General features: G+C 44.9%; 4 protein-coding genes and 1 non-coding gene across 10 annotated transcripts; 4 read left to right on the top strand and 1 right to left on the bottom strand.

Annotated features, from left to right (window-relative positions):
• The first annotated feature begins 1,136 nt into the window (after nt 1-1,136).
• Nucleotides 1,137-31,013, top strand: DGCR8 (DGCR8 microprocessor complex subunit). Its single transcript, XM_084820474.1, has 14 exons — nt 1,137-1,373; nt 8,593-9,595; nt 9,989-10,148; nt 12,418-12,560; nt 13,864-14,146; nt 15,242-15,439; nt 16,671-16,772; nt 18,375-18,473; nt 19,275-19,357; nt 21,668-21,768; nt 22,976-23,082; nt 24,896-25,023; nt 25,565-25,678; nt 27,134-31,013. The coding sequence occupies exons 2-14, from the start codon at nt 8,876-8,878 to the stop codon at nt 27,215-27,217; spliced, it is 2,322 nt and encodes a 773-aa protein (XP_084676600.1). The 5' UTR covers nt 1,137-1,373; nt 8,593-8,875; the 3' UTR covers nt 27,218-31,013.
• A 609-nt stretch (nt 31,014-31,622) lies between these two features.
• TRMT2A (tRNA methyltransferase 2A) lies at nt 31,623-47,145 on the bottom strand. Of its 5 annotated transcripts, XR_014785810.1 has the most exons (14): nt 47,068-47,145; nt 46,090-46,162; nt 44,701-45,342; nt 43,158-43,266; nt 41,614-41,795; nt 39,929-40,043; nt 39,567-39,682; nt 38,715-38,826; nt 36,848-36,970; nt 35,738-35,813; nt 34,148-34,321; nt 33,136-33,249; nt 32,441-32,537; nt 31,623-32,184 (listed from the first exon to the last, which is right to left on the bottom strand). XR_014785810.1 is itself a non-coding variant. In XM_084820477.1 (13 exons), exons 2-13 carry the CDS (start codon nt 46,101-46,103, stop codon nt 31,926-31,928), a joined length of 1,959 nt encoding a protein of 652 aa, XP_084676603.1. In that variant the 5' UTR covers nt 46,104-46,162; nt 46,952-47,145; the 3' UTR covers nt 31,623-31,925. The 5 variants fall into 5 exon arrangements, 3 of the variants coding, with proteins under 3 accessions (XP_084676603.1, XP_084676602.1, XP_084676604.1); XR_014785811.1 differs by lacking the exon at nt 46,090-46,162; XM_084820477.1 differs by lacking the exon at nt 34,148-34,321 and having other exon boundaries at nt 46,952-47,145.
• Nucleotides 47,146-50,812: 3,667 nt separating this feature from the next.
• On the top strand, nt 50,813-63,188 carry RANBP1 (RAN binding protein 1). Of its 2 annotated transcripts, none has more exons than XM_084820479.1 (6): nt 50,813-51,058; nt 54,664-54,800; nt 55,043-55,200; nt 55,913-56,041; nt 57,689-57,751; nt 60,035-63,188. In XM_084820479.1, the coding sequence occupies exons 1-6, from the start codon at nt 51,044-51,046 to the stop codon at nt 60,157-60,159; spliced, it is 627 nt and encodes a 208-aa protein (XP_084676605.1). In that variant the 5' UTR covers nt 50,813-51,043; the 3' UTR covers nt 60,160-63,188. The 2 variants fall into 2 exon arrangements, with proteins under 2 accessions (XP_084676605.1, XP_084676606.1); XM_084820480.1 differs by having other exon boundaries at nt 60,038-62,913.
• Nucleotides 58,573-58,703, top strand: LOC146336077 (small nucleolar RNA SNORA77). The gene has a single exon (XR_014785839.1). It is a non-coding gene; the product is annotated as a small nucleolar RNA SNORA77 (small nucleolar RNA).
• Nucleotides 63,189-69,512: 6,324 nt separating the features above from the next.
• ZDHHC8 (zDHHC palmitoyltransferase 8) lies at nt 69,513-225,164 on the top strand. The gene is made up of 11 exons (XM_084820512.1): nt 69,513-69,869; nt 190,357-190,478; nt 196,772-196,929; nt 200,105-200,277; nt 201,590-201,692; nt 204,972-205,063; nt 208,743-208,875; nt 211,675-211,780; nt 214,625-214,734; nt 219,580-220,616; nt 224,797-225,164. Exons 1-11 carry the CDS (start codon nt 69,766-69,768, stop codon nt 224,978-224,980), a joined length of 2,322 nt encoding a protein of 773 aa, XP_084676638.1. The 5' UTR covers nt 69,513-69,765; the 3' UTR covers nt 224,981-225,164.
• Nucleotides 225,165-241,852: the final 16,688 nt, after the last annotated feature.

Genomic DNA, 241,852 nt, shown 5'->3' with positions numbered 1-241,852 from the left:
TTTTACCCAAACAGGTACTTTCTTCATGACTTTCAGCTTCCTCTGAACTCGAATTAACCATGTGGCCATTTTCAAAGCGCTTCGGAGCCCTTCAGGAATCTGCGGAGCACTTCAGCAGTTTCTGTGTCGCTACGGGATATCTTTCATCCCGCTGGACATTTCCGGAAGTTTCTGCGGGTGCCTGCTTCTACTGAAGCTCCCATTTGGCTTGGAGGTGACCAACAAGTCCTCAACTTTCCTCAGCCCACTCCGTCATGACTAAACCTCATTAACATCAGTTTAAGACTGATAATGCTTTTATTTTTGGACCCAGGCTTATTTGTCCGTAGACATGTATCAAGTGGTGCTGTGCGTTTCTGAGTGACAACTTTTATTTTTGGCTCAAACTTTTCTGTCCGACCCAGTTTGCCTTTAGCGCCACAGGAACGCGACCCTCGCCTACCTTTCCCAAATTGGAATTTGACCCCCCTGGCTGAAAAAGATTCCCCACTCTGGACTTGTTTTATTTACTTTCATTCTCGCTTTCCAGTGCTGTCCAATTTGAATTGTAGCCAGATGTTAATTATTGTTAACTGCCTTGGTGGGGCCCTGTTAAGGCTCCCAGGGCGGTATAAAATTGTTCTTTGTAATGAATAAATAATTCCTGTGTAGGGAACCTTATTGTTTAATGTTTCCTTATTTTGATTTTTATACTATCTGGCTGCTGTTTTATTATGGCTCTCTATGTAATTTTGTTGATTTTTATGTGTGTGTGTGTGTTCTTTTTGTATTTTGTTGACAGTAGGCCATTAGAGGGGCGCTGACTGGCAGAAAAGCAGTACATAAGTAGTAATAATAATTATTAATAATAAAAACAATGTTGATGACGTAAAGGCGGCAAACACCAGACAGACGCTCACCGCCTCAGCCCATCTCCCGTTTATTCCGCCTCCTTTTCCCTAACCGCCTCTTTGACCCCTCCCCTCTCCTCCAATTGGACATTTCCCGCAACCCAGCCTCTTCTTCTATTGGCGGCGGCGCGCAGACGAGCCGGCTGATCCGGCCTTCAGCCAATGAGCAAAAAAAGCGGGAGCCGGAACGCGCCTGATCCTCGACGGCGATTGGTTGGGAGAAGTCCCAGCGAAGGAGCCCCCTTTGGGAACCAGAGCCGTTTAAAGATGGCGGCGGCAAGGCGGCAGTGAGAAGGCGGCTTCTCTGAGGGGGTGGGGAGAGCGGGGCGAAAAAAGGGCTTCCGCGACGGAGAAGAAGAAGAAGGAGCTCCCCCGCCTCGGTTTCTCCCCCCTACCCCGCTTTGGTGGCGGTGGGGCGAGGAGAAAACGAAAAGCGAGCCCTCGAGGGAGAGGAGCGACAGGGACACTCCGGGCATGGCCCAGGTGGGTGCCGGGCCTGTGGGCTCCGGCAGGGCGCGGCGAAGAAACGGGGCCTGGCGCGGCCTGGCCGCCTCAGCTCCGCCTTCCTTGACGGTCGTGACGCGCGAGAGCCCACTCGGTCCAGGCCCCGCGCCGCTTCTGGGCGATAAGAGGCGGAGGGGGGGGGATTTCCCTTCGTCACCCCCTCCCTTAGCCTTCTTTTCCTCACTCTCTGCCTTGGGGAGGAGGGGGCTGCTTCCTTCTCGGTGGGCAAACCTTGTCGCGGATCATCCTGGAGGGTTTCTAATGAGGCCGAGTTGGGCCTCTCTTCTCTTTCCCCCCCCCCGCTTTTTTCTGTATGCTGATATGAGTTATTTGTGTGTTTGGGGGCGGGGGGAGTATTAGGGAGCCTTGGAACACTTCCCACCCCTGGGCTCCCTCCGATTATAGCTAGATCATGACGCACACTCTTAGCTTCCTAAAAACAAGGGCTACGGGGTTGTCATAAAAGGTTAGGGGTCGAACCCACTCCGCTGCTGCGCACCCCCCCCCCCCGTAATAAGATAATTGGTGCCAAGTTTTTTCTTTCTCTAAAAAGAGGGCTGCGCTGGTGAAAATGACGGGTGCTTCTCTGCCTCTCTCTTCATTTTTAGGTGGTAGTTCAGTGATATACCACTTGTCGGGCGTGCAGAAGGTACCAGGTTGAATTCTTCCAGTTTATTTTTCTTTTTTAGTAACAGAGTGATACAGTCAACCCTGTGGGACCTTTTGCAGTCAGACAGACATGCACAAAAGTCTTATGGCAGGTCAAAAGATTTGCGGATGTATTGGAACATGGGTTTTCCTTGGCTACACCCCACTTGGTCAAATGCATCTGATCTTCAGAGTTCTCAAATGAGCATCGTTATGCATTTGACAAAGTGGTCTCTAGTCCATGAAAACATATGCCTCACAGTACAGAATTTAACTAAAAGAAATGCCACAATCAGTCCATTTGTTTACTTGCTTAATTTATATCTAGCTGTTCCACTCATTAAAGAGTACCCAAGGTGGCTTACAATATAATAAGATAAAAATAATGCCCCCAAAAGTACAGTTCCATCATCAGCCATCTTCTTTTGGATGTTGATGAAGAGCCAGCCATCCTCCTAAAGTGTTAATTTCTCCCAGGAACATGGCGAGGAGCTTGTTTTTCTTCTCACAGCCTATCCTGCTATTATTGGAAAGGAGTTGTGTGCGCCTCATTCTGAGACTAACTAGCCCCAGCACCTTTAGGGGAGTGTTTAGTGTTGATCTAGTCCCCAGCCAAGCTTTGTACTTAGAGTTCTTGTAGACTGGGCCATCTCTGCTGTGACTCAAAGATTTCTTGTGTTTTGAAGTGGAAATAATTGTTTCTCAAGTTTCCTAGCTTTTCAGTAATACCACTAGGGTACTAGTGTTGTGTTTTGGAAGGTACAGGTGTAGGACCATTTTTTTTAAATGCTAATCCTAGAACTTTGCTTGCATTCAACATATGTGGCCAGTCCCTAAAATGTGGATTGGCATGGTAATGACAATGTTGACGTAGGTCAGATGTGACCCAGCATCACAGTAGTGATTCTATGGATTCTGCATCACATTTTTCTCCCTCTCTAAAAATACTAGAACCTGGGGTCATCTCATGAAGCTGATTGGGGGGGAGATTCAGGACAGAAAAAAGGAAGGACTTCTTCACAGCGTGTAGTTAAACTATGGAATTTGCTGCCGCAGGATGTAGTGATGGCCACCAATTTGGATGGCTTTAAAAGGGGGTTAGACAAATTCCTGGAGGAGAAGGCTATCAATGGCTACTAGTCCTGATGGCTATGTGCTACCTCCAGTACCAGAGGCAGTGAGCCTATGTACACCAGTTGCTGGGGAACACGGGTGGGAGGATGCTGTTGCAATTGTGTCTTGCTCCTGGTCGACAGCTGGTTGGCCATTGTGGGAACAGAATGCTAGACTAGATGGACCCTTGGTCTGATCCAGCATGGCTCTTATGTTCTTAGTGTATGACTGGGCCCAGATTGTCATTACTGTATGGTGTACAGCACCTAGCACGCTAATGCCACATAAGGATTCAACATAATTCACAATAATAAATACTTGGTATTTATAACAGTGCATTTTTGAGCATTCAAAGCTCTCTGCTTCTCAGTAACCTTTGCAGCAGCTTTGCGTGGTAGGAATGGTGTTATCTTAATATTCCAGATGGGGGAAGAGCTAATGGCTAGCCTAAGGCTACCAGGTAACTTCATGGCTGAGGTGAGAGTTAAACTAGGGGTTTCCTGGCTGTCACTGAACTACAAGCCCTTGCCAGCCATGGGGGTACAGAGATGGCACAGTACATCCATGACCAGGGGTGTCCTTCTAACTCTGGTGAAAAACAGCAGTAGGTTTTAATGATCGCTCTACTAATAGTGCGGGTTTTAATTTGTGTTTCTCTAGAATACTTCTTAATCAACAGTAGTAGTATAACCCTAAGAATAAAATCTGGGGGATTTTTTCAAAAAGTTAATGTTACCTAGCTCTTCTCCAATACTGGGAAATAAGAATTTGAGAGAAAGCATCTGTCTGGAAAAACCTCTTATTCTAGCCTGTGTCACCTTCAGACAATCAAAAGTTCTGTTTTATTATTTTTAAAGTTTCTACACCGCTCCATCATCACCAAAGATACTGTACATAAAATGATTAAAAAATATATTACCATAGAAATGTATAATATATTTTATGGAGGCATAAAAACCATAAAACCTCAAAACAAACAACCTGATATTGTACATTGAATTGGATCTTAAAACTTCAAAATTCTCCTCAAAATGCCTGGACAAACAAGAACATTTTAATTTGGCACTGAAAATAATAGGGAGTCAACATTCCAAAGTTGAGGCACCATCACAGAGAAGGCCCTGTTTTGTAGATGCGCTTGTCCAAATGACAGTACACAGTGAAGGGCGTTCTCTGTAGATGTTACAGGCCTATGTGCCAGCTTCTCTGCTGCTGGTCCTTGCACCCAAATATGGCAGTCAGCATTAATATCATTTTTAATGATGTAGTGACTGGCAGAATCCAGTTCCTTGTCCCAAGCAGAGATGCCTAACTAGTCCTTGCCTTGAGTGATTTTGCCGTGTTTTTATTTAGTTCTTCTCTTCAACCCTGGGATCTTTTCATCCAGGAGTAAATGTTGGAATGTAGGTTGCATCAGTTCCCCTGAGTTGAGATCTATCTTTCCTGTTACAGTAGTGTCTATAAAGTATCTCAGCTGAGGAAATATGGAATCCATAGGTGGTCAGTTTTAAATGTAACCCTTGTGGAATAGTGCAGGTGTCCCATTTAACATTTTTGGGAGCTGTTGTGGGCTGGAATACTAGCTTTGCTGTAGCCTATGTTGCTTATGTTTCTAATGTAAGAACCGTATGGCTAAAGTTATTGGACTGAGAGAGTGTGTAGCATGTACCATGTTCTTCCTGGTAGTATCTATTAGGCCCCAGTGATTCAGGAACAGAGAGACCTTTCAACTCAGCTCCAGTCCATTGGTGTTCAGGTAGTCCTTTCCCTCTTTCAACTTAATGTCAGTGACTTTTATAAGGGTGAAAGCTGTTCCTGCTCATTCAGGAGCAAATTAGGGACTGGCTGGGTGGAGGATGAAAAACCCTATCGGGATATTTGAGCATCCAACCTGTCAATTGTCTAAGCAGTGCCCCAGTTGGTAAAGCCTTGAAATTATTTGTTCTGTTATTGTGCTTCTAATGAAATTACAAAGTCTAGGAGCTCTTTTTCTAGAAATGGGTTTGGGGTGATGATGAGTAGTCAAAATATGAATGTTATGCCTAAATTTTGTGTGAGTCTCAAAAGCCTTAATTCAACTTCGGAGATAACGACAAGAAGCTACTATCCTACAAAAGCTGTTAACTAGCTTCCTTGTGCTTACTGCTATGTCATCAAGGAAGCTTGAGCAGTGAGTCTGGCTGCTTGTTAATCATGGATTCTTTTTAGTTTTATTCATACTATAACATGAAAAAATCACATTTTCATGCTAAGCAAGGCCAGTTTAATTGGGGGTGAAGGGTAGTGGAGAGAATGTTATATTGAAATAGCACAACACCTTCCAATTAGTTAACTATGGCTGTGAGCCTAAACACACTTAATTTGGAATAATTGCACAGAAATCAGACTTGCTTCCCAGTTGTGGATAAATACATTTAGGATGGAATGGTAATTGTGTGTTAACCTGGCATAGTTTGTAAGCTCTCTTCTTGTTACCCAAAATACTTAAATGTGAAAGGAGGGGTTGTTTAAACATCTCAGGTTAGACATCTTTGACACTCATTTGGTTGGAAAACCATGTAGGCAGAGCTACATGTTATAATTCCTGCAGGAAACATTGGTGTTACAGGGGGGATCTCCTCAACAGACAAGTGTGGAGTAAAAACATGCCTGTATTTATGTCTGTGAAATCTAATTGGCCCAGGCTTCCCAGACTATTATACACAGTTACTTAGAAATGCATATTCAAGAATTTAAAAAAGTTCAGCACTCTACATGTTTGCTGCAGAAAATAATGCCCTAGTGTTTCCAGGAATAATCATAATATTTAGTATTGCTCCTCTTAATCTGTCTCTTCTGCAAATTCTGGAACAAATAGCATAATTCATAAAAAGTGTCATTGTGGTATATTTATCCCCCACCCACCCCGTCCGAACAATAGCTTAGATCAGGGGTAGGCATGGTGTTGTGCATTTTCCAATTCCAAATTTTGAACTGGAAAAATTTCCAGAAAAAAACCTATGCAAATTTGCATAAGGTATTTGTATCGGAAAATGTTCTGATGCCCTAGGAAGTAATCTAATTTAGCATGTTTATTTCACTTGTATTTAATAAAGAAGCTAAACAAAGTACCCCATGTTAACATTTTGTCCCAATACACCGTAAGTATTTAACGTGAAATATTACAAGAAAAAAATTAAAGCACAACTTAATGTGATTTAAATGTTATATTATGTAGAAAGTTTTATTGGAATACTTGTAAAAATTTAAAGACAATAGCATGTACTTCCCTTACATTGTTAAAATTTAAAAAACAAAGGTACTGAAAACAGTTGATGCATTAATAAATTTTATCAACCAAAGACTCTGTATGATATGCTGACAACTACTCATCTATTTCATCAGAGTTCCAACTCTCTTCCACTGAGGCTGTTGACACATCTTCAGTTTCACTGACCCTACTTATTAGTTGGATTTCACACTGAGATTTCAATGAAATATAGGTGTTCTTTCACATCTTTGTTAGGGATAATCACCTGAAAAGTATTAATTACAGCTTTGCAACTGCCACAATTGTATATTATTGTATTTGCAATTGGTGTATCAATTCATTGTTACTAATGAACTCATGAAATAGAAAGTTTTTCACGAAAAAATAAAGCACTGGAAATAATTCCATTTCTAAAAATGTTCTGTTCTGCATCACTGGGTAGGTGACCTACTGCCCTCCAGATGTTTTGGACTATAACCCTTATAAACCCTGGCAGTATGATCAGGGATTATGTGAGCTATAGTTAAAACATCTGGAGGGTACCAGATTGCCTACGCCTGACTTAGATGGACATTTCTCCTTTTTGGGACTCTCATCAAAACATTATTGTTCCTTTCTAACTTAAGCAACTAGGAGCTTGCTTCCAATTTAGCCAAACAGGAAAGCTCTCCAATATTCCTAGTTTGTTAGTGCAGAAATGGAAGTGCTCTTCTAGACTGTCATCCATCTGTGCTTATCCATCCTTCCTCCTCCTTCCAAATACCTCCTCCTTCCAAATTGAGGGAATGAAACTCTTGTATCTACCCTGACTCCCATCTTTTCCAATCCATTTGTCCTTCGGAGGAGCAACGGGGAGAGTGGGTTGTGCTGAAGCTGCTTCTCTTGTGGGGAGGAGGATGTTGTTTAGAAATACTGTGTGTGGAAGCTTTTGATTCTCTTGAAATATTTGAGGAGGACATATATTCTTCTTGGTAAAGTTTTGACTTGAGCAGATTCATCCATCTGGGTTTAGGGGCATGGATGAGGGGGAGTAATTCCTCTATTCCTTTTTGGTTGGAGGACTTAAAACCTTCTGTTTGGGTTTACATAGAGGGACTTGGAGAGATCAGTTAGCAACAGGTAAGAAATTCCTATCTGTCGCTCCATGATCACTGCAGTACTTGGGCAAATTGCTGTACTTCACATGTATATTGTTACATGTGACACACATGTCTGTTTTGCTGTACATAGTACAAAAAGCCCAGATTGAGAGTGTGTAAATAGAGCAGAAGTAATATTTTATTGGTTTGTAAGCTCCCTTTTAGGTTTTTATAATGGGAAGGTGAAATTATATAGCATTACACATAATTTTAAGTTATCCCTACTAGAACCTGTTAAGCTAGCCACTGTTGTAAGCCTCGGCACTTTACATATGGTAAGCTGAGGCTTACTCCAGGCTATGCAGTGGGTGTTGATTTGATTTCTGGCTCATTTTTCGTGTAGCCTGTGCTCTTAACCATTATACATAATTATCCCCCAGCAGAAGTGTGTGCATCTGTTGCACAGCAGGAATGGGCCTAAGAAATAACATGCATTTTCCTACACTGAAGTGATGTCCATGTATGAAATCTTGTGTGAAGCGACTGCAAGATAATGTGACTGCTCACAGTGGTGTAACTTTGCATAAGGCACTGGGATCGTACCAATGTCACTGAATTCCTTTACATTGGTTCCGGATTTCCGATTTATTTTTCTTTAAATAAAACTAATATCCGTGAGGCATTAGGGTGCTTGCTTGTCTGCTTAGAATTGTTGAGTTTAGTTAATAGGTAACTAAATATCCCTTATGCAAGGGGAAGTTTTACTTAGAATGTAAATGACTTTCTAAAGCAATATTTTCTGTTTGACAGAATTAGCTTTCTACAACAGGTGGGCTAATAACAGTGTGTTGCAGTCTGTTTAGCAATCTGTTGCTTAGACTTAAAGAAAAATAAGCATTTTTGCACAACCTTGTTTACAAACTTTTTGCTTCATCAGGTTCATTGGGTAATCATAAATATTGCTGGTTGTGATTCTGTTTAGCAATATATAGTTAAAATGGATGTCATTCTGAGTTTTGTGTAGTGTACTGAGTTTTGTGTGCTTCATAATCATAAAAGAATAGAGATTTAAAGCTTCTCTGTGACAATGCATTTTTTTTCTTCATAGGTTGAAAGAAGAAAAGGACACCTGCATGCAGCCAGAGAAGATGCTCTTTGCTTCGACACCAGCTATTTAAGCTGAATGCATTGTGATTTCCAGTAATTGAGACAGTGATTCTGAAAGCTGTCTACATTAATGAAAAGAACAATGTAGTCAGCTTAATTGAATCATCAGTGTTGCAAATTGAATAGAGGATGACAAATCCTGTCTTGATGGACTTCTGCATGTTAGGAATATAGATTTATTTGCCTTTTTTATTTAAAGCCTTGTTTTTTTGTAAGTTTTAATTATGGAGAATTATGAAAATGCACCTCCCCTCCCAAAAGAGCCGGCAACAGAAGTGAATGTGGAGAATCATTCTTGTCCCCCACCATTGCCGCCTAATGAACAGCCTCCACCACCTCCCCTGCAAACGTCCAGTGACGCAGAGGTAATGGACGTTGGCTCTGGTGGTGATGGACAGTCAGATACCCCTGCTGGGGACGTGCACACTGTCGGCAGAACACAGCTTCTCACAAAGGGATCTTCATGCTACAAAAGTCGTCTTATCGTAGATCCTAATAGTGACCAAAGCCCAAGAACTGCTCGTCATGCGCCTTCAGTTAGAAAGTTCACCCCTGATCTTAAGTTGCTTAAAGATGTAAAAATTAGTGTTAGCTTTACAGAAAGCTGCAAAAGTAAAGACAGAAAAGTTCTGTACACTGGAGCTGAGCAAGATTATGAGACAGATTCAGATTTAGGTATTAATAATGTCAATGGGGATATGCATGCTTGTCCTCTTGCTGGGGGTAGTAATGGTCAAGCTACATGTGTAGCTGGTGAAAATGATGACAAAAAGGAGGATGAAAATGATGTAGATCAGGAAAAGCGAGTGGAGTATGCAGTTCTGGATGATTTAGAAGATTTTACTGACAATTTGATGGAAATAGATGAAGAAGGAGGGTTTACATCTAAAGCAATCGTTCAGAGAGACAAAGCAGATGAGGAAACCTTAAACTATTCTTATGAGGTAAGTAAATTCTATTTCTAATTTCAAGGGGGGAAAGCTTGTGCAGGATTTGTTAACTAAAACGTCTATTAAGGAAGCTTCCTTGATTGACAAAGTCTGGATGTTTAGCGCTCTTTAACCATACAAAATACACATTTAAACAGTGCTGAGAATGGATTAGGAGTTACACTATGTGTCAGTATGTAGGCTGTGGGCTTTATTCATCTTCCTGAATATCAAAAAAGTCCTAAGTTAGTAACCACTCCTTGAAAGCATACTACTTTGATTTTTAGTTGCCTGATGATGATAGGAATTTGTAAACATATGTACAAATAATTCTTGCCTTGCTGTGTCAGCGTAGTCTGGGGAGGAGAATAGCTATAGGGCCATGGTATCTTACAATATGTTTTTCAGGATGAATTTGATAATGATGTGGATGCTCTGCTGGAAGAAGGTCTTTGTGTTCCCAAGAAAAGGAGAATTGATGAGAAATACGGAGGGGAGAGTGATCATCAGTCTGATGGAGAAACAAGTGTGCAGCCAATGATGACCAAAATAAAAACTGTTCTTAAAAGTAAGCTATTTTACATATTATCTATAATGGTATATATAGACATGTTTGCAATTACCTGTCTGAATACCCACAAAAACTAGTCAGTTTAGGGAGCAATCCTATGGCCACTAGTCAATGGCTAGACTGCCATAGGATATCTGGTTTTCCGGGAACCAACCTCAGAGCCCACGCTCCAAGGTCAGTTCCCGGAGAACCGACCTCCCCCCGCACTTCCTGCTGTCTCACAGGCAGTGCAGAACAGCCCCGTGCTCTGTGCTCCCAAGGGGAGCGCAGAGCGGCCAAAATGGGGCGTTCTGGGGTGGGGAGGGCGGAAATGCAGGTATGACACATCCTGTCTGTTGTACGGCAGCCCCCTCTCCCGCTCCGCCCTCCTGCAGCTAGGCAGCTGTTATTGGCTGTCTAGCTGAAAATATAGGGCAGGAGATCCCCTCCGTGCTTCTCCTGCCCTGCATTGGATAGGCGGTTGCCTCTGAGTTCAGAGGCGGCCGCCTGTTTGCATAGGATTGCACCCTTAGGCACGCACTTTCATAGATTATGCCTTTGACTTACCAAGTCCTAAAGCAGCCCACTAGCCATGTCTGATAGAACCCCTGTTTTTGCAGGCCCAAGCAAGTAGCAAAACCAGGATGTTTGTGAAGTCTGGTGGGCCACCAAACATTGCTGGTAGGAAGTGTTGAGCTTAGAGAGTCACACAGGTTATATAGACCTTTATTGAATTAAAAAAACCCCTCACAATACGAAAGGAGGATATTTTAGGTAGACATTGGTTATGAGGCTTGTGAAGGTAAATATTTTACACTGTCACTGGAAATCAATGAAGGGTACTGTAATTGCCATGCTGTTACAGAACACAGGTGTGCAAAGTGCTGTACAAGCAGGAAAGAATTTGCAGTCACTATTCTAATGAGGAGGACTTAACTATAGAGTAAAAAAAACCCCAAACTTATTGTCTCAAGTTGGTGGCTCTCAAAACTAACAACCCAATCCTTTGCAAGTATACTCAGAAGTAAGTTCTGCTGTGTTAAATGGAACTTGTTGTCAAATAACTGTACGTAGGATTGTAGCCTAAATGAAGTTAACTTGTGATGTGGAAAGAAGTATGAAATACTTTGCCTGAATGTAGAGTTAAGACACTGTTTTACAGAGAACAGCTTGAGTTCCAAATATTCTCATATGGCTTCATTTGCAATGAATAATTTGTAATACTTATTGTCTTCATTCCTGCTGAAGAAAGCCACACAAGTGATAAAACAGGGATGAACAGTGATCCAAGACATTTACTATATTTTCTCTTCCTAATGAAAGGAGAGGTACAAAAAGAAGCACATGAATGTATGATCAGCAAGGAGAATAAGTTTTACAGCAAACAATTGTAGCAGTAAGGTGAAAGTGAAAGAGAGCAAAGGTATCTAGCCCAGCCTTTGAGGTTAACATGGTGTTAACAGTCCTAGGTCTACTGGACTGAAAACACTAATATACACACATGCCTTCAACTGTACCTGAAAAGTGTAGTCCTTAAATGTTGGTTCTTCTTAGAAAGTTGATACTTATTCTGAGCACATCAAGATAATTTAAAATATTTGGACAGTTTATTTTGAGTTCTTTTGAGTTGCAGCTATGAAATCTATTCCATTGGATTTCTTTCTCTATATTGATAGGAGGAATGTAGAATGTTCCAGGTCCAACATAAAAAATTTGGGGTTTCTCTTTTTGAGTATCAAACAAAGGAATTGTTTGTTTTTTAAGTGTGAGATAATTTTTCACTTTTTATGTTGTAAGTTACTCCTTTGTTGAAAGGAAAGGCAATCACATATTTTATTCATCAAATTTAGGGATATGGAATGTTGCGTGAGAGCCAAAGCAGCTTCGGGAAAAACAAAGAAGTTTGAGTCCCACCAATATTGTGGAAGATGAAAGCTGAAATTAATACAAATGTATAGTTTTAAACTGAATATCAGTTTTGCTTTCATGTGCTTTTTGCGGTTCAAAATACAGTCATAGTAGTTTCACCATGGAAGGCAAATTGTCTGCAGACTTTGGATAGAGGCTGGAAATGCCATCTGAGCTTCTCTATAAAATGTTGTATGTCTTTATGCATTTGTATGGCTTGAATGGCAGCAAGGTCCTTTAAAAATCATTTGCAGAGTCTTTGCTTCATGACACTCTATTAACCATGGCATAGGAGGTGTCTGTACCTATTTAAAACCAAGCTTTTAAATGATGATTGGAAGGCTTGTGCAGTGAGTAGTTTCTTTCTCTCTCTTTTTAGGCCGTGGCCGCCCTCCTACAGAGCCTTTGCCTGATGGATGGATCATGACATTCCATAACTCAGGCATTCCTGTATATTTGCACAGAGAATCCAGAGTTGTTACCTGGTCCAGACCTTATTTCTTGGGAACTGGAAGCATAAGGGTATGAAGACTTCAATCATTTTGGAAATTTAAAGTTATTAGATTTAAAATGTTTCTGCAGGGTTTTGTTTTGTGTTTTGCTATTACAATTATTAATAAAACTAATGCTAACGTAGGGTTGCTGAATTTGTGTGTGTAAAGATCTAGTTTCATTTTATTTAGGAGATGCGTGTATATAGATTGTAATGTTGGTTGGTAAACCAAGTTAAATACGAAGTCCTCAAAATCTGTCACCCTTAGGAAATGCTGGAAATCCCATAGGGATGCTAGGAAAAAGCATGGTCTGTCTTACTGTCATTTGTGTAAATATGTTAGACAGTCACCGTATCCCAAAACAAAATTCAGTTTTCTAAAATATCTTCACAAATGCAGACAGATTGGTATTGAAATTAGATTTATTAATGTTTCCTTGTTATTGATTGAGCAATTTCTCTGTTCATGGAGGATGGTTTTATCATTACCTATTATTCATGATAGCTATATGGATCCTCCATATTCAGAGGTAGTATGCCATTGAATACCAGTTCCTGGGCAGGCTGTTGCATTCAAGCCCTGCTTGTGAGCTTCTTGGATGCATCTGGTGGGTTAATGTGGAAAGCAGGACACTGGGCTTGGTTGACCTTTGATCTGATCGAGCAGGGCTCTTTTTACGCTCTTTTTAAGAATTACATTCTTAGAAAGGAATTTCTTCAAAAGGAAGAAAAATGTAGTGGGCCATCAACAAGTTGATCTTTCACAATATAGAAATCTACCAAGTACTATTGCTGCATAACCATTCATTAAAATGGGTGTTTTGTAGGAGTATTGCAGTCACAGTGCTTTATGGATTGCGTTCACGTTTATGTGGATTGCACTCACATTTACATGGCTGTAGTTATAATTGAGTAACTGAACATTAACAAGTAATATTTATTATTGAAAATATTGGAAGGAATGTGCATCAGTCAGGCCCACTTGCACCTTGGAAGTATCAGGATATCATTTCCCATTTGTTTATCTGCATGTGCACGTGTACACACACACACACACACACACACACCCCTTCGCTTCAGATAGTACAGAAAAGACATGGTCACCATGCTGTAGAGTCAGAGACCCAACTGGCTTTATAATGTACCATATTGTCTAATGTTTGCTTTACACATACATCTTCCATCAAGTTTTTCACAATAGCAGAAGTAGACAAAATTATCAGAATTGCTAGTAAATGGTAGGGCAGGTGTATAGCATACTTTGAACACCATTGGAAGTGACTGTATTTGGGTTTTGTAGTCTTGTTCTCATATTTGAACTTTTATTTGCAGAAACATGATCCTCCTTTGAGTAGCATTCCTTGTTTGCATTATAAAAAAATGAAGGAAAATGAAGAAAGGGAACAAAGCAATGATATCACCCCAAATGATGAAGTATCACCTATAAAACTCATGGATAAGTCTTTAGAATTGGACTGCCAAACAGAGGAGCCGGACTCCACTGCTGCTGATTCTGGGACTTTAGATGAGAGAGATCCATCTGGGGGAGATGCAGCACAAGGAGCCTTAGGTCAAGTTAAGGCCAAAGTTGAAGTGTGCAAAGATGAGTCAATAGGTAAGTGCTGAAAATAGTAAGTTTTGGGTACTCAGAATCTGACTACACTTTCCAGGCTACCTTGTGGCAGAAACCATACCAATTACAAGTTGGAGGGCTCCAAACCTAGGAGCTGCCTGGGTGGTATACCCTACACTTTTCACTGACTGCCAGTTCAGTATAGGGATGGGCGAACGAGTGATATTCAAGATAGCCAGGATTCGCTGAACATCATCTTGCCGTTCATCTCGTGCCTGATTCCTGTTTGTGTTTGTGATCATGGCTTGCGTTGCATGAATGGGAGAGTTGCGCGACCCTCCCAGAATTTGTGCAAATTTCCTCCATAGACTGAAGCGGGGCTGGTTCAGTCTACCAAGGAAATTTGTGCAAATCGAACTGGGAATCAGGAATGAGACCAACGCAAGCACATTTTTGACAATTTGCAGATATTTTCGGTGGACTCAAGTTTGCATTCAGAGCTTTGAATAGGGCACGGTTGCCTGTTTTTTGAGCAAAAACAAAATTGTCATACATTCCTAGTTCAGTATTTCATATTTCCATCATTTCACATTCAGTCTGACACCACATATTGCTTCTTCCTGGGTTTTTTAAATATAATTTGGATTTACAGTATTTAGGTGGGATTGTTCTGTGCTGCTGCTCTTGTTTGAGCCTCCAGTGAAAAGCACATGTTAACAAATGGGGTGTGGGAAATAAAAGTTAATTTCAAATACTCTTGTCATACTTGGTAGAATCATAGAATTGTAGCACTGTTGGGACTTGGTCATCTAGACATTCTGAAATGAAACTCTGTTAGCCCTGCTTTTTCTGTTGTCCAAACTATGGCATGGAGAATCTTTCTATGAGTCATATCTTCATACAACGTATACAGCTCGCATATCAAACGTCATTTAAGGCACAATCCAATGCACATTTAGACAGAAAAATGTCCTACAACTCCATGCAGCCATGCTGGCTGGGGCATGTTTGGAATTGTAAGATTTCTTTCTGTCTAAACATCCATAGGATTGCACTCTTAGTCACTGTCATATTAATGGGAAGGTAGCAGTTTTTGGTGGAGCATACAGAATAACTAGGATTGGTTATTTTTCCTAGAACTTGAAGATTTTAGACACTACCTTGAAAAACGTTTTGATTTTGAACAAGTAACTGTAAAAAAGTTCAGAACCTGGGCTGAGAGACGACAGTTCAATCGTGAGATGAAGAGGAAACAAGCAGAGTCTGAACGACCTATTTTGCCAGCCAATCAGAAACTTATTACCTTGTCTGTACAAGATGCACCCACAAAGAGAGGTTGGTGTTTTTTCTGTATTTAGTTTAGCTAGTTAGTCATAGTAGTAATATTTTAAATAACATTTCTGAGGCAGTTTTGTGTGGAATGGGATTATTTTTTCACAGTTGTAATGTTTTGAGGTTTAGCACTGTTAGTGTCTAACCCTGGAAAATGTGAGATTTATTTTTATCTTGGTGTTATGAGAATGCAGTGCCCTTGCTTGGATGCTATGGCTGATATCTAAAGAGCTACTTTAAGTTCACCCAAGGGGTCATGTATGCCTGATAAAGCAACAGACCCTCATGCTATATTACCAGCTTCAATCCCTCACCTCCCAGGTATCTCTGCCTGAGCCCCCTTTAACACAAATTGCTTGGGGGAACAATCAGTGGAAACAGAATTTGTTGGATGAGTCTTCAAAGATTACTGGCCGTGAGAGAGATCGTAGTCTAATTATTGCATTTATTAGTCATCACAATCTGTTTTTAGAGATATTCTGTAAATATTTTCAATATGGAGCACTTGGGAATTAAGGGGCTGGTGTATGCACAGGTACACCTGCTCTTCCACTACACATTTAAGGTGATCTGTGGTTTGGGTGCTTCAGGCAGAGGCTCTATCCAGTGAATGTTGTTTAAAAAAAAACAAAAAAACACTTTACCATGGGGGAGGGGTAGAAGAGGGTTATACATGCCTGTTCCTCCTCCAAGTAAGCTGAGTAAGTGCAAAATAGTTCATGTAATCTGTGTTGGGACAAGCTAAATTGGAAGACTGACTTGTACTTTGCTTTATGATCAGGGCATTCTTAATCTGGACATTGTTGTATTTCTGTTTATTAGCAATGTTTATATACCACTTCTCATTTGAGACAAATCTTAAAGATGTTTATAAAAGAATAAAAACAAAGACTACACATACATCATGAGGATGGTACAAAGATAGCTTATGGTTGAGGGAAAGCCAAAGCAAATAAAAGTTTTCAATAGACAAAACATGCCCGTGTTTGAAGCCTGACGTACCTCAAAGGGGAGATTATGCCACAGGGTGGGTGTCACTGCAGAGAAGGCCAATCTCCATGCTGTCACCAAACAGAAATCTGTAGGCTGTCGCATGGCCAACAGGATCTCCCCTGAAGATAGTAGTTGCATGGGAGGTTGGCATAGGGGAGACATCCTTTAAGGTAACCTGGTTCTAACAGCGAGCTTCAAAAAGGCTCAAAACTGCATCCATGAAATCTCTTTATTTTCCTAGAGTTTGTTATTAATCCCAATGGGAAGTCTGAAGTTTGCATCCTACATGAATATATGCAACGAGTCCTAAAGGTTCGACCTGTTTACAATTTCTTTGAATGTGGTAAGTCTTCAGCATTGTGTTTTTTGTAGGGTAATGGTTGATATATGTATGTTTGAGCCAATAATTTTTAAAAATTGACAGTACTGTGTAAGACTTCCTCTTCCACAATATATTTACATTCCAGAATGACAGAGGATGCAGGATGCACGCTGCGCCTGGAATAATACAAACTAAAAAAATGTCTCATAGAATCATAGAATAGTAGGGTTGGAAGGGGCCTATAAGACCATCAAGTCCAACCCATCAAGTCTCATGAAGGTTTGGAAAGAAAAACTACTTCATTGTAACATGCATACTGTTAGCTTTGTATCTATTTATTTAATATATGTTTTTGCCTTGCTCTTCAGTCAGTAAGGCTCTCAGAAAAGGTTACAGGTTAATAAATAAAAAAAAAGACAGTCCCTGCCATCAGGCCTATAATCTAAAAGGCAAGACTCAATGGGGACGGGGAGGGAAGAGCTAAACAAGCTAACCCAGGTCTTAAGCACTTAATTAACAGTACTTCAGAATGTTAAGCATAAACACATGGCCTTGAAAACATAAGACATTGTACATTAGCTGGTCAGTGTCCTGATCTTGTTGCTGTTGCTCAGTCGTTAAGTCATGTCCAACTCTTCGTGACCCCATGGACCAGACCATGCCAGGCCTTCCTGTCCTCCGCTCTCTCCTGGAGTGTGCTCAAGTTCATATTCATTGCATTGGTGATGCTATCTAGCCATCTCATCCTCTGCCGTCCCCTTCCCCTTTTGCCCTCAATCTTTCCCAGCAGCAGGGTCTTTTCCAGTGACTTTTCTCTTCACATTAGGTGGCCAAAATATTTGAGCTCCAGTATCTGTCCTTCCAATGAGCAGTCAGGGTTGATTTCCTTTAGGATGGACTGATTTGACCTCCTTGCAGTCCAGGGGACTCGTAAGGGTCTTCTCCAGCACCACAGTTCGAAAGCATCAATTCTTCGGCGCTCAGCCTTCCTTATAGTCCAGCTCTCACAGCCATACGTTACTACCAGGAAAACCATAGCTTTGATTAGACGGACCTTTGTTGGCAAGGTGATGTCTCTGCTTCTTACTATGCTGTCTAGGTTTGCCATAGCTTTCCTCCCAAGGAGCAAGCGTCTTTTAATTTCATGGCTACAGTCACCATCTGCGGTGATCTTGGAGCCCAAGAAAATAAAATCTGTCACTGCTTCCATTTCTTCCCCTTCTATATGCCAGGAAGTGATGGGGCCAGATGCCATGATCTTAGTTTTTTTAATGTTGAGTCCTGATCTAGAGAATCCTAAATCTAAAGGTGCGCTCTTGAATACCATGTCTATTATATTATTTTCAGATTGTGTGTTAGAAGTTCTAACGTAGCACCTGGGGACTGCTAGCAGTTCAAAAACATGCTTTTCCAGTAGTTCTGTCACAGTCAGATGACTTGTAAAAACGTTAACTTTTATTCCATATACATGTGATGGAAGCAACCTATTTGCATAATATGGCCACAACAGGTTTTCTTATCCCACACAAGAAGAATGACTATTTATCTGACTTCTTGGTAATGTAAGGTTAGGGCTTATGTAAAATATAGTGACTTGCAATTTTCTCTCCTCCTCCTTTAAAGAGAACCCAAGTGAGCCTTTTGGAGCCTCAGTTATCATTGATGGAGTGACTTACGGGGCAGGAACTGCAAGCAGCAAGAAACTTGCCAAGAATAAAGCTGGTAATGTAAACATACTGAAGTAACACATACTGATTATCTGTGCTTGATTGCTGTTGCCAATAAGGCTGTAAAGAAAGAACGTATGCTTGTCGGTTCTCCAGTGCTAAATGGGGCTTACTCCATAATAAATGTATGCTGGATTGGTGTACATGTAGTTTTAATGGATAGAATTGAGTATATTATTCTTAAATGAAGAAATGTTGCATTAAGTGTGTGCGGTTGAAATATAGGACTGCTTTTTAAACTTCTGAGACTGATAGCGCAGACGGGTTTAGAAGAATGCCTTGAGTGCCATTTTCTTGGTAGAAAGGCTGAGTGCAAATCACATAAAGAATCATAAAATAAAGAATCCCTTGACTTCTTTAAAAAAAAAATGATGCAAAGGATAGTGAACCATGAGGAAAGACACAGCCTTGGCTTGCAGTACTGCTCTCAGATTGAAAATTGGATTTAAATAGTCTTAACAGAATCGCAGTCCTGGAGAACAGCTTCTCTAGCCCTGCTGCTTTGCTCCATTCCATGGCCATGGTGCTTGGCCAGAACCATGATGAAATGGGTACAGAGTTCATAATAGCAGTGCTTGGTGGGTTGTGCCCATAGAACTTCATGTCACTTCTGTAAAAGCTGTGCAGATACATCTGGTGCTAACTTTCCAGGGGCTTTCCCATGAAATCTCTTCCCCACTATAAAAACAGTTTGAAAATTTTGTTTATGATCATCTGCATTCTCAGGAAGAAATTTAAGCTTGTAGAATACATGATTACTCCATCATGTAACCATTTCAATAATGTATTTCTGCAGCCCGAGCTACACTGGAAATCCTCATTCCTGACTTTGTTAAACAGACTTCCGAGGAAAAGCCCAAAGATAGTGAGGAGCTAGAGGTATGATTTACTGCACTGTCCTCTGCCTGTTTATTTGGAAGTAAGTCACACTGAGTTCCCCCTTCATGGATCACTGCCTTGTTGTGGCGAAGGGGCTTGCGTAACTCAGTGAAGCCATAAGCTATGCCGTGCAGGGCCACCCAAGACGGACAGGTCATGGCAGAGAGTTCTGACAAAATGTGGTCCACTGGAGAAGGAAATGGCAACCCAGTCCAGTATTCTTGCCAAGAAAACCCCATGGAACGTATCACAAGGCTAAAAGAGATGACGCCGGAAGATGAGCCCCTCGGGTCGGAAGGTGTCCAATATACTACTGGGGAAGAGCAGAGGGTATTTCCAAGTAGCGCCAGAAAGAGTGAAGCGGCTGGGCCAAACCCGAAAGGACACTCAGCTGTGGATGTGTCTGGCGGTGAAAAGAAAATCCAATGCTGTAAAGAACAATATTGTTTAGGAACCTGGAATGTCAGATCAATGAATCAAGGTAAGCTGGAGGTGGTCAAACAGGAGATGGCAAGATTGAACATCGACATCTTGGGAATCAGCACACTAAAATGGACAGGCATGGGCGAATTTAATTCAGGTGACCATCATATCTACTATTGTGGGCAAGAATCCCTTAGAAGAAATGGAGTAGCACTCATAGTCAACAAAAGGGTGGGAAAAGCAGTACTGGGGTACAATCTTAAAAATGATAGAATGATCTCAGTACGAATCCAAGGCAAACCATTCAACATCACAGTAATTCAAGTCTATGCCCCAACCACTGAGGCCGAAGAAGCTGAGGTTGATAAGGAAGGCTGAGCGCCGAAGAATTGATGCTTTCGAACTGTGGTGCTGGAGAAGACTCTTACGAATCCCCTGGACTGCAAGGAGGTCAAATCAGTCCATCCTAAAGGAAATCAACCCTGACTGCTCATTGGAAGGACAGAGACTGAAGCTGAAGCTCCAGTATTTTGGCCACCTAATGCGAAGAGAAAACTCCCTGGAAAAGACCCTGATGCTGGGAAAGACTGAAGGCAAAAGGAGAAGGGGACGGCAGAGGATGAGATGGCTAGATAGCATCACGGATGCAATGAATATGAACTTGAGCACGCTCCGGGAGAGAGCGCAGGACAGGAAGGCCTGGCGTGCTATGGTCCATGGGGTCACGAAGAGTCAGACACGACTGAACGACTGAACAACAACAACACACTGAGTTCAGTGAGACTTACTCCCAAGTATGTTTGTAGGATTGCAGCTTAATTGGGGTGTGACCCATTGCTAATTTCCACTGTAAGATGCTACTGTGCAGGTTTTCTTTTAATAACTATTTGTGCTCTTCTAGGATGCCTATATGTGTTTTGAAGATCTTTTTATAATGCTTGATATTAACGCTTGATATAATGCTTTGAAATCGTGACAATAGTAGTCAGACCAAATTTTTTTTTTTCAGGTGACTGTCCTTAGGAAGCACGCATCTATGCATTTCTTTCTTGCAGCTTTCCCCCTGTTAGTTGCTCTTTGACTGTGTCAGGCCCACTGATACCATCAGAGCTTTCCTATATTTCAAAGCGTTTCCTACTAGTTTGTATCCAGAACAGCGAAGTGTGTGTGTGTGTGACCAATTTTCATTGAACTTGACATACCTGGGCAACTGCTGACCACATTTGGACAATCATATCTTGGCTTAATAAGCTGAGATGTGAGCGAGCCTTGTGCCTGTGCATGCAAGCCCTTTCTCTTCTCTGTTCTCAGCATGCTGCAGTTGAGCCCAGAAGTCTTCCATTAACCATAGTCCCCTGGACTAAACCAGGATCTTGAACCAACTTCAAACAGTGGTTTGAGATCCTGTCGTGTTCTGAGCCTAGTAACAGTAGTCTGAACACAGCTGTTCCGTGCACCTTCTATCATTTGTAGGGAGCTATAGTCATGTCTCCTCCCCCCTACCCCACCCAGTCTTTCCTTTTTAAGGCTAGGCTTAAACATATCTGACTTTCAGCCTTTGCGCATGGTGTTCCAAAACTGCACTCACCTTTGCTGTTCTTGCAGGCTTTTATCCTCAAAATAGTGTGTGTCCAAAATGTATTGCCTTATTAACTGAAGTTGAACCAAAGCAATATAGTGGCACTTTTCTCACATCTTGTATTTCCCAATGCATTAATTTAAAGCTACAGAAAAATGGATTTTTGTGCTTTTGCTGATGCACATTGAGGGCTCAGCGCCAGCAGATTAAGACTGTGATTGCATCCTTTGGACTTTTATTTTAAAATAATGGATAAGAATCGGTGTGCCTGATCATTAAATGATGATGATCTATCAATTTTGTTGTAGTATTTTAACCATATCAGTATTGAGGACTCACGGGTATATGAACTGACCAGTAAAGCTGGACTCTTGTCTCCATATCAAATCCTTCATGAGTGCCTTAAAAGGTAAGGTTGTGCGCTAGTAATGAGTTTTGTAGATCAAAGGGTATCCCTAAATTCAGGTCCCCTTAACCAATGTGGGGAGGGACAGTTTTTATTAATAAAAAGTCTTGTCTGTTCTTCTGTCTGTCCATAACATGGAATTGGCATGAGCAATAGCACGATGGGAGGAGCTGTAGCTCAGTGGTAAAGCACATGCGTTGCAAGCAAAAGATCCCTGGTTCAATCCCAGACGTCTCCATGTAGAGCAGGAAAAGCGCCTATCTGAAGCCCTGGAGAGCTGCTGGCAGTCAGTGTCAACGATACTGGGCTAGATGGACCGATGGTCTGACTGAGCATAAAGCACCTCCCTACATCCCTCATACCAGCCTCATGATTGAGAGTTGCTTGCAGACAGCCCCTACCCTATGATAGTTGTTGACCAGTAGTACCTAAGAGTCAGCCCATGTAATAACTTCTGGTGACAGCAATGCCCTTGCTTCTGGTCTGTGAGCTGATGCCAGTCAGTGTCAACAGTATGAGGCTCAAATAGACCAAGGGTCTGACTCAGTATAAGGCAGCTTCCTGTGTTCCATTATGACTGGCCAGTACATCCAAACATCGAAGTTCAGCTTGTGCTCTCACATGCAAGTGGAATAAAAACTTGTAGGGGAGATCAGTGGTTTGATATTTTAACCACGGGAGGTTGCCTATAACCTTACTCACACTGCACTCCAGTGCCAGTTAAGAACTTGTTCAAATGTGATCATCCTGTTTTCTCTGTCACAACACTGGTTGTTCACATGGCTGTGTCTGAATGGAGAGGCGTAGCATTTTTTTATTCATGTGGTTAGTTACTGGTTGTTTGGGCACAATCCAGCCAACTTCAGACCCACTGATTGAAATGGAAGAGAAATATGAAAACATTGGGACTTAAATGCTCTTAACTTTGGCTGGAACATCCATCTTCGTATGTTTGTGTTTTCACTTCAGATATTAGACACATACTGCGGGGGGAGGCAGCCCTTTTATTCTTCAGAAATGGCAAGCTTTAATGTTGTCAGGAGGATGCTTAGAATGTTGGGTAAAAAACACTAACTGTACTTCAGAAATACAATTTTAAGGAACTTTTCATTAGCCAAATCCTTGACATTTGGAACATCTTTGGGCAGACATGGTTCAGGTGGATTTTATAGACTACTAAGATGCTAACAGTATTCCATCTGTCCTTAAGAAATCATGGCATGGGTGACACATCTATAAAGTTCGAAGTGATTCCTGGTAAAAATCAGAAGAGTGAATATGTCATGACATGTGGGAAACACACTGTGCGTGGCTGGTGTAAGTACGGTGGCTACTTTGAATCCCTCTGACAGAAATGTTCTTTTAACCTGTGCTTGATTTTCTAGCATCTGATTATAATTAATTTTCCTGAATCGCACTGTGTGCTTATTCTGTGCTCTTGTGTATCTTGTTGCCATGAGACCACCTTTATTGAACTGAGATCAAAAGTACTTACTAAATCACAGCTCATGGTGTTGAGAAACTAAAATGTTCTTTCTAAGATTTTGGACTTGGTTGAAAAGGCACATGGTTGAAATCTTGGCTGGATAACTGGTATGGAGAATTGCAGATACAATTTTCTAATACGTGGTTTGACGTATCTTTGCATACTTCTTGGTATGAGCACTTCCCTCATTGACAAGCAGCTTGTCTATGACTTTCCCATTGACAGTTTCATAGGCAGTTAACCAGCCCAGTGATTGAATCATTTGGGAAGGAAGTACGCTGTTTTGAGGGCCAGTTATATCGTTGTCCAGTGTTGACTTTTCTTCTTGGACTCTTGCTACTTCTAATGGGTGATTTCCACTAGTAATTATGATGCAGGTAAAGGTGGTATGAACAGCATTCTAGAAAAAGATTAATAATTCAATGAGTGGCTGGTGGAATAGCACTGTTGGACCAAAAGAACATTCTTTAGGCTTCATGCACAGGGTTCGTCCATGGGTTGGATCCAGACGAAGTTAGTTGCACTGAGGTCCCACTGAAATGGATGTGAAAAGTTAGCCATGACTTATGTGGCAATGAAATCAATGGGATTTAAGTGCAACTAACCTCATCTGGTTCTAACATAATTAGTATGAACCAATGTATATATGTAGACTTCTCTAAGGTGCTGATGTGATATATTCAGAACCTTGTTAGCATCATCTTGTGGGGCCATTCACATTTCTCTGAGAAGTTACAAGTATTTGCTTTGCTTTCCAATATCCAGAAAAACTTTATATTTCCCTGCCCTGTGTGCTACATATGTATATATAAAAATGCAGCTCATTATACTGAGCTCCCTCCTCCTTGCATACACTCAGGTGCACTATTTCTTGAGCACTGAAGAGTCAGCCAACCCAAGATCTTGCTACCTTGATACTCTTAGAGGTCTTATGGGAGGGGCTACTCCAGATCAGTTGTGTGAGACATGAGAAGAGGATTTTTGAATAGCTCTGGAATTATATAAAGCTAAGTAGAAACTGCTTTAGCCTTTTTGCTTCACAAATATAATTAAGGGTGCAATCCTATAGAGATGGACAGGAGCCTCCGACCTCCCCTGAAGTCAGAGGCGACCGTGTATCCAATGCAGGGCAGAAGCATCATGGAGGAGATGATTCCCCTCCATGCTGCAGGCACCCTGCACTTTGCCTTAGACATGCATCTAAGTGCAGTTTCAGGGAGGGGGCAGGAACGGGGCTGGAGACCACAAAGGAAGCTGTCTAAAACAGTTTCCGTGGTCTCTTCCCATCCCCGCCCTAAGGAATGCCCCATTTTTACCACTCCATGCTCCAAGCACGGAGGTGGCAGAACCATGGTTTTCTCCGCATGAGCTACAAGGGGCAGGGAGCATGGTTTCCTGGCTACAAGCTCAGAGCTGGGAAATCAAAAAATCCTATCTCCCCCAGGCACTGTCTAGGGGATATAGGATTGCTCTCTCCACAAAGCTGGCTTCAGAATTTGTTATATAATTAAAAATGATCTAATGCGGTAGCTAATTTAGGCAGAGCAAAGTATTTTTTAGCCCTCACTTCATTTTTCTTCTGTACAAAGTGCCAGACTATCCAAAGGCCTGATTTTTAAACTTCTTTCTGTGATGATTATGCAGGTAAAAACAAGCGAGTTGGAAAACAATTGGCATCTCAGAAAATCCTTCAGCTGCTTCACCCACATGTGAAAAACTGGGGCTCTTTATTGCGCATGTATGGTAGAGAGAGCAGTAAGATGGTTAAGCAGGTAAGAGTTATATATGTGTCTGAACGTTTGTATACTCAATATTTTTTAAAGCTGTGCAGCAGTCTAAAATATTCAAATTACACCATTAAACACTAGTAGCAAAGTTTCCTACTTGACAGAGGCAGCTCTGTTGTGAAGGCACTGGATTGATTACTCGAATGAATGCATCAGAGACCTATGAGGGCATGGTGGGCCATTTTCTTCTGCGGGGAGTATGCACATAGTAATAATTGTGTGGTAAATTCATATCCCAGCCCAGAAAGGATCTCTCACATAAGCCACTGTAGTTCTCACTGTTGCTTGGACTCCTCCCTAACCTCCTAGGCAGGCTGAGGAACTGGGAATGAGAGTCCCTGCAGCATTAAGTGTGTCCGACAGAGCTGGGACAGCTCAAGGGGTAACATAGTCTGGGCACACTAGTTCTTATTTGATGTATTATTTATTAAAATATTTCTGCCCTACCTTTCAGTTCAAAATCCCCAATGTAGCTCCTCCTGTATTCTTAAAATTTCTGTTATTTAATTGCTATGTTCTTGTGCAGGAGACTTCTGATAAAAGTGTGATAGAACTTCAGCAGTATGCCAAAAAGAACAAGCCAAATCTACACATTCTGAACAAATTACAGGAAGAAATGAAGAAATTGGCACAAGAAAGAGTGAGTGTGTGCTTATTAATTTTTAAAACCGCCGTCAATTCTGAAAACAAGCATGAAAGTCACACTTACAGTGCTGTTTAGTAAATTGCCTTCCTGATTTTTACACCCTAAAGATATTTAAGGTCTTTTTGAGAGGCCATGTATTTAGAAATAGTTTTGATTCTTGCATTCTTTTAAGTTAACAAACTACCTTTAAAAAACAAACTAGTTATCTAGAATACAGACACAGTAGAACATCTCAGGTTGGATCCAGATAGAGGTGCATGCAAGCAACTGGGCTGGTGGAAGTGGATATCCCTGCTCCCTCGTCAGCATGGCAGCTTTTCCAGCCCACTAAAAATACAGTGTTGGGAGAACATGCTGAATGGGGTGAGCTGTGTTGTGGGAGAGAGGGGAAGTTCCCCAAAATTGCACAGAGGCACCTTTTTGTGATTGGAGCCCACAGAGGGCAGATCCTGGAACTAACCCCTCCTGTGCTACTGAGACTGTTGCAAATCTTGCTGTGGTCACAGCTTCTACAAGCTGCCAGATAATTTGCAGCAACCAGCCATATAGTGAGACTGGCCTTTGTTATTGCATGGAAATGTGGCCATAACAAGATGATAATAAGGTCAGCTTTCCCTATGATTCATCAGTGTAGATAAGTGACTCGCACAGTACTTTCCCTCTTTGCACTCCTTCTAATAGTTCTTAATCTGTGATTTTTATTGTATTTTAGCACTTGGATTGTGCAAGCACAGATACCTTCTTGGCAGTCATTGAAAGTCTGTCCTCAAATCAGAGGATTATATGTGTGAATGGGAGCTTCCACGTTCTCCTTTCTGTTCCATTATGGGTTCACCTGTTCTGAAGTAGATTTTGGCTGTGTTTGCACAGAATAATAAGCCAAGATACTTGAATGAGCTAGCTGCATGCTGCGCAGCTTAGTGTGAACAAACTGTGTTTGCTTCCACTTGGCTCCTCCTGCTACTATAACCAGCAAAACAAACCAAAAATTGTTGTTTGTGTGTGTTGCCTGAACTGGGAATCCTAGCTTGTTGCTTCCTTTACAGGCCAGGGTTGTTATTCACTATGAATCCTGGCTTATTTGGCAGTGACAAGCCAGGATCCCCAGTTCAGACCATATGCTAAAGAAAATATCCTGGTTTAGCCATTCATGCTAATGAAAGGAGCCAAGTCGAAATGAACAGGCTGTATATGTCGGCACAGAGCTCATACACGATAAGATGCTCCAGAATCCTTGTTTATCATTCTATGCAAATGCAGGTTTTGTGTCCCATATTTTCAAGAGAACAAGGCTTGTCTCCTGCTTTCACATTTTTCTAGTAATCCGGATGTGATGGGCTAAAGGTACCAAATTCGAGTTTTCTCTCTATGGTAATATTTCAAAAATATTGACATCTCTAATGAAGATCAAGTTTATATATAATTATGGTTGGCTTCTTACATTTTTAGGAAGAAACGCGAAAGAAACCCAAGATGACAATTGTAGAATCTGCTCAACCTGGCAGCGAGCCACTGTGTACTGTTGATGTGTGACCAGAAAGTGTAATAACTGGGGAGCAATAAAAAAGTGAAGAAAGCTAGTTTTTCCAACAATTAAAGGTTTGCTTCAGAATGCGAAATAATAATCCAAGTGGCTCCAGATATGCATTGTTCTTTTGCATCAAGGCAATAGTACTGAACTTTGCATTTTACCTCCCATGCTTTACATTTATACAAGAGAGCAAAAATCTCTGTGGACAGGAGGCAGGCTTGTTCACATAGGATAAGCTGAAGCAAGCACTCCCCCTCATCCCCCAAAAGTACCCATGCTGTCTTGAATGGATATGTTTAAAGATTAAATCCAAAATACCTAAGTAAAGGGTGGAGTGAATGTATAATATAGGAATACAACTGTACACGCTGTTGTAGGAACATGCTGACAACTTTTTTTTCCCCCGAAGAGCTTTGTTGCATTTCAGCACAGAATAATATGCACTGATAAGACACTTTTAACAGCTACAGTGAAAAGAAGGTGGAAAGCAATGTTCTTTCATGCCATACAGGTTAGGCCAATAATGTTGCTTTTTCATGAATTTTGACAGGCTTAGGATTTTTAACAGCCTGACACACCCTGTCACTGTTGAGCATCAAGGAGTGCACCTTTTAATTGGGTATCTTAAAAAAAAAAGAGCATAGGAAGCTGTGGTTGTTTACATACAAGTCAAACAGAAGTATATGGCTCTTCATTTGCTTGCTACAATGAACCTTGGGTGACTGGGTGTAGTTGACCAAGTACCACTGCTCTGTAGCCTCTATTCATATTGGTGGGGCTTCTGAGAGAATCCTCCACAAGATCCATCAGAATGAACTGAGAATGTGCAGCAGCAATGCTTAGTAACCTGCATCTTCTGTCATTTTTAAGACCCCAGATGAGTCTTAAATGAGTCATTTTTAAGACTCATCTTTAAAATACATTGAGAGTTCCATCACTTAAAACAGAAATGTAAAGCATCGCTTGTACCATATGGTTTTTAAATAAAAGAAAAACTGTTTCCTTTGTGGCTTGACTATTGGAGGTCAGGAAAATCACTGGAGTAATTTTAACACTTTTTTTAAGTTGTCACTGGCTGTGTTTTACTAAATGTTTAGCATTTGCAGAGGAGTTTCTGCTGTGGAAACTATTAGAATGTAAATTGGGGTACATCAGGGAGGACTTCACGAAGACCTTCTGCATACGTTGTATTGAGTTGAAATAAAGAACATAAATATGCAAGTTTTGTCTTACATACAGTTCCTTAAGCTGTCGGTACTTGGCTACAAAATACTTTAGAGTAGCAAAAATAAATTCCTCAGTGCAGTCCAATAATTTATTCCAGAAATATATCTACACATTTTTTATACTTTAAAAACACTAGGATAGGTATCCACTTCAGTGCCACCGACTTTAGTCCCTTTTCTGAAGTATCTCCTAATACGGTGTCTTTAATTGACAGTGGTCATGTGGCTTAAGGTATACTACCTCCAGATGTCCCCTGCTGCAGCATACAGGAAAATAATGCATCAGGAGGCATAAGGATCATTGTTATACTAGCGAGCTACTCAGTTGAACATCTGAGTAGATACAGATGCCCACTTGCAAAGCAATAACTTAATCATGGGGTACACATAACCACTTATTTGTATTAACTTAATAAGGCCTCCTTTCTAGGTAATTTGAAATCCAGGGAAGTGCTCAGATTCTCTTACCAAACAGTTATGTACCCATTATGCTGTACATTACTGCTTGGCAAATAGCCATTTTGATTCACCCGGTTTCTTGCCACCAGTACGGAGCGCTTGGTGTCCGTGGGAGATTACATGTAATATTGGAAACAAATCCCTTAATGAAATATTTGGTATTGAACATTTGCCCAAGCTGATAAGTGTTTTGTCTTCTGAGCCACAGGAGGCAGATTTCTTTAGAGCTCCCAGTTGGAGGCCTCTGTTTTTAGTATGTCATGCTTATTCCTGGTAATCTTCACAGTAGTAATGAACCCATGTTAACACTGTGACTTATAGCTGCTGCTACTCAAGCTGATAACTTGTTTTTACCCATATCTGTACACAAACAATACTTGCAGTGCAAATGAATTTGCTCCTTTGCCATCTCTCCTGAAGACATGATTTGCAGCTCGTACAACAGATGAGTAGGACATTGTTCTTAATGCACTGCTGCTGTACTACAGTCTAGTTTTAATCTTCATCTTTGTGCATCACTTGATTTAGTACTAAAAAGTTAATGAAGTCAAATAGGCTTGTCTTTTTAAGTAGGTTTTTATATGTGCATCATTTCTTGCCTGGGGGAAAAAGCTTGGTGTGTTTGACAGCATTTCACAACAAATCATTTCCCCTGCATATTTTTTTTTCCAAAATCAGAATGTTTTGCAGGCTACCTGCAGAATATCCATAGATGCCTCATTCTAGAAGTGTTTGCTACACTGACCACCTTTAGTCTTACCTCAGTCTGCCAAGATCTGAAATCCTACAAAGGTTACCACTGCCCTTAAAACATTCAGATGCATCATTGTGAACCAAAGTCTAGTAAAAAATTATGCATTCTTTTAAACAAAAAAAAATTGACGTGCTGCAGCCTCTCTGGCAAGAAGTTCAGACAAAGCGCAATAACTGCTGGAACAAACTATGTAACTGCTGTTGTCACTGTGAAGTATTCTTGTATTTCTGATGTTTACTATTGTTTGAGGTGTAAACAGTCTTGCATTTGCACATAAGCACAAGCTGCTATGATAGAGGGTAGATTGTTACATTAACTTCAGCTTCTGCATGAATACTTATGCAGTGTGATTCAAGACATCCAAAATTGTTGCGTAACTTGTAACTTATATGTGGGTTTTCTACTTAATCAACTGTCATAGTTTCAATCCTAATAATGCCTGAAGCAAAACTGCTTCAAGACCTTTTTTTTGTTTCTCTCATTAGATCAATACACTTAATATGGATGGATTTCACAAATAAGCAACCATTCCATCCTCTAGGAATAGCTTTTGCTTTGCATATTATGTGCTGCTTGAGAGACATAAGATACTCACTGGAAAGATACAATTAGTGCTTGTTTGAATGTTTAATATTGAGTGGAAAGTTACTAACTTCAGTGGAAAATCAGATCCTACCCACTTAAATCTACTAGTGGCTCAACTAAAGCATAATTAACAGTTTTAGTGCTTGGATTCCCAGCTGCTGGAAACAAATGTCCCAAGCTACTGTTCCAACAGTTGTCACACTTGCAAAAGTATTTCCTTCTAGCCCTGTTTCCTTTTTATACTATTCTGTATTCTTGGTTTTGATGAAAGAACTGGGAAATCAATAGCTTTCTGTAGTGTCAGTGGGAACAGTTCCAAATTAAGCCAGTCTGCCTGCCATTTGGAACAACTTACAGTGATCAATTACAGTATTGTATTTTGAAAATGAATGTGACCAACTTGATGTTACTGGGTGCTGTATGAATTATATGTTGAGTGCAGTTCCTTGATGCCAGTACTCAGTTGGTACAACTATAAAGCCTCTTCCACTGAGCCTGTGTTAGGTCTTTGAATACTTGTGTTTCTCCCCCAAATATTAGTTTTGAGCAATAAAGTTTGATATTGCATAAGATTCTGTGATTAACTGGTATTGCAGGTGATTGTTCATTAATTCACTGCGTTTAAAAAAGATATTTCTCCAGGAGGGGCTATTGTGGGCAATCATCAGATCCACTGTCAGTATCTTATGTAGGACTGTCACCTGAAGAAAGCTTTGCCAATCAGTATATGCATTTTAGTCTATCAACTGATTATGAATAAAATAAATAGTTCTTAAAACAAAGCATACTTCTTACTTAGATGATGTATGCAGCCCTCCCAGCCCATGTGGGAAAGGTCCTCTTAAGAAGGTGCTTGCTGTCTGCAATTTTATTGATACTTTTTTAAAATCCTCGTTTGGAAATCATTGTAATTCAATTTAATGTTAAAGCCCTACTTGTAAACATTAGATTGTAACACTTCTAAGCAGCCATGGAGGCAGCTGATCACCTTTTGTCCTCTGTTCTCCAACTCCTGCTGCTAGCCAGTTGCCATAGGAAGAGGGTGCATCTCATAGCAGTGCTGACAGAGCAGTTTTTAGGTCCATGTCTTAGCTGAAATGATCTGGGCACACATGGCAGCAATGTAGCCATGGTTGAGGAAGCACTCCTGAGGGCATAATCTCTACCTTCTACCATGAGCCCTATGTAACCTTTGATTGTGGAAGAGTTTTTCCTTAAGACCGTAAGTAGTTCTAGATACAGGGGAAAGTAGCAAAAAAAATCTGTCTGTCTTCAGGTCCATTGTATGTAATATGAATCTAGTTGCAGTACAAGTTTGTATCTGCACACCTCAATCACACTTGGCTCTAGATAAGCCCTGGATTACAACACAGACGCACCTAGCACCGTTGGTTGTTTATTATCTGTTTGGGTGCAATACAGTCTTGCTCTGGGGTACATGTTTGCAAGTGGTCCTTCACTTAAAAATCAGTTTTGCATAAAAACAAATACATGTTCAAGTCCCTCCTGCTTCAGGCCAAGCTCCTTGGTCTTTTATTATGTACCTCTTAATTAGGTATAGTCAGTATTATGAAATCCCAGGAAAGTAGCTGGCTGTTCAGATTTTCTTGAAGAAAGCAGCAGCTTTAAAATTTAAAAGAATACAAATGGGCCACCTATTTATATGAAGTAGTTAGCCCAGAATCGCTAACACGAACATTCTGCAGTTGCGCTCTCAGCCAAGTCTGCATTGTCCTTTTCCAGACAGCCTGCTGCTTCCAATTTCACAGCTGGAACTTTAGCCGAGTCTGGGAAGGCTTGGTCCACTTTCTCACTTGAGTGCTCTACTCTTTCGAAGAAGAACAGCAGTTCATAGTGCATAGTGTGAGGGAAGAGGTCCACCGCCACTGCTCTCACCGGCCGGAAAGGGCTTCCTTTGACACGATTAGAGGGAGCTCGGCAAAGGCTAGAGAGAAAACACAGTATTAATCTTGCCCATTTCTTTTACATTTGATACTTGTGAGGTGCTACTCTTCCCCCTTCAAAGCCTCCTACTACTGAGAGGGATGAGTTTTCCACTTCGCATTCAATGGAAGATTAAACTGACAACATAATATTGCCAAGGGCTGTTGTCAACTTAAGATATTGCAAACCAGTATTAAGAGGAAGCTAGTTCAGCTTTTGGAAAAAATCATGCCCACCAAGCACCACTGTAAACTCACTCCACAAAGTTGTTCATGGCAGCTCGAGGATTGCAGGATATATAAATGAGCTTCTTTAAGTGTTCAGCTTTTCGGATTGCAAGAATTACTTTAGAATCTACAAAGTTACATTTGAGGAAAAAAACAAGTTAGTCTACATTACTGATCACTGCTCCTGACATTAAGCAGCTTCAATCTGTCACTGTGCAAGCCTGCTTCAAATGCAGGTTCCTCACCCCATCCATCATAACAGAATGAGATGATTAACTGTCAGTGTAACCTACCATACTATCCAACTGTGGCCAATATTAGTTGATTTTAGGGAATGCTGGGGATAAAGGTACCTAGGCTGTTGTGGAATTACTACTATGGTGGGCAGGTTATGCCCCCTCCTTTACCGAGCAAAATGTAGGTTTCTTACCCTTTCCTATCTGGCTAACGGTTAAACTATACCTTTTGAAGTCATCCAACAGCCTTTTCTGGCTGGAGTTACTGTTGTAATTCTACCCAAAGCATAAAACTGCAAGTTTGACAGCTGACTTGTCAATCAAGAAAATCTTCCCTTTGTTTTATTCTCTGTGCCTATCCATCTTTACTGTCTCAATGCAGGCAGCACATCTCTCCATTTACCTCGTCATAACTGCTCATTGTATGCCAACTGCACACCTCCATCTGTTCAAACCTGTACTAAATAAAGATCACTAAACAAAACTTACGTAGCCCTGCTCTTGGAGGATCCACAATTGTAATAGAATTTTGCAGCGCTAAGTTAACTAGGCAAGGAACAAGATCTTCAGCCTTTCCACAGTGGAATTCAACATTATTCAGCTCTGGGATGAAAAAACAAGGAAACAAATTACTGCCCATACTAATCTTTGAGCATAAGCGAATATATATGTAGTTTTTTTATTCGAGAATGTCCCATTATTATTCCCCCAAAGGGATATCTGATTCCCTGCAACTGTCAATTTAGTTTTACGTGTCACTGCTGCTTTTAAGTATATTTTTCACTTATCAGATCTACAAACATGTTTTTTTTTTAATATAAATTTTAATAACCCCCACTAATAATGTTCTTAAACTGAAGTAGTCATGGGACCAGCTCACATGTAATAAGGCAGAATTCTGGCTTATCAGAAATGAGCAAGTGCTGATGCATGGTTGCTTCCGCTTGGCTCCTGCCAGTGGTTTATTTAGCATTGCATCCAAAACACAATCGCTGGGTTGTTGCTCTCCTAAGAAGCCAGAGCCATAAGCCAGGAACAAATATAACTGGCTTGTTAGGAGAAGGAACAGCCAGAAATCCCAGTTTGAACATAAAGCTAAACAAACCATGGATGGGGGCTTCCCAGGTTGTTTAGCCACTAGAAGCAGAAGTCAGGTGGGAGCAAATGAGCAGCTCTACAGAATGCTGGCTTATTGTTATGTGTGATCCGGGCTATTAAGTACTAACTTTGGGGACAATATGCATTTCTTTGAAAATGCTCTTAACGTAAGCTGGGCAATTTGTTTAGCTACAGCATGTGTCTCATAATATGTATCATTTTCATGAATCTGGTATACTGTAACAGGTGCAATATTAACAGTTTTAAAACAAGACACACTGAAGATCCTAGGAGAATTCTCTACTCAAGATCCTAGAGAGCCACTGTCAATAAAAGTAGACAATAGCCGGTTAGTGGTCTCTTATGAGAGAGTTACCCTTAGTCACTGAAAAATCTAGTGTACCTTGCAGTATAAGCTTTAGGGCAGAACCCATAACATGCTCAGTTACTACTTATACCAGTCTTCTCCAACCTGGTGCCCTCCATATGTTTTTGGACTTCAATTGCCATCAACCTCAGCCAGCATGGTCAATAGTGAGGAATGCTTAGAACCGATACGTGAAATCCCAGAAAAGGGCTGGAAAAAATCAGGGAAAAAAACCTTTTTTCCAAGGACTTGTTATATTCTGGAAAATTTTGATTATGAAATATTTGTCTTTAGAATGAATAAAATGGTTAGGACAAGGTGTTCATATACTGCTACCCAGCTTTTATGCCCCCAAACTGATTTCTAAGAACTATGTAATGTAAGACTAGAAATATAAAATTTATCAGCATTTTGAAGCCATGAGAAAAAAATGTTTTATAATCCTTATTCAGACAACTACAAATTTACTATTTACTTTTAAATGTTTTTAATTTTTTGCGCAAACCAAGTTATACATTTTATGCTCCTAAAGTAATGAAGTGAATTCAGATGTGAAAAGAACACTAAAAAAATAAGTATTGTGTATTTTTCAATTTTTCAAAGAATTGGTTTTTTTCTGGGGGAGTGGAATGGACATTTTTTTTCCATGGTTTCAAAATTTCCAAAAGTTTTACATCTCTAGCTGGGGGTTCACCTGAAGAGCACCAGGTTAGGAAAGGCTGATTTAAACCCAGCTCTCTCTTCGAAGTACTTCAAGCATCTCACATACAGGCGGCTTCCAGAACCAAACCTGCTTACCTTCCCTTCAACAGTACTGAGCCATGTGCCTTTAGAACCCTTTCCCATTCAGTGGCAAGACTCCTGCAAGTCTTAGCGATTCTGAACTGCAGCGTTAATTTGCCATGGCTGTAAAGTTGGGCTCATTAATTGGTTCCCTTGGTAACAAGCTTTTAGTACGAGCCACAGCTTAAAAAATCACCTTGGCCTCCAGGTCAGCCAGAACTGTGCTTCAAAATAAAAAACCTGTGCTTCAAGTTGCATAAGGGCCCTATTTTCACAACAGTTTTTAGTCAGCCACTGCTTATTTTTATCCTTGCTCCCTTCACACACAGCCAGGCATATGAATGCAGACATTACAGGAAGGGCAGCATCAGTAGACTGTTTGCACCTTCAGCGATGGACATCAGCACTTACATTAACACAAGCTCCCAATTGTGGTGGTACAGCTAAGTTACACAGGAAGGATCATGTGAATTTACTAAGCAATTGAGAGCAGCTTTCCCAAATCTGGTGTGTTCCAGATGTGCTGGATGACAACTCCCATTATCCCCAGCCAGCATGGTCATTGGCTGTGCTGGCTGGAGGATGATGGGAGTTGTAACTGGAGAAGGCTGGTTTAGAGTGTTTTTTCCACCACAGAAACTCACTTTAAGACTTAAGATTAGAACTCCCAAGCCACTTTCCTCTCAACTATAACATCGCAAGACTTTGGACTTCTGTAGCCAAGGAAAAGAGAAGCTCACTATTGGGACAGAAAGGAATCACTACAAAGTTAATTGCTAAACTAGACTATTAGTGTTGCCTTTAAAGTTTAAGAGGTCCAGTATTATGTTTCATTTTACCAACCATTAAGCTGAGCATTCACTTTGGCATCTTCAACAGCTTCTTGACAAAGTTCAATTCCAATAACTTTCTTCACTTTCTATACGGAAAAAGCAGTAATGTGCAGTTTAGCACTTAGCTGGCAATACAAAGAATACCAGGCAAAACAAATGTGGATATTTCCCTTGGAGACTTTCTGGATCCCAAGCTGGATTTTCTGTTCTCTTTTTCCTTAGCAAAGATTGCCACCAAGGACTTGATGTGCACACAGTTGCCGGATAGCTACTTGACATAAAATCCTGTGAAGGTTGCTTCAGCTTTCAAGCTGTTCAAGAATTGCAGCTTTACAGGGTTAAACCAGCCTTGAAAGCTAGTTTACAGAGGGTTGTTTGCAGTCAAACTGAACCAAACTAAAACCTCAGTGATCAGCTTCTAGGGTTCTTAAGAAAGGGCCTTTCAGTTCTAAATCCCAGAGAGAAGCAGAAGGACAAAGTTTTCTAGGAAGCCAAAAAAGGAGGGAGAGGAGCAGTGGTCATTCTCCTGCACTTACCTTTGACCCCATGTAGACAAAGAAAAAAGCATCCCCAAACATATAGAACTAAGCATCAAGTCATACATGAACTGGAGTCCCCAAACAGACATTAAATGCACAATTGCATCTATTTTTTCTTTAAAATTAGAGCAGGGGGATGGTAAGGACCACAACACACATGTTTAATCCTTTGCCTCCACACCATCATGCTGACAACCCCCCACCCCCTAAAGCTGCCATTAACACTAACAGCAGCTTCCCTTCTGGGGCAAGTGGCCACTTTTGGGGGGTGGGGGCTAACATGCCTCCCCATGTACCATTCTATTTTGAAAGAAAAAACCTCACTTTAAATGTAGTCACATATTTGATGCATCATCTCTTTTGGCCCTAAGCTAACTGCACTAACAGCCTTAAGTTTACCTCTTGTGAATCAAAATTCATGTTTTTAAATTTCCCATATAGAGGGGATGCAGTTAACTACCAATATAGCCAAGGCTACATTTCAGCCAACATTTGTCCCTTGGATGACAATTGATTTAGGACTACTTTTGAGAGAAAAAAGAGGTGGCTCCTGAGAACGGACATTAAGCATGTTCTTTCACCTTGGCAAGTGAAATGCCAATTGATCCAGTTCCACAGCAAATATCCAGCACAGTAGTCTCCTGGTTCACCTGAACCCATTCCTGAATGGTTGAATACAGAACCTCAGCTGCCTGCGTGTTTACCTACGAAATACCAGCATACATAAATAGTGTCAGTATTCAGCAAGCAGGGAGCAAGTCAAAGGCTAAAACCATCCTGCTCGAAGTGAAAATTGCCAGTGTCAAGAATCAAACCAGAACACCAGGGCAGGATAGAAATTAATCAACTGTGAAATATTTAATACAAACATGCATGTTAAAAAGCTTATTTTAAAAACAAGCGCACACACACAAGGCAAAATCATGAGATGACTTAATATTTTCAGATGCTTTTAAAGCTAAAACTCTAACCACTAAAGAGAAACAATACAAAATACAGCCTGGTTCAGACTTAACAAGCCATGATTTCCATCTAAAGTGGACCATTCTCCCTACATCTAACGTTGGAATAAGAAGTTCGCCCCTTGAAAGCATAAATCCTTTTATGAACATGACATTTGTGATTTTATTCTTTTATCTTGCGGTTCACCGCTCTGAAATCTTTGATATAGAGCGGTATATAAATATTGTAAATAAATAAAATGTGAATCTTGTCTGTCTTACATGATGGAACACCTAGTTGTTTTCCCATCCAGGTACTGACAGGACACAGACCTGCTACGTGAAATACTACTTCCCCACAGAGGCCATATATTCTTTAGTTTTTCTCTTATCTAAACCTGCTGCTTCAGTTCTCATGACCAACCCCCTTTCACTTGCCAAGGGTCAACAAGATCCAAGGCTCAGTCCCACTGGTCACTACTCCACTCAAACAGCAGCTGATAGATGCATCAATGGTTAAATGGCTGCAAACGTGAACTCTCAGTGCTATTGTACTCCCAACATCTGCGAATCACATGAAATAGGCAAGGGGCAGATCCAGCTATGTGCTGTCCTAAAAAGCATGTTGGACAGTGGCAATCAGCTATGCTAATATATACAAGCAAACCCATTCAAAGGCGATTGCAACTGACCGGCAGCATGGAACTGCTCAACCCTATTCCTCACGCAGGATCTTCCTATTTGCAGAAGCCAACTTGTGCGCCACCACGATTACATGACTCACGTTTTTCCAAAGTTTTAAGTCGCAGTTAATAATTTTGACCCCGGATGTATTTCCCCACAAGCAGCAGTCACTCTTAGTGGCATGAAGGCACACACCTCTTACCTTTAACTTGAACCACACTGAGCTGAAGCTATTAACACCGGAGTGATATTTATATGCTAGTTACAACATTTCCTATGCCATATTTACATCTAAGCTGCCAAGACCACTTCTATATCTATCTCAGAGCATTATTTTCTGGTACTGCAACCAATTTTCCATCTTTAAAAGTTAAGTCACAGCAGATTCAGACATTATGGTAGGAATGATACAAGACTCTTAATGCGCTTCTGCTTTAACAAGGATGCTGTTAAAAATGTGTACAAGCACTGTATTTTCATTCATTCATTCAAAATATGTATATACTGCCCTTCCATTTCTCTGTTTTAGGCTGGTTTACAATGAACTCAAATTTCACAAATTCCTTTTGGCTATTTCAGCAAAAGCAAAACAGGAGCGGTTGACAGCTTCTCCCACTGCTTGCAGTGTAAGCCACTGGTGAACAACTTGCAGTCCAGATGTGGTCGGACTTCAACTCCCATCATCCCTCACCACTAGCTATGCGGGCTAGAACTGATGGGAGATGCAGTCCAACAACATCGGGAGGGCCAGATACAGGGCTCTGTCAACAAGTTATTTCAACCACTAGAAAAACATTTAAGCACAACAGTATTAGAAGTTTACTTGGAAAAAAGCATGGGGAGAAATCCGGAACTTTAGCCCAAGAAGATCTTCATATATGTACTTGTCACCAGCAACATGCTCCAAGGTTAAATCTTCACGATTGGGTGATTTTCTGGAGGGGAGGGGAAACCAGTGTTTAATCATGATAATTCCTGTGTACCTAAATCTGCTAAATTGCATTCGCATGCTGGAGTAAAGAGCCAGTTAAGACAGAAAAGCTTGAAAAATATTAGTCGAGTTTCAAAAAGATTTAAATTCCGTATTTTTTTAGCTGTATGTCCAATATGGAGGAGCACACATAGCTGAGCGTGTTCAAGTAATGCTGGTCTTGATGGGACTTCAGCACATGGCTGTACAGTGACAAGCCCCTTCTCTGTGTGACGCCATCATCCAACGAAGCTACCCAAAGGAGTTGCAGGGACAAAGTAGCAAGAGAAAAATACTACTAGCTGTATTTCAAGATTAGCATTTAAGGCCTGTCTATCTCCAACATTAGGTGACCATAATGCCCTTGGAAGCAATCACCAGGAGCAACAGCTGATTACTATGATGGAGTTTTTAATTTTTGCTGAATAATTAATCCTTGAATCTGGTGACTGGGCACCCTGTGTAAAGAGGATGCTGGACTAGATTAACTTTTGGTCTTATCCAGGAGAGCTTTTAATAAACCATGGGGTGTTTCATAGACTGCTGGTTAGTGTTCTGAATGTTTTGCTGTATCGTATGGTGGGTTTTACTGCTGTCAGGTTGTACTTGGTTCAGGTGCCTTTGTAGCTAAGGCCACAACTCCAGTTCTAGAACTTTGCTAATGATGCATTACATTGTTATAAATAGCTGCTTTTGGGGACTTACCTTTGACCTTCTTCCACAAAATACAGAGAAGTTATTCCACTGTCCTTTCCAATGCCTTCTGTGAAGTACATGGCTAAAGAGGCCTGCAGTTCAATAAGCTCTTCTTTATTTAACTTCTAGATATTTCAAAAGGAAAAAGGTGCTTAGATGTTTGACAACCTAAGATGCTACAAGAAAAGAAGCAAGTTATGGCTGTTTGTAGGCAGTACGGAATTAAGGGATAACATGGTATGCACACACGTGCTGCCAGATGTTTCACACAGTACATTCCAGACAGGGAAAACTAAACCATGAACAGTTTTTGAAATGTTTACAGCCTTGCACTTAGAGTGTCCCCTTATTATATAAATCATATTCAGTACCTGTGGATTAAAATAAGCGATTGCCATGATGTGGCCATTCCTACTGGTGCGAACTGTTAGTTGCTTCCAGTGCCCTTCGTAAGTTTCTGGGCTGTAGACACCATGCGGTGTAGACCTGCAACGTTCAAATTGTTAGTTACTGAATCTGGATTTTAAAAGCACAACTGTGTAACACTAAAATTATTTCCGTTGCACTAAAGGAGACTGTTTCTGGACGTGGTCAAGACACAGTTCCTAAGGTGGTGGTTCCCATTTGCCTTTGACAAGATAAACTTTTTTCTTCTCTGGGCTTTGAGACACTGTGATTTTCAGGTTAAGACGTGTACGCATCCGTATCTTGTCTATTTTCAGAGACCTGATCATATAACTTCATTCACCACATAAAGATTCTATGTGCTCTCAGCTTCAAGAGTATCCCCCAAAATCCTCTTTCTTCTTAGAAAGAAACTATTGTCCGACAAAAAGGTTCCCACTTACATTTCTTAGCCTTGAGGTCCACTCAAGGAATTCAGGCAGGGTGGTGTTGAGCTTTGTGGCGAAGTTGAGATTTATTTATTTATATAGTGCCCTCAAATTGTATGGCAAAGTACAAGAGGCTAGGTCCCTGCTCCAAAGGGTTTATAATCTAAAAATAGACACAAGGGAGGGCAATGGCAGCAGGGCTAAACGGGAGAATATAAAGTGATTTCATTTATAAGTACCTGGGCTTAGTTACAGTAGGGACTGGGACTAGAGCAGGGTTAGGCAACCCTTTTTGGCAATGGGCACATTTGGCAATTTCAGAAAATGTTCTAGGCACTACCACAAAATGGCTGTCGTGGGAGGCGTGGCAAAGAACAAGTAACCTGCCCCAAAGTCTAAGTACAAGGCAGAGGTGGGGTCTGAGCCCCAACACACTAACAACTCCTTTAAACCCAGTTTTCAGCACCAGCAGAAATCTATTTCACAGCAAAATGTGTTGATGTTTTTCAAAGTGGGTGTCAGGGTGGAAACTGAGCCGATAGAACCCCAGAGCAGTTCTGATTCTGAGGAGGATCAGCAATCAGTGGGAGAGGAGCCAGCTCATCCCTCACAGGCACAGCAGCTGGCAGAGATTCCTCCTGCCGGCATTCCTGAGATAGTGACCCTGGCGTGAGCAAGTGCAGGAGGGGGGCTTGCTAGACACTCGATGCAGAGAGCAACAAGCGAAGGGAGGGCGCAGAAAGGAGGCATAGTACCCATCTGGCGCGCAAGCAACGGCCGCCTCCTGTGGACCCAAGGGAAAGAGGGAGGATCTCTCCCTAGCCCATAAGTTCAGGGTCTTCAAGTGATTCTCCTTCAAACGGGGATCAACTGCCTACCCGAAGCATAGGCTACTCTGCTGTTCATTGCTTAGTCGCTGGTGATTAGCATCTGAAAGAGTCATTAAGTTGTAAAAGGATTAAAGCCTTGAAAAGAATCCTTTCATCTGTGTCTTGAGTTGGCTATTGGAGTATACTGAAAGAGGCTGCTAGGGCGCTCCTGACAGTGGGAGGGATAGGGCACCTTGTCAGGCATCAAGAAAGGTGTCTGGGGGCACACTGGTGCAGGCATCACATTGCCTACCCCTGGAGTACAAGGTTGTGCCAAAGGCTTCATGGAAAAGGTGGGGTTTTGAGCAGGCAGAGTCTTTAGAGTTTCTGTCATTCAGCCCATTTGAGACTCACCTTATATAACCTTGAAAAGCCTTCACTACCTTTTTCGTAACAGCAGGAATGTGAATGGTATCAAAAGGTTCCACTACAGCACACGTTCCACCTTTATATTTGCCAAGGCGAAAACCCACAGTTTTATCTTCTTGATTTGGGCCTATGCCAATCAAAAATTCACATTTGTTGCGATACTCAGTCTAAACATAAAGTAAGAGAAAGTTTAGAACACCCATTCGACTCTTCTAGAAGTTTGCATGCTTTCTTCTTACCTCCTTCTAAATACATCTGTTGCAAAATATCAAGTCAAGGTGAAGAATTCGTAAGACGGTGTTCTTCACAACAAGGCTCACTGGCCCCTTGCCCCCTCCCCCAATCTCTTTTTGTAGTAGCTTCTCACTCTCAGCAGGGGAACGCTAGCTTTCTTTTGCTGTTCGCTTTAGCAGTGTGCCGGCTGCTGTGATCTGGGCTACCATAGAGATTTTGTGGTGTGGAGTCAGGAGGCCTGCTGCTCCTCAACTGTAAGGTAGTGGAGCAGGGTGGGTGGGTGGGGGGGAGTGGAAAACACAGGAGCAATCAGCCAATTACCTGTGATGGGGAGGCGCTCAAGAGGCAAAGAATAATTTGTTTGGATAGCTGCTGTGGCGCACTGCACAGGTGCTGGAGGGGTATCTGTGGGCTAGGTATCTGTATGCAGGCAGACAGGCCGGTGGACTATATGCAAGGCTGAAACCTACAGGAGCATAACATTCATGTAGTGCTTTCTCCAAGCATACAAAGCACATCATATATTTTCTCAGGGGTCCTTACAACAACCTTGCATGGTAGGCCAGTAGTATTATTCCCTTATTGCAAATGGGAGGGCAAAAGCACCTTGATTTATGCAACACAGCAATGTCCTGACCAAGCTGAGATGTGGAACTTACAGCTTATAGCTCATGCCCTTAACCATCCCCTCCTCTCTGCCACCATGAGAACTTCTTATAAAGACCTTCTACAAACCTTATAAAATGAAAAGCCAGAAAACTCTGGAGTCTACTAAGCCCCATAGAACTCCCTCATCGGCTGCATTATGGGATACCTGTACTTGCAACTACACATGCTGTGAGATGAAAGATGCCCATCCAAGAATCATGGGATCTAGCTGATATGGCTCTAAGAATGAAACACTAATGTATGAAATATAACAAAAACACTAAAAAATAAATGAAATAAACTTTGGCAGCTGGATGCTAAAAGTTACACAAGCTAGTTGGAGGGGGGAAATGGTGGCTGGATATGGTAATTTAAGTCCCAATGCGTGGTCTGAAGGCTCATGGTGCAGCCATCTTGCTGAAGCTATGCAGAACTAGGTTTTGTCACTGGCTGGATCGGAAACAACTATATTTTATGTTGTATTTGGTGGGTTAAATTGTTGTGAACTGCCCAGAGAGATTTGGCTACTGGGCAGTCTAGAAATGTGACAAATAAATAAATAATGCAGAACTACTCTTTCCATGCTTGCAATTCATTTCCTCACAATGTTATTTACACAATATCACACCTCAAACAGCAGCACTGACCTGTATTGGTGATGCCTTCACCCCCTCCAGGGAGCAACACAGGCCACTGTACTTCTCCTTCTGCATGAACAGCCACGGTAGCAGAGCTCTGTTGTTGTTTCCTATTTCCCTACAAAATAGTTTAATTGTTTACCTGATCTAGGGAAAAATAGATTATTACCAAAACATTCTTCAACCACCCTTCATCCTTGCAGATACCAGGGCGGTATACAAATATAATACAAATACCTAAAATACATCATCATACAACAAAGAAGGCAGTCGATACCATAAGACAAAATCAGCCACTTAAAATGCCTGGGTAAACAAAAGATATTGAACTGGTGCCAGTCACACCTCCACAAGGAGGGCATTTCATAGTTGGGGCCCCACAACCAAGAAGACACTCTTCCTTGTTGATAAGCGTTCCCTGCTTATCAACAACAGGAAAGCTGGTATAGGCAGAGGTGCTCCTGCAGGTATTTGGATCCCAAGATGGATATCTGTCCCCACCAGATACCCATGAAGCATTATCACCATTTATATATAAAGCACCTAATCCTATGCATGTTCAGACAGAAAAAGTCCTACAACTCCCAGCGCCCCCCAGCCAGCTATGCTTTCTTCTGTCTAAATATGCAGAGTGTTACGCCCTAAAAAAATTAAGGCACTGTACAAAGCTATGGCCAACCTAGACAGCATAGTAAGAAGCAGAGACATCACCTTGCCGACAAAGGTCTGTCTAATCAAAGCTATGGTTTTCCCACTAGTAATGTATGGCTGTGAGAGCTGGACTATAAGGAAGGCTGAGCGCCGAAGAATTGATGCTTTCGAACTGTGGTGCTGGAGAAGACTCTTACGAGTCCCCTGGACTGCAAGGAGGTCAAATCAGTCCATCCTAAAGGAAATCAACCCTGAGTGCTCATTGGAAGGACAGATGCTGAAGCTGAAGCTCAAATATTTTGGCCACCTAATGCGAAGAGAAAACTCCCTGGAAAAGACCCTGATGCTGGGAAAGACTGAAGGCAAAAGGAGAAGGGGACGGCAGAGGATGAGATGGCTAGATAGCATCACGGATGCAATGAATATGAACTTGAGCACGCTCCGGGAGAGAGCGCAGGACAGGAAGGCCTGGCGTGCTCTGGTCCATGGGGTCACGAAGAGTCGGACACGACTGAACGACTGAACAACAACAACAACAAAGATTTTAAAATGACACAGGCATAAAATCTAGAAGATGCAATACAAAAGAAAAAGGTAAGAGCAGGGAATGTCATATTCCAACCCCACCACCCCCACGTCAGTTAGCATTGGTGCCCTCTGAGCATGCTCAAGTCATCAATGGACTCTTTTAGGCTTGTCCCCTCCAACATGTTTTTTTAAAACAATTTTTTGTACTTCTACAAACTCTGGAGTCCCCCAGAGCCTGCTGATAACTCCCTCCTGTGTGTAGATGATGGTGCTGCTTTCGCTACATAAGGACCAGCACTCAGATTTAGTTCACTATTAGCATAGGATGCTGCTGAAGTATTCATTATATATATATATCTGTATAAAAAGTTACCTTGTCAGTTTGAACAGCACTTGCTCACATTCTTGCTTCTTCTTTGCCAGCTGTTCTTCATACGAGGTATTCCACAAAGGGGTCACCACATCTGCTATCTGCTTACTGAGAGGCTCTTCCTTGCCATCTTTTGATAACGCTGGACACTTCGCTGCTGTCTGCTCTTTTGTCTCCTCCCCCTCCTCCTCTTCTCTTCTCCTCTTTTTTACGATGGGATCAGCCTTAGGCTTTGCAAGCCTGACACTTAGGTTTTGTTTCTTCCAGCGGACTCCGTGAAGGACCTTCATAGCTTTGTCCCTTTCCTCCTCACTCTTAAAGGTGACAAATGCAAAGGTCTGTTTCCCCAGCAGCTTTATCTTGTGAGGGTTAAGGCCATATTTGGCAAGAAATTTCTTTACTTCATTAAAACCAATATACTTGGGAAGGTTCTGAATTTCTACTTTATAAATCTCTGAAGTAAACAAGTCATCTTTAATATACCTATACATGTTGGAAGCATCTGAGGTATTCTCTGTATTGTTATCTTCTCCCACATCTTCCTCGGCTTCTTGTTCTGTCACAGTTTCCATTTTCACAAGAGGAACTGTACCTTCCACGTCAGTTAAGCGCACACAATTATTTTTTTCTGTTATTTCCATTATTCTGTAAAAAAAAAAAAAAAGAGTAACTGAATTAACTTTCTTAGAGTATGCTGTGTTAAATGCTAGGCCAAATCACGTTAAGATACTTAAGCTTCATCTCCCGCCCCCCCCGCCCCAAAATACCCCATTAAGTTCTGGTCTTGTGTGTTAGGATTGCCAACAGGGGGCAATTAAATTCTAGATGTGATAGTTCAGTCTTAGGCAACCTGATGCCCTCCATAATTTCTGACCATTGGTCATGTTAGCTGGGCTGATGGGGGTTGTAGTACTTGAAGGGCACCAGGTTACCTACCAGGGGGATAGTTTAACCAAGGCAGTTATTTTATTTATAAGCCATCAGTATGCATGAGGACAGATCAGTGCCCCAAGACACATGCCTTAAAATCTAAAATTCTTTATAGGGGAAACAACAGATGAAGAAGAGAAAAGTGGACGCGGGTACATTATACAATTTTTAGTTACAGATATTTAGGCTTGGTTACATGCTTACTTACAGTAGGCCACTGGGGCAACCAAGAAACAAATTCCAAATAACCACAGGGTGATGCACAGATGGCTACTTCAATTCACAGAGAACAAGTAAAGGAACAGCAACCTGGCTTTGCTGCAGCCATGCCTGATCAGAGCTATCTGCTATGCATGGTGCTTCGTGCACATGAATTTAGAGGCATGTGCACTAGAAGCAAGAGGCTGCAAGCCAATACATACTGACCTGAGAGTAAGCCCCATTGAGCACAGTGGAGCTTACCTATGAATAAACATGTATAGGATTGTGCTATCAGAGATTTGACTTCTAGAGGCCCTGGGGAAGGGGCATAATCCTAAAAAAAAAAAAGACAAGTTGGCAAACTCACACTTACAATGTCTGAACAACATACCCCGCAAAAATACAGACAAGAGATTTAACAGAGAAGGCAGAGAAGGACCAGGAAGATTGTCCTGAACCAGTGGTGTATAGTGCAGTAGCGGCTAAGAGACTTAAGGGTGCAATCCTACGCACAGACAGAAAAAAGTCCTACAATTCCCAACATGCCCCAGCCAGCCCCTGGTGGTTCGGGCATGCTGGGAATCATAGGACTTTCTTCTGTGATTCCCAACATGCCCCAGCAAGGCCCTGGTGGGTGGGGCATGCTGGGAACCGTAGGACTTTCTTCTGTCTAAACTTGCATAGGATTGCACCCTAAGGGCACAATCCTATGCACGTTTCGACAGAAGAAAGTCCTACAACTCCCAGCGTGCCCCAGCCAGTATGGCTGGGATCGCACCCTCAACCCTTGAATTTGTACACAGAAGGCTAACGCGGGCATACCATAATATTTATTTACGTTTGCTATCCCGCCTTCCCCTAAGAAGCCCAAGGCAACATATTTGATCCCCCTCCCCATTTTATCCTCACAACAACCCTGTGAGGCGGGTTAGGCTGAGAGTCCGTGGCCGACGCAGCGAGCTTCACGGCCGAGCGGGGACTAGAACCCAGGTCTCCCCAGTCCAACACTCTAACCACTACACCGCACTACACCCACGGGTTCCACCACACTGCACCACAGACGGGCCCGGGCACTGCGGTAGCGCGCCCCGCCCGCTTTTCAGGTAACGGGCGCAGCACCCACCCAGAGCAGCCCCGTCAAAGTCTCCAGCGCGAATCCAGAGGGATTCGTCGCCCTCCCCCCCGCCGCGCCACAGCACAGCCCGCCTCGCAGAGGGCCGCGCGCATCCCCGCCCCCACCTGCTCTTGCGCGCTCCTCCTTCCGCCTCTCGCCGCCCTCCGCGGCAACCACCGTCCGTCAGGCGACGCGCCTGGGCCAAACGCGGCGCCGGGGAGGGGCGTGGCTTCCCAGAGAGGGCGGGGCGTAGAGTGTTTCGGTGACGCTACCATCCTCTCCCCCCCCCCTCTCTCTCTCTCTCGCGCGCGCGCGCGCAACGGTTTCAAAAAAGACGTTACGTTCGCTCGGTTTTTGTTTGTTTGTTCAATCCTTCCCCGAATTATTATTATTATTATTAAAAATAACGTTCGAGTTTCTTTTCCCAACATTTAAAACAAAGTATAAAATATATACTTTATATATTTTTATACTATATATATATATATATATATATTTTATACGTTGTGTCAAAATATATACGTCAACACAAGCACGGTTTCTTCAGCTCTCTCCGGCCCTCGGGGGTTCCCCTCACCTCCCGCCGCCCTCTTCCCTCTTTCTTTCCCCGCCACACGCGGGCGCCATTTTAGGTTCAGCGGGCGGGAGCCGGCGAACCTCTGCGGCACGCCTGAGTGCTCTCCGCGGCGCGAAGGCTGATGGGAGAAAAATGGAGTCGGAGAAGTCGGAAAGAGGCCTAAAGAGAGAGAGAGAGAGAGAGAGGCCCGTCAGCCCGGCATTCCCATGCGTGTTTACTCCGATGCAAGCCCCATTGTGTCCAGTGAGGCTTACTCCCTAGTAAGGGTACTTAGGATTGCAGTAACCTCTGCATCCTGTTCTTTCAAACTGCGGAGTTTATACAACTGGTGGGGAGAGGGGACATTTTTTCAGAGGAGTAGCCAGAAGTGCAGAAAGGGCCGCGGTGGCTTAGTGGTTAAGACGCCGAACTGCAGACTGGAAGGTCGGCAGGACAGCAGTTCGAGACCCGAGTGCCGCGTGACGGAGTGAGCTCCCGTCTTCAGTGCCAGCTTCTGCCAACCTAGCAGTTCGAAAGCAAGAAATTGCAAGTAGATAAACAGGTACCGCCTCGGCGGGAAAGGTGACAGCGTTCCGTGCACCTCGGTGTTCAGTCATGCCTGCCACGTGGCCACGGAAGCGTCTTCGGACAGCGCTGGCTCTTCGGCTTAGAAACGGGGATGAGCACTGCACCCTAGAGTCGGACACGACTGGCTGGGGACACCTCTACCTTTTTATATACATATATATATATGCATCAGGCCGCGGTGGCTTAGTGGTTAAGACGCTGAATTGCAGACCGGAAGGTCGGCAGGACAAGCAGTTCGAGACCCGAGTGCCGCGTGACCGAGTGAGCTCCCGTCTTCAGTGCCAGCTCCTGCCAACCTAGCAGTTCGAAAGCAAGAAATTGCAAGTAGATAAACAGGTACCGCCTCGGCGGGAAAGGTGACAGCGTTCCGTGCACCTCGGTGTTCAGTCATGCCTGCCACGTGGCCACGGAAGCGTCTTCGGACAGCGCTGGCTCTTCGGCTTAGAAACGGGGATGAGCACCGCACCCTAGAGTCGGACACGACTGGTTGGGGACACCTTTACCTTTACCTTTTTAGCCAGAAGTGCAGCCAAGACTCGGCCTTGGAGTCAAGGTTTAGGGCCCTACAGCCCAGGGGATCCCCAAGTGACCACCCAGAGAGCAGGAAGTGAGGAGAGCAGCAGAAGCAAATGCACAATTTTATTCCAGTAGTCATTACTACTACTACTATTATTTCTATACTGCCCCATAGCCGAAGCTCTCATGGTGCTATGATTTAGCTGCACATGCTCAAGATCATTATTTTTTAAATAAAGTGAAGCTGGGTATACTGGCACTCAGCACCTGCCATGGTGCACCCCATAGCTCCCTGAGAGAGAGGTCTGTACACAGCAAGAGGGAGGGGAAGCCATATACAATTGTAAACCCCCCAGAGAGCTTTGGCTATTGGGCCGTATAAAAATGTAATAAATAAATTATTCTGCCCCTTGAACTACTATCCCCACCCTGGCTTCAAATAGTCCGCAGCAAAGCTATACACTGGTTGGGGAAGTGTGCCACCTAGTGACTGAAGATGGCATTGCAGTCTTCAAAGACAGACATTTAAATTAATCAAAATTAATGTGTTTTAAAAACCAAATAACTCCAAGGTGTACACCCCTAGGTCCCCTTAATATGCATGCCAAGTTTCAGGTATCTAGGTTTTACAGTCTTGGCACTATGGTGCAGACAGACATCCTCTTAAGAGATATACCATTATAACACCCGTAACTGACGCCAGCTAGAATTGCGGGATGGGGGCTTTCACTATTCTTACACATGAGGCGCAGACCTGACTGCTCTATGCCAATGTTGTCCCTTGGGTACTACATTCATGCTGGAGCCTAACCACCTGAAGATTCATATTTAGCCATATGGTTATGATGGCCATGTGTCCTACTTCACAGAAGACAGTCCTGTATTTGAGGGCATCCTCTAAAAGGCTGTCCAGTCCAAGTCTGGTTTAAAGATAAGGAACCCTAAGAGCAGCTGCCTTGAAGTTCCCCATCAATAGCAGCACCTGGCCAGCAGACTAAGCAGGCACAAGACTCATCTGGTTTTCACTACTACGATGGAACATATTGCAAATGTATTGACACCAATTAATGGCAGTTCACAAGGCAACCAAACTGTATGTGCAGTTGTGACGTACTAATAGATATGTTTTTAATCAGATCCTGGATTTGTCTTATGGTTAATGGTTTAAAATTGTTTCAGATATATGTCTGTGTGTAGTCTGTTTATATATTTTTATGAAAATGGTTTTACACTTTGTATAATCTGGGAAAGACTGAAGGCAAAAGGAGAAGGGGACGGCAGAGGATGAGATGGCTAGATAGCATCACTGATGCAATGAATATGGACTTGAGCACGCTCCGGGAGAGAGCGCAGGACAGGAAGGCCTGGCGTGCTATGGTCCATGCTGATGCAATGAATATGGACTTGAGCACACTTGGGAGAGAGTGCAGGACAGGAAGGCCTGGTGTGCTATGGTCCATGCTGATGCAATGAATATGGACTTGAGCACGCTCCGGGAGAGAGTGCAGGACAGGAAGGCCTGGCGTGCTATGGTCCGTGGGGTCACGAAGAGTCGGACACGACTGAACGAAATTGTTGTAAACCGCCCAGAGAGCTGCAGCTCTGGGGCCGTATAGAAACGATATCAATAATATTGCATTTCCATTTAAAATCACAATTGTTCAGTCACGTCCGACTCTTCATCACAGTACCTATTTCTAAACTTGCACCCACGCACGCAAATCAAGACACGCACTTTTTACACAAATCTGCGTCCCCGTCTTGCGCGTGGTTCGATTTCCGCCGTTGGCAACGCAACGCGCGCCCACCCTAAACGCGGTCCGCCTACAGCCGGGTCCCCAGCCGGGGGATAAACCCCTGCCCCGCGGAACACACAAGAGGCTCAGCGCCATGCGCTTTTAACGGAGGGGAAAGCCCTACAACTCCCAGCATTCCCCAGCCTGCCTACGAAATGCTGGGAACTTGTAGGCAGCCCTCAACATGCCTCGGACCGCGGCCTAAACTCGTCTGACGCAGCGAGGCTCTCCTCTTTCTACATCTCGCTTCGGTCCTCCTCCTCCTCCTCCTCTCCCCGTCCTCCTGAGGAGCGTGCGCAGGGGCGTGCCTACGCGCGCGCGTGCGCGGAGAAACCCGAGGGCATCGTTTCCCATCAGCCCTTGCGGCGACGGCGCGGGCTGCGGGAATGAGGTAAAAAACGCGGGAGGGGGCGGGGAGCGCGAGCAGGGGAGGAGCAGCAGCAGCGCTGAAGGAGCGTGTGAGGGAGCGAGTGTAGGCCGGGAGGCGGACCAGCCGGCCAGCCAGCCAGCCACGAACGAAGCCAGCGTTAAAAGTCGCGCCGGCGGCGGGAGAGAGGCGATCCGCCGTGACGTGACGGAAGCCGGGCCTGGCCGTGTAGGGAGATCCGCCGCCGCAGCAGCAGCCGCCACCACGCCAGCCCCACCATGGCCGAGACGAAGGTGAGCGGCGAGCGGGACAAAGCCGAGCGAGGCGGCCCGCTGAGGGGGGCGAGGCGGCCCCCTGGGCGGGGAGGGCGAGGGCGGGGAGGGCGGACAGCTGCGGAGGAGAAGCGCCCGAGAGCGGGCCCGTCGGGCTTCGTCCGTTGCCGCGCCTCGCCCGTGCGCCTTCTCCTCAGGCTGAGGCGCGGAGGAGGGGGGGGCGCGCCTGGTAGGCCCCTCGCGGGTGTGGAGGGGGAAGGGGAGAGGCGAGCGGGAGCGGGGCGGCCGTGCTGCTCGGTAGCCATTTCCCTCCTCCCGCTCCTTCCTCGTCTCCTGCCCCTTGACGAGGCCTGAGGCGCCGACGCCTCCTCCCCGCCCCCCGAAAGGCGGGCAGCTCCACCAGGGCCGCCGGAGCGGCGTGCGCTGCCTCTTGGAACATGGCGCGCCCCGGGTCTCAGGGCGCGCGGGGTGTGTGGGAGGGCGCCCTCCAGCCTCCCGGCGCGGGCGGAGCGACGCACGTCGAGGTCTCCCCGTGCTGGCGTCGGGGGAAGGGGCCGGCCGGCCACCCCGCCCGCGCGCCCTCCGCGGCTCGCCCTCGCTTTCTCCCTCGGAGAGTCCGTTCGGCTGCCGCGGTGTCCGTCTGCTCAGCGGTGTTCCTAAGGCTGCGATCCTGGACCCAACGTATTTAGGAGCGAGCCCCCATTGTAGTAAATCGGGCTCTCGGCTTTTTGAGTAGGCGCGGATAGGATCGCGCTGTGAAGCGGCGTATCTTGCTTATCGACATTTTTCAGGGAGTAATGATTGTGTGGATTGACTTGACTTCTCTCCTGCGGTCTTGACCCCCGGGGTGGCTTGCATTCAAAAACGAATAAAACGCAAATTAAATAAAAAGGCTGCACTACCTCCCCTGGCACCTGGTATTGCTGCAGTATAACATATTCTTTCCCACTCCCCCCCCCCTCCCACGTCCAGTTGTCATTATGCCGTGGCTGTTCCACAAAATAGTGGGATTGACTTATAAGTAAAACACACGTAGGGTTGTGCTGTAAATCTTGGATGGCGTGGCTCTTATGACAAATTGCTTGGAGTACCCTATACCTACCAATCTTGCATGCATCTTACTTGGAAGTAAAACAAGGAATTCTAGAGGAGCTTGCTCTCGAAGTAAGGATTTCCATGATTAGAAGCCAGACCTGTTCCTTCTCCAGGCGTGATTGATCTTCCTTCCCAGCATGCATCTGCACAAAATGGGGGCAGGGAAGAGAGTCTCTTGGCTTGACATTTGATGTGATTTCATCTTAACAGGATTCCTAATTATTGCATTAACGACTCCCAAACTGGTAGGAGGTGTTTGTAGTGTGCTTTTTAAAAAAATTGTAGTAGTGTAGTGCAATCCTGTGATTCTTTTAAACTGGGAAGTAAATCTCACTGTGTTTAATGGGACTTTCTCTGAGGCAAGTGTGGCCAGCATTGCAGCTTTAGTCTGCTGCAGCAAATAAGAGTATTGTGGTACTCTGTGGAACAGAACCCAGTTTGTCAGATGTGTGAAATGTTATCCTCTGTTGTCAGACGTGAGTAAATATATGGGTATGGAGAATGATCTACATCTGCTACATTTCATGCATCTGACAAAGTGGGCTCTAGTCCACAAAAGCTTATCCCCCCCCCCAATCTGTTAGTATTTAAGGTGCCAAAGGACTCCCATTTTTACATCTTAGCCCAGTGCTGTATGCACAGAAGTAAAGGGGCTTGCTCCCAAACTAAGGATTCCAGGATTAAATGCTGGACTTGTATTCTCTAGGTGTGATGTCTCCTCCCCAACACACCATGGGAACAAATTAACCGGGGTGCAGTAACCCTGTTGCTTTAAGGCTGCTGCATTACTTTTGTTTCTCATGTCCTAACGTAGTTGCAGTTTTATGTATCAGTCAAATGTGTTCTCTTATCTCTCCCCTCCCTTCTTTTTGTTTTGATGGTCTTAAACTACAGTTTGTAAAAGATGGCATTTTTCTATTGGAGCACTTTCTATTTGTGTTAAGTACATATACAAATGGTAGGCGTGGTACTGTTCAAGCTAACTGGTAGTGATGTAGTTTAAAGCCAACCAGATTACAGACCTCAAATTACCCCAGCTGATTTAGTAGAACAGGCTACTGCTAGAATCAGCTGAATGTGGACTTTCACAATGTGTGATGGTCCATTTGAACATAAATATCCTCTGTTTCTATCCTTGTATAATGTAGTAGCATTAGCAAAATGATAGAGGGTTATAAAATTATGAATGCTACAGAGAGGGTAGATGGAGCCCCCACTCTCTCACCCCATAACTAGAGCTCCATGTTCATCCAGCATGAATGATAGGAACTGGGTATGGAACAGACAGAAGGAAGTACTCTTTCAGACACATAGTTAACTAGCAGCATTCACTGCTCTGGGATACTGCACTGGCCCCTAGCATAGGTATGTGTGCGTGTTTTTAAAATGGGCTGCACATATTCATGGAAGATGAGCCTACCAGTGGCTATTAATGGAACTCCCATGTTCAGGGGCAGTATACTCTGAATTCCAGATTTTGGGGACATAGAATGGGGGAGGGCTGCTACCTTCATGCACCACTTGTAAACTTCCTGAAGGCATTCTGAACAACAGGATGCTGGACTGATCCTGTGTCTGATCTAGCAGACCTCTTACATTCTTGTGAAATGATGCATTGAAGCAATCCATAGAACTCTATTGTAGCCAGGTCTGTATATATTCTAAACGTTTGCCCTCTGATGATAAAATCTGGCACCTTAGTATCCTTAGAATCCCAGTTAAAGTGTTCTAGTTCTTAGTCTTTGTAACTATGAAGAACAGCCTTGAGGTGGGTTGACCAAAGCCTAGTTAATAGCAGAAACAAGAGGGTCTGAATAGGGCTCCCACTGAGGGGCTTCAATTGCTTGCGCAGGGTTTTGTGTCTTACGACAACTTTCTCTTCCGATCCTATAGGTGTCTAATGCTGTTTTACATGTCTCTCCCTGCTTTTCTTTCTTCCTTTCCCTCTGATATTGGGGATCTATCAAAAAATAAAAATTCAACTTCTTTGTCAGATATATTGAAATATACATACTTTTTTCTGATCACAACATGTGCTCCTCTGCACATCTTAGCTTTGGAATGGGGGAGGGAAAGAGTACTCATCAGCCTCATTAATATGGCTGCGAAGCATTGGTCATTCAGATCATATAAAGGGCAGATCCTGCAAATTCTTGAGATCTCTTGGAAATAGCTGTGGGGCTGCATTTTGCATGTATGAGTTTCGGAGGGGGATTAATAATGTAACTGTTGGACATCCTTTTTTGGAAGCCTCTACTTGGTTCTGTGACACTTTGAACTCTGAGGCTAAACAGCAGTATGTATAGACTTGTTATTTTGATTAGTAAAAGGAATATAACTATCATTTATTTCAGAACAAAATAGAGAAATGGGTTTAAATTGGTTTACTACTGAATAAAAAATGCCAGTTCATGAAGTTTTTCATCTTTGAAATGATTGGGTTAGCTCTTTTCAGGTAGTTATATATAGTAGGCCTTCAGCAGCTTTGTTCTTAGCACACCTTAGGTTTCCTCATGTTACTTTTTCCACAGGACACACATGATGAGCATGACTCAACAACTGACAATGTAGATGATTCTAACCATGACCCCCAATTTGAGCCGATAGTTTCTCTTCCTGAACAAGAGATCAAAACTCTTGAAGAAGATGAGGAAGAACTCTTTAAGATGTGAGTAGAACGATGATGCCATATCAGTAGCTTCAAGCATACTAGTGTGCTGCAAGAGAGAAAATTTAAAGGATCCTGTCAGCCCAGGGTATCCAGCCACAGAGGAAAACAAAGGATGTCAGTTCACCCGGGAAATTAATGCTAAAAGATCTTGATTCAGTGTAATATCTGATATGGAATTCTGTACATAACTAACTTATGCTTTGATGTTTTGTTTTTGGTTGTGTTTTTTTTATATAAAGGCGGGCAAAACTGTTCCGGTTTGCATCAGAAAATGATCTTCCAGAATGGAAAGAACGAGGCACTGGTGATGTAAAACTTCTGAAGCACAAAGAGAAGGGGACCATTCGCCTCTTGATGAGGAGAGATAAAACCCTAAAAATCTGTGCAAATCATTACAGTATGTGATTTGGTACACAGTCCTTCTAATAAAGTACAACTGTTAAGATTCCTGCAAATTTTCCTAGAATAACAAAGTGAACATTAACATTTTAATGTTAACATTAAAAAAATACCTGCAGTGTACCCATAAAGCATTACGTATACCTGAGGATGTTTGTAGATGGGGGCAAACCTTTTTTATGTGAGATTTTTAATACCGAACATACTGAAGGGCCTTCTGGGTATTGAGGAGTCTGTATACACATGTAACTAAAATATTCAGGTTACTTGTTGAATTGAAGCTGAAGGGATTAAAAAAAACTGTAATCCTCCTGTTTGCCCAAGGCCATGCAGATACAGCCCTCAGAGATTGATTCATAAAATCTATATCACAGTACGCGACAAAAACATGCAGGTAGCTTGAAGCAAGGCAGTTGAACTGCACTGTACAATTGAAGGGGAAAAAACAACAACCGGGGTCTAAAAACAACCATGGTGGTCTAACCTCCTTCCGCTCAAACCTACACGAGTCTCAAGAATGGCATGAAAAACATAAGCCACACACTGTGGTAGCTTTGAGAAATCGAGCTCTAAAAAGTAGAGGCAGCATTCTAGAATGCAATCTAAATATTATCTTTGCAATATCTTGGGGCACACAGAAGCTGTATTGGTTTGCTCTAGTGCTACCTTTGCCCAGCTATTCTTTTTCTCTCTTCCCCTGTCCCCCCTAGTTACACCTTTAATGGAGCTGAAGCCTAATGCCGGCAGTGACAGGGCATGGGTGTGGAATACACATGCTGATTTTGCAGATGAGAGTCCTAAACCAGAACTTCTGGCAATTCGGTTTTTAAATGCAGAAAGTAAGTTAAAAGCAACTTAACTTGGATCATTTGTAGTCACTGTATGTGCATGTGATGAGATGCAAAATGCATACATATATTCTGTAGAGCAGTTAACTTCTGTAGTATTTTTCTATTATGAAACAGAACATCCTCTATGCTGGTATTCCATTAATACTTTGACAGGCAGGGTTTACCAGGGCATCAGGAGTGGATCCTAACCCAGGACTTCTAGGAAGGAAGCAGTCTTGAAGGATTATACGTAATGTGACCCATTACAATTATCTGCTACATTATGCAAGAGACAGAGAACAGTCAGCTAAGCAGCATCTCTATGCCATATTTGTTTTTAGATTTATAGGACTTAATTGCTTCTGAAATCTTTGCCTCCCCTTAACCAATGGAAAGAAAAGTATTTGTGACTGCAGCTGTTTTTCTTCTCCTGTGTATGTGTGTAAAAGGACAGATGCTGCTGTTAGGGACAGACTTGGATTGCGTGTAACAGCAGTTCATGGGTTGTTTAACCCATGAATTGTCAAGGATGCGCGATAGCTCTCTCATTGCCTCCCGCCGGCCGCTTCTGCCTTGCATCCAGTTTCTCAAACAACCCACCAACAGTATTAAGAAACCAGGGGTTCAAACTCTGGGTTATGCATCACAGGAATCCAGAGTTCTGGATTCAGACATCATATCAAACAACCCAGGAATGGGGTGTTCCTGGAACTGGATGCAAAGTAGCAGCTGGACAGGAGGCACCTTGTTCTCATGTGTCCCCAACAACACTTGGTTTAAACAATCCATAGGTTATAATTAGTGTGAACCAGCCTTGGTAGCTTTCAGGTTCTGCAGTGTCACCTTTGTGTTCTGTGCCAGTGAAAGGCGTAGTTGGCTGTTCCATGTAGGCCATTAAGCAAGTTCAGGGGCTTGCTCTGTGCATGATGCCTTTTGGGGCTGGGGGAAAAGTAAACCAGACACCGTCCTGTGAGTAAAGTTTTGTTTTTTCTGGCTTTCTGGACTATTCTGTATAGAATAATAAAAAGACAACCTTTTTTCCTGATGGAAGAAGTATGTGCAACTATTATTATTATTATTATTATTATTATTATTATTATTAAATTTATTAATCGCCCATCTGGCTGGTCACCCAGCCACTCTGGGTGATGTACAACATACAATAAAAACTCAACTTCTGACTGTAGTATTGAACAACAGTGACCTCAAGTGGCTGTCTATGGTAACTCAGTGTAACATAGTTGAGTAAGCTACTTGCCACATTTAATTTTATTGGCAGTATACTATCTTAATAAAAATGACAATCGCTTATTTTATCACTTAAAACATATATTTTAAATGATGCTGGAACATGAACTCATTTCAAAATCTACTTGTTAGTGCTTGTGATGCAAGTCTCCATTTCACCTGATTGCCCACCTAGAGACAAGCTGCATGTTATTCTGAAAAGTGGCTTGCCTTTAAAGTATGAACAGCAATGGTAGAAACTTAAGGCATGCTTTGAATTACATATGCAAATGTCAAATTTGTTAGATCACATTGCCTAGATGTGAAGAGGGTGAGTGTTTGCAAAGACACTTTGAGCTACCACTGACAAATATTTTTGAATGTCTAGATCTATTGCAGCACACATTACATTTTGATTCCTTTAAACAGATGCACAGAAATTCAAGGCAAAATTTGAAGAATGTAGGAATGAGGTTGATAAAGGAAAGAAAGGTAAGACTTCTGATTAATTCTTGTTCCTTTTCTTCTAATGACGGAATACTGCAGTGAAGAGACTTCAAAGATTTCTGCAGAGGTCCCTGACCAGTCAAATTAACAGGCAATTTATATGTGCAATTTGCACCAAGTATTAGATCCCTTTTTTATATGTGTAAGAGATGAAGAAGCGCTGCAGTGAGGCCATTTTTTCTCTGCCAGTCACCATCAACAATAAAGTGAGCATTAGTACTTTGAACCTCCGTGTGCATTACTGTCTTACCTTGTTCTTATCTCATTTTATGGTTTTTTTAACAATACACCACAGCTTGGCAATATCAAAAAGAGGCATATTCTTGTGTTTTATGCATCTCCAGCTGACCTGGCTTTCATCCTCTAAAAATGTCTTCCGTATGAAAGGGCAGATAGACACACATTTAGAACACATAGTCGTAGATAGCCCTGTCAGGGTAGGGACTTTAAGCTGGTGGAGGCTCTCATACCTTCACCTGCCTTCCTGTCTATCCATCACTTATTTGCTAAACTGGAATTTAGTCATCCCAGGGCCACAATAAAAAAAAAAGGCATCCATGTGGCAAGTAATTCTCAGCTATAATGAATAGAATTACTTGCCATCCAGATTCCTGCCATCATGTAAAAGTCTCTCTGCTCCTACCAACATCTGCTAGAAAAAATGGAGTGGTGGTGTGGGAGCTAGCAATCTGAAGGCTGAGAGCCACCCAGTACTGCATTTTTGGTGGCCTCCTCTTAGTAACTTTTAATGTGTTTGGACCCACGGTTTACATGTAAACAGTCTTTAATTATTTTAATGCTTGTTGGCAGGCTCACTCTGTGCCTGACTGCATATACAGTCAAGGTGCTTTTTAGGTCTGCTAGAGTAATAATCCAGGATGTTGTGAACACTTCCCTATTTGTGGGAGTCTGTTTCAATTGATCCTGGCACATCACTACTAATACTGGGAATTTGTGAGAGGTTGTTATTGTTAAACCTGTAAGCTTAATATGCTGCATTTTTTTTTTAGGTTTTCTTCTAAGTTAAGTCTTAGGGTAATGCTGACCATGAAGTGACCTGTTTTCATATAGCTGTATCATAGGTCTGTGTGAATGCAGATTCATATATGTATCAGTGTCCTAAAATGGTTTATAGTTCCTTGAAACTTTATTTAAAAATTTATTTAAAAATGCAGCTGCTCAGGAACTCAGTGTTATAAGACCCCGTTTGCAAGAAGTTGGAAACTCTGGAACAAACCAGTGATAGGGCCCTAGGTCATAACACTATAGTGCCTGCTGTTATCAGCACATAGCAACTTAGGGGAGTATTCAATTCACCATTAATACTAACATAAATTACATTGTGCTAGGTAAGTGATCTCTACTGCAACACCAATGCCAGCAAATACTACTGGTGTTGCAGTAGAGGTCACTTAGACTACTGCAATGTAATTTATGTTAGCAGTAGTGCTGAATAGGATACTGCCCTTAGGACGCAATCCTATGGGGATAGGCGGTCGCCTCCGAACTCAGAGGCGACTGCCTATCCAATGCAGGGCAGGAGAAGCACGGAGGAGATTGTTCCCTCCGTGCTTCTCCTGCCCTGCATTTTTGGCTAGACAGCCTATTTCAGCTGTGTAGCCACAGGGAGGCAGAGTCAGGAAGGAGGCTGCCGGACAACACACAGGATGCGTCGTACTGGCATTTCCACCTTCCCTGCCCTGGAATGCCCCGTTTTGGCTGCTCTGCACTCCTCTTCCAAGTGCAGAGCACAGGGCTGGTTCGTGCTGCCTGCGAGGCATTTCGGAAAGGGGGGAAGGTCAGTTCCCGGAAAACCGCATATCCTATGGCTGTCTAGCTGCTGATTAGCAGCCATAGGATGGCTCCCTTAGTGTTGCATTACTGCATTCATGCGAGATCTCTTTACTGCAGGCAGCTCTCTTAGATAAGTATGCCTTGTTCTCTCCCTGGGCTGCAGCAACTATCTTTTTCCTAACCCAGTATCTTTTTATTATATCTGGATCCTGCTCTTCATGTATGTAAAGAAACTTGACCAACATACATGAAAGAGGGCATTGCATTTTATCACAGTAACCCTACCAGGTAGGTTAGGAAGAAATGTAGAGACTTGCCAAGACTGCCCAGTGAGCAGAGCACTGAGCCTCCTGAGCACCTGCTGTTCCAAACCCAGCACACCATTCAAAATAGTATTTGTTCTCTTGCAACTTTTCCATAACGTTGTTTCTTGTTTATGTCTACTACACTCTAATGCTTTAAAACATTTTTTAGCAGGAACAGACAAAAATGATAGTGCTGATAAAGTTGCTGAGAAATTAGAAGAACTTTCTGTAAAGGAAGAGAGCAAAGAATCAGAGAAGAAAGAAGTCAAGGAGAAGACTGAAGAAAAGCAATAAATCATTTTGGGCCTTGTGTTTTCTTTTTTCTTAATTTTTTTTAATTTTTCAAGGGACTTTATAAAGAACTGTATTCCAACATCCAATTTTTTTTCTAAGCTTTTGCCCTTTTTGAAGAGATCTTCAGAAAAAATCCATTCCCCAGTCATGAAAATGTACTGTGCTAAACTTTCTTTTCCATAGTGGAAACACTTATTTATAGTCATCCAAGAGAGTGAATAAAGCTTTGAAAATGGTATCAAAAGACAGAAGTGAGTTTTCTATATGCTTCAGATGTGTGACTGCAATTATTACCTTGGGTTATATTTTTGAGTGCATATCTTTAGATGAGATGATGTAGTATAACTGAATTATACCAATAGGAAAAAAGTGCAAGTAATAAAGATGTTTCTCGTATGTTGTGACTGAAAGCTGTAATGACTGAAACAAGATACTCTATGCTAAGATTCCTTTTCTTGTAATTGGGGGTTTGAGTGAACTTGCGTGTTTTTGTGTGTGCAGCTTTATTACAGAAAATGGCATGTCCCTTAGAATGTAATGTCAATCCTGCAATGGCCAGCTATGTATTTCAACATACTTGTGGTTTCCAACGGTCACTTATTGATGATAGAGCAAGGCAGAGCATATGTTTTGAATTCATTGTGACTGAAAGTGGGTACTGATGGGCAATTATGCAACTTTTAAGAATATATTTCAGAAACCTTTCTCTTGATGCTGAAAATCCTTATGGGTTACGGGCATTTTGTGGTATAGGTGGGACATGGAGTCCAGTTTGACTCTAAATCTATCTTTAGCATCTTTAGCTGATGTCTATCCAACTAGCACAGATACTAAGAGTCGTGTATTAATACACCCTGTTCTACTTTGCTGTCTTAATATACCCCAGTGATTTCTGGGGAAATGGGGGAAAATAAGACTTTGGGCTGTGGGAAAATGGAGTGTCTCTAACACCTCCGGATACAGGTATTAAAACTGGAGCTCGGCCCCATCAGTCAAGGGATAGAACTTGGTTGGCTAACTTGATCTTTAAAACCTTTAGCATTATATACTTAAAACTCAAATGCTCACCATAGGCTTCCTACTAAGTGCTATTGATACTAAAAATGGTTACCCTATTACATTCATTGCAAGGGAATTGTGTTTCCATGCATGGGACATTTGGAATCTCTACCCAGGTGCACCGAAGGGTGTTTGTAGTTAGACCCTGCGTCCAGCCTGCAGGGTTATGCTCATGCTGCTAAATAGATGATAGTTTTGCATTTGATACTGCAAAACAGAGGATTTGCCAATTAGGATTATAGGGAAGAGATATTCCTGCATACAGCTCATGATTGCGCAAGTGTGTGTGTTCAGATTAGGGCTTGTCTCCATCCAAGTCCTCTTTTTATAGATTTATACTGTCCCACCTCTGCTGAGTGATTTCTCCAGAACATGGTAGAGGCTATATCATACGTATTGAGGTGAGAATTACTGATGCAGAGTCTTTAAAGGTCCAAGCTTCCCATGTCTACATAAACTGTATCTTGAGTGTGGGTGTGTGTAGATATAAAACATTCCTTTTCCTCTTGTTTGTAACAGTATGCACTGCACTTATTTTGAATGCAAACCCCTCCACGTTCAAGTGAGTGGCAAAACTTCCATTTGGAGTGCGTCCTTGATCTTTACATGGAACTATAAACATTTCCTTGATTCATTCTCCAATAATTGTATCTGATTTTGATGTATGTGTTCGCTAATTTCTTCCTGTTAATTGCACACCTAGTGCAAACTGTTAGCAGCATAGTGTTTTGCCTGTCATGTTTGACTCTTACTCTTGAGTCAGTCAAGACAGCTAGAAAATATCTGGACCTTTCTTTGTGTGAAATACCTCAACTGGTCCCTTAAGGACTCTTGACAGTATATTTGAAAGCAGTGTATTTGAAGGTGAAAGGGCATTGTCTGTCTCTCCAGATACTCCATCTGTGAAAGTCACCGTAAGTGGATTCTGATTTATATTGTCAAAGGGAGACATCATGCTCGCAAAAATTCAAAATAAATTTAAATTTAATCATTGTTTTGGTTATTTTTAGTTTCATTTTAGAATGGTGTTACATAAGGAGAAGGTGCAACACGCCACATTTTTAATGTGCCTTTTCCAATCTTAAGACAGCCCCTTCAGTGTCAGTGACCAAGCCTTTGCTTTAGGCTGGAGGCCTTTGATATGTGTGGTCCCAGGACGCATTTGTACATTTCACATCCTCTGCCCTGTACATGTGGCTGTTTACAACTGTTTAACACATTCAGATTACTTGATTTTTGTATTGTACCATGCGGATCGTAAAACACTGCTGACATGTTTAAGGATGGGGTACCTTTTGGAAGCTGGTTTTTAGTGTAGCTCTTCACAGGTAATGGGGGCGGGGGGGCAGGGAGAGATGCTCATGTGACACAGTGTTAATATGGTCTACACTCGTCTAAAATCCAGTGCTTGCGTATGCTTCATTAAGATCTCTGACCATTGGGCATTACCTGTTCATGCTCAGTATTGTGCTTTTTATGGAGGAGTATTGTTAAAAACTGAACTGAAGCCATACTAATAGGATTTATGTAGTGTTTTAACTTTATAAAAATGTTTCAGCTATTCTGTGAAAAAGAAATCCAAGTATACTAAAGGAAGATGTAAAACTAGATACATGAAGTCGTTTTTGGAAATTGAATTGGAGTCTAGTTACTGCAGTTGGAAGCTATGGTTTGCTCTATTAAATCTGCATTACCGACTATACTGCTGCAAGCTTCTGTTTAAATGTGTTGTCCTTTTCAAAGTGAGTCTTGGGACGCTTTCTTCATGGATAAAGGTGTAATGTAAACTTCTAGGAAGCTTTTGTCTTCCTGGCAGTGCAAACTCGTTTGCATTGCCCTGCTATCTCCATTGACAAATGTGAAAGTCTGCAGAACTGGCTAAACTATGAACAACAATAACAAAAGTATGCGTGGTAAAAGTGGTTAGAGAAATCACCTAAACGGCATTAGAGGAATAAATATAAATGTCTAATAGACTGTAATTCACACTTTATTGATTGGATTTGGGACATCCTCTTAACTGTAGGAGCATCTGAGAAAATGGAAGAAGGCAATTCATTGTGTTTGAATTCTGGTCCATGTTTAGTACGTTTGACTTTTAACGTGGACTGTTCCACAATTGCATGTCACAGACCAGTATTGCAGAAAGGGTATCAAGCCATTTAATGGTAGCTTGAGAACGTCCTAAATGGAACTGAATTTGTATTCTAAAGGTAGAGTTGGTATGGCTTGAAAGTAACAAATGCCACAACCAATTTATGACTACGATGAGGCATATTACCAAAGTGATGTTCATGTGTGGCTCATTCAAGTATAAATGCAAAAATACATTGTTTCCATACAAAATTGGATGCCAACACTTTGCACTAAGAGTGTGGTATATAACATTGCCAGCAATTAAAAAAGTGCATGAAGTGTTGCTTTAAAAACACACATTATTTGAAACACTCTGAAATAACCTACCAAGTTTCTTGTAGAAAAGTGGCAAGTATAGCATATACTCATCAAATTTCATTCATGCCAGGCTTTACATAGTAATGTGATTTAGGGATATTTGTGTTAAAAACTTGAACTTTAAAATAATAACTAGCTATTAAATCTATCTCCACGAATCTTTAAATTAGTTATATTTGCTGGAAAACAAATACCAAGGCATCTGAATCCAGCAGTATCAAGTAACTTATCAAAATGCTGATAATTCAACTCTGATCAATCAAAAGTATGTTAAACTACAACAGAAATAGCCTAATACTTAATATATGTAATAATTACAAGTAAACCTTGAGCTCCTTGGGGGAAGGGTAAGATATCACTATGAGATACAATATTTTTTTAGCCCTACTAAACAGGCAGAGCACGGAGACCTTGTGTTTTATCTTGTTCCCAACTCTAAGAAGAAAGCCATCAAATTAAGTCTTGGGGGGAAAACAACCAGCCTGACTTCTTTTTTTACTGGCCCACAAACATGCCTACCTATGTGAGTAATTTGTGGGAGTCCCATTTGTGGCCTGAAAGAGAAGATGCATCCATCTTTTAATCGGCTGTGGTTTTTATGCTGACTGCATCCCTTTCTGATGAGGAGCAATGTTGGGAATATTGCAACCCAGTGATAAGAATATTGCAAGTTACTGGAAGGGGGCAGTATTGCAGTTCATGGGAATTTTGACCACAGCTAGCCTTAGGATCTCTATAGCCTACAGTGTGATTTCCTGTGATTTCTTCCTTTTGTTCTTCTGCTTCCTTCACACACACACACACACACACACACACACTCCAATCACCCCTATTGCTGGGAGCTCATGTGTTTTCTCTCTCACTCCTACCGATTTAATAGAACACAAAATGAACTGAACAAACTTTTTGAAACCCTACGCTGTACCTGCATGTTATATGCAAGGGTATTGTGAGTAAAACTATTTTACGTTTTCTTCACTAAAGAAGGGCGTGGTCTCCTTTTGTTGTTCTAAGATAGCCATGGGAGTGGTAAACACTTCCTGTTTTGCCTTTTTTTTTTTTCTCCACTACTTGCCTTTCTAACAGGAGGCATTACTAAATAATCCCGTCAAATGGGGTTGGATGACCCTATTCTAGCTCTAAAATTCTTTGGTTCTGTGGAGGGTGAGAACCATGTATGTCACCTTGAGGAAAATTAAAAGCAACATTCCTTTAGTGCTGGAATACAATATTGCTGTTTTGTAGGACTGAAATTACAGAGGGGTGGGGTAGCTTCCCCCTCCCTTTCTTGATGGCTCTATTCACTACTGTTTTTAGAATGCTACAGGGGGCACATTTTGGCTATAGTTAGTTGGAGTCAATGCACAAATACACCCTTTTTATAGCTTCTTAGTAGCCTTGGTGCCTTAGGCTGTGTTCGTTTGTATATTCATCTTTCTGGGTGCTGTGGAAAGACCTTAACTATTTCAGGCTATAATTCATACTTCCCTCCCCTTTTGAAGAAGTGACGTTCAAATGTCCCACTTCCAGAACTTTCTAGTCATCAATATGGCCTTGGATATGCATGTACCATATGTCAGCTTTCTAAGTCATTTGGAAATCCCCTAACAATTTTGACAGCCCGAGTCAGTGAGTGAGTGAGGCACCAGAGTCTCTAAATATTGTCTGTGTTGGGGGGTGGGGGGTAGTGATAACTATGATGATCATCTTTAGCGATGCTTTGAAGGGGAACTTTTTTTCTGTCAGGGGAGGCATTTCCTTGGGGATAATCTGTGAGGGACTGCATGTTGGTAGGCAGGGCTTGAGGTTTCTTTTTCTTTCTTCACTGCCCAGGGGTGTAGTAAATTTTGAAGTGTGGGCATTCATTGCGACAGGTCCCATAGCATTACTTCACGGTACAACGGGTAGCTCACAGCTATATGTTGTTGTTGGGCAGGGCCATCCCAAGACATTTTGCTGCCCGAGGTAAAGAACAAGATGGCTCCCTCTCCCATTCCACCTAAAAGCACCACCTGGACTGGCAGTTAATCTTTCTTCGACACTAGTCATGGGACAGGGTCCCTACACCTCACCTGTGGGCAGAAGGCTAGCTGAGGGGGCACAGGGCAGGCTGCGTGGCCTGCAACTCTCTCCAACATCTTGCTGCCACCTCCCAGCATCTCCTGCCTGAGGTGACTGCTTCAGTCTGCCTAATGGAAGGGTCGGCCCTGTTGCTGGGAAAGTCCATTCCCCTTCCCCTTCCCCTTCACAGTTACTATGAGGAGTGCAGCTATGCTCAGAGGGATAAGGGAAGCCGCACAGGGGTGGAAGTTGCCATCAGCATCTGTGCTAATCAAACAGCCCTGGTGCTTTGACCCTGCAAGGCCTAGCCCAAATGAGCCCAAGGGCCACATGAAATTAGACAGATCTGTCTACTCCCCTGTTTTAGACAGACCTGTCTACTTTTTGCATTTTTCAATGGGATGTGCTTCTCAGTCCCAATGTCTTCTACTATTTTAAGTAGAAAACATTGATCACAATTCAGCCACACCTGAAACCTTCAAAGTCCCAATGATTCAATGGAAGAGTTAAACGCAAGTTAAATTTTATCCTGTTGAAATCCATTAGTGCTTAAAATGCTTGATTTTGGTTCGGGATTGTGTCCTTATTAAAGATGGTTCATGTCCATAATTTTGTGAATATAGGCCTTACTGTGCAAATTTCAGTCAGTTGAGAGTCAGATTCTAAAACATTTGTGTGTGGTTGTGCGTTTGTTTGTTCTTGCTGTTGGTTGATTTGGATGTTTGTTTGTTTTAAGTGACAAAGCAGACTTAAGAACTGCTTTGAGGGGAGAGTCTGGAAAGGGAAGAGGGAGGAGGTGATACATAGATATAAAACAGGTAGAAAGAACCATCTAACTGTCTAGATAGGTCACTTCTCGGTTCACACTCAGAAGCTATTTTAACATGTTCCTAGGGACAGAACAGAGAGTTGCCCGAAGATATCAGTGGGGAAATAAAATGTTTTAATGTAGTTGGAATGGGACACCAATTTGTCCACTTCCCCAAATCCCCAAAATAGAGAGGGGGGGAATCAAAGAAAATTAGGCCAATGAGGACTAAGTATCTCACTAGGCATGGAATACTCAGGGACTGCTGATGGAGGGGCTGGGTTGGGATCGAATTTGGTGCCTGGAGCCCTGAATACAAACTTTCCATGCTGCAACATTTTGTTGCAGGGCCCCACATGTCTATTCCTCTATTCCCAATTCTTAATCAATTAACCGCATGCATTCAATCAATTAATTAATTACATCTGCATAGATTTGCAGAAGAACAATAGTTCTGCAGAAAAATCATACATAGTAATAGCGAACTCATTCTTGGAGTGCCATTCCTTATGTGCCACTCCATGACACCAATCGGGACTTCCCTCTAGGGGCTTAATACCAGGCAGGGGGGGAGTGATTGTCATTGGGGCTGTGGCAGGACAGGAAAGAGTTAAGCCTTTTGTGCACTGCAATCTTTGCACGTACATGCACGTGCAGATATACACAGCCTGCTATTCATTTTTTCAAAACACAGATGTGATTGCTAATGATACATGGAGTGTTATGTCTCGTTTAGCCCTTAGTAAACCTTCACGTTGCAATTTGTACAACTGACTTGTTTTTGATCTGTTTCATCCTTTTTTTTTATGTTTTCCTGGCCTGTGTTTATGTGTTGATTGTTGTTTTGTAGTTTACTTTGTATTTTCCTGCTGTTAACCGCCTTGAGCACCATCTTGTGGAAGGGCAGGATACAAATGACTCAAACAAATAAAATAACTCGGTTATTACACTGGGTCCTTCAAGGGTGCTACACATGCATTATTTTCCTTCCATAGATATCCACCCATGTAGGGTGGGGGTGCAAAGCAGGACCGATTTCAAGGGTTGGCACGGGCGAGCACTGGCTGAGGGTCCATCCTCCAGCAGGAGCCAACTGGCAAGAGCCCCCGTGACTCGCTCCTCTTCAGCATTACAAGCTGCTTGTTCACCTGCCTCTCACTCTGGTCCAAACAACAGTGGTGGTGAAAGGAGGAGCTGTAGATGCCCCCACCTACTTGCCCCGCTCACTGGCTCTACCTGTCAAGCTAGCAAATGGTGGCCTTGATGAGAAAGAGGAGGAGCAAGAGCGGCTGGGGACAATGGTGGTGAGACTCACTGAGGGAGGGGCCTGTGGAGGGTGCCTTGCCCAAGGGCTCACCAAAACCTGGAGCCCGCACTTGGATGGGGTGGGGCCCCTGTGAATACTGATGTGTCCCATCATCTGTGGGCATATTACCCTTGTCCTGAAAGACCTGCACTGGTTGCCAATTGCTTTCTGGGCTTAATTTGTCAGTTAAAACCAACACCTTAAATTGAGCCAGGGAGCAATTGGCTTCCAGTGAAGGCCTATGCCCTAAAAAGCTCAGGACAATGTTATCTAAGGGACCGCCTGTCTTGTTATGATTCTGCCTGAGTACTGGGATCAGCAGGAGAGGCCCTTTTCAGGACACCATTACCTGCAGAGACCCGTTTGTCAGGCATGCGGGAAAGGACTTTGTCCTGCGTCACTCCCGAACGGTGGAATGCACTCTCCCCAAAATTACGATTGCCTTCCCCCGCCCAACTCTCTTGGCTTTTAGAAAGGGTGTGAAGACACTTAAAAAAAAAATACCCTTTTAAATTATATAGTTTTAATGTTTAGCAGTTTTTAATTTTCTTTTAATTATGTTACAGGGTTTTTTAAATTGTTGTTCACTGCCTTGATGGCTGTTTTTTTTGGGGGGGGGTGTCTTAGCAAATAAGGCCGTATATAAACGTTAATAAATAGTATCACACATATTATTTGATATGTCAGACCCATGTGTGGTGTAGTTTGGTGGAACCCACGGGTGTGGTGTGGTGTAGTGGTTAGAGTGTTGGACTGGGGAGATCCGGGTTCTAGTCCCCACTCGGCCATGGAAGCTCCCTGGGTGACTTTGGGCCAGTCGCAGACTCTCAGCCCAACCCACCTCGCAGGGTTGTTGTTGTGAGGATAAAATGGAGAAGAGGAGGATAATGTAAGCCGCCTTGGGTTCTTTGCAAGAGGAAAAAAGGCGGGGTATAAATGCAATAAATAAATAAAATAAATAACTAAGCGGGATCCCAGTGAGTGTGCACCTATGTCAACAGGGCAGTGCCACACTGCAAATTCTTCCACATGCTTGGGTACATGGGTCACAATGCCTGGGGAACAGCTAGTGTGCATGTCAGGTGTTATGCGCAGGAAACAGCAGGCGTTGCACACGGCTGTTCTTTTGCTTCACCTGCCTAACATTTCTTGCTTCACCTGTTCCTGGACTCCTGGCTGGTACAGGAAGCATTTCTAGCAAAGGGCCCCTGGCACCCACAAAGCCCGTTTTGAACATCATCTTCATCACAAGGTGAACTCCCAAACTTTTGCACAAACGTATGTTTCTCTGTGCGCATTTATCCCCCCACCCTCCCCATCTGGGTCTGCATTTTTTAATGGCTCGCTCTATGCCTGATCATGCTGCGTGCTTGTCTCAGGACTGCGGGCAGCAATGTGCTTATGTACCGTGATGGTAAGCATGAAGGGCTTGGACCAAAAACAAGCTTCGATGCATGTGAAGAGAGAGGGAGAAGACACCGCAGAGGAGCTAAAGAGAAGCAGACCCTTGAGGGCAGGACGGCGCATGATGCACCCCATGTGTTCTGTCTGTGCGCCTCTTCCTTCCTTTAATGCCTCTTCCCTGTTGTTTTCCCCCCTTCACACACTCTCTCTGCAGTTCTACCTTAAGGGGCTCGTTGACATCAGCCGAGTGGGCCGGCCTGTGTGGGTGGGATTTCCTGTGCTGGAGAGGTCAGCTGTTCCCAATCCCTCTTTTTCTCTCACTCCCCCCCTTTCTGTCTCATTCCCTCTTTTTTTTTTCCTGCCCCCCCTTTCCCCCTCCCCTGCCTTGTCTCTGCATTGCAAGAGCTTCACCTCGGGGTTTTTTTTTCTCTCCCCCCCTCTCTCACGCTCTCTCTGGCTACTTGGTGCCTCTTGGACTCTCTGGATTTATACCTAGTGATGTATAAGCTACAGAATGCCCAACAGCACTGGAAAGAGATTTAAACCTACTAAATATATCCCCGTCTCTACAGCAGCCGCCTTACTAGTGGGGTCCAGTACTTTGTTCTTCGTTTTCACGTAAGTAATATATATATATATATATTGGGGGGGGGGGTTGCTGTGGATTTCTGGAGGAAGGGAGAGGGGCAGCCGGGCCTGGCTTGTGGGGCCAGTGAGCTGCTTTTGGGGCTGGGTTGCTATGGAGGAGGCAGAAAAAGAGAGGAGATGGCTTGATAAGACACTGGAGGCCCCCGTGCTGTTGTTCTGAGGTTCGCAACAACAAGCCCCTTCCTCCTCTTCCTCCTGAGGGTGGGATGAGGGGGGCTTCCTACTTTGCAGAGATTTTCTGATGCCGGTTATTTATTCTCGCATCCTCCAGCCTAAAAAGGCACCACCATTTCGTGGCACATCAGCCCTATCAGACTTTTGCGGCTGCTGTCTGTGTACATTGAAGGTGCCCAATTAAATGCTTTCTTCTCATTCTCTTTCTCAGTCTCTCCCCCTCCCCCTTTATGTGTGTCTAGGGGAGAAAAAAAGGGGGATTCGGTATATGTTTGAGTGAGCAACGTATTGCAAAGCGCAAATCCTTTGGTGCATTTAAACCACAAGATCCTGGCTCTGTTTGCGCGGCCAGATCCTGCCTGCAAGTCTTTCACTTAGGCCGTGGAGCAAAAGACGAAATTAGCCTCTGGGTGGTTGGTTCGTCGCTGTTGTTTTGCAGCAAATTTCTCCTCTGTTTTGGGGGGCTTGTTAAGACTGACAGGCAAAGAAAGAGAGAACCTTTTAGGGACCAGGTCACCATGATTGTGCTTTTAATTGTGCTGAAAACTCCAGGATTGAATGTGTAGACCTTGGCCGGGTTCCTTTCCTCCTCGAAATAATAATCAGACTAATAATGGTTTTTAAAACCGTCGCCTTCGTGCTCAGCCCAAATGGTCCAGCTTGCATTTCTAATAGATGTGTTAATATGGGTATCGTGTGTAGCCTTTTTTTAAAAAAAGTTTTTTTCTATCTCTGCTGTAAACTTGAATTATGAGTCTTTAAAGGACATGGATACAATCTGCGGTTGTTCGCGGTGCACTCCAGTTTGCATGCAAAGGAGGGGGCCTTAAAATATCCTTTGCTTTCAAAAATAATCTCTCTATGTGCTGTAACTTTAATTCCAGCATCGGCATAGCAGGTCTCGCTCTGATCTGTTTATCGGGTCTTGTAACTCTCCTAATGGCAAAATCTAATGTGCTTACTGATATGATATTAAGGGGAGGGGGAGAGAAATGCTTAATCTTTGCTTATCAGTGTTTGCGTGCACTCTTGTTTTTACTTGATGTGAGCTCAAGGGAGTGTATACGATACGCATCTCAGCTCCAGGGAGCGTTGGTTTAGCTTGACTTTGACTGCAACTGTATATTGTACTTCCGTTAACCCCCAATGTAGGTTTTTAACGTCCTTGGAGTCATCGTAACTTGATGCTCAAATGGGTTGTCAGCCTGAGAGATAAATGTCGGTTGTGTTGTCTAGTTTAATGGTGGTGGGGAGTATTGTGTCTGGTGCAAATGGCCTTGATTTGCTACATATGGCACTTATTGAATGAAAGCTGTTTTTGAAGGATTTGGGCTATACTTTCGGGATGAGATATTGTTGTAACTGGCCGTTGAAGAATTGCTCCCCCCTTCTCTTATTCCTCCCTTCCACTTCTCCAATTTTCCAGGCTTGTTTTCCATCAGATTATGGGTGATGCCTAATGCACAAAGCACTAGGAAAACTCTCCTTTGCTAGGTTTCAGTCCAATATTCCAGGGCAATATTCTGAGATTCTCTGAGGGCCCTCTTCTTCCCATTTGCACCTGTCTGTCTGCTTCAGCACCAGAGGCTGTCGTCCTGCTGCCACTGTCTTCAGACGTGAGACGAGTGATGACTGGAAGCAGGGCCTTTTGCACAGTGGCACCTCAGTGGGGGAATGCTTTCCCCAGAGACACTCGGCTGGCATGGACTTCATTGTTTTTGTTTGTTTGGTTGTTTTTTTTGCAATAGGTGGAGATGTTTCTCTTCTCCCAGGCTTTTAATGGATAAAGAGACCTTCAGCTATTGGGCGGTATAGAAATGAAATATAAATAAATAAATGTTATTTCTGCAGTTTCTTGTATTGCTGATTGTTTTAATCTGTCAGCTGTGTTTAGTGTGTGTTTGTAATTGGTATTTGATATTAATTTGCCTCAGAGGTGCAATCCTATGCTGGCCAGGGCATGCCTGGAGTTGTAAGACTTTTTTTCTGTCTAAACAGGCATAGGATTGCACCCTAAATTGTTTTTATGAGATTCCTTTGTGAATCGCCCTGGAAGTTTTGGCTGAAAGGCAGCTGAGATAAATCTGTTAAGTACATTAAAATAATAATGATAGATCTATTTCTAGAAGAGTAGTCCTTGTGATCCAGAAACTTGGATAATAGTGATTTTGAAGCTCAATATAAATCCCACATGCAGTGGAAGACGGATGCTTATATACTGCTTGGACTGGAAGACCCCTCTCTGCTCAAACTGCTGCCTCTGTTTCAATGGTCTGGTTCACACATAACACTAACCCATGGTATGGATGGTTGAATTCTGTGTGGTTGTGATGTGTTTGAGGTGGGGGCATGGCTCAATGGTAGTCTACATGATTTGCATGCAAAAGGACCCAGGTTCAATCCTTGGCATTTCCAGGTAGGGCTAGGAAAAATTCCTGTGTGAAACCCTGGAGAGCTGCTTCTAGTCAGTGTCAGCAATACTGGGCTAGATGGACCAAAGGTCTGACTCTGTATAAGGCAGCTTATGTTTCTATGTGAATGGGACCGCACTAACAAACCATGCTTTGTTAAACATGAACAGCCCAGAAAGAAAATCTATAGTTTGTTGTTGGATTGTGAACACTGGGTTGTTTAAAGCATGGGATGATGTTATGTACGAACCCAGAACCATGGGTTGTTCATGGGTTGTTTTGACAGATTATAGAGCAGTACTACAGCAAGAATCGTAAACAAACAAACAACCAGCTGTTCTACATGCCAGTACTACAGCACTGCAGAAGCATTTGGGCTACTGAGAGGGAAGCAAACTACCCAGGGACTGAGAAAACAAACCATGTTTTGTTTGATCATCTGCCAGACAATACTTGAGTAGGGCAACAAACCATGGATTAAATAAACCATGGGTTAGTGTCATGTGTGAACCAGCCATATCTTTTTGTTTGGCTGCTTTCCCACAACATGTCGGGATATCGCCCCTGCTGCCTTCTAAAATCCTCAGGTAGCCAGAATCAACACGCAGACAATAGGGCTCTTTTTCCAAGGCTTTATTCCCATTCAACCTAATGATGCTTACAGATGCTAATTGCTTGATCCTACGAGTGAGACTTAAGAGAGCTGCCTACTCGGGGCTTCTGACCTTAGGAATCAGTTGATCTCTGTTTGGAGGGGAAGGCAGGAAACCTCTGTACTTATGGGCTAGGAGGGACACCCTTTTCCCATGGGGCATCGGGGCGCCACTGTTGCCATCGCGCCAAGCAGGCTGAGCGCCTCCTCTCAGAGCCCACCATCTCCCGCTTGACGCTGCACCGGCACCTGGTGTCCAGAAACTGATGTCACGCCTCCCTCTCCCTGCCAGGGTCACTATCACTCTCAGGAATGTGTACCGGGGGGGGGGGCTCTCCCCCTGGCTGCTCCTCTGAACAGCGCGTGGGTTCCTCTCCCGCAGTTTCTATCTCTTCCCCAGAATCAGAACTGCTTTGGGGCTCTCTGGGCTCCAATCCAACCCTGACACAACATGCCATTAATTTCACAGCCATGATACCTGTCTAGAAATGTCTTGTATGGTTTTAAGTTACAAGAGGATAGATTTCAGGTGAACATTAGGAGAAATGTCTTGATGGTAACATCAGTTTGACAATGGAATCAATTGCTGGGTGCAGGTGGGGGGGGGCATTCCTTCACTGAAGGTCTTCCAGCATAGGCTGGGCATTCACCTGTTGTTGGATGCTCTGCATTTCCCGCATCGAGCAGCTGACTGTACGAGATGGCCTACATGGCCCCTCTGACAGCCCTCCAAAATCCCAATAGCCAGTTGTGTGTGGCGCCAGGAGCATTTAACCAGGAGCATTTAAAAAGTGGCTGGAGTGGCTGGTGCCCTCCAGAAGTTTTGGACTTCAGTTCCCATCAGCCCTAGCCAGCATGGCCAATGGTCAGGAATTCTGGGATTTGCTGTGAATGGCACCAGATTGCCAGCAACAACAATACCAGCGAAGTACTTGCTGGCTGTGTGAATGAACCCCCAATAGATGAATTTATAGAGCAGGGCGGTCAAATCTCTTTCAGCCCAAGGGCTGGATCCAGTTTTGGAGAAGCTCTCGGAAGCTTTTTTGGAAATTGGTAAGGGCTGTAGCTCAGTGGCAGAACACGCATGCTTTGCATGCAGCAGGTCCCAGTTTCGATCCCTGGCATCTCCAGGTAGACCTAGGAAGGAATCTTGCCTGAAACCTTGGAGAGCTGCTGCCAGTCAGTGTCGACAATACTGGGCTAGATGGACCCATGGTCTAACTCAGTATAAGGCAGCTTCCTATGTTCCTAAGCTGCATTCCAGTGGTCGGTGTGGCCAAAGGGGCCAAGACACAAAAACTAGCAGCATGTTTTAGCTTAAAGCTTTTATTGCCAGTAACTAAGCATTTTAGTCTTTTTAGTCCTGTTGTTTCAAATCTGTTATTGTATTTTAAATCTCGGCATTGCTGCTAGGTTTTATTTTAGTTTTTACTTTTATACTGTAGTTTTAAGCTTTTAAATTGTATATTGTATTTTATGCTGTATTTTGTGGTTTTAATTGTTGTGAACCTGCCATAGACCTTTGGCTATTGAGTGGTATAGGAGTGTAATAAATAAATATTAGGGGAGGTATTTCAACATTTTCCTAAAGGAAATCAACCCTGAGTGCTCATTGGAAAGACAGATACTGAAGCTGAAGCTCAAATATTTTGGCCACCTAATGCGAAGAGAAAAGTCACTGGAAAAGACCCTGATGCTGGGAAAGATTGAAGGCAAAAGGAGAAGGGGACGGCAGAGGATGAGATGGCTAGATAGCATCACCGATGCAATGAATATGAACTTGAGCACACCCCGGGAGAGAGCGCAGGACAGGAAGGCCTGGCGTGCTATGGTCCATGGGGTCACGAAGAGTCGGACATGACTGAACGACTGAACAACAACAACAATTTCAACATTTTAGAAAAGGGAAAACACTGTGTAAAAGCCAGGGAAACACTAAATGATCAGCAGTCGGGGGAAGGAGACGGGATGAAGATAAGGTGTGTGGCCACCAAACATGTTTCGACCTAAAGTCTTTGTCAGTGGTCTGGTACATACAAATGGCCTAGTATGTAAAAAGGTATATAAGAAGACAAAAAGGCTTCTATATACACACACATTTTCCCATTCAAGTTCCTCACAACTATAAACCATACAGGACACCGCAGTGTCTCCACCTGGCTTTGCTTGCTACTGGTTACTCCTGGTATTGGATATTACAGCAAGTCAAAACAGGAATATATCAAGTTTCCGTAGACTGATATGATCAATACACTTATGACTAATAAGTTATAAATGGTTTATAGGCATTGTAAATATTCGTTTCTCTTATATTTTGATGTGCACCATCAAGAGAGACTCATTTGTCATACATGTTCTATGATTATGACTGATATGGTTGTTATGACGTTGATCTGACTGTAGAAATGGCATACAGGCATTGGAAATATTCACTCCCTTTATAATTTGATGTGTACGATCAAGTGCTCCATTTATAAACATGGTATGATATTATCTTATTGATTTAGTCCAGGTCTGTTAGGTCTCTTGTACCTTCTGTGTTTGTTTTGAGCTAGGAGGGAAACATAGAAAGTTGCTTTATGCTGGGCCAGACCATTGGTCCATCTAGCCCAGTATTGTCGACACTGACTGGCAGCATCTCTCCAGGGTTTCAGGCAGGAGTTTTTCCAGTCATACTTGGAGATGCCAAGGGATTGAACCTGCGATCTTCTGAATACAAAGCACGTGCTCTACCACTGAGCCATGGAGTTTGCCTGTCTAATTTGTGCCAGGAAAAAGTTCCAGATAGTAAGCTGTAACACAGAAGGCCCTACTGCGAACCATCATAAACTGGGGCTTCAGATATCTTAGACATTCCTTAGTGTTCCCCAACCTTGTGCCCTCCAGATGTTTTGGACTACAACTCGCAGCATTCCTGAACATTGACCATGCTAGCTAGGGTTGATGGGAGTTGAAGTCCAAAACATCTGAAGCCTGAGCATCAAGCATACCAACATTTGCAATTTCTGATCTAGTAAGTGTCTGTCCAAAGCTGCTGTAAACATTAGATCTTTTATGCCATGCTATCTATATTAGAAAGGAGCATGAATCTTTTCTTGGAGACCAGGGAACAGGGGAAATGCATGAAAGGGGACTCAACGTTAAGAATTGTCTATTACGCAGAACCATGAGCGAAGTGTAATATTGCAGCTTCCATGGAATTTTAGTCAGGTACCCTGCAGGTTAATGCAGCAGCATAATTCTGGTGTTTCTCTGTGTGTTTAAATCATGTTAATTACTTCTATAAATATATTTTTTCTCTCTTTTAAAAACTCAGGGGACTGGTCTTGTGCTCTTAGATGAGCAAGCGGAATATGGTCAAACCTTCCATAAAGTGTTCCATTTCTTTCTCTCCATCTTGCCAATCCACTCTCTCTAGCAACCTGCCGCATTCAGTTTCTCCTGCAGATCTCCGAGCCGTGCATACGGCATATACATTATTTCGAGATAAGAGTTTTCATGTGGGAAGCAGGGCTTGCCGCTTAGAGAACTGGGAAGTTTCAAAAGCAGTTTGTGATAGGACAGAAGGTATGTGTGGGGGGTGGGGGAGATTCTGCTGTTCAAAGGGGAAAAGTCAAAAATTCAGCTGGGCATACCTCAGCCCTTGGAGTGGCTCTTTGGATCCTTAGGGCCAAGAAAGGCATTATGCACAAATGTGTGTAGCACTCAGCCTTTCTACAGGAGGCTTTTATTGTGCACTTGTGACTGCTCACTCACAGTAGTGTGCAGGTCCTTTACACAATGGCATCATCCTCCAGGGCCTCTCCCGTGCCTTGCAACCATTACCACGGGGATTTTTAGCTGAAGGAAAGTGCAGTATTTTTCTTAATGGTGTTATATTTATAGCATATAATGGTGCAATTCCGCTATACCACAGCGCCATCTAGTGGTTATATAATGAAACACATAGAAACACACAGAAACAAAAAAAGCCAAGCTTAATCCCGCAAAGAATCTGGAAGTAGAAGCCCCAGTAAAGGTGCAGGTTAAAAGCCTCATGTAGAAAAGCCCAGAATCCGAACTGCTCAGAATCATTTAAACTAAAAAAGCAATTTTTGCAACATAGGGTAGGGGGAGTGGAGGGACATCAGAGGTGCTTAATGTTTTCATCAGCTGCCTTTTCCCTACTCCTAACTGTCCTCCCCAATGGTTTTGTCCACGGGCAGGAGGAGAACCCGTGGTTGGGTGGGGGTGGGGCTAGTTGGAAAAGAGAAATGCAGGCAGGGAAATGGTTAAGCACCCTCTGCCATTTCTCCGATCCTGAAAGCCGGTCCCAAAGCTGCTTTCCTAGCTTAAGAAAGGGCCATCAGGACTACATGATAAGTGTCTTTATTTGTAAATGGAGGTGCCTGGGATTGAACCTGGCATCTTCTGCTTGCAAAGACAACGCATCACCATGGAGCAATTCCCTAGATTCATCTGTAATGTTTACTAAGTCCCATTTGCCCTGCGGTGTTAAGTAAAAGCTTCCTGTTTGCAGGTTATGCCCATTTGTAATGTTTATAAGAATCATCATAAAAGTGAAGGGCTGTCTGGGTAACATTACACTGGAGGAGAAGGATGACAAACGCCTGGCAGGCCAAATATATGGCAGGTCGATTGCGTTCGGATTGGTGAGTCAGATACTGTGTACATCTGTTCCAACCTTAGAAATATGGAACCTGGCAGTGGTTTGGAAAGGGCAGTCCACACATGCACCAGGGTACTCTCCCCGCCTCCCCCCAGTCAGTCCTCAGACACACAGAGAAACATTCTACATACTACGCATTATATGAGAGCAGAGAGGTGCACCTCCCTCTGCTTGTCACAGAGCCGATGGGGGTAAAAAGCCATCAAGCAGTGCCAGGACCAGGTCTCTGAGGGCCCTTGGGCAAGACACCCTGCATGGGTTCCCTCCCTCAGTGACAATACCCTCTTACTGCTATTGTCAGCAGCTGCTTTAACTCCTCCTCCCTTTTCCCATCATTGCTACCACTGGCTTGCTTGACAGGCTGAGAACCACTGAGCAAGTAAATAGTAGCATCTGCTGCCCCTCCTCCTGACCACCACTGATGTCTGGGCCGGAGTGAGAAGCAGGCAAATGAGCAGGTTGCAGTGGTGAAGAGGAGGAGCAACTCCAGGGGACCTTTACTGGTGAGCCCCTGTTGAGGTGTGGGCCCTCATCAGAGGCCCAATTATGCCTACCCTTGACGCCAGCCCCGTTTCCCATCACCTGCATCCTTTTTAATGGGAGGGATTGAACCTGGGACTTTCTGAATGCAGAGCAGGTGATTGACCATACCACTGAACTATGGCCCCCGTCTCTTTTTTTTACTCATGACCACTGTTGTCTGGGCCAGAGAGTGAGGCGGGTGAAGAAACAAGTTGGAGTGGTAAAGAGGAGGAACAACCTCTTATTATTGTAGTAGTAGTAGTAGTAGTAGTAACAATAATAGAAAAGATCAGGTACCTGACCGTGCCTTGATGCTGGCCCAGCCACCAGGGTTCAGTTCCTATGCTTCATTTCTTATACATTTTATTAATTTGGCCAATTCCCACAATGATTGGAAGGTCGCTTTATTCCATTATGCAGCTAATCAATCAATTCTTTTACGCTTACTGGGCAACCTTCCTTATAGATTGTTGCTTATCTTATCCATTCAGCTGGGAATCCACATTGCTCTTCTCTTTCTTTTCTGGCCTGGAAATATGGAAGGCTTCAGCAGCTGGGTTTTTTTAAAGCCAACGTCAAGCGTTGCACTCTCTCAAAAGGGATTGCTTTGAGTGGATTGCCAGGTGGTGGTCTAATTCAGTCCACTGGAAAACTAGGGTTTAATTAAAGCTGTTTTGTTCAAACATGGTGTAGATGTCGCTTCAAGTTAAAGCCTGTGCGTGTAACATCTTCTAGAGAAGCTGGCTGCTGCTGAGTGCCTAAGAAGCTGGTTTAGGTTGTTCCCACACCCAAGCCTGTTAAGCACTACTATGGCATTGTTTTTCTGCAATTATTTGGAAGTGGAATTAAAAAGGGAGGATTCACGCAGCTCTTAATACATGCCCTAGAGAGGGAACACAGGAATCTGCCTTATACAAGGCAGGTTTGGAAGATCGCAATAAGGGAGAGGAAGGCCTTCTCAGTAGTGGCCCCCTGATTGTGGGACGTTCCCTCCATGAGGTCCATCAGGTCAGTAGAGGCTGGTGGCTCCGATTTTGGTGGGGCTGTCAATCCATTCTGAATTTCAGTCAGAACTAGCCCAAACTCTAAAGGAGCTATCCAAGGTGCTGAACTCCAACCCCAAAATAGGTTCAGCACCTTGGATAGCCCCTTTAGAGTTCAGGCTGGTTCTGACTGAAACGTAGAATGAATTCACAGGGCCCCCCCATCAGAGCCACCAGCCTCCACTGCAGTTAAGGCGATTTGTCTATCTAGCTTAGCCTTATCTGGCATCAACTTTCTGGGGTCTTAGGCAGAGGGTCTTTTCCATCAGCTGCTACCTGTTGCTTTTAATCAGAAATGGGATTGAACCTGGGACCTTCTGCGTGCAAAGTAAGTCCACTACCACTGAGCGATTCCTCTAGATTTATCTGTAATGCTTCCTCACAGATAAGTCCCATTTGGGAAGGTCCCCTGCAATGTTAATCAAAACGTTCCTGTTTGGAGGTTGTGCCTATTTGTATTGCTTCCTGTTCAGTGTGGCTGGGGGATTCATGATGAAATGCCCCTTCATTAGCCAGCTTCTTCCAGATGTTTTTTGGGGGTGAGGCTAAGAGACTGACTTGCCTAAGGCTAACTAGAGCAGCCTTCTTCAACCTGGTTCTCTCCAGATATTTTAGGCTTCATCTCCCAGCATTCCTCAACATTGACCATTCTGGCTATGACTGATGGGAGTTGAAGTCCAAACATCTGGAGGTCACCAGGTTGGGGAATGCTGACCTAGAGAGTTTGTGGCAGAGGTGAGATTTGAGCTAGAGACATTATGATATGTAGCTCATTTTGCCACTCTAGTCAGTGTTACCAGAACTGCTGCAATAGATGTGTATGCGTTTTGGTTGGACTGTCGCAGGGATCTATTGGACAGTGCCTGTGCCAAATAACTCATTTCCTCCTATGCCAGGAACATGTCTGGAACTGTTTTTAAAGCTTTTTCTTAAGAGACACACACGAAAATATGGGCTGATCCAAACATTTCTTCCCAATTCATCATCTTGTTAGCAGGTAATGAATGGGCAGGGGAACTTTTTACAGTTTTCTGGGAGTGGATTGAAATGATATTTCAGGGTAGGGGAAGGGGGCACTTAAAGGCCTTGCTTTGGCAGGAGCTTTTTTTAACTGAAAAAAACATTTCCTGGTCAATTTCGTATATAGCGTTAACAAACTAATAAAAATCGAAGGAAAGAAATTAATACATTTCCAATAATGTTAGCAATTAGGGCTGCAGTCCGCCAGCCCTCTTACCAGGCTTAGTAAAAATTTGTGCAGGCTATGAACTTTTGTGGGCTTATTTACAAAGCTATTCTAGGGAGTAAGCTGTTGAACACAGTGGATCTTACTTCTGATTAAATATGTATAGCAGCCTTCCTCAACCAGGTGCCCTCCAGATGTTTGGGACTTCAACTCCCATCAGCTCCTGCCAGCATGGCCAATGATCAGGAAGGCTGAGAGTTGTAATTGAAAACATCTGGAAAACACCAGGTTGGGGAAGGCTGATTTATCAGGTTATGCTGTATGATAACTAAGAGAAGAACTGCCATATATACAGCCCCTACATGGATGCGGTGGCTCATACATTTATTTGTTTGTTTTAAGAATTTTCTTGGCCGCCTTTCAGGGCAGAAGCCCTCCCAAGGCAGCTCACAGCAATAAAATACATAAAACAGTTAAAATATTCAAAGCAATAAAAACATAAACACAATAAAATAGCGATAAAACCAACAACAGCAAAAACAGCAACAACAGCAACCATATCAAGAGTAAGTAAAATAATACATTTTCAAGGCCTTCTCAAAAGCCTGCAATGATGGAGCATGGTGGACCTCTGATGGTGACTTGTTCCAAAGGTGTGGGGCCACTGCAGAGAAGGCCCTCATGTGTGGTTACAAACTCTCTCTCCATGTGATGGCTGCCCAGCCGTACGTATGACTGCTAAAGAGGGATGTACGGATTCCCCACCATCCGTTCTGGTGGGGAATCTGCCCAGGGGGGGGATCCGTTTCTCCCCCGCAGAATCCTCTGGAGTGGCTCCGCTCCGCAAGGATTCTGCGGAGCCGCCCAGCTTGCAGGCCACTTATCTGGACCCGTTCACCTCCATGCCAATTGCCATTGTTTTTTTTTAAATGGCGATTGGCAGGATGTGCCCATGGACTTATACGCAAAATAGAGCCATGAATCTTGCGTATAAGATTCCATAGACTTATACGCAAGACTCACGGCTCTATTTTGCGTATAAGTCTATGGGCACATCCTGCCAATCGCCTTTTTTCAAAAAGGCAATCGGTATGGAGGCAAACAGCTCCAGTTAAGCAAGCAGCCGGGTGCCATTCTGCAGGGAATTCTCCGGACGCAGAAGTAAGTGGAGCCGCCCTGCCGCAGATTCTGGAGGCCGGATTCCAAAGAATCCAGTCTCATTTGAATCTACGGTGGATTTCTCTAACATCCTTACTGCTAAATCTCCTGAGTCTTAGAACCTGTGAGGATGAGGGCAGAGGCTGGGAATCAAAGGGCGATACTTGGCAAATCAAGAGAGTGGGGCCTGATGGGATGGGGGCAGAGCCTTGTTTTGCCTAGTAGATCAGGGGAGGAGCCAAGTATTGCCTGGTGCCATCTGGGGACATGGGGTGCAGTCGGCCCTTTCCTTTGACTGTTTGGTGATTGCCTGTCTTTTGCACATTTTCCCCCATTCTAAAAGGTTGAAATCAGAGCCGGCCCTACAATTAGGCAGAGTGAGGTGGTTGCCTCAGGCAGCAGATGCTGGGTGGCAGCAGCAAGGTGTTGGAGGAGACAGCTGAGTGCCAAGTGGCCTGCCCTGTGTCCCCTAAGCTAGCCTGCTGCCATCAGGGGCAGTGGAGGATGCTGATCCATTGTCAACATTGAAGAAACAGTGCGGCCGGCTTTTGTACATGGGACGGGAGAGGGCACCATCTTGTTCTTTGCCTCAGGCAGCAAAATGGCTTGGGCCGGCCCTGGTTGAGATGCCTCTCCTAAGGCTTAGTTACTGGCTGCCAGAGCTTTAAATTAAAATATGCTGGCATTTTGGCTCCGCCCTCTTGCCTTTGGCCACACCCCTTTTGCTTTTGGTCCCGCCCACCACTGAATATGGCCCTTGAGAGCTTCTCTAAAACTGAGTTTGGTGCATGTGCTGAAAGAGGTTCAATACCCCTGGGGAAGAATGAATTGCAGAAGCTCTCAAGGAAAAGGAAAGGTTCCTCCTGTGCAAACACCGGGTCATTACTGACCCCTAGAGGGATGCTGCTTTCGCTGGCATTTTCATTGCAGGCTATTGCGGGGTGGTTTGCCATTGCCTTCCCCAGTTGTAGAAGCTCTCAAGCCGAGCACTAAATAGCCTGCTCTATTTGTTCTAGCCCCTTTCTTGGAAGATTCAGTTCTTCCCCTCGGGTTCCTAAGAAGAAGGCTAAAATCCTGTGTCAGAAACAGCTGGGGCTAGAACTGGGAACCCCTGTCTTTGTGTACCGCTGGTGTGGTGAGTCACCAGAGCTACTCATGGAGCATCCTCATGGGCAGTTGGGCTCTGGACTGGCCCCGCTCTTCCAGATTGGCCATTGGGCCTTCTTAAACAGGAAGTGCTATAAAAAGCTTCCTGTCTGGATTGTGAATTTGCCAGAGCAATCATGGTTTCCGGGCTCTGCTCTGACTCTTGGCTTTGTTCCTTGGCTCTTTGACCCCCAAGTCTGCTTCCTAGTTCCCTCTGACTCAGTTCTGCAATCCTGAGATTTCAGGGGTGTGGGTGTGTGTATAGGGACCTTCCTATGTTGGCCGATAAGAATCCAAAGTAAGATGTGAGAGTAGATGGACTGGGCTGTTTTACTTTAGAACTGAATGACCAGAACGTGTGCTTTTAATCTGGCAGCTGCCAGCCCTGCCAAGTTGAGGGCTGAAGGCCTTGAAGTGCGTTTATTAAAATTACATGGTAGGGAGTTGCCGTGCTGAATATAAATTCTCAAGATGATTTTCTCTGATCGCTATTTGATTATGTTGTGTGTGTTTTTTTAAAAAACTGCCAACAATTAAACAGGCAGTGCGAGCTAGGGTCACAGACCACCATAATAATCAGTAAACTTGCAGGGGAAGCTCCATAGCTTAGCAGTAGAACATGTGTTTTGCATGCGAAGTCCCAGGTTCAATCTCCAACATCTCCAGTTAAAAATGATCATATATTATATTTATCTGTTATATCTATCAATCTGTCTCTCTGTGAGATGAGCTCTGTCATCTGGGCTGAATGAATATTGTTCCAGCTACATGCCATGTGAAACGTGGATCGCAGTTTCCACTTTGGAATCCTCACGTGCAGAAGGAAGACCAAGTTTTACAAGAGAGGTGTATGGTGTAGATACATTCACATTGGCCATAATCCAAGTGATTGGCCTGCCACCCCTGTTGGTCACAATGTGTTAACCGGCTCCTAGCAGCATTTCTTAGGCAACAGTGCAAAAAACCAAAACGAAAAAAAGTAGGATTTTGCCTTCCCTTGGGAAAAAATGCTGTTATATTTCAACTGTGACTCTAAAATTGATTTAAGAGAGCCTGAACACTTCAATTGAAGAGGGGACTTTTCTCCCTGATAACCAGACTGATGAAAAGCCACACTATCTATTGGACATCCCCTCCCCACAATTCCACAGATGACCAGTACCTTTATCAGGATCAACAGAAATATCACAGAATAGTCAGCAAGCTTTGGGACTCTCCAAAAGTCTTTGTCAACCAGGATGTTAAGCAAAATTTGGTGGAGAAAAAGCCTCTGGAGTAGCGTAGTGGTTTCCCAAGACAACAGTTTGTAACAGTGGCCCTATTTAGGTGTTCTCCTTCTGTGTAGAAGCAACACACAAAGAGGGAAATGAGGAAGATGAACACGCGAGCTCTACCCCATCCCTGTCACCCTTTATGAGTTGGAGGGATAACGTCTGACACGGGGAGCCTTCTAACGTGGGGGAGAGAGGGCCATTTCTGCAGTGGCCCCACGCCTCTGGAATATGTTGCCACTGATGGTCCATCAAGCCCCATCATTGCAGTCTTTTAGGAAGGCCCTGAAGACTTAATTTTTATTCTGGCCTTCCTCTGATGGTTTTACCGGTCTGTTCTGACTTGTAGTTGCAATTGTGTTATAGGTTTTTAGTACTGTCTTGGCCAGATGTTTTATTGCTGGTGTTTCCTGTTTTTAATTTATTGCTGTTTTATCACCATATTTGTTTTTATTCTATGGGATTTTATTGTTGTCAGCTGCCTTGGGAGGCCTCCTACCCAGAAAGGGGCCTAGAAATATTTACAGTCCATCCATCTGCTTCTCTGTGCACAATCTAGAACCCAAAGTTCCCTGGGTTCTAAACCGTGCGGGGAGCTGACACAAGTACAGAAGGCTCTCCACTTCAGAGGTCATTCTTCCAACTGATGGAGGGCCCTGGGGGCAGAGCTAGCACCCTTGTCCTCAATCTTCCCCCTCCCATGTTGATTCTACAGAGATGTAAAATGCTGAATAGCACTATTCTTGAGTGGCAATGCAGAAGGGATTTTGCAGGCATAATTGGCTTTACCCAGAGGTGTGAACATCTGGCCCTCCAGAAGTTCTTTGACTGCAACTTCCAGCAACCCTAGCCAAGCATAGCCAATGATGGGAGTTGCTGTCCAACAATATCTCGGGAGCTACACATTCCCCACCCCTGGCAAAGAGCCTTTTCACACAAGGCTTTAATTGTGTGCTTGTGATTGCTCACTCATGGTAGTTTGCAGGTCCTTTACATGACATCGTCATCCTACAAGGCCTCTCCCATGCTTTGCAAACATTTCCTCATTTTGTTTCCTAATGAGGAAAGTCAGGTATTATTTAGAAATGGCAGAATGAGAGTCTCATGTAATTGCACAATTCTGCTATACTACAGTGCCATCTAGTGGTTGTATAATGAAACACATCGAAAGGCAGAGAAAGAAACCCCCTCGGAAAAAAGCACATGTAAAAGAGCCGCTTAATCCCGCAAAGAACCTGGAAGCAGAAGTCTCGGTAAAGGTGAGGAATAAAAGCCCCATGTAGAAATGCCCTTAACCTCTCAAGATGCAAGACAGATTGTAAAGGGCTATTGGGATGACAAAGTGAAAATAGATGTTCTGCCTTTTGGGGGAATATGAAACGTAGCCGTGAGTCGGTTTCCAGTGCAATAATAGTTTCCTTCACAGGAGGAACTCTTAAATGTTGTTTTTTTTCCTAATCTCTCCTCCATCATTTGCAAGTAGTCATCGATTCCTTGGGAAAGAAAAAATTCTTCCATATTCCAGCTACGCTTAATGGGTACATGAGGAGGAAAATGATTGCTTAGCGATCCCTGTGTATCAAACACATTCTTACCTCCTCCTTTTGTGTGGTGATTGTCAGGATGGCATTTAAGTACTAATCCTGTACCTAGCTTGACAAAAATTGAAATGGCTAAATTTAGGAAAGCTATTCCTGATGCTGGCTGCAGCTGTGTCTTGCGAACATGCATGACCTAGGCAGCCAGAGAATTCTCGTTCTGCTAACAAACTGATCTTAAGAATCCGTTGGCCAGCCGAAATAGCAGGCCGAAGAGAGGCGAGCCCTGCTGAAATGAACTCAACATAAACTATCCCATCTCTTTGCTTGCTTGCTTGCTTGGGCTGCAGTTGAGGAGGTCTTCAGTGGAATGCCGTTAAACTATATTGAGCATATTCCGTTTATAAATAGAAGAAGCAATTTAAATGAAAATGTTCAACTGACTGGAAGTTCCTCTCCTTGCCAGGGTGCAAATATCTTGGTTGGTGAGATATTCTCGGCCAGAATGTCGAGCAAAAATATATGCAATTGAGTCCTGAAGCAAAATGCTACGACTTATCCCTACCGGTGCCGGCTGCAGGTTTTTGAGGGTCCTTAAACAAGACACCCTCAATGGGTCCCCTCTCCCGGTGACTCTGTCTTCTCACCACCATTGTAACGAGCCGCTATTGCACTTCATCTTCTTTCTTATAGTTCTGGAGAGTGGGAAACGGCAAGGGCATTCTTTTCCCTATCTTTTCTCCTGAAAGATCCTGTATTTATTTATTTATTTATTTATTTATTTATTTATTTACTAATATTTATAAACCGCTTACATCTAAAGATTTCAAACATCTAAAGTTTTCAAAGTAGAGTACACAAATCATAAAAAGATAGAAAATAAAGATCAATACATAGAATATATTGCAAGATGCCAACTAAAATGATCAAGGGGCTGGAGCAACACCCCTATGAGGGAAGGTTACAACAGCTGGGGTTTAGCTTGGAGAAAAGGCGATGAAGGGGAGACTTGATAGAGGTGTACAAATTTATGCCTGGTGTGGAGAAAGTGGATAGGGAGACATTTTTCTCCCTCTCTCATAATACTAGAACCCAGTGGGGTCATCCCATGAAGCTGATTGGTGGGAGATTCAGGACAGATAGAAGGAAATACTTCTTCACCCAGCACATACTCCTATGGCATTTGTTACCACAAGATGTAGTGATGGCCACCAATTTAGATGGCTTTAAAAGGGGGTTGGACAAATTCCTGGAGGAGAAGGCTATTAATGGCTACCAGTTCTGATGGCTATATACTACCCCCAGTATCAGAGGCAATGAGCCTATGCACACCAGTTGCTGGGGAACATGGGTGGGCGGGTGCTGTTGCACTCATGTGCTACTTATACATTTCCCACAGGCAGCTGTTTGGCCACTGTGTGCACAGAAAACTGGACTGGATGGGCTCTTGGTCTGATCCACCATGGTTCTTTTTATTTATTTATTTATTTATTAATCTCCCATCTGGCTGGTCACCCAGCCACCCTGGGCAATGTACAGAGTGTATAATAGAACAATTTAAAACAATAAAATTCTACAGTAAAAACATATTTCTAAAAATACCCTAACCCACCCCAAATGCCTGCCTGAACAACCACGTTTTTAATGCGCAGCGGAAGCTCATTAAAGAGGGGGCATGGTGGATTCCCTAGAGAGGGAGTTCCACAGAGTGGGGCCCACCACAGAGAAGGCCCTCTCCCTCATCCCCACCAGTCTAGCTATCCTGGCTGATGGGACAGAGAAGGCCATCCAAGGCCTTATGTTCTTACACTACACAGGGAAGACTTTCATAAACAGATGGCTCTTTAACATCCATCTAAAAATAAAAAAGTGTTCTATAGTGCAGGGAGGGGAGACCTCTTCTTTTTTTAACCTCATGACACCCATCTCCCCAATGCGAATCTCTCCCCCACTGTCAGGATCCTTACTGTAAACCGTTAGGAGCTTGAGTAGGCCAATAGAGTCCCAAGCACATGCTTGCTTGTAGATGCTCTGGAAAGGAAAGTGAGCTTTAGATTTTTCCTTTAAAAAAAATTGTGTGTTGACATAGCAGTAAAACAACTTCACACATAATAAAGATGGAAAAATAGATTTTGCTTCAAACATGTGAGCTTGAATGACGTTTTGAAATGCTGGGGCTTGGTATAGTCTGTGTTGAGCTGCAGTTTCAGAATGATCTCAGATGGCATTTAGATTTTTTCAAGCGCCTTGCGAAAACTGGCAATAAAATGACTTGAATGCGTGGGCCAAACTAGACATGATGCTCAACGCGTTTTTGCATCTAACATGCAAATCGCATCAGCCGGGCAAGAGGGCAGGGCTGATAACTAACTGTATCAGAGTAGGCAGGGGAGCTTTCCTCCACTGGTGCAGTCCAGAGGAAAATCCCTCATCTGAAGCTAGTATTTGCATTGGGAGAAATCCCTTCCCCATTGGAAACAGGTAGCTTGGCCTCGTGCTACAAAAATGGGGCTCCCCGTTGGCTTGACTCAGAAGTCCCCCAGGCTTCATGTTTGCCAGATGAAAATGGGGATGTTTTACACCAGGAGTGTGGAGCCTTAGCCCTGAGGGTCAAATCCAGCTTTCTTGGGGTCTCGATCTGGCAGATGGCCACACCCCTTTTCCCCAACTGCCAGTAGTTTTTGCGCATATGCGCAGTCCCCCTCCCAATCCAAAAAGGTCGAAATGCCTCTCCTAAGGGTTCGTTCCTAGTAGTAAGAGCTTTAAGCTAAAATATGCTGGTATTTGGGGAGTTTTGGCCCCACCTCTCCCTGAGAGCGGCTGTCAGGCTGAGAGAGATTGGACAACCCTGTTTTATAACATGGCCCCTGTTGGATGGGGATGATGGGAGTTGTAGTCCAACAAAAAAAATCTGGAGGGCACCATATCGGGGAGGGGGAGGCGTTTTACACTGTAGGAGGAAAGCGTTCATCATGAATTTCCCTGCAAATCTGGAAGGGGACGTAGCAAATTTGTGGATTCACTTCCTCCTCCCCCACGCCCAGCCCCTCCATGTGATAAACAGTGGATGTTCCCATGCGCTACCAAACTTTCAGACCAGCTTAGCTTCAGCAAAGTTGTCGCACCATTTGCCTTCAGACCATAATTGGAGGGTCACTTATGCCTCACCCCAAAAGAGGAAATGACTACCAAAGAAAGCGGGCACAGTAAGATTTGCATGTGCTAATTTATATGTATAGATCCAAATTTAGAAATAACGACTTTTATTGAAATAGAAAATGGGACATCTCCAGTACCAGAGGCAGTGAGCCTGTGTACACCAGTTGCTGGGGAACATGGGTGGGAGGGTGCTGTTGCGCTCATGCCCTGCTTGTGGGTTCCTGGTTGACGGCTGGTTGGCCACTGTGTGAACAGAATGCTGGACTAGATGGACCCTTGGTTTGATCCAGCTGGGATCTTCTTATGCTCTTATGTTCTTATGACATCTCACCGTAGTGGGGAAGACTGTGACCAGGTGACCTGTGTGCTTTGCTCAGCCTGCTGACCAGGTGCTAACTGTGGGTGGGCAACTTAAGGAGCTGGCTGCGGAATGCTGGGAATTGTAGTACTTTTCCATCTAAACATGCATAGGATTGTGCCCTTAAAGGCCCCCGTTCATTCTTCTTGGGGTTCTTTATCTTTAAACCAGGCTTGGGCGGGATAGGCCTTCAAATGGAAGGCACCGTCAAGTAGAGGACAGTCCTTCAAACAGAGGAATGTAAAGTAGGACACCTGGCCGCTCTAGACCATAAGGGCTAGGAACTTTAATTTAAAAGACAGCTGAGGTATTCAGGATGTTGGAGACTGCATCCTACCCTTGACCTTATGTTAAATGTTCCAGTGGCAGCCAAGTGAAGATACTCCTCTTAATCCCAGTGGTGCGTTGTTCGGCTGCAGTTCTTAACATGGGATCAAGCCCCATTGCCACCTTTTTGAAAGGGTGAATCATGTGCTTATGATAGATCATTTCCCTAAGTGCCACAGGTCAGCTTCTTGGTTGTGGCTTGTTGCCTGCTCAAAGATGATTAGATCTGACAATCATCCTGCCCTGTCCCAACCAGTTGCTCTTATATGGCAATAAAACTGATATATTTATTTATTTATTTATTATTAAATTTATTAATGGCCCATCTGGCTGGTCACCCAGCCACTCTGGGCGATGTACAACATACTATAAAAACAGTTTAAAACAATAAAATTCTACAATAATTTTTTTTTCTAAAATAGCCTAACCCACCCCAAATGCCTGCCTGAACAACAACGTTTTTAATGCACGATGGAAGCTCATTAAAGAGGGGGCATGACGGAGTTCCCTAGGGAGGGAGTTCCACAGAGTGGGGGCCACCACAGAAAAGGCCCTCTCCCTCGTCCCCACCAGTCTAGCTGTCCTGGCTGATGGGACAGAGAGAAGGCCATCCGAGGCTGATCTTGTTAAGCGGCCTGTCTGGTGCTGCTGGAGGCGCTCCTTAAAATAGGCTGGGCCAGAACCATATAGGGTTTTAAAGGTCAAAACCAACACCTTGAATTTGGCCCGGAAAACAACTGGTAACCAGTGCAACTCCTTCAGCACTGGAGTGATGTGATCTCGCCGGCGGCTGCCTTTAATCAGGCGAGCCGCCGCGTTCTGTACCAGCTGCAGCTTCCGAACCGTCTTCAAGGGTAACCCCACGTAGAGCGCATTACAGTAGTCTAAACGAGAGGAGACCAGGGCATGTACTACCGATGGGAGCAGATGGTCGGGAAGGAAGGGGCGCAGCCGCCGTATCAGATGGAGTTGATACAGCGCTGTCCGGCTCACAGCTGACACCTGAGCCTCCATGGACAGCTGGGAGTCCAAAATGACCCCCAGGCTGCGGACCTGGTCTTTCAAGGGTAGCCGTACCCCATTCAACACCAGGTCAACATCCCCCAGCCTCCTCTTGTCTCCCACCAAAAGTACCTCGGTCTTGTCAGGGTTCAGCTTCAGCCTATTCCTCCCCATCCAGCCACTCACCGTCTCCAGACATTTGGACAGGGATTCTACGGCCAACCTTGGTGAAGATTTAAACGAGAGGTAGAGCTGCGTGTCATCCGCATATTGATGACACTGCACCCCAAACCTCCTGATGATAGCCCCCAGCGGCTTCACATAGATGTTAAATAGCATCGGGGAGAGGATGGAACCCTGTGGCACCCCACAAGTAAGTGGCCACGGGTCCAAAACCACCTCTCCCAGTGCTACCCTCTGGTACCTGCCAGAGAGGAAGGACCGGAACCACCGCAATACGGTGTCCCCAATGCCCAACCCCTCCAGGCAGTCCAGGAGGATACCGTGGTCAACGGTATCGAAAGCCGCTGAGAGGTTGAGGAGAACAAGGAAGGAGCATTCACCCCTATCCAGAGCCCTCCTCGTATCATCTACCAAGGCGACCAAGGCCGTTTCTGTCCCATGCCCAGGCCTGAAGCCCAACTGAAATGGGTCTAGATAATCAGTTTCTTCCAAGTGTGCCTTCAACTGCACCGCCACCACCCGCTCAATCACCTTGCCCAAAAATGGCAGATTTGAGACTGGGTGAAAGTTGTTCAAAACTTGAGGATCCAAGGAGGGCTTCTTTAAGAGCGGTCTTATCACTGCCTCCTTGAGGGCTGATGGCATCACTCCCTCCTCAAGGGAGGCGTTCACCACCACCTTGATCCCCTCACCCAGTCTCTCTCTGCAGCTCATAATGAGCCAAGATGGGCAAGGATCAAGTAAGCAGGTGGTCGGCCGTACTGATGAAAGCACCTTGTCCACTTCATCAGGAGGAAGAAGCTGGAACCGATCCCACAAAACCGGTTTGCCACAGGCCACCTCTTGCTCACTGTATCCACAGCGTGCAGAGTAACACACCTAATCTGATCAATTTTATCTGCAAAGTGCTTTGCCAAGGCCTCACAGGAGGCCTTAGAATGCTCCACTGGTTCCAGAGCTACAGGACCGACCAGGCTCCGGACCACTTGGAACAGCCTCCTGGGACAGCACTCTGCAGACGCGATGGAGGCAGCATAAATATATCATAAATATATCAGCCCAGTTTTAGTGGATGGGCTTTTACAGCAGTCGCTGTTCTCTTTGAAACTAATTAGCAGTACCTGTGATTATGTTAGGCTCTCTAAATGGAATTACAGAGTGCTTTGTCAACAAGAAGACCCAGTGCTTGCAACCTATCCTCTAACCTGAGCAAATCTCGCAAAGACGGTTCGCTTCAAAGTACAACCTCAGAGTATTGTCACTGTTTATTAATGCAAACAGAAACAACGCAGTAAGAAATGTTGGTTTGTTTTATGCACAAAGCAAACCCTCCTGCACCGCCGCCAGTCTGAAGTGGTGCAGTCCAGGAAAGGCTGTGCCATGTGCTCTTTCTGCATATTGGGGTTCACCTGAAGAGGGACAGGAATGGTTAAAAAGACAGCTTTGCAAGATGTTGGGTGGCTAAAAACTCTGCCTGAAAAGGTCCATGGAGAGGGCAATATGAAAAAGGGCAACTCGATCCCATAGCAGTTGTGTTCCATCTTTCACAACAGATGCCTATTATTATTATATGTGTTTTCAGCACCAATTTTCTGATTGCACTTATTTTGATCAAACCAAAGACCTATCTAGTCCAGCATTCTGTTCCCACTGTGGCCAAGCAGATGTCTGCAGGAAGCCTACAAGCAAGACATGAACACAATAGCACCCTCCTGCTCGTGTTCCCCAGCAACTGGTATTACATACTGTCTCTGATCCTGGAGGTACCATATAGCCACCATGATCAGTAGCCTTGTCCTCTATGGATAGCCTTTTCCTCTTACCAATTTGTCTAGTTCTCTTTTTAAAGTCATTCAAGTTGGTGGCCGTCACTACATCTTGTGGTAGCGAATTCCATAGTTGAACTATGTGCTGTGTGAAGAAGAACGTCCTTTGATCTGTCCTGAACCTCCCACCATCCAGCTTCATGGGATGACCTCAGTAGGTTTAGTATTAGAAGAGGGGCAGGGGAATGTCTCCCTACCCATTTTACTCCATGCCTATTGAGCATGCTTAGTCCTTATTGGGCTGTTTTGGGGTCCCCTCAAACCTGATGATCCCTCCCCTCTTATTTGTGTGTCTGTGGTGCCATTTTGGCTATGCAAGGAACAGCACTTGCAGCCTGAACATTGGAAATAAGGGGAATAATACATTTACAGCCTATAACTGAGGGGAGAAATCTGGTACAGTGCTCAGTCTCTCACTTTCCACCTTGATTGGATGACTCCAGGTCCTAGTATTATACGAGAGAGAGAAAATCTTCTCTCGTTCCACTTTCTCCACACCATGCATAATGTTATACACCTCAATCGTGTCCCTCCTACTCAACGTTCGAAGCGCAAAAGCCCCTTTGCTCACAGCAGAGTTGTTCCAGCCCCTCGATCATTTTGGTCGCCCTTTTTTGCACTGATATGGCTGCGTTCATTTCAGTGCACACACGCCTTCTAATGGCCCATGAAGAAATATCTGCTGTTCTGTGAGCTGACCTGCTCCATTCTGGAAATGAGTGTTTCGACTCGTTCCCGAGGTTGCTTTAGGGAGCAGTAGCTTCCCGTTATGCTGTCTGTGTTCTCGCTGGTGCACGGGCAGTACTGGATATGATCCAGTGAGTCTGCTTTTGGTCCATCGAGACAGAAGTGGGGGGGACGAGATGGCCTCTTAGGTGTGCAGGGCCTGAGCTGTGTAGAGCTTCATAAATCTCAAAATTCTTGAGTTGTGCCTGGAAGACGATAGGGTCCCAGATAAGATAAATGGCAGCTGGTAAGATGTTTTTCTGCTGGCTACCTTCCCTTCCCAGGCGCTTGGCTGTGTTTTTGCACCACCTGCACCTTCTGAACAGTCATTAAGGTCTAACCAAGATATGATGCATCACAATAGCTTGGCCTTGAGGTTACAAAGGCATTTTTTATTTCTGCACTGACTCATTTATCGTTTGGTAGCCTGTTTATCCAGATGCATGCCTCCCGCCAAGCCTCTTCCTTGTACGGCTGGAGCAAGTTTATTTTGCCAGAGTGGTTCCACTGGAAGAATCTCCTTACCTCTCTCCCGTGCCCTTGCTGCCCTCAAAGTTTGTCATCTTCTAGCCCTTCCATTTATGCCAAAAATGAAACAGTGCTGTGGGAGTCAGCTGTTTTGTTTTGTTTTGAACACACACATGTCTTACCCATAGATGCAACTTGGAAAGAGTCTCGTATCCAAATGTTCCTCAGTCATTGTTTGAAAGTTTAATGCTCTAATGCTATCATCTTTAAACAATCTATGTCATTCTGTCCTGGCTACTCTTGCATGCCAAGTCGTGTTTCTTGCACTATATTATAGGGCTAGTGGGACAGATGTATTAGAATGTGTGGTTCAAGACCTGAGAAATTAATTATCTTCCCCTCCCAATCTGCTGTTTCATTAAAAATATGTATTTTAATAATGTGAGAATCATATGTTCTCAACTAGCCTTAATAGTTTCTATGTTTTCCCACCTCCGTATCTGCGCTGTACCCATTTGGAGTTGGGATGTATTTAGAATTGGAAGCATCAGAAGATAATCAATTTCAGATCAACGTTGGGTGTGCCAATTGCCAGGACACGCAGTCTTTAGGCAGACAACTTTTTATATTTCTGAGGAGCGATTGCAATGGCTTCCTCTTATTGCTGCCACAGAACTAATCCTGATCCAGCATTGGCACTGTAAGGGAGGAGAGGGAAGAGCTTTGCTGCAGGAAAAAGTGTTTCCCTTAAATTTCCATAGCTTAATTTTCTTAGAGAGCCATCTCATGGCCCTTAGCAGCATCTGAGAGGCGATAGGATAGTTTGGATTCCCCGATCCAAGGTTGGAGGCAGCGCTCTGACCACGGGGGGAGGAATCAGAGATCTGACCCACGTCACAGCTGGTGCAGAAAGAACTGTGCTGGCTAGCCTCTGAGGTCAGGGACTCAACCTTGGATTGGGGGGAAAGGGGCCACTTCGGTAGGTGGGGAGGCCAGGAGACTGGAGAGGCCAGGATATGTGCTGTCCTGAGCCTCTGCCAGCGTCCTTCCCTCCCCCTCTGCAACAAAAAAGCCCGTCTAGTGAAAAATGCAGGGTGGGGGGATGGAGAGGTGAAGGTCGCTTCTGCTGCTCCTCCTGCCTTGCATAGGATGCTCGTAAACCTCTGAGTTCAGGGGCTTATGATAATTGAGGGCGCATCCTATAGGATTGCACCCTTAATTTCTTACTGCAGTTTACAGGGTCAGTGCCAGCTTTGATGGGGCCCTGGACAAAGTGCCCTCTGGTGGGACCCCCCCTAAAAAAAAAAATTTACTGGAAGGCAGGTGGGGATGGGTAGAGATGGCAGACATAGAGGTAACAAGCAGGAGCATTGAAAGCAGCGCATCTCCGGTCATTTGGTTCGACCGTCGCCCAGTGTTGTAAAGGGAAGCATTGGGCTAGGCAGCCTCTACAGTCGTCTTCCTTATCTCCAGTGCCGCTGGGCCCTGTCCCAGTGTGCACATCACATAAGGAAGATAGCAGAGGCCGTCTTTTGTTGTTGTTAAAGGGGAGCCAGCAACAGCTGTGTGGGGACCCCCCAGGACCCGTGGAGCCAGTGTTGGTCCCAAAGCGCCAAGTGCTGGCGCCAGGTTTGGGAACTGATTTTTCTAGTCTCATACAAATTAAGCTCGTAGTGAAAGATCAGGAGCTGCTTGCTCTCCATCCTAAGTCCATTTCTCATTCTCTCAGGCACACAAACTGCCCAAGGAAGCATTTTTGGAGAGGGGGAGCCATGAAATCCAGTCTGGCGGAGTGCTGCACTTAAATGGAGGGAAACCCAGCTTCAGATCCTTACTCTGCCATGAAGTTTCCTGGGTAGTCTTGGGCCAGCCCAACCTACCTCGCAGGATTGTTGTGAGGATAAAAGCAGGGAAGATGGGTGGGATAAAAATCAACCATTTTAAGGAACAGGAAGCTGTTCACCAGGAGGAATGTCACTGAGTGGAAGACTTGTGCTTTTTGTTTTGTTTTTCATTTTAAGAGGTTACCTGAGCGCAAATGTCAATAAGCATCCAGCTCATGTAGTGTAGTAGCTAAGAGACTGAGCTACAAGTGATCAGGAAGTCCTCAGTTTGAATCTTGCCTCTGCCTGAACTCATGAAGTGGACATATTGCAGCCACTCTGCACTATGGGTATCATATTACTAAGTTACCTTACAAGGCTGGGTTCTCTTAATGCGGTGCCTGCAGACACTTTTCTTGGCACCCACCAGTGTTCCCACCTCTCCCGATTTTTATTTTATTTCTGAAGAATATTGAATTTCTTTTAACTGGGAGGCTGGCATGCTGCCTTCCAGCACCATCGTTGTTGTTGTTGTTCAGTCGTTCAGTCGTGTCCGACTCTTCATGACCCCATGGACCACAGCACGCCAGGCCTTCCTGTCCTGCGCTCTCTCCCAGGGCGTGCTCAAGTCCATATTCATTGCATCGGTGATGCTATCTAGCCATCTCATCCTCTGCCATCCCCTTCTCCTTTTGCCTTCAGTCTTTCCCAGCATCAGGGTCTTTTCCAGAGAATTTTCTCTTCGCATTAGGTGGCCAAAATATTTGAGCTTCATCTTCAGTATCTGTCCTTCCAATGAGCACTCAGGGTTGATTTCCTTTAGGATGGACTGATTTGACCTCCTTGCAGTCCAGGGGACTCGTAAGACCCTTCTATCTGGGCTCAAAAGAGTGCTTTTGTGTTTTACAGCTCAGCCACTCACCTCTGCCTTCTACTTGGGTTCTTGGGTACTTTTCTTTTAGTCTCACCAGTTTCCCTTTTGAGAAATGAGTGTTCTATGACCAGCCATGCCCACTATGGCAGCCATTTTATGAATGGGCAAGCCCACTCCTCCATGGCAGCCATTTTGTGAGTTTTGGTTTTTGTGCTGATGATTTTCATTTTTGTTTTTGGTATGATCTGGGTTTCTATATTAGCGTGTGGCTTTATTTTTAAGAGCGTTAACCACCTTGGAAGGCCCATTGGGCCAGAAAGGTGGGATGAAGAAGAGTTCTTTAATGCTATAAAAACGTTAAAGACTAGGAGCTTGACCATGATACGCAAAACAGCAGAAAGCCTGGGCAGAGAAGTAAGGAGAGGGCATTGAAAAAATCATAAGGAGAGGAAACTGAGCTCAGTGCAGAGGGGGTGTTTTGGAGGAAAGGGAGATAGCTTACATCGAAATAGGAGGCCGTTGAAGACGTAGGGAGCTGCATCATAGAAGGCACAAAGGAGAAGCTGGAACAAGGGAGCAAAAGAAGCTAACAATTTATGAGTTTGCCTAGAGAAATCTTCTGAATCCTAGAGGAGCCCTTCTATCTGGTAGTCTGTGTGTACTCTGTGCATGTCTGGTTGAGTGGGTTCTCTTAACATCCTCAATTCCGGCAAGAGAATTATGCTGACCTCGTGTTTTCCTTGACCTTCCTTAAGTTTCAAAGAGAAAAGTCACAGCCTTTTCATCTCCTCCATCGCATGTTTCCGTTGCGTTCTTGCGATTTTTAGGTTGTTGTTTTTTTCCTGCAAAGGAGTCATTAGTCAGTGGAATAACGTTTCCCCAAAGGGAATGACAGAAGTGCAAACGGTCTGAGCTATTTTAAAAAACAACAACACAAGAACACAACACGGTACCTTGGATCAAGCTCAAAAAAAGAAATGTAGAGAGAAAAAGGATGCACGAGGATGAAGGTGGACATGATTCCCTTTGTGGATTCCCCCCCACCCCGCCCAATAATTATGGCTACTCTGTAATGCTGCTAGGACTGAGCATGGACACGCATGTTGACCTGTTATATCTATAGCCAGTCTAATGTCTTTTTGTTGCATGCAGATTTAGGGTGGCTAGTGGTTTTAGCCCTGCTGTGTTAATGTAATCTTTTGCTGTTGTTGTTTTTATGTATATGAATGAGTGAACAACTTTCTTGTTTAAAGCCATAGACCACCACATTATCAGTTCTATATGTTTAGTTAGTTTTGTACTGTGGTTGGCTGTATTGCATTTGCTTTTTAGGGCTCATAGATCTTGGGGAGGCACCCTTGCTGAGCTGTAGAGACATTTAGTGAGCACTTGTGATTCTGTACTTATGGTTCTTTACGGGTTCTTTAGTTAATGTCGTAATCCTCCAGTTTCGCTCCTGCTTTTTAACAGCAGTTTCCCTGCGGGTCTTTTTTAGAGTGGTTGAAAATGGGATATTATTTCTGAAAGTGAAAGAAAAGGTATTTTCCTACCTGTGTAACTGTGATATGCCACTATAGCACAGTGCCGCCTAGAGGTTATGTAGCGGAAAAGCAGGAAAGCAAAAGCTCTTTGTGTAGACCTCTGATCTCAATTCCTCAATGAAACTCAAAGCAGATACAGTGATTAACAGCCTCATGTAGAAAAGCCTGTAGAGCCCACATGTTGAAGCTCCTAGTTTCAATCCCTGGCATCCCCAGGGTCACGATAGGGACGTTGGAAAGCTCCTTCAGGTCAAAGTAGATGGCACTGGGCTAGGTGGCTCAGTGGTGCGATCTGGTATAAGGTAGCCTCCTATGGATATGTCTTTGCACATAAGCCCCAGTGCCAGGTTTTTGAGGGCCCTTGGGCAAGACACCTTCAACCCACCCCATCCTTCAGAAAGTCTACCTTCTCTCCGCCATTATCACCCACGAACCGCACTTGCTCCCCCTCCTCTTTCTCCTCGCTGCTGGCACTTGCTTGCTTTTGACAGGCAGAGAACCACTGAGCAAATAGGCCGTGGCATCTGCTGCTCCTCCTTCTGACCACCACTGATGTCTGGGCCAGAGTGAGAGGCAGGTGAATGAGCAGGTTGCAAAGGTGAAAGGGGGGAGCAACTCCAGGGGACCTTTACTGGCGAGCCCCTGTTGAGGTGTGGGCCCTCAGCAGGGGCCCAATTATGCCTACCCTTGACGCCAGCCCTGTTTCCCATCACCTGCATCCTTTTTAATGGGAGGGATTGAACTTGGGACTTTCTGAATGCAGAGCAGGTGATTGACCGTACCACTGAACTATGGCCCCCATCTCTTTTTCTTACTCATGACCACTGTTGTCTGGGCGAGAGAGTGAGGCAGGTGAAGATGCAAGTTGCAGTGGTAAAGAGGAGGAGGAACAAGCTCTTTTTTTATTGATGATGATGATGATGATGATGATAATAATAATAATAATAATAAATGTTAGAAAAGAACTACCGGGACAGGACCTGAAACAGCCCAGTGACGTCTAAATATGCTCATTGAGCACAGAATGTGGACTGTTGAGGGGTGGGGAGAGAAAAACGCAGGAGGAGGGGGAATGGGATGGGGTATTCTGGAGAAGAGTATGGCTGGCTGACTGGAACCGTGAACAGGAACACTCTACACTGCAACATTTTGTTGTAGGCTCAACTTGTTATCTCTAAACCCCCGGTGCTGTTGCATGGCAGGGAGAGTCTCGATATTTCCCCCCAACACACACACACACACACACACACACCCCAGACTGGATTACTCTACTTCCATATCCATTCAAAACCTTTCCATTCTTGTAGCCAGATTTTAATTTTGTTTTGCCCAGAATACACTGGAAGAGCAGGACCTGTAGGCCTGTTCTCGCTTTTCCTCCTTGCACTGACTTGAATGTGGCGGAGCAGGAGTGGGGTCCCGTTCTCCGCCCCTGCCCCCCGCCCCCCATCCCACACTTGCACACGTTCAGTGGAAGATGAGAATGAGGCCCTGTTGTACGTACAACCCCTAGTGCGTCTTTTGATGTTGTTTTATTGTGTGAGCTGCCCTGAACATATTTTTACTGAAGGGCAGCGTAGAAATGAACGAAACACTTAACAACGATATGACTCTTCCATACGATTGGGACGCCTGCAAGAGTTCAGGGGGTCGCTCCAGCAAGCACAGTCCTCCTCCCCATCTGCATGTTCAGGGAACGTAAGAATCTTTCATTTATTTAGGGCGCAATCCTATCGAGATGGGCGGCCGCCTCTGAACTCGGGGGCGACCGCCTATCCAAAGCAGGGCAGGAGAAACATGGTGGGGATCGTTCCCTCCGTGCTTCTTCTGCCCTGCTTTTTTGGCTAGACAGCCGATTGTGGCTGACTAGCCACGGGAGGTCGGAGCAGGGAAGGAGGCTGCTATGATGCATAGGATGTGTCATACAGGCAGTTACCCTCTCCCTGCCCCGGAACACCCCCAGCCATGCCCCTTTCCGGATGCTCTGCACTCCTCTTGTGAGCGCAGAGGACAGGGCTGTTCCACACTGCCTCCGAGGCAGCGCGGAAGTGGGGGGAGGTTGGTTTTCCGGGAACCGACCTTGGAGTGCAGGTTTTGAGCTCAGTTCCCGGAAAACAGCATATCCTGTGGCCGTCTAGCCACTGTTTAGCGGCCATAGGATTGCTCTCTCCATCTATTTATATTCCCGCCTTTCTTTCATCATAGAAATCAAGGCACCGTACATGGGGGCTCCCAGCTGGCCACCCATCCAGGCACCAACCACGCCGGGGCCTGCTCAGCTTCAGCAAGGTGGCTGTATCATGTGCCCTGGGACCAGTAGGGCTTATGTCCAAAGTGTGACACATGCCAATTACATTTGTTGCTCTGCCAGTTGTTTCACTGGTGTAGGAGCCTTGAAAGGATTCCTCTCTAGCTGGGAAGAGCTGGCAAGAGCCTGCGATGAATTTTTAAGCCATCTCCTCCTATTCACGTTTAGGGTAGGCTACAGATTAGCTTTCACTTTGTCCTTGTGTTTCATTTGCTTGAAAGCTGCTGGAATGTTTCGTTCGATAAATATACTCCTAAGCTGCCCAGTTTCACTGCATCTCAGCCAAGCTTCTGGAAATAGCATTTTGTGTGTGTGTGTGTGTGTGTGTGTGTGTGTATATATATATATATATATGGAATGAATCACTGCTATGCTTTTCTCTTTGCTGTTGTTTCTAAGTGATAACATCAGATTGGCTCTTATTTCAGAGTACAGTGGATGCAGAAGGCTGATTCCCGTTATGGTAGCCATACTGACCAGTTGTCAGAGTTTTACCCAGATTCCAGCCATGCCACGTAAGGCTTTCCTACATGAGGCTTTTAACTCAACACTTTACCGAGCCTTCTGCTTCCGTATTCTTTGTGGGATAAAGATCCAATCCTCTACACATGTTTTTTCCTGGGGTTTTTCCTTCTCTGCCTTTCTATATATTTCATTACATAACCTCTAGGTGGCGCTGCGATATAGCGGAATTGCACAACTACACTAGGGTTTCATTTTGCCATTCTTGGACATACCAGACTTTGCACAATTAAAAAAAAAGAACCCGCTAAAATGGTTTTACAGAAAGGGAGAAGCCCTGGAGGAGGATGACATTGTGTAAAGCACCCGCAAACTACCATGAGTGAAGAATCATGAGCGCACAATAAATGCCTTGTGTACAAAGGCTCCTGGTGTCCATTTATGGCATTAGCTGGCCCAGATCCCAGATAGCTTTCATTAAAAAAAAGTCTCTAGCCCTTGTAGAACCAGAGATACTAGGCATCTCTGGCTGGGGGATTATGGAAGATGTAGTTTGGAGGGCATCAGGTTTGAGAAGGCTGCTATAGGTAATAAATAAATGGGATAATATATAGGTAAGAAAGAAATGAGGCTGTCCTTCACCTGAATTGGGATCAGCCATAGCTCACTGGTAGAGTGCAGAAGGTCACAGGTTCAATCCCCCGCTAAAGGTCCGCCACCTAAGGTCCTCGGAGGGCTCCCTGCTGTGGCTGCCTAATGTGAGATTAGGAGCCACACGCAAGAGGACCTTTTCCTCTGCCGCCCCTCAGTTTTGGAATGACCTGCCGGTTGAAATGCACCTGCTGACCCCTTTGAAGTTTGTAAAGCAGGCATTAAAGACTCTATTATTCCATCAGGCCTTCTCTGTTTAGAACTCATGTTCTTTTTGCTGGCTCTTGTATACTGTTTTTAAACTGTGTTGTTTTAAGCTGTGCCGTTTTATTGTTGGGTTTTTATTTTTTTTATTTTTTGTTTAAAAGTTTTTAGTTCAAAGTTGTTTTTAATTATACGTTGTTTGTATATATTGTCCATATGCTTTTATGTAAATGGCCTTTAAACTTTGTCTATTGTGTTTTGATGTTTTAACTTTTGTAAATCGCCCAGAGAGCTTCAGCTATGGGGCGGTATAGAAATGAAATAAATAAATAAATAAGAAAGAACCTTGGTTAATAGGACTGTCAAAGATATATGGAAAAGGGGCATCAGAACTGGTCATTCACTCTTTTGAGGATGAGGCTGTAGTCAGGCCCTCTTAATCCTGGCTTCACATTAATGCCTGGGACAATTGTTTCTACATAACCTCTCCTTGGTATGTGCTAAGTAGAATCTTACTAGGAACATAGCACTGGGGAGGGGATGCTTAACCCTTCACTCTACAAGGTGAGTGGAACAATTCCCCACCTCCAGGCTAGATCACTGAGATAAAAAGTCTCCGTTGGTGCCAGTGGGAATGTTTTATCTAAACCAAATGTAGGTAACATTGTTCCCATGGGCACCAATGCATCCCCTGACACCTTTCTTGGTGCCCCCAAACGGTGCCCCGCCCCTCCCACTTAAAAAAAAAATTACACCTTTTCTTATTGGTAGCAGGGATTGCTCTGAAAACTGTTGGTGCTAAAAATCGTGGGTTCAAAGGGGTTGTTTAGTGCGTTGGGGCTCAGACCCCATCTCTGCTTTGTACTGAGACCTTTGGGCAGGTAGGCTGCTTTTTCTTTGCCACGCCTCCCATGGCAGCCATTTTGTGGTGGTGCCTGCGACTGTTTCTCAAATTGGCAAATGTGCCAAAGGCCAAAAAAGATAGCCTGCTCCTGATCTGAGCATTCTAGCCATGTATGGAGAGGGTTTGTGCCACTCACACTGTGAAGGGGAAGAGATAAGTCTTTCTTCCCCGTGCGCTATGTTCCTACTAAATCTCCTCCCATCTCCATCACCTGTAATTAAGGGAAAAGAAGATATGTAGCTGCATGCTACATGTCAAGGGAATGTCTGTTTTGTAATTCTAGAACAGACAGTCTACTCCGCCCCAAAATGTATGTCATACATTATAGCTCCCATTTTAATGCCTCTGACATTAACTGGCTTCAACCCAGAGCTGCTCTTCTGTGAGTGGAAGGGGTCCTTTTGCCTGTGGGTCTCACAGAAGCTCCCACTGTGGGAGTGGGGTGGGGGGAGAGATGGCTGTCATCAGTTCTCCCTGCACTCCCTCCCAAGCTGTTCCAGCGGGTCCCCCAACACTCCAGAGCAGATTTTTAAAATATTTATTTATTGCATTTATGTCCCGCCTTTTTTCTTCTTGCAAGGAACCCAAGGCAGCTTACACAGTCCGCCTCCTCTCCATTTTACACCTAACAACAATCCTAGTAGGTTAGGCTGAGAGTCAACGACTGGCCCAAAGTCACCCAGTGGGTTTCATGGCCGAGTGGGGACTAGAATCTGGCTCTCCCGAGCCCCAGTCCAACATTCTAACCGCTACACCACACTGGCAGTTGAGCTAATGGTGTGGAGGGTGTAACTTTGTTTAGGGCGCAATCCTATTCAGATAGGCAGCCGGACCGCCTATCCAATGCAGGGCAGGAGCACGGAGGGGATCCCTTCACGCTCCTCCTGTCCTGCGTTTTCAGCTAGGCAGCCGATTGTGGCTGTCTAGGCACGGGAGGGCTGAGCGGAGGAGGAGGCTGCTGTATGACACATTGGGTGTGCCGTACAGGCTTTTCCACCCTCCCCGCTCTGGAACGCCTCCCGGAACGCCCTGTTTTGGCCGCTTTGCGCTCCTCTTACGAGCGCAGAGGACAGGGCTGTTCCATGCTGCCTCCAAGGCAGTGTGGAAGTGGAGGGACACTGGCTCCCAGAAAACAAGATCTCCTATGGCCATCTAGCCGCTGTCTAGCGGCCATGGGATTGCTCCCTTAGTGTCAGTGGATGCATTCAGGCGTTGCATTAAGCCAGGAATCCTGGCTTAGGGGTTACAAGGGGAAAGGAAAAATTATTCCCACCCTCTGCCCATTCTGCCACCAGGAGTGTGCCATGAACAGAACTCCGCTCACGGGATCTTTGGATCCAAGCCAATGTGTTGGGGTTTTTTTTTAAATTCCGTATAAGAGAACGCCTTATAAGTTACCATTTAACAGCACATCTTGTCCTGATAACCTCCAGCAGCAGCTGTCTATTGCATCATAATTTCATCTTCTAGCAAGTGACCTATGCCAACCTTTCTAAACTAACGAGAAATGACTGCATGCGTGCAACGGAACCCTCTGGGGAAGTAATCTTTATGAAAGGCTGATGGAAGAGCATTGTCAGCCTTGCATGCAAGTAGACAAAACATGTCGCCCTTAAAACCAGAATCAGCCCAGCTGTAAGCATTCTCTGGACGAAGATTGCCGTCGTTTTCCTCCCTCAGTTTGATTATTTCTGAAGTATAGCACTGTTTAGGATATTGAGAGAACTGGGCAATTGCTGGCAACATGGATCAATTTAATGGGTGTGTTTGGCCACAGTTCATAACAGTTAAGAAGGAAAAAAATTGGCAGTCGGGTCCTATGAGCAGAATAATATTGTGAAGCTGGGAAGATAAGAGAACTGACGTGGCATAAACAGTGGTGATTTTATGTGCTATGGACGGGACTATAATCCTGTATAACAGGGGTGTTGAACCTCTTTCAGCACAAGACCTGAATTTAGTTTTGAATAAGCTCTTGGGGCCCACATTCCAGTGGTGGATGAGGCTGAAGGGAAAAGGAGCAAAGCCAAAGTACCAAAAAGACCAGCATATTTTAGCTTAAAGCTCTTACTGTCAGTAACTAAGGGTCCAATCCTTTGCCTATTTAGACAGAAAAAAGTCCTTAACTCCCAGCATGCCCCAGCCAGCATAGTAGGACTTTTTTCTGTCTAAACATGCATAGGATTGTGCCCTACGCCTCAGGAGAGACATTTAAACTTTTTAGGAGGAAAAATCTACATAAAAGACTGGAAACTACTATGTGGAAAGGAAGGGGCATGGCTAGGGGAAGGGGGCGTGGCCATCTGGAGAACCCCAGAGAGCCAGATTTGGTCCCCAGGCCTAAGGTTTTGCAGCCCTGCTCTATGCTAATAGCAAAGTCATTTTCTGACCGTGAACCCTTATGTAGCCAAAACAGCACCATCCACACACAAGTGGGAAGTACTGGAAGGGACAGGGGTGGGAGGAAGAAAAAAAAATGGAGACTTTTTCTCCCTCTCTCAAAATACTAGAACCCGGGGTCATCCTATGAAGCTGATTGGTGGGAGATTCAGGAGAGATCAAAGGAAGCCCTTCTTCACACAGCGCAGAATTAAACAATGGAACTTGCTACCACAGGATGTAGTGATGGCCACCAATTTGGATGGCTTGAAAAGGGGGTTGGAGAAATTCCTGGAGGAGACGGCTATCAGTGGCTACTAATTTTGATGGCTATGGGCTACTTCCAGTACCAGAGGCAATGAGCCTATGTACACCAGTTGCTGGGAAACATGGGTGGGAGGGTGCTGTTGCACTCATGTCCTGCTTGTGGGTTTTCTGTGGGCAGCTGGTTGGCCGCTGTGTGAACAGAATGCTGGACTAGATGGACCCTTGGTCTGATCCAGCAAGGCTCTTCTTACGTTTTTATGTTCTTATGAGCATGCTCAGTGCTCACAGAATGTTGTCTGCCTGTGGTAGGAGTGGGAAAGGAAAGGAATATCTGGGGAAAGGGAGTTGCTGACTTGGAACCCTGGACAGGAGCCTTCCGTGCTGCAATGTTTTGTTGCAGGTCCTGCTTTTGTTTGTTTTATAATAACCTTTCTATCCCCCCTCTCCTGCAATGCAGAAACAAGGCAGCTAACAACCAGCAGAATAAAAACATAGCCTAACAATAAAAGGTTTGTCATCCACGCAGAGGACATGAGTTACTGGGTGGATTAGAAATGTAATAAATAGGTAGAAGCAATGGATCCCGTTGGAACAAAACTAAGTGGCTGCTTTAAAGCAAGCAATGAAGGGGCCAACACACGCTTCTGTGGGGAGATTGTTCCCTGATCTGGGCACCGGAATTGAAAAAGGCCCTCTCTCTTGTCCCCACTAACTGAATTTGCTGGGAGTGTGAGAAGGAACTTGGAAGCACAGCAAACTTCCCGAATAGGTCCATATTGGAAGAAGCCATTCCTGAGATCCAGGGATGGCCTAAGACATTTTGGTGCCTGAGGGAGAGCAGCAAATGCCCTCTCCCATGAAGTGCTGCCTGTGATCACCGGAAACGCTAACGAATCCCCCCATGGCTTCTGCGATATCACTAGTTAAGTTTGGAGGTACCTGATGAAATCTCAGGAGCTGAGCGGGTTCTTTAGGTTTTCCAATGACCGGTTCAGCACTTTGTGATTTGCCCCTCCTTGTGATTTACAGAAGCAAAATAAATAAAGTTAGCGTTATGTCCATAAGGACTAGAAACTTCTTTTAAAAGAAACACAAAACATGAAAACAGAGATTCTCAGGAACCCGAATTCTTTGCTCAGGAGTGAGACTCACTCAGTCGGAGTACAGGCCTCTCTCTTTATGCTGGTTTATGGTCCTGGGTATTGTTGAGGCACTATTCTGTGGCTATCGAGCACGCTCAGTCCTCAGTTGGCTGTTTGGGGGTTTGTCCCCGCCTTTGGGGGGGTTTTCCGAAGGGGTATGTGTGTGTGTGTATGTGTGTGTGTGTGTGTGTACTTCTGCAAACCTTATGGTTCTTCTAAGCCTGCTGATACCTTCCTCTTGTGTATGGGTGGTGCTGTTTGGGTTACATGAGCAACGGCACTCAAGGCCTGAACATTAGAAATAGAAGGAATGATACACGAACTCCGGCCCTGGTATGTTTGTATTACGTTGCAGCGTGAGTTGTTTTGGACCGTGTACTGTAAGCGACATGTCAAAGGACAGAAAATCCTTTGAGGCTAACAGTTCCCAGCTCTGGACTCCTCACGCTACACCTTCTTGGCCTGAAAACGTACATTTAAAAACTAGGTTACCGACTGTTTGTATCCTCAGACCTCAGTTTCCATGAATTGAGCCACATGAGGATAAGCAATAAAACATGTATGTGAGTGAGTGAGTGAGTGAGTGAAATAGGTGTGGTGACAATAGACAGCATCATCATTTCCTGTTTTGAACTGAAGCTTAATAGAAGGGGGGAAAAAAACATTAATGTCTCTTTCTAATGGTCCTGAGCTATCAACCAGCTCATATAAAAATGTCCGAGTTACAGAGCAGGGAAGGACAGACTGAAGGTGTTGGCTATGTTTGGTTTTAATTTTTGTGAACCGCCCAGAGAGTTTCGGCTATTGGGTGGTATAGAAATAAACAAATAAATAAATAAATGTCTACACTGTCAACCATAGGCCAATTGGAGCAACAGGCCACTGTGTTGCTATGGGAACTATAGACTTTGTTGGGTCTGTATAGCTTTGCCATTGTGTTGCTTTGTATTATGTGTGAACCCAGAACCATGGGATGTTCATGAGTTGTTTTGCCAGGCTACAGGGGCGGCAAACAAGAGCACTAAGACAAACCCAGCCGCTCTACATGCCAGTACTGCAGCAGTGCAAAAGCATCTGGGATACAGGGACCTGGTTCACACATAATGCTAACCCATTTAACCCATGTGTTTATTTAACCCATGGGTTGTTGAATTCTGGGTTGTTATGAAGTATGAACCCAGCCACACTAACACACCATGGTTTGTTAACCACAAACAATCCAGAAAGAGAGCCCATTGTTTATTGTTGGGTTGTGAACTCTGGGCTGTTTAAACCATGGGTTGTCATTATGTGTGAACCCAGAACTATGGGTTGTTCATGGGTTGTTTCGCCAGGCTACAGAGGTGGCGGCCAAGAGTGTTAAAAAATAAAAAACCTGGCTGCACTACATGCCAGTACTACAGCATCTGCAAAGGCATTTCGGGTACAGATGGGGGGAGTGGGCGAAGGAGGAGGGAAACAAACAGCTAAGGGACTGAGAAAACAAATTGATTGTCTGCCAGACAAACCCTCAGTAGGGCAGCAAACCTTGGGCTAACCATGGGTTAAATAAACCATGGATTAGGGTTATGTGCGAACCAGTCAATGAGTCAACATATAGCGCTGTAAACTGAGTCACTTTGTAGAAGGCAGGGTGTGTGTCTTTTTCTTTCATTTTCTCATCTATCTGCCGGCATTTCTGTGTTGTTTAAGCAAATATTGCTGCTGCTTCCTGTGGTGTATGATTTAAAGCTATGCTTCATTTATTTGGATGCATCAGTAAAGAAAGTAATTTTAAATAAAGGCCATGTTGTAATAGGACTGTAAATCTAGCAAATGTATTTAAAGACAAGCAACTTCCAGGATCTTTCCAGCAGATAAACAATGCAATTTCCTTACGTTATGAGAGAAAAATACATGTACATGGAGCCAAAAATGAGCAGCATGTTGCTTCAGTTTTAAAATCTATAATCAAATGGTTACTTCAAGTATTGCCATTTTGGGCTAATCAAGTTGTTTGTGTTTAGTTCTTACATTCCCAAAATTGAGCATGAAGATATTCATGCACGGATGCCATCTTCAGCTGTAAATGTATTGGTTAACAAACACGATACCCAAATACAAAGATACACAGAGAAGATATAATCGTAGTATAATACAAATTACATGCATCATAACTCTGCTCAGGATAAAGTCTAGGTAATATACAAGTACAGTTCGCACAGCATATGCAATCATAACGTTGAATCACTAAGAACGCAGCAGGAGGCCCGTTAACTCATCCATTTTCATATACAAACTCATTCATGAGTGTACAGGTTAAAATAACGTATATCAGAGTTGACTTTCTACCAGTGTGTTACTTCTTATAAACAGGGGTCTTCTAGAGATGTCCTGATGAACTGAAGTGACTAATATGTTTTCAGTCTGTATACAAACTTTGAAGTCTATGTTTTAGTCTTTAGAATGGTGTCTTGAGTATGAATATAAGAAGAGCCATGCTGGAGCAGACCAAAGGGCTATCTAGTCCAATATTCTGTTCACAGATTGGCCAATCAGGTGCCAATGGGTAGCCCATAAGCAGGACCCAAGTGCACCAGCACCCTTCCGCCCATGCTCCCCAGCAACTGGTATTGAGAGGCATACTGACCTGATTCGCACATAACAACAAACAATGTTGTTGTGGGTTGTTGTATGTGAACCCAGAACCCGGAATCTTGAGTTATTGTTACATGTGAACCCAGAACTATGTGTTAACTATGGGTTGTTAACCGTGAACAACCCACGAAGAGAACCCATGGTTTGTTGCTGGGCTGTGAACTGTGGATTGTTTAAATAATGGGTTGTCATTATGTGAAAACCCAGAATGGTGGGTTGTTCATGGGTTGTTTTGCCAGGCTACAGAGGTAGTGGGCAAGAGCGGTCAAAAACCTAGCCTCTTTGCATGCCGCTACTGCAGTACCGCAAAGGCATTTGGAATATAGGGAGGGAAACAAACAATTCAGGGACTGAGAAAACCATGGTTTGTTCAATCATATGCCAGACAAACCCTGGGTAGGGCAACAAACCATGGTTTAAATAATCCATGGATTAGCATTACATGCGAACCACTATCTCCAATACTGGAGGTAGTATATAGCCATCCTGACTAGTATCCATCGATAGCCTTATCCTCCATGAGAGAATATCTGAATAGATCAATAGCCCATTAGGATCAGAAATAGTAGGTCAGCAGATGGCCTCTCCCTAAGCTTAATTCAAATTATACCGCCCCATCATAGTCAAATACAGAAATGGACTTCTCCTCTGGAGAATTTCCGAATGGATCTCCCATCCAGACACTGGCCTGCTTAGCTTTAGGAAGATTGCAGTATCACGTGCCTTCAGAACATAATGCAACAAGATCCCCAGCAACTGGTATTGAGAGGCATAACTGGCCTGATTCGCACATAACAACAAACAATGTTGTTGTGGGTTGTTGTATGTGAACCCAGAACCCGGAATCTTGAGTTGTTGTTACATGCAAACCCGGAACTATGCAGTAGTTAGGAACTATCCCGGGAGACAGAGAAAAAACCCTACTTACAGTGCGATTCAGAATGCAGAGATATATTCTTCCATGGATGGAGCATCTTCCTTTTCTTTGGGAGATTCATATAAGACAGAGATGAATTCCAGATAGTAAGGAATCCTTGCTGGCACTGTCTTATCAGCAGCTCAGGAAAGTTTAAACATTTTGTGACTTAACCCTGAATTCAAGAGCTCATCTAAGATTCAACCCTGGATGCTGTTTTCAGTGCCAGAACCCTGCCCTTCCAGAGTCCTTGAACATGTCCAGGGCATCTTTCCTATGTGCTGCTAGGTGCTAGACACACACGTGCACATGCGCACGCGCACACACGCGCACACACACACACCAGGAACTGTAAGAAAGAGCTATCAAGATGGGTTGTATTTATTTATTTATTTACAATATTTATATACTGCTCCATATCTAGAACAGATTTCAGAGTGGTGAACACAAGAAATAAAACAGTAAAAGAATAGAAAGATTAAAACACCACATTAAAATTATACTTGTTTAAAAGCACAATGCCAATAAAAGCCGTAACGGGTCAATTAAGGAATGCCTCCTGGAAGAAGTGCTATTTTCAGGAGGCGCTGGAAACAACACAGTGTCGGTGCCTGCCTGACCTCCAGGGGCAGGGTATTCCAAAGAAGGGGGGGCGCCATGCTGAAGGCTCTTCCCCTGGTGGACTCCAATCAGGCCAAAGGTCCATGTGGAACCACCAGGAGCAAGTCCTCTGATGATCTCAGTGACCAGGCAGGTTGGAGGAGGATCGATGACAGGTGGATCCAGGGCTCTGGCCAGAAGCCCGAAAGTCAGTAGGGCTGTCCCTTGACCTGGAATTACACAGCCCCCACCCCCAGAGGGATAGCCTGAATACAAATGACATACAAACGATAGGAAGTTAGACCATGGTCCATCTAGCCCAAGGTGGGAAACCTTTGGCCTCCCATATGTTTTGGCCTATCACTCCCATCAGCCCTAGCCAGTATAGCCAATAGTGAGGGATCATGGGAGTTGTAGGCTAATACATCTTGAAGGCCACAAGTTGCCCACCCCTAATTTGGCCCAGTATAGTCTGCTTTGATTGGCAGTGGCTCTCGACAGTCTTAGCCAAGGTTCATTGCTCCTGACTTTTCCCATACTTTAGAGAGCAGCACGTGGAGCACCTTATCTTTAACCAGCGCTTCAGTTGTTTGTGTCTCGGTGGCTCTAAAATGGCATGTCCTAGCCACGTCAACCTGATGAATGCTTGTATTTACAAAAGCCAAAGGCCGTAAAAGGTTTTTCATTTCCGGTTCTGATCTCTGCCCAGTATCCTGTACAAGTCTTGAGGTATGCCCCGGCTATTCATCTCTGCATCTCAATGGCTGTGCTGAAGCTGTTGTAAGTCATATTTATTTCCTTTTTTCAGCACAAACACACACACACACACACACACACACACACAAGATAGTATTAATAAATCAGGAGCTAGTTAGCAAGGGTGGATTTCATAGAATCATAGATAGTGGGGTTGGAAGGGGCCTAGAAGACCATCGAGTTGATTTGAACATGTGCGTCAGATGCTGACATTTGTAGGGTAATGTGTGCATTGTGCCTGCCTCTGTGCAAAGGCACATACCTAAGGTTATAATTTCTTGACTGGTTTTGTAGATGCCCATTCTAGCACAGTCACAGCACAACTAAGTGTCCTGGGAGTGGAGCCTGGTACTAGGCACGTATGAGAATTGCGTTTTTGCTTGCAACAAACATGTGACCATGCCCTCTTTACAACTCCGAACGCAATTGCGAGAGCAAGCACGTGTCTGTCGAAAATGTTCATAAACTGTCAAATTGTACTTGTCCTTGAATTGTGCAAATTTCCTAAATGTATGCAAATTTCCTAAATGTATGCAAATTTTCCTCGTAGACGGAATCAGTCCCTTTTTAGTCTATGGAGGAAACTTGCATAAATTGAGGAAATTTGTGCAAATAGAACAGAGGAAAGTTGCGCACATTTCATAATTGAATGCTGCTTGATTTGTCCCATTTCCCCCTTCCTGCAGAGTAAGCACCAATTGCAAATGCAAACAGGAATCAGGTATGAGGTGAGCAGGGAGCTGACGTTCAGAGAATCCGGGTGACCTCAAACATCACTCGTTTGCCCATCCTTACGTGGTATATTTGGGGAGGGGCCACCAGTGAATATAGGAAAAATAGATAAAATAACAACAGAGCAATTACAAAATATATAGAGAGCTAAATATTTGTGCTTCTGCCCTCATCAGTAGCTGTGTTGTTGTTTGTTGTTATTATTATTTACATTTTTATATCGCCCCATAGCTGAAGCTCTCTGGGCAGGTGACAAAGATTAAAAATAATTAAAAATACAGTATACAAAGTTTAAAAACCATTTACATAGTAACACACAAAACAAGCAGTACTCAGAGAGAGACACCATATATCTAAAAACAACTTTAAGCAATCAAACATAAACATAAGACAAATCCAGGACCTGATTAAAACTCGTAATATGCTGCCAGATTCCCAAGAAAAGTGAAAAGTCTTAACCTGGACCCGAAAAGATAACAACAGTGGCTTCAGGTGGGCCTTGTCAGGGAGATAATTCCAGAGTTGGAGGGCCACAACTGAGAAGGCCCTCTTCCTAGTTGCTGCCTTTTGAGCCTCCCTCAGAGGAGGCCCCCAGAAGAGGACCTTAGATGCTGAGCATAATGTGCGGGTAGGTTCATGTCGGGAGAGGTGCTCTGTTAGGTATGTATATATAACGTATATATGTATGGGGGGATTTTAGCACAGGCATACACACTCTCACACACACACACATATATGGCCTGTGCTAAAATCCCTCACAAAAGGCCAAATAGGGCCAGGTGGCCTATTTGAAGGTCAATCAGAGGATAGTCCTCTATTTGAAGGCATCCTCTATTTGAAGGGCTGTGTCTAATCCAAGTCAGGTTAAAAGATAACCACAAGAAGCATGGGATCTGGAAAGACCAAGCATGCACCGTTGTCAGTTTGCAAACAAGAGTTTTGAAATAGTTTCTCCCCGCCCCTCCTTTTCTTTCATTAGCTGAAAGGCTAAGTTCTGAAATCAGGATGGAATTTTGCTATTAATAAGGTAGGCTATGTTCATCATAAAATCAGACGTTACCACGCATATCACTTTCAAAGCCAGGCAAGTTCCCGGTAACTTACAACTCTCTAAATGTTTAATCTATTTTTACATTTCTCTAATCTTCAATGAGTCACCACCAGCATTATATAATTCCCCCCAAAGTTTGGGTTTGAACTTGCAGGCTTTATTTATTAATGTTAAGGGTGCAACTGTGCATAGGAACATCAGTGCCCCAGGTCAGAGTATTTGTCCATCTGCCCCAGTATTGTCTATTCAGACTGGCAGCAGGTCTCAGGCAGAGAAGGTTTTTCCCATCACCTGCTCCATGGTCCTTTGAACTGGAGATGCCAAGGATTGAACCTGGGACCTTCGGTGTACAAAATATGTGCTCTACCATTGAGGTATGGGACATATCTCGTAGCAGTGTGATACAGAATGTGTAGACATGTAAGCTTTAATGGCACTTCAGCCTTTTGCGCTGGAGACCTGGAGAGTCCCAAGAAGTCTTCCAACATGCTGATCGCATTTGTTGACCTGTCTAGGTGAAGGGAAGATTAATGCATGGGCCACATTGCATTGATGGCTTAAATCTTTGGCTTTCGGTCTTTTGTTCCAGTGCAGACGTCTTGCAGGGTTCCCCCTCCCCAATCTACAGAAATAGCGTTGGAATGTTCTCTTGCAAAGCCATCAACACAAAACATCTAGCTGTGCTGTTCAGTTTCCTCACTTGAGTGTATTAGGGTGCAATCCTGTGCATGTTTAGAGAGAAAATTCCCAGTATGCCCCAGCCACTATGGGATGTTTTGGGGTGGCAACAAGCCACCCTCACCATTTTTGCACAATGCCGCAAGCCATGCTGGGGAGGGTAATTATGCAAATTCCCCCAGCAGGCGACCAGCACACGCAGCGGGGGGAAATAAGCCACGATGGCTTATTTCCCCCTCTGTGAACACGCAGACAGGTTCAGTGGCACACGCAATGAATACATGCGTGAACTGAGATTTGAACTCAGGACTTCCTGGCTAGTGGTACATCCTGCTAGCTGCTATATTACCATGGTAGAATATTCTTAAGGCAGGACTGAGAGAAAGAGACAAATTAGCAAGCACGGAAACCATCAATAAGGGAACAAGAGACCTAGTTGGGAAGAGGCAGCAAGGCTGGGGTAAGGAGTTCCTAGGGACCAGGAGTTTGACATTAAAATGAAAAGCAATGAAGAGCTAAGGCAAAGACAGACTCAGCACTGCTTCCCACGTCACAGGTTTTGTTCCGGGAAGCACTCCCTCAACTTAGTTCCATGATGAAAACCGTATTGTTGGGAGAATTTTGCTCAGTGCCTCTATGTGAGTCAGAAGTGAGTAAGCAAAGTCCTGATTTGCTTGGCATGCCTATAATGCCTGACACATGTGGAGACTCAGTTATATGTCTTTCTCAAGTTTCTATCTTGTTCCAAAAATTAAATGAAAATCACAATGTGTAGGAAGTGGCCAGTTTGGGCAGGGGCGGGGGCGGGTTGAGAGGCAACATGAAATATTTAGCCATCGGAATTCTGAAGCAACTGCAATGATGAGGGATGGGCAGGAAGAAAGGCAGTCTAGAGGCAGAGGGCGGGAGCCTGAAGCCTCAGAGATTCACAGCGCCTCTGGCTGTTTCCTGAGATGATGTCATCAGAGGGCGCCACTCCGAAGGCTGCGTCTCCTGGTGCAGAGTCAGAGCAGTGGAGTCAGTGCCACTCAGGGTTCTGTTGTTTGTACCATTGGAAACTAGGAACGTAGGAAGCTGGCTTATACAGAGCCTGTTCAGATGTGCCGCCACCATTTTGAATATGCGAACTCTAATAGGCCTGATCGAAGGTTGCTCTGTGACGTCCGATTCCAGACACCATTAGCTAATCATGGGTTAAACAACCCAAAGTTAATCTAGCAACTAATTGTAGGTTAACTTTGTGTTATTTAACCCACGATTAAAGCATAGTGTCTGGGTTTGGATGTCATAGAGCAACCTCTGATTGGGCCAAGCTGCATATCTAAAAAGACAGTGGCACGTGCTGTGACAATTCGTGGGTTTGTGAATAGGCAAAAAAAATAGGAAATGCATCACCAAAAAAGAGGATGCAAATCTGCATAAAATTTGTATATGCTAATTTATATGTATAGATGCAAATTTAGAAAAAGTTATCATAATTTAAATAGAAATACAGAAAATCTCCCCATAGTGCAGAAGACTGTGACCAGGTGACCTGTGTGCCACTGCTGCCCGGGTGCTAACTGTTGATGGGGAACAGCTCTTATATTTTTTCTGGAACTGGACAGGACAGACCTTCAAATAGAGAACACCTTCAAATAGAGGACTGTCCTCTGTAAACAAAGACACATAGCCAGCCTACAAGAGATGTACTTGCCAGTGGCGAGCTGGTGAGTGCATTTGTGAATCCTCGGGTACAGCACTCAAGCCATTACACCATAGTGGTCTTTCAGGCTGGTCAGCAGCCTTTGGACCTAAATACCTTCTTGGGAGACCCGGGTTCTAGTCTCCACTCAGCTATGATGCTCACTGGGTAACTTTGGGCCAGGCACTGACTTTTAGGCCTAACCTGAACAGAGTGGTTGTGAGGATAAAACGGAGAGGAGGATTGTGTATGCCAGTTTGGGCTCCTTGTGTCAGGGTTGTATCTGAGCCCATAGAGTCCCAAAGCAGCTCTGATTCTGAGGAAGAGAGGCAATTCGTGGGGTAGGAACTTTCCCAGACTTCAGAGGCGCAGCTGGAGGGGGAGCCCCCCCTTCTCACATCCCTGGGAGTGACAGCGAACTAGGCATGGAAAGGGAAGGACAACCTGAACTTTTAGACGCGAGGCGCAGACGCAGGCACAAGTGAGAGATCGCAGGGGCCGAGCTTTGGTGCTCAGCCTGATTGGCTTGACGTCAACAGCTGCGCCCAGAAGCATCACAGAGAGGGAGAAATCTTCCCCTCCCACCCCTTAAGTTCAGAGAGTTTGCTGCCGTTTCCCAAACGGAGACCAACTTTTGTAGCTCCCCTTTGAACTCCTTGAAGGCTTTTCCTTTGGAGTTCTCTTGAGTCTCTAGTAATTTGCATCTGTATGCCTCATTAGGGTAAATGGAATTAAAGCCTTGGAAAGCAGCCCTTTTGTCTGAGTGTTGATTTGGCTATTGGAGTGTTCAGTAGGCAACAGGGGAATCCTGACACCTTGGAGGAAAGGCGGGATATAAATGCAACAAAGAAATAGCAAATAAAATAAGACCTACGGAGAACAGCATTTGACTAGAAAGTTGTAGGGTCCGGACAAGAGAGAAAACCGGTGTGGTGCATGAGAGTTTTACCAGTTGGTCCAGAAAAGAAGACCATGGAGATGCTTAAGATGAGGACGTGGTTAAGACCTGGCAACCATGGACAATGGCCGCTATTAACACAGCCATCAGCGATACAGATTTGACCTCGCTGATATTCCACTGATGTTCCTCGCTGATGTTCCTCGCTGATGTTCCTCGCTGATGATGTTCCTCGCTGTTCCTCGCTGTTCCTCGCTGTTCTTCGCTGATGTTCCTCGCTGATGTTCCTCGCTGATGTTCCACTGGACAAAACTATCGAACAAAACGCCTCAGCAGTGGTGAGAGAAACCACAGCTGTAATTGTATGGAGAGCTAAGTGGTCTGCTGACATCATGTCTTCAGAATAAAGCCGCTACTGTACATGTTTGCAAACCCATGATCCTCTTCAGCATGACTGGATGGCAGACAGGCACCATTTCAGTTCTCAGTAAGGACTGAAAAGACACTCAGCGAGGCTGAACGACCTGCTCCCGAAATACATTCAGGATTACAATGGAAAAGAAAAGCAGCATCGCGTGAGAGCTTCATATCTCACAATAGCACTGGGCATGGTATCAACAGAGTTCAAACAGTTGTCTTGAAAAAAACAACCCTACGCAAAGGGGAGTTGCATCGTTAGCATGCCTGTGCAGTACATGGGCCCATTTCATTGTTTGTAACAATAGTTATGGGCCAAACTAGAGGAAAGGTTACAAGGCCATGATGAAAACCACAGAGCTGTTTTGTGTCCCCCACCCACCCAAGAGGGAAGTGGTCATTGGCACCAGTGTTCCGCATCGTCTTTCTCTGGGTGTCTGCAAGCATCCCTATTTACCTACCCCATAAAGCCACCTGTGTCTGTTACCCACATGTCAGTGTGACTGCTGGAACCCAGCAGGGTTAATACAGAGGTTGCTAACAGTGAAATGCCTCCAGTGCACATGCCTCCAATCCTAGTTACGCAGTCAGGCTACTGAGTTATAGACTTGTTACACCACCTTGCAAATAAGCCCACAAAAGTTACTAGCCTGTGAATTTTTTACTAGCTTGCTAGAGGCTGGTGGAGGAGAAACGGTAACCTGTTCATCCAGCAACCTGTCCCTCATCCAGCAACCCCCTCCATTTCTCTGCTAGGTGCAGTGGGGCAGGCTTCCCTCCTCTTGTGGGTCTCTTGGTTTCAATGCTGAACACAGAGGAGGAACGGAACACTCCCTCTCTCCCTTTCACTCACCTGTATGCAATTCCTTGTTGCTCACATGGATACTGTGAGAGAACTGAAATACAAGGCACAACTCGGGTGCCACCACCAAGAAGGCCCCTCTCTGATGTCATCAGACATGGGTAGATTAGTTAACCTTCAGTTTAGAGGTTTGTTTGTTTCTATACTGCCCAATAGCTGAAGCTCTCTGGGTGGTTTACAAAAATTAAAACCACAAGTACAGAATAAAAACAATAGAAAATATAAAAAGCATTAAAACTACAGTATGAAAGTACAACCAGCATAAAACCTAGCAGCAATGCAGAGATTTAAAATACAGTAACAAACTTAAAACAGCAGAGCTAAACGACTAGCATGTGAAAGCCAGTGCGGTGTAGTGGCTAGAGTGTTGGACTGGGAGATGGGAGATCCGTGTTCTAGTCCCCACTCAGCCATGGAAGCTCGCTGGGTGACTTTGGGCCAGTCACAGACTCTCAGCTCAACCTAGGGTTGTTGTTAGGATAAAATGGAGGAGGAGGATTATGTACACTGCCTTGGGTTCCTTAAGGAGGTTAAAAAGGCAGGATATAAATGTAATAAAAATAGAATGCTAAAATGCTAAAATTCCTGCGAAAAATAAAAAGCTGTTCACCTGGTGCCAGAAAGAGTACAGCATAGGCACCAGGCAGACCTCTCTAGGGAGCTCATTCCACGACCGAGGTGCCACAGCAGAAAAGGCCCTCTTCCTGGTAGCCACCCGCCTCACTTCCTTTGGCAGGGGCTCCCAGAGAAGGACCGCTGAAGATCATCTTAGAGTCTGGTCAGGTACATATGGGAGGAGACGATCTTTTAGGTTAATCCCACCTATCAAATAATGCTTTGAATTCATAACGTATAATAGAACACAGTTTGCAGTTGTAGCTTTGTGAATTTCAAACCAGTTAGAATTCTCTTCTTAATTTTTGTTGCTGTTGCTGTAGAAGGCATTAAATGTGGCAAGAAGTTTTCCCTAAACAATAGTGAAGGTTTTTGACTCCAGGGAGTGGGTGATGGCATTTTACATACTGACAGCTTTTTGTACTTGACAAAAGTTCTATATAAACTGCCCTGTGCTGCGGGGGATGAAACAAATCTTATGTCTGTTCTACTAAACTTTAGCGTAAGCACATTGGCCAATAGCAATTTAAAATAGAAAGCTGCAAACATAGTTTGAGAAAACAAGGAATATACTGTTATGTGCTGTCCTCATCCTGGGGCAAAGCTTCTGGTTTCATGTGGATGAGAGCGAAGTTCTTGTGGTTTCTTTGTAATACTTGCCTTTATTGACAAATATTTATTTGTTTTATTTAAAGTATTTTTATCCTTTCCCTTAGCCAAAAAGCCTCCTTCAGCGGCTGCAGTCAGTAAAAGAAGACAGTCCCTGCCCCAAATTTAAAAAGACACAACACACAAGGAAAAAGAGATGGAAATGGAAGAGGAGGGAAGAATTAAGGGCACAATCCTGACCATGTTTAGACAGAAAAAAGCCCTACAACTCCCAGCATTCCCCAGCCATAGGACTTTTTTCGGTCTAAACATTCACAGGATTGTACCCTAAGTAGTCTTTCAGCAGGGCTGTCTGGGGAATGCTGGGAGTTGTAGGACGTTTTTGGTCTAAGCCTGCATAGAATTGCGTCCTAAGTAGTCTTTCAGCAGGACTGGCTGGGAATTCTGGTAGTTGTAGGACTTTTTTCAGTCTAAGCCTGCATAGGATTGTGCCCTAAGTAGTCTTTCAGCAGGGCTGTTGGAATGGTCCTGCGTCCCCTCTCACCTCCCTCTGTACAGCCTCCTGGAATGGCTGGTGGTGGCCTTTCCCTCAAGGCTGCCCCCCAGTTCCAGCTAGGAAATTTCAGCTCGCTTTTGTTGGACCAAACTAGATAACTCTGCCCCCCAATTCCCCCCCTTATTCTTAAAAAAATTCTTTAAAAAAATATTTTTTAAAAAAGCAGCTACAGCAGGGGAACAGGAATTTGGATTAGGGACACAGTGTGGGAAAAGGGAAGTGAGCCCTTTGCCTTGTGTCAGTCCCCTGACTTAAATAGCTCCCTCTGGAATCTGGAAAGAGCTGCACAAAATGGCAGCAGTATGTTCTCCCCTTTGTGGCTAACAACCCCTCCTGCTATGCCACTGTCCTGGTCATATCCCTGGCTACATTTGAAAGAGATGGAGAAGCACGTGTGTGTCTCCTTTGTAATGCACAGTTTGGCCCAGCTGTGTCTTTCGTGGCCTAGAGGTTTTGAGGCAGATCTGCAACTGGATCTCCCGATGTCTGTTTCTGATTTTTCTTTGCTTTTGCCAGAAGTAACCCCATGGGTCTACTCCTTCTCCTCCCCTTCCTAGGACGGCCACTCATGAATCACCAAAAAGAGGAAATGCGTCACCAAGAAAAAGGGCAGAAGAGTGATTTGTGTAACATTTGTATATGCTAATTTATATGCACAGTTGCAAATTTAGGAATAATTAGTATAATTCAAATGGAAATACAGTGCATCTCACCATAGTGCAGAAGACTGAGACTAGACGACCTGTGTGCCTTCATGTTCAGTCTGCTATCCAGTTACTAAACGTTGATGAGCAATAGTTCTTGCAGTTCATTATCTTTAGACTGGAATTGGACTGGATGGCCCTTAAAATAGAGGACAGTCCTCTGTAAAAAAAGAAAATGACACCTGGTCTCCCGACCCCCTCCCCGTACAACAGCCCCAATCCAAACCACATATCCCTAGCCCACCCCAAGTTGCTTTGAATCGGGTTGAGGAAACTTAACAGGAGCAATACAATATGTTTTCCCTCCATCTCAAATAGCAAATCCTGGGTTGATTTTGATTGGTGCCATCATGGCATTAGGGATGTATGAAAGTCACTTACCTTTCCGCGGATTATGTTCATGGGGGGGGGAGGTGTTCCGTGCCTCCCCCCAGAATCCTTGATGGGGGGGGAGGTGATCTGTTCCTCCCCCCCAGAATCCTTGACGGCCAGCTGTGCTCTGTGGCGGCTCTGCAGAGCAGCTGGCCAGGCCCAGGCCAGAGCCGTCCGCAGCTGGATTTCTGGCCGCGGAGGGCTCTGGGTAAAAACAAAAAACTGCGTACGCAAATGGTGGCGGCTACGGCCGCCGCCATTTGCGTTCCTTATTTTTGGCCGTCTTAGTCTACGTAAATATTTACTTGGACTATGAAAGCGAAAATAAAGGGGAACGCAAATAGCGTAGTGGGCGCTATTTGCGTTCCCCTTTATTTTCGCCGTCATAGTCTACATAAATAGTTACGTAGACTACGACGGCCAAAAATAAGGAACACAAATGGCGGCAGCAATAGCCGCCGCCATTTGCGTACGCGTGTTTGTTTTTTTAACCCAGCCGTGATAGGCTACGTAAATCTTTATGTAGCCTATCTCGTCTCTGTAAAAAAAAAAAAAAAACCCTCCAGACTGCAAATGGCGGCAGTGGCAGCCGGTCGGAAGACCAGTCGCTGCCGCCGAAGCCAGCGCCGCCCCAGGTAAGTCTTGTCCCGGGGGGGATCCGCGGGGGGGTGGGGGGGCAGGCCGTTCTGCCACAGATTTCGGGGGGCCGAAGGCACTGGCATTCGGCCTCACTGAGATCCGTGGTGGAATTCTCTGACATCCCTACATGGCATGGGTGAAAAAGATTAATCCTTCCAACCCTGTGCAGTGGCCCTAACCCAATTTGGGGCCTCATGGGGCAGCTTTTAGCAAAATAAAGTTATGTTGGGGAATTCACATACACATACACAGAACTTCAGCTATTGGGCGGTATAGAAATGGATGGATGGATGGATAGATAGATAGATAGATAGATAGATAGATAGCCTATGGCACAATGGGAGACTTCATTCCTTGCAGGTGCATTACCCACTCAGGAAACATCCACAGCCATTCAAGGAACATTAAGGTTCTTTTGTCAGATCTCTGACTCCATTCAAGTTTAGGTAAAAGCATTGCGATAGTCCCATTCACAGTTATCAGACAGCCATACTCTCAACACTACAAAAGAACCTTTGCTCAAAGTGTTGAAAGCTTATAATGCAACCTCCCCCTCCCTTTCCCTTCTATATTGTATTGCACTATGTGTTTTTATGGAAATGGTGCTGAAGTGTTTGGCACTGACTGTCCAATATTTTCGAAGTTGTAGAATGTTTTATCTGCAGAGGGAAGCTGTCAGCTTTAGAATATCTTTGTCACTTCAGCATTGAGAGTTGAAGTGAAAGGTCACTTGTCTGGAAAAAAGACTTCATATAGGCTTTGGAAATGTGAGGGCAAAATTCAGGACACATTATTAGTGTCAGAATAGATGCACCAACTGCATGATTCACTATGAGAAAGCCTCATCTTTTCTTCTCAGCGGTTTACTAATCTAACCAATCATAGGTTTCTCTTCCATTTGTACATCAGTGAACAAGGCTCTTAATAGACGGATAGACAGATAGATAGATAGATAAAACTCAGAAGATGGCCGTGACTGAATGCTGCTCTAGGTGTGAGCTGACAAGTTTGAAAACACGGCGTCAAGATACATCACATCAAAACTATCACCTGAGTGCTGCAGAATCGGTCTTATTCTAACTAATAATGGCTTGATAAAATTTGTTCTGTGGCAGCTTTTTTTTTTTTTTTTTAACATGAACCATAAAAGAGGGGAGAATGGAATGATCGACAAGACTAAAACCTGGAGATGCAAGAAACCCAATCCCAAATAAATCCCAAATGAACTGGGGAGCTAATAACTGTGAGAGCAAAAACAGTAATGGTGTATTGTAAAAATGAATGACAGTGATAATATTATACAAAAAAGAAGCACAAAAAGTAAGACACTAAAAATACAAATACCCCCCAATAGATCTTCTATTACCATCTTTTTAATTCTGTGTTTATGTTCTGCCATTCAGACCTGAAGATTTGGCATTAGGGGAACAAGCCACATGTTCACGTGTTCCCTCCTCTCCTCCCCTTCCCTCACATTGCAAATAGCAAGCACAGGGACCCTGATCCAGATTGGGACTACAGCAGCGGGGAGGCCATCGATGAAAGCCTCCTACCCTTCACACCAGGGGTGGGGAACCTCAGGCCGACATGCCAAATCCCTCCCTTCCTGCGGCCTTATTTGGCCCAAAGGGGGGTTCCCCAGGTGGCCACTCCCCCTTTTCCCAGCTATACCGCTTTCCCTGACTGATCATTTGGTGGTTTTCCAGCTTTTGCGTATCCCCCACCTCCCACCCCAATTCTAAAAGGTTGAAATGCCTCTCTTAAGGATTAGTTTCAAGCAAATATCAGTTAAAATGTACTGATATTTTTGGAATGTTGGCCCCATCCACCACTGGAATGCAGCCCCCCAAGCTTCTCTGAAATCGAATTGGCCCTTGGACTGAAAGAGGTTCCCCATGCAGGCCCTGTACCATGGTCCCAATCTGAGCTCCTCCATCTGCTACAGTATTTACTTTTAAAAATTGCTAATTGTGTGAACGGCATCTCATCTGCTTTGGCTCTCTGTTTTGCCTACATAAGTGCTCTGCATTTACAAATGATCAAATCTATCACATTTGTGCTGGAACAATTCCTTCTGGTATTTACTGAGAACAAATTTATTCAAGACATTAAGAAATATCTTTTCGACATTCATAGACTGTTGAGCAATCTTACACCCCTGTGGATTGTAAATCTTGTTATATTTAGTTACTTGCTACATGTATTCTGAGGCATTTGCATTTTCAGCATTTCATCTTTAGTTTCTTGTAGTTATTTATTGTATAATATTATCTTTATCATTTTGTTTTTTCCCATTTTATGGCGATAATACAACATCGCTGTTTTTGCGGTTACAGTCATTAGTTCTCAAAAACATCATTTGGGTGTGTTTGTCGGATTTGTCTTGCAGGCTTTTACATGAGAGGAAGAGCCCTCTGTTTACTACACTGTTTGTCAGTCTTGGGCTGATTTTTCCAGATAATCAGCTTTACTCATGGCAGATTTTCTGCCATGATTCTGTGCAAGCAGAGAGAGGGCAGATAACTGTTAAGACTACCTTTTAGGAACAGAGCTCGTTTTGATAGATTTGGAGCCAGCCCAAGACGTTTTGCTGCCTGAGGTGAAGAACAAGATGGCGCCCTCTCCCGTTCCACGTACAAAAGTCGATTGGACTGTTTCTTCAGCACTGACTATGGAAGCATCTTCTGCTGCACCTGAAGGAGCAGATCAGCTTAGGGGACACAGGGCAGGCCGCTTGGCACTCAGCTCTCTCCTTCAACACCTTTCTGCTGCCTCCCTCATCTGCCTCCCTCGGTCTGCCTCATGGTAGGGCCGGCCCTGGATGGATTTCTAGAGGGCCTATAAAGATATGAAGTGCTTTAAAGAAAATAACAATAAGAACACATGGAGTAGGCTTGCACTCAAGTGCAATGAAGAAAAAACAGATTAGGGTCTACTTAGAGCCAATGGCAGTTCCACCCCCAGCACTGAAATGCTTTGATGTGTGCTTGCAGTCGCAGCTTCTGTTGAAGAGGGGGAAGGCAGTGGCGTAATGAGGCCAGGGCTGCTGGCATTTTTTGATCATCAGGCACACTGATGTCATCTGCCACCCTCCACCCCCCTCACAATTCCCTGTTCCCTCTGAGCTTAGCTGCAACCGTCACAGTAGCTAAGGGTGGGGAGAATGACTTCTCTGAGCAACAATATATAGTTGGAAGCTATCCCTGTTGTAATGCGAAGTATTTTGGGGTGGCTTGGTCTTGAATGGGCAATTAAGGTTAGCTTAGGGGACACAGGGCAGGCCGCTTGGCACTCAGCTCTCTCCATCAACAGCTTGCTGCCGCCTCCCAGCATCCCAAATAGATTTACAAATGTCCTGCTCCTAGTAGAGATGAAAACTGCTAGGACTGGTTTGTGGCTATGGATCAACACAGCGGTTGCATTTCTGGCCTCTCCTTTATTTTATTTATTTATTCATTCATTCATTTCATTTCATTTCTATACCGCCCAATAGCCGAAGCTCTCTGGGCGGTTCACAAAAACGAACCGCCTTGGGGGCATGGCTATAGGGGCTGTCATGATGAGTGCCTGCTCTTCAGGATTTATACCACTGGTTGGGAGACCACTGCCAAGGAACCCAAGGACTCCATGATGACAGGAACACAGGAAGCTGCCTTATACTGGATCAGACCCTTGGTTCATCTAGCCCAGTACTGCCGACACTGACTGGCACCGGCTCTCCAGGTTTTCAGGCAGGAGTTTTTCCTGCCCCATCTGGAGATGCCGGGGATCGAACCTGGGACCTTCTGCATGCCAAGCATGGGTTCTACCACTGAGCTGCGGCCTGTCCAATGATGAGGGGGGAGTGCCATTAGGCAGATGAGGGACACAACGAAACAAAACTCACAACACCCCCAAATGAATCACACAGATTTTGAAATGGAGAGGTGCAGACTACGTGAGTTACTTGCAAGGCACGGCCATGGGTGAACAGAAAGGTCTTCACCTGGTGCCGAAAAGGCCTCCTGACTTCTACAAGGGTTGCACGCTAGGCATGTGCAATTGGCTTTCTGGCTTAAGGCCCAAATTGTGTCATTTTAAAACTGTTTGTGGATCTTACTGTCTGACTCCTTCATTGCCCTAAAAGGTGCAATGTAAGAGCCTAGAGTCAATTCCCAATAATGTGGAAAGGATGTCTAGCAGGCACAGAAATATCACTGAAATTATCCTACCCATATATGATTGTTATCCAATGATGGGAGTTATATTCTCAAATCCATCTTAGAGTTGGTTCATCTTTCCAGACGGATAATAATGTTTCATTTATTTTCTGTACTGACGCTTTCAGAGTTGCTTGCTCTTTCTAGGCATTTAATGACTCAGAAGTTCAGCATCTTCTGAAGGAGGCCAGCTGGTCAACCAACCAAAGAAGACGAATTTTCTTAAGAGCAGTATTATAATGTACATTGTGACCACTTATAACAGGAGAGGGCAACTTCAGGTAGTCTGGGGCCTAATTCCCTCCCCTGACCACTGCTGCCATGCCACCCCCCAAAAGCGGGGAGTTACAAAAAGCTGTGGGTTATCTCTGAAATTTTGCAGACCAGTACAGAGGCTTAGAATAGACAAATATAGCTTGTTTTTAAGCTAAATATGTCCTTTATAAGAGTTTTTTTTTCTCCCCTTCATGGATCACTGTCTTGTTGTGGCGAAGGGGCTTGTGTAACTCAGTGATGCCACAAGCTATGCCGTGCAGGGCCACCCAAGACGGACAGGTCATGGAAGAGAGTTCTGACAAAATGTGGTCCACTGGAGAAGGAAATGGCAACCCACTCCAGTATTCTTGCCAAGAAAACCCCATGGAATGTATCACAAGGCTAAAAGAGATGACGCCGGAAGATGAGCCCCTCAGGTCAGAAGGTGTCCAATATACTACTGGGGAAGAGCAGAGGGTATTTCCAAGTAGCGCCAGAAAGAGTGAAGCGGCTGGGCCAAAGCCGAAAAGACACTCAGCTGTGGATGTGTCTGGTGGTGAAAAGAAAATCCGATGCTATAAAGAACAATATTGTTTAGGAACCTGGAATGTCAGATCAATGAATCAAGGTAAGCTGGAGGTGGTCAGACATGAGATGGCAAGATTGAACATTGACATCTTGGGAATCAGCGAACTAAAATGGACAAGCATGGGTGAATTTAATTCAGGTGACCATTATATCTACTACTGTGGGCAAGAATCCCTTAGAAGAAATGGAGTAGCAGTCATAGTCAATAAAAGGGTGGGAAAAGCAGTACCGGGGTACAATCTCAAAAATGATAGAATGATCTCAGTACGAATCCAAGGCAAACCATTCAACATCACAGTAATTCAAGTCTATGCCCCAACCACTGAGGCCGAAGAAGCTGAGGTTGATCGGTTCTATGAAGACCTACAACACCTTCTAGAAATAACACCAAAAAAAGATGTCCTTTTCAGCATAGGAGATTGGAATGCCAAAGTAGGAAGTCAAGAAATAACCGGAATAACAGGCAAGCATGGCTTTGTTGTACAAAATGAAGCAGGACAAAGGCTAATAGAGTTTTGCCAAGAGAACATGCTGATCATAGCAAACACTCTTTTCCAACAGCACAAGAGGCGACTCTACACTTGGACATCACCAGATGGTCAATATCGAAATCAGATTGATTATGTCCTTTGCAGACAAAGATGCAGAAGCTCTATACAGTCAGTAAAAACAAGACCTGGAGCTGACTGTGGCTCAGATCATGAGCTTCTTGTTGCAAAATTTCGGCTGAAATCGAAGAACGTAGGGAAAACCACTAAACCATTCAGGTATGACCTAAATCATATCCCTTATGAATATACAGTGGAGGTGAGGAATAGATTTCAGGGATTAGACCTGATAGACAGAGTGCCTGAGGAACTATGGACGGAGGTCCATAACATTGTTCAGGAGGCAGCAACGAAATCCATCCCAAAGAAAAAGAAATGCAAGAAAGCAAAGTGGCTGTCTGAGCCACTGTGGCTGTCACTGTCTGATGAGGCTTTACAAGTAGCTGAGGAAAGAACGGAAGCGAAAAGCAAGGGAGAAAGGGGAAGATATATCCAACTGAATGCAGAGTTCTAGAGAATAGCAAGGAGAGACAAGAAGGCCTTCTTAAACGAACAATGCAAAGAAATCGAGGAAAACAATAGAATGGGAAAGACTAGAGATCTCTTCAAGAAAATCGGAGATCTCAAGGGAACGTTTTGTGCAAAGATGGGCATGATAAAGGACAAAGAAGGCAGGGATCTAACAGAAGCAGATGAGATTAAGAAGAGGTGGAAAGAATACACAGAAGAACTATACAGGAAAGATCTGAATGTCCCTGATAGCCATGATCGTGCGCTCACTGAACTTGAGCCGGACATCCTAGAGAGTGAAGTCAAGTGGGCCTTAGAAAGCATTACTAACAACAAAGCTAGCGGAGATGACAGTATTCCAGCTGAGCTATTTAAGATCCTAAAAGATGATGCTGTTAAAGTGCTGCACTCAATATGCCAACAAATTTGGAACACTCAACAGTGGCCACAAGATTGGAAAAGGTCAGTTTACATTCCCGTTCCAAAGAAGGGCAATAACAAAGAGTGTTCAAACTACCCGCACAATTGCGCTCATTTCACATGCCAGAAAGGTTATGCTCAAAATCCTACAAGCTAGGCTTCAGCAGTATGTGAACCGAGAACTACCGGAAGTACAAGCTGGGTTTTGAAGAGGCAGAGGAACTAGAGATCAAATCGCCAACATTTGCTGGATCATGGAGAAAGCAAGAGAATTCCAGAAAAACGTCTATTTCTGCTTCATTGACTACGCTAAAGCCTTTGATTGTGTGGATCACAACAAACTGTGGCAAATTCTGAAAGAGATGGGAGTACTAGACCACCTTACCTGTCTCCTGAGAAACCTGAACGAGGGTCAAGAAGCAACAGAAAGAACCGGACATGGAACAACCGAGTGGTTCAAAATTGGGCAAGGAGTACGACAAGGCTGTATATTGTCGCCCTGCTTATTTAACTTACATGCAGAGTACATCATGAGAAACACCGGGTTGGATGAATCACAGGTCGGAATTGAGATTGCCGGGAGAATTATCAACTACCTCAGATACGCAGACGATACCACCCTAATGGCAGAAAGCGAAGAGGATCTAAAGAGCCTCTTGTTGAGGGTGAAAGTGGAGAGTGCAAAAGCTGATTTGAAACTCAACATTAAAAAAATGAAGATCATGGCATTTGGCCCCATCACTTCCTGGCATATGGAAGGGGAAGAAATGGAAGCAGTGACAGATTTTATTTTCTTGGGCTGCAAGATCACCACAGACGGTGACTGTAGCCATGAAATTAAAAGACGCTTGCTCCTTGGGAGGAAAGCTATGGCAAACCTAGACAGCATAGTAAGAAGCAGAGACATCACCTTGCCGACAAAGGTCCGTCTAATCAAAGCTATGGTTTTCCCAGTAGTAATGTATGGCTGTGAGAGCTGGACTATAAGGAAGGCTGAGCGCCGAAGAATTGATGCCTTCGAACTGTGGTGCTGGAGAAGACTCTTACGAGTCCCCTGGACTGCAAGGAGGTCAAATCAGTCAATCCTAAAGGAAATCAACCCCGAGTGCTCATTGGAAGGACAGATACTTAAGCTGAAGCTCAAATATTTTGGCCACCTAATGCGAAGAGAAAAGTCACTGGAAAAGACCCTGATGCTGGGAAAGATTGAAGGCAAAAGGAGAAGGGGACGGCAGAGGATGAGATGGCTAGATAGCATCACCGATGCAATGAATATGAACTTGAGTATGCTCCAGGAGAGAGCGCAGGATGGGAAGGTCTGGCGTGCTGTGGTCAATGGAGTTGAAGAGTTGGACACGACTTAACAACTGAACAACAACAAAGAGTTTTTCGACACAAGGTTGTCAGTTGGCTGTTAATCCCCTCTATCTACATTTGGTTTTGTCACAGAATAGAGATCCAAGCACTACAGAAGAAGTGTTTCCTTTCCTGCTTTTCTGCTACATAACCTCTAGGTGGCACTGTGGTACAGCGGAATAGTGTGAATACACAAGAGGAAATCATGCTTTCTTTCGCTTTCACAATTACATGCTGCATTTTCTCTGTTCTAAAAAACTTGCCCAAAGTGCTGGTTATACACAGAAGCAAATCTGGAGGGCTACGACAACGTCTAAAGAACCCATAAACAACCATGAGTAGGGAATGAGTATGAGCGCATGATAAATGCTTTGTGTAGAAAAGCCCTATGCCTCCGTAATGGCTTGCTGCTGAATTCTGGTGGCAAACTGTGAGTTTTCAAAACTTTTTTCCCAGTAAAATAATAATAAAATTGACCCAGTGGGGGGCAACAGGAGACGGTGGGCCGTGTGTTGGTCACCCCTGCCTTATAATAAGAGGAAGGGACTACTATAAAGGGTGCACAGGGAGTGGAATGGTGAAATGGTCCCTGCTGAGCAGGAGGAGGGGACTTCACTATCTCACCTCTCTTTCTCTGATGCATCCAGGAGGAACGGCCACTGAAAAAGCCAGTGTTGGGAGGGGAGGAAGTCATTAGGGAGTTTTGGTAACTTTTAGAAGATTTAGAAGGAGGCAAATGATCAACGTGCAGTGAGATTTTGTGCAGGTTTACTCAGACATAAGTCCCACTGTGTAAATCTATTTAGGATTGCAGCCTTAATTGGGTGACAGCACTAAAAATAATACCCAGTGTCCATTTCCTTTGACTGCTGGCTGGTCTTGTCACATTTGACTCATTCTTTGCCTGTTCTGCTCCATCTCCATTCTCAGTGGTCTCCAGGTCTCTGTGGTTTTCTGCGCCTTGGGTCAGGCACGCACTCTCAGCCTAGTCTGCTGCACACAGTTATTGTGAGGATAAAATGGCAGCGGAGGCAGAGCTCCTTGGAGAAATGTTGGGCTAGAACTATCCATCCATCAATAAAATCTGAGCCACTCTTGTCCGAACACAGCACCGCATTCAGTACACCCTACTGTATACTTTCCAAACCAGTATACCCATTTAGGGTGGTCCTGGGCAGTATCCAACCATGTCAGTCCATTAGTGCAAATGACATTGCATTAGTGGAAACTAGGCTCTGAACTATGCGCAAGAGAAGAATCCAGTAAAGTTACGTTTGTGCAAATGCACTTGCACACACAGTTTTGCATTGTGCTTGTGGAACCTGTTGTGCAACCCATTGTGCATTCTGCTTGTGCGACTGGTTTTGCACCTGCTTGCACCTGTTGTGCAGTGGCTTGCACAACCATTTGCATTAGCGTAATGGGCAACCACTTGCGCAACAGAAAGATCCAGCGGAGCTCCACTAGCGCCATTTGAGTTTGCAGAAGGTCGCAATTGGATACTGCCCCATGTGTCCTACTTTACATAGGACAGTCCTCTATTTGAAGGGCTGCTGGAGAACTGTCCTCTATTTTGAAGACGTCCTGTATTTCAAGGGCTCCCAGTCCATGTCTGGTTTCTAGATCAAGAACTATAAGAAGGGAGAGCAGCAGAGGCCTTGAAGATGCCCATCCATACTTACCACCTGGACAGCAGACTGAGCAGACACACAGGTTGCCTGGTCACAACTTTCCCCACCATGGTGAGATATATAGTATTTCTAATTAATGTACAGTAATTATTTCTGAATGTGTATGAGTTTTTATGTACCTCTGTGTCCACATTTGCCCTCTGTGCTGGTGATCCATTTCCTCTTTTGGTGACCACTCTAATAGGTCAATCTATGCCTACCAGTGTATGAAACGCCGTCATAAATTGTGTGTTTTTTCGTCAAATGAATATGCAGATTTGGGCAGTTGCTGTCCAACTGATGTCTCCACAGCAAAAGAGAAACACAAATGCACCGCACTTGAATCATTACAATAATATATGCACATTTTCCCACAATGAGATCATCTCTGTGTAGTGGGGGGAAATAGAACATATGAAATAGCACTTAGCCTTGGAGAGTGCTGAGCTACATGATCAGCAAAATCATATATTGGACTGCTGTCCTCTATTTAAGAACGCCCCCCTGTACAGCCAGAAACAAATATGTGAATGAGAAGAGTAGACTAGGCCATCCTTCTTGATATGCTAATTTTCTGCAGGCAGGGCATTGTTTTTTTTAATATGGAGGAGCACTTGAATATACAGTCTTCAACCTGCAGTCCATGTTTCTGCTATCTCTGTAGTTTGGCTCTAAGCCAGGGGTGCAGAACTTGTTTTGGGTGGTGGTGGGAGGGATGGGGACTAGGTCAACTTTGCCCAGCTCCGCTTGCCTTGCCTCCTTCCTGCAATGGGGGGAAAGAGGTGGGGTGGGAGCAACAGAAGGGGACTCACCCATGTGGGAAGAGCCGCCATTCTCCCCATGTGTGGTCAAGTCCCAACGCTCAGGCCACCCCACATCCCTGCTGTTATCTCCAATCTGAGATCGTCAATAACAGTGGGGGTTCTGCTACTGGCATACACCAGCATGGGAATCTCAACTGTTATTCCAATCTCAAATCAGAGATTGCAGCTGGGGGGATGCCCTGCTACGTGATTCCTCTAGGGGGTGGGGCTTAGGCTCTAAGCCCCACTCCTTGGAGGAATCCTCTAGCAGGGCGCACCCCCCCACACACACACACACTGCTATCTCTGATTTGAGTTTGGAGTAACGTTTCCCAACCAAGGTTCCCCAGATGTTGTTGGACCACAACTCCCATCATCCCCAGCCAGTACACCAAAGGTCAGAGATGATGGGACTTGAAGTCCACTAACATCTGGGGACCCTGGGTTGGGAAAAGCTGTGATTTGCCTGCTCTTGTTCCATGTTCAGGTTACATTTCTTTAGGAGGGTGAGATATAATATACCCCTGTTTTTAGAATAATGAACATTTATTTATTATTGCATTTATATCCCACCTTTTTCCCTCTTGCAAGGAACTCAAAGCGGCTTACATGGTTTTTCTCCGCTCCGTTTTATACTCACAACAACCCTCTGAGGTAGGTTAGGTTGAGAGTCAGTGACTGGCCCAAAGACACCCCATGAGCTTCATCACTGAGTGGGGACTTGAACACGGATCTCCGAAGTTCCAGTCCAACACTCTAACCACTACACCACACTGGCTCTCCAATTACATTCATTATAATCTGTGTATAGGCTCTAAGCAGCGCCTCTTGGAGGACCCCCAAGAGGCTATGCAGGCCAGATTAGGGCCTCCTGAGGATCAGATAAGGCCTGCAGGCTGGAAGTTTTGCACCTCTGCTCTAAGTGAATCGGGGCTTCTCTTGGCTGTTTAATCCATGACAGCTACCCAATTATGCCTTCAATGCTACATTATGACCTCCGTGATATAACTGCACACACAGGATTCTGAGCATGCTGCCAGTTATGAAACCAGCATGTTCCTCAGAACATCAGAGGTGATGCCAAAGGGTTGAGATGCAAGAGAATTTCAGAAAATCTCTCTTAGCAAGAGAGCTTAAGGCACAGTAATGTGCCTATTCATTTCCCACCCTTCCCGATGGCAATAAAGAATGAGCTCAGATTTCACCCAAACTACTAGGGACTTGGAAAGCGATTGCACCAGCTGTTACTTTTGAAAAGCCAACTCATGGCGCCATAGATCAAGCTGAAATCCTTGGGAGCAGAAGACTATTTATGCTAGCCTCTTAATTGAGCGCTCCTCTGCCAGCCAAGACATTCCAGGCTCTGATACGCAAATAATGTCAGCTAATTTGCAGTTAAGCACTCTTGTTGGAAACATATTTATACATATCTTTTCCGGCTAAGGAAAGAGAGCCTGGCACAAGGTAAGAGTCGAAATGGTAGGACATAAACACAATGGGCAATGAATACAGACACCATCATTCATAGAGGTTTACCTTGGCCTGTCACTTGATTGCCTGATATGTGCCAGCACCAGAGTGGGTATAGGGTAGCTCCTTACACATCTCCCAAAAAGAGGACATGTGTCACCAAAGAAGAGGACACAGGTTTGCATAAAAGCTGGCCCTGGGTGAATGTGCCTCTTGGTAGAAATAGCTTTTTGTTAGCTTTCACATAGTAAATAATCAGTAATTGTTGAGCCGGAAGGTTTAGTGAAACCATTCATAATACTGTTTCCTTCCCCGGTTTCCGAAGCAGTGGGAAGTTGAATGCAGACTTGCAGGATCAGTTTCCTTTGGAGAAAAGCTTGTTCAAGACACACAGTGGGCCAGCTTGCATGATCGCTGGTTCGCAGAGAAGGCTAGTGGCCCCGATTTTAGTGGGGCTGTGAATCTATTCTGGGGATAGGGTTCAGCACCTTGGGTTGACAGCCCCACCGAAATCGGAGCCGCCAGCCTGCACTGCCAGTTTGCATGATTATTTAAGCCACAGTGGGTTGTGGCGCATGCTGGTGGCCATTTTGAATATTCAAGCTGCAGTGGTCGGCCCGTGTGGCTTATCGTGTGGTCCGAACCTGGCAAGGGTGTGGTGCTGCAACCTCAAACAAACTATGCTGCCTGGGTTCGGACGACATGGCAAGCCACGGTAATTAGGGAAACTGCCCGGCCGGCATGAGCCGGTATGCACAGTGGCCGCAACAAGCCACAGTGGCTATAACAAGCCACAATGGCTTGTTTCAGCCACCACGATCGTGTGAAGAGAGAGATTCATGTAACTAGCATGATACAATAGTTACGTGGAAACCATTATATGAAAACAATTCACTATTTGCCAGCAAGACAAACAAGGCTGTAAATACCCGTGGCTTCAAACTGCCACAGGCAGCTCAGATCAGCCCATTATGGATATGGGAGGGGGAAAGATTTTCCCTAATGGTGAATCATTTCTGAGGAAGGGTCCTCCCACCCCCCAAAACCCAGAATTATTGATCCTTACTTGAACACTCCAAGGGCACCTCTACACCAGCCTAAAATCCTGCATTTAAAACAGGGCTTTCTGCTTCCATTTTAAGTGCAGGATCCCAACTCCCTTTTTCACCTGCTTCCTCTTCCCGCTCCTCCTCCCTGTATCTGCATCTGCCATTATCTTGCATTGATCTCACTCCTCTTCTTGCCACTTTTCCTCTTTTCACGGAGGGAACTCAAGCAGAACACAACGGGGTAATTTGATAGCTCATTATGTGCGAACTACTTAAAAACGGAACAAAGGGCATTTAGTGCAGGAGATGCCCTGAAGGAGCAATCTCATTTGCAGGATAAAAGCTCCGTGTGAAGAAAGCCTAAGTCAGGGACAGGAAAACGTCAGGCTTGTGGGATCTGTTTTGATCTTTTACCAGAACACCGAGAGCCACTGAGCAAAGTGCGCTTTGAATTAAAATATTCTGAGTCCAGGAATAGGCTGTGAGTACCAAAACTGAACAGAGTTCATTGTCCTTCCACACAAAAATCCAGTCCTGGTTACCAAACCTCTACCTTCCATTGGTTAACGCCCCTCTCCCCCCACACCATGGTCCCAATCTTGTTCACCCCCTGCAGCCGCTATATATTTTTAAATAACTCATGCAAGGGGTAATGACTTGATTAACATCTCAGTGCCAAGGAGAAAGTCACTTGCTCCACACTTTGCATGACAGATTTAGCCCATCCATTATGTCATTAATATCCCGGGTCTGAAGACGAAATAATGGGAACACGTGTGGAAAAATAAACAGCTCCATTTTTCATTTTGACTTTTTAAAAGATGTGTTTATTTTTCTTTTGATTTCTTCCTTCTCGGATTCTGGATGCATAACGGTTTACAGTGACATGCACTCCATTTCCATAGAAACAGCCAGGGCCTGAACACGCACAGATTGCTGGCTAGGTTGCAGCTACTGCACACCCTCCGGTCAAAGAGAAGAGCTTTCAAGACCTATTAATTTTGACAGAGGAGTGTTAATGGCATGCTTAAGTTGCATGGTTAAAATGTACGGGGGTCAAAAGTTATTTAGTCTTAAGATTTTCCCGGATGCTGAACTGGGCCTTTAAAGGTGCAATCTTATGCCTGTTTAGACAGAAAAAAGTCCAACAACTCCTAGCATGCCCCCAGCCAGCCAAGTTGTAGGGCTTAAACCAATAATATACCATTAAAAAGAACCAAATTAAAACCAAAAGCTGAATGTTAAAATCAGAAAGGTCAGAAACAACTAAACCCAGATACAAAGTTTGGTGAAATTCAAAGATTTTATTTATTATTACATTTATATCCCACCTTTTTTCCTCTTGCAAGGAAGCCAAGGCAGCCTACATGGTCCTTCTCCTCTCCATTTCTTCCTCATGACAACCCTGTGAGGGAGGTTAAGCTGAGAGTCTGTGACTGGCCCAAAGTCACCCCGTGAGCTTCATGGCCAAGTGGGGACTTGAACCCGAGTCTCCTGAGTCCCAGTCCAACACTCTAACCACTACCCCACACTGGCTCTCCATGTTTTGATGGTATACCAGTCAAAGGGGCCAGTCAGGTTTTCCGGGATAGGGAGTTTCACAGCCTCGGTACCACAAGTGAAAAGATGTCTCCCTGCTAGATTGATGTGAAGCAACATTTTCAGCATTGAACCAAATAACATAGATTTAAACCCTTCTATATTCATGACATGAAGCAGAGATTTATTGGATAAAGCCAAAGGGCTATCATCTCCAGCCATCCAATTTCCCACAGTGACCAATAGCAATAGCCCCTCCTACTGTTGTTCCCTACCGGCTAGTATAGTTAGGGTGGCCATGTGTTAAGGATGTCGGAGAAACCCACAATGGAATCAAACAAGTTTGGATTTCTATGAATCCTACACATGACTTCCACAGCAGACTGGCTTTTCCCAAGGTGCAGGGATTCCGCAGCTTTGTGGACCGTTGTTTTTTTAAAAAATCTTTCCGGAATTTTGCGCAAATTAAGTCATAGAAAAATACATAAAAGAAAAAAAACACTAGCCGGACATACACATTTCCCCCATAGGCTAGAGCATGCAAATGCATACTGCTGCCTAAACTTGCATATAAATTAGAATACGCAATTTTTATACATATCTGTCTCCTCTCTGTTGGTGATTCATTTCCTCTTTTTTAGTGATGCATAAATGGCCACCGTTGGTATAATTCAGAGCCATGTTGCCACTCGCCCTGGAGGTAACACATAGGCATCATGACTGGTAGCCACTGACAGCTTGATGTTTCATGAAAGGTCTCATCCCCTTTTAAAGCCATCCAACTTTGTGGCCATCACAGCTCCTTGTGGTAGTGAATTCTGTAGTAAAACAGGCCGTACAGATGTATTGATTTCCTATTATTGTTATCCTGCTTTTCAGACAAATATTCTCTTTCAAAGTGGCTCACATCAATTCAAAAGGAGAGGGAGAGCGGTCCTGTCTTCAGCCTTCCAAACCAAAAAGACAAAATACACAAGGCTAGAACAGGGAGATCCAAGTTCCTAAAGGCCAGAGGGAAGCCGTGATCTTATTTCTGGGAATAAGAGTGTTAATCCTTTGCTTTTTGTAGGGACTCATGTCATGTGAAGCTTGCAATGGTTGTCACAGCGACAGCCTGTTTTTCTTTTTTCCTTCTTTGCATCGTATCTCAAAGGGATATGATGAAGCATGTTCTCTTACACTAAATACATAGTAGAGGGTTTTTCTTTTCCCTTAAACACACTTCTGAGCTATTCCTCCATTTAATCTCCACTGCTCAGCTGTGGTTTCTTTTGGCTTAGGTTGGCAGATGGAGTCACATGGGAGCGTGCTGAGGGCAGGGGTGGGGCCGAATGGGCCGAGGTGTGGCAAGAAATGCCTGTTGCAAAATATAACTGTTTCTTTGCTTAGCATCCCTGTTGTCCCGTCCCCACATCTCTTCTGTGCCAAATGCAAGACATAATGTGATCACTGATGTCTGAGGGGACGAGAAACACTGCTCCAATTCCCAGAAGACATAATAAAAGCAAATATCCATGCAGCTCAGGCAACTAGAATCACTCTAAAATGCTGAACTCTTTACGGCACCATTGTTGTTGTTGTTACTTCCTTTTTAAAATGATCCAGAGTTATCTGCACCTGCATCGCTTTGCGGTGTGCAATCGCTCACAGGTGCAAAAAAAAAACACACACATCAAGCCCGCCGCTGCTACAAACTGGCAGAGACTGGTAGCTGCGTCTTCTAGTTGTGCACAATTGCCATTTGGCTGGCATCTTATCCAAGAAGCTCAGCTTTATCTTTCTCAGAAAGCTTGGTCATTTGAATGAGTCTGTAAGATAGCACACATACATCCAAAGAAAAATATATATTGATGTTCCGGCTGGGAATAAGAGCCATATTATCGACTGAGCAAATTCTGAAGCCCTATGTGTCACCAATGTGGGTTGGTGGTGGGCAGGGCTGGCATCAAAGGCAGGCATGGTGGGGCACATGCTGAGGGCCCACACCCCAATGGGGGCCCGCTGACAAGAGGCCCTGGAGTTGCTCCTCCCCTTCAGCCTCCTTGTTCACCTGCCTCTCTCTCTGGCCTGGGCAATGGTGGTGGCGAGAAGAAGAAGCAGGAGATGCCATCGCCTCCTTGCTCCCTGCCTCTCTGCCTGTCAAGTATGCAAGTCGCAGCAATGACGGGGAAGAGGAAGAGGAGCAATAGCAGCTGGGGACAATGGCGGTGAGAAGGTAGACTTAGTGAGGGAGGGGCTGCATTGAGGGTGTCTTGCTCCAGGGCCCTCCAAAACCTGGAGCCAGCCTTGGTGGTGGGTCCTGAACCAGTCCTCCCAGCAGTCAGTCTGTGGCACACAACTTTCTGTGCCACCAACACATGGTTTCCATAAAAAGCTTGGCAGATAGTGCTCTGTGCGCCGAGGGCGCCATCTAGGTTGCAGTGCCAGCTCGCCTGGGCACTCCGTCAGCTGACCTCAAGGGCCAGTCCCTCCCCACTAGACTCCATAGAGTTTCAGGACTTGTTCTGCAGTCTGAACAGCGGGAGCGGTTGCTGACGCGCATGCTCCCTTTGCCTCCTTGCTGCTTTGGCTCTTGACCTCTGCCTGGGTTTAATGGTGTATCTGTCCCCAGCGCCTCTGATAACTGAGCCAGGATTTCTCCTCAGGTGGAGGAGCGCTACACGCGTTGCAGCACATACATAAAGGCCTTTGACATGGTGGCCAAACACTGGCCGAATCAGGTTTTCCCCTCATATGGGGGAGCTCTGTGCACATACATCAGTACACGCATGGAATGCCTTTGCACGCCGGCCGAACGCACAGGTGGTGAAGGAAATCATTGCGGGGGGAGGGCTCTGCATGTCTCAGCAGTGGTGACAAGGTGAGCCCATGCAGCCTTGTAACCCCTCACAATGTTCTTTCACCGTCTGGAGTGGGGCCATTTGACCCCGCTCCCCTTATCAAGCCTTAGTTCACAAATTCATCATAAAGTCCATTATTTGGTGACATGCAGACTTGTTCCTCTGCTCCATCCTTGCATTCCTCATGCATTTTTAAAACATTTGCTAGCACACCCTCCATGTCAAGCGAATACTGGACACTTGGGACTACTAAGAACAGTTATTGCCGTGATTTATTATTTATACATCCCCGTGACTCAATGGAGCCTGGCAGCTCTGATTTCGGTGGGGCAGTGAATCCATTCTGGGTTTCAGTCAAAGCCAGCCAGAACTCTAAAGGAGCTACCCAAGGTGCTGAACTTATGTTGGGGATAGGGCTCAGGACCTTGGATAGCTTTTTAGAGTTCTGGCTGGTTCTGACTGAAATCCAGAGTGGATTCACTGCCCCACTGAAATTGGAGCCACCAAGCCACCACGGCTGTGAATGTACATGATCCTTTAGAAGCCTTCTCAAACCTGGTGCCCTCCAGATGTTTTGTACCACAACTCCCAGGATTCTGGCCTATTAGCCATGCTGGCTGGGGCTGATAGGAGTAGAAGTCCAAAACATCTGGAGGGCACCATGTTATTTACTTGCCCTTTGAAGTTGCCCCTTCAGGAAACAGCAAGGAGATGTTCTCTTTCCTGGCCTTTTAAAAAATCTTGCTCATAAAAACAAGCCCCTCAATATTTAGTGGTTTCTGATTAATTTTCCTAGTACCTCTGCTGTTTCTTGTTTGGCCGTTTATGCTGATTGTGTAGTTTTGCGATATTGAATGGAATGATTGGGTTTGATGTGTTGATTTGTTAGCCTCCCCGGGGGGCTCTATAGTCAAAAGGTGGATAAGCATATTTGATTAAATAAATGCAAACATGTAAATGAATAACTTTTTTTGTATTATAGTTCTCCCACCTTACAATAACAGTTTTAAGTGGTTTGCAATCATAAAAGTGCACACACTACATGAATAACAACACCAACAACCACAAAAAAAAAAAAATCAAAACATTGCCATGGGGGAAAGAAGATGCGATAAAAACAGATTGCATAAAATCAGTTTGCCAGTATGAGAGCACCCTGCATTGCTCTCCTGAATAAACATGTCTCACATCTTTGCCTTAAAAGAATGCTTGCGCTTACTTGGGCTGTACCAACGCATGCAGGGGGGAGTAATGGTGGAACGAGAGAGCAGAATTCAGATGTAATAGAATGGATTCTACAACTTCAGATTACAGGCAAGTGATTCTGTTTTTGAAAGCTGTCCCACGTTAAAAACAACAGCCCCTTCTTGCAAGTAGAAAACTTGTAGACTAGACTAGATGGAGGGCTGTTTGGAACCTTCCTCCCTACTATGTGGTACTTCTGGCAGGGAGCTTTTTACATGGGGAAACATATTTTTTAAAATTACCCCCACCTCCATTTTGAAGTGGTACAATCCACTCTATCACCTCAGGATGTTATCACCTCATTCTACCGCAGGTGTGGACCACATTTTAGGTACGCCTCATTGAAGAAAGAATTTCAATAAAACTGGGGCCATAACTGAGAAGCCCCTGCTATTCCTCATACCACTTCCTGTGGATAAATGTACACTCCTGAATGGTGGGAGGGGCACAGGGCATGGCCTCTTCTGCTGCCTTTAACAGACCTCTCTTATGGAGGATTTGCTCTGTTGTCTGTGCAGATGATCAATGGATCGTCGTGGGAGCTACAAGGATGTTGTGAGCCTTACAGGCAGCATGCCTCGGGCATATGAAAACTGCTGTATATACTTGGGCCTGGTTCACATGTAATGTTTGTGCAAGGATGATTCAAGGGCAGCCTCAGGCATGCATATTCTCTTCTCCTCTCTCCTTCAGTGCAGCTAAAAGGAGGAGACTGGAAGCTTCCACTTCTGTTTTAGATCAACCACTTTTTTAAAAAATTGCATTTACATCCCGCCTTTTTTCCTCTTGCAAGGAACCCAGGGCGGCGTACATAATCCTCCTCCTCTCCATTTTATCCTTACAACAACCACCCTGTGAGGTAGGCTGGGCTGAGAGTCTGTGACTGGCCCAAAGTCACCCAAGGAGCTTCCATGGCTGAGTGGGGACTAGAACCCGGATCTCTCGACTCCCAGTCCAACACTCTCACCGCTACACCACTTAGCATTACATCCAAAGCCTACACTGTGGCTAATCGTAACTCTGGTTTGTCGAAACAAATCAGCTTTTTAAATTATAAAGCTCCCAAACTCCTTGTCAGTACTCCAGAGATGGAGGGGAGACCATGCGAGCCCAAAGCTTGCCTACACTTGTTCTTGTAACATTCAGCTATGGTTTAACATTACGTCTGAATCAGCCAACGGAGTTAGTAATACAGAATTTTGCTGAAATATACTTAATTGGCAGTCATGACTGTTATTTAGTCTGGTATGTATATGGCTTTCTTTAGGTAGCAAGGTTGCTTGGAATGCCCAGGGTAGTCTTTCCCAATGGCCATGCTGGCTGGGAATGATAGACATTGTAGTCCAATACATTTGGAGGGCACCAGGTTGAGGAAGGTTGGCCTAAGGTTTTATCAAAGCAACCTCCTCCTCTTCTTCACCCTCCAATGCAGTTATCTCCAAAGGGTGCATGCGTAAAGCGAGCAAAGACACAGGAGGGAAAGAGAGTTTTGATCCTTTCCTTACGTAACATCGGCCTGTCTCAAACAAAATTATTTGGAAAGCCAGTGGCAGCCATGATTTTGTGGAATTCTGCTGATGGGACGCGAAATTGGGCAAAAGCTAAGGAAGCTGCAGCTTTCTGGCTAATGATCTCTTCCTCTGTCTCTTCTGCCAACTCCTGCTTCTTGTCCGACCCAATCTTCTGAAATGCTCAGTCAGTCCTGTGCTAAGAACTGAAAAGCTGAGTCAGTCTGATGACAGCTCCTTCAGGCGTGCCAGGGAGAAGACCTAATTTTTAGAACCAGTCTATCGTGACGCTGCATGCTTTAGAATTGGCCAGTGTCCAACTTGTCTGTCTGGATAACTGTCAAGGATCTAATGGGGCTAGAAATGATCTAGCACTGTTGATGTCTGAAGTGCATGGAATTAAATTTTGCATTCTAGCAGTTAAATGGGGATAGGACTAAACTATCCACCATCACCACACCAAGGGTTAGGTCTACTACAGCAGGAAGCATCCATCTTTGGCCCTTTGGGAAGCAACTCTGGAACCTTGCTGACTTGCCTTTGAAATCTGAAAAAAGCAAAAGCAAAGGAGAGGTCAAATATTGCAGTTTTGCAAACATGGATTCTGCTCTGGCATGCTTTTTAAGAGTCCGTACATTCATCCCTCAGACCAGGAAGGTTTCCTTGCTATCAAGCCCCCGTCACAAGTATTCTAAGTATGCAGCCAACTATTTTAACCCTTTTATGCCAAACTACCTGCATTCTCACAATGTACAATCCTTTTCCACCAGGCCACCTTGTGTAATTTCACCGAATCTGACAACATCACTGTGTTCTGCATGATGCATTGAACGATAGCATATTACACATCTGTGCAAATGATTGAATGATTTATATAGTTTTAAGTCTACACAACCCATGATGCTGTGTGACTGTGAGCAAACACATTTGTGTGACAAGATCCGGGGCATAGTTTAAACCAAACAATTCGGAAAGCAGTAACTGCACACACAACTGGGCAAATGAACTTCAGCTATTGGGTGGTATAGAAATGTAATAAAAATAAATGTCCAATTGGCCAACAGATCTGATGCAGAAATCCTGTTGGTGAGATAAGGATCACGGAACTGGCAATGGAACTTCTCCTATGGCTTTCACACATGAGTGACTGGCACAACTACTCTTTGGATAAGATCTCTAAACCAGCTTCAACCCAAGCACGTTACTGAATACTAGAAACAAATCGGGCCATTGTGGAGAGAGCCGCAGGATTCCAGTGTCACAAAATGTTGCTAAATTTGAAGACATTTCTTGGCATTTTGCTGTCACATTAAGGTCACAGCTGTCACAAGCACTTTAGTAACATAACTGCAGCATGTCCTTAAAATAACACGTCTCTTGAAAATGCAGTGCATTGCAGCAAGCTGGTACACTTACCTATCTCAAGCTGTACAGAGGCAGCCCTGGGTTTATGGGTCCCGGTGGAAAGGGGACAGGACTTCCCCACAGAGTAACTGGAAGAGACTTTAATGGTGTGGGAGAAAATGGAAAGAGCAATAGGGGTCTCAGACAGAACTCTATAGGCTAATGGGATGATTTCAAACCAGGACCAAAACCTGTAAGATTTGCAAGAGATGAAGCTCACCAGCCCTGTGTAGTTTCTTGCCTTTCTTCATGGCTACCAGAAACATAATAAATTCCAGTAAAATGCATTCATGTATGCAAAGTGGCATACTTTCCATAATTTATTCAAGTTGCAGGATCCATCTTGTCTGAGGGCAGAAATTGGAATTGGTTTAGTTTTTAGCTCAGAATATGCACCACCTTGTGTGTGTGTGTGTGTGTGTGTGTGTAGTTTGCACAGTTTATTGTGGATGCACACAGATGCATGTGTACACTTAAATACATGCGCGTGCACAGTGCCAGTTGGCTCTTGGGACACTTTAGGATATACAGTAAAATACCATGAGGGTTCCAGGTGCTTCCGTAGTTTAATAAAATACAATAAAACAGCCCAATCCTAATAATTGTTTACTTGGAAGTTCCATTGTTTCCATTGTTTAGGACTGTAGCCAAAAATCACACCGAATAGTCAAACACTTTTAAATTGGGAGGGAAGGGGAAGAGGAGGAAGAAGAAAGATATGCTAAAGGGGAACTAACTTGGACCATTTTGCATGAATGTATGAAGCTGCCTTATGCGTATAATAAGTTAGGAACGAGAAAACAAATGCCTCTTTACTCTAAAAGAGTTACATAAAATGATCACTATCCCAATTCACTTTGGTTAAAATCGTCATAAGCAGGCATTGTGAAATGAAACACTTAGTTCGACCCAGAATGGTCTCCCCGCCCAGCCCTGCTCCTCTTGAAATCCCTTTAGGTAGGGATGGCACAAGGATGGAATGCCAACTAAGTGGTGAACCTTTCCCTCCAGGTACCCACTGTACTGTTAAGTAGGGATGCATGAATCTGTCAATTTCAATTTTGTTCTGTTTCTCATTTTCCCAAGCTTGTTCATTTCGTCCCATTTCTGCATCAGTTTGCATTAAAAACAACAACACTCTGCACAACAATTGTGCACATTTTCCCTAATATACGCATTTTTGTACGCAATGTCCCCCAAGCAATTTTGCAAGAAATTCCCTCCCCCCCCCGAAACGCACACAACATAATGTTGTACATTATTTTCACTAATATATGCATTTTTGTACACATTTTGGATTGGCAAACTGCCTGGCAAAATTCAGAAAATATTGATGGGAGTATCAATGTATAACTGTGTTTTGGTTTGCGTATTGGTTCGGGAAGTGTGAAACCAAACTTATGTCTCCCCTAGTTCTTAGTTACATTTTGGGAGGCTCAAACGAGGTTTTCCCTAAGTTGTGGAAGCTTGCTAGTCGGACCACGTTTGGGAAGCCTGTGATTTCCCCAGAAGCACTTAGATATATGATAGCAGTACTCAGCACCATTTAACTCTACTGGAGGCCTGTAGACTTCAGTGGGATTGTGTTTTGAGTAAACATTCTGAAGATTGCAGCCTAGACTGCGGAGACCAGATTTATGTGATGCAAAACCTTTTAACTGCAGAGGGGATTTGGGGCAGGGGTGTGTGGGGAAGTAATGCTGTGGTACAGGAGTGGTTTTTCTTTTCCTTTTAATTATTATTTACATTTCCCTCTTACCACCCTATAATTTTGATATTTGCCTCTCTCTCTCTCTCTCTTTGCAGTGACACAATCCAACCTCTTCTAATTTTCTTCAAGAGACCACAGACAACAGTGGCTGACATAACACTAAAAACTGCAGATGTTTCAGAGTTCAGAGCAGGAAAGAGAGACAGTTCGTTTTTCCATAGCTCAGGGCCAAAATCAGTATTAGTAGTAGAGCTGTTCATGGAACAGAATGGTCTGGAATAAGGAGCATTTCCTACCAATCAGGCAGTGCTTCGAAACGATAGGACAGGATAGGATTATGCTGTACAAAGGCACACAGAGTTTGGTGTGTGGAATAGGGGCATACATTTTGACAGGTCAGAGTGTATGCGTGCCTATGTATAGATTAAAAAAAAACACTTTTCACTCCACATTGCTTGGAAAACTAGACAAAGGCAACTTACGTAACACCCCAAACTACTACTGCTAAAAAAAAAATTAAAACCCGGCTAATCACTTGATTAAAGAAATTTTAGTTCATTAATTGTACAATTTTGGATATACAATTACCAGTGGAGTAGTGGAGCCAGTGTTTGCATGGACACAGTACTGGCACGTTTTGATTCGCAGGGATCTGTCACCTCCCTTTAGACTCCCCGCTTCTTTCTGAGCATAGCTGCAATCCCCACAGTAGGAGGATTAACATCCAGTTGCTTTTCCAAAAACCAGCTCCTAGTGGAGATAGAAGTGCTAGAACTGGTTTGTTGATATGTATCAACACAACTGTCTGCATTTTTGGACTCTCCTTGGGTGGGGGTGTGTGGTTATGGGGACCGTCATGATGAGTGCCTGCACTTCAAAACTGACCACTACACTACTGTGTGACACTAATCATATTTGCGCAGAATAGTCCCCATTTAGTTCCATGAGACATATAGCTGTATGCAGGTTTATGGTTTGGAAACTGCCGTTGGCCCAAAATGAGGCTGCTAATTACTAACTGGAAATGGGCAGTTAGGCCATATTATGCCTGTGCTTTGTCAGCTGCACTGGCTCCCAGTTCGCTTCCGAGCCCGATTTAAAGTGCTGGTTTTCACCTGTAAAGCCCGAAACGGCTCGGAACCAAGTTCGGTTCCTTGCAAGAGGAAAAAAATGGTGGGATGTAAATGCAATAATGTGATGGAGAAGAAGAGGATCATGTGAGCCACCTTGGGTTCCTTGCAAGAGGAAAAAATGGTGGAATATAAATGTAACTAACAAATAAAAATTCCATAGGTACCTACCTGAACCTTAAAATCTTACTCAGAGGCCCTGCTCTGAGTGCCCCCACTGACCCATTCAGTGGGTCTCACTTCTGAGTACACACGTACAGGATTGCTCTGTGAAGCTGCCCGCATTTATTTGTTTGTTTGTTTGTTTGCAGCATTTATATACCACTCCACATCTAAACAGATTTCAGAGTGGTGAACAATAAAAGATAAACTGATTAAAAGATAAAAGAAATAAAACACCATATTAAAAATCTTTATTTTTTAAAAAAAGGGTACAGATAAAAACCATGGCTGGTTAGTCAAGGAAGGCCTCCTGGAATAAAGATGTTTTCAGGAGGCATTGGAAACAACACAGCATTGGTGCCTGCCTGACATCCAGAGGCAGGGAGTTCCACAGGAAGGGGGCCACCACGCTGAAGGCTCTTTTCCTGGTGGGCTCCAACTGGGCCATAGGTCCATATGGAACCACCAGGAGCAAGCCCTCCGATGACTTCGGTGACTGGGCAGGTTGGTAGGGGAGAAGGTGCTCTCTCAGGTATCCTGGTCCCAAGTTGTTAAGGGCTTTGTACACTAGTACTAGAACCTTAAACTTGGCCCGGTAGCGAAAAGGCAGCCAGTGCAGTTCCCTCAGCACAGGAGTTACATGCTGGAAAGGGGCAGCTCCCAACAACAGCTGAGCTGCTGCGTCCTGCACTAACTCCATCCTCCAGGCCGGCCTTCCATTTGCATATGGACAAAACAATGTAACTGAACAACCACAACAAAAACTCACACTTGATTAGTTGTTGTTTTTTAGATGATGCACACACACGCATGTGCATCACAACAAGTAACCTCCCTATCGCAAACATTGTCTGTTGTCTTCATTGAAACCGAGTTTCCTTTGTAGGGGTAACAGGGAATCTTCCTAATCCAAATCCAGACTCCTGTGGCATTCATGTCCATAGGCAAGAAGAGGCAGAGGCACATGGGCGAGAAGAGGCAGAGGCACATGGGCGAGAAGAGGCAGAGGCACATGGGCGAGAAGAGGCAGAGGCACATGGGCGAGAAGAGGCAGAGGCACATGGGCGAGAAGAGGCAGAGGCACATGGGCGAGAAGAGGCAGCGGCATGCATGAGAGTGTTAGTGTGGCCCCTCCTAACATGGCAGTTCACTTGGGGTAGGGTAGCAGTGGGTTGCCACTACTACCAATCCCCCCCCACACACACACTTTTGCTCCCAGGAAAACAAACTGCTAGCTAAGGGGATCGCACCCATCTACATGTGATTTTTCTGTGTCTTTCTGCTCACATGATGTACTTCTTAAAAAGTCACCCCATGAACAGCAAATATTCTGTTGCAGTCTGTGGTGCAGCAAGGTCGGCCCAAATGACCAGGCAGTAGCCAGTGATGTGGGCAGTGGCAAAAAGGCCTGGCATCAAGACATAGGTCAATGTGGGCATGCCAGAGCCCACCAGGACTGAGTCTGTTCCCTGCGACATGAGAAAATAAGAACATGAGAGCAATGGTGGGTCAGATCAAGGGTCCATCTAGTCCAGCATTCAGCTCAGACAGTGGTCAACCGACTGTCCACAGGAAACCCACAGGCAGGACATGAGTGCAACAGCACCCTCCCACTCATGTTCCCCAGCAACTGGTGTATATAGGCATACTGCCTCTGACACTGGAGGTAACAGATAGCCATCAGGACTAGTAGCTATTAATAGCCTTCTCCGTCCATTTGTCCAATCCTCTCTTCAAGCCATCCAAATCGGTGGCCATTACTACATCTTGTGGCAGCAAATTTCATGGTGTAACTCTGTGCTGTGTGAAGAGGTCTTTCCTTTTATCTGTCCTGAATCTCCTACCAATCAGCTTCATAGGATGACCGCATTGGATTCTAGGATTTTGAGAGAGGAAGAAAAATGTCTCCCTATCCATCTGGATCCGAATACATTTTTCTCCTTCTCCCACAATACTAGCATCCAGTGGGGTCATCCTATGAAGCTGATTGGAGGGATGACCCCATTGGATGCTAGTATTGTGGGAGAAGGAGAAAAATGTCTTCTGATCCAGTTTCTCCACACCATGCAAGCTGAACACTAGATCATGCTGTCTCTGGTATTGGAGGTTGCATATGGCCATCAGGACTAATGACCATTGATAGCCTTCTTCTCCATGAGAACATCCTTTCTTTTTCCTGTTTAGAAACATTTTATAGTGAGGGGATGGCTGTCCAGGGATGCTTATTGGTACAGATGTCCATTTTATTATATTATCCTTCCGAAATAGTTGCGTTCAGCATCAGGGCAGCGGAAGCAAACGCCATTCTATTCCTGTAGTCGTGATGGTGCTATGGTTTCATTGAGCTTAGAATGAGAAAATGCATGTGCTCAGATTTCCTTCCTTCCTTCCTTCCTTCCTTCCTTCCTTCCTTCCTTCCTTCCTTTCTTTCTTTCTTATCGGAGTTAGCAAAGAGATTCTTGCTTTGTTTGCTTTCTCTAATGTAGCAGGAACGTAGACGCCGCAGATGTAAAGCATGGATGGCCGTGGGGGTTAGGGAAGGAAATCTTCATTGCGTACTTCACCACTGAAGTAACACACATGGCTGTCTAAAGGGGAGGGGCCCTGTGAGACCATTAAGTTTGGGATCCAAGATTACCATGCTGCACCGCTGGTTGCAGTCGATTTGGCTCGGGTAGCTTTGCCGTCATTTGCACCCTGGGACTTTTAGTTAATGAAACAGCTCCCTGCCAAAGACGGGTCCCACCCATCCTTCAGCGGGGGAAGCAAGCTGCCAGTGTTCGCAGCCAGCGCTGTGTATCGCCGCTTTAATCGCCAGATTAAATTCTCTCGTTATTGGCTTTTTCCTCTTGCTCTTGCCAAGCGTGACATGTTCTAAAACAGTTACGTGAGTTAAACAAGACTTGGCAGGCATCACTGAGCCCCTGCCCCTGGCTGTGTCGATAGTGGAGTGAATGTTTGGTGAGAGAGAGAGAGAGAGAGAAACCGTATAGGGAAAACAGACTCATCAGTGGATATGGAAAGTGAAGAAGGGAAGCAGAGCGAGCAGAACATATTGGGGAGCAAAGGCTGATGAGCAACAGACGCAGAGTGTGTGATCTAACCCAAAGTTATGCACTTTGGAGTTATTTTGCTTTCAGTGGGAAAAGAGCTTAGGAACACCATCCACCCAACGCCTCCTCTGTTGTCTTCCAGTAAAACCAACTGCTAACCAAGGGAAAATCGAGTCTTGTGTCATTTTTCCATGCCTTGCTGTTCATGGAATGACACTTTTAAAAAAAGAAGCCATCCTGCGAGTGGCGAAGATGGTGTTTATGTTTTGAGCCAGATTGTGTTGACAGTCTGCTTGTTTACTTGGAAATTAGCCCCACTGAATTTAATGGGCTTTGCAGCTTCCATGCACGTGTGTATAGGATTGTAGCCTTCCTTAGATTTCTTTCCTAACCAATCTTAAAAGCTGGGGATAAGCTGTAGTGCACTCCCTCTTTTTTAATTCTCAAAATGCATAGAGAGGAATGAAAAGCAGAAAGGGATAGGAACCAGTGCAGTGTAATGGTGAGAGTGTTGGACTGGGTCTCGGGAGATCCGGGTTCTAGTCCCCACTCAACCATGAAGCTCACAGGGTGGCTTTGGGGCAGTCACTGAATCTCAGCCTAACCCACCTCACGGGGTTGTTGTGAGGAAGAAATGGAGAGGAGGAGGACCATGTAAGACACCTTGGGTTCCTTGCAAGAGGGAAACAAGGTGGGATATAAATGTAATAATAATAGATGATAGATGATAGATAGATAGATAGATAGATAGATAGATAGATAGATAGATAGACAGACAGACAGACAGACAGACAGACAGACATCCACTGGGTAGAGGAGAGGAATTTGTTAATTCAAGTAATGGCCCAAACTGCAGGTGCGTCATCATCAGGGGACTGCCTTTGAAAATATGTAACATGAAGTATGATTAACAAGAACACTGGAAGTGATTTCTTAATTCTTCACGTGATCACGGGTAAATGAACAGGGCCTGTGCAAACCATCTTGCTGCCTGTGGCAGAGCAGCCAATGGCGCACCCTCCCCCCCCAAAAAAATCAAGGTGCATAGTACCCAAGGCCAGCCAAGTTATTTTGGCACCCCACCATCTCCTCCGCCTATCCCTGGGAGTAAAAATACTACAATAATGCATTAAATAACTAACCATGTTATTCCAGCACCACGAAGAAGGCCTGGAAATGAATAGGTAGCTGATGAAACTGCTGCAGAACAGGTGTGATGTGATCTGAGCGCCAAGTTCCCACAAGCAGTGCCGGCTCCAGGCCTTAGAGGGCCCTTGGACAAGGCACCCTCAGTGCCCCCTCTTCCCTCAGTGAGTCTACCTTCTCACTGCCAACTTGCTCAGTGGCTCAACAGGTAGAGAGCCAGTGAGCAAGTTGACAAGGACATCTCCTGCTCCTCTTCCCCCTTACCACCACCGTTGTCTGGGCGAGAGCGAGAGGCAGGTGAGTAAGCCAGCTGAAGTGGTGAAGAGGAGGAGCAGCGCTTATCAGTGGGCTCTTATCAGTGGGCCCCTGCTGGGGTGTGGGCCCTTGGCAGGTGCCTGACCATGCCTACTCTTGGTGCCAGCCCTGCCCACAAGTACTGAAGCTGCTGCTTTTGGTACCAGTTGCAGTTTTCGAACCATCTTCAAGGGCGGCCCCCACATAGAGCACTTCTCTTTTTTTTTTTTAATGCTTCCTTCCACCACTTCATTGTTTCCTACTGCCTCGTGGTACGTTAGACTCAGCCCAATTTTCTGTTCTTGAACAAAAGCGGTAGGAAAGGAGGAAGAGCACACAAATGTGTTCTCAGTTCTGCATTTTGCCCAACCAGCCTGCCTCCTTACACATTCAGCTTGCTGAGCTGGCAAAAATCCCACGACACTGTTGGCTTAATGGCATTGATCGATAGCATGCCCTATCAGGCCCTTTGAATGATACCTTAGTTTTTAACAGAGCATCCTTACTAGAAAGCAAATCTGGGCTAGCGTATCCATCCTCTTATTCCCATCACTTCATGCTAGCAAAAACTGCATCTGTTGGTTTTCTGCCTGTAATAAAACTGCTAAAGGCAGTGGGCGGAGGAGGGCAGAGATAACAAGTCTGCAAATGAAATAGGTTTTCCACCATGAATCGCTTGTCAGAAGCAACAGTACCCAATTCTGCTAGCACCTGAAAATTATAACTAAACTTTACAGTCTGTCTATGATCTTGCACATACTTCCTTGAAAGTTATCTTCATCAAAATGTATAGGTCTTAGCAAAGAGAAAATAGGTTTAGGGCCCAATCTTACGCATGTTTAGACAGAAAAAAGTCCTACAATTCACAGCATTCCCCAGCCAACTATGCTGGCTGGGGAATGCTGGGGGTTATAGGACTTTTTTATGTCTAAACATGCATAGGATTTTGGCCTTAGGATGGGAGAGTTAGACAGCAATCCCATGGCTCCTAGGCAGTTTCCAAGGAGCCATAGGAAGCTGAGACTTCCCCACCCATGGCTCCTAGGCAGTTTCCAAGGAGCCATAGGAAGCTGGGATTTCCCCATCCATCCGCTCTCAGGCAATAGACAGAGCTACAGTCTCAGAGAGGGAAATATCAGCAGAGATTTCCCCCACTCACCCAACCCTACCCCACCCAGCTGCCATGGGAAGATCCATGGCAGCTCCTCTCCTGAGGTCTGAGTTCCAACTTCAGGAAGAGGGCAGAGTGAGAGGGGGTGTGCTAGGGGGCAGAGGGGCACGGATCTGCTGGATCCAAAGGCCTCCAAACCCCTCTCCCCACCTCCAGCTGTGTGAGGTTCAGAAGCCAGTCTAGCATGAAATATAGCAAAGGAGGATGGAGAGGGAAAAAAGCCTCCGTCGCTCCTCCTATCCTGGCGGCAACAGCCCAGCAGTTTATTGGAGTCTTGGAAGCCTTCAATCTTGGGGGCTTTTGTTGTAAATGAATTATTATTATTAGTATCATCATCATCATAATTGCTATTATTATTAATTAAATTTCTATACCACCCCATAGCTGAAGCTCTGTGGGCAGTATACAAAGATTAAAACATTAAATTACAATATACAAAGTTTAAAAGCCATTTACAACACAGACAATATGCACAAAGACAACATATAACTAAAAACAACTGTCAGTCTTAACCAAAGACAGATCCAGGACTGATTAACAACTCATCATGTGCTGCCAAATGCCCGAGAGAAGAGGAAGGTATTAATCTGGCGCTGAAAAGATAACGATGTTGGTGCCAGGTGGGCCTCATCGGGGAGATCATTCCACAGGTGGGAGGTCACCACTGAGAAGGCCCTCTCCCTCATTGATGCCTTCCGAGCTTCCCTCAGAGGAGGCACCCAGAGGACGACCTTAGATGTTGAACGTAGAGTACGGGTAGGTTCATTTCTGGAGGTTGATTTGGAAATAGACCCTAATTTCTCTTACAAAGATCTAAAATGTGGGGCAGGGCTCGTCCACCCTCCTTCCAGAAATACGGTGCCTCCCCAATATTTTTTTCTGGTGCTGCCACTGCTAAGAAATACTGTAGAGCAGGACTGCTGTTGTACAACATATATCTTTCAGCCCCTTCCTTGACTACCTGTGTCCCCCAGGGTAATTCCAAGTCTGTTCTTGCAACTCTTTTCCATCTCTTTATATGAGAACATGGGGCCCACTCAAGGCTGTCAAAAAGCGGGGGTGTGGATCAGAGAATGCCTGCATCATTACATCTGCACTGAAGGAATTTTTTTAAGGGGAAATGTCAACGGCACAGTGATATGTGATTCCGATTTGTGCGCATAGCACATGCCGCTACAATGCACCAATGCATTTTCCTTGCCTGTGTGCACATGCTTTGTTGCTTAGAGTCACATTCTGTGACATTTAGAAGCCTACATAGAGTGGGAGAAAGTGATCAGAATTGGGAATTCGACAGCATTAATGCAGTAGTAGTTATATCCAAGCTTTACACAAGATGCTTCAAACTGATGCTCCAGACACGATGTTTTAAACCAGGGGTGGACAACTTGTGGCCCTCCAGATGTTTTGACCTACAACTCCCGTGATCCCTCACCATTGGCAATGCTGGCTAGGGCTGATGAGAGTTGTAGGCAAAAACGTCTGGAGGGACACAAGTTGTCCACCCCTGTGCTAGAGTCAAGACTTTTAATATATAAATCTGTGTGCATGAAATGTTAAAGCTTTGCATTTCTTGTTGAATGGAAGGTTATTTTGTGGAGGAAAAGTGGGCTTCAACTTTTAAAGAGTTTTGTTTTATAAAAGAGAAATCACTATTTGTGTATGTATTGGGTGGTCTAGGAGATGGCTGACTTCTGACTTATCCTACATAAGGAGAGCAAGTTTCCATCTGGAGTGCGGAAGGTTCTTGGGAGAGCTGACAACTCACACCTCCCAAGTGGCTGTTTGAGGTCAGTGTGTGGCTGACTTCTTGTTACAATGATAAATCTAGACAGAAGGTTTCTTTCTTCTTGAAGCTCAATACTTTTGTTCCTGAGCATTGTCTTGTATTTGTTAGAATCTTTTCATTGGGGACCAGACTGCCTCGCTGGCTGGGGTGGTACTTCCAGGCACAAGTGTGTAATGTACTTTGCCCCAGTAAGGACTCTACAAAGAATGCCATATTGGATATTTTCTGGTGTCACCATCCTTATCATAACATTGACAACTTCAGATGACTTGTCAGAAAAAGGACCCCCGCATTCTGGAATGATTTCCTTCAACTTTGGAACATTGATTAACACTCTGTGGACAGTAGCACTAGCAGCGGAGTTTGAGCAGTGTATATGGCAGGGGACAGAGAAATGGCTATTCTTGATCAGGGTCTGGGGTTCTAGAAGAGTCTGGACTATTCACTTTACTTTTCACACTGTTATAATTGATTTTTTACATCAGCTAATGGTAACACTTTTTTTTTTTTTAACTCCACAAATGTTCTTTTAGAATTGCACAATTTCCACCCTAGAACTGGTTGCACATTTTTTCTCCTAGAAGTGGTTGCACATTTTTTCTCCTAGAAGGGGTTGCACATTTTTTAAAGGCCTGTTGCATTGTTCCTCCTCTTCCTCTGTTTGAAGATATTTAAATGGCTATTCAGACCATGTCTGATTCAAAGATTTTTTTTTTAAAAAAAACCCCTAAGAAGGGAGAGCAGGGACCTCAAAGTTGCCCATCAACAGTTAGCACTTGGACAGGCACATGAGTCACCTGGTCACAGTCTTACAGTGAGGTGCACTGTATTTCCATTTAAATTATAGCAATAACTTCTAAATGTGCATCTATATCTATAAATTAGCACATGCAAATTTTATGCAAACCCATGTACCTTTTTGTTTGTTAGTTAATTTGTTACATTTATATCCTAGCTTTCCTCTAAGGAGCCCAAGTAGCGGTATGTGATCGTCCTCCTCTCCATTTTATCCTCACAACAACCCGGTGAAGTAGGTTAGGCCAAAGTCACCCAGTGAGCTTGGTGATGCATTTCCTCTTTTTTTGGTTGTCTTTGTGATGTGTAAGTGGCCACCCTAAGGGCTCCTTCACACCGGGCTTTTATCCTGTGATTGAGATTGCTCCTTCACGGAAGTTTGCGGGCAGTTTACATGATGCTGTGACCCTGCCATGACCCTCCTTTGTTCCGTTTTTAAATAGATCGCAGATAAGGAGTTGTCAAATTACCCCGTTGTGTTCCGCTTCAGTTTCCTCCGTCAAAAGAGTTAAAGTGGGAAGAAGAGTGAGATCAATGAAAGATAAGGGAAGACTCAGATACGGGGTGAAGGGCGTGGGGAAGGAAGCGCGTGTAAAGGGAGTCAGTGGTGATCCGACATTTAAAACGGAAGCAGAAAGCCCCTGATTTAAATGCAGGATTTTAGGCTGGTGTAGAAATGCCCTAAGCACAACTGCCCAGTGGCAATGAGCAGAAAGGCACTGGTGTAGCAGAAGAATAGGATGTACTGCTATTTTGGAGGACATTTAAAAAAAACTCTAGTGAGATCTCTGGATTTACACCCGGCAGTACTATCTGGAGGCAGTGGGGAGAAGTGGGAGGTATGGTAAGGCTTGTTTTTAAATAGCAAAATTACATAAAATGCTTTATTGTTTTAAGAGTTTGGCCTTCAACTGTGGTTTGCAAAAATGCAGCGTTGGCTGTCGAGTATGGAGCAATTTCAACACAAGACCAAACACAGAGAAGTGAGAAAAGACAGTGGGAGAAACAGAGAGCTAAGCTGACCAAGAGTCTTCATCCTGGGTTTGTCTGACACTGGGGCAGTTCTAGAGGTTTCAAGAGGGCAGAACTGCAGCCTCAGTTCCACCCTGCTACTCCCTGGCTGTATGTTTGATGTATATTCACATTCACGCATCTCCCAGACTAGAATGACAACATTCAGAATTCTCAACTGTGACAGAAGTCCAAAACATCTGTAGGGCACCCAGGTTGAGGATGGCTGTTTTTTTTAACTGGGTTTGCATGTCACGAGAAGATAGTGTGGGAGAATTTCCATGTGGAGCTTCTTGCCGCCACAGCGGCCACCATTTTGAATATTCCAGCCGTGGCGGGGGCACGCCGTAGCACGTCGTTACGTGTGAACCTGGCGAGGGTGGGTTGTTGGGGTGCTTGACATGGGTTCTGGGTGGCTTGTCAAGCACCCCAACAATCCATCCTCACCAGGTTCACCGATAATGACAAGATATGGCACATCCCCACTGCAGCTTGAATATTCAAAATGGCGGCTGCCACGGTGACAAGAAGCCCCACAGAGAAATCCCCCCCGCCGGTGTGTTCTTGTTAAATGCAAACCTGCCCATTGGATTCACTGTATTTAACCTGTTTTATTATTTGATCTACCCTGAGAACATTTTATTATAAAATAGCATATAAATATCATAAATAGGTATAATAGAGACATTCTATTTAACAAAAGCTAAAAATCCAGAGGTGGGGCCTGGAATATCTTTGAAGGTGCAAGGCTGCCATAGCCCACCCCTCCCCTCTCACAACCCTGGCTAATGTATTTCCTATGGGCTCACAGTTTGTATAGAAGCAGCTGTATAGTATCTAGCTGTATTGTGTGGGGCACTTTAAACTCCCCTTGGCTTGTTAATGATGTTTAACCACAAACAATGGTAGACGCTGGTAGTCGCGCTCTCTCTTGGCGAGCCATCCAAGTGGGCATGCACACTGCCTGGGTGAGAATGATACTGCTGAGGTTGTTGGAAAATGCTTTCCTTTCTTTTCTTTTTTTTAAATTCCTTTTAGTCAAGACCTGAATTAAACCCTTTGTTTTCAAACTTCACTAGCTTTGTTCCACAGGCTGTTCTTATCTCTATAGACATTAAAGGAGCAATCCTATGGCTGCTAGTCAGAGGCTAGATGGCCATAGGATATCTGGTTTTCCGGGAACCCACCTCGGAGCCCGCGCTCTGAGGTCGATTCCTGGAGAACCGACCCTACCCCCATTCCGTGCTGCCTCGAAGGAAGCGTGGAACAGCCCCGTTCTCCCCACTTGCAAGATGAGCACGGAGTGGCCAAAATGGGGCATTCCGAGGCGAGGAGGGTGGAAATGCTGGTACGACACATCCTATGTGTTGCCCAGCAGCCTCCTCCCCCACTCCACCCTCCCACGGCTAGACAGCCGAAATTGGCTGTCTAGCGGAAAATGCAGGGCAGGAGATGCGCAGGGGGAACGATCCCCTCTGTGCTTCTCCTGCCCAGCATTGGATAGGTGGTCACCTCCGAGTTCGGAGGCGGCTGCCTATCTGCATAGTATTGCACCTTTAGTATAAGAATGTCAGAGGAGTCCTGCTGGATCAGGCCAAAGGTCCTAGGGTGGCCAGGTGTCCTACTTTACAGAGGACAGTTTGTAAAGGCTGTTAGGGGACAGTCCTCTATTTGAAGGTGACCTCTATTTGAAGTGCTGTCTAGTCCAAAGCCTGTTTAAGGATAGTGAACCATGAGGGGGCATTGAAGTCGTCCATCAACAGCACCTGGGGCTAACAGTTGACCGAGTAGACACACAGGTCACCTGGTCAGCTTTCCCCACTATGGTGAGATGTAATGTATTTCTATTTAAGTTATAGTAATTATTTCTAAATCTGCACCTATAAGTATACATTAGCATATGCAAATGTTATGCAGATTGGTGCCATCTTCGGTCCTCTTTTAGGGCGAGGTAGGCTGAGACCGTGTAAGGTGGCCACTTTTAATCTAAGTCCAGCACCTTTAATTTAAGTCTTGTTTCCCCATAGCTGCCAACCAAATGCCTTTGGGAAGCCCACAAGCTGAGTGTGAGGGTCACTGCCTTTTGCTGTTGCTGCTCCCCGATAGGTGGTATTCAGTTGCTGGCATGCTGTCTCTGAACCAGGAGGTTCCATTTAGCCTTCATGACTAGCAGCCATTGATAGACTCATCCGGCGTGAATTTGTCTACCCTCCTTTTAAAGCTATCTGAGTTGGTGGCCGTCATCAGAACTGGTGGCAAAACATTCCATAAATGAAGGATGCATTACATGAAGAAGTCCTTGCTTTTGTCTGCCCTGAATCTACTGTCAATCAGTTCCATAGGATTACCCCCATTTCTAGAATCACGGGAAAAGGAGAAAAGCTTTTCCCTATCCACTTTCTCCATATGATGCATAATTTCATAAACATCTAACACAGCCTTCCTCGGCCTGGTGCCCTCCAGATGTTTTGGACTGTAACTCCCATAATTCCCAACCATTGGCCATACTGGCTGGGCATTACAAGAGTTGCCGTTCAACACATCTGGAGAGCAGCAGGTGGGGGGATGCTGCTGCTTTTACACCCAGCCAGGATGGTTCGTTCTGTCTCTCTGTCTGTCTGTCTGTCTGTCTTTCTTTGTATACTGCCAATAGCCGAAGCCCTCTGGGCGATTCACAAAATTAAAACCACAAAGTACAACATAAAACAATATGAAAGCTTAAAATGACAGTATAAAAGTACAATCGCGATAAAACCTAGCCACAAGGCAGAAATTTAAAATACAGATTTAAAACAGCAGAGCTACAAGACTAGGAAGCTAAAATGCTAAAATACTGGGAGAATAAAAAGGTCTTCACCTGGCACCGGAAGGAGAACATCCAGAAGGTGCCAGGCAAACCTCTATAGGGAGCTCATTCCACAGCTCCGGGGGTGGGGGGGCAGCAGAAAAGGCCCTCTTCCTGGTAGCCACTCACCTCACTTCTTTGGTGGGGGCTCCTGGAGAAGGACCCCTGAGGATGGTCTTAGGGTCCAGGCAGGCACATATGGGAGGAGGCGATCCTTCAGATAACCTGGCCCCAAGCCATTTAGGGCTTTGAATGTTAATACCAGCACTCTGAATGGGGCATGGAAATGGACTGGCAGCCAGTGCAGCTGGAAAAGTACTGGCATAATATGAGCTCATTGGCCAGTCCCTGTTAACAATCTTGCTGCCCTATTTTGGACCAGCTGAAGGTTCTGGAGTATTTTCAAAGGCAGCCCCATGTGTAACACATTGCAGTAATCCAGACGAGAGGTTATCAGAGCATAGATAATTGTAGCTAGGCTACATCAGCCTAAGCTGGTAAAAAGTGCTCCATACCACTGAGTTCACCTGTGCCTCAAGTGACAACTACGAACATGATCCTTTAGGGGGAGTGCAGCCCCTCCAGAACAGGTTGAATGTCACCTAGCTAGGCAGACGAACTACCCACTAACAGTACCTCCGTCTTGTCTGGACTGAGTTTCAGTTTATTGGCCCTCATCCAATCGATTACTGTGCCCTGGCATTGATTCAGAGCAGCCACTGCCTCACCTGGGTTTGATGAAAAAGAGAAGTAGAGCTGGGTGTCATCCGCATATTGATGGCACCTCAGCCCACACCTCCGGATAACCTCCCCAGCAGTTTCATGTAGATGTTAAACAGCACAGGGAATAAAATAGAGCCCTGTGGAACCCCATGGCATAATTGCCATGGCACAGAGCAATAATCTCCCAGCACCACCTCCTGGAATTGGCCATCCAAGTAGGAGCAGAACCACTGCAGTGCAGTGCCTTCAACTCCCAACCCAGACAACCTATCCAGAAGGATACCATGGTCGATGGTATTGAAAGCCGCTGAGGGGTCCAGGAGAATCAACAGTGTCGCACCTCCCTGTCCCTCTCCCGGCAAAGGACATCCCACAGGGCGACCAAGGCAGTTTCCGTTCCAAAGCCAGGCCTGAAGCATGACTGAAGTGGATCTAGATGATCCGTTTCATTCAAGAGTGCCTGGAGTTGTCCCGCAACCACCCGCTCAAGCACCTTGCCCAGGAAGGGGATGTTGGTCACTGGCCTACAGCTGTTAATGTCCTCCGGGTCCAGGTTAGTCTTCTTCAGGAGTGGCCTGATTACCGCCTCTTTGAATGAGGCTGGTACCACTCCCTCTCTCAAGGAGGTGTTTATTGCACTCAAGACCTTCTTGTGGGCTTCCCAAAGGCATCTGGTTGGCCAGTGTGGGAGCAGAATGCTGGATCAGATAGGGCGTTTGTCCCATCCAGCATGTCTCTTCTTATGTTCTTTGGAAGGAGCCTGCAAGTATCTGTTTTCCCATCAATAACCCATGACAGACCAGGCACTTAGGAAACGTGCTTTAAAATGCTCAAAAAACACCTCCTGACCTCATCATACTTCTCGCTGCAAATCAGTTGGAGATTTTAAATTGGAAACACCTTCGTTCTGTTGCACAGCTCAGCCTACAGCATCTGTAACCTTGCAGTAAGACGGGATTCATGCTGCAGTCAAATTGGGCTTAACTAACCAAGTGACGGGAGACTGTGTAATACGGCTCAGAGAGGCACAATTAGCATACAGATTTTTAGTGGAAGGATGGCAAGACCTGGAAGAAACGGTAAGAGAAAACGAGCTCACTATTTATTTTCTGGGAGAGTAAAAGTGAGGCAGCCTTCCCACGGAACTGTACCACTTGCATACGAAACATGAGCAGAACTGACATTGCGACAACCCATGTGTGTCTATTTCATGAAAACCTAGTGGAGAAATATCAGCCAGCAGACAATGCAGTCAGGGAAGAAAGGAAGATGAGAGAGAGAGAGAGAGAGAGAGAGAAAGAGAGAGAGAGAGAGAGAGAGAGAGTAAAAACTCCTCCACTGTTAGATGGAACTTTCCCCGCTTGAATTGAACTGAGTAAATAGCCTGCAATTGGTTGTTTTTAACTGCCATTTCCCATCTTAATCATTGTGTAAAATACAGATGGCAGTTTACCAAGTGATAACTTAGTGTAATGGCTGTTCAAATCTGTCTGTCGCATATCCACCCAACCACCATGATCAGATCCCTTCCAAGGCCTGACACTAAACGACATATGCAAGGTAATTTTAGATTGTGGACTTAATGGTCTTATTAGAGGGGGGGGTAGGGGTGGCTTTAGACAGACATGTGCATTAGTTCAGTTGTGAAAGGAAAAGGAAAGGTTCCTCCTGTGCAAGCACTGGGTCATGAGTGACCCCTAGAGGGACGCCGCTTGCGCTGGCATTTTCATGGCAGACTATAGCGGGGTGGTTTGCCATTGCCTTCCCCAGTCGTGACTACCTTTCCCCCAGCAAGCTGGGTACTCATTTTACCGACCTCGGAAGGATGGAAGGCCGAGTCGACCTGAGCCGGCTACCTGGGACCTGGCTTCCGCTGGGATCAAACTCAGGTCGTGGGGAGAGTTTCGGTTGCAATACTGCCGCCTACCACTCTGCGCCACATGAGGCTCAGTTCAGTTGTGAAGCACCCAACAAATGTTCCTCCTCTTCCCCCCTGCCATTCCATGCCTTACAAATGCTTCTACATTTGTGATAAGTCAGACCTTGGGCCAGTTCGCACAACCCAACAAGCTTGTTTAAGTCGGTGGCATGTGCCAGACACCACTAGCCTAACCCACCTGGGCACTGGTCCAAACAGCAGGGGAGGGGGAAAGAACCCTCAACCCAACAACAGAGGGTTGTTTCCCCCTCTAACAAGCTGTACCGCCCGGGTTCAGACGACACTACAAGCTGCAATTAGGCAAATGGTGCCCGCACCTGCTATCAATTTAAGCAAGCTACTGTGGCTTAAATAAGCCATGGTGGCTTGTTTTGAGCATGCAAACCGGGTCTTTCTTTGCAAACCTGACATACATACATACTGACATACATATACGTATACACACACGCACAGGGCCAGCCCAAGGCACTTTGCTGCCTGAGGCAAAGAACCAGATGATGCCCCCTCCCGTTCTATGTACAAAAGCCAACTGGACTGGCAGTTGAATCTTTCGACAACACGGGTGATGGTACAGCGTCCTTCACTGCACCTGACAGCAGCAAGCTTGCTTAGAGGTATCCTGTATGCCACTTAGAGAGGGTTCCATCTTTAAAGGCAGCCTAGAAATAATTTTAGATAGAAAGAGTGAAAGAGAGCACAAGGCGGGCCATGAGGTGCAGAACTCTTTCCTCCAACACCTTGCTGCCCTCTCCCAGCATCTGCCAGCTGAGGTGACCGCCTCATTCTGCCTAATGGTAGGGCTGGCCCTATATGTGTGTGTGTGTGTGTGTGAGCATGTACAGTTTCACATTTTAAACTCACTTAAATCATAGCACCATCATCACGATTACAGGAATAAAATGGAGTTCGCTTCTGCTGCCAAACACATTAACTTGGAAATAAGCACCATTTTGTTGTACAAAAGGATAATATATTTTTAAAAGTCAAAATAATAAAAATAACCATCTACATGCCTGGCCAGCTGCCCCACTGGCTATAAAATGGATTAAAAATAAGAAGAAAGAAAGGATGCTATGGTGACTAGCGTCGCCCTGTGGGTCCAGATGCCGATGCGGAGGCCCTGAGCTGTAGGACCACCCACCCCAAGTGGTACCACTGGACATTTGGACGAAGAGAGAAAAGCATGATGCAAACTGGCATGTTCAAGGGCGGAGAGCAAGCAGAATAGCAACTGACGAGAAACCATTGCAAGTATTCCCATAATGAGGTGCATCCCTGACCACATGAGAGTAGGGGCTTTTTTACATGAGGCATTTATCATGTGTTCATCATTCCCGACTCATGGTTGTTTAGGGGTTCTTTAGATAATGTCATGACCCTCCAGTTTTGCTTCTGTGTCTAACCAGCAGTTTCGGCAAAAAAAATTTAGAGCAGGGAAAATGCAGCATTTAATTGTGAACGCAGAAGAAAGCTCTATTTCCTCTTGCGTAGTTGCACTATTCCACTATACCACAGTGCCACCTAGAGCAGAAAAGCAGGAAAGGAAACACTCTTCGTGTTGTGCTCTGATCTCAATTCTGCTATGAAACCGAAAGTAGATACAGCCGATGAACAGCCAATTAACAGCCTCGTGTAGAAAAGCCTTGGATCATCAGTAAGAACTGCTGGCAATAAACTGCCCCCGCTCCCAAACCACCAGAGCCAAATGTCTGACCCATTCCACATTCCCAGAACCTGGATCTGTTACCCCACCTGCACCCCACCAGATCTTCACATGCAGATGTGTTCCATAAAAGCCAGCCTAGCTTTTTTGAGGAGGTAAAATGAAAGTGACTTCCAATCCCTATGTGTAAACATGGCAGGGTCCTCCACGTTTTCCACGATTTGGGCTTGTCCTTCTGCATCGTGCTCCTTGTGGCACTTGGTAGCATCAATGGCACAATTAACACGTTGTTGTTTTGGCCGCGGGCCGTAATTAATATTGTCCCGGTTCTGGGAGCCCTAAGTAGCTCTTTTGTTTCTGTATGAATCGAAATGCTGTAATTTCTGTTTTAGTCCTCGGTGCTACACTTAATTATTTCCCTTGGGCTTTCCGAGGAAAGGTGGCTTCTATTAGGGTTTAATGTCTTTTTCCCCTGCAGCGTGCATGGCAACAAGGTGCAGCTAATAAGCTGGAACGGCTTCTCAACAAAGACATATACTATATTACATTTAACGATTTGCTCCCCTTCCTGCCATGTCCCTGTTTATTAATACCCCTTGCACACTGTTTATACTGAAGGAGGGGGGGATCTGGTTCCAGCAAGTTATTACAAAGGGATGTTGTAGACCCTTAGCAGAGCAAAAGAAGGATCAGGCGGACTTTCTGGGAGGCGTAGCAAGTATATGCCTTTTGTGTGTTCTTCTTGGGGACTGCTTCACACAGGCCATTCTTCATGCCTGGTTTTACAGAAACATAAGAAAATGATTAGGACTAAAGACATTTTGGTTGATTAAGGATACAGATGTCAGGCAATTGATTTAGCATCTTAGGTAGCACATGAGCAGATCTTTCTTTCTGCTGCTGAGTCTTCATCGTTGCCATTTTGAATTCCCATGGAAATGCTGTTTTGAGGGCCAAAGGAAGCTGTACCTCTGAAAACTCAGTTTGGGGCGGGGCATAATGCAGTGGTAGAACACATGCTTTGCACACAGAAAGGTCCAGGTTCAATCCCTCACACCTCCTGTTAGAAGAAGCATCAAGTGGTAAGTGGTAAGAGAGACCTCTGCTGTAGCTCAGTGGTAGAGCACATATTTTGCATGCAGAAAGTCCCAGGTTCAGTCCCTGACATCCCCAGGTAGGGTTGGGAAAGACTGTTGTCTTATGAAATCTACATACATTTGCATATGAGGAAAACTGCCTTCATTTTTAGGTGATGCATACATGTGTCATAGCAGGCATCCTTTCAGAAGAGACTTTCCCCATCCTGTTGCCCACCAGAGGGAATGCTTCTTCTAAGATGGTGCTTAGCATCTGCCATTTTTTTAAAGAAACACACACACACGTATGAAATCTTCAGACCAATTATTGGGGAACATTTTTAGTCATTCAAAATGCTATTTAAAATCAATTATTCCTACTGATACAATGTTTATCTGTCCTAAACATATACCTGCAATATGTGTAAAAAAATAAATATAATTGCATCTCACATCTGTGTTTTATCACAGTGACACATGCTGGACAGTTACGATCAGCCGCAAAAGCACATACAGCAAAATAGGCGCAAGCACAATCTTTACACATGGGACTGTATATGGGTGTGGATGGTGTTTCCCCTCCTGTGCCTGTATATGTTAGGACTAGGTCAGTGAGTGAGCCATCCAGGCAATTCAGTAGGAATGCAGGAACAACCAGTCAGAGAGCTCAGTCTGTGCTAGAGCAGCTAAACCAGAGCCAGCAGCTTTATAGAGTCATGTGGAATTTTACTGGCTACTTGTGTGTCATGGACCAGAATCCCAAACCCTCATCCTCAGAAGAAGAGGTTCAGGGAGAGGATTCGGTTATAGAAAGGCATCATGAAGCTTCCACCTCCCTGGGACCCAGTTCTCCAGGAAGACTCCGGGGACCTGTCCACCCCCACCCCACCCCCACTGTGTCCAGAGGAAGTTGGATTGCCAACTTCAGACTCCAAGGACTCCAGCCATAAAAAGTCTAGCATGCCACAGCCACCCCTACAGCATTACACCCTGTGGCTGCTAAAACAGACTAGGCCCCTTTAAGAGAAAAGGCCTCAGTTAGTGTGGAGGCGGGGCCAACCAGCCTAAAGGAAAGCAACCCCCTACTTAAGGCTCAGTCTCCATCAGCTCCTTGTTGGAGAAACATACAGACAAGTTTGTCTGGCTTTCAGCTGCCCCCCCCCCACTGGAGCTCTCCAAGGTGCTGTCCCATTCCTGCCTCCTTGAGAAACCTGCTTTGCCCCAAACCCTGGTAAACATTTGACCCATAGCAGAACCGTGTAACTCAGATCTCTTCAGCAATATGAAGCTCTCATCGCGTCAGAGGGTGATCAGAACACACACTGCTAGCTGCAATACCACCTGCTGTCTGTCTGTGAAGGTAGCACCAAAGTGCAGCAGCACAAAGGGTATCTTTCTCCTCCAGTAAACTACTTCAGTAGCAGAGAGAATATGGTTCCCATGTCCGGGTGCTAGAACCCTGAGTTCAAGACACATCCTGTGTGAAGTACCTATTGAAGCAAAAGTCATATATGCATTCATAATTGCAGTGCCCCGTGGCTCCACGATTGCTGCTCCTACTTATTTGCCTGCCCTTGGGCCCAATCCGCATGGCCACCTAGAGGAAAAGGGCAAGACAGGCTTCTCTTCCTGCTCACTCACATGGGCAGGGCAAGTGAACATGGTGGAGCAATGAGTAGGAGCAACAGGACTAGAAGGTTCCATAGTTGGCAGTGGGCCCCCTGTTTAAGCGTAGGTCTTGGCAGCTGCCTGGTGATGCTGGGTCTAGACACCAGGAGATGGTTCCCCCCTCCCCCATTGCGTCACCCTAGTTTTGCTACTGGTAGAAACCAAAAAGCATTTTCTGTTCTGAGATCAGCTACAGTGAGCAAAGAACAGAACTGAGACAAGGGGCAGCAGAAGGAAATCCGGATAGCTTTGCTTTGTTAACCTCTTTCGCTACAGGCTTCACGATGTCATCCCACCTCTTGAAGTTCTTGATTTTCTCTCTGATCAGCACCATGGGTAATTATAATTCCTTCCCTATCTCTTTTCCTGAATCCTAAGGAGGCAGCCCAGCCTCATTTCCTCCCTGCCCTTAACTTTGCGATACGAATTTCATATTAAGAACTTTACTTGCCTGCTCAGTGTCATCTTGGATCATGGGAGAATCCAGAACACATCAGGTATTGTTATTGTACCCAGTAGCTGCTAGTACAAGAGCATGTAAACATTTCTGATATGTACACTCAAGTCTTCCTCAGCTTAATGGACAAAGAACTAAGGTGATTGCAGATGCAACCGTTTTGAGTGGTCTGATCCATGCTTTCCGATTATCATGATGTACTGGGGACATTACCTATATTCTCTGGTACCCACCCCTGAACAAAACACTCTTCCTATTTTGTCCCTGTCGTTGCCTTTTGGAGAAGCTAGGTTACACGTTCTGGTGTAAATTGCTAAGGTGGTTGTTTTTTCAGGATTCAGCTCTGTTCCCAGGATCTGTAGAGCAGGGACTATAGAGCTGGCCGAGGCATGCAGGGACTAGATGGACACATCAAGAGATGTGTCCAACACATCAGGAGACCACCAGGTTGGGGAAGGCTGCTCTAGAAGTTAGATCTCAGCATGGGGAATGGCTGCATTGTCTCTAGTGTCAATATGTAGGCATGAACACTAAGGCACATGCCATGTACAGCTTGCCATCTCACTAGGGTGCTCACGTATGTATAGCCCCTTAGGCAGTATGCCCATGTACACCAGTTGCTGGGGTACACAAACAGGAGGGTGCTTTTGCATGCCTGTCCTGCTTACGGCTTTCCTATGGGCAGCTGGTTGGCCATTGTGTGAACAGAGTCCTGGGCAAGATGGACCCTTGGTCTGATCCAGCAGTGCTCTTCTTAGGTTCTTATGTTAACCACACACACAACCCCACCCCACCCCGCTTCCAACAAACTTGAGATGTTCAGGATCTCATAAGAACATCAGAAGAGCCATGCTGGATCAGACTAAGGGTCCATCTTGCCCAGCACTCTGTTCACACAATGGCCAACCAGCTGCCCACAGGAAAGCCGTAAGCAGGACAGGCACACAGTGGCCAACCAGCTGCCCATGGGAAACCCACAAGCAGAGCATGAGCGCCACAGCACCCTCCCACCCATGTTCCCCAGCAACTGGTGTACATAGGCTCACTGCCTCTGGTACTGGAGGTAGCACATAGGCATCAATACTAGTAGCCATTGATAGCTTTTTCCTCCAGGAATTTGTCCACCCCCCTTTTAAAGCCATCCAAATGGGTGGCCATCACTACCTCCTATAGTACCAATTTCCTGAAAATAAAAGAGAGTTTAACTCTGTGCCTTGTGAAGAAGCCCTTCCTTTTATCTGTCCTGAATCTCCCACCAATCAGCTTCATAGGATGACCCTGGGTTCTAGTATTTTGAGAGAGGGAGAAAAATGTATCCCTATCCACATTCTCCACACCATGCATCATTTTGTAGACCTCTCTCATGTCTCCCCTTACCCTCCTTTTTTCCAAGCTAAACAATCCCAGCTGTTGTCACCTCCTCTCATAGGGGAGATGCTCCAGCCCCTTGATCATTTTAGTTGCCCTTTTCTGCACTTTTTGCTGCTGTACAAGATCTTTTTTTAAGTGGGGTGACCACAACTGTACACAGTATTCCAAGTGTGGTCGCACCATAGATTTGTATAGGGGCAGTAGGGGTGTACGAAACCCCGCTTACCTGGCTCCGCTGGGTTCCGCAGGTGGGGGGAGGCGATCTGTTCCTCTTCCCAGAATCCTCAACGGCGGGGGAGGCGATCCGTTCCTTCCCCCTGGAATCCTGCCTGGCCGGCTCCGCTCCGTGGCCAGGCTGTGGAGCTGCTGGCCGGGCCAACATGCAGCGGGGCCTCCAGCCGCTGCCGGGCTGGTGCAGATGCAAATGGCGTTCTGAGTAGGGGACGCCATTTGCGTCCCTATGGTAGCCTGTGATAGGCTACGTAAATATTTACGTACCCTGTCACGGCTAAAGCAGGGACACAAATGGCATTCCCTACGCCATTTGCGTTCCCGTTTTATCCACGATAGGCTACGTAAATATTTACGTAGCCTATCACGGGCTACCATAGGGATGCAAATGGCATCCCCTACTCAGGACGCCATTTGCATCCACACCAGCCCGGCAGTGGCTGGAGCCGCTGCCGCCACCGCTGGAGCCGAAGCCACAGCTGGAGCCGCAGCCAGGTAGGCTCTGTTTCACGGGGCTTTCGCGGGGTGGAGAGGCAGGGGGCTCCATTCCGCCATGGATTCTGGGGGGCCAAATTCACTGGAATTCGGCCCCCCTGGGATCCGTGGCGGAATTCTCTAACATCCCCAAGTATGATATTGGCAGTTTCATTGGGATCTAGTGCTTTAAGGGAGTTTTGTAGTTGCTTGCTTGCTTCCTTCCTTTCTTCCTTTGTCTCTTAAGATGACAGCTATTTTAATTGGCTCCTTTCTTTCATTTGACTCCTTTGTACATCAGCCTGGGCTCTTGGATAAGCCAAACGATGACATACACTTTACAAAATAAATCAAGAAGCAGCAATAAAAACAATTCCCCTGTCTATCGCAAAGGGGCACAAACTACTTACGAGGAGAGGAGGCTAAAAGGGTCCTTTGTGGGATGGGGGTGGGGAGTCAATTGCAAGTCATCAGTGGTGGAAGTCTGTCTGAAGACACCCCGCCCCCATTGCCCTGGTTTAACTCTACACTTTCTAGGTAAATTTGAGCAAGCCACATTACACTCACCTATCTAGATCCAAAGCTCAGGTGCAGGCAAAATACTTGGCCAAACCTGCTTATAGTTAGGGATGTGCATATTCTGTATCCATCTGCATTTTGCAGATTTTCAGGTGCCTTTTGTTCTGTCAGTGAGCGGATTTTTTCCAATGTCCCAATTTTGTGCAAATTCGCATTTGTGAAAATGTGCAGATCCCCCCCCAAATGTGCGAATCCCCCCTCCCCATGCACATTTTCATGCTTGGGCCTATGGGGGTAATCGCATTTTTGGCTGCTGTTTTTTTATTTTATGTATTTTTCTGCAACTAAATTTCTGTAAAATTCCAGAAAGTAAAAAAAAAGAGTCTGCAAGTCCGTGGGATCCATGCGACTCAGGAAAAGCTGTTCCGCTGACACATCTGCAGGCTGTATTCTTAGAAATCTGAACTCATTTGATTCTGTTGCAGATTTTTCCAACATCCCTACTTATAGTGCAATTGGGGGGGGGGGATGTCCTACTTTTTACAGAAACCCATTCCTTACTTGAAGGATTGTCAGAGGACAGTCATCTGTTTGAAGGTGTCCTCTATTTGTAGAGCTATCCAGTAGAGGTCCAGTTAAAAGGACGAGCAGGGTCTTTGAATTTGCCCATTGGCAGTTAACGCCTAGACACACAGCAGCAGACACACAGCTCACCCAGTCTATGGCTTCCCCACTATGGTGAGATGTGTTCTATTTCTATCTAAATTACAGTAATTATTCCTAAGTGTGTGTCTACACATATAAATTAGCAGGTGCCATTTTTATGCAAATTGTGTCCTTCTTTTGTCCTCTTTTTGGGGGATGCATTTCCTTTGAGGGGGTGACAGCTAAGTAGCCATTCTAACTACAATTCTACAGATGTCTATTTGGAAGAAAGCCTTCCCAAGTCAGTTCAGTGGGAGTATGTTCATTGGGACTTACTCCCAGGTAAATGTGCGTAGCAGGGATGAGGAACCTGTAGCCCTCCAGATGTTGTTATAGTACAGTTTCCATCATCACTGAATATTGGCCATGCTACCTGGGGTTGATGGAGTTGGAGTCCAGCAAGATCTGGAGGGACACAGGTTCTCCACCCCTGGAGTCTGGGACTGAGACTGGGCAGAGCAATCCTAAGTGAGGTTGGGGGGGGGGAGTCAGAGAAATCTACAATGGAATCAAAGGAGTTTGGATTTCTATGGATCCAACCCACAGATTCTGCAGTTGGCTGGCTTTCCCTGAGTTGCACAGATTCCGTGGACTTGGGGACCTTTTCTTTTTTAAAAACTTTCTGGAATTTTATGCAAATTTAGTCGTGGGGAAAAACGTAAAATAAAAAACACTGGCCAAAAATGTGCATTTCCCCCATAGGCTAAAGCATGAAAATGCGCATGGTGGGGGGATCTGTGCATTTTCACAAGTGCAAATTTGTGCAAGCTGGAATTTGCGCAAATACAGATTTGCGCAAATTCCGGAAATAGGGGGGAAATCCGATTCTGCCAATGAGCAGGTGACAGAAAGAAAGGCACCCGACAATCCACAAAACACAGATGGAATAGATTTTGCAAAGTCTGTACATCCCTAGCAGGAGGACTGTGGTGGAAAATCCTAATGGCTTGCTGTGGCCAGAGTGGGAGGCTGGTGGTGGCGGCGGCTTTCTCATGGATCTCCTCTCCGTAGACTTTCATTTTTGCTATCTTCTCTCCATCGAAAGCAATAGTGAGCTCCAGGCTGGGGTGGGTTCAGGTCTTTATCCAGGGTTTGTGGAAGTGCTTTGCACTTTGGATAGCTCCTTTAGAGTTCTGAACGGTTCTGATTGAAACCTGGAATGGATGCACCATCCCACTGACGTCGGAGCCACCAACCTCTGCCGCATGCACTAACATAACAATCTGTTGTGCCCATTTCGAAGTTGGACTGTTCCGTGCCAAACATTTGTGATTGCAGCACATCTTCAGATCAGGAAGCTGGTGGATTGATTGTGCACGTATAAACATATTTCTGCTGCTCTAAATAAATAAAAGAATACCCAAGGGGTGTTCTGCAATAGTAATAGCAATAATTAAAACCAATAATTAAAATACCCTAAAGCAGTAATAAAAAATTTATACAGCAGTGAATGCCTAACTATATTAAAAAAAAAAAAACCCTCCAGAAACCTTTCCCCAAACTGTAGCAGGTTAGTATGAAATAAAGGCATATTTATGCGACATGCGTGAATGGGTTCATAAGATTATACATGGTGTGGAGAAAGTGGACAGAGAGACGTTTTTCTCCCTCTGTCATAATAGTAGCACTTGGAGTCATCCAGTGAAGGGGAATGGTGGGAGGTTCAGGGCAGAAAAAGAGAGTACTTCTTCACACACAGCACATAGATAACCTGTGGAAATTGCTTCCACGAGATATGGAGATGGCTTTAGAAGGAGAGGAGACAAATTCATAGAGCTTGAGGCTATAAATGGCTACTAGTCGTGGTGTCCATGTGCTGCTTACAAGACCTGAGGCAGTATACCTCTGAATCTAAGTTGCAGAGGAGTAACAATAGGAGAAGGCTATTTCTCTCATATCCTGCTTTGGGGCTTCCCACCTGGGATATAGCATGCTGAGTTAGGTAGCCCTTTGATCTGACCCAGCAGGGTTTTCTTATGTTTTAGTCATTTCCTCTTTCCAACAAACTCTGGGTTTGATAGTTTATCAATACTACCTATCAAATTTACAGGGAAAAAAGTTTCTTTTTTTTGTTGCCAGATTCCTATATTTCCAGGACCAATCTTCTTGAGCAATAGTTTTATCCACCTCAATTTCCCATTTTCACTTGAGATTAAGAGCTTTTCTACACAAGGCTGTTAATCCACTGTATCTACTTTTGGTTCTGTTGCAAGGACTATGTGAAGAGTGTTTCCTTTTCTGCTACATAACCTCGAGGTGGCACTGTGGTATAGCAGAATAGCACAAATACACAAGTGAAAACAGTGTTTTCTTTTTCTTTTACAAATAAATACCACATTTTCCCTGCTCTAAAAAAAAATCACGGAAAGTTTACTTTAGGCACAGAAGTGAAACTGGAGGATCATGATGTTGTCTAAACAAAATGACAACCTCGTGTAGAAAAGCTTATCAAGTCATGTTTTCCATTTTTAATATGATGTATGTTGCCATTTACCTATCAAAGCTTTTAAATTTACCAGAACTGCTAATTGCTTGGCTCCCATTAATTCACAAACAGGTCTATCCTTCCACAATAAAGCCACTATAATGTCTCTAGCCTGGAAACACTGAAAGAGGACGGTGGCTGTGTCTCCCTATTTTATTAATCATTTCCTAATAAGTGAAAAAAATGTTTTTAACCCACTTTGTTTTTCAACTCCACCTGTTGGATTAGGAAGGGAAATCACATTTGGAGGATGCATTTGTATGTGCAAGTCTCCATCCAGCTATGGATATATGCAGGCAGAGGCCCATATGTTCCCTTGCAGGACCAGGGATTATGTCTGTAATAGGAGAGCAAGGCTGCCCTCCTCTGTCTCATTAGTTTTTAAAGGATGGTCAGATTCTATGCCCCTGGAGGCTGGGAAAGTATCTTCTCTAAAGGCAGATCAAAAGCAAGGATGCATACAAAGGGATGTGGCATACCAGCTCATTGCTAACAATGAAGCAGGAGGAAGTCTAGACAATGTAGGCTCAATGAGACCATTTCAAGGTGAAACTACAATTCTGCTAAGCCCCACCAACCATTGGCACATGCTTTCTGGATGCTGCCATCCATTACTAGAGGCTATGCATTTTATTTTTTAATAAAGAGCAAATGAGGTGGTGTAAGTCCCTTCTAGGAAAATACGGCTAGACGCCACAGCCCTTGAGGTTCAAATCCATCTTAACCCTGTTTAATTATTCAAATCAAGTGCGCCAAGCAGAAATTCACTGCGGTTTTAATAAGATCTGATGGGTTTCAGTGGAGCATTCCATTACGGCCTGGACTCTTTCCAAAGGCTAGTGATGTATGCTCAGTGTACCGCAGGTCAGAGAAGGGGAATCGATTAAAAACTTGCGAGAAATTTGCTCTCGGCAGGGAGGTCTGATCTGAGCTCTGCCGCATCACCAAGTAAGGCTGCAATCCTGTACCTGGGAGTAAGCCCAATTCAACTCAGTAGGACTTACTTCTGAACAGACACATATAGGATTGCATTGTAAGATGCACACAAAGCAATGCTTCTCATGCAGCTGTTGAAGTCACTGCAGCTGGTCCCATTCTCATTTTTAAATGGCCCACTCCAGCTTAGAAGCGAAAAAGACCCACTGCATAATACTGTGCTTGTGATTCTATTGCCTTTGCACAACAGTCCGTGTGTATTCACAAACCTCCACAGAACCTGGAGAATTTATTTATTAAATTTGTATACCGCCCAACCGGCAAATGCCCTCGGGGCGGTTTACAGTCCTAAAACCAAACAACAACAAAATCATCATCCAATAAAATACAATAATAATACAATAATAAAACAATAAGAGTGTAATCCTATGTGGATATCTGTCAGCCTCCAAACTGGGATACTGTCGAGTATCCAATGCAGGGTAGGAGGACAGCGAGGGGGATCTTTGCCTCCGCTCTCCAGCCGCACTGCATTTCTGCTGGATGGAAAATTTCAGCCATGTAGCAGCAGCACCTCAAAGCAGGAGGGAAGGAGGGCCGTAGGATAGGTCGTAGCACAGCTGCCCTGGTGTCCTCCCCTCTCCTCCCCTGGGAATGCCCCCTTTTTCCCATCTCTGCAATCCATTTTCCGAGTGCAGAGAGGTAGCTGGCACAGTTCTCTCCATGCCGGCTACAAGGGGAGGGGGCAGGGAATGTGGTTTCCTGGCTCTGAGGTTGGAGCCTGGTCTCCGACCTCAGAGCGAGGAAGCTGAACTATCTTATGCCCACCCAGACGCTGTGTTTAATAATGCAATATTATACAATAAAACATTTTAAAAATATTTAAAACATTGAAGAGCCAGCAGTAAAATCCGTAATCAAAGTAACAGATGAAAGATTAAACTCCTGCTTAAAGAGGAAGGCCTTAACCTGGCATCTAAATGTATACATTGAAGATGGCAGGCAGATCTCCCTGGAGAAGGCATTCCACAAGTGTGGGGCCAGTACAAAGAAGGCTCTTTTCCTGCTTCTTTCCCATGCCACCCATTACACCATAATGGGCAGCAGCACCCAGAGGAGAGCCTCCGAAGACAATCCTAGTGGTAGAACACATGCTTGTGCATGCAGGAGGCCCCAGGTTCAATCCCCGGCATCTCCAGGTAGGGTTAAGAAAAACAACTATTTGGAACCCTGGAGAGCCATTGCTGCCAGTCAGTGTCAACAATACTGGGCCAGATGGACCAAGGGTCTGACCCGATATAAGGCAGCTCCCTATGTTCCTAAGTAAAGACGGAACATGGTGGATCTCTCTGGGCAGGGCAGTCCAAAGCTGCAGCAGCACAACAGTGAGGGGACTACTGCACAAACGTGCTGTAAAGTTTTCCCATAACAACTGTAACACAGAGTAGTGGCTCTCATAAGAACCTAAGAAGAGCCCTGCTGGATCAGACCAAGGGTCCATCTAGTCCAGCATTCTGTTCACACAGTGGCCAGCCAGCTGCCCACAGGAAACCCCCAAGCAGGACAGGAGCGCAACAGTACCCTCCTGCCCATGTTCCCCAGCAACTGGTATACATAGGGATACTGCCTCTGATACTGGAGGTAGCATAGAGCCATAAGGGCTAGTAGCCATTGATAGCTTTCTCCGTCCTGAATTTGTCTAATCCCCATTTAAAGCCATCCAAATTGTGGCCATCGCAACGTCTTGTGGTAGCGAATTCCGTACTTTAACTCTGCGCTGTGTGAAAAAAGTCTTTTTATCTGTCCTGAATCTGCCACCAATCAGCTTCATGGGATGACCCCACTGGAGTTCTAGTATTATGGGAGCGGGAGAAAAATGTTCTCCAGAAAATATCAGCTTCTGAGGGGGCTCATATGGGAGAAGGACTTTTCTATGGCCCCAGGCTGACTCAAGCTTTGACACTTTCCCCCTCTGGTGGGCTTCCTCCTTTCTTGGTGGGCAGCAGCGACAGGCAACAGCATTCTGGGCAGCTGGCTCTCGCCACCATTTTAAATTTCCCATGATACCCCTGACACAGCATTGCTTCAGGGCATTGTGGGAAATTTAAATGGTGGATGGATTCAGAGCAGCAGGCTAGAAATTTATTTAATTGAGGAGCCAGAGCAGGCATCAACGGTGGGCCCTGCTGGAGTCCTCAACTCCCAGCACCTGCCCAAGGATGCCAAGTAATGGCGTCAGCTGTGACAGCCATTGGTGTCATTTCCTTAGTAGTGATTGGGCAGTTTTTCCTTCCAAGTGGAAAGCTTGAGCCAGGCTTTGACTAGAGCTGGGGCTGAGCCATAGCAAAATCCAAATAATAACCTTGACTTCCTGTTTTAAAAAGCCACATTGGTTCTACCTGCTGATCCAAAGGCCCCAATGTGCTTCCTGAGAAGTACAAAGGTAGGCGTTAATTGTGAAATAGCTGTTTCTAACATGCACACACACACACACACACACCTCAAAATGTGGTACAGAGAGATTAAATAGCTTCCCTATTGTTTGATGAATCTTGTTTTCTGACTCACAACACTTTCCCCCTCATTGTCGTTTTCTGGGGCAATCGTCTCTAAATATGGTAACATGTTTATGTAAAGCAGAAACTTCAAAAGGAATCGAGGATACAAATAACACTCCAGAGTGTGCAATGCTTTGCATCTAATTAGCTTTATCTCCCAGCCTTTGGTAGATGCTTAATTTTTGTCCCATGTTGCACGTGTTGAAAGGGTGGAGCTGTGAAAGGGTGGAGCTGTCAAGTTTGTGGTGGGGCTCAAATGAAACCACATAATTTCCTCTGAAGAAGCCATTGGGACATACTGCTACACGTGCACGTGCACGCGCAGTGTTACAAATAGGAGGGGTGGCACTATAACACCAACGTGAGGACCAGGAAGTAAAGCCAAGAGATTGCTGGTGGGTTTATGTTTTACTTACACGAGTGTTGACACCATTCTAGAGCAGAGGTGGGCAAGTTCTGGGATTTGTGGGCCACATTGCCCATCCAGAACCAACCAGGGCCCTTCCAGAACCCGCCAGAACTCACCACTACAACTTTCATCGCCCCTGAGTATTAGTCATGTGGGCTGGTGCTCAGGGGAATTGGAGCTGAACAACATCTGGTGGACTACAGGATCCCCATCATTACTAAGGTCAATAGGCATTTGTTTTGTATTTTATTTTTTTATTTGCAAATATAATAATAACAAAAGAAGAAGGGGGGAAGCCATGAAAGAAAAAAAAAGAGAAAAGAAGAGGAAGAAGAAGAAGATGATGACATAAAACATGTTGTTGTTGTTGTTGTTGTTCAGTCGTTCAGTCGTGTCCAACTCTTCGTGACCCCATGGACCATAGCACGCCAGGCCTTCCTGTCCTGCGCTCTCTCCCGGAGCGTGCTCAAGTCCATATTCATTGCATCGGTGATGCTATCTCATCCTCTGCCGTCCCCTTCTCCTTTTGCCTTCAGTCTTTCCCAGCATCAGGGTCTTTTCCAGAGAGTTTTCTCTTCGCATTAGGTGGCCAAAATATTGGAGCTTCAGCTTCAGTATCTGTCCTTCCAATGAGCACTCAGGGTTGATTTCCTTTAGGATGGACAGATTTGACCTCCTTGCAGTCCAGGGGACTCGTAAGAGTCTTTTCCAGCACCACAGTTCGAAAGCATCGATTCTTCGGCGCTCAGCCTTCCTTATAGTCCAGCTCTCACAGCCATACATTACTACTGGGAAAACCATAGCTTTGATTAGACGGACCTTTGTCGGCAAGGTGATGTCTCTGCTTCTTACTATGCTGTCTAGGTTGGCCATAGCTTTCCTCCCAAGGAGCAAGCGTCTTTTAATTTCATGGCTACAGTCACCGTCTGCGGTGATCTTGGAGCCCAAGAAAGTAAAATCTGTCACTGCTTCCATTTCTTCCCCTTCTATATGCCAGGAAGTGATAGGGCCAGATGCCATGATCTTAGTTTTCTTAATGTTGAGTTTCAAACCAGCTTTTGCACTCTCCTCTTTCACCCTCAACAAGAGGCTCTTTAGATCCTCTTCGCTTTCTGCCATTAGGGTGGTATTGTCTGCATATCGGAGGTTGTTGATAATTCTCCCAGCAATCTTAATTCCGACCTGTGATTCATCCAACCCAGCGTTTCTCATGAGGTACTCTGCATATAAGTTAAATAAGCAGGGTGACAATATGCAGCCTTGTCGTACTCCTTTCCCAATTTTGAACCACTCGGTTGTTCCATGTCTGGTTCTTACTGTTGTTTCTTGACCCTCGTACAGGTTTCTCAGGAGACAGGTAAGGTGGTCTGGTACTCCCACCACTTTAAGAATTTGCCACAGTTTGTTGTGATCCACACAATCAAAGGCTTTAGTGTAGTCAATGAAGCAGAAATAGACGTTTTTCTGGAATTCTGTTGCTTTCTCCATGAAACATATCCATACATAATAATCATTTGTAACACCATTAATAAAATGCACTTATACTGTATTTTATTCTTTTAAATATTTGTATTGTATTTTATATTTTAACTGATTAAAATCAGTGGGGCTTAAGTGAGTTACAAGCCCCATTGATTTCAATGTGTCTACTCTAAGCGTGACTAAGTCTGGATCTTACCCATGCTCTTTGTCCGGGGAACGGGAGTTGGAGGAGAAGCAAAAGAGGTCATAGCTCAATAGTACAGCACATGCTTTCAATGCGGAAAGTCCCAGGTTCAGTCCCTGGTATTGCTACTTAAAAGGGTCAGGTGCTACAGGGGTGGGAAACATGTGGCCCTCCAGATGTTGTTGGACTGCAACTCCCATCAGATTTAGCCAGCATAGCCAATGGTTGAGGGATGATGGCAGTTGCAATCCAACAACATCTAGAAGACCACATATTCCCCATCCCCAAGGTAGTCTGTGAAAACTATCTACCTTCCCCTAATTATATTTTATTGGACTGGCTTGTAGCTGCAGTTGTGTGTTTTGTTTTATACTGGTGTTTGCTGTTCCCTTAGAATGTTTGCTGCTGTTGCTGTTTTTGATGATTTTATTACTGTATAGGCTTTTATTATGTGACTTTTATTAAGAACATAAGAAGAGCCATGCTGGATCAGACCAAAGTTCATCTAGTCCAGCATTCTATTCACACAGTGGCCAACCAGCTGGTCATGGGAAACCCATAAACAGGACTTTAGTTGAACAGCACTCTCTCACCCATGTTCCCCAGAAACAGGTGTACAGAGGCATACTGCCTCTGATATTGAAGGTAGCATATAGCCATGAGGACTAGTAGCCATTGATAGCCTTCTCCTCCAGGAATTTGTCCAATCCCCTTTCAAAGCCATCTAAATGGGTGGCCATGACTACATCTTGTAGAAATGAATTCCACAGTTTAACTCTGCACTGTGCGAATAAGTCCTTGCTTTGATCTGTCCTGAATCTCCCACCATTCAGCTTCATGGGATGACCCCATTGAGTTCTAGTATTAGGACAGAAGAGAAAAACTCTCCCTTTCCACTTTCTTCACACCAGGCATAATTTTGTACACCTCTTTCATGTCTCCTCCCACACCTTTTTTCTAAGCTAAGGTAATGTTGTACACCACCATGGGAGGGCACCTGCTCTGAAAGGCGGCCAAGAAATATTAAAAATAAATTAACTAAATAAATTAATACCTGAGATCCTAGAGAGCTGCTAGCAGTCAGAGTAAAGAATACTGGGCTTGATTGATTAATAGTCTGACATAGCATAAAGCAATTTTCCAGAATGTTTTCTCCTGTCTCCTTTCTAGAATGTGTGTTTCTAGGCACTGGAAAGAAAAAGAATAGATGCTGTCTAATTTAGAGAAAGGATGGCAGTCTGCAACACTCTCATTCACTTTTCATTTTGTTGCAATGAAAGTTAAAGGAGGGAATAACAGGGCTTGAGAAGAAAAAGATCTCACCTTGAATTACAGTTGCATGGCTGCATCTGAGGGATCTTTCTGTGCTTGTGTGCACAGCTTGTGTGCTTGTAAAATCCACCCTGAATGGGCTACTTTTTGGTCACTGAAAATTACATATTTGCAGAAAGAGAAATAGTATTAAAGAATGCTTATTTGTATTCAGGTTTGAAATTAAATTGCACTGGCCAAGTGTCTTGAAATCTGTACTTTGTTGATATCTTCTAGCAGAGAGAGGTGGGGGTGGAGGAGAGACTATCTTGGACAAGGATAGATAGTGAACTTAATATGCTCCACTTGTTCCTGTTTACTTGGGTAGTCTCTGTTTTCTGGAACCCATCCCTGGTAAATTGGGGCCACCATTTTTGCCATTTGCGATTCCCTAGATTTGGAATTCTTCAGGATTTAGCTCCCTCTTTTGAACCTCTACTAAAAGTTAAATCTCAGAGCAGGGGATGGATGCATCGTCAGTTTATTTCTATGCTTGTTTTCCCTCGTAAAGCCATGCTCACAGTGGTTTACAACAACAGAGTGGTTTACAACAATATCAGGTGGCACTTTTTTTACACAATGAAGGGTGAAAACCTATGGACATCCACAATTAAGGGTGCAATCCTATGGATATTTAGACAGAAAAAGCATGGTTGCCTGGAGGGATGCTGGGAGTTGTAGGACTTTTTTTCTGTCTAAACAGCCATAGGATTCCACCTTAAATATAGCAACATTTCCAAATAATTAATTCAGTGGAGTAATTTAAAATAAATAATTTATTTATTCCAAATAAGTCTAATTCAGTGGAGGCTGGTGGCTCCAATGTAAGTGGGGCTGTGAAGCTGCTCTGGGCTTCAGCCAGAACTCTAAAGGAGCTATCCAAGGTGCTGAACCCATTTTAGGTTGTGGGTTCAGCACCTTGGATAGCTCCTTTAGAATTCTGACTGATTCACAGCCACCAGCCTCCACTGATGTAATTCCCTTATTACAAGTCATAACAAGATTAAATAGTCATACATATAGAAATATCTTACATTAATAAATATACACTAGGATTAAACAATCCAGTAATACTTCATATTAAGCTCAGAGGAGGAGGGGGGACCTCAAACAGCAGCAAAAACAGCAGACAGCAGGCTTTGTAGCTGGAATCAGTCAGGGCCCTTCCCTCCCAGGCCTGGTGGAATGAGCCAGAGAAGCAGGGATCATTTCTTCCAGGACTCACAGCTAGATAGCTTCTCAGCTAGTCCCTGCTTCTTCCAGGACTAACAGCTAGACCATGCCTCTGTGCCAGAGCCAGTATCAAGAGTAGGCATGGTTGGGGATCTGCCAGGGGCCCACACTCCAGGAGGGGCCCACTGAAGAGCCTCTTGGACTTGCTGCTCTCCCTCCCCATTGCAATGTGCTTGTTCACCCGCCTCTCGTTCTGGCCCAGGTAGTAGTGGTGGTGAGAAGGAGGAGCGGGAACCACCGCGACTGACTCGCCCGCTAGCTCCCTGGCTTGTCAAGCAAGCAAGAGGGAGCAATCACGAGAAAGAGGAGAAGAGCAGCTGGTGACAGTGATGGTGAGAAGGTGGACTCACTGAGGGAGGGGGCCCATGGAGGGTGTTTTGCCCAAAGGCCCTCAAAAAACTGGAGCCACCACAGCTCTGTGCACAGTATAAATAGGACTCCAAGCCCCATCACTCCCAGGCAGCATGGCCAATAGTCAGGGATGATGGGAGTTGTCATTGAATATTTGATGGGCCACAGGCTCTACATCCCATAGCATAAATGTATGCGCATGAACACCGTCAGCCTGGCATTTCTAACCCTGCAACTCCTGAGGTATATTTCTGAACTGTAGATAAGCCTTTTAAGGAAAAGTTAGCTTTCCTGCTATATCTTTGATCAAGAACTAGCATCTTTCTGGCTTTTAACAGTGCAATCCTACTTGGAGGTAAGTCCCATTGAGTTCAGGGAGCTTGCTCCCAGGTGAGTATCCGGACCCACCACCCTCACAATGCTTCCTTCCCCACAGTGGCCTGTGGTGGAAGACAAAACACCTGACAGGGTGGCCCTTTTAAAGAACCAATGAGGGAAGCAGCAAGGTACAACTTTGTTGCCTAGGCAACAGGGGCATGGCCTTGTCTGCCGAGAGACCAGGGGAAGAGTCTTCCGGATGCAGTTCTGCATGCAGCAGTATATATGGCAGAAGAGAGTGGGGTGCTGGTGAAGAAGCCCCTCACGTCTTTGTTCCATAAGAGCCAGGGTTGGGCTAGTGGTTGTGGAGAAAGAGGACATTGGTGGATCCTAACATTGTTGGGGAACAGTGTGCTGTTGCACTCATGTCCTACGTGTGGGTTTCCCACAAGCAGTTGGTTGGCCACTGTGCGAATAGAATACTGGACGAGATGGACCCTTGGTGTGATCCAGCATGGCTCTTCTTGTGTTCTTAACATGCTCACCTCCACATATGAAACCATGAGAGCACTTGGAGTATTATGGGTGGTTTGCAGATGGGACAAATGGAAGATGTTCAGGGCCAGCCCTACCATTAAGCAGAGTAAGGTGGTTGCCTCAGGCAGCAGAAGCTGGGAGGTGGCAGCAAAGTGTTGGAGGAGAGAGAGCTGGCCTGCCTTCTTCTCCCTAAGCTAGCCCGCTGCCCTCAGGTGTGGTGGAAGATGTCCCACCAGTGTTGAAGAAGAAATCAACTGCCACTGCAGTCAGCGTTTGACCATGAATGGGGTGTCCTATTTTCTTTGCGTCAGGCGATAAAATGTTTTGGGCCAGCCCTGGAGATGCTTCAACCCTGTTGGTCAGGAAAGAATGTCACAGTGTGTGTAGGATTGCAAGCCAAATTGTTGAAAACTGGCAGTTGCTAAGTCAATGCATACAGCAGGAGGGTGAAGAGGTTTTGACAAAGGGCAGCAGTGGAGGGGTGTGCCTTGTGAAGTGATCCAGGGTATGCAAATTGGTGTGCCATGATCATTTTTGTTTCCAGATGGTTGGAGGTCTTATAGAATCTGTGGCCAAGCCAGGATTTGAACCCATGTTTCCCAATTCCAGGCCCAACATGCTGTCCTGTAGAGTAGATGGTTGGTTACCAGCGGCGTTTGGCATAGTAGCTGGGATCCCTGAAGTATTCACTCTGAAAAATCAACCAAATGCCCCGCTGTGTTTTGACCAGTTAGCTTCTGCTTCATCATAGCTCTGTGTTAATGAGAGAGAAATTAACACTGTGAATGTAGAAGACCTTCACTTTCACAGCAGTGTGAAGAATGGAATAGTTTCTGTGGGAGTTGGGGAGTCTTCGAAATAGTAGTCATGCCAGGTGAGCTGTAGCCGTGTAGGAGAAACTCAAGACAAAACCGCCTGGCATGATCTCCTGAAAGTTAACTTTCGGCTGCGCCAAGGTCACTTGCTGGCTCCTTCATTATTCTTGTGATTTCCTGCTGCCATCCATGCCTGATGGGGGTATGCTGCGGACAGGGATGCATGAAGGGGGGCAGAAAAACAGCCCCTCCTTTTCGGTCACCTGCACAAATGCACATAGAAACAGGCACACACAGAGACGGTGCCATTGAGTTAGGAAGTGCGGGGAGGTGAGCAATGAGAACGCTGAGATCCCGTTGTGTCCCTCCCTGCTGCCCAGCTGACTGGCATTTGGAGCAGGTGAGGAGCACATCAATCTGCGCAGTTCTCAGCTGTTACTAGCACCAGTCAAACTGGGCAGCTGGGAGAGAGGAGGCTAATCAGCTGGGGAATGGGTCAGGGGATGCATGGAAGTTGGCCACAGGCCACATGTGGCCCATGGATTGTGGCCATGGGCTGCATGTGGCATGTGGCAGTAATGGCCACCATTTTGGATGGCTGTAAAAGGGGATTGGACAATTTCATAGAGGAGAAGGCTATCAATGGCTACTAGTCCTCATGGCTATATGCTACCTTTAGTATCAGAGGGAGTATGCCTATATACAGCAGTTGCTGGGGATCATGGGTGGGAGGGTGCTGTTGCACGCATGTCCCGCTTCGGGGTGTCCTGTGAGCAGCTGCTTGGCCACTACGTGAACAGAATGCTAGACTAGACGGACCCTTGGTCTGATCCAGCAGGGCTCTTCTGATGTTCTTATATGTGACCAAAGGCTAAACAGTTGAACTGACTGATAGATTATGCTCACCGTAAGCTCCCCCGCAAGGTTGTTGTGAGGGTAAACTGGGGGTGCCCCAAAAGCTCCTTGAAGGAAGGGCAGGAGATGCAAATTGGGGGGGAAATGTCTGAATGCCCTTCACGCTTTCTTTCAGTTTGCATGGCACAATGGGTAGTGGCTTGAGGAAGTGGCCTGCATGTTACTCAGAACAAGGCAGCCTTTCTGTGTTCATCCAGTAAACATTCTGATGTTTGCTCTGCCAAATGAGTGGGTGAAATCAGGTTTTAACAGGCAGTTACTTGTGACATTTCCTGGAGGAAAGGGGGTTGGGGGAGAGAGAAAGACAGGAGATAAAAGCTGCGCTGAAGGGTTCCGAGGCTAAGATTAAAATAAACAGAACATGGCACTGCATTTAGTAAACACAGTTGCTAGAAAACTTCCAGGTGGAGGGGGGGAGGAATCTCATTCTGTGCCTGGAAGGTTTATCATGTACCTGTTTCAGTTGTTCTGGGTTAGGGGACCTGGCCAGGAGGCTGCACCCAGGGCCGGCTCCAGGCTTTGGAGGCCCTTGGGCAAGATACCCTCAATAGGCTCCTCCCTCAGTGAGTCTCCCTTCTCACTGCCGTTGCTGCAGCTGCTGTTGCTCCTCATCCTCTTTCCCGTCATCACTACCGCTTGCTCACTTGACAGGTAGAGAGCCCGTGAGCAAGTTGGCAGGGGCATCTGCTGCTCCTTCTCATCACCACCTCTGTTGCCCAGGCCAGAGCAAGAGGCAGGTGAACAAGCAGGTTGCAGAGGTGAAGAGGAGGAGCAAGGCCAGGGGGCTCTTGTCAGTGGGCCCCTACTGGGCTGGGGGCCCTTGTCAGGTGCCCAACTACACTTACCTTTGATGCCAACCCTGGCTGCACCGCCTGCCTCCAGGAACAATGTAATGGCAAGGGGAGACCAACTTGACCCCTTCCATCAGCCAGTGAAGGAACAGCCTCAGAGAGCTTGCTTCCTGTCTCTGCCAGGAAAAAAACCCACTCTGCTCCAATCCCTCCTTTCCTCTTTGCTCTATGTTCCTTTCTTCCTTTTAAAAAAAACAAATAAACTGTGAGCCTGTGGATACAGATTGTCTTATCTCTTAGGTCAGCCTTCCCCAACCTGGTGCCCTCCAGATCCCCAATTAGAGGCCCTCCAGCCTCCTATCATCCCTCGCTATTGGCCATCCTCACTGGGGCTGATGGGAGTTGAATGACATAAGGATGGTATTGAAGTGTCACTAACAAAGCAACCAAAGCCATTTGAATAGTCATCCTGGGCCTCCCTCCCGCCCATACGTTGACTATTTTTAGACTATTCCACGATGAAAGGTGAAATTCATATCTACCAATCCAGAGAAGTGGGTCACAGAGCCTTCCATCTCTATCAGAACCACTCGTGCAGTGAGGAAAAGGTTCCAATGGTCTCCAGTCAAGCTGTACCAGGGTAAGAGGAAATGGAAAATATCCAAAGGTTTCCCAGATAAAGTGACGAGAAGGTGCAGAACAAGGAGCCCTTGCCCAAAACATTTTTTTCATATTGATCAGAGACAGGAGCAGATTTCCTCCTCCCCTCCCTGGCATCTCTTATATTATTGATTGATTGATTGATTGATTGATTGCATTTATACCCTGCCTTTTTTCCCTTGCAAGGAACCCAAGGCGGCTTACATTATCCCCCTCCTCCTCTCCATTTTATCCTCACAACAACAACCCTGTGAGGTGGGTTGGGCTGAGAGTCTGTGACTGGCCCAAAGTCACCCAGTGAGCTTCCATGGCCGAGTGGGGACTAGAACCCGGATCTCCCAGCTCCTAGTCCAACACTCTTGCCACTACACCACACTGGCTCTTTTTTTATTTTTATTAATTTTATTAATTTCCAGCAGGCTGTACTGAGGGAGATGAGAGGGAGAGTACGGCTATTCCACCAGCCCTTCCTCAAAGAATTATTTTCCCCCCGTCTTCCATCCCCATTCCTTTTTCTTTATGTCTTTTTAGACTGTAAGCCTGCAGGAATGTCTTGTTTAACTGATTATATGTAAGCCTTTTGGCATGAAAATACTTTAAATAATACATACATACATATATTTGCACCTATACATATAAATATGCATATGCAGGGTTTAAGTAAAGGTGTGTCCTCTGTGTTTCCTCTTTTTTGGTGATGCAGAACCGCCCCCACCCCAACTAGAAGCAGCTGTTCTCTTGGCAGCCACCAGCTGGTATCTGCCATCTCCCCTTGCTGTGTCCCTCAGAAAGATGCTACGTTATCACACTCAGAGGGGCATTCTGGGGAGAAAATGGCGGGTGTCAGCCAATGGCCACTAAAATGGCAGGTGTCAGCCAGTGGCCACTAAAAGGATTACTGCTCAGCCTGTTGTAAGTTCACTTCCACCCCCGAAATTTTGCCATCCTCCTAATACTCCAAATAAGAGCCTCGTGTGGCGCAGAGTGGTAGGCGGCAGTATTGCATCCGAAACTCTCCCCACGACCTGAGTTCGATCCCAGTGGAAGCCGGGTCCCGGGTAGCCGGCTCAGGTTGACTCAGCCGTCCATCCTTCCGAGGTCGGTAAATTGAGTACCCAGCTTGCTGGGGGAAAGGTAGTCACGACTGGGGAAGGCACTGGCAAACCACCCCGCTACAGTCTGCCATGAAAACACCAGCGAAAGCGGCGTCCCTCTAGGAGTCAGCAATGACTCGGTGCCTGCACAAGGAGGAACCTTTCCTTCCTTTTTTCCTTTGAAAATAGGCAAAACCCACCCACCCCCTTCCAAATCAGGTGATGAAATGGGAAGGGACATTTTGGTTCAGCACTAGGCACTTGCTCAGATTAAAAAGACATGCCACTTAGCAGGTACGACGTGCTGGCAATGCAACTCTAGCCTTGGAGATATTATACATCTGGGACAGTGATGTAAAGCGATTAAACTCTTTTGGATTTCAGTAGGAATAGTGATTCAGGAAGCATTAGGCAAGTCTATTGCGGCCTTCCCCAACTTGACACCCTGTAGATGTGTTGGACTACAATTCCCAGCATCCCCAGCCAGCATGAGATGGTCAAGTTGTACTCCAAAATCTCCGGAGGGCACCAGGTCAGAGAAGGTTGGCCTATTGTTTTTACTCCTCCAAATGGCCTTTCTAAATGTTTTGAGAGATGTTATAGATCAAAATACAGATGTTGATAGCTGCAAGAATTGCCAAAAACTGGAACTCGTGGAAAATTCCAGCCGTGAGGGAGAGGTCGCAGAAAGCTTGGCTTGTCATGATCTTGCGTAAAATTTTGCTGCTATAATCCATGCTCGCCCAGACAATTTAAGGCCAATGCACGTCTTTGTTTGTGATTGGGAATTGTTCATCCACTTTTGGAACAATAACCTTACTCGAGATAATGTCAAGGAACAAAAATACTGGCTATATTATAAACTAGTGGTTTGTTGTTTACTTAATTGCATGTGTTTTATATTGTGTTTTCTGCTCTTCGTGGTTTTTCCTTTTTCTAGTTTTCCTGTAATTAGTAATAACATTTTTTTAAAAAGATGACACACTCTTATATTAATGGTGGGGGGAATCACCTCATCTAGTTTGTATTTCTTATTATCTAGGGCAGCCTTCCCTAACCTTGTGTCCTCCAGAGGTTTGGGACTTCAGATCCCACCACCCCATCCAGCATGACCACATCCAACACATCTGGAGAGCACCAGGTTAATGATGGCTGATGATATCCTGATTAGCAAACTAGCTCAAAGTGGGCTAGATGAAACAACTATCAGGTGGATGCACAGTTGGCTACAGAATCGGACTCAAAGTGCTTATCAATGTGATCTTCTCAAACTGGGGAGAGGTAATGAGCGGGGTACCGCAGGGCTCAGTCCTGGGCCCAGTGGTCTTCAACATTTTTATTAATGACTTGGAGGAGGAGGTGCAGGGAATGCTGATCAAATCTGCAGATGACACAAAATTGGGTGGGATAGCTAATACCTTGGAAGACAGATACAAAATTCAAAGTGATCTTGATAGGCTGGAGCGCTGGGCAGAAAACAACAGAATGACGTTTAATAGGGATAAATGCCAAGTTCTGCACCTAGGAAAAAGAAACCAAATGCACAGTTACAAGATGTGGGATACTTGGCTCAACAATACTACAAGAAAGAAGGATCTTGGAATTGCTGTAGATCACAAGCTGAATACGAGCCAGCAATGTAATATGGCTGCAAAAAAGGCAAATGCTATTTTAGGCTGCATTAATAGAAGTACAGCTTCCAAGCCACATGAAGTACTAGTTCCCCTCTACTCAGCACTGGTAAGGCCTCATCTGGAGTACTGTGTCCAGTTCTGGTCACCACACTTTATGAAGGATGCAGACAAATTGGAGAGGGTTCAGAGGAGGGCAATGAAGATGATCAGGGGACTGAAAACAAAGCCCTATGAGGAGAGACTGAAAGAACTGGGCATGTTTAGCCTTGAGAAGAGAAGACTGAGGGGAGATAGGATAGCGCTGTTCGAGTACTTGGAGGGTTGTCACAGACAGGAAGGCCAGGATCTCTTCTCAGTCATCCCAGAGTGCAGGACACAGAATAATGGGCTCAAGTTACAGGAAGCCAGATTCCGGCTGAACATCAGGAAAAACATCCTGACTGTTAGAGCAATACGACAATGGAACAAATTACCTCGGGAGGTAGTGGGCTCTGCCACACTGGAGGCATTCAAGAGGAAGCTGGACAGCCATCTGTCAGAGATGCTTTGACTTAGATTCCTGCACTGAGCAGGGAGTTGGACTCGATGGTCTTATGGGCCTCTTCCAACCCTACTGTTCTATGATTCTAGTGCCAACCACACATGATCATGTGCACCCAAATATTTCAAGGGAATCCTTTGTCTATCAAGATGACTAAAAGCTGGCCTACCAAACATGCTTGATATATTCACACAACCAGACTTTGGCTCTCACTAGAGGTGCAGGGCAAATGTGAGCATGTTAAATGCATGTTTGCCTTTTCACATTTTGAGCTTTTTTACATGAGGCATTTATTGTGCACTTGTCATTCCATACTCACTGTTGTTTATGGGACCCTCCAATTCCGCTTCTGTTTTTAAAGAGCACTTTCCACAAATTTTGTGTAGAGCAAGGAAAATGCAGTACTATTTGTGAAAGCGAAAGAAAATGCTTTTTCCGCTTGTGTATTTATGCTATTCTGCTATACCACAGTGCCACATAGAGGTTATGTAGCAGAAAAGCAGGAAAAAACGTTCTTTGTTTAGTGCTGAAATCTAAATTCTGTGATGAAACCTAAAGTAGATATAGCGGATTAACAGCTTTGTGTAGAAAAGCCCTTAAAACAGGGGTGGAGAAATCTACATTGTCTGGAGGGGAGGGGAGTGAAACTCCCCCCCCCCTTTACTTCATTGCACTCTGCAGTTTCATTTAAGCAGGTTTCCCACTACCAGTAAGAACACAAGAAGAGCCATGCTGGATCAAACCAAGGGTCCATCTAATCCAGCATTCTGTTCACACAGTGGCCAACCAGGAACCCACAAGCAGGGCATGAGTGCAGCAGCACCCTCCCGCCCATGTTCCCCAGCTACTGGTGTACATAGGCTCACTGCCTCTAGTACTGGAGGTAGCACAAAGCCATCAGGACTAGTAGCCATTGATAGCCTTCTCTTCCAGGAATTTGTCCAATCCCCTTTTAAAGCCATCCAAATGGGTGGCCGTCATTACATCTTGTGGTAGCAAATTCCATAGTTTCACTCTGTGCTGTGTGAAGAGGTCCTTCCTTTTCTCTGTCCTGAATCTCCCACCAATCAGCTTCATGGGAGGACCCCACTGGGTTCTAGTATTTTGAGAGAGGGAGAAAAATGTCTCCCTATCCACATTCTCCACACCATGCCTAATTTTGTAGACCTCTATCATTCCTTAGCGTCGGAGCTGGGCTCAGGAAAAACTGCTTAAAAGGTGCTTGTGACCCACCAGATGTTTTGGTGTCCAAATCCCATCATCCCTCACCATTGGCTGTGCTGGCTAGGAATGATGGGAGTGGTAGGCCAAAATTCTGGAGGACCACAAAATAGAAAGAAAAGGTGTGGGAGAGAGGTGGGTTATCCCCCCCACCCGCCCCGAGCTTCATTTTGTGTAAAGGTCTACATCCCCTTACTACTTCAGGTGGTAAGCACATGTTTGATGTAGCATGATTGCCTCAGACATCTCGTTGGCCATTTGTGCTGGCCATTCTAAGACAATTCACCAGGCAGTTGCTCTGCATAGGACATCTAGACGTTTGTCTTAAGCTTCCTAAATGTGTTTAGGAAAATGCTTTATACGGAGTGAAATCTTTTTGGTCCATGTGGCTCTATAATCTGGCATCTCTCAAGGGTCTCAGGCAAACTTTTTTTCCACATCACCTAGTCCCTGGAGATGCCAGGGAACCTAAGGTCCTCACAATGCAATCCTATACATGTCTATTGAGAAGTTAGCCCCACTGAATTCAATGAGATGTACTCTCAGGTAAGTGCTTATAGGATTGCAGCCTTAGTATGAAAAGCATGTGCTCTCTCATTATATTTATTTATTTACAATATTTATATATATTTATATTCCCCTAAAGCATTAATAACAACATGATAAACCTTCACATGAACCTAATGGAAGGGCGTATGCAAGTGAAAAAGAGTTCCACCATTAAAGGCGGCCTAGAAATAATGATAGATGACTAGGTAGATAGATAGATAGATAGATAGATAGATAGATAGACAGACCCTAACCAACCTGTCATCTCAACTAATACGAAAAGAATGTGTGGCTTACTTCTGTAGTTTATTTAATGTGCTCTAGACTTCACCCTTCAAAAAATATAAACAAGGGTAATTTTACCCCCTCAGCAATTTTAAGATGTTATTCTACAGGAATGACAATTTTATTTTGTGCAGTTGAGGGATGAAATCTATGCTTAGAAATGTGATAAATCTAACGTTTTAAAAAAGCAGTTGCAAAGAAAAAAAATGGAGGTGGAAAAGAAAGAAACGAGAAAGAAAGGGGGGCTGAGGGAAAAGTGAAGCGAATTCTATTCTTTGAATGATGTAGCAAAGCTTTGCAGAAGTGTGTGTGTGCATTTGTGCATATGTGCCTTGTTATATACCCTCCTCCCTGCCCCCACCCCCAGTAGATATTTTCTGTGTATTCTTATCTTAACTTTAGACTTTAACCTGGCAATTTCATACACAACGGCTTCTCTCAACTCTTTTTGCACCTTCTAATTTTTCACAGCATACTTGATATCCTGTCAAAACTTTCCAGAAAACAAATTATACAAGGAACAGTGATAGGGTGGAGAGCAGAAACTTTGGCTGATGCTTAGGGTGATTCACTGTGTCCTTGATTTAAACTTTGATGAACTCATCCAAATATGCAGCTCCAATAAGTGAACAGATTTGTTTCCTTCCATTATGGCAAGGGTGCCGAACCTTACACCTGGGCACCAAATCTGGCCTGCCTGCTGTCCCAATCCAGCGTCCAGGATTCCCCCAATAGCCACACACCCTTTTCCCCAACTACCAATCGCTCAGATTCTAAGAACGCCTTTGTTCCTTTCAGTTCAGGTGGTCCAACCAATGGAATCTTCTATTTGACAGGAGCAAAATCTATAGGGGGCTATCAGCTCCCACATATTGGGTTTAGTAACTGTCACCCAAGTTGCTTCGGAGGGCAGAAGACCTGTTTTTCCTCCAGCTGCCTCCCACCCAGAAAAACATCTAAGTGCTTACGTTTAACCAGAACAAAATTGCATCTCTGTTCTTTATTGTGCCTTTTAAGCTAGAAGGTTTTAAATAATAAACGTCTGTGCAGACACATTGGAGATAAATAAACCGAGGCTCTGTTTCCACGTAGCAAATGAATGGACTGCGTATTCTGAAAACAGTTGGTGTTATGGCAGTTCAATTCTTTTTGGAGGAAGATAAGGTTGTTCCTGTCAGAGCACCCTTAGCTTTAAGAGTTGCGTATACCCCTTGCCTTTGGGGAATATCGTATGTAGGGATATACAAGCGTTTCATTTTTGTTTGCTAAAACATTCAAACAAGCCCCATTCACAAACCCAAACACGTGCGCATTTTCAGAGAAAATGTTTGCATGTTTCCAAATTTGTGAGCCTGTTTGAAAAATGGGCATTTTTCATGCTTTACTGAAAGGGGGAAAAGTGCACATTTTGGGTGCACATTTTTTTACATGTACATTTTTCCCAATTTAAAAAAAGAAAAAGATGCCCACCTTTGGGAATGCGACCAAAGCAAACCAAGTTTCAACGAGAAATTCGGATAATCTTGACGAATTCGAGCATTACATGTTCACCCATTCCTAGTCATTTGAATGTTGATTTGTAAGGTGTGCTATTCCTTGGTGGGAGCCCTTGACAAGATGATTCTCCTCTTTTTCTTGGTGTGATCAAGAAGCTACGGCTCGCTGAGCCTGAAAAATAACGTTCTGCTTTGTCTCTTGTGTTCCTGTGCAGGTGCCCCTGGTTAACAAGATCCGTCTCCCCAGCCATCCCCGTATACAATGGGCTCGTGTTCCTGTTTGTACTCGCCAACTTCAGCATGGCAACATTCATGGACCCCGGTGTTTTCCCACGAGGTAAATCTGGACTGGAGGGACGGTGTAGGGGGTGTGGCTGTGAGAAGGCAAGAATGAAGGATCCAGCCAGCCAGCCATGCCCCTTTCAGGATACTCCATTCTGCTGTTTCATCCCCTCCCCTCGCTACTTCCAACCATCAGCCAGCATTCCAAGCTCCCACTGAGTGTGCTTAGTCCTCACTGGTCTCTGTTTTGGTCCCCCCGCTAGACTTTTCCTCCTAAATATTCTTTCTACTTCTGCAAACCCTGGGGATTCCACCAAGCCTGCTGACACCTCCATTTTGGGCGGGGGTGCCATTTCAACTACATAAGGACTGGTGCTCTGAGAATGAGTTCAGTATTTGTATATAGGATTTTTAGTTGTTACTTTGCAATTAATTCTCATTGTGGGCAGTGACTAATACGCTTGTCAGCTCTGTGTGTGCGTGTGCGACTTGAACAAGGGCAAAATGCTGGTTTTCATCACATTTGATGGACAGATGTGTAGGTAATAGGGATGTACGGACTGTGAAAAAATCCACTCCGTCTGTGTTTTGTGGATTGTCAGGTGTCTTTTGTTCCATCATTCTACCCACAGACGGATGTGAATTTAGTTTTTCGTCATGTGGAAAAATATGGAAATATTTACGTAAGTATTTACATAATTTACCTCAGTACGTAACATTTAGTGTATTGTCCCCTATTCCATTCTACGTTTCCTCAGCAGAAACTTACATATTTTTCTACGGATTTATATGTGTACATTTCGGGAAAGTAAAAAAATCATCCGAAAGTCTGCGGACTTCGCAGGGCCTGAGGGGGTCGCTCTGCAGCAAATTCCGCAGGTCAGATTCTTAGAAATCTGAGCTCATTTTAATCAGTCTCGAATTTCTCCAGCATCCCTAATGGGTAAACACTCTATGCAGATTATTTTCTGGGTAGTTTAGCCTGTTTCTTTAAACACGTCGTCCCATTAGTCCTTGAGGCCTGCTTTATTCTGCTTGGGAGAATACTGTCCCTGCTGGTGTTTATTTTTCTGGGTTTTTGACTCAATTCAGTGCCTGCCCTTTCTTGAGATTTCCTACTGACTCCAAGCCAATTTCTCACAAACAGTGGATAACGTGGTAAACCTTTGCATCGGCGGTATCAATTCATATTGCAAGTGGGAGCTCTGGGCAAATAAATTTCCTGAAGGTATAACATGAGATGCAAGGGAGAAGCATTCTCCTCACTTGGCCTTCTCCCACTGACATGATAGTTTTAGTTTTTTGTAGGGAGGGTCCTTCAACAATGAGAGCCACTGCCTATAGTCTGAAGTGTCCCGGTTTAGACATGGGGGCTATTCGCACAACATTCTAAGAGCAATACGACAGTGGAACCAACTACCTAGGAAGGTAGTGGGCTCTCCCACACTGGAGGCATTCAAGAGGAAGCTGGACAGCCACCTGTCAGGGATGCTTTGACTTGGATTCCTGCATTGAGCAGGGGGTTGGACTCGATGGTCTTGTAGGCCCCTTCCAACCCTACTATTCTATGATTCTATGATTCTGTGAGTGCAGGTTGTTGTTGAACCATTGTTTGTTTGTTGAACTATGGATTAGCGTGTTGTCTGAACCCAGGACATTTTCCACAGGGTGGCTTGTTAACCATGCACTGTGGCTTGAACCCATGGGTTCTCAAGGTGGCTTGTTTGAGAAAAATAACTCACGGAAAAACCGCTTCTACTGAGATTGCTTATAGTCCGACTTTTCCTGCTTACTTTGGCTCCGTTACTGGGCTGTTTCCACAACCGCACTGGGTTCGGTATCATAGTCCCGCCCCTGGGGTGTGTAGCCCAGCCCTTGTGGGTGTGTCGCTCACCTGCCCCTGTCCTCACCGGAAGCAGCTTTGTGTGAAGGAGAGGGGGAGATGATACAGGAGGGAGCAGTCAGGCAGAGATGAAGAGATGCACACATAAGCACCCCTGGCATACAAGTGCAGTGTTCGCCCACCTTGGGCATCCCTGTGAAGTTCCCAGTCAAGGTGGTGGCAGGGAAATCAAGAGAGCTGCAAAGACGGCTTCACAGAGAGTCATTAAGTCGGCTTCACGGAGAGTTATTGAGAGTCATTAAGTCGCATCCCCGCTTTAGGGGAAGAAAGGGTTTAAAAGGGGAGGAGGTGCTGCACACAGCTTTTTCGCTCCTACGTTAAAGTGAAAGTGTGCTTTAAAACTCACTTTAAAGGGAAAAAAACAAAAGGGCTGGAGCGGGGGGGGGGGCGGCGGCGAGGGAGGCAGAGATGAAGAGGTGCACAACTAGTATATCATCCACTGGCTCTGTTCGCCCTTTCCTCCCTGTGTATTTTCCTTTTAGCACTTTGTCCCACTTTGTGTGGGCATGTGCTAGAGGGTGTTACTTCTGAGTAAACTCATTGGCTGTATGGCTTTCCTTTCCTGGGAGTAAGTGCCATTGAAATCTGTGTGGCTTGCTTCTGAGTAGGCATGCATAGAAGTGCATCCCCTTCGATGTATTTACTTGGGGTCTCCCTTCTCAGCCACGTAGGAGAAAGGCTTGACAGTTAGGATTAGAATGGGTTTTAAAACTGCCTTCGATTGGGAAGCCAGAATAAGGGGGGAGAACAACAACAGCGCTGGGGGGCAGGTGTCAAGGGCTCCTTGGAGGCCTCTCTCAGTCTAATCCAGTGGCTAAGTCCAGACACAGACAAAGGGATTCCTTTCAAAGCTTTATTCTTCTTTTACAACTTAACAACTCTACTGTTTGCAACTAGATCTGAGCAGCACAGTACCTATGCCCTAAGTTGGAACAGTTGGTCCCCGTTTGAAAGGGAATTACTGGCAGACCCCTGAACTTAAGGACTAGGGAGAGTCCCTCCCCTTTTCCCTTGGATTCTCTGGGCGCAGCCGTTGTTTGCATGCCAACCGGGCACTACGCCTCCTTTCTGCGCCCTCCATTTGGCGCCGCTCTCTGCGTCGGCGTCGCGCGTCCACCGAGACTACTTCCCGCGCTCTGTCACTCCCTGGACTGCTATCTAATCTAGGAATGCTGGTGGGAGGAATCTCCGTCAGCTGTGGGCCCTGGGAAAGAGGAGCGCGCTCCTCTCCCAGAAGCGACGGCTCTTCCTCCGAATCAGAACTTCTCTGGGATTCTATGGGCTCAGTGTCCACCCTGACAGCAGGGGGGAGAAAGCCTGCCACTGTCTCTTCTCCTAGCCCACCTTGCAGGGTCGTCGGGAAGCCAGAATAAGGGGGAAGAACAACAACAGCGGGTGGGAATCAGCAAGAGGAGGAGGCGCGAACACTGCTGAGGTAATCAGACCCAACCCAGACGCCACCCAGACACCACCCAGCCATCAAGAAAGTAATTTGATTAGAGCTCCGTGGAAACAGCACAGAGCCCCAGGCTACAACGATGATAAGCCGGGTCTTTAAGGACTGTGGAAACAGGAAAAGGAGAAGATGCGATTCGGGAAACATCGCAACAAAGTTGCAAACAGAGGGAAGCCGATAGCATGGAAACACACCCCAGGTGTCGAAATGCGTTGGGAATTCACTTGGTGCCGCTGTTTCTCTTTTGGCCATGGCTGTTGGGGAGACACCTTGCTGTTTGTATTGGTATATTTTTGCTGCCTTCTTCGTTCAGTATAACACAAAACTAGTCCACGATGATCATCTTTTAAAGTCTTCTGACAGCTGGCAATGGCTGGCATCACTATCACTGTCATAATTGGGTCTGGCAGATTGGAGCTTGGTCCTACTCAGAAGTTCTGCACAGAAGTAAAACAATAGCATCTAACAATAACAAACCGACAACTCTATCTCCCCCTCATTGCTTTAGTTTGCAGCACCAAAATAATAATAAAAAAACCCTATATTCAAAAGAACAAAATGCAATTATGGAAATTGATTTAAAAAAAGAAACCTTACGACACACATAAACTACATGAAGTTATACCAGTTAGGTGAAATGTACCAAATAAGCCTTGAATGATATGGTTATGAAGTGTGCAATATGGTTTGTGTTTTTTATTGTGTGTATAAAATCCTTAATGGTTCTAAACTGGTGAAGAACAGAGTGAAAACAATTAGAACAAGCTGTTGTTGTTGTTGTTATTGTTGTTGTTGTTATTATTATTATTATTATTATTTACATTTCTATACTGCCCCATAGCTGGAGCTCTCTGGGCGGTTTACGAAAGTTAAAGCATTAAAATACAAGATACAAAGTTTAAAAACCATTTACATAAAAGCATACGGACTATATAAACCAACAACTTTGGACTTAAAACAATTTTCAAAACATCCAACAATAAAACAACACAGCTTAAAAACCGTATACAAAAGTCAGCAAAAGGAACCAGAGTTCTGAAAAGGGAAGGCCCGCCGGAATAATAGTCTTTAATGCCTGCTTTAAAAGCTTCAACGAGGTCCGCAGGCGCATTTCAACCAGCAGATCATTCCACAACCGAGGGGTGGCAAAGGAAAAGGTCCTCTTGCACGTAGCTGCCAATCTCACATTAGGCAGCCTCAGCAGAGAGCCCTCAGAGGACCTTAGGTGGCGGACTGAGACACAGGGGAGAAGACGGTCCCTAATTTTACAAAATATTTTTTTTTAAGTGTACAAGGCTGTAATGGTATGTGTATACTTGATAAGATAAGATAAGAGCTGAACAACAAGCTTGTTCAGCTTGCTGAACTTGTTCAGCGCACCTCATCCATGCACACATATTTGCCGATTGTGAAACCACAAAATAACCATAATATTTTTTTTTAAAAAAAAACTTAGATTGACCCAACTCATTGGTATTAAGGTATTGCTACCAATATATTTGTTTAGTAGGATCCTTTAAAAAAACGCTTTCATTAGTGCCAATCATTTTAGCAAACAGCATAAATGCAAAGAATTTTAGCAAATTTTGAATGAGCTCAAAGTGAAACCTTCCAATAAAACAATAAAAACAACAACAATGCTTTGTTTTAATTTAATTTATAGCATTCATAAATTGATTTAAATTTCCATAGAACTGTACAAGTAAAAATATGTTATGCAATAATTTATTATCCACAAATTATTTTATACAAATCAGTGGAATCCACGTGACTCGGAAGAAAACGGTCCGCTGTGGAATCTGCAAGTTGGATTCAAAGAAATCGGAACTCATTTGAATCCACTGCAGATTTCTCCAACATCCGTATCACTGCCGTATCAGGTGGCTTTTCTTTGGAAGTTTTGCCCACTGCCTTTGGCTCTTTTTCTTTTGCAATTTGGGCCGCTACCACTTAGGATGTTCAACTGGGAGACGCTCCCAGACAATATGAAAAAAAAAAGGATAATCAGGGAAACCCAATAATCTGGAGCAAGGCCATCTTGATTTAGCATTTAATAGTCAGGAAGGAAGGAATGAGATGGACTTCCCTTGAGGAAGGGTTTGTTGACATTGGTGCCACCATAGAGAAGACCCTGTCCTGCATTGTCACCACTGTTCTTCAGATGGTGGAGGCATATGAAGCAGAGCCTCCAAGGAAGATCTCAACACATGGCAGATTGATATGGAAGCAGATGGTCCTTAAGATTCAGGCGATTTAGATGCCAGATCTGGCCTGCATGGGGTCCCAACCCAGCCTACCAGGGCTCCCCAAATGGCCATGCCCCTTTGTCCATGCCCCACCCCCTTTCCCCTGAAAACCAGTCACTTGGTGGTTTCTCAACTTTTGTGCAGTTTTTTCCCCATTCTGGAAGGTTGAAGTGCCTCTCCTAAGGCTTGGTCACCGGCAGAAAGAGCTTTAATCTACAATATGCTGGGGAAGGGCCTTCAGCCTCTCCCACCACTGAAATGTGGCCCCTGACAGTTTCTCCAAAATGGAATTCAACCCTCGGGTTGCAAGAGGTTCAACACCCCTAAGTTAGATCAACGCTGGCACTTTAAACTGGGCCCAGAAACCAGCTGGGAAGCATTGAAGTTATTGCAGAATTGCTGTTATGTTTACCTGTATTTTGTTGTTTTGTAAACTGCCCAGGGAAGGCTCCTGCCCTGAAAGGTGGCCTAGAAATATTTTAAATAAAACAAATTTTGGTTATAATTTTTAGAAAAGCTATTAGGGTGGGAAAGCATGAGTATGGGGGAGAGCTCAGATCCCCCCTCCTGCCTGCTCATGCTGCATTTTACATCCCCCACCCCACTTCTGGGGTGACCTAAATTGTCTTGTTCCACGTTAGGTTGAGTCATGACTTTATAGTTACAGCTTTGCTGTTCGGTGCCAATCATTTTGTGTCTCTGTCTATCTTTGTTTGTTTGTTTTGGTGAATACCCTCGAGCAGCAGATGAAGACGAGGATAAAGACGATGATTTCCGAGCTCCACTCTACAAGAACGTGGAGATCAAAGGAATCCAAGTACGGATGAAATGGTGCGCCACCTGCCATTTCTATCGCCCTCCACGCTGCTCCCACTGCAGTGTCTGCGACAACTGTGTTGAGGTAAGAACGTGCTTGCCCCGCCCACTTTGGGGGGAAGGGATTGTAGCCCAGTGATAGAGTTATAACCAAATATAACTCCCCAATACCCTTGAGCACTGAGCAGGGAATGGCCAACGTAGAGCACATGCTAGTGTGGTGTAGTGGTTAGACTACTAGTCTGGGGCTTGGCCGACCCATGTTCTAGACTCCACCCAAGCATGAAGCTCACTTGGTGCCTTTGGGCCAGTCATTGACCCTCAGCCTAACCTACCTCACAGGGTTGTTGAGAGGGTAAAATGGAGAGGAGGGTCATGTTTGCCACCTTGGGCTCCTTGGAGGAAAGGTGGAATATAAACCTAACAAAGAAATAAATAAAATGCTTTGCTTGCAGAAGGTCCCAGCTACAATCCCCAGCACCTCAGATGTATTTAATATTATTTATGCATTTGTTACATTTATATCTTGCATTTACTCCAAGGAACCTCCTCCTCTCCATTTTATCCTCGCAACAACCCTGTGAGGCTGGTTAGGCTGAGAGTCAGTGGTCCACCCAGTGAGCTTCATGGCTGAGTGGGGACTAGAACCCGGATCTCCTAAGTCCCAGTCCAACACTCTCACCACTACACCACACTAGCTCTCCTAATGTTCAGCTGGAACCTACCCTCCTGTAATTTGAGCCCATTAGATCTAGTCCTGCCGTCTGGGGCAGCAGAGAACTAGTGTTAATCCTCTTCTGTGTGACAGCCGTTGAGGTACTGGAAGTGTTTCATCATGTTCTCCTGCAGCATTCTCTTCTCTAAACATATCCAATTCTAAAGGAGCCATCCAAGGCGTGAAGCACCTCCTTCAGAGTTCTGTCTGGTTCTGACTGGAACCCAGCACGAATTTACCACCCCACTGACATCGGAGCCACCAGCCTGCACTGGCGGGACACCTTGCGCCGCTGCTGAGCTCTGATTTAATGTTAGTTTGCTAATCAGGATTTTTTCCTGACTTAATATCCTGGTTAATAAACTGGCATCAAACCAGAATTCTCTGTTTTGGATGCAAAAGGGGATTTTGGCTTCAATAAGCCACAGTCTCCATGCTCAAGCTGGCATGAGAGGACGGGAGGAGAGGGCTGAGGGAGGCGCGTGCAGGCCTGACATGTTCCTGGCTTATACAGACTTGAACTGTGCGTGGGATCGAGATGTACGTTGGATCAACTGCACTGACGGAAGTGGACTTCCCCTCACCCTTCCCCGTGAAAATGCTACACAATGGGGCAGTTTGCACAATCACCAGGCAGTTAACAAGCCATGGTGGCTTGTTAACCACACCACACGTGCAGGTCACACGCCAGCCCAGTTTGCTTAATTGCCCTCCCCGGTGTGGCTTTTCATGTCCTTGAGCCCGGCGAGGGTGGGTTGCTGCCATGGTTAGCAAACCACCCCAGGACCCTAAAACAGCCCATGGGATTCTGGGTGGCTTGTTAACCACGGCAGCAACCCACCCTCACTGGGTTCGGGCAACATGGTACACCACACTGGCAAGGGTAATTAAGCATATCGGGCCGGTACACGCGGTGTGGCTAAGAAGTCACGATTGTGCTGGCGATTGTGCGAGCCAGGTCAGAGAGTCAGGAGATCCTGCTGAATGGGGTGACCTGTGGGGGGGCGGGGAATCCCCCCAAATCCAGCAGAGAGACATTCCATGAGCAGAGCTCTTCCTCTCTTCATCCAGTCCTTTTTAAGTTGAGGGAATGTGGTCTGGGAATATAGTTCAGCTTGTGCTGAAGCAATTACCTGATGGCTTTGCCCTGTGTCCAGAACAAAAAGAATCCCCTGCCTAAAATGCCTAAAACTGAGGTTTTACTTGCACGTATGCCCACACTGGACGGAACTAGGTTTGTGCTCAAAACACTTGAGTCTTTCTTCCCTCCTTCAATTGCCTCATTATTTTTTATGATGCGCTAGGGAAGCCCTAAAGTACCTAAAGTTTTTCAGAACATTCCAAAGTGTACATAATATATAAAAGAAACAAACAGAGAATGAGAGGAGATGAGCCGTTTCGCCATTGCTGGGAGGTAGCAGTTGGGCGTGGGGGGAGTGATAGTAGGTGATGGGAGCAGAAACGTGAATTACACAAGATATGAAGAAGGCAATTCAGGACTAGCCTGCTCTTGAAGGACTGGCTTTCATTTTCCGTCTTTTTCAGGCAAACCTGGAAATGTGCTGGCAGTCCTCGTGGTACGGATGTGAATGGGATCGAGGACTTATTAACGCAGCCTTCCCCCAGCTTAGTGCCTTCCAGATGTGTTGGACTGCAGCTCCCATAATTCCCAGCCAGCATAGCTAACAGCCATGCTGGATGAGAATTATGGGAGTTCCAGTCCAACATACCTGGAGGGAACCAGGCAATCCCAGTTCCAGGTATTTGAGGGCCCTTGGGCAAGATAACTTCAGGATGTCCCCCTCTCTCAGTGAGTCCACCTTCTCACTGCCATTGTCACCAGCTCAGCAAGGAGGAGGTGGCATCTCCTGCTCCTCCTTCCCACCACTGCCATTGTCTGGGCCAGAGCAAGAGGCAGGTGAGCAAGGAGGTTGCAATGCTGACGAGCAGCAGCAACTCCAGGGGGCTCTTGTCAGTGGGCCCCTGCTGGGGTGTGGGCCCTTGGCAGGTGCCTGACCACACCTACCTCTGATGCCAGCCCTGGCACCAGGTTGGGAACAGCTGTATTAAAGGTTTGGTTTCTGACACCATGTCAGAGCTGGACCATAGGAAGCTGTCAGAGGTAAGCGAGGAGCCTGGCACCAAGGCCATGTCTTTTAAAGCCTTGCTCCCGTGCCTTTTTTCTAAACCAGGCACTGAAGACCCATGGCGCTCCAGATGTTGTTGGACTCCAACTCCCATCAGCCCAAGCCAGCAGGTCAGTGCTGATGGGAGTTATAGTCCAACTGCATATGGAGGGGGCACAGGTCCCTCATCCTTCTCCTAAACCGTGACAGGTAGAAACTTGCTTCAAAAATAACGATCAAAGCAGAGCTGCTCAAAATGGCGCACACTCCAGATGGAATCTGTGGTTTTGTTGTTGTTGTTAAGCAGTCCCTGCCTGGATATTGGACAAGGCAGGGTAGAAACTGTGGATAGTATCAGTGACAACATTGCTTCTGTCTATAGCTAGATGTTATGCCCTGACTCTTTCTCTCTTTACAAGGATTTTGACCATCACTGCCCTTGGGTTAATAACTGCATAGGACGGAGGAACTACCGATATTTTTTCCTTTTCTTGCTGTCCTTAAGTGCCCACATGGTCGGAGTGTTCACCTTTGGGCTGATCTATGTATTAAACCATGTGGAAAACCTGGGGGCAGCACACACCGCCATCACGTATCCTTGCTTCGGTATTTGGGATGTTCAGCGCCGTCTTGAAGGAGCTGAGTGCTTTGGGACTTGTAAAAGCATGCAGAAGGTTTTCCCAGCTGTATTTATGCCATCAGTATGATACTCTACAGCAGCATTCCTAAACCTGGTGCTCTCCAGATGTTTTGGACTACAACTCCCAGCATTCCTTACCATCTGGAGCACCAGACTGGGGAAGTCTGCCCTACGGAGTCCAATTGGTCTCCTGACCTGAGATCTCCTGACCTCCTCTTTATCTCAATTTCAGAATTGATTAAAAGCTCAACTTTTCTCGTTCTGCATTTCCTTCTTGGTGTTGTATTTATTTAGTTATTTGGTAAATGTATATACCACCCAACTGGCAGATGCCCTGGGGCTGTTTACAATCGTAAAAGCACAAAACAAAACCTTGCAAACAACAAAATAACAACCAAAGCAATAAATACAACAATTAAACAATCAAAATATTAAAATATTACAAATTTAAATAATATTAAAGTGCCAGTTTAATAATCAGAGCACTAGATTAGAAATTAAATGCCTGTTGGAAGAATTTCAGTTTCTGTTTTAGTTTCTGTTTTTTTAAAATTTGTTACTGTAGTTTAAATCTTTACACTGCTGCTGGGTTTTCCTTTGGTTTTTATTTGTATTTTGTTTTTATACTGTAGTTTTAAACTTTTATGTTACATTTTATCATGTTGTATTTTATGGTTTTCATTGTTGTAAACCATCCAGAGAGCTTCAACTATTGGGTGGTATAGAATATAAATAAATAAATAAATAAATAAATAAATAAATGGGAAGTTTGAATCTAGTATCTCAGCATGTACAGTGAAGATACTGGATCTCCTTGAAAAGGTGTGCTTCTTTAAATGCATGCCTAAGCTTTTATTTGACTTCTTTTATTCTTTTCCTACTTATAGCTTGATTATTGTGTACTGTTTGATTTAACCTTTTGTCTGCACACACTTATTTTAAGGCCAAAGGACATATTACGTTAGTCGTACTTCTTTAAAAATGTGCTTAAATTGGCCACCTTTGTTTTGAAGGGAAACAAGCCATGGGCCCCCAATCTGGAACGGATTGGGGCACTATGCAGGTTTCCTGCCCAAATTTCCCTTCCCCCAGTGCATTTATATCCCATCTTTCCTCCAAGGAGCCCAAGATACTTCACCAGGACTTCTTCCAAACGTACAACAAATATGGAGGAAGATGATCTTTCCGAAGATTATATGCTTTTTCTCTTCCGTCAGTGATTTTTATCCTTATGTGTTAGAATTTCCTTAATGTTGGCATACAGCATGGCTGTTATGTGTGTGGCTGGACTGTTCTTTATCCCAGTCATTGGTCTCACAGGTTTCCATATTGTTTTAGTGGCCCGAGGACGCACAACCAATGAACAGGTAAGACAGTATTTTCAGGTTGTTGTTGTTGTTGTTGTTAATTCCCTGCATTATACATTGATCAGGGCAGGTTACAATAAAATATTAAAAACAACACGTATTACTGATTACGTTAAAACAGGGGTGGGCAATTTATGCTCTTTAGGTGTTTTAGCCTACAACTCAAAGCATCCATCCCCTACCATTAGCTATGCTGGCCAGGGAATTCTGATGGGAATTTTGGGCTAAGAGATCTGGAGGGCCACAAGTTGCCCACACCTGCATTAAAATAAGCTGAAAATGCCAAATCTGTAAAAACAGCATCAAAATAATATATGTATAGTAATGTATAAATCCCATGTTCTCTGCAGAAAAATTCTCTAAAATTGAGATTAATGGGGAAAGTGTTTAACTTTGGCTAAGAGGGCTGCCCTTAAATTTCTAGCAGAAAACAGAATCGCTAGCAATGCACTAACCTAAAAAGAAGAAGAAATTATTTCTGAGTTCATTGAGCATAATACTCAGTCATACCATGGTTGTTCACCAACAGTATTTTACAGCTGCCCCAAAGAATCAAACAGTGTGGTCCTGTTAAATTGGTAAATCTTATAGTGCCAGCTTCAAACACCAGTGGAGTTTGTTATTAATGCAATTCTAGTTTCTGTCACATGTAGTTGTCGTTATACCTCTTCAGTGGCATGAAAAAAGATACTTTCCCTGTTAGGAAAAACTAGTAGATAGAAATCCCCACCTGTAAGTAATAAGTCTCTCCTGAAACACATATTTGACTGGTTTTAGAAGCCTTTGTCTCATTTACCTTATTTTCACGTTCTCTCCACCTATATAGTGAATGTGTGGAAAGGGGACAGGACGGTGCTCGCTGGCCCCACCCTAACCTCCATGCATTCAGCAGAAAATGAGAATGGACTCTCCGTGCCCACAGCTAACTCTCAGGCCCAGGGTCAGCATATGGAATACTTGGGCAGCTGCAGAGGCCCCATCAGGGCCCACGGCTGTGCAGATGTCTGCCCTGGGTCCACGCACGAGGCAGTTTGGAAGTCACCATTTCAAACTTCCCATAATGCCCCTGATGTAGCATCGCTCCATGGTATTGTAGGAAATTAAAACAGAGGCCTTGTCATTATTTCCCACAATGCCCTGGGGCAACACTACATCAGGGGCATTGTGACAAATTTTAAATGGCTCTAAGGCGCCTGGCATTGATCACAACCCTTCTGCTGCTGTTGCCCACTGCAGCTTCTGTCATCTTTAGACTCTGGACTTAATGGCCTTACAGCACGGAGGGTCCTCTTTAGATGGTAAAGGCTGGGTTCACACAACATGCTAACCTACACTCAGTGTTGTTGAGTGTGGATTGTTCTCAAACAAGCCACCTGGAGAACCCATCGTTTGTTGTTGGGTTGCTCAGGGTGCTTAGCAAGCCACACTGCATGGTTAACAAGCCACCTTGTGGAAAATATCCTGGGTTTGGACAACACACTAACCCATGGTTCAACAAACAAACAAACAATGTTTCAACAACAATCTACATTCAACCACCGAGTGTGGGTTAGCATATTGTGTAAACCCAGCCAATGTGTATTACTTCACTTAACTTCATCCCTGCTGTGTTTGGGAAGCCTCCTGCTCATTCAGCTGAGTGGGGCCCTGATCCTTTGTATGAAGGTTCTGCCCTGAGTGCACCATTGTGTACAGAGGATATGCACATACACAGTGGGGGCTGGTGGCTCCGATTTTGGTGGGGCTGTGAATTTTGGGGCTATGGTTCAGCACCTTGGATAGCTCCTTTAGAGTTCTGGCTGGTTCTGACTGAAACCCAGAATGGATTCATAGCCCCACCGAAATTGGAGCCACTGCGCATACAGTTGTAAAGGCGTGGATCCTGTTCTCATAGATCCTGAATGCATGGAGGTTGGGGGGGGTCAGTTAGCACAATCCCACCCTCCACAAAGTATTCATTATATGCACAACAGGAAAGTGAGAACAAACTTCTTGTCACAGAAGATCTTTTGAATAAGTTACAAATGGACGAGTTAGCTAACATGCAGTATATTAATCAGTGGTTTTACCTTACTGCCATTCGAATTAATCTCTTCAACCCATTCTCATATGACCCAAGGAAAATATCACCAGAATGCTTAGTAGGAAATATTCAGTCTGAGTCCTGGGTTGACCCTTTGCCTGCTTATTGCTCAAACTGAGATGGGAAGCGATGCAACCCTCTTTTTCACCTCAGCTCCTCCTGGGATATTGCACAACCTAAAACTGTTTTTCCTACCACCACCCCACTCATCAACTTGCTCAATCCTAGTAATCTTCTGTCCTTGGTTAAGAAATCCTTCAGGGCTCTCTGTGCCTTCTCCAACCTGGTGCCCTCCAGATGTTGTTGGACTACAACTCCCAGCATCCCTGACCATTGGCCATGGCAGTTGGGGCTGATGGGGGTTGATGTGCAAAACATCTGGAGGGCACCAGGTTTGGGAAGGCTGCGTTACACACAAATACATGTAACACTGTTCCCTCACACCTTTAAAATAAAAAGCAGGGGGAAGTTTAGAGCAGAGAAACAGCTGCAGGGTAGGAGAATACAAGGGCAACTATGCAAAGTTTGGTGGCAAACACAAGTTGGGAGGGGGCATTTGGAGCAGGGGCATGGCAAGGAAAAGTTTAAGTGTCTCTTCCCTGCTGCTTCTCCTCTCTAAATGTTCTGCTGCCCAAGCAACGTAGCTTTTTGCTTAGAAAAGAAGGAGGCATCCGGGCACAGTTACGTTGCTGAAAGCAATAGCGGAAGATATTCCAGCCCTACCTGGGTGGACTTCCCGGGGCTGGCCCAAGACATTTTGCTGCCAGAGGCGAAGAACAAAATGGCGCCCACTCCCGCCCCATGCACAAAAGCCAACTACACTGGCAGCTGAATTTTTCTTCAGCACTGACAATGGGGCTGCACACACCTGAAGGCAGCAGCTTAATAGGCCATGCAGGATAGGCCATGTGGTAATCAATTCTCTCCTCCAACACCTTGCTGCTGCCTCTCAGCATTTGCTGCCTGAGGTAACTGCCTCACTTTGCCTAATGATAAGGCCAGCCCTGGGACTTCCTGGAAGCACCTGATTGGCCATTATTGGGGAAAGGATGCTGGACTGGACTAGGTGGCCCTTTGGGCTGATCAAGCTGGGCTCTTATGATATGGAACACAGGAGACCAATATGGTGTAGATTTCCAGGGGTGTATGGATGCTTCTCTTACCTTTTCAAAGTGTCCTGAATATTATAATTCCAGGTGACGGGTAAGTTCCGTGGGGGAGTAAATCCTTTCACTCGAGGATGCTGCAGTAATGTGGAGCATGTTCTCTGCAGCCCTCTGGCACCCAGGTAAGTTAGGGGAAGGGGAATATAAAATGCTGGTGAGATCCCCAATGTATTCTTTGTTTAGTATGTGTAAGAGTCAGCTTTGGACCTGGGTTCAAATCTTCTCTCTGCTGCCGTTGACACTTTGACTGCTTCTCACATTATCTTGGCAACATGGTAACTGCTGGGGGAAAAATTGAAGCAGCATTCCCTTTTTCTCTCACACACAGAACAGGATGCCTCTTCTAAGATGATGCGTGCTACCTACAATTTTATACATACTTGCATTAAAAATAGTGTTAATATTTTTTTTAAATCTTGCATGTATCTCAGAAGGCATTTTCTTGGAAGAGGCAACTTCTTGGAAGAGGGATTTTCTTCTTCACTCACACACAGAAAGGAATGCCTCTTCTGTGTTGGTGCCTGTGTCACAACAGGCATCATAATCTAAAAATGAAACTCTGTGCTGTAGGGTTTTTGTGTTTTTTTGACCTTTGAATGATTTCTTTTTATCAGGCTCAAATTTATGCATATTTAATGGATTAATCAACTAAAACTCACATAGTCGGCTAAGATGTCTTTAATCGGGTGAGAGGGAAGGGGGAGTGTGTAAGCCCAGGGGGAGGCTGAATTTATTCCCATGATAATAAACCAAGGTTTATCATGATGTCCAAACACAGACATTCTGACATCTTTCCTTTTATCTTGTGGGACCTATTACACAGAATTCTGGAGGATGGGATTAGTAAAGAAGAAGGATCTAGCACATTCCTTCCCCAGCCCCCTTTTAAATGAGTTCACTAGCTATGAATTACTCATCTGAATACATTCTGTGGGCAGTATCCAACGGGCAGTTCCACCTCCACTGTTTCCATTGCACTCAAGGGAACGACCGCTTGCACAACGGGGCTTTTGCACTTCAAAAAAATAACCCCAGATGCAAGCAGGAATGCTTGTTCCTGGATCAGGGCAAGTAAGCGGACCCTCCCTTTTGAGAGCTTTACTGACCTGCCCCGTTCTGGAAACACACGCAGGCACAATAGGATGCTACCCTATATCTGGGCAGTTCCATATCAGGTCTTTGTAACCATTATTTAGCATCTCGGTTTTCCCCCACCTCTGCCACCTTCCACAAGACTCTCACCACTGCCTGAACAAAATTGAAGTCCATCAAACTAATCTTTGCTCCATCATGTTATAACTGATGGAGACCAGTTGTGGCTCTCCGTCTCCCTTGACAGCTTTCATTATCATGAAACAGACAGGATTTCCCACTTGGCAAGGGGGGAAAGAAAGGATATGAATTTTATTTTATACTCAAAAATAATCTGGGAAGCCAAATTTAGCTGTCCCTCAAGGCTAATAGGAGACACTTGAAAATGTGATCAGTGGCCCTAGTATTCAGGGACGTAGGTTCTGTGTGCAGCGATACTAAATATTTCATATGTACCCATACGTTTTGAGGTAAAATTCGAAAACATGTGATTATGTGCATAAAAAATGCTGAGGTGAGAACTTGCACTGGCAAGTTTTTCCTGACGTCTATGCCACATTGACTGGGTTCACACCACACGCCAACCCATGTTCAACCACTTAGTGTAGGTTGTTGTTGAATCAGGGGTTAGCGTGTTGTCTGAACCCAGGACATTTTCCGCAGGATGGCTTGTTAACCATGCAATGTGGTTTATTTCTCTCTAACAAGCCACCTTGAGAACCCATGGTTTGTTGTTGGGTTGTTCAGGATGGCTAACAAGCCACACTGCATAGTTAACAATCATGTTCTTACATGATGCAGCAGAAGAACATGATGCAGCTATGCAGGAAGAGCAAAGGCTATTTCACACTGAATCCACTCATGGCACACATATATTGTGCATGAGCACAAACACACTTCTTTCATGCACACACACACCAGGGCCAGTCCAAGAAATTTTGCTGCCTCCAATGGAGAAGCAAATGGGACCCCCACCCCAAATCAAGGTGCATAATACACAAGTCCAAGAAAGTTATTCTGTTACCCAAGCCTAGGATGGCCGCTTACGAGTTGCCCCCAAAAGAGAAAAGTCATCTTCGAAAAAGAGGACAAAGAGGGTACACATTTGCATACAATTCACTAATTTGTATGAATATTAGTTTATATGACTATATGCAAATTTAGAAATAATTATTGTAACTTAAATAGAAATACAGCACAGCTCACCACAGTGGGGAAGACTGGGTAACCTATATGCCTGCCTGCTCCGTCTGCTGTCCAGATACTAATTGGTGTATACAGTTCTTATGGTTCTGTATCTTTAAACCAGAATTGGACAGAACAGCCCATCAAATAGAGGATGCCTTCAAAGAGAGGATGGTCCTCTGGCAGCCCCTTTATTAGAGAACCATCATCTGTATAAGAGGACACATGACCACCCTACCTGAGGCAGGAAATCCCACAAGCACCTCTCCCCTTCCTTGGAAGTAAAAAAAAACACACACCCAATAATCATAAACTAAATAGCTAATAATTTCACTGCCCTTTTGCTACACTGAAAATCAGATGCCTGAGCTGGCCACCTCACTCTGCCTAATGGTAGGGCTGGCCATAAGGCCTTCTCTCCAGCAGGAATGACATGCATAGTGTCAATTTCCCACTGGGGCCTGAGGAGTACACACCACTGCTGGCTTCTTTCCCCTGCCCCAAGATAAGCTATTGGACCCTTGGGGCAGGGGAAGACAATGCTGCCTGCATGATCGAGGGCTCTGTTCACCTTGATTCTGCTTACAAGCATTTGAATAGGGGTGCTTGCTTTTTCCTAATTATAGCGCTGATTAGGGGAGGTCAGTGAAATCTGCAATGGAATCAAATGAGTTCAGATTTCTATTCAGCAGTGGACTGGTTTTCCCAAGTCACACAGGTTCTGTGGACTTGTGAACTGGGTTTTTTTTTACTTTCTGGAATTTTACGCAAATTTAGTTGTAGCAAAATACGTAAAAGTAAAAAAACACAGGTCAAAAATGCAAATTTTCCCTATAGCTAAAGCATGAAAATGCACATTTGGAGGGGGGGATTTGTGCATTTTGGGTGGGATTTGCACATTTCCATAAGTGAGAATTTTGTGCAAATTCGGGAAATTGGGAAACATCCGATTCCATCAATGAGCAGACGCCGGAACGAAAGGCACGTGACAATCTGCGAAACATGGTTGGAACGGAGTTACAAAATCTGTACATCCCTAGTGCCGATACATACATAGCTGCACATACACAGACACACACGCCATGTATGTAGCTACTACTGCATAGAGCATAGTTGATCATGGTGAAAACAGTTTCCACATGCAAACTGCTCTCTTTGGATCAAGGCATCTGCTTATTCACCCCCTTTGAAATGAAAAGGTCATGGAGAGTACCAGCTCTGTGAGTTTCCAAATCTGGTGCAGTTCTCCAGCAGCAGGACATGGCCTTTTGCAAATGGCCCTGCCCTGTCTATTTTGTCCATCATGCACGCCCCATTGATTGAGCTCCCATTCATTCCAATGGGGCTTGCACAGAACTTCCTGACCGAGCTGTGGCCTCTCTGTTTTTTCTCATTAAGAATCTCAATACAACAGACCAGCGAACTGATATTTTCAAGCCATTTGCAAACATTTCTTTGAGCAACCTACCTTGCATAGTAGCTGGGATGTTTTTCTTAACCTGTATGCCTTACATGATCTCTCAGGTACATTGTGGAGCCAAAGAAGAAACAGCCCGTAAGTGTGAAACCACCTTTCCTGAGACCAGATTTAACGGAGCGACAGATCACAGTGAAGATCAGTGACAATGGCATACAGGCCAATCTCAATCGGAGCAAGGTGAAGCATTCCTTAACGCCCACTTTTTTGGACTGGGGTGGGAAGACTAAGGATGTCGTGGGAGTCTGGGAAGGGGGTGGAGTCCAGCAGACGTCCCACCGCTCAGCCTCCCGGACTCCAGTCCTCAGACCGCCATGTGTGCCTGACTCGGCCTGCACCAAGCCGGGCAAAAAGGGCGGTCTCATTGGTCTGCCGAGCCACAATTTTGTGTAAAAATGGTGGCTTGGCCTTTTTCGTACATCCCCATTTACACAAATGGCAGCTGTAAAGGGGCCATTTACGCAAGATTACAGGCGTAAGTGGACCATTTACACCTTTTGTTGTTGTTGTTGTTGTTCAGTATGGCTGCTTTACAGCCGCCATTTGCATAAATGGGATTTATGAAAAAGCCCGAGCAACCGTTTTTACACAAAAATGTGTAAAATTTTACACAAAATGGCAGCTCCGTGAAGGATCGAGAGGCCATGTGCCACTTGCTAGGGGCCCGTGGACTGCCTGGCAGCTCACCACATGCAGCGAACAGGGTTGGGTGGCCGGCAAGGGTCTGGTGAGTGGCCCGGATGGGGGTGAGTTCGGCCATCCCTCGGGCAGACTCAGGGATGTTGCCAAGGGTAGGCATGGCTGGGCACCTGCTGAGGTCCCGCACTCCAGCAGGGGCCCACTGACAAGAGCCCCCTGGAGTTGTTCCTCCTCTTCATCATTGCAACCTGCTTGTTTACCTGCCTCTTGCTCTGGCCCAAACAACAGTAGCGGTGAGGAGGAGAAGCATTAGATGCCAGGGCCTACCTGCTCACTGGCTCTCTGCCCGTCAAGCAAATAAGTGAGGGCGATGATGAGAAAGAGGATGAGGAGCAACAGCAGCTGGTAACAATGGTGGTGAGAAGGTGGAATCACTAGGGAGGGGGCCTGTGGAAGGTGTCTTGCCCAAGGGCCCTCCAAAACCTGGACTCAGGATTGTCCAGGCTTGCAGGATCTACTTTGCTTTTATTAGAACTCCAAGATCCGCACAACCAGAGCGTAGTGCAAAAGGCATACTCTTAGAATTAAACAGTCCAGGAATTAGTTAGAAATAACTAATTAGAATCGAAGAGCCCAGAACTCCCGCCACCCATAGCCAACGGCAATGCTGGCTGGGGATGATGAGGACTGTTGTTCAACACATCTCGAGGGTGCCATATTCGGGAAGCCTGGGTTAGAGTGGATTTTCCCTTATGATTCTAATGAACCCTACTGATTCAGTACGGAATCTTAGGAACATAACAATTTCCGATAAATTCTTTGAAGTAGAAGGGGTGTGGCTTTGTATCTGGGGTGTACAGAAACCATTTCTTCCTTTTCTTTCCTTTGCTTGTTTACAAAGCACACTGCTGTCCCTCAAGGCTAATAGGAGACACTTGAAAATGTGATCAGTGGCCCTAGTATTCAGGGACGTAGGTTCTGTGTGCAGCGATACTAAATATTTCATATGTACCCATACATTTTGAGGTAAAATTCGAAAACATGTGATTATGTGCATAAAAAATGCTGAGGTGAGAACTTGCACTGGCAAGTTTTTCCTGACGTCTATGCCACATTGACTGGGTTCACACCACACGCCAACCCATGTTCAACCACTTAGTGTAGGTTGTTGTTGAATCAGGGGTTAGCGTGTTGTCTGAACCCAGGACATTTTCCGCAGGATGGCTTGTTAACCATGCAATGTGGTTTATTTCTCTCTAACAAGCCACCTTGAGAACCCATGGTTTGTTGTTGGGTTGTTCAAGGTGGCTAACAAGCCACACTGCATAGTTAACAAGCCACCCTGTGGAAAATATCCTGGGTTCAGACAACACGTTAACCCACAGTTCAACAACTCACACTCAACCACTGAATGTGGGCTAGCATGTTGTGTGAACAGCCCCATTTTCTCCCTCTCTCAAAATACCAGAACCCAGGGTTACACAGTGATGCTGAATGGTGGAAGATCCAGGACAGACAAAAAGAGGGACTTCTTTACACAGTGCAGTGAAACTATGGCATTCATTTCCATGAGACGTAGTGATAGTCACCAACTTGGACGGCTTTAAAATGGGATTAGACAAAGTCATGGAGGATAAGTCAAAGTTTCATGTGATGCAGTCCAGACTGGTACAAGGCCAATATGGAGGAGCACTTATGGTTTGAAGATACTGCCCTTATGATTCTGAGGCTACTGATACATACGATATTTTAGTACACATTTTATCTAGGGGCTAGAACAAAATTGATTCAGCCAATTTGGCATACTATGCCAAACAACCCATGGTTCAACAACAACCCACACTGAACCACCGAGTGTGGGTTAGCATGTTGTGCAAAGCATGTTGTGTGTTTATCTTGTATAGCAGGGGTGCAAACCGTCTTTCAGCCTGCGGACTGAATTCCATTTTGGAGAAGCTTTTGGGGGCCGCATTCCAGTGATGGGCAGAACTGAAGGCAAAAGGAGCAGGGACAGAATATCCCAAATCTGAGCATATTGTAGCTTAATGCTCTTATTGCCAGAAACGAAGCTTTAGGAGAGGCATTACAGCCTTTGAGAAAGGGGGAAACCCTGCACAAAAGCCGGGAAGCCACTCCGTGATCAGTGGTTGGGAGAAAGTGTGTTGGGTCCATTGGGGAACTCCAGAGGGCTGGATTGGGACCGGGGAGAGCCAGGTTTGTGCCCCAGTCCTGAGGTTCTGCATCCCTGTTCTATGGTGTGCAGAGATACTCATGAGGATATTATAGAATGCGAAGGGTTGGAATGGGCCTTGATTAATTTGCTTCACATTTATTTTTCAGTCTAAAGTTAGCCTGGAAGGGCTGGAAGAGAAGACCATGGATATCCAACCTCCTCTACCCCCAAAAAGCGATTCCAGCAAATACAGTGAACTGGGGAGCAGTGAAGGTATAATGCCTGATCAGCGCTTTCCTTTTGAAACCAAGGGAAATGTTTTGGACCTCTTAAAACATCTGCTGAAACATGAACATCAGTTGAGCTGGGCTGTGTTGTAGAAACCACTTTAGCCAGTAGAACGGCTGTAGCTCAGTGCTCTACCTTGTATGCAGAAGGTCCCATCTCCAAGGCCTGGCTCCTCCATTTGGCTCCTCCATTTGAAAGGACTGGGCAATGGGTAATGGGAAACACCTGTTCCTGAGACCAAGGAGAACCAGTGCCAGCCAGAGTAGATTGGGCTGGATGGTTCAGAGGTCTGACTTGGTATGTGGCAGCTTCATAGGTATGTTCAAGTATGCAAAATCCGCCCCGCCACTTGTCGCTCAAATGGCACAGCATCAGACTGACATCCCCTCGAGGTAAGAGCCATAGCTTAATGGTAGAGCACATGATTTGCATGTACACGGTCCTACGTTCAGTCCCCGATGACATCTCCAGGTAGGGCTTGGAAAGATTCTTGCCTGAAACCCTGGAGAGCTCAGACCAGTCAGTAGACCAGTAGACCAGCCTTCCCCAACCTGGTGCTATCCAGAAGTTTTGGACTTCATCTCCCATGAACTCCAGTCAGCATGGCCAATGGTCCGGAATGCTGGGAATTGCAGTCAAAATCACCTGGAGTGCACCAGGTTGGAGAAGGCTGCAGTAGATAGCACTAACCAAGATGGACCAGTGGTCAGACTTGACAGAAGGTAGCTGTCAGGGTGGAAACTGAGCCCAGAGAGCCCCAGAGCAGTTCTGATTCTGAGGAGGAACAGCAATCCGTGGGAGAGGAGCCAGCTCATCCCTCACAGGCACAGCAGCTGGCAGAGATTCCTCCTGCCGGCATTCCTGGGAGAGATAGTGACCCTGGCAGCGAGAGAGCGCTGGAGGGGGGCTTGCTGGATGATCGGCACAGATGCAGGGAGCGGCGACAGATGGAGGGTGCAGAAAGGAGGCGTAGCGCTCGTTTGGCGCGCAAACAACGGTCGCGTCCCGAGGACCCAAGGGAAAGAGGGAGGATCTCTCCCTAGCCCATAAGTTCAGGGTCTTCCCATGGTTCTCCTTCAAACGGGGACCAGCTGCCTTACCTGGAGCTTAGGCTACTCTGCTATCTATCCCCAGTGCTGTTCCTTGCTTTGTCGCTAGTGATTAGTATCTGTAAGAGTCATGAAGTAATAAAGGAATAAAGCCTTGGAAAGAATCCTCATCGTCTGTGTCCTGAGTTGGCTATTGGTGGGGACTGCAAGAGACAGCTAGGGCGCTCCTGACAGCAGCTTTCTATGTCCTTCATTTAAGAACTGGAGACCAGCAGCATTCACATCAAGCTATGGTTTCATATCTCTGTGGTTCTCGGTTCTCCAACCAATCATCTCCTTCCCCCCTCTTCCCCTGGGCCATTCCCTCTCCCTTTCATAGAGTGACCAGTTGCAAGGGAAGACAGGACTCTCTTTATCATAATAGGGCGATAGTGGATGATGTGTACCTCCACGGCAAACTGTGCCTGACAAACATCTTTCTTTTTGTGTACAAATATTAAAAGGTATAAGAAAACTTTCCCCTTTTGCTTTTGGTCACCCTATCTTCCAAAACTGAGGTGTTGTTTTTTATTCTGGCATTGCATGTTGATGGTGATAGCTGCCTTGCAGAAAAGCAGGTTATAAATATTTAGTAAATAAATACACCTCGTTTCTCAATTCCCCTCAACTCTGCTTCTCTTGGCCTGCTACCTTCTCAGGCCAGCTCCTTTCCTAGGCCTTTTCTTCTACCTCTTCTTCACCCTAAGATCAGTAATTGGCAACCAAAGACCCTCTTGCCCTGTCCCACTTCTCAATGCCCACTAGGGCACCTATGCCAATCATTGCGGTCACTATAACCACAAAATCTCTTATTGCGTTACATGTATTTATTTATTTACAACATTTGTATACCACTCCACATCTAAACAGATTCCAGAGCAGCGAACAACAAGAGATAAAATGAACAAAAGATAAGAATGAAACATGATATTAAAATTATTTTTAAAAAAACCAGAGTGCCAATAAAACCAAGGCTGATCAACCAAGGAAAGTTTCCTGGAAAAGAACTGCCTTCAGGAGGTGCAGAAAACAACCCAGGGTTGGTGCCTGACTGACCTCCAGAGGCAGGGAGTTCTATAGGAAGGGAGCCACCACACTGAAGGCTCTTCTCCAGGTGGACTCCAGTCAGGCCATAGGTCCATCTGGAACCACCAGGAGCATGCCCTATGATGCCCTCAGTGACCAGGCAGGTTGGTAAGGGAGAAGGCACTCTCTCAGGTATCCTGGTCCAAAGTTCTTTAGGGCTTTGTACACTAGTACCAAAACCTTAAACCTGGCCTGGCAGTGGGCTGTACATTGGGAAGGGCTGTAGCTCAGTGGTAAAGCATGTGTCTTGCCCGTAGAAGACCTCCGGTTCCATTCCTGGTATCTCCACTTAAAAAGGATTTCAGTATCAGGGCTGAGCTGTAGGCAGCTGTTGGAAGGGAGCCAGGAGTTGTGGCCAGGAAGTCAGCGCCAAGGCACAAAGCCAGGAGTCAGAGTTGAGGAATGAAGCCAGAAATTCTGGGCCGAGAAATACCCCAGAGGGGTGCCATCATCCAGAGTAGAGAATACTAGGCCAGAAAGAGCAGTGGCCCTGATCTGGAACAGGGCAGCTACATACATTCAATGTAAATTATCCACTGTCGTACACACATCCCCTTGTTTTGTTCCATATGCATACAAAATGGATCCATTTTTGTTCATCTATGACAGTGGAGAGAGAGAAGTAACAAGTTTGGTTTCTTTTGTTTTCCCCCAGAGAGCAGCCTTTCACCCAAACTGATCAGCCCTCCCACACCTGCGATGTACAAGTATCGTCCGGCTTTCAGCAACAATCCAAAAGTACACTACCATGGCGCATCTGAACAGGTAAGCCTATTATGACTGCAATCTTATGGACACTTGCCTGAGGGTCAGCCCCCTTGAATACAGTGTCACTTACTTCAAACCAAACATGCCTGGGATTGCGCTGTAGGAGCGGTTTAGAAAGGTGTTGCCCAAATTGGCATTTTGTCATTACCTCCAGTCCTTGGGCCTTCCAGTGTGCAGCGGAGGTTTCTGATTAGGACAAGGGCAGTCAGTGCCTTATTCAGGGCCCTCCCAGACAGAGGACACAGCCCTGCCATCCTCTTCTGGCTCAGAGGATGAGTCCCCGGCAGAACCGCCATCTCCCCAGCCTCGCAGATGTCTTGGGCTACCAAATCAAGCGAGATCCCTTTAACAATCCAATCAGCTGCTCCAGGAGGGGTGGAGCTGACCACAGTACAAGTCTTGTCAGCCTACATAAGGTTTTAGTTGGCTTTAGCTTCCTCCTGAGACACCATCCTCCTATTGTCCTAGCAGGAGAGAGTTCCAGCCAGCAGGACCCACTTGGAGCTATCCAAGGTCTTACTTTCTTCCTGCCTTGATTGTATGATCAGCTTCCACTGTGAGCCTCAAGGGACCAGAGAATGGGACACATTTCAGAGCGCTCTCAGACAATTGCTTTTTCTAGCAGAGGGGCTGGATAGGTCCCTTCTGCCCCTCCCAATTAACACAGGCCTGACCTTAAATTATGTGCGTCATTTTAGTTCTTCTTCTTGTAGGCCCCTTCCAACCCTACTATTCTATTATTCTTTTTTACTACCTAAAAGCTGCAGATTCTTCTCCTCACTTAAAGCAAACCATCTCTGTAACCACTGTCCATTTTAACTTTGAAAACTTAGGCAGGGACACCAATCAAGAACTCTGCTTTCAGAAACTTGGTGTAATGGCTCATAAATCTTTCTCAGGAGACTTGTCTCCTGACTGGTGGAGAGAGAGCTTTCGAAAAGGAGCCTCGCTGCATGAGATTACAGCACTGAGTTGGCCGAAAAGCTTATCTCAAGAGCTTTGCCTTTATTACCTGACAAATGGCTTGCTGCTTCTCTGTGTTACAGCGTTATCCATGCATCCGCTGGCTCTGAACCTGCAGTCTGGAACTGAGTAAATGGAGCAGAATATTAGGAAGGAGCGGGGTTATAGCAAATGGAACCTCCATGTCTAACAGCAACTGTTATTTAGTAGCAAACTATCTCTGAACATGGAGGTCCTGGTCGCTATAACCAGGGCTAGCCCAAGACATTTTGCTGCCTGAGGCAAAGAACAAGATGGCACTGCCTCCTATTCCATGTACAGTTGCCCACTGGACTGGCAGATGAATCTGTCTTCAACACTGATGAGGGGACAGCATCCTCCCCTGCACATGGAGGTGGCAGGCTAACTTAGGGAAGGCTGCATGGCACACAGGTCTTTCCTCAAACATCTTGCGACCACCTCCTTGCATCTGCCTCCCCAAGCAACCACTTCACTCTGCCTAATGGTAGGGCCGGCCCTGGCTGTAACCTTGTTCCTTCTTAATATCCAGTTCCATTTACTCCATTCTAGACTGCAGGTTCAGTGTTGGTAGAAGGACAAATAAAACTATAACACAGAGAAGCAGCAAGTCGTTCATCAAGTTTGTGGGCTTCTGGAAGTGGCATCTTCCACTGCTTTTGCGGGAGCAAAACAAAAGGAGGACCACCGTTGCAATTAAAACAAGCCACAACTCCTGCAGTAATTAAACCACTGAATATGCATACAAAAGGCCTATATACATTTTTTTACAAAGTGAATACGTAAGTATTGTACATGGAATAAGAGAGCTAAATATACAGTGCCAACAGCTAATGAACAATAAACCCCATCAGAAGATCCAACAGCTAAAATACACACCTGTTATGTTGGAATGAAAGGCACTAAAGGCACACTTCTACTGGATTGCTGCCTGCTAGGTGGAAGCTTCCAATCTCGGCGGCTTCCAAGAATCTTATGCCCCGCCAGACTGCTGCCAACCGGGTGGGACAAGCGAAAGACGTGATTTTTGCCTTTCTGTCCCCCTTTAGTTTTTCTTCTAGACAGGCCTCTGAGCCCGTCTGAAGGAGTTGTGCTGCCAAGGGCAGGGGTGGGACTCGAGAGGCCTTTAGGGTCCTATGGATCCTGGCCTCTCCTCCCTCCCTGCCCACCAGCATGCCTCCTTTTCCTGATACTGACCTTGGAGGAGGCGCTGCTGCTGACTTTTCTGCTGGGCCGGGGGTGAAGATCTGTAGCTCTGTCTATGGCCTTGGAGGTGACAATACCCAGTATCCTATGACCCCCTCAGACAATGTCTGTGGGGCGTAGGATTGCTCTGCCCATTCTAAATTCCTGAATAAGTAAGTGCATATTTTAAAAGATATTTGCCTTTCAGCTTTGCTTTCTTTGTCAATGTGCTATTTCTTGAAAAATATTCACTTCAGGAATTTAGAACGTAGAGCCTTTCATTCCAACTTCACATGGGTGTATTTCAGTTTTTGGATCTTCTGGTGGGTGTCAGGAGTGCCCTAGCTGCCTCTTACAGTCTTCTCCAATAGCCAACTCAACACACAGACAAAAGGATTCTTTTCAAGGCTTTAATCCTTTTACAACTTAATGACTCTTTCAGATGCTAATCACCAGTGACTAAGGAAGGAACAGCACTGGGAAAAGGTAGCAGAGTAGCCTATGCTCCAGGTTAGGCAGTTGGCCCCCATTTGAAAGAGAATCACGGGAAGACCCTGAACTTATGAGCTAGGGAGAGATCCTCCCTCTTTCCCTTGGGTCCTCGGGACGCAACCATTGCTTGCGCGCCAAACGAGCACTACTCCTCCTTTCCGCACCCTCCATCTGTCGTCGCTCCCTGCATTGGCGTCGAATGTCCAGCAAGCCCCCCTCCAGCACTCTCTCGCTGCCAGGGTCACTATCTGTCCCAGGAATGCTGGCAGGAGGAATCTCTGCCAGCTGCTGTGCCTGTGAGAGATGAGCGAGCTCCTCTCCCACAGATTGCTGTTCCTCCTCAGAATCAGAACTGCTCTGGGGTTCTAGCGGCTCTGTTTTCACCCTGACAGTGGGGTTTATTGTTCATTAGACTTTGGTATGATATATTTGGATCTTATTAGATGAACGATACATATGTGTATACTTTGGCTGCTGTAGCAAGCAGATTCTTGCCCCCTGACCTAAGGAATTTGTCAACCCCTTTTTAAAACCTTTTAAGCCCGTGGGCCATTGATTCATCTCATGACAGCAAATTCCATAAACTAATTACATGTTGCATATAATTCTAACACATGGATTTTTAAAAAAAAAACCCCACCCACCCACCATTCATTCATTCATTCATTCATTCATTTCTCTGGCCCTATCCAGGGTTTGTTGAGCAGATGATTGAACAAACCATGGTTTGTTTTCTCAATCCCTGTGTTGTTTGTTTCCCTCTTCCTTCATCCCTGTATCATAAATACCTTTGTATGTGCTGTAGTACTGGCATGTAGAGCGGCTGGTTTTTTGTTTTGTTTTTACCACTCTTGCCTGCCGCCTCTGTTGCTTGGCAAAACAACCTATGAACAACCCACAGTTCTGGGCTCTCATGTAATATCAACCTATGATTTAAACAACCCAGAGTTCAAAACAAACAACAACAACAAACCATGGGTTCTCTTTCTGGTTGTTCATGCTTAACTAACCATGGTTTGTTAATGCATAGAATCATAGAATAGTAGGGTTGGAAGGGGCCTATAAGACCATCGTGTCCAACCCCCTGCTCAATGCAGGAATCCAAGTCAAAGCATCCCTGATAGATGGCTGTCCAGCCTCGTCTTGAATGCCTCCAGTGTGGGAGAGCCCACTACCTCCCTAGGTAATTGGTTCCACTGTCATACTGCTCTAACAGTCAGGAAGTTTTTCCTGATGTTCAGCCGGAATCTGGCTTCCTGTAACATGAGCCCATTCTTCCGTGTGCTGCACTCTGGGATGATTGAGAAGAGATCCTGTCCTTCCTCTCTGTGATGACCTTTCAAGTACCTGAAGAACACTACCCTATCTCCCCTCAGTCTTCTCTTCTCAAGGCTAAACAAGCCCAGTTCTTTCAGTCTCTCCTCATAGGGCTTTGTTTTCAGTCCCCTGATCATCTTCGTTGCCCTCCTCTGACCGTGTTCACACATCATGACAACCCAGATTTCAACAATCCCAACCATAGGTTAATATTATGTGCAAACCAGGCCATTGCATAAAGTGGGACTACCTTTTGTCTGTCCTGAACCTCCTATTCATCCATCGTGCTGGGTGACCCTGAGTTCTAGTATAATGGGAGAGAAAGATACATTTCTCTCGATCCCCTTCTTCCGAACAAAATAAAATGAAAGGATTTAGTGTCTTGCACATCGCTTTGTGGGCCTGCACTGGTTTTGTGGTGGATCACATTGTTCTGCATATAGTTCTAGAACATTTCCCCATATTCATTGGAATTTATTTTCTTTTAGTAATTTGGTTGTAATATCCCCAGAACATAAATTGAGTTGAGATTAGAAGAGGTCAGATTTGAGTTCGGATGTACACTGATGGGGAAAGGGCTGTAGCTCAGTGATAGAGCCCCTGCTTTGCATGCAGAAGGCCCCAGGTTCGATCCCCGGCATCTCCAGGTAGGGCTGAAAAAAATCCCATCTGAAACTCTGGAGAGCTGATGCAGTCAGTGTCAACAATACCGGGCTAAATGGTCTGATTCAATATAAGCCAGCTTCCTATATTTCCATGTTCAAAGGCAAGGGGAGGTGGTCGTATCTTGGGATGAGGGAGGAATCCTCAAAATTGAGCTGCACCGGGCCATGCTCTTCCCTCTCTCTTCAATTTCCTTTCTTTCAGATCTCCATACAGGAAGGACACAAGCAAGGGTCTGTGATAGAGGAAAACGATAGTAGCCTTGATTACCAGTCAGAACCCAGCCTCGATATCCCCAACTACCGGAAGAGTTCCCTTCACAAGACTTACCAGTCTTCTCCACTGCAGATAGACTCCTTTGCCGTCAACTCGAGGTCTCTGAGCTTGAAATCCGCCGGCAGGAGAGGAATAGACAAAGCGCCCCTCCATCCCATGAGGTCGGAAGGGGCTGCCTCCACACCTTATAAAAGCATCTTTTCTCCCAACTCTCTGTCGAACAGGAATGGGAGCCTGTCGTACGACAGCTTGCTCAACCCGATGTCCCCCTCGGGGAGGAGGTGCATAGCTCATGCCGCCATCGGCTCTGTTGGGTACCACTCACCATATTTGTCTGCCAAAATGTGCCACCTGCGGGGCAGAGAGCTCCAGCGCCCGCCCCCACAGAGCTTCAGCCCTGTGCTGGGTGGCCCCGCCCCACATCCGCGTGACCCCTCGCCGGTCCGCTACGACAACCTGTCGAAAACGATTATGGCGTCTATTCAGGAGAGGAAAGAAATGGAGGAGCGGGAGAAGCTCCTCCACTCTCACCCAGACTCCGTGTTCGCAGACTCGGGTGTGTATGACACCCCCAGTTCTTACAGCCTTCAGCAGGTCAGCATGCTATCGGAAGACCCCCGTAGCCTAGCCATGAGATACGGCTCAAGGGACAATCTGATGACCACCACCGGCTTCAGCGCGAGGAACCCTGTCCTGCAGGCCTCTGTTTCTTCGCTCTCGAGTGCCATGACCAGAACGTCAAGGACTTCCACGCCTTCCCTCCAAGCTGACCTAGCCAATAACAATGTTCAGGCCCATCAGGCACTGCAGGGCAGGATGAGCAATGGCTCTTATAAATCACCCAGCCACCAAGTCCCATCATCCCCAGGTGGGATGCCCAGGTCGCCCTCATACGGAGGCCCCAAAGCTGTCACGTTCGTTAACACCATGGAGATAACAGAGGCACAGCCTGTGGGGACTCCAAGGTATGGATAGCTTTATTATTGACTGTGGTTGTTTACAGCAGGCAAAAGATAGATGGGCACCTACAGGTAGGTCTCTGTGTGATTTGCTGTAGATTTAGGTCTAGCATCCAGTAGGGATATTGGAGAAATCCATCTCTGGACTGGAGTACAACAAGTTTTCCTAGGTTTAGCCCCTCGGAGTTCGGCCTGGTTCCTGCTGCAGTGCCTGACTTGGGCAGTTTGCAGATTTTTTCAGGCATTTTGCGCATTTCCCCCCAGGTTCTGCTATTTGCGCAAATTTCTGTGCATGTTGTGCAAATTATGGCCAAATTTCCACAGAACTGACTGTAATTTAGGCAAGTTTCTCAGAAATGTGCACAAATTGCTCAGATATTTGTGCAAGTTGCAGAACCTGTGTAAAAAAAAAAAAGCAAAAAAAGAGTTCCTAAAGTTCTGGGAAAAGCCTGCAGCTCAGTTTGCAAATGCAAAGTGAACTGTACACGCTGCAGAACTCAAAAAAAAGAACTGGATTTTCCAGTGACAGACATCTGGGAGGCATGGTTGGGCACCTGCCAAGGGCTCACACCCCAGCAGGGGACAACTCACAAGAGCCCCGGACTTGCTTCTCTTCTTCACCCTTGCAACCTGCTTATCCACCCGCCTCTCAATGTAGCCCAGACAACAGCATTTAATTGTCAAAGCAAAAGAAAGCATGATTTCCCCTTGTGTAGTTGTGCTATTCTGCTATATCATAGTGCCACCTAGAGGTTATGTAGTGGAAAAGCAGCAAAGGAAACGCTTTTTGCGGAGTGCTCAGATCTCAATTCTGCGACAAAACTGAAAATAGATACAGCAGATTAACAGCTGATTAACAGCCACATGTAGAAAAGCTCTTAGCCTTTGGTTATCTGGGCTTATCTGATGCTTAAGTATTCTGAATAGCAAGTATCCAATACTGGAATGCTGGGTATCAGTATCACATATAGAATAATAGATACTGAAAGGTCAGACCCAGACAATCAAGTATTTGAAAGTTGGTTCAACTATATGTCAATATCAATCTCAAATATCAGATGCGAGGGTCAAACTAGACAAGGTGTTTATCACATAGTTTGCCATCAACTTGTTCATTTTTCTTAAATAGCTGTTGTGTGTGTGTGTGTGTGTGTGAGAGAGAGAGAGAGAGAGAGAGAGAGAGAGAGAGAGATTGGGACCATGATGGGAGGGAGGCTTTAACTCTCCATTTGTTAAAGAAAAATCAATGACACAAGGGCAAACTATGTGATGAACATCCAGGGGTGGCCCAAGACATTTTGCTGCTGAAGCGGAGAAGCAAATGGTGACCCATGCACAATGTTGGAGAGCCAGCCAAGTTATTTTGGTACATGAGGCAGAAATCCCCATGAGCATCTCTCCCCTTCCCTGGCAGTAGGAATACAATAATAAGTCAGTAACTAACCATTTGCTGCCCTTCTATGACACCCAAAATCTGCTGCCTGAGGCAACTGCCTCACTCTGCCTCATGGTAGGGCCGGCCCTGTGAATGTCACATCTAGAGAGCCAGTGTGGTTAGCGTGTTCAACTGGGACTGGGGAGATCAGGGTTCTAATCCCCACTCGGCTATGAAGCTCACTAGGTATCTTTGGCCCAGTCATTGACTCTCAGCCTAACCAACCTCATAGGGTTGTTATGAGGATAAAATGGAAAAGAGGAGGAGGATCATGTATGCTGCCTTGGGCTCCTTGGAGAAAAGGCGGAATATAAATATAACAAGCAAACAAATAAAGGTTGGTCCTGAGTCAAAAGAACCAAATGTTAAATACTGAACTTTTGAACATGATAACTCTAAAATTTGAGGAAGCTTGTTCTTGTGTGGCTCAGTTTAACATCGGCAACAGGCCCATGCTCTCAAGTAACTGGTGTGACGTGCACTGATCCACAAGTAAGCCATAGGATCTGCCAGCAACCTGATTCCATCACTGGTACAACCAGTGTTCCAGAGTTTGTGTGGCTTTGGAAGCCTGCCATATGCACCCTAATTTTTGAGGTACACATTCATCTTGCAACTCTTCCTGCTATTTCCCACTGATTCAGAAACTCTTGGCAGTGAAAGGTGCATCACAGTCTATATTATGGCACCCCCAAGTGACGTGTGGCAGCAGAGGTGGGGGGAGTATTTTAGTCCCTAAAGTGGTGTTTCTTTTGACCAGTGGTATGCAATGCAGGAAACAGCCTATTTTATATCTGAATGATACTTCCTGGGAGATGTAGCAGTTTAGTTTGAAGGATGTGTGCTTTTCTGTGTCTGTGAGAAGATGGAGTGCTGTAGTTAGGTAATTTTAGACTTCGGACTTAATAGTCTTACAGGGGGTGGGGCTCTTTAGATGGTAATGTGTATTACTTCACTTCAAAAAGTTGTAAACCAGCCCTGCTGTGTTTGGGGGCCCTCCTGTACATTCTGCTGGGTGGAGCCCTGGACCTGTGCCCGCATAGTCCTGCCCTAATGGTACCACTGAGCAAACATAGTCTTCAAAAGTGTGCATTTTAATTGCTGCTTTCCATGTTTGCTCTGGAGAAGGATAACATCTAGGTTTCCCACCTAGGTTGATGACCTTCCCACACTAACAAATGGTGGTATTTCTGAAGCATTTTATCTTTGAGCTTTTCTGCATGAGGCATTTATTGTGCGCTCGTGAATCCTTACTTATGGTTGTTTACAGGCTCTTTAGACGACGACATGATCCTCCAGTTTTGCTTCTGTTTTTTCAGAGCACTCTCCTGGGTTCTTTTTTAGAATGGGGAAAATGGGGTATTATTTCTCAAAGTGCTGTTTCTCCTTGTGTATTTGAGCTATTCCGCTATAGCACAGCTCTACCTGGAAGTTATGTAGGAGGAAAGGAAAAGCTCTTTGTATAGAGCTGGGATCTCAATTCTGTGATGAAACCAGAAATAGATACAGTGAATAACAGCCTCGTGTAGAAAAGCTTTTAAAGTAGTGTATTGGAGAGACAGTGCAGTGGATAGACAGTTGGACATGAACGAGGGAGGACTAGGTTCAATGGTGAAGCTTGCTGGGTTGGACTGGGCCAGTCACTACCTCTCTGCCTGACTTACCTCAGAGGGTTGTTGTGAGGATGGGACAACCCCATGTATGCCATCCTGAGCCCCTTGAAGGTTAGGCATGAAACGCATATGCTAAATAAATTAATAGTATAGATTGGTCCCATAAGCACAGAAAATTAAATTTAAGTGGTATATAAATGTACATGTAACTCTGGACTCTGTGTGTGTGTGTGTGTGTGTGTGTGTGTTTTCTCTTGCAACTCACCTTCAGCTTCCCTCTTACCTTTCCAATGCATTTGACAGCCATGCATGTCAGTGAATAGAATGCCAATTCAGTCGTCTGTCTTGCTCCATGCTTCAGGCAGGCTGTTTGCTTAAAAATAATAATAATATAACTAACACATCCATTAAATGTAGATCCCCGTCTCTTTTTTAAAACAACAAAAAATAAATTTTTAAAATGTTGAAAAACTGCTTTGGGTATATGGGTTAGTAATTGCACTGATAAGCCAATCAGCGCTGTGCAAAGCAGGCTTCTGCTGCATTCTGTTCCTCCTGAGCTCATTCAATGACAGAAGATGGTCTGTCTGAACAAAACTCAGTGAGTGCACTTCCACAGCGGGCTTGCTTCTAAAATTATCTGTGCCTGTCTCTTCCGTAAGTGTCTCTTGGGAATGCCCTCTAAGGGTCAAAGCCAACCCTTGGGGTGGGGGTGTTTTGCTTTTAACTTGAAAGTGAGCAGGGTCCCAATCCAAACTCAAACTGCCATGCATGGAGAAGGGAAGTCTAAGCTTCCTCCCAGCTGTTTCCTTTCTGAAATTGGTGCCAATGGAAGCTTTTGTTCATTTTTTTTATGGTGAATGGTGAATTTCTGGAAGGTAGCAGCTAAGGTTTAACCCTCCCCTCCCAGTGCACAGTGTTCCCAGTCCACAGCGGGGACCCGTGTGTTTTCACTCCAAGTGAAAAAACCCACGAGAGGGACAGCTGCATGCTAAATAATTATTGTAATGTACAGTGTGATCCTAAGGCCATTCTTAAGTGTTTTGCAGTATCAGGACATAAGCGGTGTTTCTGTGGAGCTTTAGCTGTTGCTTTCTGTTAACTTTCTCTCAATCCCGTTGTCTTTCTTCCACTGCAGGGAGGACATCCAGCTGAAGACGCCTCACAGTAAAGTTAACGGACAGCCAAAAGGAATTTCCCGAGCGGAGGGTCGACTAGGTTCCACATCTAGTTCCCAGGGTCCCCCAGTCAGTCCCGCTAGACATTCAAACGTTAAGAAGGTGTCTGGCGTGGGTGGGACAACCTATGAAATTTCAGTATAAAAAAGAAATTCATGAAATAAAGAGCCATCCGCAAACCCAGCCGCGAAGCTAGGTGCACTGTGAAGATTCAGACAATAACGCCAACAAGGAGAAAAGTAGGAGCAGCAGCTGATGGGGCCCTTCCTGTTTTATTTTGTGGTGGGTTTAAAAAAAAAAAAGTCACAGGACCCATTTCTCTTTTTCTGGCCAAAACCAGCTGCAGCCTTATTCTTGAAGGAATAAACTTTGTACAGCTCATTGGATCCTCTCTTGAACAGAGAGCTGGGAACAGACTTAACCACCTACTGACTGATAGCACCACAATTTAGAGATTACATTTGCTTTTGCGGAAGAGAACGGAAAAGCCATTGTGCGTTTGTCTCTGTCCACCAAATCCTGTCATGTAGATGTTGTTGTGCTGTGGTCTTAAAAACAGCTCGTGCAGGCTTAATGTTTCCCCTTAAACCCTCCAGGTTTGATGGCAAATAAGATGAAGGAGCAACAGGGCCCAGCAGGGTTTTTTTTTCCCCCAGCCTATCAACGATAAATACTAGATTACTTGGAGGAGCTGGGTGTGTAGCAATCCATTGCCCCCAAGCAGCAGGGGTGATGCTTTTTCCTTGTCCACAATGGCTTCTTATACGTTTCATGGGAGGAAGCAAATTTGTATGTGCATTCTTTTGAGCATGCAGATCTGTTTCTTCCATTGGAATGAATGGGCCAGCCCTATGGGCATGAAAGCTGAACATGTGCACACGAGCATATATGGACCTCTGCATTGGTGTGCATGCACGTGAGAGAGAATACCAGGTGAATACTCTTCAACAGAATAAGACCAGTAAACAGGAGTAGGCCTTTGACTCCCATTCAACCTTTCAGAGACTGTTCTATGGGCAAAGGAAAGAAAGGGGTGGGGTTATATCCTATTGCCATTTGCCGCCGTGTATGAAATTATGCACACACCATGAGTTTGTCTTTCATGTCAGAGAACCGATATACAAGTAAGGAACTTCCATTCCTCCTTGGACTATTATTGGTGGGGTTCTTCTTTGAAAAAAGAAAAGAAAAAGAAAAAAGCCTGCCCTGTTCAAAAAAGAAAAAAAAATCAAATATTCAGATGGTAACCTATTATTATAAACAGCCCTCCTTTTTCCTCCTCTTTCATGCTACTGGAGATGGGCTGTAATACAGTGTATTGTCTTGCACTGGTGCAGTGTGTATAATCTCAATGCAAGTTATTATGGTCTGTTGAAATTTGCAGTGTGTGTGCGTACGAGTGATTGATTGTGTGTGATTGTCAGCCAAGCATATGCCTGTAGGAGATACATTTTGCCGCCTGCCTAATGACTAGTGAGTTTTCCACGAGCCCTACATACTTTGAGACAGGTATATTCCAATACTGGTATTCACTCTATCTAGAACTCATGCAAATGAGAATTTGGAGACACAAATCCTTAAGTGAGTTGTTTACAAAAATTCAGAATGTTTATTCTCCGAATTAGGAGTGGGTTCCCCTTGCCCCTCTCAATCAAATCAGTCATGAGCACTGTTAGATTTGGGGGGTTTAGAGAAAAAGCAAGGTGCAAAAGTATTGCATTTCGCAACTTGATACGTAACATGATTGCCTTAACATTTCATTTTAGGATTTCAGTGTTTTGTGTATAAGAAGTCTCCCTCAAAGTGGGATTTTGAAAGTGACATTTTAAAAGGATCAGAATTCTCAAAGCTGGATTTCTTTTGGCATTTTGTTTTAGGTCTAATCCAGGGCCAAAAGAGACATGACACAGGAAATCCTGCTGCTTTTTTTTTTTTTTTAAGCATATCAGCTGCAGGGGAGGGGGCTGAATCAGATCAGCATTGCAATGCTGGGGGGTAGAGTGTGAACCCCTATGTTTTTGTAATTGAAATCCCACACACTCCAGAATTTTCTGGGGCACCTGGATTTTTTCCCCCGTGGGGTAAATACCAGTTGAAGGGGGAGCAGTACTTAGATCAGTGGGGCTGGGAGGTTAATCCCCCCTTTCCTCAGCAGAACATTCGAAGCTGTCTTTAACCAGGTCAGACTGTTTGTCCTTCCAGCCCAATATTGTCTACTCCAGCAGTGGCTCTCCAAGGTCTCCAGGAAGGGGTCTTCCAAATCCCCTGCACACTAATCCTTTTAACTCAGGGGTGCAGAACCTCTTTCAGCTCGAGGGCTGAACTGCAGTTCAGAGAAGCTCTTGGGGGCTGCAGTCTAGTGATGTACAGGGCTGAAGGCAAAAGAGGCTGGGTCAAAATGCCAACTGGAGATGCTGCAAATTGAACCCGGGACTTTCTGCTTGCAACACAAGTGCTCTGTCACTGAGCTAAGGCCCTTCTGTAGTACCCCAATCCTGATCCCATTTGAGACCTCCTTCCTTCATGGTCGCTATTCAAAGACAAAACAAGATCATAATAATGGATTCTACTCATGTTTACAGGGCTGGCCTTACCATTACGTAGAGTGAAGCACTCGCCTCAGGCAGCAGATTCTGAGAGGTAGCAGCAAGGTGTTGGAGGAGAGACCTGTGAGCCGTGTGGCCTCCGAAGTTAGCCTGCTGCCTTCAGGCTCAGTAGAGGATGCTGTCCCACCATCAGTGCTCAGCACAGTTGAGCCAATCCAGCTGGTGTTTTTAGGTGGAATGGGAGAGAGCACCATCTTGTTCTTTGCCTCAGGCAGCAAAACATCTTGGGCTGGCCCTGCATGTCTAGCTGAGTCCCCAGGCAGCTCCAATTCTGGGAGTTCAATGTTTTATTTCGGCACTTCCAGTCCCCCTCAGTCCAGGTGTGCAGAGCATTTCGGCAGGCACTATTACCCTGGTAATCCACATATCTTGCAGTGATGACTGTGAGCTTCCTACATACACTGCAGGGTAGGCTTGGTAGAAAAGGTATCGGTGCTTCCCCCCAGACACTTCCTGTTCATCTGATTGACCATGATAGTGTCCAAGAAACCTTAGGACCAAAGAGAGATTTCCTCTGAATGCAAATACCAGCTGCTGAAGAAGGACTTTTCTTCAGGGCTGCAGTAGGGAGGAAAGGGTTAGATTCAGTGGAGGCTTTGCACCTTGGATAGCTCCTTTGGAGTTCTGATGGGTTCTGACTGAAACCTGGAGCTGATTCACTGCCCTACTGACTTTGGAGCCACCAGCCTCCACTGGTTAGATTCTCCCTCCGTGTCAGATGCTCTGTTCCGTTAATTATCAGGTCCCGCCCAGCCGAAATAATTTGCTTTAAAAAAAACCCTGCATGTTAGATGCAAAGAGGCATTTAACATCAATGTCCAGTTTGATCCTCCATTTTCCTTTCTTCTTCACCTCAATGCTTCCCAACGTTTTTGTTTCCAGCTAGGTTTCATGAATGGAAAGACCTGCTTAAAGAGTCTAAGAAAATAGAAAAGGTCACCGGAGTTCTAAGGCTCACTGCAGACAACCCCATGAACCATGTCATGGGGACGGTGTAAGACTTTATACCTTGATGAGCACATTGCTCAGAAAGTGTTTTGAACAGCAAACATTTCAGGCCACCTTTTTATTTATTTAGTCAATAGTCTTTGTGTTCTGAAATTAACTAGCCCTGTTGTTATTGTCCTGAGTTTCTGCTGAAGATTCTAACCATAGGGGGACATTTCTCACGTTACGGGTCCATTTCTCATGTTACAGTTTTCAAGACCCAAAGCATTCCTATACATCGTTCATGTGTTTGCACATAGCTGCAAGTGCATTGTCAGAATTATGAACTCTGGGGTGAGGTTTCAGGGGAACATATGGTCCGTTTGTGTCATCTCCAACTGAAAGGACTGTATGTGCAGCAAGATACGTGCACTCTTCTCAATGTACCTTATACTGCATGGCATCCAGTTCCCCTGATCTATTCATCTGAAGAAGAAAAAGGATGGAAAGTTCATAGAAATCTGTGACAGTGCAGACAGGGATGTACATATGTACATCTGCACTGTATGTTCCATCATATATGTCAGGGGTGCAGAACTTCAGGCCCCAGGGCCAAATCCAGCCTTCCTAGAGGTCCCCAGATGCACCCCCTTTCTCCTGACCACTGATCGTTTGGTGGTTTCCTATCTCTTGTGCAGTTTTTTCCCCCGATTCTAAAAGGTTGAAATGCCTCTCCTATGGCTTAGTTACAGCCAGGAAGAGCTTTAAAGTAAGACAGTGAGATACTTTTGTTAATTTTGCCCCCATTCCCTTCCTCAAAATGGAATGCGGCCCTTGGACTCAAAGGGGTTCTGCACCCCTGTTATACATGACGTGGGTGGGTGCATGCACAGATCTGCTGTTCCACTGCACGTACAGTTTGGAGATTGTGTGAACCAGCCCATACTTCCCAGTAACTTCATACTGAAATATGCTCCATATGGGTCTTACCTCTAGGTAAGTGTAATTAGGATCAGAGCATTGCTGATCTCTTAACTGGGTTATGGATCAGGATGTTGGTGCTAAAAGAGTGCATGGGAAATGGGTGATGGCTTTGCATTGTGCCTGGGTGGTTACACGATTAGGACCATTTTCAGTTTAAAATGGGGCAGTGCAAAACCACTGCTCTATGCAAAGGGATACCTCAGTGTGTCAAAGCACCAGTGTTGATTGTGCTTGTCAGGGGAATTGCTGGCTCCAAGTGTATTTCCTAGGGGCCTGGATCTATTCTCCAGAACCCTGAATGTCCATTGGTGCCAATAGAAAGGTCTCCCACCCCCTAATTGCCATGCAGGAGGTGATTTTCAGGGGGGATTGCAGCTGGAGAAGAATGAATTAACTCCTCCCCGCATGCTGCAACACACACACCTCTCCAAAATCTCTCCCTGCATGGCAATTAAGGTCAGAAAAAACTTTTTCCATTGGTTTGGGATGATCTGGGGGCAGGCAGGGTGCAAATTAATTGAAGACTTTATTTGATATTATTTGGATGAGGAATTAATTGGCTGGCCTTGCCTCTTGTGAACTTTAAATAAATCCTAGTAATTATTTCTACATTGCATATATAGGTATAAATCAAGATACGCATTTGATACAGCTTTGTGTCCTGAGCCCCAAATCTTTTAAGTTATTAGCAGTACCCCTGGTGGTTGCTGTCCCAACACAGGAGGTTGCAGTATCAAAGCTGGAGCAGGCGAGAGAGAACTGTCCTGTTTCATTGGCACTAGAGGCTTAGCACCTGATCCTGCAGTGCATAAGACATAGGGCAGTATCCAACCACATCGTTCCATTAGCGCAAATGACATCGCACTAGTGGAAACTAGGTTCTGAACTATGCGCAAGAGAAGAATCCAACTAAAGTTACGGTTGTACAAGCATGGTTGCACAAGCGGTTGTACATTATGCTTGTGCAACCCATTGTGCAACCTGTTGCGCATAACTCTTGTGCAACCTGTTGTGCAACTCGTCGTGCAACTGGATGCGCAAGCATAATGGGCAACTGGATGTGCAACCAAAAGATTCCGCAGAGCTCCACTAGCACTATTTCAGTTTGTGGAATGACACCGTTGGGATATTGCCCTGAGTTGAAAAGTTGCTTAAAGCAAGCTCCATAATCTTTGGGAAAGGACAGCTGTGATGTGTAAGAAGCAGTGTGACTAATGCAGGAATTCCTTCATAGCATTCAGTCCAAACAAAGAGATTCTTCTCTCCAGGATCAAGGTGTGAAGAAGGGAAAAAACATTCTGAAAGTTTACATAGGAATCTGGCGGTGCATGGTGCTGATTGGCTCCCCCCGCCCATGATGTCAGCAAGAAATGTCTCCCTTCTGAACTCCTGGAGTAGCTTTGCACTTAAAAAAAAGCTGCAACAGCAAAGAGACTTGTGGCACCTTAAACACTAGCGGGTTTATTATGTTAGAAGCATTCATTGTACCAAATCCACTTCTGCTCTGCAAGAGTGTTAACTGGCTCTCGAAGATCAGAGCATAGAACACCCCTCTTCTTCTATCTCCTTCCGTTGCCCGTTTGTTTTCAGGCTCGATTTAACATCTCAGTATCATGGCTCAAGACCAGGTTAGTGCAGAAATTGCCTGCTCCCATATGAATTTGTCTGGCCTTGGAAATGGGCCTGGAACGCTCTGCTACCGGTCCCATCAATATCTGTGGTCAGAATGGCAGGCATGAAAGAAAGAGCCTTCTGGGAGGTGGTACTGTGATTGTGCAATTTTCTCCTGGTGGAGAGTTGCCAGACTCCCTCTTTGTCTGTCTTTTCAACAGATGGTAATTAATACCTTTTTATTCAAGGTAGATTTTGATTAGCTACCTGCTGTTTTTAATGAAGTTTCCCCAGGAGTTTTGGTACTGCTGCCTTTTGATGTCTTAACTGTTGTTGTTTTAATGGAGGTATTTTATTGTTGTTGCTTTTACAGTGTTATGTTTTAGCTTTTCTGGTAAGCTGCTTTAGTTATTATTTTTAATACAAAAGCAGAATGCCAATAATAAACTAACAGCACATTCCCATGTATATGCCGACTCAGAAGTAAGCCCCACTGAATTCAGTGGATCATACTCTCAGGTAAGTGTGTATAGCAGGGGTGCAGAAACTCAGGCCTGGGGGCCAAATCTGGCCCTCCTTGGGGTCCCAGTGTGACCCTTTGAGGTTCCCCAGGAGGCCACACCCCTTTTCATTGGTCACACCCACTTTCTCCCAACACAAATTGGTGGTTTCCTAGCATTTGTGCAGTTTTTGCCCCATTCTGAAAGGTTGGAATGCCTCTCTGAAAGGGGTTCTTGACCCCTGGTGTATAGAACTGCAGCCCAATGATTCAGATGGATCATGCATTCAGTAAAGTGGGTTTTCTGGGCCATGAAAGCTGGTACCACAATATATCCTTTAGTCTTTAAGGTGTGCCACAAGGGATATTGCTGTTGTTGCTTTTTACGGTCCAAGTCACTTTAGTGTATGTTCACTCAGAGGTCTGTTCCGTTTCATCCTGTTTCTTCATTAATCCGTGATTTTTTATTTTAAAAACCTGCATGAAAGTTTGCACTTAAATACATATTTAAATAAGTATTTTGCGGCGTATCTTCTTACAAAATACGCATTTCTATTCTGATCCATTTTTTGAGCTGAAAACTGCATTGCATTGCAACATTCAAAGAAGTGCAAAATCCAATAGATGGTTTCATCCACATTCATGGCACATTAGTCTGGCAGGTGTCAGTCAGGTCAGGTCATGTCAGAATTTCCTAAGACTGAATCCATCAAAGAACAAGTATCACTACAACAGGCTTAACATGGCTATCGCTCTGGAATTTTTTTATAAAGTTTTTTTTTAATTAGTAGGGTGACAAATGAGCAGATAAGCACATGAATGTTTATGCGGTGCCTTTAAAAATTAACAAAAGGGCAGAGAGTCAATCCAAAGCACACACAGAGAGGCAATACCGATGAGATCCAGCAGATTCACTGGTCGGCACGCTTGTCATTTCAGTCGTGACGTTAAGCAGCTGAAGGTGGTGCCCTGAGCTTCTCTTTCTCTTATTCTGTCTGTCTTCACCCTTAACTGATCTGGGAACCAGTCTATTATAAAGAAAGGTCTGTCAGGTGATAGCGCTGGCATGTAGCAGCTTTAGTCAACTCCCTTCGTACAACTACAGCGTAAATTCCCTCATGCCCACAGCACCGAGTTTTCCCTTTAATATGAGAGGAAGAGAAAGAGGAGAGGAACATCTGGGCCTTAAAAAAAAATACCTGCTCAAACTCCTGGCCTCTATAAGACATACTATTTATTTGCTGGAGTGGGGGGATTCCAAAGCATTTATTGCCAAGTTGAACTAGCTACAGTGCAAGTGATAAAGAGGAAAAAACCTGAATGGGCTGGGGATGCAGATCATTAGGTTAAGATGTAAGGTGGATCTGAGCACATGCAAATTGCAAATGGTAGCTTGTTAAATCCAGACATGAAACTCCTCTGGGGAGGGGGAGATACATTTCATATTAATAGGCTTATGATAGTCCTGGATTTTTTCTTTGAATTTGCATTTAAAATAGCCCGAGCAGCCTGGAGACAGCAGTAAATTATTCAAATCTTCCTGGAAATCAGTGTCGATGGATTAGCATAACCTGTAAATGGCAGATGCACCCAATTCTGACCTATTTCTGTCCGTTGTCCTGATTCTGAATATGTCTACTTGGAAGTAATACCCATAGATTTCAGCACAACTTCTGTGTTCAGAGTGTGGTTAGGACAGGGTTCCCAGGTTGCAACCCAGAGATTTCCTTCAGTACTATTACATTTTCTACTGAATTGGGAAACTTTTGGTTGCAAAGCAAAACTATGGAGGTGCCCCATGGGTAAAGGAGGTAGTAAAAAAAAAAAAGCACAGAGGGTGCAGGACGGAACACACTGCTATATCATCTCCTGCTTCAGGAGTAGACTTAGTACTGGGTGTAAGCTCCGGGGTTGGGAACCCTAGCTGTGGCTCACAGCACACAGCTCTTGGTCCCATGTGAGTGCAAGGGTTAGGTGTGTAGCATCTGGAAAACCTGGTTAACAAAACTGTCACAGACATAGCTATCGCATCGTACAAGAGTTTACAGTTCATAGGTGCCAATTTGATTCTCATAGGCTTTGATCAGATCAGGTTTGTCCTGATCCAGGTGCTGAAGACCTTGATGGGTCACTTCACGTAGTACCTGTTTGGTTCCTTGACCATTCACCATAATCAGGGGGCTTTGGAAAGGGAGTGGGAGAGCCCAGGAGAGGGTGAAAGGAATTGCTTCTTCTCCTTTCCTTCTTCTCCTTTTGAAGTCCCATTTTCCAGGTAGTTGCTGGAGCACAGGCCGTCCAGTGATGCAAAGGTTTGAGGGCACATACTCTGCTCTTACACATGCCCCATTGCCTCTGGGGTGGCTCCTACCTAACATGTGGACACAAACATCCAGCCCAATTCAAGCAGGTCAGCGCCTTCTTCCGGCTCCTGATTGGATAAAACAAAAATGGCACTTCAGTCAACTTCCTGGATCTTGGTTGGGTAAATTAGAATGACGCAGTTGCTTATGGGACCATCCAGCAACCGTAACACAATGTGCCAAAAGTGTCAACTGTGTCCCCCTTTTTCTCCCCCCACCCTGCACACACCTGCTATCGATCCCTTTATTATCAATGCAGAGTGAGACCATAACGAAGGCTCTACAACAAGTAAATCTGTTTTTGTCTTTGCCTCTTTTGTTTCCGGTGCTTCAAAACACTCTTAAACCCTTTCAAACAAACGTCGTTACTAACATTTTAGCTGTGAATCGTTGCGCTGAACCTTCCACCTTGCTTACATAACAGCAATAGTTTTGCATTACCAATCCAGATTCCCTACCTCACCCCAATAAGATGGTCATTTCACTTCCTTGTAATGGATTTGCTTACTTCATCTTGGATAAACTGCAGTTTTATACCTTGAATTCACTGGACGGGGGTGGGGAGAGATGTCACGATTTCTGGCATTTCATGGTTTTTATATTTTGTAACAAACAAAATGAGATGAGGAGTGCGTTTTGGTTTGTTTGTTCATTTGTTTTTAACTTGAAGCCTTAACATTTTACTTCTTTGTCTGAATTAGCAATGGAGAGCAACAATGATGCGATACTCCAATTGCTACATTTCTGCTTAGGTTTAACACCCGGGACAATATCCAACACTGCCCAAATGCCACTGGGACTCACTGCTGGTGCAATGGGGAATTTAGTACTTCAGCTAAGAACCAGAAATCAATGGAAATGCTCATTTCAGGAACAGGGCAGGTCAGCTGAGCTTCACAGCTTCGCAGACCTGTCCCGAACCGGAAATGAACGTTTCTGCCTGTTTTGGGACTTGCTTTATGAAATGCTAAAGCCCTATTGTGCATGCTGTGGGTCATGCTTGAGCAATGGAATCAGCGGAAGCACATCAGCCCTGTTGGATACTACCCAGGAATTCACCCTGGTAGATTTAAAAACCAGGCAGTGAAGACAAAGAGAAGGGCTTTTGCAGTGTTAAAGGAGGGAGAGCAGAGCATTCTTATAAGGATGTATATTTTTCATGGGAATGGCTGACAAGGTTTCAGCAATGTTTTCAGAGGTATCAAAGAGATTCCCAAGGCCTTTATTATTTTGTATATATATAAATATATATAAAAAAGTGAAATGAAGTAATCTTTCTTTCGGTAGATAACCTCAACTGTAAAAAAAAAAAAAAAAAACAGAAAGAAAATAAACCACAAAAACTATGCAGATGTATGCTTTAATGTTGAAAATCTGATATGCAGCAAAGTTGGCTTGCTGAAAAAGCAAGCCCAGGATCTTGTAAATATTTGCCCAGATTTATTGTATTGTTGGGTCTATAAGGGAGCCTCTCCAAGTGAGGACCACATGCCTGTAGGATGAGCCTAACAGTAGCCATTATAAAGTTTGGATTGGTTTACATCTGAGCCTAAAGATAGAGGCAAAACTGACTGGAAGACCAGAGGAAACATTGCTATGAAGTGCACGGTTGGAGAACCTCGTCGTTGAGTTAACTTTAACAGTCTGTATTTCAATTGTTCTACTACCTTGAATTTTTGGAATGTATCTGTGCAGGCTTTGTGGAGCTCCGTCTGTAATTCTCATTTCTGTGGCTCTCAATACATATGTATATATTTTTCAGTTTTTGAGTGAGCATTGTATTTTTGTTTGCTTCTTTGTGATGTTTCAGCATTTTGTTTTGACTTATCAATCCAGTGCAAGCATAGGTACCTTATGGCCCTCCAGATGTTTTGGCCTACAACTCTCATCAGCCTGGCCAGCATAGCCAGTGGTGTGGAGTTGTAGGCTAAAACATCTGGAAGGCCGCACGTTGTGCACTCCTGATCTAGTAGTTTCTGAGGTTCTGGGAAAGTGGCACAAAAATACCCCCCGACAGAGTATCATGAATTGGTACAGGGCAGGGACGGGGAAGTGGTGGCCCTCCTGATGTTACTGGACTGCAACTCCCATCGGCCCTGACCATTGACCATGCTGGCTTGGGCTGATGGGATTTATAGTCTAGCAACATCTGGAGGGTCACATGTTCCCTACCCCTGATATAGGATATATGGAATCAGATTACTGTTCAATTTAGCCCGCAGCTGTATGACTAGCAGCGGCTTTTCAGGGTTTTGAGTAGAGATGTTTACAAGTCCGACTACCTGAGATTCTTTTTAATTGCAGGTGGCAAGGAATGAACCTGGAACCTTTTTCATACAACTAAGCACGGGCTCTACCACTAAGCTACCGATGTTCTGGAGCAATATAAAACTGACTAATGCAAAGGGCACCAATAGTAACAAAACAAGACCCAGAAATGCTAAACTGCACAAGTTGTAACAAAACAAGACCCAGAAATGCTAAACTGCACACAACTGGGTCTAGAAATTATTTTCACCCCCCACATCTTTATCTTGGCCATGTCGGTGAGTTTATTATGACTATTAGGTCTATCCAGATTGCAACACCGCTATGTATTGTTGTGCAACCTCAAATGGGGACAATATTATTAACAGTGCACATGGCATGATATGAATATGTGATGTGTTTTTTTTTCAGTTTGTAGGATTTTTACTTCTGAGGAAGCCTGTTGCGAAACAGTATATCCAGATTCCTGTAAAAATAGAAGGCCACAACTTCCACGGCACCGTTCTTCCAGCTGCAATGAATTACAGTTCATCCTTGTAGCATTTAGCCAGTTTCATCTACATTTTGTAATTCTGTTCCTTGTATCGTGCTGTTACTTTTGTGGTCCTTCGTGTATACACACTGTTTTTGTCCCCTTATATTACAATATGATATCATTTATATTTGTGTGTTCCAGCTGTGTGCAGTTTAGCATTTCTATTTAGCAATAGAAGGCAGTTTCTTGTGTTCCTATGGGCCTTCAAACTTGCCACTGCAGTCATACCATTTAGGAGTGTTCTCAGGCTGCTGGATGGTTCTGTGTCTGAAACCTGGCCCAGTTCAATCACAAAAGGCACCTGAACATGAGGCCCAGTCATCTACATATGGTTCCTGGGTAAGAAGCAGCTGCTTTCTTGTTTGGGTGAAATGGGTATGGATTTGTTATTACAGATTGTTCTGAACGCATCTCTCCATTGCCTGACAAGGGAGACAGTCTGGCATGGACCAATTCACGTCATAGACCATACTTGCTCTAGAATACTAAGCAGCAAATGCAGCATCACCATGCCGCATCTACAGGTAGCAACGAATCCCACCACTGACACCGCCTGGAGCCCTCTTCAAAACATTTTTCCAGCACTCTGATCATTGCTAGGTAGCTGGGTTTGGAAGCTGGCTGCTGTTTTACTTTCCCACAATCCCCTGAGTCAATGCTATCTTAGAGACACCATGGGAAAGTAAAATGTAAATCCATCAGGAACTGCGTGTTGCTGCTGTTATGGCTGCTGCCACCCCCCCCCCCCCCCGGTAAGCCATTTTACAACCCGAGGGCCTGCTTGAACAGAAACATCTTTGCCTGCTGGTGGGCGGAAGGACAGCGGAGAGGGAGCCAACCTAGCCTCCTTCGGCAAAGAGTTCCACAGCTTGGGAGCAGCCACCAAAAAGGCCCTCTCCTGCCTCACCACCAAACATGCCTCTGAAGGCAGCAGGACTGAAAGAAGGGCCTCCCCTGAAGATCTTAAAACCCAGGCAGACTCGTATGGGAGAAGGCAGTCTTTCAGGTAGCCATTGCTGCCTGCTCATTCAACTGCTCTTTCCTCTGACGCAGAAGGTGGAAGATGGTGGGGAGAAGGGGGGGGAGGAAGAGATGACGCCTGCTCACAGACCCAGTCATCTATCAGCTCTCTCCTTGGGATGGGAGGAAAGGTGGAAAGGAGCAGCAACCAGCAGAAGTTAGGGTAGCCACTTACACATCAGCAAAAAAGAAGGCAAATAAGGCACAGATTCACATCCAATTTGCCTGTGTTGATTTATATGTGTAGATGCACATTTAGAAATAATGATTATAACTTTACGTAAAATGCAATACATCTCATCTCAGCAGGGAACACTGTGACCAGGTGACCTGTGTGCCTGCTGCTCTGTTTGCTCTCCAGGTGCTAACACTTGATGGACACTGTCAAGGACTCTGATCGTTTTCTGACGGTTCTTGATGTTGAAACCAGACTTGGACTGGACAGCCCTTCAGACAGAGGGCACTCCTCTGTAAAGCAGGACACATTATGCTAGCAGCAATGTCTGTGTGGTGGAGAAGGGCCCACTGAGAGAGGGGGCTTGCTAAAGTTGTCACCACCCCCCAAGCCAAGGGTGCTCCCAGGAGCTTGCACTAAATCCGATCTGAAAAGGAAGTATGGTGTGGTGACTGCAGGGGCTCAGACTAGTAGCAATCAGCACAGAGGCTGCCAGGGATCCTAAATTAATGCTCCAGACACCCCCCACCCCAAAACCTCAGTCTGGTAGCAGCCTTAAACACATACCCTTATGCTAATCCTCCAGGACGCATTCTTGCTTTGGCAGGATTGCTGCTATTGTTAGCATCCGTGTAAAACACGTGCCCTGCATGACAGTCAAAAAGATAATGGAATGGGGCCATGAGATGAGATGAGCAGAGCAGCACAACTGCACATCATCCCCTAATCAATGCCCAGCTTGAACGTGTGCACCATCAGCAAGACAGAGCTCTGGAGTCATGGGTCCAAATGAAATTAAGTTGCTTTCAATCACCAGCTGGCTATTCATAAATATTCTAGACTGGGTTTAGTCTATAAAAAGGGAACAGTGGACCTCCCAACGGGGAGAGCACGGATGTGATGCTCTTCTCAGTCTTTAATTATTGTTATCTATATGTCCAGAATTTTCTTAGGGTCATCATGGATTTGGCTATCGTAAATCCAGGCAAAAACTAATTTACTTATGTTTAGGAAAACATTGAAAAAGGATAACATGAGCAAAAAATGACTGAAGTAGACTCTACAATGTATATTTTATTATTTATCATTGCCCATTCAAACTGGAAACTGTACCTCAGCGGCAGGACACATGCATGGCATGCAGAAGTTCCCAGGTTTGATCCCCAGCATCTCCAGGTAGGGCTAGGACAGAATCCTGCCTGAAAACTTGGAGAGCTGCTGCCAGTCAGTGTCAACAATACCAGGCTAGATGGACCAAGGGTCTGACTCGGCATAAGGCAGCTTCCTGGGTTCCTATGAACATTGCCCATTACTTTCGTTTCTGTATATCCCCCCAAATATGTTAAAGATCTAAAATTATTTTTTCACTCCCCCTTCAAGACATTTGCATAAAAGACAATATGGTCTAGCTATGCTGAATGAAATTAAAAGACGCTTGCTCCTTGGGAGGAAAGCTATGGCAAACCTAGGCAGCATAGTGAGAAGCAGAGACATCACCTTGCCGACAAAGGTCCGTCTAATCAAAGCTATGGTTTTCCCAGTAGCAACGTATGGCTGTGAGAGCTGGACTCTAAGGAAGGCTGAGTGCCGAAGAATCGATGCTTTCGAACTGTGGTGCTGGAGAAGACTCTTACGAGTCCCCTGGACTGCAAGGAGGTCAAATCAGTCCATCCTAAAGGAAATCAACCCTGAGTGCTCATTGGAAGGACAGATAATGAAGCTGAAGCTCCAATATTTTGGCCACCTAATGCGAAGAGAAAACTCCCTGGAAAAGACCCTGATGCTGGGAAAGACTGAAGGCAAAAGGAGAAGGGGACGGCAGAGGATGAGATGGCTAGATAGCATCACGGATGCAATGAATATGAACTTGAGCACGCTCCGGGAGAGAGCGCAGGACAGGAAGGCCTGGCGTGCTCTGGTCCATGGGGTCACGAAGAGTCGGACATGACTGAACGACTGAACAACAAATGCTGAATGCCAATCAATGCCATTTCTTTAACAATATCTGTATTTGGACAGGGACGCCCATAAATTGCTACTCATGTAAATGATTTCACACGTCTGATGGATCTATTTTTAAATAGGGCTCCAATTATACACTCTCTGATTCTGTGAAACAGACTTTCTTGCCATTCTTATTGAAATATCAGCTTTTGTATCATTTATTCACAGTAAATCGTTTACAGTTGGAAGGGAACCAGCTATAAAAGGTTCAAATAAGTCTGTGTCTGAAATTATCTCTCAGCAGCATCCCTCAATCTGTTTCCACATTTTAAAGGAGTCCAGACACATTGAACAGCTGTTCTGCGAGTGGGGAAGCTTTTTCCACCCGCACACCATACATTCATCATATCTGATTACATATAAAACTGGCATAGCTTGAAAAGGCTGGGGATTAGATTGCCCTTGTGCTGAAAGGATAAAAATGAGCTGATTCTTTATCCTGTGATTCAAAGCTTTTTATGTGTGGGTTGAGATTTTCTGAAACCTCCAGAAATGATTTGAATGCTTTTAATTTCCATGAATTTGCAATCTAATTCAGGGATACCAGTCCCCTTAAGACTTTAAAATGCTCTCTTACACCTTTAGTCCTCAATTACCCTACGGTAAACATGTGTAGTCGAAGTTTGTGTGACTGAAACAAACGCATATCTTTTTTTTTCTTCTGCTTTATCCCTGCCTCTGTCTCCCACCCTTTCCTGTGTCGTGCCCCCTATAATCAAATTGTAGATTTTAGACTGTAACCACTATACCAGCCTTCCCTGACCCCTCCAGATGCTTTGGACTACAACTCTCAGCTTTCCTGACCATTGTCATGCTGGCTGGGACTGACAGAAATTGTCCAAAACATCTTGAGGGCACCAGGTTGGGGAAGGCTTTGCTAGCCTACACCAGTTTGGCTGTTAGCATCCAATACCATCTCAGGCCTGCTATGGAGAAATCTTTCAGACTTCCCAGTGGCAATCTCCCAAGCACACATGTCAAGCAGAGGTGACCTGGTTTTGAGGGTCTCTTTTCTCACCACACTAAGATACCACAATCAGCCTCTGTGCATTTAGAACTAAAGCTAGAACTATATATGCAGCAGAACGAGGTGGGTCTCGGAGGAAGAACTGGCAGTACCAGGTCAGAACCCACCCATTATAGACAGCTTTCATACTGCTAAGCATAGCAATGAAGTGGATTTAATTGATAGTTCTGTGATTTTTAAAAATGCTTTAAGGATATTTCTATCTCACATCCAGGCCCCCCGAAGCAGCTTGCAGTCTTCCTTAACAATATCGATTGCTCTGGGACTGCAGAGCTGAAGGGAAGCACACCCTGACTTCTGCCATCAGCTAGAGGTCTAAAGGCCATGGGGGGATTGCAAACCCTAACCCTGACCTCCAGGAAGATCATCATGGCAAGGAAGAGACCAGCCTGAACCCATCCATCACCCAGTGAAGGCACAGCTTTCTTCCTCCCTCCCCATTCCTTTTTCATTTTGTATTGCGTCTATGAGCCTGCAAACAGGGTCTGTGTCTTTTAAGCATCTTTACAGTGCTTAGATTTCCCAGCAGTAACGTATGGCTGTGAGAGCTGGACTATAAGGAAGGCTGAGTGCCGAAGAATCGATGCTTTCGAACTGTGGTGCTGGAGAAGACTCTTACAACTCCCCTGGACTGCAAGGAGGTCAAATCAGTCCATCCTAAAGGAAATCAACTCTGACTGCTCATTGGAAGGACAGATACTGAAGCTGAAGCTCAAATATTTTGGCCACCTAATGCGAAGAGAAAACTCTCTGGAAAAGACCCTGATGCTGGGAAAGACTGAAGGCAAAAGGAGAAGGGGACGGCAGAGGATGAGATGGCTAGATAGCATCACCGATGCAATGAATATGGACTTCAGCATGCTCCGGGAGAGAGCGCAGGACAGGAAGGCCTGGCGTGCTATGGTCCATGGGGTCACAAAGAGTTGGACATGACTGAACAACAACAGTGCTTAGAAAATTGTAGGTGCTTTATAATTGTGAAATCATCATCATTCAGAAA

The sequence above is a fragment of the Heloderma suspectum genome, chromosome 13, assembly GCF_057233095.1.
Source record: "Heloderma suspectum isolate Gila_16-S chromosome 13, 16-S_ref, whole genome shotgun sequence".
Taxonomy (NCBI): domain Eukaryota; kingdom Metazoa; phylum Chordata; class Lepidosauria; order Squamata; family Helodermatidae; genus Heloderma; species Heloderma suspectum.
Note: the sequence above shows the minus strand (reverse complement) of the source record. Positions and strands in the feature narration are given on the sequence as shown.

Coding starts and splice junctions, on each gene's coding strand:
- TRMT2A (XM_084820477.1), bottom strand. Junction 33,250..35,737: donor AGTGAATGCTCAGCTTAATG/GTTGGTAAAATG, acceptor TTTTCATCCCAG/AGCTGAATAATGTTGAATTC. Junction 32,538..33,135: donor TCCTCCAAGAGCAGGGCTAC/GTAAGTTTTGTT, acceptor GTAACTTTGTAG/ATTCTAAAGTAATTCTTGCA.
- RANBP1 (XM_084820479.1), top strand. Junction 54,801..55,042: donor GAGGAAGAACTCTTTAAGAT/GTGAGTAGAACG, acceptor TTTTATATAAAG/GCGGGCAAAACTGTTCCGGT. Junction 57,752..60,034: donor GGTTGATAAAGGAAAGAAAG/GTAAGACTTCTG, acceptor AACATTTTTTAG/CAGGAACAGACAAAAATGAT.
- ZDHHC8 (XM_084820512.1), top strand. CDS start 69,766: ATGCCCAACAGCACTGGAAAGAGATTTAAACCTACTAAATATATCCCC. Junction 205,064..208,742: donor TGCAGCCCTCTGGCACCCAG/GTAAGTTAGGGG, acceptor ATGATCTCTCAG/GTACATTGTGGAGCCAAAGA. Junction 208,876..211,674: donor CCAATCTCAATCGGAGCAAG/GTGAAGCATTCC, acceptor TTTATTTTTCAG/TCTAAAGTTAGCCTGGAAGG.
- DGCR8 (XM_084820474.1), top strand. CDS start 8,876: ATGGAGAATTATGAAAATGCACCTCCCCTCCCAAAAGAGCCGGCAACA. Junction 18,474..19,274: donor ACTTGCCAAGAATAAAGCTG/GTAATGTAAACA, acceptor GTATTTCTGCAG/CCCGAGCTACACTGGAAATC. Junction 21,769..22,975: donor CTTCATGAGTGCCTTAAAAG/GTAAGGTTGTGC, acceptor TCTGTCCTTAAG/AAATCATGGCATGGGTGACA.